This window comes from Homo sapiens, chromosome 14, assembly GCF_000001405.40.
Source record: "Homo sapiens chromosome 14, GRCh38.p14 Primary Assembly".
Lineage (NCBI taxonomy): Eukaryota > Metazoa > Chordata > Mammalia > Primates > Hominidae > Homo > Homo sapiens.
The window spans coordinates 94,140,284-94,428,641 of NC_000014.9; the positions used below are offsets into that span (position 1 = coordinate 94,140,284).

The 288,358-nt window shown below is 41.3% G+C and overlaps 4 protein-coding genes, 1 long non-coding RNA gene and 1 pseudogene across 36 annotated transcripts, besides 9 other annotated features; 1 reads left to right on the forward strand and 5 right to left on the reverse strand.

The window, feature by feature from the left end:
• Positions 1 to 4,349: 4,349 nt before the first annotated feature.
• On the reverse strand, positions 4,350 to 17,010 carry LOC105370634 (uncharacterized). 3 transcript variants are annotated; one of them, XR_944168.3, is made up of 4 exons: positions 16,896 to 17,010; positions 13,757 to 13,848; positions 13,476 to 13,608; positions 4,350 to 4,691 (listed from the first exon to the last, which is right to left on the reverse strand). It is a non-coding gene; the product is annotated as an uncharacterized LOC105370634 (long non-coding RNA). The 3 variants fall into 3 exon arrangements; XR_944166.3 differs by having other exon boundaries at positions 13,757 to 13,900; XR_944167.3 differs by lacking the exon at positions 13,476 to 13,608 and having other exon boundaries at positions 13,757 to 13,900.
• Positions 33,273 to 33,835: an enhancer, noted in NCBI's record as "H3K27ac-H3K4me1 hESC enhancer chr14:94639893-94640455 (GRCh37/hg19 assembly coordinates)". NCBI's record gives its function as "activates a minimal SCP1, AML or CMV promoter by ChIP-STARR-seq in primed H9 embryonic stem cells {active_cell/tissue: H9 hESC(primed)}" and the evidence as "EXISTENCE:reporter gene assay evidence [ECO:0000049][PMID:30033119]".
• Positions 34,039 to 139,451, forward strand: PPP4R4 (protein phosphatase 4 regulatory subunit 4). 12 transcript variants are annotated; one of them, NM_001348143.2, is made up of 27 exons: positions 34,039 to 34,299; positions 35,771 to 35,844; positions 68,181 to 68,283; positions 87,003 to 87,095; positions 87,203 to 87,480; positions 90,304 to 90,451; positions 90,959 to 91,032; positions 93,370 to 93,476; positions 94,279 to 94,386; positions 97,282 to 97,403; positions 100,390 to 100,512; positions 101,505 to 101,674; positions 102,006 to 102,125; positions 104,352 to 104,429; positions 105,304 to 105,387; positions 106,074 to 106,256; positions 109,889 to 109,994; positions 111,466 to 111,613; positions 116,177 to 116,321; positions 118,500 to 118,541; positions 119,012 to 119,086; positions 124,595 to 124,664; positions 125,104 to 125,190; positions 125,511 to 125,604; positions 126,676 to 126,746; positions 135,091 to 135,238; positions 138,336 to 139,451. In NM_001348143.2, exons 6-27 carry the CDS (start codon positions 90,331 to 90,333, stop codon positions 138,358 to 138,360), a joined length of 2,301 nt encoding a protein of 766 aa, NP_001335072.1. In that variant the 5' UTR covers positions 34,039 to 34,299; positions 35,771 to 35,844; positions 68,181 to 68,283; positions 87,003 to 87,095; positions 87,203 to 87,480; positions 90,304 to 90,330; the 3' UTR covers positions 138,361 to 139,451. The 12 variants fall into 12 exon arrangements, 11 of the variants coding, with proteins under 11 accessions (NP_001335072.1, NP_001335073.1, NP_478144.1 ...); NM_001348144.2 differs by lacking the exon at positions 87,203 to 87,480 and having other exon boundaries at positions 86,992 to 87,095; NR_145441.2 differs by lacking the exons at positions 87,003 to 87,095; positions 87,203 to 87,480 and having other exon boundaries at positions 118,474 to 118,541.
• Positions 140,177 to 152,985, reverse strand: SERPINA10 (serpin family A member 10). Of its 4 annotated transcripts, XM_017021353.2 has the most exons (6): positions 152,906 to 152,985; positions 152,326 to 152,527; positions 149,593 to 150,360; positions 148,003 to 148,276; positions 145,825 to 145,975; positions 140,177 to 143,873 (listed from the first exon to the last, which is right to left on the reverse strand). In XM_017021353.2, exons 2-6 carry the CDS (start codon positions 152,393 to 152,395, stop codon positions 143,682 to 143,684), a joined length of 1,455 nt encoding a protein of 484 aa, XP_016876842.1. In that variant the 5' UTR covers positions 152,396 to 152,527; positions 152,906 to 152,985; the 3' UTR covers positions 140,177 to 143,681. The 4 variants fall into 4 exon arrangements, with proteins under 4 accessions (XP_016876842.1, NP_001094077.1, XP_005267790.1 ...); NM_001100607.3 differs by lacking the exon at positions 152,326 to 152,527; XM_005267733.6 differs by lacking the exon at positions 152,326 to 152,527 and having other exon boundaries at positions 152,732 to 152,985.
• Positions 151,369 to 151,868: an enhancer, noted in NCBI's record as "H3K4me1 hESC enhancer chr14:94757989-94758488 (GRCh37/hg19 assembly coordinates)". NCBI's record gives its function as "activates a minimal SCP1, AML or CMV promoter by ChIP-STARR-seq in naive H9 embryonic stem cells {active_cell/tissue: H9 hESC(naive)}" and the evidence as "EXISTENCE:reporter gene assay evidence [ECO:0000049][PMID:30033119]".
• Positions 163,965 to 183,053, reverse strand: SERPINA6 (serpin family A member 6). 2 transcript variants are annotated; one of them, NM_001756.4, is made up of 5 exons: positions 182,984 to 183,053; positions 173,753 to 174,384; positions 169,453 to 169,723; positions 165,788 to 165,935; positions 163,965 to 164,320 (listed from the first exon to the last, which is right to left on the reverse strand). In NM_001756.4, the coding sequence occupies exons 2-5, from the start codon at positions 174,363 to 174,365 to the stop codon at positions 164,135 to 164,137; spliced, it is 1,218 nt and encodes a 405-aa protein (NP_001747.3). In that variant the 5' UTR covers positions 174,366 to 174,384; positions 182,984 to 183,053; the 3' UTR covers positions 163,965 to 164,134. The 2 variants fall into 2 exon arrangements, with proteins under 2 accessions (NP_001747.3, XP_047287783.1); XM_047431827.1 differs by having other exon boundaries at positions 169,453 to 169,745; positions 173,604 to 174,384.
• Positions 205,549 to 206,050: an enhancer, noted in NCBI's record as "H3K4me1 hESC enhancer chr14:94812169-94812670 (GRCh37/hg19 assembly coordinates)". NCBI's record gives its function as "activates a minimal SCP1, AML or CMV promoter by ChIP-STARR-seq in primed H9 embryonic stem cells {active_cell/tissue: H9 hESC(primed)}" and the evidence as "EXISTENCE:reporter gene assay evidence [ECO:0000049][PMID:30033119]".
• Positions 205,549 to 206,880: a biological region, named in NCBI's record as "BRD4-independent group 4 enhancer GRCh37_chr14:94812301-94813500".
• Positions 205,681 to 206,880: an enhancer, noted in NCBI's record as "BRD4-independent group 4 enhancer chr14:94812301-94813500 (GRCh37/hg19 assembly coordinates)". NCBI's record gives its function as "activates an origin of replication core promoter dependent on BRD2, P300/CBP, MED14 and CDK7 cofactors, and independent of BRD4, by STARR-seq in HCT116 cells {active_cell/tissue: HCT116}" and the evidence as "EXISTENCE:reporter gene assay evidence [ECO:0000049][PMID:35650434]".
• Positions 221,395 to 221,895: an enhancer, noted in NCBI's record as "H3K4me1 hESC enhancer chr14:94828015-94828515 (GRCh37/hg19 assembly coordinates)". NCBI's record gives its function as "activates a minimal SCP1, AML or CMV promoter by ChIP-STARR-seq in primed H9 embryonic stem cells {active_cell/tissue: H9 hESC(primed)}" and the evidence as "EXISTENCE:reporter gene assay evidence [ECO:0000049][PMID:30033119]".
• SERPINA2 (serpin family A member 2 (gene/pseudogene)) lies at positions 224,035 to 226,419 on the reverse strand (annotated as a pseudogene). The gene is made up of 2 exons (NR_110563.1): positions 225,761 to 226,419; positions 224,035 to 224,305 (listed from the first exon to the last, which is right to left on the reverse strand). The product of NR_110563.1 is annotated as a serpin family A member 2 (gene/pseudogene), transcript variant 2 (transcript).
• Positions 232,934 to 234,133: an enhancer, noted in NCBI's record as "P300/CBP strongly-dependent group 1 enhancer chr14:94839554-94840753 (GRCh37/hg19 assembly coordinates)". NCBI's record gives its function as "activates an origin of replication core promoter dependent on BRD2, BRD4, P300/CBP, MED14 and CDK7 cofactors, with strong dependence on P300/CBP, by STARR-seq in HCT116 cells {active_cell/tissue: HCT116}" and the evidence as "EXISTENCE:reporter gene assay evidence [ECO:0000049][PMID:35650434]".
• SERPINA1 (serpin family A member 1) lies at positions 236,464 to 250,352 on the reverse strand. Of its 14 annotated transcripts, none has more exons than NM_001127704.2 (7): positions 250,174 to 250,352; positions 248,536 to 248,727; positions 248,277 to 248,377; positions 242,309 to 242,958; positions 240,588 to 240,858; positions 239,181 to 239,328; positions 236,464 to 238,357 (listed from the first exon to the last, which is right to left on the reverse strand). In NM_001127704.2, the coding sequence occupies exons 4-7, from the start codon at positions 242,952 to 242,954 to the stop codon at positions 238,166 to 238,168; spliced, it is 1,257 nt and encodes a 418-aa protein (NP_001121176.1). In that variant the 5' UTR covers positions 242,955 to 242,958; positions 248,277 to 248,377; positions 248,536 to 248,727; positions 250,174 to 250,352; the 3' UTR covers positions 236,464 to 238,165. The 14 variants fall into 14 exon arrangements, with proteins under 14 accessions (NP_001121176.1, NP_001121175.1, NP_001121177.1 ...); NM_001127703.2 differs by having other exon boundaries at positions 248,277 to 248,380; NM_001127705.2 differs by having other exon boundaries at positions 248,518 to 248,727.
• Positions 249,807 to 250,308: an enhancer, noted in NCBI's record as "H3K4me1 hESC enhancer chr14:94856427-94856928 (GRCh37/hg19 assembly coordinates)". NCBI's record gives its function as "activates a minimal SCP1, AML or CMV promoter by ChIP-STARR-seq in naive H9 embryonic stem cells {active_cell/tissue: H9 hESC(naive)}" and the evidence as "EXISTENCE:reporter gene assay evidence [ECO:0000049][PMID:30033119]".
• Positions 250,309 to 250,808: an enhancer, noted in NCBI's record as "H3K4me1 hESC enhancer chr14:94856929-94857428 (GRCh37/hg19 assembly coordinates)". NCBI's record gives its function as "activates a minimal SCP1, AML or CMV promoter by ChIP-STARR-seq in naive H9 embryonic stem cells {active_cell/tissue: H9 hESC(naive)}" and the evidence as "EXISTENCE:reporter gene assay evidence [ECO:0000049][PMID:30033119]".

Below are 288,358 nucleotides of genomic sequence, written 5' to 3' on the forward strand. Positions count from 1 at the left end.
TTGGCCAAAGCCACTCGTTTATTATGGGCAGTGTTGGGGCCAGGGTGTGGGCTCTGAATTGCAGTCTCAAGTTCATCACCTGGCTTCACCTCTGAGCCTTCTCCTGGACCGGCTCTTGTCTGACTTTTCTTAAGCAGGTCAGAGGGGCTCTGGATTTAAAACAGATGGCGGCCAGGCGCAGTGGCTCACGCCTGTAATCCCAGCACTTTGGGAGGCCGAGGCGGGTGGATCACGAGGTCAGGAGATTGAGACCACGGTGAAACCCCGTCTCTACTAAAAATACAAAAAATTAGCCAGGCACAGTGGCGGTCGCCTGTAGTCCCAGCTACTTGGGAGGCTGAGGCAGGAGAATGGCGTGAACACGGGAGGCGGAGCTTGCAGTGAGCTGAGATCGCGCCACTGCACTCCAGCCTGGGTGACAGAGCGAGACTCTGTCTCAAAAAAAAAAAAAAAAAGAAAGAAAAACAGATGGCAGCAGGGCAGCACACTGGAGCGCCTTGGAGAGAAAGGCTCATTCAGGGGGTGCACGTGGAAAAGACATCAGAAAAAGACACATTCCTATAGGTTGTCACCCTGCCCAGGGCTGTTTCCTTGGGCCACTATTCGATTTGACCCAAGGAAAGAGCATTCCAATCTGCATTTCAATCTGCCTTGCACTATTTGTCTCCACCTCTCAATAAATGCTTGTCAATCAAATGAGGAAGATGAGCTATGTTCACAGGTCATATTCTCACTTCGGGTTCTCATTTTCTTTGTCGACAAAACTGATTTGATGCTTCTCTCTACAAGTCAGGTCCTGTGCCAGGCATTGGCTATCTTTAAATTGGAATATTCGTTTTCTTATTGTTGAGCTTTACATATTTTAAATATAAATCTTTTGTCAGATGCATGAGTTTCTTTTTTCTTTTTTTTATTTTTAAGATGGAGTCTCACTCTGTTGCCCAGGCTGGAGCACAATGATGTGATCTCGGCTCACTGCAACCTCTGTCTCCCGGGTTCAAGCGATTCTCCCGTCTCAGCCTCCTGAGTAGCTGCGACTACAACATGCACCACCACGCCCAGCTAATTTTTGCATTTTTAGTAGAGACGGGATTTTACCATGTTGGCCAGGCTGGTCTCGAACTCCTGACCTCAGGTGATCCACCCTCCTCAGCCTCCCAAAGTGCTGGGATTACAGGCGTGAGCCACTGTGCCCGGCCAGATGCATATAATTCAAATATTTCTTCCCAGTCTAAAGCTGCCCCAACATCCTCGCCCAGGCTGCAGTGTCACGATAATAACTCTGTGCAGCCTGAAACTCCTGGGCTCAAGCAATCCTCCTGCTTCAGTCTCCCAAGAAGCTGGGACTACAGGTGCACACCAACATATTTTTATTATTTTTTATTTGTAGAGACAGGGTCTCACTATGTTGCCCAAGTTGGTCTCAAACTCCTGGCCTCGAGCTTTCCTTTTGCGTAGGCCTCACAGAGTGGTGGGATTACGGATGTGAGCCACTGTGCCTGGCCCTTAACATTCTCTTAACAGTGATTTTCATGAGCAAAAGTTCTTAATTTTGGTAAAATCCAATTTTTAATTTTATGGATAGTGCTTTTGGTGCCATGTCTGAGAACTCATTGCTAAATTCAAGGTCATGTAGATGTTCTCTGGCCTTTTCTTCCGTTATATAATTGTACATGATAAATTTAGATGGATTTTGTGTTTTGTGCAAGGAATGAGGTTTAGGTTCCCTCTTCTGCCTATGAATGTTTGATTGTATAGTAAGTCCTCAATACTGTTGCTAGGTCTTGGAAACCATGGCTTTAAGTGAAATGGCAAAACAACGTATAATGAAACCAATTTTACCATAAGCTAATGGATATAAAGAAGAATTAAATTCCTATGGCATATTTCTCATCACAAAAACATCACCGAGCTTCTAAATAAAGACCAAAACACTTCTAACATTAAACATGGAAATAAATGTGAGTTACGTGTACAGTTAAGAAAGATTAATAAAAATAAGCAGAATTATTTTAATGCAGGGCAGTGGTTGGCTGGAGCCTATCCCAGCAGCTCAGGATGCTAAGCAGGGACCCACCTTGGACAGGATGCCATTCTGTCGTGGGGTGCACTCACACACAGACACACACACACACACACACACACTGGCGTGGGGACATTATAGACACACCAGTTCACCCAGTGTGCACATCTTTGGGATGTGGGAGGAAACTGGAGTACCTGGAGAAAACCCAGGCAGACATGAGGAGAATGTGCAAACTCTACAGTGGCCCCAGCTGGAAGTCCATTTGAGGATCTGCTGCATGTACACAATTGGGTGTAAAGACTATGTTTTTTCCATTTAATTGCTTTTGCAACTTTGTAAAAAACTAATAAGCCTTATCTGTGTGGGTCTATTTCTGTATCTCCATTCTTTTCCATAGATCTGTGTGTCTATCTCTTTGCTAATGCCACACTGACTTCATTACTATAGCTTTACAGTAAGTCTTAAAATTACAGTGTTTGATTCCTACAACTCTATTTTTTTAAAATTTTATTAGCTCTTCTCATTCCTTTGCCCTTCCATACACACTTTATAAATAGTTTGTCTATATCTCAGAAAGAATCCTGCTAGGACTTTGATTGGTACTATATTAAATCTATGAATTTATTTAGAGAGTATTGGAGTCTTTACTCTGTTGAGTCTTCTAATCTATGAAAATGGTATGTCCCTGTACTTATTTAAATCTTCGATTTCCTTAATCAGCATTTTGTGGTTTTCAGCTTAGAGATCTGTTACTTTTTTTTTTAGATTTATACCTAAGTATTTCAGTTTTTGAAGCTATTGTGACTACTATTATTTTAAGTTTTTGTTTCCATCTGTATATTGCTAATGTATAGAAATACAATGTATTTTTATGTATTGACCTTGTATGCTATGACCTTGTAAAACTTATTTATTAGTTTGGGGAGTGTTGGTTGGTTTTTTGTTTTTTTGACTTTCTACATAGATAAAAATACTTCATATTTTTCACATGTAATATTTGCCTCATAGCTATCTCTATCAGGGGACCCTAAATAACAGTACCTTAAAAAAACATAGTAGTCTATTCTTACTTGGCTCTTCTCTGTGCCATTTTGGGGGACACATACACCTTCTATCCCCAGCGTATTGCCTCCACCTGCAGGTTTGAGTTGGCTCTGCACTTATGCCTGCATTCCACTGGCGACAGGAAGAAGAGGGTAGGCCCTGGAAATTCTGCTCACATCTAACTACAAAGGATGCGGGGAAATTGGGTCTTTATTCTGGACAGCCATTGTCTCTAGCCTCCTCCTTAAAATAGGAAGGGGCAACAACTACCAGTCTGCACCACAACAATGAAGTTAAATAAATGTCTCATTTCTTTATTTTTAAAATCAAATTAGATATGGCTTAGAGCTGCCATTGTCAAGGTTTGGGACTGGCTGTCAGTCATCATAGGACTTTCTCCAACGCACCCCACTCTGTCCAGGACAACATGGGGACCAACTGGTCTCATGCACTCTGTTGCTCAGTGTCACTAACAAGGGTGGATCCTTCATTCTCTGAGGAGCACTGTGGCTCTGAGGAGGGACTGAAGATGCCCCTCCCTGAAGGCTCAGCCACAGGGGCATATGCTTCTTCTGTGAAGTCTGTTGCCTTCATAGTGTGGCCTCCACGGCATCTTCCCAGCTACCCCTCATCCAGGGCCCAGGGCTTTAGGGCACTACATGGCAATAGGGCTAATTTCTCACCCTTGAAGAACACTCCAAATCTCGGTAAAATTGACACTTAATAATAATCTTAAAAATACATATTTATGGCCGGGTGCAGTGGCTCACGCCTGTAATCCCAGCACTTTGGGAGGCCGAGGTGGGTGGATCACGAGGTCAGAAGTTCGAGACCAGCATGACCAACATGGTGAAACCCTGTCTCTACCAAAAATACAAAAATTAGCCGGGCATGGTGGCAGTCACCTGTAATCCCAGCTACTCAGAAGGTTGAGGCAGGAGAATCGCTTGAACCCGGGAGGCGGAGGTTGTAGTGAGCCCAGACTGTGCCACTGCACTCCAGCCTGGGCGATAGACAGAGACTCTGTCTCAAAAAAAAAAAAAAAAAAAAAAAAAAAAAAAAAATATATATATATATATATATATATATATATATATATATATATATATATATATATTTAAAATAGTCTTATAAAAAATATATCCAGAGGAGCCTCAAGGAACCTGAACAACCTATGACATTTGACAAAAAAAGCCCGAAACATGGTTAGGTTTAATATTCAGAAAGTAGGTGTCTCAATTAGGGTCTTGGCAAGAAACAGATGGCAGAGTCAATCTGGGACATTTCAGGAGAATTTAATGAAGGGAACATTTACACAGGCAAGGACAGGTGTGGGGGAGCCAAAAAAGCAGTGAATACTTTGGGGCTGGCAACCTCGGGGAGCCTGGGGGAGTGAGGGGGTGGGGCTGGTCACATAAGGATTTGGAGAGGGAGAGAGCTGTGAGGAGGGGCTTCAGGCCCTCAGCAGCCCACAGAGAAGGCACTGGAAAAACACAATACCCTGACAGCATGCTCCTGCCTCCTCCTGTCCCCTCTCAGTGTTCCTCCTTCCTTCTTAGCTGAAGCCAACAGGAAGTCAGAGGTCAGGTGGCCTCCTGATGCAATCCCTGGAAGACAACCCCTGTGGACAGAGATGGCACAGAGTGGGGTTGGGAGGGACCTGTGGAGGCATCCAACACAGTGGGCGAGGGAGGACAAGGATAGGGGTTAATAATGGCCAACATGTTCACAGGGCTGGCTCTGTGACAGGAATTATTCTAAGGCCCTTTCATAGGATAACTCATCTAATTCTCTCAGGGCCACAAGCAAAGGACACATAGAGTGAGGCATTCCAGGGAGGCATTCCAGGGAACCTTTTTTTTATGAGCTAGGGTCTCACTGTCACCCAGGCTAAAGTGCGGTGGTACAATCACAGTTCACTACAGCCTCAATCTCCTGGGCTCAAGTGATCCTCTCACCTCAGTCTCCTGAGTCGCTGGGACTACAGGTGCATACCACCATGCCTGGTTATTTTCCCTTTCTCTGTCTCTCTCTCTCTCTCTCTCTATATATATGTATATATAATTTATATATAATCTTAAAAACATAGTGAGACCCTGTCTTTAAATATATATATTTAGATATATATATCTAAATATATATATTTAGATATATATATCTAAATATATATTTAGATATACATATCTAAATATATATTTAGATATATATATCTAAATATATATATTTTAATATATAATACATATATATTTATATATTTTATATGATAATATATATAATATATAATATACATATTTAATATATAATATATATATTTTAATATATAATAAAATATATAAATATATATATTTAAAAACATAGTGAGACCCTGTCTTTAAATATATATGTTTAAAATAAATATGTAAACATACATATTTAAAGACAGGGTCTCATCATGTTGCCCAGGCTGGTCTTGAACTCCTGGGCTCAAGTGATCCTCCCCAAGTGCTGACATTACAGGTGTGATCCGCCACGCCTGGCCCAGAGAACTTCTGACTGAAAAGATGAGGAAGGGCTTCCTGAGGGGAGGTGGTTTTGAGCTGGGCCCCATGGAGGGAGTGGCTTGAAGAGTAAACACTTGAAAGGCCCAGCAAACAATATCCCTGGATTAAAATGACCATTCATCTCATGAACCAACAATGGCGAGTACCATTTTGTGTGTGCTAGAAGGGAGCAACTGTGTGAGGTAGGTAGGAGGGGTTTGCATGTTCAGGCAGGATTGGGGTAAACAGGAAGTCAGTGCCATTCTGCAACTGCTGCAGCCAGCTGTCTGTCTGTAATTATGACCTTACGGAAGTCCGGCCCAGCAGAAGGAGGACTTACTGCTCATTAACATCAAGGGTGGCCATCACTATTAAGCTCCCTGGGTGCCACTGCATTTATGCCCATTACCTCTAATAATCACCGGAATTTTGCAAGGTAGGCATTATTGTCTCTTTTTTATAGATGAGGAAACTGAGGCCCAGAGAGATTAAGTAACTTGTCCAAGGTCACACAGCTAATAGTTGGCAAAGCTGGGACTCAATTCCAAACGCAGTGAGCTTCCTATTATACTATATTCCCCTGGACATTTAAAAAGGAGACATAAAACACAGAAAAGTGTAGAAGACCAGAATAGACCACGTGCAGAAAGATGGGTGATATGGTTTGGCTGTCTCCACCTAAATCTCATCTTGAGTTGTAATCCCCATAATCCCCCTGTGTTGAGGGAAGGACCTGGTGGGAGGTGATTGGATCATGGAGGTGGTTTCCCCCATGCTGTTCTCATGATAGCAAGTGAGTTCTCATGAGAGCTGGTGGTTTTGTTTTTTTTTTTTTTAATTATGCTTTAAGTTCTGGGATACGTGTGCAGAACGTGCAGGTTTGTTACATAGGTATACATGTGCCATGGTGGTTTGCTGCACCCATCAACCTGCCATCTACATTAGGTATTTCTCCTAATGCTATCCCTCCCTTAGCCCCCCACCCTGCAACAGGCTCTGGTGTGTGATGTTCCCCTCCCTGTGTCCATGTGTTCTCATTGTTCAACTCCCACTTATGAGTGAGAACATGTGGTGTTTGGTTTCCTGTTCCTGTATTAGTTTGCTGAGAATGATGGTTTCCAGCTTCATCCATGTCCCTGCAAAGGACGTGAACTTATCATTTTTATGGTTGCATACTATTCCATGTTGTATATGTGCCACATTTTCTTAATCCAGTCTATCATTGATGGGCATTTGGGTTGGTTCCAAGTCTTTGCTATTATGATTAGTGCTGCAATGAACATATGTGTGCATGTGTCTTTATAGTAGAATGATTTATAATCCTTTGGGTATATACCCAGTAATGAGATTGCTGGGTCAAATGGTATTTCTGGTTCTAGATCCTTGAGGAATTGCCACACTATCTTCCACAGTGGTTGAACTAATTTACACTCCCACCAACAGTGTAAAAGCATTCCTATTTCTCCACATCCTCTCCAGCATCTGTTGTTTCCTGACTTTTTAATGATTGCCATTCTAACTGGCATGAGGTGGTATCTCATTGTGGTTTTGATTTGCATTTCTCTAACCACCAGTGATGATGATCTTTTCTTCATAGGTTTTTTGGCCACATAAATGTCTTCTTTCGAGAAGTGTCTGTTCATATCCTTTGCCCACTTTTTGATGGGGTTGTTTTTTTCTTGTAAATTTGTTTAAGTTCCTTGTAGATTCTGGATATTAGCCCTTTGTCAGATGGATAGATTGCAAAAATTTTCTCCTATTCTGTAGGATGCCCTGTTCACTCTGATGATAGTTTCTTTTGCTGTACAGAAGCTCTTTAGTTTAATTAGATCCAATTTGTCTATTTTGGCTTTTGTGGTCATTGCTTTTGGTGTTTTAATATGAAGTCTTTGCCCATGCCTATGTCCTGAATGGTATTGCCTAGGTTTTCTTCTAGGGTTTTTATGGTTTTAGGTCTTACGTTTAAGTCTTTAGTCCATCTTGAGTTAATATTTGTATAAGGTGTAAGGAAGGGATCCAGTTTCAGTTTTCTGCATATGGCTAGTCAGTTTTCCCAACACTATTTATTAAATAGGGAATCCTTTCCCCATTGTTTTTGTCAGGATTGTCAAAAATCAGATGGCTGTAGATGTGTGACGTTATTTCTGAGGCCTCTGTTCTGTTCCATTGGTCTATATATCTGTTTTGGTACCAGTACCATGCTGATTTGGTTACTGTAGCCTTGTAGCATAGTTTGAATTCAGGTAGCATGATGCCTCCAGCTTTGTTCTTTTTGCTTAGGATTGTCTTGGCTATACGGGCTCTTTTTTAGTTCCATATGAAATTTAAAGTAGTTTTTTTCTAATTCTGTGAAGAAAGTCAATGGTAGCTTGATGGGGATAACATTGAATCTATAAATTACTTTGGGCAATATGACCATTTTCACAATATTGATTCTTCCTATCCATGAGCATGGAATGTTTTTCCATTTGTTTGTGTCCTCTCTTATTTCCTTGAGCAGTGGTTTTTAGTTCTCCTTGAAGAGGTCTTTCACATCCCTTGTAAGGTGTGTTCCTAGGTATTTAATTCTGTTTGTAGCAATTGTGAATGGGAGTTCACTCATGATTTGGCGCTCTGTTTGTCTATTATTGGTGTATAGGAGTACTTGTGATTTTTCACAATGATTTTGTCTTCTGAGACTTTGCTGAAGTTGCTTATCAGCTTAAGGAGATTTTGTGCTGAGATGATGGGGTTTTCTAAACATACAATCATGTCATCTGCAAACAGAGACAATTTGACTTCCTCTCTTCCTATTTCAATACCTTTATTTCTTTCTCTTTCCTGATTGCCCTGGCCAGAACTTCCAATACTATGTTGAATAGGTGTGGTGAGAGAGGGCATCCTTGTCTTGTGCTGGTTTTCAAAGGGAATGCTTCCAGCTTTTGCCCATTCAGCATGATACTGGCTGTGGATTTGTCATTAATAGCTCTTATTCTTTTGAGATATGTTCCATCAATACCTAGTTTATTGAGAGTTTTTTTTTTTCTGCATCTATTGAGACAATCATGTGGTTTTGTCATTGGTTCTGTTTATGTGGTGGATTATGTTTATTGCTTTGTGTATGTTGAACCAGCCTTGCATCCCAGGGATGAAGTGGACTTGATCCTGGTAGATAAGCTTTTTGATGTGCTGCTGGATTTGGTTTGCCAGTATTTTATTGAGGATTTTCGCATTGATGTTCATCAGAGATATCGGCCTGAAATTTTCTTTTTTCGTTGTGTCTCTGCCAGGTTTTGGTATCAGGGTGATGCTGGCCTCATAAAATGAGTTAGGGAGGAGTCCCTCTTTTTTATTGTTTGGAATAGTTTCAGAAGGATTGGTATCAGCTCCTCTTTGTACCTCTGGTAGAATTTGGCTGTGAATCTGTCTGGTCCTGGGCTTTTTTTTGGTTGGTAGGCTATTAATTACTGCCTCAATTTCAGAACTTGTTATTGGTCTATTCAGGGATTCAACTACTTCCTGGTTTAGTCTTGGGAGGGTGTATGTGTCCAGGAATTTATCTATTTCTTCTAGATTTTCTAGTTTATTTGTGTAGAGATGTTTATAGTATTCTGTGATGGTAGTTTGTATTTCTGTGGGATCAATGGTTATATCCACTTTATCATTTTTTATTGTGTCTATTTGATTCTCTCTCTTTTCTTCTTTATTATTCTGGCTAGCAGTCTATTTTGTTAATCTTTTCAAAAAACCAGCTTCCAGATTCATTGATTTTTTGAAGGGTTTTTCGTGTCTCTATCTCCTTTAGTTCTGCTCTAATCTCACTTATTTTTTGTCTTCCGCTAGCTTTTGGATTTGTTTGCTCTTGCTTCTCTACTTCTTTTAATTGCGATATTAGGGTTTTGATTTTAGATCTTTTCTGCTTTCTTCTGTGGGCATTTAGTGCTATAAATTTCCTTCTAAACACTGCTTTAGCTGTGTCCCAGAGATTCTGGTACATTGTGTCTTTATTCTCATTGGTTTCAAAGAACTTAATTATTTCTGCCTTAATTTCAATATGTACCCAGTAGTCATTCAAGAGCAGGTTGTTCAGTTTCCATGTAGTTGTGAGGTTTTGAGTGCATTTCCTAATCCTGACTTCTAATGTGATTGCACTGTGGTCTGAGAGACTGTTTGTTACAATTTCCATTCTTTTGCATTTGCTGAGGAGTGTTTTACTTCCAATGATGTGGTCAATTTTAGAATAAGTGTGATGTGGTGCCGAGAAGAATGTATATTCTGTTGATTTGGGGTAGAGAGTTCTGTAGATGCCTATTAGGTCCGCTTGGCCCATAGCTGAGTTCAAGTCCTGAATATCCTTGTTAACTTTCTGTCCGTTGATCTTCTAATATTGACAGTGGGGGTGTTAAAGTCTCCCACTGTTATTGTGTGGGAACTTAAGTCTCTTTGTAGGTCTCAAAGAACTTGCTTTATGAATCTGGGTGCTCCTGTTTTGGGTGCATATATATATTTAGGATAGTTAGCACTTCTTGTTGCATTCATCCCTTTACCATCATGTAATGCCCTTCTTTTCTTTTTTGATCTTTGCTGGTTTAAAGTCTGTTTTATCAGAGACTAGGATTGCAACCCCTGCTTTTTTTTTTTTTGCTTTCCATTTGCTTGGTAAAGATTCCTCCATCCCTTTATTTTGAGCCTATGTGTGTCTTTGCACGTGAGATGGGTCTCCTGAATACAGCACACCAATGGGTCTTGACTCTTTATCCAATTTGCCAGTCTGTGTCTTTTAATTGGGGCATTTAGCCCATTTAAATTTAAGGTTAATATGGTTATGTGTGAATTTGATCCTGCCATTATGATGCTAGCTGGTTAATTTGCCTGTTAGTTGATGCAGTTTCTTCATAGTGTCAATGGTCTTTACAATTTGCTGTGTTTTTGCAGGGGCTGGTACCGGTTTTTCCTTTCCATATTTAGTGCTTCTTTCAGGAGCTCTCGTAAGGCAGGCCTGATGGTGACAAAATCTCAGCATTTGCTTGTCTGTAAAGGATTTTATTTCTTCTTCGCTTATGAAGGTTATTTTGTCTGGATATGAAATTCTGGGTTGAAAATTCTTTTCTTTAAGAATGTTGAATATTGGCCCCCACTCTCTTCTTGCATGTAGGGTTTCTGCCAAGAGATCTGCTGTTAGTCTGATGGGCTTCCCTTTGTCTCTGACTGCCCTTTCTTTGTCTCTGACTGCTTCCCTTTCTCTCTGACTGCCTTTAACAGTTTTTCCTTCATTTCAACCTTGGTGAATCTGATGATTATGTGTCTTGGGGTTGCTCTTCTCAAAGAATATCTTTGTGGTGTTCTCTATATTTCCTGAATTTGAATGTTGGCCTGACTTGCTAGGTTTTGGAAGTTCTCCTGGGTAATATTCTGAAGAGTGTTTTCCAGCTTGGTTCCATTCTCCCCATCACTTTCAGGTACACCAAACAAACATAGGTTTGGTCTTTTCGCATAGTCCCATATTTCTTGGAGGCTTTGTTTGTTCCTTTTCATTCTTTTTTCTCTAACCTACTGTTCACTCTTTATTTCATTAAGTTGATCTTCAATCCCTGATATCCTTTCTTCCGCTTGATTGATTCAGCTCCCTCAGGGTGGGTTCTGCTGAGCTAGACCACTTGGTTCCCTGGCTTCAGCCTCCTTTTCAGGGGAGTGAACGGTTCTGTCTCGCTGGCATTCCAGGCACCACTGTGGTATGAAAAAAAACTCCTGCAGCTAGATCGGTGTCTGCCCAAATGGCTGCCCACTTTTGTGCTTGAAACCCAGGGCCCTGGTGGTGTGGGCACCCGAGGGAATCTCCTGGTCTGTGGGTTGCAAAGACCGTGGGAAAAGCATAGTATCTGGGCTGGAGTGCACCATTCCTCAAGGCACAGTCCCTCAGAGCTTCCCTTGGCTAGGGGAGGGAGTTCCCTGACTCCTTGTGCTTCCCGGGTGAAGCAATGCCCCAACCTGCTTCAGCTCACCCTCCGTGGGCTGCATCCACTGTCTAACCAGTCCCAATAAGATGAGCCAGGTACCTCAGTTGGAAATGCAGAAATCACCTGCCTTTTGCATCGATCTCACTGGGAGCTGCAGACCAGAGCAGTTCCCATTCCTTTTTTTTTTTTTGAGACAGAGTCTCACTGTGTCACCCAGGCTGGTGTGCAGTGGCATGATCTCAGCTCACTGCAACCTGTTCCTCCCAGGTTCAAGTGATTCTCTGGCCTCAGGTTCCTGAGTAGCCAGGATTACAGGTGCCTGCCACCACACCTGGCTAACTTTTGTATTTTTAGTAGAGATGGGGCTTTGTCATGTTGGCCAGGCTGGTCTTGAACTCCTGACCTCAGGTGATCCACCCACCTTGGCTTCCCAATGTGCTGGGATTACAGGGGTGAGCTACTGTACCTGGCCTCTGATGGTTTTATAAGGCAGTTTTCCCTGCTTTTGCTAACTCTCTCCTGCTCTTGCTAACTCTCTCCTACTGCCATGTGAAGAAGGTCTTTGCTTTCCCTTTGCCTTCTGCCATGATTGTAAGTTTCCTGAGGCCTCCTCAGCCATGCAGAACTGTGAGTCAATTAAACCTCTTTTCTTTATAAATTACCCAGTCTCAGCAGTTCTTTATAGCAGTATGAAAACAGACTTATACAATGGGGGACCCAGGATGGCGGAGGAGAGGAGGGGTAGGATTATCCAAGATAGTTCTAGGAGGAAAGCAGGTGCACATTGTACTTTGAAGGACAAGGTTAATTCCTGTTAGTGGCTAGTGAGAAAAGAGCATGGGCAGTGGGGGAATAGTTTCAGCAAATGTATGCAGGCAGGAGTGAACATAGTTTATAGCACAAGGCAGAGGAAACTATCCTGGTTAGAGCAGGTGGGCTACTTTGGGGAGGGACTTTGCAATAAAACCTCTGGGGGCAAGACTTTGGACTGGCTTCAGTAGGACTTAGGCATCAGCTCAAGTTCTTGAGCAGGAAAGTGAGATGATGAATGTGGTGACTAAGGAAGATTAAAATGCAAGGTACACAGTTCAGTGCCACGGACAGGACTTGAACAATGTACATGACACAGCTATATAGATTAGGTCTTCATAACAAGGGGCTCTCCAACACAGTCATTGTCCAAGTCTCTCCTTTGGCACTAGGTATTAAAACAAAAGGCTGTCATTCAAAATGTAGCTAACACAAAAGGTAGATTTTTTTTTTTTCCCTTTTCTGGCTTAGTGAGTTTAACTGACACTGTATTACTTTTCTGGAAAACTACTGCCCACAAATAAAACCTATGAGTGTTTGTGTGTCCACCACAAAGCTTGTGTAAGGTGCTATGCTATTTTGTCAGTGTTGATGGTGGGTCCCTCTAACAGAGCTCTGCCATCTGCTCCTGAATCCCTCAGCAGGTGCTAGAAAGGTCTGAGGAGCCTCAGGGCATGAATGTCTAGAATTGGCCTGGGTGCCGGGTTCCATGTAGACCTGTAGTAGATGAACTCCTCTTCAGAGACAAGCCGAGAGCGTGGAAGCCGGGTTTCACTTGTTTTTTTATAAAATTGGCAAATCAAACTTTGACTGGTGCAGTGGCTCACGCCAGTAATCCCAGCACTTTAAGAGGCCAAGGCGGGTGGATCACTTGAGGTGAGGAGTTGGAGACCAACCTGGCCAACATCACGAAACCCCATCTCTACTAAAAATACAAAAATTAGCTGGGCATGGTTGTGCACACCTATAGTCCCAGCTACTCAGGGGGCTGAGACAGGAGAATTGCTTGAATTCAGGAAGTGGAGGTTGCAGTGAGCTTAGATGGCACTACTGCCCTCCAGCCTGCGTGACAGAGTGAGACTCTGTCTCAAAAAAAAAAAAAGAAAAGAAAAAACCTTAAACACACGTAAGTGAACTTACCCCCAGGGCTCAATGAATAAGGGAGTGGGAGAAAGGTGAATCCAGCTGCTCAGGTGCTAAGTGGTCATCTGGGATGGCAGAATAGGTGACAGTGCAAACCAGTGGTTCCTCCATGTCCACCCTGCGAAAGGCTCTGTACCAGGTACGGGAAGATGCAAAGCTGGCTGGGCCCAAGTCCCTGCTCTCAAGTGGGGAAGCCACAGCTACAGCTCCTCAGATGTCACCTCTTCTAGGACCCTTCTATCCCATTCAGGTGCCTCACTGGGACCCCACAGGCTCACCTGTTGATACTGAGCACGCTGCTTGCTGCACTGGATGGTCATTTGCTGACTTCTGTCTTCCTATGCTCCTTCTATTGCATCACTGCTGGGACCTATGTTTTACACAATTGACTGTCCGGTGAAATAGGGGAAGTGAATTTAAATCTAGGTGAGAGGGCGAATGAAAAATTTTGAGGTGCACTTGAAAAAAGCCAAACTCATACAAATGGAGAGTAGAAGAATGGTTACCAGGGGTCAAGGGGTTGGAGAAATAGGGAAATGTTAGTCAAAGCGTACAAACTTGTAGTTAGTTCCAAGATGAGTAAGTTCTGGAGACTTAATATACAGCACAGTGACTATAGTTCATGTATACCTGAAATTTGCTAAGGGAGTTGATATGGTTTGGCTGTGTTCCCACCCAAATCTCATATTGAATTGTTGTTCCCATAATCCCCACATGTCATGGGAGGGACCCAGTGGGAGGTAATTGAATCATCAGGGTGGTTACCTCCATGCTTTTCTCTTGATAGTGAGTGAGTTCTCATGAGATCTGATGGTTTTATAAGGGGCTTTTCCCCACCTTCACTCTGCAGTTATCCTTGCTGCTGCCATGTGAAGAAAGATGTATTTGCTTCCTCTTTTGCCATGATTGTAAGTTTCCTGAGGCCTCCCCAGCCTGCAGGACTGTGAGTCAATTAAACCTCTCTCTTTTATAAATTACCCAGTCTTGGGCATGTCCTTACAGCAGCATGAGAATAGACTAATACAGTCAATTTGTACCAGGAGTGGGGTCCTACTATAAAGGTACTTGAAAATGTGGGAGCGACTTTGGAACTGCACAACACGCAGAGGTTGGAACAGTCTGGAGGGCTCAGAATAAGATAGGAAAATGTGGGAGAGTTTGGAACTTCCTAGAGACTTGTTGAATGGCTTCGACCAAAATGTTGATAGTGATATGGACAATAATGTCCAGGCTGAGGTGGTCTCAGATGGAGATAGGGAACTTGTTGGAACTGGAATAAAGGTCACTCTTGCTATGCAAAAAGACTGGTGGCATTTTGCCCCTACCCCAGAGATTTGTGGAACTTTGAACTTGACAGAGATGATTTAGACTATCTGGTGCAAGAAATTTCTACATGGCAAAGCATTCAAGAAGAAGCAGAGCATAAAAGTTTGGAAAATTTGCAGCCTGACAATGTGGTAGAAAAGAAAAACCCATTTTCTGGGGAGAAATTCAAGCCTGCTACAGAAATTTGCAAAAGTAATGAGGAATCCAACGTTAATCACCAAGACAATGGGGAAAATGTCTCCAGGGCATGTCAGAGACCTTCATGGAAGCCCATCTCATCACAAGTCTGGAGGCCTAGAAGGGAAAGGTGCTTTCATGGACCAGGCCCAGGGCCCCGCTTCTCTGTGCAGCCTCAGGACATGGTGCCCTGCATCACAGCTGCTTCGGCTCCAGCCATGGCTAAAAGCGGCCAAGGTACAGCTCCAGCCATTGCTTCAGAGGGTGCAAGCCTTAAGCCTAGGCAGCCTTCACATGGTGTTGGTTCTGGGGGGCACAGAAGACAAGAATTGAGGTTTGGGAACCTCTGCCTAGATTTCCGAGGATGTATGGAAATGCCTGAATGTCCAGGCAGAAGTTTGCTGCAGGGACAGAGCCCTCATGGAGAACCTCTGCTAGGGCAGTGTGGAAGGGAAATATGAGATTGGAGGCCCCACAGAAAGTCCCCACTGGGACACTGCCTAGTGGAGCTGTGAGAAGAGGGCCACTGTACTCCAGACCCCAGAATGGTAGATCCACTGACAGCTTGCACCATGTGCCTTGAAAAGCCACAGGCACTCAATGCCAACCTGTGAAAGCAGCTTGGAGTGGGGGGTGCACCCTGCAAAGCCACAGGGGCAGAGCTGCCTAAGGCTGTGGAAGCCCACCTATTGCATCAGTGTAACCTGGAGGTGAGACATGGAGTCAAAAGAAATATTTTCAAACTTTAAGGTTTAATGACTGTCCTATTAAATTACAGACCTGGGTGGAGCCTGTGGTCCTTTTGTTTTGGCCGATTTCTCCCATTTGGAATGGCTGTATTTACCTAATGCCTTTACCCCCATTGTATCTAGGAAGTAACTAACTTGCTTTTGATTTTACAGGCTCATAGGAGGAAGGGACTTTCCTTGTCTCAGATGAAACTTTGGACTTGGACTTTTGAGTTAATGCTGGAATGAGTTAAGACTGGGGGACTGTTGGGAAGGCATGATTGTGTTTAGAAATGTGAGAACATGAGATTTGGGAGGGGCTGGGGTGGAATGACAATGGTTTGGCTGTGTCACCACCCAAATCTCAACCTGTAGTTCTCATAATCCCCATATGTTGTGTGAGGAGCCCGGTGAAAGGTAATTGAATCATGGGGCTGGTTACCTCCATGCTGTTCTCATTATAGTGCATTCTCATGAGATCTTATAAGGGGCTTTTCCCCACTCCCCTTTGCTCTGCACTTCTCCATGCTGCTACCATATAGGAATAGATCTTATAGATACCTTAATTAGCTTGATTGTGTAATCATTTCACAATGTATATATATTTATCAAAAATCACATGGTCCATACAATTTTTATTTGTCAGTTATATCTCAATAAAGCTGGAGGAAAATAATTTGGAGTTACCTTGGGACCATTTGCTTTCCTAAGAGAAGTGATTCACAAAACATTCTCCAGCAGCTCAGAAGGAAGCCACCTAGAGTGTTTCTGGACTCCAGGGTGGTTGTGGGACTCTGGGAAACTACAGCCACCAACAGGTGCATGGATGCCCAGCTGTCTGGACCAGATGGACAGTGGGTCAGAACTACTAGGAGGAAACGCCAATCACTTCTTACCCTCTCACTCCTCAGGGAGGAGAATGCCACCATAATCCCAATGGCCTTGGTCCTCCTTGGGCTGGGAGTGGGGAGTGGCTTAGGATGATGGTGACGGCCACTGTGTAAATATTGCCCCTCACTCTACTGGTCAGTGTACATTATGGCACCAAGTCTTAGGTTCTCATACTTGACCAGGTGACAACACGGTATTTGACAAGGAAAAAGACAAAAGATGATAGACTGCCACCTGGTTTAAGTGTGGTCATTGGTGGGCTTCTGTGTATTGTCACACGAAAAATCATATTTACCTCCTTCCTCCATATGCTCTCAGTTCTTCCTTGCCCTCTCTGTTCTTTCACCTTATTCTAGAAGACACTTTTAGTTGGCTGGACAATAATAGACTAACTGTATGGGTGATGAAAAATGAAATCTCACATTCCATTCTCTAATGTTAAGTTCACTCTATTATGTTGGCATAATGAGTTGACACAAGAAACAGAGTGCTCACACACTCATACCAGGCAGTAGTGGTTACTTAGCAACAAACTGGAAACTGTGTTAAGTAGGTCTTGTTTGTGTCCAGGTTCATGTGCTATAAAGAGCTGGAGTCACTGTTGAATGTGGATGGACATTTTGTGCATGCATTGAGTTCTCCAGGTTCTATTGCAATGTAGTTACCTAACAAAGAGTTTGAAAGGCTGTAGTATTCCTGAAACTGTTTCATGGTTCTAGAGCTAATTTTAAGAGGAACTAATCTTATCTGCTTATACTTGTCATTAATATACTCTTTGAGTTAGAACAATTTTCCTGGAGTAGCATAGAATAGCTATTCTTAAGATCTGTCTTAGTTTCTAAATTCATCAATCCCTCCTATTTTCTGTTGCTTCAGTGATCTTAGTGAACATGCTTTATTTCCATTTTACCTCCTGCAGTAGAGGCTCAGAGAGGAGAAGAACAGGTCCAAGGTCACATAGCTAGTGAGGGGCAGGACTAGGATTAAGCCTGAAATCCGCCCACTCTGTTATGTCTATGGTATTTGTAGGAGGTTTCTGGTTTGAGACTTAAACCATTAGAGTGTGTCTCCTAAAAGATGGCAGCAAGGGTGTTCTTGGGTGTCTGTGATGTATGTTATCACTCTCCCAAACTTCAGCATCAAATGATCACTGTTCTGGCAGCCTTTCTCTCTGGATCAAGATGTAGGAGGGAATAAAGCCAGACTAGTCTCCACTGTATACCCTGCCTGCTGTGTCACTGGTGTCTTATTAGTATGTGCTGAATGAATGAATGAATGAATGGTTCTAATCCCATTCACTGCCAAGGTTTAAGCTTGCTATGAAAACTGAAGCAGAACATATGGTTTCTGTTACCCAATACTCAGGAGATTCTTTTTCTGCAAATGACACTACTTTTGCATGTTACTAGAGAATTATAAGTTCTCATTGTTCAAATTATTGTTCTCAATAATTATTGTGGTGACACAGGGAGAGAAACAGAGCTGCCCCCTCTTATGAAACTGAGCCAGTGTGAGTCAGGAAGGAGCATCAGCAGGTATTGTGGTGAAACAGGTGGCAGCGGACTGCCAATAGTTCTGTTTGCCAAGACAAACGCTATCCTAGGGCATGGCTTTAACGATCTCTGCATAGTCTTGCTGAGAAATTGTGTAGAAGCATTTGTAAATTGGTTCACTCCGTTTCATCCTGAATGTGAGCCGTTCTGACATAGGCTGACTTCTGAGGCATTTTGAGTTTTTGGGGCCATGGCATCTATTTATAAGCTGGGTCTCCAAATATAAAGGAACAGAAGCCCTGCGTCGCCTCTCTCTCCAAGCCACATCCTGGGGCAGCGCCCTCCTCGTGTGCATCCTGTCTCTCCAGTTGTACCCAGATGTGAGGTTAGAGAAATCTGTGCTAGTCGACCATCATTCACTCTCTAATCATCTATTCATTAAATATTTCTTCTTTTCAAAAATCTCTCTCATAATAAATAGTCATCAACTTCTTGCCAAGTGCCAGACACTAATGGGAGAAGTAAAAATGAGAAAGTCATTTTTCACAGTGAAGAAGCCCCACTCATGGGACACAGTGTCTTTGTCTCTGGGGCCAATTGTCTTGAAGATTTACTGGCAAAAGAGGGGCCTTTACCACTCAGCAATGCAAACAACTTAATATTGAATATTAGACATCACCATCCTTAAGTATTTTTTTTTTTTTTTTGAGACAGAGTCTTGCTCTGTCACCCAGGCTAGAGTGCCGTGGCACAATCTCAGCTCACTGCAAACTCTGCCTCCTGGGTTTAAGAGATTCTCCAGCCTCAGCTTCCTGAATCGCTAGGACTACAGGCATGCATCACCATGCCTCGCTAATTTATTTTTATTTTCATTTGTGATATCTAAAAATATTTATTCATTTTTAAAAAAATTTCCCCCATAGGTTATGGGGGTACAGGTGGTGTTTGGTTACATAAGTTCTTTAGTGGTGATTTGTGAGAGTTTGGTGCACCCATCACCTGAGTGGCACTGCACCTTTTTTGTCATCTTTTATCCCTTGCACTCCTCCCCACAAGTTCCCAAAGTCCATTGTATCATTCTTATGCCTTTGAGTCCTCATAGCTTAGCTCCCACATATCAGTGAGAACATACGATGTTTGGTTTTCCATCCCTGAGTCACTTCACTTAGAATAACAGTCTCCAATCTCATCCAGGTTGCTGCGAATGCCATTAATGCACTCCTTTTTATGGCTGAGTAGTATTCCATTGTATTTATATATACTACAGTTTCTTTATCCACTCATCAATTGATGGGGGTTGGTTCCACGATTTTGCAATTGCTGCTATAAACATGAGTGTGCAAGTATCTTTTTCATATAGTGACTTCTCTTCCTCTGGGTAGATACCCAGTAGTGGGATTGCTGGATCAAATGGTAGCTCCACTTTTAGTTCTTTAAGGAATCTCCACACTGTTTTCCATGGTGGCTGTACTAGTTTCATTCTCACCAGCAGTGCAGAAGTGTTCGCTGCTCACTGCATCCATGCCAACATCTACTGTTTTTTGATTTTGTGATTATGGCCATTCTTGCAGGAGTAAGGTGATATCACATTGTGATTTTGATTTGCATTTCCCTGATCATTAGTGATGTTGAGCATTTTTTCATATGTTTCTTGGCCATTTGTAAATCTTCTTTTGGGAATTGTCTATTCATGTCCTTAGCCCACTTTTTAATGGAATTATTTTTTGTATTTTTAGTAGAGATAGGGTTTCAACATGTTGGCCATGCTGGTCTTGAACTCTTGACTTCAAGTGATCTGCCTGCCTCAGCCTTCCAAAGTGCTGGGATTACAGATGTGAGCCACTGCACCCAGCCACCATCCTTAATTCTTTCCACTGTGATGCCTTCCTTGTGTTTTGGGCATCTTCTTTCCCTCACAGGGAAAGACTTTTATCTCTGCCTCCTGATGACTCAGGGAATATCTTGATGGCCAAAGATTCATTCATGCAACCTCCTTGAACAGCAAACAGTTACCTTAGGTGTGATTCCCTGCCCTTCCAGTCTTTTATAAGGGAAAGGAGTTAATGGTATTAAGATTTAATTTATTCATGGATTTAAGTTATATCACACACTTTCTCATCCCTTCCCACTCCTGCCCTGACCCTTAGAAGTAATTTCTGAGTAACTACAACCAGTTTTGGTTTTAAGCCACATATATTTGCATTATATGCAGCTGTACTTAACAGTCTGTATGTGTAGTTTCTTGTCTTAGATCATAAGCTCATCTAGGCAAGGGTTGTACCTCATTTAGATGCCTTTTGTTCTGTCTTAGTTCCAAGCATGGTGCTAAGTGTGTAGAGCAAAGCTTTAGGAATGTTTTTGCTAGATCGAAACAGGGTTTGCATTGGGGTTGAATAAAGGGTTCATTTCCTTTATGCAACAGAGGAGAGCATGCAGGACAGGAACTAAAAACAGCCTTCAACTCTGCTTGTTGAAGAAACTGATGAATAAAGCTGGGATAAAATGCTCAGAGAAATAACAAGTGGGTGGCATGGCCAGGTTCTACCCCAACTAGGAGTAGTAAGGCCAGAGGCAACTGGGCAGCGCTATTCCCCTTCATAGTTTTGAAATTCAAATTCCAAAGCAAACAAAATATTGTACTGGCCTAAGAAACCGAGAACCCCATCCTCAGAAACCAAGGGGTGAGGGAAGTTTTCTCTTCCTTGGAATGAACAATAATATTAGCAAACCCTTTGCTATAGTTCGGCTGTTTGTCCCCTCTAAAACTCATGTTGAAGTTTGGTCCACAATGTTGGAGGTGGGGCCTAATGGGAGGTATTTGTTCAGTGGGGTGGATCACTCACAAATGGCTTGGTGACATGCATGTGGTAATGAGTTCTTACTGTATTAGTTCCTGTCAAAGCTGGTCGTTCAAAAGAGCCTGGCATCTTTCCTCTCTCTCTTGCTTCCTCTCATGTGATCTCTGCACACATGGGCTCCCCTTTGCCTTCTGCCATGAGTGGGAGCAGTCTGAGGCCTTCACCAAAAGCAGATGCATGTGCCATGCTTCTTGTACAGCCTGCAGAACTGTGAGCCAGATAGACCTCTTTCCTTTATAAATCATCCAGCCTCAGGTATTCCTTTATAGCAACACAGATGGACCAAGACATCCTTAGGATAACACTTTCTATGCTGCAAATGCTGTCCTCAACATTGGACTTGTACTGACTCATTTAATCCTCATCAACTCTACGAGAGTCAGTTATTTACTCCTTTTCACTTCTTTTAAAACTGTTTATTTGCTTGCTCTGTAAGGATGGAAACATTTTCCAGAATAATGAAAGAAAGAAGAAGAAATTAGCTTTTTGGAGACAGGCACTATGTTCCCAACTTGTGACCCCAGGGTTGGCTACATAATTTGTGGGGCCCAGTGCAAAATAAAAATGTGAGTTTCCTTGCTCAAAAAGCAAAACAAGAAAAAAAATCATTAGAGATACTAAAATAGAAAGCATTTTCCTTTCTTCCCTGGTCTCTCTCTCTCAGCTTTTCATGTATATTTTATATATTATTTAATGCTGTAAGTAAAGAAAACTTATTAGCATGAATTTCAGCATTCATCTTTATGTTATGCAATGCCATTTTTAAATGCAAACATGAATGCATTAAACTTGTTTATGGAACCACGGAATTTTGTAGTTTGCATGTGCCTATGTACTTTATTTTTACCAGGACAGTGTTTGAAATGCTGCCAAAAACAAGCTAATCTGTTTTCCTTTCACTTCTTGATATGTGCACGTTTCATCAGCACTCTTTGCCTTCCTGTTGAGGGGAGTAGGGAGGACTGAAAGGAACAGGAGCTCTGGGGCCCTTCTCTCCCCTTTCCTTCTAAGTCATCTTCAGTGGGTGTGGTTGGCCAATGCAGGGAAGCAGCACCAGTAAGGAAGGATGTGATGGGGCATCTTGCCATGGTGTGGGTTAGAATACCATTGCCTTCTTTCTGTATTTGAAGCAAGTCTCCTAGTTTGAATAGAAATTTCGGGCTCTGGGCAGAACACAGTTACCTTGGACTCACTTTGAGCCTCTCTGAACTGCCATGCCTGTGGGTCCCCAGAACTCCATGTTCATGGAGCATCGTGAACACTCTCTGTAACTGGCAGCAAGGAAGGGTGAACGCGACTTGTACCTCCTTCCTCTGCTCACAGACATGTTCTAGCATCCCATAGGACTTCACTTGCAAAACACAAGTTCAAAGATAAAATTGTTGAGAATTTCAAGATGGCCACAACAGGAAACCAAGCTCAGGGCCCCTCTGAGCTCCGGACCCTGTACAACTGCCCAGGTCATTTACCTATGCAGCTGGCCTGGCCATAGGAAGTACTCAATAAATACTTGGTTAATGAATAAACAAATGTCACTTCTTAAGCACAGGCCTCGTTAACCAAAGCTCAATCTACTAATGGTAGACAACACAGATATATTAATCCCTCAGTTAATTCTGTTTAAAAAAACTCCGAGCCAAGAGTTTTAATCTTTTCCTTTTATTTATTTATTTGTTTTTGAGACATAGTTTCACTCTGTTGCTCAGGCTGGAGAGCAGTGGCAGGATCTCGGCTCACTGCAACCTCCTCCTGGGTTCAAGTGATTCTAGTGCCTCAGCCTTCCCAGTAGCTGCGATTACAGGTGCACACCACCACATCCGGCTAATTTTTGTATTCTTAGTAGAGACAGGGTTTCACTATGTTGGGCAGGGTGGTCTCGAACTCCTGACCTCAAGTGATCTGCCTGCCTCAGCCTCCCAAAGTGCTGGGATAACAGGTGTGAGCCATCGAGCCTGGCCTAATCTTCTTTTCTTATATGAGATTGGTTAATCAGCTGCAATTCTGAGTAGATTTGAGTTTCATCAATTCCATTTTTTTGCTAGACAGAAGGGGATGGGAACTGATGAGGCATGAAGAATTCATGTTTGGAGGAGCAGATTCCTGCAAGGGAAATATTAATTCTTGTTGCATATGAAATTTGATATATTAATAACCAGTAAGGTTCAGAAGAGCTTGTATGAATGAAAATGCTGAGGAAACAGTACTTCAAAAGTTTGAGGGTCTGGTGGGCTGTATCTGCATGCCCTGGGCTTTCCTAGGGGGATCTAGTACTAATGCCAAGGGGACTGAATGCCATTTACAGGGGCTGATTTCAGCCCCTGTAATGCAGTTTTCTCAAAAAAGGTAAGTGGGGAAGAAATCAAGTAACAGATGCCTGGAGTCCTAATTGCATTTCATCTCTCTACTAAATGAAGTGAATTGTTGATTAAGAAATTCAGATTTACACTGCATTTATTCATTCAACCAGCATTTGTCATCTGCCTACTGTATGCCAGGCACTGCTTTAGGTGCTGGGGCTTTGAAGCAAAATTCAGCCAAGTCCTTGTCCTCCAGAAGCCCTCAGTATACCCTGAGATGAGAACTGAAATGATGATTGGGTTGGGATGAGAGAGGTGTGTATCCCTGCCATCTCCTAGTGCCTTTGGTAAAATGACCACAGACATCCAGAGTATTTGGATGTTGGAGGAAGTCATTTTACCCTACAGAGGTTGAGGAAGCTGCAATTGTCATGGCAACAGATTAAACGGAGCTGAAACTCTCGGGTGTGAGTGCCCCAGCTGTGAGCACTGCCTCCTCCTCTTCTGCCTAAGTTCTAGCCTGACTGATTCTCGCTTACTGCAGAAGCCATTTTCCTGGATGTGGGATTTGCCTGGCAAGGGGCTGCTGGGAAGGCGAGAGGGTAGTAGAGATACTACAGGTTCACATAGAATAATAAGCGGAAAGCCTAACATTTATTGGACTCCCCTGCCCCAAGGTGCCAGGCCCTGTGCTATGCTTGTGGCCTTATCTCATCTGATATTCACAGTAGCTGCATGGGTGGGAGTCCTTTTTCCTCCACTATACAGATGAGGAAACTGAGGCTTAGATGGGCTACAGATAGATTGTCCTGTCAGATCCCAAAGCCAGCACTTTTAATGACAGATTACAGTGGCTCTGAAATGCAGGTCCGGTGTATGTGGAAGGTGCAGGGTGGAATGGCTAAAATGCAGATTCTTAAGCCCAGCTGTGGACCTACTAATTACAATGTCTGGGGGTGAGGCCTAGGAATCAGAACACAAAGAGGTCCTGGAGGGTTCCTTGTCCAAGTGAGGACTAGAGGGCGGGAGCCACTTGTTCCAGGTTCCAGGGCTAACCAGTTAGGATTAGGATCCAGGCCTTCTATGCCAGCTCAGTGGGCTTAGAGCAGGTGCTGTGGGGTTTTCTCAGGGAACCAGAACAGGATAAGGTGGGTCCAGCCACTGAAAGTTATCTTTCATTTATGATCACAAGGCTCTATCGAACTGGTGCTCCAATCAAGAAAAAGAAAAGGGAAAATCCCTAAATGGTGCTTATCATATTTTCCTTCCAGCATTTGTCGGCAAGGCCAACCCACTTCCCAGCCTAGTCACCAGGGCAACCATCACCCCCACCTTGACAGACAAGTGCAAATGCAGCTTCTTGCACCCACATCCAGGGCCACGGGACCCAGCCCTATAATCAGTCTCCCGCTGCCTCTGCAGGCAGCCAGCAGCGACAGTCACACACACTCCCTGCACTCCGAGCCCATCACCCCATCACGGTTCTACAGGCACCCCCTCCCCACGCTCACACAGCGCGTTCTGCTTCCCTCGCCCACTGCCTCCCAGGAGACAAATGTGCAATCTGCTCCTGGCGCGTATCATCACCTCTGGAGGGAGGAATCTGCCCTCGAGTCGAGGCACAGCCCAACACACACAGCCCACACATGAGAAAAAAACACCCCTTCCCGGAGAAGTGGAGTGGTGGCAGCGAACCCCCTCTCCCCTTCCAGAGACAGCTGAGGGGGCGGCGGAGTTTAGGAAGAGTTTGCAAAGTGACGAGCACATGAGCGGCTGGCTGAGGCAGCTGATGGGGAGGCTAGTGGCGGGGCGGGTTGGGAGTGGGGGAAGGTGGGCGGCCACAGCCTGTTGCTAATGAAGCAGCTCGGGCTGCCATGCGAGATCAGAGCCCCTTACCTGGCTGCAGACACCTGGAGTCCCACCCAGCAGAAAGTGAAGCTGGGCTCCCTCTTCAAGGTCCCTGCTAGAGCAGTTTCATGAGACCAGGCTGCCGGGGACATGGACCCTCTGTCAGGACTTCAAACAAACAAAGCCAGCTCCTTGGGTCCAGGGTGCCTACCCAAGTGCCTGCCCGCTATACTGTGCTCACCTGAGCTCCCTCCTCAACTGCTGGAGCCCACCTGTGCTTCTGACCAGCTTTACCATGGCCTCTGTTCCAGATGCCTCAGCTGTTCCCCTCACTGACTCCTTTCCCCCTTCTCACCTGTCTTGCACACATCCTGGGCATCTCAGAGTCTCTGGGTTTCCCCTGTCTCCTAGGCTCAGAGCCATCTGCCCAGACTGCAGGGATCAGGGCTGCTGTCTTCATGACCCTCCTTCCTCAGGTGCCTGCAGCCTGAGGCCGACCCCTTCAGGCTCCTCCATCCACTTCCTGGCTGGAGGCAGCCCTCCTCCTGAGGGGTTGAGCCCCAGAGGCTGCTGAGCCAGGTGAGACCATTCCAGTGCAAGGGAGTTAATCCCTAAGAAGCCAACTCTGACCAATGGGAGGTGGCAGGAAGCCTGACAGGCCTCCTTCCCATGGACAGTTCCCAGGCCTGCCTCGAGATGTCCTGTGTGGCCGGGTATCTGGCAGTGCCTATTGGTAAACTGAGGCCTGGTGGGCAGCACAGTGCCCTGTATTTGCTTCCCTTCTTGCCCCATCTCACTGCCCTCTCCCTCACCCCAGCTGCCCTGCGATTGTACCCCCCCGCCCCCGCACCGCCCCCTCCGACCGCCAGGCAGCATTAACACCTAAGCTTCACTGCAGTCTGCTTTCTAGGTAAGCCAGCTACGTTGGCACTCAGATTTAAATAAAACAGAATTCTTGCTCTGTCTTATCTAGCCTAATTCCCTTATTTGACAGAGGGAGCTGAGGCTCAGAGAAGTTAAGCGGAGGAGCTATGTCTGTTCATTACTGTAACAAATAGTTAACAAGCATCTGTTATGTGCCAGGCATGATTCTAGGCACTGGCAATGCAGTGGTGAATAAAATGGACAAAAATCCCTGCCTTTATGGAACATAGCATTCTATAAGAGGAGAAAAAGACCATAGACAAAGTGAATAAGTAAAATATTCAGAATGGTAGAGTGATCATTGCTGGTGGTGGCGATGCTGGGTGTCATGGGCTGAATTGTGTCCCTCTCAAAATTCATATGTTGAGGCTCTAACCCTTAGTATCTGATTGTGACTATATTTGGAGATAGGGCCTTTAAAGAGGTAATTAAGTTAAAATGGGCCCTAATCCAATAGGACTGTGTCTTCATAAGAAATTTGGACACAAAACCAGGGAGGTCTATACCCAGAGAAAAGACCATGTGAGGCCCTGGCAGGAAGGCAGCCACAGGGGTCAAGCCATCCTGCAGATGCCTTCATCTTGGACTTCCAGCTTTCAGAACTGTGAGAAAATACATTTCTGTTGTTTAAGCCACCTAGTAAGTGGTATTTTGTTTTGGCAGCCCTAGCAAACTAATACAGTGGGATTTTAATTTCATGAAAGGCATCCCAAGTTGGCCTCATCGAGAAGATGACATTTGAGTAAAACCCTAAAGGAGGTGATGGAATGAGTTATTTGAAAATCTAAGGGAAAAACATTCTAGGCAGAGGGACTAGGCTCAATGGCTCTGATCTGGATCATACCTTGAGTGTTGGAAGAATAGCAAGGGAGCCAGTATTCATGAAGGAAGCAGAATGGGTGAGGGAGAAAAGGGAGGACATGAGATCAGAGGGTGAGGGCATGTGGAAGGACATTCTCCACATGAGATGGAGAGAATTGCAGGGTTTGGGGTGGGAAGGAGGAATTTTGTCTCCAGGGGACATTTAGCAATCTCTAGAAACATTTTTTATCATCACAGCGGTGGAAAAGAGGGTGGAGTAGCAGTATGACACTAAGTGGGTAGAGGGTACCTTTCAATGCACAGGACAGTGTTTTCCTCCCCTCCCCAGCAATTACCGGGCCCACAGTGTCTGTGGTGTCAAGGTTAAGAACCCTGGTTTCAAGCTCATGGTGACTAGGTCTGACTTTTGTGTTAATAGGTTCACGTTGGCTATGTTGGGGACAACTTTAGAAGAGGAAAGGCAGAAGCAGAGGCACCCTTGATCCAGGTGAGAAATAATGGTGGCTCGGACCAGGGTGGTAGATGGCCTCCTGATATTCCAGTTTATTGCTCCCCACCTCCTCCCTCTTTCTCTTCTCACTTTCTCAATAAACATGAACAGGACCCTTACTATGTGCTAAACATCGTATCAGGTGCTGGGTAGATTCCAACAAGTATGGCCCACTAGGAGCCTGGTCTAGTTCACTTAAGATCCAAGTGAAGAGAACTGCAGAGAACAGGCACTGACTTGGGAGCAGACTATGTGACGTCCACTTGGAGCTGCAGATGGAGCTCTGGGGCAGTTGTCAGCAAATGCCATCTACTCAGACATTAATGAAAGCACAGAATGAGCACTGGGTGGCTGATATTTCCATCTATCCAGCTCCACAAGCCAAAAACTTGGAAGTCATCTTTACTGCCTCTGCGTCCCTGAACTCCACGCACCGTCCCCCCACCCACCCATCTAATCCATCCCAGTTACCTGTAAAACTTCTCTTGAATCTGTTCACATCTCTCCACCTCTATACTAATGACTCTAGTCCAAGCTACGATCATTTTCCACCTGGTCCCTGTTGTCACTGTGTGGCCTGCAATCTTTATTAGTCAGGATATATAGCCAATGCTGCAGAAACAGAAAGCATGGCCTCTCAGTGGCTTAACACAAAGAAGGTTTATTTCTCACTTACGCAAAAGTAGGTGGGGTGATGCTCCTCCATCAGTCTAACTACCTGTATTTTTTCCATAGCAATTATCATAGTTTGTAATGCTATATTTAATTGTATGCTTATTGGATTAGATTGCTTTTCATTGTTCTCACCAGGATGTATGCTACCTGGTAGTAAGGCCTACACCTAGAACAATGCCTATAATATAGCAATAACCCTTGAAATATTTTTTAGTGAATGAATGAATGGATAAATGAAGTGGCTAAGCTATAACTGGAAAACATTTAATTGCCCTGATCTAAAAAATTATAAAATATTATTTCATGCATAAAAAATTATATATAATACATACGGATATTTTAAGCATAACAATAAAATAAACACTCATGTTACATCAATTCAAAAGGTAACACATTACCTATGCCCTCTGTGTGTCCCTCCCTGATCACGTCTTAATCCTAGAGCTAAACAATAGGTTGCATTTTGTGTGTATCATTCCTCTTCTTTTTTTGGTCATTTTAACCAAGTATAGATATTATATATTATTGTTTCAGAATATTGTGTCAATGGTGTCATATGTAGATAAACTTTGGCAATTTGCATTTGTTGTTCAACATGTTTCTGAGATTTGTCTTCACTGAATTATGTAGTTGTGGTATATTTTCACTGACAGTTTTCCATTGATTGAGTAAAATGCAATTAGTGAAAGTATTTAAATGTCCGTAAATGTTTGAGTTCTTTCCAGGCCTTTGCTATTGCAATATGTACTGCTATGAAATTTCTTGTGCATAGCTCTTCGTGCAAATGTGCAAGAGTTTCTCTAGTGTTTTACAAGTTAATGCCAAATTATTTTCCAAAGTGGTTGCACCAGTTTACACTCCACAAGCAGTATGTAAGTCTGCCTCTTGACATTTGCGAAACATTTGATGTGATCAGATGTTTAAAATTTTGCCTGTTTGATGGGTGTGTAAATTTGCCTTTCCACTTTTATTAGTGAGGGTTGAGCTTAATTATTATTAAGGTTATGTTAATTATTCTTAATTAAGGATTATTGAGATTGAGCTCCTTTTCATATTGATGATTCTTCTGTAAAATCACTGCCTGTTTATATATTTTGCCCATTTTTCTATTTAGTTGTCTTCTGATTTTTTCGAAGTTCTTGATTCTGGACAGTAATTCTTCTATGATTAATTGGTTGTCAATATGTTTTCCCAGTTTATAGTTTGTCTTGTCATGGTCTTTGTGGTATTTTTTGATAAATACAAGTTCTTAATTTTAAAGTAGTTAGAGTTTTTTCTTTTTTCGAGATAGGGTCTGACTCTGTCACCCAGGCTGGAGTTAAAGTAGTTTGATTTATCGATCTTTTATTTTATGGCTTATGCTTTGGTTTTAAGAAAATTTTCCCTATTCAGATGTCATAAAATGACTCTCATATTTTCTTCCAAAAGTTTGAAAGATTTGCCTTTCATATTTCAGCTTTTTATTCACCTAAAATTGTTTTTTGTGTATGATATAATTGTATTAGTTTCCTATGGCTGCTATAACTAATTACCACCAACCTAGCAGCTTAAAACAACATAAATTTATTATCTTACAGTTATGGAAGCTAGAAGTCTGAAATAGTTTTCACTGGGCTAAAATCAAGATGTCAGCAGAGCTGCATTCCTAGAGGAGAATTTTTAAGTTTTTTTTTTTTTTCCAAGTTCTATAGGGTGCTGGCTTATGGCCCCATTTCATATTGAAAGCCAGCAGTCAGCCAGGTGTGGTAGCTCATGCCTGTAATCCCAGCACTTTGGGAGGCTGAGGTTGTCCTTGAGTCTAGGAGTTCCAGATCACCCTGGGCAACATGGTGAGATCTCGTTCCAACAACGACAACAACAAAAATTAGCTGGCACACAGCTGTAGTCCTAGTTACTCAGGAGGCTGAGGCAGGAGGATCACTTGAACCTGGAAGGTCAAGGGTGGAGTGAGATTCTAGCTCAAAAAAAAAAAAAGTGGCTGGTTGCATCCTTGCATGGCATCACTCTGACACTGAACTTCTGCTTCCCTTTTTCACGTAGAAGGTCCCTTGTGATTACACCGAGCCCACGGAGGTAAACGAGGATAATCTCCCTACTTCAATATCCTTAAATTAGTTGCATCAAAATCCTTTAGGCCATGTAAGGTAACATGCCCATATGTTCAGGGAATTAGGATGTGGACGTCTTTGGGGAAACATTATTTTGCTTCCCATTATAATCAATTGATTCAGCACAACTTCTTGACTCTGTTCTGAACCTGGGTTCAGAGGGACACTGGTCTGGTGACAATGATAATAGTAACAACAAACACTTGTGCCAAGAATGTTTCTAAGCATTGTATGCATATTATCTCATTTAATTTTCACAACACTTTGTACTAAGTGCTACTATTATTCCTAGCTTAGCGATGAGTGAAGTGAGGAGCAGAGAGGTGAAATACTTTGCTGAAGATAGGGAGCAGCAGAGTTTGACTCAACCCCAAGTACCTGAGCTTCGAAGTCCATGTGCTTAGTTAGCACCATGCTATTTTTTTTTTTAATTTTATTTTTTGACAGGGTCTCATTCTGTCGCTCAGGCAAGAGTGTAGTGATGCAATCTTGACCTCCTGGGCTCCAGTGATCCTCCTGCCTCAGCCTCCCAAGTAGCTGTGACTACAGGTGTGCACCACCATACCTAGCTAATTTTGTTATTTTTTGTAGAGACGCTATATTGCCAGGGCTGGTCTTGAGCCCCTGGGCTCAAGCAATCCTCCCACCTCAGCCTCCCTAGTAGCTGTGACTACAGGTGTGTGCTACCACGCTCGGCTAATTTTTGTATTTTTTGTAGAGACAGGGTTTCACCATGTTGCCCAGGCTGGTCTCGAACTCCTGAGCTCAAGCAATCCACTTGCCTCAGCCTCCTAAAGTGTTGAGATTACAGGCGTGAGACACTGTGCCCGGCCTACCATGCTATTTTTAAATGAATAAACAAAGTGGATAAATCTAGTTTCAGTTAGCTGTGTGTTCATGACTAAGTCACATAAATTCTCTGAGCCTCAATTTCATTATTTGTAAAATTAGAATAGTGATGCAGCTTTTCTGCATTCCACAGGGATGATTTGAGGGCACGTTGAGACAACATGCATGAAAGCAGTTCAGATAAGGAAAACAGAGATCCAAGAGTCATTCTGCCACATGTCACTGGCAGAGCCAGGACAGGGACTCAGGTTTCCTGGCAGCCAGGCTGGGCAGGCTACTTCCACCACAGAGTGGTAATTAGAGCAGTTACAAATTCCAGTCATCAAATTGAACATTTTCCCTTCATCACCCTCCTGCCCTGGAACGGCCAACATTAAAGCCGTATCTGTATATTCAATCAATTGTTCATTAAGAACGCCCTCCAGTTTTAGAAGATACTGTTACAAAATCCAAATGTGAGATAATACTTCTTAGCTGGAACAGGGTAAAGTTGACAGGTAATATTTTGTATCATTTACAAATCAAAAGGCAGAGAATTTCAGAAATTGACAGAAAGGGGAGGCTGTAAGATATCTGCTTAAGAAAACCACCTCCTCATGTGTTTGCCTCTTTTCCATCCTCATCCTATGTTTCTGTCCTCTTCTACTTCCCTTCACTTTTCCTTAGTAAAGCAGGGATTAGAAAACCTGAATTTTAGCTGTGGGCATCATTATTGACCATTTTGCTTTGAATTTCAAAGGCAAAATTGAAGAACAAAAGAGCCAAGAGTGGGAGATTCACTCTACCAGATCTTAGGATGTATAATTAAGCCACAGCAATAAAATCAGCACAGCACTAGCATAGGAACAGATCTAGATCAATAGAATAGCCACAAGAGCTCAGAGACAGACGTGTGTGTCTCTAGGGACTTGGCATACGATACAGACGCCATCATGCATCTGAGGGGAAAAGATGGATTGTTTGGTGGGTGCTGCTGGGAAAACTGGCTCACTAAATAGAGTTAATAATACTGTATTCCTGCTCAAACTGTATGCAAGGTGAACCCCAGGTGGATTAAGACCTGTGACAGGTAAAAGTATGAAGCCAACTAGGGGAAAATGTAGGAGAATATTTTGCGACTAACAGGTGGGAAAAGATTCTTAAACAAGACCCCAAGACCACACTGCACAAGGCTAAAATTTGATGCATTAGGCTAAATGAAAATTAAGGATTTCTCCTCCATTGCAGCATAGCAAAGACCAAGCAAACAGGATGCATGAAAGATTGAGAGAAATATTTGCAGTGTTTTTCTAAAACTGACAAAAGATTAATATTTAGAACATATAAGAAACTCAACTGCTTCAATTCATTCAGAAAAAATAATAAAATCCAGCAGAAAATAGGTAAAGGATGTAAATAGATAATTCACAGAAGGAAAACAATCTCGATGGTTCTTAAGTATATGGAAAAATGGTTAACACCACCAATCAAAAAAATACAAATCGAAATTACAATGTGATACTACTTTACTGATTTCAGATTGACATAAATTAGGACATCGGATAATACCAAATGTTAGCATATAAAATGGGAAACGGGTACCTTCCTACCTTCATGTGCCATTGGTGGGTGTGAATGGCAAAGCCATCTGGAGGCCAACATGACAGAGTGAAACCAAACACTGTGGACTTCATGACCCAGCGACTCAATTTCTTATGTTCTGTAAGGGACACGTCTAACATCCATTCCAGCATGGTCTGTGGTAGTAAGGAACTGCTGGCGACCTAACTAGCCGTTATTTGAGGAATTGATAAGTAGAATATGATAGACACACAAATCAAATATTATTATTAGTCATTATTAATGAACTCTTGTTGTATAGTGTCACATGGATAGATCTCTAAGACACTGAGAGAAAAACAAGGAACAGAATGAGTTCTCATCACAATGCCGTTCATATATGTTAAAAACAGACACAAACCATGTATCTTTTGAGGCTGTATACGGTGCATGAACTGGGACATACCTTAATAGAGGAGAGGGTGCATATGGCGGGTAGAAGAATGGGTGTGGAGAAGGAACGAGTAAAAAATAAAAACAAAAAAGAAAAGGGCCTTGCTGACTGACGAGCTGAACAGTACGAACTTGTCCCCAAGGTCCAAAAAAATCGCCCCAATCCCCCTTCCATCTCGTCCCATTCTTAACAGAACCAAGTGCAAGGGACTCAGCGTGGCTGTCCAGAGCAGGGCTTTTCTTCATCAAGGACCTAGGTCCTCTTCCTTCCACCCACCTCGCCACGCCCTCGGTGCCCGAGCCCCGAGCTGTACTTCGACGGCACTTTTCAAACACAACCAAACACACCCAGGCTTCAACCCCGGACCGGCTTGCTTTTATTATTTCTCTTGGGAAAGCCTTATCGGTCGCTAAGATTCAGTTTAAGTGACTCTTCTCTGGGAGGCCTTTTCCGAATGCTGCCCTTGACCAAAAGCCAGCCCCTCCAGGGCTGTATTCCCACAGCCCCCTCCCCCGTCAGCCGGGCACCCCGCGTCCTAACTGCTTATTTTGGGCACTCAGCGCTCCCCTCAGGGCTGGAGTTGTGCTGGGGGGGGTCTCTGGGTTCACGGCCCGCCAGCTGGGGTGGGCGGTCCTGGGAATAACTGGACAGTTAAGTCAGCAGGTACAGCCGCAGCCCAGCCAGCTCCCTCTCCTCTGCTTCCGCTCTCATTGGCTCAGCCTCCCCGCCCCCCAGCCCCCGCCCCCCAGCCCCCCTCCCCAGCGCCCGCCCCCAGCGCCCGCCCTCAGCCGGCTGCGGGAGGCAAAAGGCTCTGCGCACGCGCTGTGGGGTGGGGCACACTTGGTTGGGGGCGGACGGGGGTTTAGGAGAACGGCGAGGAGCGGGCGCAGAAGGGTGGCGGGGCCGCCGGGTCGTTGCGCGGCAGTTGCGTCCGGCCTCTTGCGCGCGGCGCCCGGGAAGGGGCGGGGCCGAGGCGGGCAAGGTGGCGGGCCCCCGCCCCTGGCCCCGCCCCCGCAGCCCGCCCGCGAGCCTCGCCCCGCCTCCTCGCCGGGCCCGCCCCGCCCCCTCGCCGGGCCGTGCTCTTGCTCCCGCCGCCTGGCAGCCTCACGCTCGGCTCCAGCGGCCAAGAGCCGGAGAAAGTCCTGCTGGTGGGCGGCCGCGGGGCTGAGGGCGTCCGGCATCCCGGGGCCGCTCCGGCCCGGGCGGCGAGAGTGCCCGGCGGTCCATGCATCCGCCGCCGCCCGCCGCCGCGATGGATTTCAGTCAGAACAGCCTGTTCGGTTACATGGAGGACCTGCAGGAGCTCACCATCATCGAGAGGCCGGTCCGCCGGAGCCTCAAGGTGCGCCCCGGGGAGAGGACCTGCCCTCACGGCGTCCGGCCGCCTGCCCCGCGCGGTCCCGCGCTGATCTCTGCCCCACGCCACCACCCTCCCCTCCTCCGGGCCGCCGGGACCCTCTCAGTCGGGCCGGCCCCTCCTCCTCCACCCCTCTTGCCGTGTCGCCCTAAGCCAGTTCCCTCTCGGACCCTTCCTCAGAGCGGACCGGGTCCTCTCTAGTCTGGACCCCCATCCCCAAGGGACGGGTCCCTGCCCCAGCCCCGGACCGGCGCCAGCCCCGCGGCCCTTGCCCCTCCTGAGGCGTCCGAATCCCCCCGGCCCACCCCCAGGAACGGCCGAGCTCCAGCCCTCGGGGCAGCCCCAGCGTCCTCCGTCGCGGACCCCCTTCCTTCCGCCCCCCCCCCCCAAAGGAGCTGCCCCTCGAGGCCGCAGCCCACTTCTCCCCGGTCCTCTCCTGGGCTCCCCAACCTCTGGTCCGCTGACGCCGCCCGGGTTCTGGCCCCAGGCCCACCCATCGGTCCACACATTCCCAACTCCTCCCCCCACCTCTCCCGGAGACACCACCCCGCGTCCCGTCCCCTCACCCCCAGCCCAAGTCAGATCAAGCTCGGGTCCTTCTGCCCTCGAGGTAGCCCGGCCTCCCCTCGCTTCCCAGCCAGCACTCTTTCTCAGTGTCGTCCTGGTCCCTGTCTACAAGCCCTCGCGACCCTTTGCCGCCATCCTGAGTCACCGCTCATCCTTTCCTCCCATCCCCTCCAGGACTGTAGCTGGGACCCAGCTCCCCAATCCCCTTGAGGGGGTCAAGCTTCAGCTTGCTCCCCCCACCCCTACTGGCTCTCCCACCCCGCAGAGTCATCTTCCTCCCGGCGGCTCCAACCTTTAGCGCCAGCAAACCTAGTTTACGGACCGGACCCCTTTCCCCTGGCCATTGCTTAATTAGCTGCCTTAGCGCCTCTCACTCCCACCTGCCGCAATATCTCAAATCTCTGGTTTTTTTCCAGCCCCGGAGTTTATTTCCTTCCCTCCCCCACTCCAGATCTTGTCCTTTTCATGCCTACTCGGCTGCAGTCTTCATCCATCTCCCTTTTAGCATTTCTTGGGGTGGAAAATGCTGGAGAAATAGCCTTGAAGTATTAGAGATAAAAAGTGTGTGTATTCGTTTTATAACATGCGTATGAAATGGATTTCAGCCAAGGTTCTGAAGCCACGATGTGATTTTCAAGCTGCAGTCCAGGAGCTAGAAGGATAAAAACAGAAAAATACAGCCCCCTCCCCAAACTCCCCAAACCACCCAATTAGAGACCTCCGTGATTGATGTCGCCTGGTATCCTCAGCTCCTTGATTAGTTTTCATTGTTAATGCTTAATTGTGAAACTTTTTCATTCGTTTATCCTCATAGAGGGTCACTGGGAGGTTGGGGGGCAAGACTGAACCAATATTTGTGGTGCATAAATGTGTATTTTACCCTTGACAGACACCGGAAGAAATAGAAAGATTGACAGTCGATGAAGACCTCAGTGATATTGAAAGGGCTGTTTATCTGCTCAGGTATTTCCTAGTCTTTCTGTGAAATTGCTCTTCTTTTTTCCCTGTGCAGCAGAGATGAATGCTTTCTAAAATGTATGTTCGCGTTATGTTCAGATTTACTTAGCCACTTGAACAGAGTACTTTTGTGTGCATAGTACTTAACTATATTATAAATTAGATTTGGCTATGGACTTATGACTTTGAGAATTTAAATAAAATACCTAATTTATAGAATGTTGCTTGGAGGAGCAAGAGCAGATGGTTGGAGTTGAACCTCATCCTTTTTTTCTTTTCTGGCTTTGGTTTTTCTCGCGTAAGATTCAGTAAGTTTACATGAGACTTGAGTATACAGTGATTAGTTTTAAGTTCATTGTAGAGTAGGAACATTATACGGGATCTACTATACGGAAAAAAATCCACAAATATGGTAGTTCATTTTGCTGTTCAGGATATCCTGTTTGTATTACTTTTGCCGTGCAAGCTTTATGATTTTGTCTGAGGGGTTTTAGAAATTTGGTCGAGCCTACTGTCATTTCAATTTCAAACCATCTCACAGGCTCTACAGAATTGCTTAAGGCAAATGGTTATTGCAAATATTTACAAGATTTTTCTGAACTATTTAAAACATTGTCTTGTAGATTGAGCATCTTAAAAACTAATACAGTGAACATGAATGATGTTTTAATTAATTGATTAAAATCCTTTAGAAACAAATTTCCTACAGCATTTTGCGTTTATTTAAAATTGTTCATTAGCTTACACAACATATTTTTCCCTTTTGGCAAATTAGTCACTCTTTTTTTTTCCAGAATCAGGTTTTGAAAACTGATGTAATTTACCTCCTAGGATATTTGTCACCCTTGTTTCCTTAGTTCAGCGCCAGTTTCAGGTACTGGCAAGTTTCTCGTTCTCCTTTCTTGTTTACAGATCATGTTCCAGTCCCATGTTACTCATTGAATGATTCTGTAAAAAAAAAAAATCCCTCTCCAGGTCTTCAATTTTCTTAATTACTTTTTTAGCCTTCTAAAAGTGGCATCATGAGTTTCTGTTGTAACTTTAGTCAGAATATCAGCATATTTACCATGTAGACCATTCCCTCTGATAATTGTATCATTTAGAAATGTTTCTGCATCTTAGACTTTATGTTGATGTTATTTTCCCCCCTCTTTGGGGTATCTGTGGTAGCATGCTCTCATCATTTCTATTTACTTCAAAGAAAACTTCTATTTATGTGTGAATTCAACGGTATGTGTTTTGGGTGTTTACTTAGAGAATAATCCAACTTTTAACCCATTTTCATATTGTGTTATATTTGGAATACTTTATTCCTTAACAATTAACATGTTTATTATGATGAACAATAGATGTCAACATTTGCCTTTTCCCACAGTTCTTTTACTCAAAGTAGGTAGAAAATTGATGAAAGTGTGGACAAATGTGTTTTAATCTACAACAGTTAATGATTTGAAATAAACTCCTGTTTATTCCTACTGAATTCTTTTCTTTAGTATAAACACTGGCTTAGAATTAGGAAATGGAGAGTCTTGCTCTATTTACTTGTGATAGAAGACACCGTATTCTAAATATCAGTGATAAGGCTTCTTTTTAAGGAAAGCTTATTTGTTTTCTATTTTGCTTTTATTGTTTGTTAGCAAACTAGGTTGTCTGAGTTGTCTTTATTTCTCAGACTCAACATCAGTTTCGCTCAGTTCTGGAATTTACAAAGCCCTTAAAGAGACAGATGGGCCCTCTCATTCTTGGACAAGAGAATTTTAAAAGAGATTCAATATCTCCTTTAGTTTCTTGTGGCTCACCTACCTTGAAGGAGGTTTGCAAGGTGACTCACAAGGGGAACACTGGTTTGGTTATGTATGGATTCTCCAACTGAGTTCTTCTTTTGTATCCCTACCATCTTACCACCTCCTGGGGGAATGTGGGATTTCACCTTAGTCCAGCTTTGGGAGGGATGATGCCAAGAATGCCTGAAAGGGTCTTTCTTCCCTGGGATTCAGGGGAGGGGACAGGATTGTTTCATAGAGATGTTCTGAACTTTGCCTCTGTTTAGGCCTTCTCATCTTCTCTCATGTATTGAGCCTGCTATTGTAGATGTAATTTATTCCTTTTTTTCTAGTTTGTACTTTGCTGAGTCCTTTTTTCCGTCTGTCATTGATTTTCAGGTTTATTTTTGAGCACTTTACCTTTTCCTCTGCATTGAATATTATATAAATGTATAATATATAACATGTTATATATATATTTTCTCTCTGCTTTTATGTGTCAGGTTTGTTTCTTTAGTTCTTTTATTTTGTGTATTGAAACTATTTTGGAGTATTATGTTAAATTAGAATTCAAAGTCAGATGTGTAAGCATCAGTAAGCAATGCTTTATATTAGTGGGGTTCTGATAGCATTTAGATTGAATCCAGTATCTGAAAAAAGCATTTTATATATAGAGTACTGTCATCGATAAAAAACAAATTATACTGTTCATTGTCTTACCCTGAAATATGACATGTCAGTTATTAATGACATTTTCACAATTAAGTTTAGAATATTACAGTCTTCAAAGATTTGACACAGATGAATTTGTGGTTTTGCATACGTGCGATACTGATATACCCATCTGTGGCATTTAGCACTGAAGCAAAACAACTTTCCTAATAGTCACAGCTTGTGTCTTAGTCAAAATCATATCTTATCTTTTTCCTGTTTTTTCTCTTCTTTGTGATTTTGCGTATATTTTTGGAATGTACTTAAAACATGTGAGTGATTTTATTATAGAAGAATCCTAAGTATGTATACTGTGCTTTCATTAGGTAAATCTTTACTTGTATATTTCTGATTGTCTACCAGATAAAGTGTAGACCCTGAAGGCTGGCATTCAGAATACTCCATAGGTGACTCTATCTTAGCTGTGCAATGTGATGTCCCACCAGTCCCTCACTTTTAAAAATGGCTTTACTGAGATATAATTCATAGTCCTTGTAGTTCACCCATTTAAACTGTACAGTTAAGTGAGTTTTAGTATATTCACAGAATTGTGCAACCATCACTGCAATCAATTTTAGAACATTTCCATCACCCCCAAAAGAAACCTTGTACTATTAGCAGTTGCTCCTCAGTACCAACCCTCTCAGCCTTTGGGAACCACTATTCTGCTTTCTGTATCTATGGATTTGCCTATTCTGGAGATTCCTAAACACGGAATCATACAGTATATGGCCTTTTGTGACTGACTTCTTTCACTTAGCATAAGGTGTTCAAGGTTCACCCATGTTGTAGCAGCTATCAGTAGTTTATTCCTTTTTATTGCAGTGTAGTATTCTACTGTATGGATATAGCGCTTTTGTTTAGCCATTCATCAGTTGATGGATATTGGGTTGTTTCCACTTAATTCTTCACTTTTTGATTCAGTCATGCTGGCCTTTTCACTGTTACTCAGTTTCATTGTGTTTATCCTTAATTTTTGCTTTTCCTCATCCTGGAGTACTCTTTCAATATATCCTTATCCAACATACACCATCTCTAGGATCCAGCTGTAATCTTACATCTTTCATAAAGTCTTCTCTAACTGCTTAAACCACATGGATCCCAGGCTTCTTTGAGCTCCGTTATCACTTAGTGGCGCTTTCTTCAATTGGCCATTAATCACTGATTTACATTCCTTAACTGTGTGTGCATGTTTTCTTCAGTAGATTGTAAGGTCCTGGAGGACAAGCTTTTAGAGGACAAGGGCAAGCTTTCTTGTTGTTGTTCTTTCTTGTTCTTCGCTGTGATATAAATATATGCCTCTTAATGGAATAAAGAGTATTTAAGATGACCATACTGCCAGATGAATTAAGGAACTTCTGATATTTTTGATTTTAGGTATTATGAGTCATATCTTGTTCCACAATTTATTATCTATGTGACAGTGGTGAAGTTAGTTATGGTTTTCGAGCCCTGCTTTTCATTTGTAAAGTGGAAATAATCATTCCCTTTTCCCAGTGTGGTTGAAGCACCTGGCACATAATAGGCATCCCGTTACTGTTAATTCCCTTCTGTCTCCTTTTCCCTTTCCCTACTTCCTTGCTACTTAGGTGCTCAAGTTACATTTAAAACTTTAAAAGAGGATAATGGTATTAATTTTGCCTTCCAATAATTTAATAAACGGACAAAGTATACCAACTGAAGTTTGTGATAGATATCCATTAACTTCGTTTGCTAATAGTATTTATCAGAAATTAGAATCTTCACAAATCATAATTAAGCATTTTTAACTGAGTAATAGTAAGGTCAGCCTGTTGATTTATATTTTCTTACCAAATGACCCTAAGTAATATTTGCTATTATGCATTAAATGTATTGATTGGTTAATGTACTGAGACTAGCTTTTATGTTGCTTACTTTTAAAGTCACTTGTGACTTTAAAAATATTTTTCACTTTGTGCTGTGACTTTTAAAGCATTTTGAACTTTGCTTTCCCAGGGCAGTCAGATAAAGAGCTTTGCTTTTTTTTTTTTTTTTTTCTTTTTTCTTTTTTAAAGACAGGGTCTCACTGTGTTTCCCAGGCTGGAGTGCAGTGGCTATTCACAGGCACGGTCACAGTGCTCTAACTCCTGGGCTAAAATGATCCTCCCACCTCAGCTTTCTGAATAGCTGGGACTACAGAAGGCACACACCACCTCCACAGCCACTGCCCCCGATCATAAAGTGCATCTTTATTTGGAACTTTTTTTTTTAACTTTCTCTTCCTATTTTTTAAAGAGTAAGTGCTCCCCCTAGTGATATGAAAGAGTGAGATTTCTGCAGTCAAATCAGTGGAAATAAACAAGTGTTGTACCATGTGAGAACTCTGGCGTACTTCTTCTTGGGTTCAAGACTAGGATAGGGTAGCAATGAGACAGTAAGGAAGAACTCCAGTGATTAAAGCTTTGCTACTCACCTAGCTTTTGGTTGTTTTTCTTTTAAAATACCTATCTTATTTGCTATCCCAAAGTGGAAAGTTGTGTGAAAAACTCCTTTGAATGCCCTCCTTTTTATGACGTGTGTCCCCACATTTACTTTCATTATTGTCTTGATTTCTGTTTTTGATGCTTGCTTCCTTTCAGTATTGTTTTAGTGAGGCATGGTTTGTGTGTGTGTGTATGTGTGTGTGTGAGAGAGAGAAAGAGAGAGGAAGAGAGAGAGATCACATTTGTGTTGTGCATGCATGTGTATATGTGTATATAGGTGGTCTTGAGTGACCAGTATTGCTTGCTCAGTTTTCTTTAGTGATACACAGGAGAGGACTTTTGCATTCTTCACAATTAAGATAGATAGTTGGTTAGTTAATACAAACAATTGGCTAGAATCATAAAATCACAAATGTTACATATTTTCAACATCAAATTTTAATGTAAACTATAAATATATTTTCATTTGCCAATCTTTTGATGTGAAGTCATGATCTTTTCTTTGAGTATGGGTCTGCTGATTAAAGTTTGAAATTCTCCTTCTTTCATAAATCACCCCATAATGCATTTACAATATCAAGTTCAGTTTTCTTTAAAGTTGAACAAGAATTTAAATTTGCTTATGAAGCAGTCTGAAAGCATGGTTCTAGGTTTTTATGATTTTCTACTTGTGTTTTAAAAGTTTTGTTCTTCCATACTTTAGTAGCAATTTTCTTTGACAACTTATGTTTATTGAATTTAGTTTTTCTAAAACTTTTAACTTAATTTGATAGAAACAAATATATGTGTTCATATATTTAGGTAATATTTAATTAAATTATGTAATTGCAACAGCAAGTGAAATTTGAAATAAACTAGTTTGAGAACATACTTAGCTGACTCTTAATTACAACTCAATTAGTGAGAGTGGAATTCTGTGGGCTTTCCAGAGAGTAGCCTATTAGCGACGAGCTTTCAGCTTGCAGTTGCAAGGGAGTAGAGAGTATTGCTTAATCAGGTCTTTTAACATCTTGTCACATCTCAAACACCTTTGTTTGAGAGAGATACATACCATCTCCTTTCCAAGTGTGCTCTGTGATGATCTTGCTTCATTCTTGATATTCCTCTCCTGTCTCTCTGTTGTATTTGTTCCCATGGTCTGGTTTGTTCTTTGTTTGCCTTTATAGATTTAAAAAAGTAATGAATTTGGAATATCAGTTAAAGAAGTACTTTCATAAGCTTATATTTTATTTTTTAACGCGAACTTTGAATGTATGCAGAAATGTGCACAAATCATAATACAGCTTGTTGAATTTTCACAAGTGAACACACCCATGTACCCAGTATCCAGATTAAAGCATAGAACATTATCATGTTAGCTTAGTAGCTTCCTTTGTATTCCTGTCCCAGTGCCCTGTACTTCCTGCAAAGGGTAGCTACTCTACTGACTTCTAACACTATACATTGATTTACCTGATTTTGCACTTTATATAGTAGGAAGCACTCTGTGTACCTTTTGTGTATAGCTGCTTTTGCTCAATATTTTAAAAAAGAGATTTATCCATATTGTTGCATGGAGCAACAGATTGTTCATTCTCATTGCTGTATACTATTCCATTATGTGAATATACCACAATTTATTCATTCCACTGCTGATGGACATTTGGCTTAGTTTTCAGTTTGGGGCTTTTATGAATAATGCTGTTATAATCATTCATGTACAAGTCTCTTGGTGAATACATGTGTGCATTTCTTTTAGGTATCATTATAGAAGCCGAATTGTTGGTCATAGCATATGCCTATGTCCAGCTTAAAAGATATTGCTAAACAGTTTTCCAGTGTGCTTTGACCAGTTTGTACTTCTGCCAGCAGTGTCTGAGTGGTCCCAGCCTATATATTTTTAGGAAACAAAAGTGACAAACTTCTAGTACATAATTTCTAGCATATCAATAATGAACTTCCTAGTTAATAGCCTTTAGATGTTTCGTTTCTCTGTGCATGACTTACACCATCTAACTTTTTTTCTTTCCCTACAAGAAGGGGAGTTCTATAAGGTTTTACTTGGCTACACTGTTGGTTAGAAGACTCTCAGTTATTAGATTGTCTCTTAGGAGATGAGGCATGTTGTGTGATTAGTTTTTCTTAGAAAAAGAGAAACAAAGTGGATATTGGAGTCTACCTGCTTATGGGAGTGCTATTCTCAGTCCCTGTGCTTTTAATGATTCTAAGAGGTCCTCATTAAAAAAATTGCCCACGTTGTCATCCTCTGTGAAGATGATGTACAAATGACTTGCCTTTCTACATGGAAATTGCAGGCATCTTCATTTGTATTTTTTAGGACAGAGGGATCACTGTTTAATATATTAAGAGCAGTATATAATGGATTCCAGCTGTATACCTTCCATTATTGCTAAGGCCAAATTACTGAAGTCTTTGGCAAACCTTGAATTCCCTGTTTTGGAAAAGTACGAGGTCTGTGAATATAAAGGGTTTGGAGATTGTTTCCCATCTCTGTTTCCTTGTCTTTTGTTATGAGAACAACCATGGGAGGCATCTGTGTCTTTTTTCCTACTTACCAAACACTCAGAAAGGTTTCTTTGTGACATCTGTAGAAAGCAGAATGCTCTCATGGGATCTATAGGAAAAGCTTGAAAATAAAAAGTGAAATATTTTCATCAATGTAAAAGTGACCCATATAATGTCATTGAAAAGACCTCTGAAAGCGTAATAACATAATGTGATGTGAGAGAATTGAGCAAAGTTTTCATCTTGTAAGCATAGTGTTTTATTACTTTAAAAAAGCCTATACAATTCTGTAGTACAAAATAATTTCATAATATAGAATAATAAAATACATTAAAATTAATCTATAAAATAAGATAATATATAAAGCAATATAAAATAAATGAGTATACATATTTGAATAATGTGTCAAGTTATGTAACTATCAATGTAATCATATTATAACATATGTATATCATAAATGTATATGCATGTGTGTGTATATGTTTATTTTCATGAGCAATTAATTCATCCCAACGCTCCCTCTTGAGAAGTAGCTAAGTGAGACACAGGGACATAGGAAGATTGAGTTCTATCATAAATTATAACTAATTAGTTCCCAGTAAAAAGTGGGAGTTGTACTGCTTGGTTCCCAGTCTTGTAATGTTGAATTGTGCAGTAGTTTCTTAGTATTGACATTAAGAATTAGAGGGCTCACCATACCAAGTGGTAAAATTCATAGCTTTCTTTTTTTTTTGAGACACGGTCTTGCTCTGTTCCCAGGCTGGAGTGCAGTGGTGCGATCACAGCTCACAATAACCTTGAACTTCTGGGCTCAAGTGTTCCTCCTGCCTCAACCTCCTGAGTAGCTGAGACTACAGGCACTAGCCACCATGCCTAGCTAATTAAGTTTTTTTTGTAGAGTTAGGGGTCTTGCTCTATTGCCCAGTCTTGTCTTGAACTCCTGGCCTCAAGTGATCCACCTGCCTCAACCCCGCAAGGTGCTGGGATTATAGGTATGAGTCACCAGGCCTGTCTTCCTTCTTAAAATTAAGATTGCATGAAGGGAATTAAAGCACTGAATAAGGTCCAATGAACTTTTAAATCTGTACGTCTTTCAGTTTGATATTTTGGGTATTATAGTGTCTTTCATTGACTATGTTGGCTATCAAATGTGGAAAGCATAGAGAAAGTGTTTAGGGTTCTTCATAGTCATCACTTTTGGCTTATCCTTATACTGGTATAATATTGGTATATGGTAATCATGTTAGTAATAATTACAAAATCTATTATACCCTTAGAATGTAATTTTCCCTCCAATCAGAAATGTTAATAATGGAAAAGATTTGTAATGCAACTAATAGTTGCTTTACAGTATCTTATTAATTTAAGTTAAAACATATATCTGAGTACTTATGTGCTAGGCATCTCCTGGGGAATGAAGGTCATTATACTAGCAGATACTTGTATTCAAGGAGATAGTTTAAGGAAGCAAATGCATTTTTCTTAAATTTCAGTAGAATAGAGGTTATCCCCAATTAACAGGTACTGGGAGTCAGTGTGTTGTATTGGAAATAGTTTAAGACAGACCCAGATTTATTCTTGGAGGCTGAGGCTTGCTCATTTACTTACTGAGAGACCTTGGGTAAGTTGCTTATCTTCTGTGAGCCCAAGTTCCCTAATGTAAAATGGGAATAAATAGGCTGGGCATAGTGGCTTTCACACTTGTAATCCCAGCAGTTTGAGAGGTCAAGGCAGGAAGATCAGTTGAGCCCAGGAATTCGAGACTAGCCTGGGCAATATAGCGAGACCCTGTCTCTACAAAAAAATTTAAGAAATTATCCAGGAATGGTGGCTTGTGCCTGTTTTTTGGCTACCTGGGAGGCTGAGGTGGGAGGATCGCTTGCGCTCAGGAGTTTGAGCCTGCAGGAAGCCACGAGTGTGCCACTGAACTCCAGCCTGGGCAACAGTGTGAGACCCTGTCTCAAAACAAACAAAAAAAATAAAATGAAAATAATAATATCTTCATTGCAGGATTGTTGAGAAGATGAGAGGAAATGTATGTATAGGGCACAGTGCTTGGTACAGGGTAGTGTTCAGTAAAGGATAGTTGTTGCTGCCCTTTTAAATCATCTGTTTGGGATTAGGAACATATTTTACTTTGGATATATAGGAAACATCCCATTTGGAAACATCCCATTTAGAAACTTCTTGTGTTACAAAGTTTCCTCTCTAGATCAGTTTTCTAGATTGGGCACCAAATTCCCCCATCTCCATTTTTGGAAAATAACTTTATTGAAGTATAATTTAAATAAACTAAGTTTATAGTTTGATGAGTTTTGACAAATGGGTACACCTGTGTAACTAGCACAAAATATAGAACATTTTCATCACCCCCACAAAAGCCACTGGTATCTCTTTGCAGTTAATGCCACACCCTAACCCTAAGCAACCATTAATCTGCTTTTTGTCACTGTGGAATAATTTTGCCTGTTCTGGAATCTAGCCATAGTTTTTTATATCTCTTGGATAAATGCCTAAGAATGTTTGTTGGGTCATATGCTGACTATATATTTTTTTCATTTTTTGAAGCTTTTTGAGGTATAATTCACATCCAATAAATCACATGTATTTAAACCATGTAATTTAATGATTTTTGACATATGTATACACGATTCAGATATTGAACATATCCGTCACTCCCAAACACTACTTGTGTGCTTAGATTATCTCTCTCTCCCTCCCGTGAGCCCCTTCCATTCCAGGCAACCACTGATGTGCTTTCCGTTACTATAAATTAGTTTCCAATTTCTAGAATTTTATAGAAATGGATCATACAGTCTACTCTTTTGTCTGGCTTCTTTCAATCTAATTATTTTGTAGATTATCTTTGATGTTGCCTATATCGTTAATTTACTGCTTTTTATTATTGATAATGATTCCGTTTAATGGGTATAACACATCTTGTTTATCCATTCATCAGTTGATGGACATTTGGGTAATTTTCAGTTTTCAGCTATTACAAACTTAGTGACTATACACATTCATTTATAAATCTTTATGTAGACATGTGCTTTCCTTCCTCTCTGGTAAACATCGAATTGCTGGACCATATAGTAAATATATGTTTATACCTTTAAGAAACTGCTAAACTGTTTCTAAGGTGATGGTACCATTTTACATTTCCACCAGCAGTATATGAGCGTTTGAGTTGCTCCTTATACTCTATAACACTTGATATGATCAGTCTTTTTAATTTTAAGTCATTCTAGTGGTGTGTAGTGTTATTTCATTGTGTTTATGATTTGTTCTATTGATTACAGAGAGTATTGAAGTCTCCAACTGTAATTGCAGGTTTGTCTAGTCCTCCTTTAAAATATATAATTTTTTACTAGTAGTTTAGTATTTTGAAACTGTGTGGTGAAATGCACATAAAATTAGGATTATTATGTTTTCTTGAATTGACCCCTTTATCATTATGTAATGTTTATTCTTTGAAATATACTTTGTTAGGCCGAGCGTGGTGGCTCACACCTGCAATCCCAGCACTTTGGGAGTCCGAGGTGGGCAGATCACAAGGCAGGAGTTTGAGACCAGCCTGGCCAACATGGTGAAACCCTGTCTCTACTAAAAATACAAAAATTACCTGGGTGTGTTGGTGGGCACCTGTAATCCCAGCTACTCGGGAGGCTGAGGCAAGAGAATTGCCCCGGAGGCAGAGGTTGCAGTGAGCCAAGATCGCGCCACTGTACTCCAGCCTGGATGACAGAGCAAGACTCTGTCTCGGAAAAAAAAGAAAAAAAATATGTTGTTCTGAAATCTACTTTAATATTCACATATTCATTCCAACTTTCTTTTGGCTAGCATTTACAAAGTATATCTTTTTCTGTCCTTTTAATTAATTTTTTAAATTTCAGAATAATTTTAAATTTTCACAAACATTGCAAAGTTAGTATAGAAAGTTCCTATATATCTTCCACCAGTGTCCCCTAATGCTAACATGTTATTAATACATAATCATGGTACATCTTTCAAAAATTCAGAAATTAACATTGATACATCACTCCAAACTAAACTTCAGACTTTATTTGGATTTCACTAGTTTTTTCACTTTTTTTTTTTTCTGTTTCAAGATCAACTCCAGGAAACTGCATTGTATTTAGTTGTCATGTCTCCTTAGTCTTCTCTTGGCTGTGACGCTTTCTTCACTTTTCCTTATTTTTCATGATCTTGATAGTTTTGAAGAATACTGGTCAGGTATTTCATAGACTGTCCCTCAAGTTGGGTTTGTGTGATGTTATTTCTCATCATTAGATTGGGGTTATGTGCTTTTAGGAAGAGTACCATGGTGGTGAAATGCCTTTCTTATTTCATCATATCAGGGGGTTCATGCTATCACCGTGGATTTATCATCAGTTATGTTAATTTAGGTCATTCAGTTAAGGAAATACCTGCCAGGTTTCTCCACTGTGGGAGTGGTGAGAGATGACTTGCAGCCTTTCCTCATCTTAGGAGAAAGCATTCTGTCTCTTACCATTAACTATATATAATGTGGTGGTACTTTTTTTTATAGATACCATTAGGTTAAGTTTCCTCTATTCCTAATTTGCTAAGTTTTATCATGAACGGGTATTGAATCTTGTAGAATTTTTTTTCTGTATCTATTGATATGGTATATGGCTTTTCTTATTTTGTCTTTTAGTATAGTGAAGTACGTTGATTAATTTTTGAATGATGAACCAACCTCTCATTCTTGGAATAAATCCTACCTGTTCATTATGTATTAGTCTTTTTATATGTTTCTAGACTCTATTTGCTAATATTTTGTGGAGGATTTTGTCATTTATATTAATGAGAGGATTAATCTTCAGTTTTCTTATAATGTCTTATTTTGATTGTATTTTATGAAGATGACCCTACAATCAAAATGCCTTGTATTCTGTTACACTGCTTAGTTTCTTCATTATTACTACATAAATAGCATATGGACCTAGTCTTTGGACAACATATTGAAATCTTGACAGGGATATGTCTATCTTGCCTAATATATATATATGTGTGTATACACACACACACACTTATATAAACATTTATATCTTGATATAGTACCTAAATTATTTGCTGTTGAATTACATATGTTGTAATTAATAATTATATTTCCTTAGACATTTGTATAGTTGAAATTTGCTAAGAGAGTAGATCTTAAGTATTCTCACCACAAAAAGTCAGTATGTGAGGTGATGGACATGTTGATTAGCTTTACTGTAGTAATCATTTTACAATGTATACATATAGCAAAATATCATAATCACTTTGTAGCCTGTAAATACATAATTTATTTTTTCTCAATTTACAATTAAAAAGGGTTAAAAAATCCCATCACATTGTATATCTTGAATATGCAGCATTTTTGTCAGTTATGCCTCAATAAAACTCAAAAAATTATTTTAGAATAACTAGAGGACTGATAATTCATATATTGTTGAATGATAAGTATGTCTAAAACAATTACCATAAGAGAAATCAGGGAGAAAATTGACTTTTTTTCTCTTAGAGAAGAAAATATACATATGTAAAATTTATTTAAATGAATAGTTATTTAGGAACCCATGAGAGAGATTATAGGATCAATAGTTTTTAAAAATTTGCTCTTGCTTTGTGGAGATGACATTTTGACCCTGATAGTAACTAGCTGGTTGACCTAAGTTCCATAATCTCTGTAGATGTTGGTTTCTTCATTGTCACAATGTGAAGGAGATGTATTTTATTTCCAAGACCCCCTTTTAGTTTGAACATTTCATTGTATTCTATCTTATCCTGTCCTTATTATTAGAGAACAGAAATAATTATTTCACGTAGCTTTTACAGATTGATTTTGGATTGACTGATGAGTTTTTAAATATTATAATTGATTTGTTTGTATTACATTTCTTCTGATTCAGTGCCCCATTTACAGTGATAATCAGTCAAATGAACAGACAGGAGCCACTGTATATTATTTGGGACTCTCTTTCTGGGTCAGATTATACACTCTGGATTTCAGTCATCATTTCCATGGCATGATTTCCAAATGTGGCTGTAGCCTTGGCCTTTCCTTCTCAACTTTGGATCATTTCTGTTTGCTGGGCACCTCCACCAGGGTGTCTCCACCAGAATGTCTTGCTGGCTTTTCAAACTCAATGTGCTCGAAACTGCATTTATCACTTTTTATCTAAATATGCCTCTGCTTGTTATTGAAGCCTGACCATCTTTCTATATCATACTGGAGGGAAACCTGGGAGTAATTTTATACTCTTTTTCTCTCAGTACTCTTGACAGTCTTTATTGTCTGACACATTCTGTGCTAGGCATAAAGCATTATTGGATTGTGTTGGAGAATCCAGAACCAGTGCCTGGCACCCAGCAGTTCCTGAATGATTGAACATGTCACTTTACCTATTTAGGTTAGTTAATTGGGTCTCTTCTCCTTCCTGTAATACTTGTCACCCCTTCTTCCTGTAGGTGCCAGGGATTTGGCTTGCTTTTATCTTTTTTTTTTTTTTTGAGATAGGGTCTTGCTATATTGCCCAGCTGGTCTCAAACTCCTGGCCTCAAGCAATCTTCCTGACTTAGCCTCTCTAGTAGCTGGGATTACAGGCAGTGTGCCACCACACCTGGTTTGTTTGTTTGTTTATTTTTAATAACTGTCGGCTACTATTCTGTTTTCTGAGTTTGTCTTACTGGCTGGGTTGGCAGTATGTTATCTTAGCTAGCCCTTTTCCCCTGCTATGTCTTAACATATCTATATATTTTTAAAAAGTATTTTAGGCTGGGATGGTGGCTCACGCCTGTAATCCTGGCACTCTGGGAGGCAGAGGTGGGTGGATCACTTGAGGTCAGGAGTTTGAGACCAGCCTGGCCAATATAGTGAAACCCTGTCTTTACTAAAAAATTAGCCAGGTGTGGTGGTGTGTGCCTGTAGCCCCAGCTACTCAGGAGGCTGAGGCAGGAGAATTGCTTGACCCCGGGAGGCAGAGGTTGCAGTGAGCCAAGATTGTGTCATTGCACTTAAGCCTGGGCGATGCAGGGAGACTCTGTCTCAAAAACATAAATAAATAAATAAATAAAATAGAAAGTATTTTAAAGGAATTTTTACTGCTATTTGTTAATGAGGAAATAGAAAGGCTGGTTAAAAAAATTAACAGGAGGGAGCTTACAATGTTCCCAGAACTCTTCCAAGTTTATGTAGTTATTCCTGAACTAATGTTTTGCATACCTTTCAATATTCCTGCTATAGCTCATATATTTAGGACAGACTTTGATAATATTCCCTTTTACTCTATGCAAAATACTGTAGAGCAGTGATTTCCAACTTTTTTTTTTTTTTTACTATGACCTTATCATGTAAGGAATACATTTCAAACTGTGACCCTACATATACAGACACGTTTGTGTGCATGTGTATTAATATAGATAACTGAAACTAAAATTTAACAATTATTCTTCCATGTATAATACAATAAAACATATCAAAGTTAATATCAAATGTAATCTTTGTATTGCAGTATAATATGGAACAAATCCAAGATAAACAATACAAAAAACCAAGGATTTATTAATGCCACAGGTGTACTTGCACCTTAATAAGTTCTTTTCACTCCAGAACAATTGGGAGTCATACACATCTTGTTATACTGTTTTGAAATGTGCTGTGGGGTGTGAGGAGAAAGGGAAGGTTGAAATAATTCTAAACTGTATCCTAAGGAATCAGAGGGCTGTTTGTACCCTCGTTGGTATAAAGAGGGAGGGGAAAAATAAGCTCATCTGTTTTTTTCAGGCAAATTTTGAGCCTTTATTTTTTCGTTTAAGTTGACATGTAGTAATTGTATGTATTTATGGGATACAGAGCATATTTCAATACATGTATGCAGTGTGTAATGATCAAATCAGAGTAGTTAGCATTCATCACCTTGAACATTTATCATTCCTTTGTGTTGTGAACATTCAGAATTCTCTCTTCTAGCTATTTGAAAATATACACTAAATTGTTGTTAATCGTATTCACCTTACACTGGTACAGAACAGCAGAACTTATTCCTCCTATCTTGCTGTATAAATTGTTGAAGAGCCACTCAAAAGGCAGTGTTCTCTATATCATTGATGATAAAGGTTTAAGCTAAAGAGGAGTTTATCTCTTCGCAAGGAACATGAAACTTTCGTATACTGTTTTGACATGGCATTGATAATAAAGGATACATAGTGGACTTTATTAGTAAAATACCTTATTGTAACATAAATATTAAATCATGAACATAACTCTTACAAAATTATCAACTTAGAAATCCTTTTAGGCTGTCATTTCAGCCAGTTCTTATGATGGGACTATGACCTGAGATGGTATGATGGCTATAGGCTATGGACTGAGAAATCATAGGTTGGAATACTAGCTCTAATCTTTACTAGTCACATGACTTTGGGTGAATCCCATTTTTTTTCCTGAGCATCAGTAAGGATAGAAATATACCGCTCATATATTGTGATGATTAATGTGATTATGTATGTAAAGTGCCTTGTATAGCACATAGTAGGCCCTTAAATGTTAACTTTTCTGTTACTCTTTCTTTGGTCCTACTAAAAAATATTATTTGTTTCTCTATGGTCTTAAGCATGAAGACTATAATCAGGTTTGAATGGTTTTCTACATAAACCTTTTAAGGCAATGTTTTAAAGATTTAACATTATTAAGAATTTCATTTTACAGGACTAACATATGGAAATATGCTATATTTGAAAAATTACTGATGTTAGGGATTGGTATTCAATATCTTCTGCTTAAGCTTCTTGTGTCCCTCTATCAGTCATCTTTGCCTTACAAGAAGGTTTTGTCTTTCTTGGAAGGTTAATTCTCTAAGGTAATCATTTAATTTATTTTGTTCTATTCATTAAAACAAACTGTTTAATAATTTAATTTGAGTAAGGAAATAATTAACTATCAACTATGTAAAGTTTAGTTTTTATTGTGAACTCAAAGCAAGGCTTTGTGGCATCTGCTTTATTGTTATAAATTCAAGCACAGTATCAGCAGCTTATGAGTTATATTTTGGATTTTAAGTGAGAGCTGCTAGGAGTAGGATCACTGGCTCTCTATAACTACAAACATTTGATATCCTGCACATAGTTGAACAGTAGCAAAGCTGGAGTTCTCAGATATAGTACTGACTGATTATGTCACGTCATCATTTTTGGATAGCATCTGCTCATCTCCTCTCTCTTGTCTAAGTGGTTTAGGATTAAACAAATTATGAGGGTGTCCAGGCTAGGAAAAGAGGACTTTGTGCTATGTAGTCAAAATTTTTAGTGTGTGAATCTATCTTCCTTATTAGATTTTAAGTTCTTAGAGGTAGGAGCAAGGTACAAGAATAGATGAAGATAATATTGTTAGTACCTGGATTTATTCTAACATGTGGCTTATTCTTCGTGGAGGAGGGCAAGGATTTCATAAACTAGCACAGGTAGCCTCATTTTGAGAGATCAAAGATGTTTCTGAAAATGCTTTAGGCAATATCGTAAACTAAGAATTTCTGGTTCCTTTCTTGATTGCAACAAATTGGTTATCATTTTGTGTTTTTGTCTAGCATCATTGATCATTGAGGACAAACTTTTTTTTTTAACCATATGTTTTTTAAAAGCATTAAGCAGCAAAGTTACACAGTTTTCTCTAGCAGTGCTGCATAGCTTAGGAGCAGGAGTGGGATAGGAAAAGCTGATAGATGTGTTTGGTATTGTCTGGATGCACAGTTTGGACAGGAGTCAGTGTAGTATAGTGGTTGGTATGAGTTTTGGAGTAGTACAGGCTGCATAACTTTAGGCAAGTACCTTAATTTCTCTAAGCTCTAATTTCCCCATCTACAACATGGGATAATAATAATATCTACCTACCTTATAAAATTAGTATGATAATTAAATAAGATGAGTGCAAGTAAGGTGCTTATTTATTAGCACAATGCCTGGCTTATAGTATATTAGATGCTATTTTTATTTTGTTGTGATTAGAAGGAGGTTATTAAAGTAAGGTTATTGGCGAGAATCTAATTGAAATAATAGGGAGGTTCAGGCTGGCAAGGAGGAAAGTGAAACTAGGAAGAATGTTAGGTACTGGAGAATAAGAAGGTTAATAGGTTAGAAATGTGATGAGGGTGAAATGTAGGCTTAGCAATAGAAAAGTAGAAAAATAAGAGTTAATGGCCAATAAGTGAGATCACAGCTTGAGATTCTAGAGATGGAATATTTCCAGATAATATCCAGCCTTTGACAAAAGGAATGGGTTGCTGATATGAAGTGAAGATGAATTCATTTTAACAAATATTTATGAAGCCTTTACCGTGTGCTGCTTTGCTAGGCATTGGGGAATGTCACATTTGGGTAAAACATCCTTGGATTACAGGAAATCAGAAACCAGCTGTTGGTCACTCACCTGAATGAAAAAGTTTACCATGACAATGGCAGAAGCTGGGACAACAAGAAAGACTATAAAACTTATTGTATCTAAGAATACTTCAGTGGATTGACTTGTTTTTCATTGGCATAAGATTTTACTATAAATGGCTCTAAAATAGGTGCATCTCCCAGTAGGGATAAAATAATTAGTAACATTAATTTAGAGTTTAAAAGATAGGTGTCCTAAATTCATTTATTTAACTAGTCTTGTTTTTTTCAGCTTTCCTTTTTAGCCACTAGTGTACAGATTAGATGATTAACCCAATTCTTTTTAGTTTTAGAGGAATGGTTTGTTGAGTGGGCTTGTGTTCATTTTGTTTCTGAGTAAGTATCCTAGAAAAGGAGCATGTCCCAAAGAATAGCACAACTGGGGCAAAAAGGAGCAGCTCAAGTTGTAACCATGATGATTGTTTCCTGTGCCGGCTTTTCAATAGGAAGTTGTAGATTTTAAAATCTGGGAAGCTGGGAAGCTTACTTTGAAACAAAAAGAATAATGTTGATCAAATATTTAAAAATTACATGTGTGCTATAAAGCAGCAAGAAAGTGAAATCCTGTATGCCATTTTTTTGGGTTTCTTCTAGTCAGTGATGGTAGCATAGATCCACACATACTTGTTTTTTTTGTTTTCTTTTGTTTGTTTTTTTCTTAAGAGATAGAGTCTGGCTGTGCTGGTCAGGCTGGACTTGAATGCCTGGGCCTGAGCTGGAGTGATCTTCCTCTCTTAGTCTCTTGACTAGCTGGGACTATAGGCGCAGTACCCCACACCGGGCAATACTTGGTTTATTTATACTGATTATGACTAAAGTCAGCAGAACAAAACAACATGTTCACAGCCCCAAGAAATTCCCAGGCATGCAAGTTAAGAACTCCCATTTTAATGCAAGCCAAGTCTAGTCAGTGACCCTTTTGTCTGATACACAACCTTTTCACAAACTCCTTATACTTTTCTCTAATGTACATTTAAGTAGACTTACATGTTATTCCATCTCTGCTATTTTTTTTCCATATTACTTTTAACATCATTATGAGGAGCCCAGTAGCCAGGACTAACAGAAGTTGTGAACATATGCAGTCTACTGTCAGATGGACCTTCCGCTTCATTTGGGCAAACTGCTACTGTGCACTTGGCTCATTTCACTCACATCTAAAAAATGTTAAGATTCTGCAGTCTCCTTTTCCTCTTTTTTGTTTTTGACTGTCCTTCTACCATAGTGACTCTCACTGTGTGATCCCCAGTAGTATCACCTGGAAACTTCTTAGAAACTTCTTAGAAATCAAGTTCCCAGGCCTAAACAAGACCAACTGAACCAGAATCTCTGGGGGTGGGACCCAGTTTTAACAAGCCCTGTACAAGTGGATTCCGACACATGCTGAAGTTTGAGAACCGCTGCTCTAGCATGTTGTAGTTACCAACCTGTATACATTTTCTTGATGTCACTGACTTAATATATTTCTGCTAAGCTCAACATATATGTTGAACTGTGGCCAGTAATTAATGTTGGTGGTTTCATGTGGCTCAACTAATATTTGCTTTGTCTAAACCAGGATTTCTTAGACATATTTTGTTGAGATATTGACATTCTTTGTTGTAGGCAGCTGTCTTGTGCATTGTAGGATGTTTAGTGTCATCTCTGGCTTCTACCTACTAGATTACAGTAGTATTTCCTAAATGATGATTAAAAAAAAATGTCCCTAGACCATGAGTAGAGGGGAGGGGAAGGGGGAGATCACTCCTGGTTGAGAACCACTAGCTAACCCAGTTTCTTTTCCTTCAAACTCATAATACCCAATGTACTACCCATAATGTATCAGTTTTTCTCCCTGGGTAGGAAAAGGGCCAGATATAAATTAATTATAGAAATTAAAGATTATGGTGATTATAATTTTTTATAATTTTACAAAATTTATATTTCTTTTTATGTTTTTTCATGTCCTATTTATAGTGAGCAATATCACCCTATAGACTAGTATTATTTGCTTTCCTTGTATCTTATTGCTGTGAAAGTCTAATGATAATTTGCTTTTCTTTTTGTTCCTAAGTAACTTGCTTATTTTGCTTGGATGCCCAAAGGATTTTTCTTTTTCTTTAAGATTCAACAGTAAATCTCAGTATTGGTTATATTGGATTGATTTTCTCAGGTTTGTGGTATGTGCTTTTGAATCTTTTTTTTTTTTTTTGACTTAAAAAAAATTCCTTCCCTTGCTTTGGTTTTGGTTTTCTTCTTCAGGAACTCCTATTGAAAGTTGTTAGATCTTCTTTGTCTATCTTATATATTACTTTCTCTCAAGCCTGTATTACTTTCTTTCAAAGGTTTTTTTTTTTTTTTTTTTTGGAGACAGAATTTCATTCTGTCGTCCAGGCTGGAGTGCAGTGGCACAATCTTGGCTCACTGCAACCTCCACCCGCCAGGTTCAAGTGATTCCTCCTGCCTCAGCCTCCCAAGTGGCTGGGATTACAGATGTTTGCCACCACACCCAGCTAATTTTTGTATTTTTAGTAGAGACGGGGTTTCACCATGTTGGTCAAGCTGGTCTTGAACTCCTGACCTCAGGTGATCTGCCTGCGTCGGCCTCCCAAAGTGCTGGGATTACAGGCATGAGCCACTGTGCCTGGCCTCAAATCTTTTTTATTTAAAAATTTTTCTTCTTTTCACCTTTTATTTCTCTTGAAGTATTATTGTGTTTATTCATCTTTTTCTTCTTTCTAGTTTAGTCTTTTTTGAAATATTTTCTTCTAATTCTTTCCTGAGTTCTATCACTTCATTTCTGAGTTTTCATAATTACGATTCATGTGTTTTTTCATATCTTACACATTAAAAATTTCTTTGCTTGTGGAGAAATAGTAGGTTATAGTTACCTGTAGTTTGCGTATGTCTTTCATGGTCTTTGGGAATATTAGTCTGCTCCTTATTCTCTCTTTAAAAATTAACTATCCGTGTAATTTAATCATGATCCTTATTTTTCATTTTTATGTGAAATTAGTTTTCATAAACCTTAGGAGGTGTGGTTCAGGATAGCTTTTCTAATTTCAGGGCTCTAGAGCTCCCTTTTTTGTTGTTTTGTATAGTGTTCGAATTAGGATACCTTACTTTGTGAGGTTTCTCGGTTCTGTTTCTCTCCTGTACTTTTATGTGGACCTTCTTGTTGTTCCTCTGCTGCTCAATTTGGATTCTGTTTCCCAGAATTTTTCTTCATCTTGGGTCTTTGTTCTAGAAGTTTTGAAAGTTCATGGGGATAAGACTGCTTGGTCCTCTCAGATGTTACTATGGACTTGAATTCATCAGCTGTTGGAGGATACAAAACCATTTGCAGTTTTAGCTGCCATTCACACGTGGCATGCATTTTTGGTTTGTGTGGGAAATCTTATCACGTAGTTATGGTGTAGATGTTATGCATGGTTTATTTTATTTATTTTGTTTAATTTTATTATTTTTGTCCTAGTTGCTCTGTTTTTAATGAGGGATTCAGGAAATTTTAAAAAATGATGTGTTCACTGCTGCCATCTTCATAGGGGTACTTTCATCAGTCTTTTTGTATTTATATACTTTATTTTGCACCAGTTTATTGAGGTATTGATGTACAGTAAACTACATATATTTAAAATGGGGAATTTGATGACTTTTCACATATGTGTATTCCCATGAAACCCTCACCATGATCAAGATAATAAGCATATCCACCTCCGAAAATTTCCCCATGTCCCTTTTGTAACCCAGCTTTCATTCTCCTTTCCTCATTCCCAGGCAAAAACTGCTTTCTGCCACTATAGTTCAGTTTGTATTTTCTGTGATTTTCTGTAAGTGAAAACATACAGTAGTATTATTTTTTTTGTATGGCTTCTTTCATTCAGTGTAATTGTTTTGAAGTTTATCCATGATTTTGTTCATTTCTTTTTATTGCTATATGGATATATCACTGTATGGAATATAATAATTTGATTATCCACTTGTTAGTGAACATCTGGATTGTTTTATGTATTACAAACAAAGCTGCTATAAATATTTACATTAAAGTGTTTATGTGAACATATGCTGTTATTTCCCTTGGATAAATGTCTAAGTATGGAATATCTGGGTGGTTTGGTAGGTGTATGTGTATCCTTTAAAGAAATTGTCAAACTTTTCCAAAATGATCGTATTATTTTATATTCCATCAGTAGTATGTGAAAGGACCATTACTCCTCATCCTTGCCAACATTTGGCACGTTGAGTCCTTATAATTTTAGTTATTTTAGTGAATGTGTAGTGATATCTCATTGTGGTTGTAATGTAATTTTACCTAACGATTAAAATTTTGTTGAGCATTTTAAGATGTATTTATTTGCCATTTTTATATTTTCTTTGGTGAGGTGTTCAAATCTTTTGTCTGCTTTTTATTGGATGTTCTTACTCTTGTAGTTAAGAATTCTCTATATATTCTAGATACAAGTTGTTTGCTAAATATTTATTTTGCAAATATTTTATGCCAGTCTATGGCTTACATTTTCATTTTTGTAACAGTGCCTTTGAAAAACAAACATTTTTAATTGTGATGAAGTTTATTTGGTTGATTTTTAAATTTTTTATACTTTACCTTTTGTGTTTTCTTCAAGAAATCTTGTCAAACCCAAGGTCACTAAGATTTTCTGCTGTTTTCTTCTAGAAGTTTTACATTATTGGCTCTTAAATTCAGGCCTGTGATCCACTTTGAATTAAATTCTGTTTATTGTTTCAGGTTGAGGAGAGACTCATTGTGTTTGTATACGGCTATTTAATTGTCCCACCACCACTTGTTGAAAAGATTATCATCTCCTCATTGAGTTGTCGTTTCACCTTTTTAAAAACTCAATTGCGCATTTATGTTTGGGTCTATTTCTGGACTTTCTGTTCTTTTCCATTGATCATATGCCAGTATTGCACGACATTGTCTGTTGTAGCTCTACTGTTGTAGCTCTGTGATAGGTTTTAAAATCAAACCTGCTAGTATTAGCCCTACAACTTTGTTTTTGTCAGATTTGTTTTAGCTATTCTATATCCTTTGCATTTCCATATAGATTTTAGAATAAGCTTGTTCATTTCTGCAGAAAGCCTACTGGGTTTTAGAAGGGGATCATATTGAATCTGTCTTCAATTTGTGAGATTGACATCTTAACAGTATTGAGTCTTTGATACTTGAATATATTTAGTTCTTCTTTATTTCTCTCAGCATGTTCTGTAATTTTTGGTCTACAAATCTTAAACATCTTTTGTCAAGTTTTCTAAATATATTTCATATTGAAATAGGAAAAGTTCCCCAGACCGCTCGCAGGGCGTGCAGTGGGGGAGTGGCGTGCTTCTTTGGTGCCCCACTGCTCAAACCTCTAGGGGGAGCATGCAGATGGGCAGGTTGTGGGGCTCTGACCCCATGGCAGTGTCTAGAGGTAGATGTTTAGAGCTCCCGAAGTCCCAGTGGGCATGTGTTACAGGGTGCTCTTTCAGTTTTGCTGTCCGTAGGCGGCTTGTGTTAGTCAGCTCAATTAGACCCTTGCCTTATTGCAAGGTCAGAGGGCTTTCTGTATCTCGGGGTTTCTTGCCTTGGTGTACTGGAAGAATCGGATCACACGTGGACTTGGAGAATAAGTGCAAGGTTGTATTGAGTAGAAGTAGCTCTCAGCAGATGGGGGAGCCAGAAGAGAGACAGAGTGGAAAGGTAGTTTTCCCCTGGAGTCGGGCTGCTTAGCAGCCCGCGCTCTCCTCTGACTGCCCCAGCCAAACTCCACCTCATTCCGGGGGTTGATGGCTTGCGGACCTGCCAGTGCCTGTTATTGTGCTCTTATGCGGATGCGCTCCTCTTGACGGCCTCTTAACATCTAGCTGCGTGTGTTTTCTTCCGCTGGAGTGTTCCTTTCCACGTCCAGCCACTTGCGTCTCTGCCTGCTAGGGTCTTGGGGTTTTTATAGGCACAGGATGAGGGTGTGGTGGGCCAGGGTGGTCTTGGGAAATGGCAGAATTTGGACGTGAAGGCAGGAGTTCCTGTCCTCACCTAGGTCCGTGGGCACAGGCCCAGGGGTGGTACCCTAGTCAGGGAACAGCCTTTCCCTTCCCGGCACTTCCCTGCACCCCCTCCCATATCAATATTGTTATGTTAATGTAAATTAGATTACTTTTAAAATTATAATTTATATTTCTTTTCTATTATATGGAGAATATAATATATAAAAGTAGAGATACTTTTATGTATTGACCTTGTATTCTGCATACTGCTAGACTCACTTATTCTAGCCATTTTGTAGATTATTTAGGATATTCACCATAGACAACTATGTTGTTTGTGAATAAAGATAATTAAACTTCTAATCTGTAAGTCCTTTATTTCCTTTTCTTGCCTTATTGCACTGGCTCAGAGCTCCAACACAGTGTTGGATAGTGGTAATGGCCTAGTTTCAATAGGTTGGTACCAATTCTTCTTTGAATGTCTGATAGAATTCAGCTGTGAATCTGTCTAGTCCTGGATTTCTCTTTGTTGGCAATTTTTAAATTACAATTTCAATCTTGCTGCTTGTTATTGGTCTGTTCAGAGTTTCTATTTCTTCCTGGTTTAATCTAGGAGGGTTGTATACTTCCAAGAATGTATCCATCTTCTCTAGGTTTTCTACTTTGTGTGCATAAAGGTGTTCCCAGTAGCCTTGAATGATCTTTTGTATTTCTGTGGTATTGGTTGTGATATCTCCCGTTTCATTTCTAATTGAGCTTATTTGGATCTTCTCTCTTCTTGGTTAATCTCGCTAGTGGTCTATCAATGTTGTTTATCTTTTCAAAGAACCAGCTTTTTGTTTCACTTATCTTTTGTATTTTTTTTTTGTTTCCCTTTCATTTAGTCCTGTTCTGATCTTTGTTACTTCTTTTCTTCTGCTGGGTTTGGGTTTGGTTTGTTGTTTCTCTAGTTCCTTGAGGTGCGACCTCAGCTAGTCTATTTGTGCTCTTTCAGACTTTTTGATGTAGACATTTAATGCTATGAACTCTCCTCTTAGCACCGCTTTTGCTCTATCCCAGTGATTTTGGTAAGTTGTGTCACTATTATTCAGTTGAAAGAATTTTTTAATTTCCATCTTGATTTCATTGTTGACTCAATGATCATTCAGGAACACATTATTAAATTTCCATGTATTTGCATGGTTTTGAGGGTTCCTTTTGGAGTTGATTTCCAATTTTATTCCACTGTGGTCTCAGAGAGTACTTAATGTAATTTTGATTTTCTTAAATTTATTGAGACTTGTTTTGTGGCCTATCATATGGTCTTTCTTGGAGAATATTCCATGTGCTGATGAATAGAAAGTGTGTTCTTCAGTTGTTGGGTAGCATGTTCTGTAGATCATCTGTTAAGTTCATTTGTTCTAGGGTATAGTTTAAGTCCATTGTTGCCTTGTTGACTTTATGTCTTGATGACCTTTCTAGTACTGTCAGTGAGGTATTGAAGTCCCCCACTATTATTGTGCTGCTGTCTTAGGTCTAGTAGTAATTGTTTTATAAATTTGGGAGCTCCAGTGTTAGGTGTATATATATTTAGGATTGTGATATTTCACTGTTGGACAAGTCCTTTTTATCATTATGTAATGCCCCTCTTTGTCTTTTTAAACTGCTGTTGCTTTAAAGTTTGTTTTGTCTGATGTAAGAATAGCTACTCCTGCTCACTTTTGGTGACCGTTTGCATGGAATATCTTTTTCTACCCCTTTACCTTAAGTTTATGTGAGTCCTTATGTGTGTTTGGTGAGTCTCTTGAAGACAGCAGCTGGTTGGTGAATTCTTATCCATTCTGTGATTCTGTACCTACTAGGTGTCTACCCAGAGGAAAAGAAGTCATTATATGAAAAAGATGCTTGCAAATGCATGTTTGTAGCAGTACAATTTGCAGTTGCTAAAATATGGAACCAGCCCAAATGCCCATCAGTCAATGAGTAGATAAAGAAAATGTGTGTGTGTATATATATAAATATATATATATACATATATATACACACTCACCATAAAAAGGAACAAAATATTGGCATTTGCAGCAACCTTGATGGAGACTATTATTCTAAGTGAAGTAACTCAGGAATGGAAAAGCAAACATCGTATGTTCTCACTTATAAGCAGGAGCTAAGCTATGAGGACGCAAAGGCATAAGAATGATACAGTGGACTTTGGGGACCCTGGGGAAAGGGTGTGAGGGGTGTGAGGGGTAAAAGACTACACACTGGGTACAGTGTACACTGCTTGGGTGATAGGTGCACCAAAATCTCAGAAATCACCGCTGAAGAACTTATTCATATAACCAAACACCACCTGTTCCCCAAAAACCTATAGAAATAAAGTGCTTAGATACGAATCTAAGAAAATGTGTGTAAGATCTGTTTGTTAAAAATTACATAAAACTGAATAAATTATTCAAAGATATAAATAAACAAAGATAAATATTGTGTTTATGGATTAAAATAAAGAAGTGGTAATGGTCAACATCCCTGCCTTGTTCCTGACTTGGGGGAAAGTATTCTTTCTTTCACCATTAAGTATGATGCTAGCTCTAAGTTTGTCGTAGATATTCTTTATCTGGTTGAAGAAGTTCCCTTCTATTTGTAGTTTGCTGATAGTTTTAAATCATGGGTACATACTGGATTTCTCAGATTTCCACATGCAGTGAGGTATCCATGTGTTTTTTGAAAATTCTGTTACATTAACTGATTTCAAAAATTAACCCTTTTGGCCTGGTGTGGTGGCTCACGCCTGTAATCCCAGCACTTTGGGAGGCTGAAGCAGGTGGATCATGAGGTCAAGAGATCGAGACCATCCTGGCCAACATGGTGAAACCCTGTCTCTACTAAAAAATAAAAACAAAATATTGGCCGGGCGTGGTGGCACGTGCCTGTAATCCCAGCTACTCGGGAGGCTGAGGCAGGAGAATAGCTTGAACCAGGGAGTCAGAGGTTGCAGTGAGCCGAGATTGCACCACTGCACTCCAGCCTGGTGACAGAGCCAGACTCCATCTCAAAAAAAAAAAAAATCTTTTTATTTTGAGAAAACTATAGATTCACATACAGTTGTAAGAAATAATACAGAAATACCCATGTTCTCTTTATCCAGTTTTCCCCTATAGTAACATCTTGACAGGATGTTGACATTGATAAAATCAGGATACATAAGATTTCCATCACCATGGGATCTCTCACATTACACTTGTGTAGTCACACCTATTTCCCTCCTGCTCCTGTATCTCTCCTTAGCCCCTGGAATTCACTAACCTGTTCTCTATTTGCATAACTTTGTCATTTCAAGAATGCTATATAAGTGGAATCATACGGTATGTAACCTTTTGGGATTGAATTTTTTTCACTTAGCATAATTTCTGGAGATTCTTCAGGTGGATACACATATAAATAGTTCTTTTTTTTTCCTTTTTATTGCTGAGTAGCATTCCACAGTATGGTGTACTACAGTTCATTTATCCGTTTCTTCACTTAAGGACATATCATTGTTTTCATATCTTTTTTTTGTTGTTGTTTTGTTCAAATAAAGGTGTTATAAACATTCATCCACAAGTTTTTATGTGAACAGAAATTTTTATTTCTTTGGGATAAATGCCCCAGAGTACAATTGCTGGCTTGTATGGTGTTGCATATTTAATATTTTAAGAAACTTCCAAAGTGTTTTCCAGAGTGGCTATACCGGCTTACATTCCTAGCAGCAATGAGTCATCCAGTTTTTTTGCTTTTGGTAGTGTTTTTAAAATTTTAGCCATTCTGATAAGTGTGTAGTGATATCTCATTGTCCTTTTACTTTGTGTTTGCCTGATGGTTAATGAATTAAACATCTTTTAGTGGGCTTATTTGCAATCTGTATATCATCCTCAGTAAAATGTTCCCTCATGTCTTTTACCCATTTTTGAATTGGATTGTGTATTTTATTACTATTGAGTTTTGAGAGTTCTTTATATGGTCTCGACACTAGCCCTTTTTCAAACATTCATTTGCAAATATTTTCTCCCAGTCTGTGGCTTGTCTTTTCATCCTTTTACAGGGTCTTTCACAATGCAAAAGTTTTAAATTTTGATGAAGTCTAACTTTTCTTTCTTGTGGATCATGCTTTTACTGTCAAGTTTAAGAATTCTTTGTCTAGCCCTAGATCTAGAAGCTATTTGCCCATGTTTTTCCTGACAGGTCTATTGTTATATGTTTCACACTTGATCTTAGTGAAAAGGTTGAGAAGTGATTAGTTTTATGTTTTAAGTATAAGTCTGTGATTTACTTTGAGTTAGTGTGAGGCATAGGTCATGTCAGTTTTTTTTTGTTTTTAATTTTAAACACCTGTGGATATCTAGTTGCTTCAGTGCCGTTTGATGAAAAGGCTGTCTTTTGTCTACTGGATTGTCTCTGCACTGTTGCCAAAAATCAGTTGGGCATATGTGTGGGGGTCTATTTCTGGGTTCTCTCTTCTGTTCTGTGGATCTGTGTCTCTCTCCTTCCACCAATACTGTGCAGTGTTGGTTACTATAGCTATATAATAAGTCTTAACAGTGGGTGGACACAATTCCTCCTACTTCATTCCTCTTTTTCAAAATTGTTTCAGCTATGCTCATTCCTTTGGTTTTTCATACAAATTTAGAAAAAATATAATCTATGTCTCCCGAAATCTTGTTGGTATTTTGATAGGAATTGTGTTAAAGCTGTATACCACTTTGGGGAGAATCGCCATATTTACCATGCTGAATTTCCCAGTGTGTGCCTCTCTGATTGCTTAGATATCCTTTGATTTCTTTCAGCATTGTGTATTTTCAGCCTACAACTTCTGTACATATTTTGTTAGTTTTTTGGAGTGATTATAAATTATATTGAATTTGTAATTTCAGTGTTCATGTGTTGACTTTTGTCACATGTTTTTTCTGAATTGGTATGATCATGTGATATTTTTCTTCTTTAGCCTGTTAATGTGATGGAGTACATTGATTTTTAATATTGAACCAGCGTTGCATCCCTGCAATAAACTTCATTTGATCATGGTATATAATTCTTGCTAAAATTTTGTTAAATATTTTTGTATCTATATATATGAGGTATACTGCTTTGCAGTTTTTCTTCATGAAGTGATTTAGGAAGTGCCACCTCCTCTTCTCTTTTCTGGAAGAGATTGTGTAGAATAGTGTTAATTTTTCATTAAATGGTAGTATTCTCCATTGAAACCATCTGGGCCTGGACAATTTTTTAAGACTTTGAAAATATTAATTCAATTTCTCTAATAGTTGTAGGAGCATTCAGATTATCTCTTTCATATTGGATAAGTTGTGACTATGTTTATCAAAGAATTGGACCATTTTGTCTAAGTTTTCAAATTTATATGTATAGAAGTATTCATAGCATTCACTTATTATCCTTTTGATTTCTGCAGTCTGTAGAGATACCTACCGTTTCAATCCTGTTGTTGGTAATTCATGTCTTGTCTTGTTCTTTTGTCATTCTTGCTGAGATTAGTTGATTTTTATCGATCTTTAAAACAACTAGGTCTTTGTTTCCTTCCTTTTATTTTTTCTATTTTTATTATTAATCTCATCTCTTTGTTTCTTCTGCTTGTATTGTGATTATTTTGTTCTAGGTTCTTGAAGTGGAAAGTTAGATTATTGATTTGAGATGTTCCATTTTTTTCTAATGGTTACATTTCCCTCTTTGAATATGTTACCTGTATCCCACAAATGTTGATTTTTTATTTTCATTAGTTCAGTGTATTTTTTGATTTCCCGTGAGACCTTTCTCTTTGATTCATGGGAAAATACAGAAGTTTGTTGTTTAGTTTCCAAGAGTTGGGAGATTTTTCTGTTACCTTTCTTTTACTAACTTCTAGTTTGATTCCATTGTGGTTAGAGAAAATTCTGTATTATTTAAATTTTCAAAAATTTGTTGAGGTTTGTTTTGTGGTCTGTCTTGATATATATTCTTCGGGCACTTGAATGGAATGTGTATTCTGCTGTTGGATAGAGTGTTCTATAAATGTCTACTAAATCTTGGTTGATGGTATTCTTGAGTTCTTCTATATCTTTGCTGATTCCCTGTGTAGTTCTGTCAGTTGTTGAGAGATGGGTTCTGAAATCTCCAGCTGCACCTGTGTATTTTTGTCTGTTTTTCTTTTCAGTCTCATCAGTTTTTGCATCACATATTTTGCAACTCAGTTTGTTGTATACACACTTAGGTTTGCTATTTCTTGGTGGATTCATCTCTTTTATCATTTTATAATGTCCCTGTCTGTCTCTGGTGATTTTCTCTTCTCTGAGATTTACTTTACTTGATACTCATATAGCCACTCCTGCTTTCTTTTGATTCACATTTCTATGATACATTATTTTCCATTCTTTATTTTCAACCACTGATACTGTTATATTTGAAGTGAGTTTCTTGTAGACAGTATATAGTCGAATCATTTTTAAAATCCACTCTGCCAATTCCGGTCTTAAATTGATATATTTAGACCACTTATATTTAATGTAATTGTTGATATTTTAAGGCTAAAGTGTATCATTTTATTTTTTATTTGTTCTTTTTTTGCTTCTGTTTTCTTTTTCTTGCCTTCCTGTGAAAAGTTTTGTTTTCACCTCCATGAGGTATTAGAGATTATACCCTTTTTTATCTTAATTGCAAATTAGTGAATAAAATTCACTGAACATTCAATATTTAATGTTCCTGACATCTGTTCATCTAGTTAGCCATCTATTCATTCATGTTTTCAAGAGATATTTATTGAACCTCTACCCTGGGCCAGGCATTGTCATTTTCTTTTTCTTTCAGATTATTCTCTTTCAGTTCTTTAGCAGTGTAGTAAATTTATTTCCTCTGGTTGTTGTAACAAATTACCGCAAACCAGGTGGCTTAAAAATAATAGAAATTTATTCTGTCACAGTTCTAGAAAACAGAAGTCTGAAGTCAAGATGTCAGCAGGGATCTAGAGGAGAATCCATTCTTGCCTATTCCAACTTTTGGTGGTTGTCACCATTCCCTGACTTGTGGCTGTATTGCTCAAATTTCTGCATCTGTGGTCAAATGGCCATCTATTGTGTTTTATTCTCTGAGTTTTTCTTTTAAGGACACTTGCTATTGGATTTAGGGCCTAGATAGTTTGGATAACCCAGGATAATCTCTTTATCTCAAGAGCCCTTTAAAAATTAAGACAATAATCGCAGGTTCTAGGATTAAGATGTAGACATATCTTTTAGGGGGCCACCATTCAGTTCACTACAAATAGTATTTTTCTGTGCAACTTTGATTTCTCTTTTTTTGATCCTCTCTCCATTTGGCATGGGTTCTCTATTTCACACCCTTTGCTATTCCTTCTGAATTTTGTCTATTAAAGGATTCTCCTAGAGAGTGATGAGAACAGTGGAATGATTATGATGTCCTGTATTTCATAGCTTACCGTATAGCAACAGAAAAAGCCTTTCTTCATGACAGGGCAGCTTCATTTAGAATCAGAATATGTTTCTTTCTAATAGAACTTACTCTAAAGCAAAAATAATATTATTTTAAAAACTATGTAAAACATGTATTAAAGTCTTATGTACGTATAACTACAAATCCATTTGAAGAGATAAGTAAAAATAATTCTAATCAATAAGTAAATATTATGGAATCAGCTATCAATATTTAAATTGGTGTCAGTTAAGAACAGGTGGAATTTCCCTCTGAGGTGATGCCATGTTTATTAGCATCTTTTTGATATATATATCTATATCTATCTATCTATATATATATATGTATATTTCAAGTACTTTCAGAACTTAGGCCACTTTGGTTATATTTGAAAACAGTTTTTTGCTGTTTGTGGAAATGGTTTTTTTGGGAAGAATCTGAACATTTTTTTCAAGGTATTTAGGCCACTAGAGTATTGCTGAGATTATTTTGATAACTCCTTAATGAATGTTAATTTAAAAAGGAGTTATGTAAATATACCCTGCTGATCTTTAAGAGTATTGAGTGTATCTTTAAGAAGTTTCTGACATGGAGTCAAATCTAGTGTAACAAGTGATTTCACTGTACCAAGAGAAAGTTGTATGATTTTGCTGTAGTTGATTTTATTGCTGTCCCTGTTGCTATGACTATTAATGTTTTACCGTAATAAAATGTTACCATTTATATATTTTTATAAAGTATGGCAAACTGGCAGGTCACAGGAAAAAATGAGGTAGAATTAAAAAATATGTATTTAATAATAGTCTCGAAACTTTTAGACTTAAGACATATAAAACAATAGACAATCTTGTTTCAGCACAAGCATAATTAATATCTTCATGTATTTGTTATAAGATTTGCTTAATAAAATTTCAGTTTTGGTTTTAATTTTATATCTAAATGATGTATTTCTGGCTTAAAACTTAGAAGTCTGAGTGCTTAACATTCAAAGCAGTCATTTTTCCAATTAGTCCATACTTTTTATAACTGTGCAGAGGAATTCAGCTTATAATTATAAATTTTAAATTTGTGTTTTCTTTGTAAGTGCTGGTCAAGATGTCCAAGGAACAAGTGTGATTGCAAATCTCCCATTTTTGATGCGACAGAATCCCACTGAGACGCTTCGGAGAGTGTTGCCAAAAGTCAGAGTAAGTTGGTATGAAATAAGATTGGAGTTTCCCATTTTTTCCCAGTAGCATGTTGTCATTGTTGAAAGGATTTTGGAGCTTTGATGGCTGATCTTTTGCACCTAAAAATTGAGTGGAGGAAGTGTTATTATATACATTTTGAATTATAATGAAAATATTTAGGGAAATTAGCTGATGGAAATGGAGAAATCCAGATCTTAAGTTGTAAAATTTCTTTAGTCATTTTCTCAGTAGAGACATTTTACTAAAGGTAGTTTTTAGTAGCTCAAAAACACCTCTTAATTATTCTTAAAAAAAAGTATTTAGTATTCTGTTGACTTAAATCTATATTAATAGTATTTGTATAACATTGATAATATAATTGAGCTGATATTCCTAATAATTGACCCTATGATGACTTCTGAAGAATCATCAGATAAAGATTGAATTATAGCCATCACAATTTTAGATGTGTATGTAATTTATTGCTTTATAAATTTCTTCAGAATTAGTTTTTCTGCTATGAACAAAAATGTTTGATCTATTACATTCTTTCTTCTGACTAATATTTATTGATTATTAATATAAAATTAAATAATTTCAACTATTAAATATTTAGTAATTATTTATTTGTACTTATGTGCAAAGTGCTTTTCTTTATAAGAACTTGAATGAATAAAACAGACACCAGTGTGTGTGTCCTCCAAGAGTTTACCTACTAATGGGGTCAGTGAGGTTACATACTAATGAGGATTATGTTTGCTAATAGAGGTTGGTAGATTTTGCTTTGTTTTTTTATTTGGATATAGCTCTTGTCATAATTTTTAATTTATGTGTTTAAAATACTGAAGTTATTATTGAGTCCTTGAGTTTTATTTTTAGGCATGTGTAGCATGGTTCTAGTTACTGTGATTTAGATCAGGGACATACCATGTTATTTTCATGAGATGCCCACCTATGCAGGCACTGTGAACATTTTGACTGATTACAATGGTGAATTAAGATGATATTTATTTTGGCATTGCATGTGATTCAAAAGTAAATCAAGCTTTTTTATATCTGTTTTTCCCAGAATCATGCCATGTTTCAAAGGAATTAGGCCCACACAGACCAGGTTTATTTTTACGTTCAATTTCAGTGATACTAACTGACCTACACTTGTCAGCATGACACCTGGAAGTGCCAGTTAAACAATAGCAGAAAGGAACAGGTATTTAGGTCCTCTTGGCTACAGAGTTAATGTAAGTAAGCAAATTAGATTTATAGCTAAGAATACTGCATGCTGCACACTTTGCATTGAGCAGGTAAAATCTGGTCCACAGAAAGCATATTAGATATCCAAAGTTTCATATGCAAGAATAAAAGATGAAAGAGAGCAGTGAACTTTAGAGGTCTCTAAATTACTTTGCAAAATTCCTTTTGTTGAGTTCACAATAAAGGAAGTTAAGTAACAGCTCCCCCAAAACCTTAATTTCATGGGAGTATATAAAGAATATTATACACTTTTTTTTATTTTCTTACTTTCTATTTAAAATATTCTAAAGAAAATTTTATACAAATTTTCATTACTTTTAAAGCTTATTAAAACCATATCTTCTATAACTCAGGCATACCTTACAGTTTCAAAAGATACATTTGATTCTTTGTATAAATATGCTATATATATGAGTGTATAATACAAAGAATCAAATGTATCATATTTATACAAAGAATCAAAGTGTATAAAGAATATTATACACTCATGTATAACATATTTATACAAAGAATCAAAGTGTATAAAGAATATTATACACTCATATGTATAGCGTATTTATACAAAGAATCAAATGTATCTTTTGAAACTGTAAGGTATGCCTGAGTTTTAGAAGATATGGTTTTAATAAGCTTTAAAAGTAATGAAAATTAATCCATAATACAGAGTATATTAACTGAATAATGGATACAAAGGTAGTATATACTAATGAACATGTACTAAGGAAACCTTTATTTATATGTGAATGATTTCACTCATTTATTTTACTAATCAACATGCAACCATTTATTTAGGACCATCGTCTTGCTGTACTCCGTTTAAAAGAGATGCCGAAAAGGTAGAAGAGTCCAGATTAGACTGTATATTAGGAAGGTCTAGTGACCATGGAAAACAATGAGAGAACAAGTATAATAGAGTATTGTGTGCTTGTGACTTGATGTAAAAATGCTGAAGAATAAGGCAAATGAGAAGGGCTTTATGGGGGTAACTCCAGTAATAATGACTTTTATCGATAGTCTAATATATAATGTAGACAGCCAAACATTTAATCACTCCCATTTCAAATGATAAAATCTGTGTTTCTGTGCATATTATTTTAAATTCATTGTATTCAGATTTTGTTATGACTTATTGGTACTCCTGGTTAGCACCTTTGTCAATTCCACCTCACTTCTGTGAGTGTCTACTTTCCAGTGATGAAATGCTGACAGCATCTCGGGTAACTGCTTTATTTACTTTTGCTTGGCCATGATTTCTCAATTTTTTAAAAGAAAGTAATCTTGAGCATTTAGTAATAATGGCATTCTCATTCATTCATAAATATTTACTGAGTCCTTTTATAAGGCAGGCACTGTTCGAAGCACTGGGAAAATAGAAGTGAACAAAAGATGGGGGACTTGCCCTCAAGGAGGAGGCTACAGTCCAGATGGAGAAACAGACATTAAACAAGTAAATCCCTCCTCACCCAAGAAAGGTATAATGGTCATTTGTGATAAGCACTCTGAGTGTACAGAACATGAGTTGATGAGATAAAGTAATATAGTAACGAGGGCACCTGCTGTGCATTGGGATGGCAAGGAATGCCTTTCTGAGGAGCAGAAAACTGAAGGGATGGAAAGAAGCAGCCATTTGAGAGTCAGGACCAAGTAGTTCAGGTGGAGAGAACGGTAATTAGCCCTAAGGTGAAAGAGCTGGGTGGGACTGAGAGAGACAGGTGTGTTTTGGACCCAGTGGATGGTGTGGGGTGTGATTGAGAAGAGGTTAGAGAAATGGTTGATGAAAGAGCATGCAAATGTTGGTTTTCATTCTTAGGACAGTGAAAAGTCGTTGAAGTCTTTAAAGCAGGCAGTGACTTAATTGTGTTTCTATTTCACAGTGATCATTTTGGTTATTGTATGGAGAATAGATTGGAGTGGGATAGTTAGGAAGCTTCAGTTCTGGCCCTCATAGCTAGTATGAGGACAACTAATTAAGACAGTAGAGAGCAGTAGACATATCTGAGATACATGGGTTAAGGTAGAATGAGCAGAATTTCGTAACAGATTGGGTTTGTGAAGTGAGAGATGACTTCCAGATTTCTGGCTTGACCATGCATATGGTTCTGCTGGTTTTCAGTTATAGTTGATAGTCTGTTAAATTCATAAGGAAAATAATTTGTGTACTTGATAATACTAGTCTTTTGTGAATGATTTACTTTTAGATAATTTAAAGATATGAACAATACATATTTTATGCAAGAAGTTAATCAATACCAAGATTTTTACCACATTTATAACAGTGGTGTGTGCAGCTTTTAGAGCTCACTTTTTACCTTGTCTTTACCTTTAAGAATATCAGATGAAGTAATGGAGATTTTGCTGGCCTTATGTATTATAAACTTTCACCAGTGATATTTTTGTTTTATTGCATTTGCATTTTGTTCTTATGATAATGGATTAATTGAAAAGTGATTTAAAAAATAGGTTGCTTTCACTGTTTTAGAGATAAAGGAATTTAATGTTTAAAAATAAAATGTCAGAAACAGAGTTAGTGTTACAATTGAGCTAATCCATCAGATTGAGGTTGCTGTCTAGAATAACTAACAAAGAAGAAAAATAGAAAGTAAGAAAAATAGAATTAAGCCAATCCATAGTATTTCCCCAATTTATTTTCTAAATTGTGTGCTAAGTGGGCAATGAATGGTAGTGCAGTTAGGCCACTCATCTGAAGGTTAAATTTAGCTAGAAATTTAGAAAGGAAATATTTTGACCTCCAATTTAAATTTCTTAAATGTGGAGACATTTTAAAATATAGTTTTTACCATATATTCATGTTACATGATTTAATCCTAGGGTATCTATTGAATAATTTTTTTCCTGTGATTTTATTAAGTTTTAATTCTTTTTCCACAGTATATTAAATTGAAATCTTAGATGTTTGTTAGACTTCAATATTTGCTTTGAACTTCTCATTATCTAGAAGTGAAAGAATTTGATTGTCAAGATAAATATCCAAAATATTATACCATGGTCTTTTATAAAATTCAGAATAATAGCGATATAATTACACCACATAACGAAGGTGATTCCATTACAATCCAATGCAAAAAACACTCTCTACTTATCGAGGTATTAAATTTATTTAGTTGTTTTTACACTTACATTTTGGCAACCATAAATTTGTCATAAAATTATATAAAAGAAATCGAGCAATTCCAGGCACAGATAAAAATAATGTAGCCAATATTTATTGAGGTCTTACTATGTGTCAGGCACTGTATTCTGTCAGATATTCTACACATTTTAATCTGAATACTCATAGCAGTTCTATAATGATCACTTGACAGTGGAAGAAACAACTTAGTTAAGTAACTTGCTCAACGTCACAAAGCTTGCAAGTGGTATAATTAGGTTTAAACAGGAAGTCTGAGCCCTGAGTCCTCACTCTTTACTACTCATTAGCTGATCATGACTGTAACAGATATAAAATGTGTAATTTAATGTCTCAAGCCTTAGTCATCTCCTGTCTGTACTACAGCAGCCTCCTCACTGAGTCTGTTGCTTCCATTTTGCCTCCTAGAGCAAACTCACCCAGAGAAATCTTTTAAAAAGCATCAATCATATCTTGTCTCCCACTTGCATGAAAATTACTTAAGTGGTGTGGTAGGTAGAATCATGCTCCTTCCCAAAAGATATTGGGCCCTAATCCCTAGAAATTGTAAATGTTACCTTATTTGGAAAAGGGGTCTTTACAGATACAGTTAAGGATCTTGAGATTGGGAGATTATCCTGGATTATTGGGGTGGTGGTCTAAATGCCATCACATGTGTCCTTATAAGAAGGCAGACGAGAGTTGACGTATACATGTAGAAGAATGCAATGTGAAGATGGAGGTAGAGATTGGAGTGATGTGGCCACAAGCCAAGGAATGATAGCAACCACCAAAAGCTGAAAGAAGCAAAAAGCAGATTCTACCCCAGAGCCTCTAGATGGAATGTGGCCTTGCCAACACTTTGATTTTGACCAGGTGATACTGACTTTGAAATTCTGGCCTCCAGACCTGTGAGAGAAGAAATAGCTGTTGTTTTAAGCCACTCAGTTTGTGGTAATTTGTTACAGCAGCCACAGGAAACTAATGAAAGTAACTTCCCATTTCAGATATAATACAACCCCCTACCGTGTCCTTAAATCACCCCCATCTACCTTTGTGACCTCATCATCTGCCAGTCTTTTCCCTTTCTTTCATAAGGGCAGAATATTTGTCAGTCTAGTTTCTCACTATACCCCCGGAACCTAGAATAGTGCCTGGCAGATAATAGGCACTCAAAAAAATTTTGTAAATGAGTGTTCATTGAACTTAACATTTAGAGACAATATAAATATCTACCTGAAAGACCAAGGGAACATTGGCCTGATCCACTGATGGCATTCTTGGATGAGAAGTAGGAACAGAATTTGTTTGGAAATTTGACACGTACATGTAGAATGGTATATAACGCTGATTTATGTTCGAGAGAGACTTTTTGGGGGTTTGGAGAGGATTTGGGAAATATATAATAAAGAAAGGATAAAAGGGACATAATCAATGTGAAATGTGATTTCCTTTTATTTCGGTGCATGCCCATAGTCTCAGCTGCTCAGGAGGCTGGGGCCCAGGAGTTTGAGGCTGCAGTGAATAGTTACTGACTGCACTCCAGCTAGGGCGGCATAGCAAGACCTTGCCTCTAAAAAACAAAAAAAAAACAGAAAAAAAAAGAAAGAAATAATAGGAAAAAATAATAATTTCTCCTAATATGATTATTTATTATAGAATTTTATGTCTCCTGTATATGGGTAGATTTTTTTAACATCTTATTCTAGAGTTTTTACAGAAAGCATTCACTTTATAAATACATTTGTAAATAGAAAGCTTAACTTTACTTTTTTAAAAGTCCTATTTCAAGTAGCATAGTTAAGTGAACAAACAACACAGATTGAGCATTCCTAATCCTCAAATCCAAAATCAAAATGCTCCAAAATTTGAAGCTTTTTGAGCATAAATATGATGCTACAAGTAGAAAATTCCCCATCTGACCTCATGCGATGAGGTGCAGTTAAAGTCAAAATGCAGTCAAAACTTAGTTTCATGCACAAAATTATTTAAAATATTGTATAAAATTACATTCAGCCTATGTGTATAAAATGTATATGAAACAAATGAATTTCATATTTAGACTTGGGTCCTATCCCCAAGGTATTTCATTATGAATATGCAAATATTCCAAAATCGCAAAACATTCAAAATCTGAAACACTTCTGGTTACAAGCATTTGGGATAAGGGATACTCAAGCTGTAATAATGTGTGGAACACTGTAGGCCAGGCACTATGCTTAATGCTTTAGATATATCCTTAAAAAAATCCTCCTAACAGCTCCGTGTGATGTATTTATACTCATTTTACAGTTCGGAAAATCTAGGCTTAAAAAATTCAGTGTTTATGAATATTTTATTGGGAGATTTCTAGGAAGCATGAAAGTATGTAATTTATTCTTACAGTTCACCAAGAAAAAGAAATAGTTTTGACTAAAGGAATTAAAGAGCATAAACAAATGATACAGATTGCTTTCTTCTTTGGTTTGCAGCTAAGAAAACAGGGATCTGTCTTCCTCACTGAAGATGATGTGTTCTGAGATAAGCATAATAAGCAGATCATGATGTTCCAGACCCTTACAGATCATAAAAAGCCCACAATATAGTATTCTTTAGACAGGCTAAACATTTAGGGACACTGATAGGAAGGAATGTAAATAAGAAAGTGAAATAATTCCTATAATGTAAGGTTGATAGAAGATAATCATCAGGGTCAGAATTAAGAGGTCTTGTGGTTTAGGAAGCATAAAATTATGTAACTTATTGTTTATTTCACTCAGAAAATAAAAGTATTAATGAAAGGAATTAGAGATGAACAGATTGATACAAACTGTTCTATGGTTTACAGCTTAAAAAATAAAGGTACATTTAATGCTATGCATTTTGAGAATAATGTCTTTTATGCTTTTTCTTTTTACATATATATCTATTTGTATTTAAGGACAAAATAGATTGACATTACTAATTACTTCACTATTAATAATTAAAGTTCTGTGAAACATTTACTGAGTATATAGTTTTTCTGGGTATATATAGTTATATTAGCTGGTATGCATTATAGACCTAAAAATATTGCCTTTCAGTAAATTCCTAGTGGACACCAGTGTTTTCACATATGCTTCCTAGTCATTCAGTCATTTGTTATTTTTACCCTATCTGCAATAAAAACGAACAGAAACTTCTGAAATTACTTTAAATGTGTAGTTAAGCTTGTAAGTGAGTAAGGAATGATACTAGGGCTCAAAAACAAAGCAATCCGTTTCACTTCCATTTAGGATATAGAAAGCTGCAAGAGAACATCACTCTTATTCTAATAACAGTAGGTTATCCACAAAATCCACACAGTCATAACTTCTTGAGCACATCAGAGTTGGTCACCAGGCAGCCAAGTGAGCTGAATTCTCAAGAGTAACAAACCCCTCTTAGGATAGATGGGACACAGGAACATTGACTTGGCAGAGCATAGGAGGAAGAGGTGCCCACCACATAAAGTAGTTAGCAGTATCAGCTAAGATTTTAACACATTTTTAAAGGGTGAATGTGCACTCGCACAGTTTATGTGTTTAGGATAACTTGTAGCTTAGACACAGAGGAGCTTTGCATCCATTTGCAAGCTCTTTTCCATACGTTTCCACTGTTTGATCTGTGAGAAAGACTAGGGGACAAGGCAGGAGATTGGAGAGCATCTCCCTTGGTGATAAAGGTGTGGTGGTGATGAGCTGTTGCTGAGGGACAGGAGCCAACTCTGCCCATTTCCTGAAAACCTTCTCCTTTATGAAGCAAGAGTCTAAGCTGCAGAGGGAGAAGCAGTGAACTTTCCTGCTTTTACAGCCCAGGTGAAGTGCCATTGCTTTGATGAGTTTGGTAGGAGCAAAACCCACTTGCTTCTGGAAGAGAGGTAGAAAACCCTCACTCCTCCAGGACCATGCAAAGATCACTTACTTCTGGGAGAAAGGTGGGAGCATAAGCCTTTTGACACTAGGGGCTGGGTGTGGAAGGCAGGAGATGTTAGAACTAGGACCCTGCACTGATAAAAAGCAGAGGTCTGCCACCAGTGGGGATAGGGCAAGAAACTTGACCCTGGCAAAGGTCCCCCTCCCGCACCCCAAGATACAAAGTTATAGGACAGGAACACTGAAAAAGTTACATTCCTGAGGCCCAGGCTCAAAGACCCCCTACCTAAGATGAGGCTGCACCAAGATATCTGAGAATACTCTACATCCACCATTAGCCTAGTGTGTAGTAACAAGCAACAGTTGTCTACTACTAGAGAAGGGACAAGAGTGTGGAGAGAGACCGCCTGCTGAAAACTGAGGGTGGAGCAGGAACACTGAGGCAAACCCTTTGGCATCTGAGGCTGCACGTTAAACAAAAGGTAATAGTGGCCCACTATTGGAGGTCTGAAACCTGTTGTGCTGTGATTGCCATAGCAACAAAAAGCCTGAAACCCAGCTCAACTGCTAACTAGACTGGTTATTCAACCCCCTGGACTTAACAGCCTAGCAGAGGTGGAATGTTCATTTCTGAGCATAAATACTGTTGCCCCTATCATCACTGAATATCCAGCATTCAACATTTCAAAATCAAAAATTTCTGGGCACACAAAATAGGAAAACTTACCAAAACATAAAGCAACAACAGGTCTAGTGTCAGAGATGACCCAGATATTGGAAGTATTAGAGAATTTAAAGTAACTGTGATTTATATGGTAAAAAAAAATCCACTGAAAAAACAACATGCCTGGATGTATAGGGCATTTCAACAGAGAGAGGATCTATAAAATAATCAAATGAAGATGCTAGAAATAGGCCGGGCGTGGTGGCTCACGCCTGTAATCCCAGCACTTTGGGAGGCTGAGGTGGGCGGATCACCTGAGGTCAGGAGTTTGAGACCAGTCTGACCAACATGGAGAAACCCCATCTCTAGTAAAAATACAAAATTAGCCAGGCGTGGTGGCACATCCCCGTAATCCCAGCTACTCAGGAGGCTGAGGCAGGAGAATCGCTTGAACCCGGGAGGCGGAGGTTGCGGTGAGCCGAGATTGCACCATTGCACTCTAGCATAGGCAACAAGAGCAAAACACTGTCTCAAATGAAAAAAAAATGCTAGAAATAAAAAAGATGATATCTGAGATGACGCATTTCTTCAATGGGCTTATCAGGAGTTTGAACATGTCTGGTGAAAGAATCAGTGAACTTGAAAATAGAAACTATCCAAACTGAAACATAGAGATAGAAAAGAGTGAAAAATGAGAACATCCAATGGCTTTGAGACAGCATAAAAAGAGATCTAATATATATGCAATCGGCATCTCAGAAAGAGAAAGGAGAAATGGGAAGGAAGAATTATTTAAAGAAATACTAGCCAGGACAAAGCATAGATCTAAGAAGACCAGAGGACTCAGAGCAGGATAAATGCGTGCGAGCGCACACACACACACATACACACACACCCTCACCCCTAGACACCGCACGCGCGTGCACACACACACACACACCTCCTCACCCCTAGACACCGCACGCGCGCGCACACACACACACCCTCACCCCTAGACACCGCACGCGCGCACACACACACCCTCACCCCTAGACACCGCACGCGCGCACACACACACCCCCCTCACCTCTAGACACTGCGCGCGCGCACACACACACACTCACCCCTAGACACTGCACGCGCACACACACACACCCTCACCCCTAGACACCGCACGCGCGCACACACACACCCCCCTCACCTCTAGACACTGCGCGCGCGCACACACACACACTCACCCCTAGACACTGCACGCGCGCGCGCGCACACACCCTCACCCCTAGACACCGCACGTGCGCGCGCGCACACACACACACACACCCTCACCCCTAGATACCTCATAAACTGCTGAAAATAAAAAGGATAATCTTGGAAGTAGCCAGAGACAAAGGTGACAATTGAACAGGCTTCTGATCAGAAACTATGTAGTCTAGAGGACAAAAGAATATCATATTAAAAGTACTGAAAGTAAAAAGCAAAAATTAAAAAGTCAACTGAAATATATACCCAGTTAAAATACCTTTCCAGGATGAAGACAAAGTAGCTTTTTAGATAAACAGAAATTGAGAGAATTAATTATATCAAATCTATACCACAAGAAATGGTAAAGGAAAATCTTTTTTTTTTTTCTTTTCTTTTCTTTTTTTTTTTTTTTTGAGATGGAGTTTTGCTCTTGTTGCCCAGGCTGGAGTGCAATGGCACGATCTAGGCTCACTGCAACCTCTGCCTCCCGGGTTCAAGCGATTCTCCTGCCTCAGCTTCCCAAATAGTGGGGAACAGGTCTGCTGCCATGCCCAGCTAATTTTTATGTTTTTAGTAGAGACAGGGTTTCACCATGTTGGCCAGGTTGGTCTTGAACTCCTGACCTCGGGTGATCTGCCCCCAAAAGTGCTGGGATTACAGATGTGAGCTACCGTGCCTGGCTGTAAAGGAAATTATTTAGGTAAAAGTAATGTGATACCAGATGGAAATTGATTTACATGAATAAATGAGCACTGGAAATGGTAAAAATTAGGGTAAATGTAAAGGAAATAACAATTCTACACAAATTCTTTCAGAAAATAGAGGAGGAGGTAAGAACTTCCTGATAAACTTTCAGGCCCAGCATTACCCTGATGTATATATACTCATGAGCGTAGATGCAAACACCCAAAAAATGAGAAATCAAATCCAACAATATATCAGAAGGATAATAATACATTATGACTAGTCAGGGTTTATCTCAGGAATTCAAGATTGTTTCAAAATTTAAAAACTAGTCAGTATAAATCTTGTCAGAAACCTAAAAAAGGAACACCACCATCTAATCATCTCAGTAGATTTAGAAAAAGTATATGACAAAATCCAACAACTATTTCTGGAAAAAAAAATCTTAGCCAGGTGTGATGACACACACCTGTAATCCCAGCTATTAGGAGGCTGAGGCTGGAGAATCTCTTGAGCCCAACAGTTTTAGTCTAGTCTAGGCAAGATAGTGAGACCCTGTCTTAAAATAAAATAAGGCCTGGCATGGTGGCTCACGCCTGTAATCCTAGCACTTTCGGAGGCCGAGGCAGGTGGATCATGAAGTCAGGAGTTCGAGGCCAGCCTGGCCAACATGGTGAAACCCCATCCCTACTAAAAATACAAAAATTAGCCAGGTGTGGTGGCAGGCATCTGTAATCCCAGCTACTCAGGAAGCTGAGGCAGGAGAATTGCTTGAACCTGGGAGGCAGAGTTGCAGTGAGCCGAGATTGTGCCACTGTATTCCAGCTTGGGCAGCAGAGCGAGACTCCATCTCATAAATAAATAAATAAATAAATAACCTCACAACTCAGTAAACTAGAAATAGATGGGAGCTTCCTCTGTGAGAAACCTACATGTTCAGTTAAAGGTGAAAGACTTTTTCCTAAGATCAGGAAAAGGCCAAAAGTGTCTGCTCTTAACCACTTTTGTTTAACAGTATACTGGACATTCTAGCCAGTACAGTAAGGCAACAAAAAGAAAAAGCATTCACATTGCAGAGAAAGAAGTAAAGCTGTCTTTTTTTTTTCTCAGATAACATTATCATATGTAGGAACCTGCAAAAGAAAAATGCTGGAACTTCCAAGCGAGTATAGAAAGGTTATGGGATATAAGATCAATATACAAAAATCAGCTGTGTTTCTACAAACCAGCAACCAACAATTGGAAACTGAAGTTTTTCTTAAACTATCAAAATAGCATTAAAATAAGTGATACTTAGAGATAAATCTGGTAAATGTTACATAAGATCTATAAACTGAAAACTATAGAACATTTCTGAGAGGAAATAATGAGAGAACTAAGTGAACTGAAATATAGATCATATTCGTGGATCAGAAGACTCAATATTGTGAAGATGTCAGTTTGCCCCAGATCAATGCGTATATTTAATGCAAAATAATCAAAATTCAAGTAGGTTAGGTTTTTGTAGGAAATGACAAACTAATTCTAAGATTCGTATGAGAATGTAAAGGACCTAGAATAGCCAAAACAACTTTGAAAAATAGGAACAAAATTGGAGGACTTGCATTACCTGATTTCAAGACATAATATATAGCCACAGCAGTTAATACTGTATGATTGGTGTAAAGACAGATAAAGTAATCAATGAGACATAGAGAAAGTTTAAGAAAACTCACACCTACCCCACAAATTGTCAGTTTGTTTTTGACACGGGGCAAAGGCAATTCATTATAGAGAGGATAGACTTTTCAACAAATGATGCTCAAACAGTTTGAAAAATAAATCCATACCTTGCTCCATATGCAAAAGATAAAATAGATCATAGACCTAAATGTTAAAGACTGAAATTATTAAAACTTCTAGAGGAAACCATAAGAGAAAATTTTTGTGACCTTGGGTTAGGTAAAAGTTTCTTACATATGACTCTAGAAGCATGATCCTTAGAAGAAAAATTTGATAAATTAGATCTGTTCTTCAGAAGACACTATTAAGTGAATGAAAAGACAAGTCAGAATGGGAGAAAATATTTGTAAATCACATAGATGACAAAGGACTGTGTTCAGAATTCATAAAGAACTTCTCAAAACACAATAATAAAACAACCCAATTTTTAGAAATATGGAAAAATTTTTAAGATGCTTCACCAAAGAACATTGGCAGATGGCCAGTAAACATAAGAAAAGATGTTCAACATCATTAGTCATTAGGACAATGTGAGTAAATCTCCAATACACTTGTTAAAATATCTGTACTAAAAATAACAAAAAACAAACAAACAAAAAAACAGCAATTGACCATACGAAGTATTGTGGAAGACTGTAGAGCAACTCAAACTCCCTTACACTGTTGGTGGGAATATAAAATGGTACAACAACTTTAGAAAACAGGTTCTCAAAAATTTAAATATACATCTACTATATTACTCAGCTATTTAATTCCTAAGGATTAAGAGAAAATGAAGCATCTTTTCATATAAAGTCTTATACATGAATGTTCATTGCAGCTTTACTTGTTATAGCTAAAACTGGAAACAACCCAAATATCAGTCAACTGTTGATGGATAAGTCAATTGTGGTATAACCATTCAATGATATAATACTCTTTACATATTCTGGTTATGTGTTGAAATTTCTTCTTTGACTCTGTGGCTTCTCCTGATGTTTTAGATTTTATTTTGTAAACAACATGATTGGGTTTTATTTTTTAATCCAATCTCACACTGTATTTTAATTAGAATATTTTTCCCATTTACATTTAATGTAATTGCATAGGTCATCTTACAATTTGCTTTTTCTTTTTGCCAACTGCTCTATGTTTCTATTTCTCTTATTTATTTTATTTGAATTGATTAAGTAGTTTTATTATTTCACTTTCCCCCTCATCTATTAGCTTGGAAGTTACAGACTCTTTTACTTTTCTTGTGTTAGTGAGCTTAGACATTACAAAAAGGACATATTATCAAAGTCGAATTTCATTGGTATTTTTACCCTTTTCCTAGATAATAATATAATTATTATTTAATCCTCTTCTGACTTATATGTTACTGTTGTTAGCTATTTTATTTATATATTTCAGGTCTCCTAGATATTGTTTTATCTAACCAATATCTATTTAGATTTACCCACATAGCTATCATTTTTTATTACCTGTAGTATTTCCATTTGGAATCTTTTTTTTTTTTCTGCCTGAAGAACACCTTTTAGTATTCAGTACAAGTCTGCTGGTAACAAATTATCTTTGTTTTTGTCTGTTTGAAAATGTCTTCCACATGCATTTTAAATAGATGTTTTTATTAGCATAGGATTTTACACTGTATATCTGTAGATTTCTAGAAATATGGAGGCATATTTATGGCTTTTTGACTCTGTGGCTTATTTTCTTTGGCCAGTTTTGGAAAATTCTCAGGTATCTTTTTACATGTGCCTCTGCCTAATCTTCTCTCTCTCCTCCTTCTAAGACTCCAATTTTATGTATATTAGATCTTTTAATAGTATTTCCATGTCCTTTATCTTCTTTTCTTTCTTTTCCATCCTTTTTTCTGTTTGTGATTCATTGGTGTTTTATTCTAATACACCTTCTGTCTCACTAATTCATCTGTATCTAACCTGATTTTTATTTTGATTATTGTATTTATCTAGTCTAGAATTTCCATTTAGCTTTTTAAAATCTGCCATTTTTTATATCTTAGAGAATTCTCTGTTGAAATCCTCAATTGTATCTTTTATCCTCTTGAACCATGTATGTATCATATAGCACTAGTATCTGGAGCTCCTTTTGGCATGTTTATATTTTGTATTGTTTCTGCTTATTATCTTATCTCCTTATATATGTTGATATTATTGATTATGTGCTTGGTCTTGTATTTGACAAATTATTTGTAGAAATAGTTTGAGGCCTAGGATGATATCTTTCTCATGGAAGGAATATATTTTCTTCTGGCAGACACCTAACTGCACTAGCAATAGAGTCTTACTTAACCTGATTTCAGGTACTGGATGATTTGAAGCTGGGCTGTCCTCCCCTGCAAAGGACAGTCTATTCAGGACTGCCCTTATTCCCTACTGCAGAGGGGCTTACCAGGGACTCTGCAAGGCTGTCAGAGAAGTCACTTAGGCTCTCAGTCCCTCAAGACCCTCTTCTAGAATCAGCAAATACCCCCAGGCCCAAAGCAGGCCCCAAATTACATGCTCACTTTTCTGGATATTTGTTGTCTCTTAGATCTTGGAAGGGTAATTTTTTACTACCCTGTTAGTTTCCATAGGCCTGTATGCAGATGATTTTTATGTTTTGTTCAGCTTTAAAAATTATCCTTGCCAAGAGGGTTGATTAGAGTTACCTAGTCTGCCTTTATTGAAAGAGGAAGTTCCCTTTCCTGTTATTATTCCTTCTTGATTTAATCTTAGAATGAGATTAACCCCAACATTTCTATTTATATACCTGCATAGGTTCTCTGTGCACATATATCCCTCTACCATACCCTGTCACCATCTCCACATCCACACAGATCAACTGATTGTTTTCTAACAATACGTTAGAAGTAATCAAGAACCTAAAATTAAATATTTTGCCAAAACCCTTGTGATATATGTCCTTAATTTACACTTCTAGTTCTTAAGCTTCCTTATTTTGTTGGTATGACATTACATGTATGAAGAGAAATAATTAGATGAAGGGCAAGATAAGGGGAGATAGGAAAGCAAACATTCCCAGCATTGAGAAGGAAAGAGAAGCATGCAGATTGAATGTAGATTCAAAGAACTGAGAGAAAATCAGTGTGCCTAGAGCATAAAGCAAAAGGAGTTGCCGAGACAGTGAAAAAGCCCAAATTATGCAGATCCTTAGGTGCATTATGCAAGAGAATATTCAAATTATAGTTTTAAATGCTTTGAAATCTCATGCTGACTGTAAAGTCGAAAATGAATCAGAAGAGAGTGATGTAGGATGGAATGGAAGGGATGTAGTGGGTGAGGATCACTTGGAATCTGTTACCCTTACCTGAGCAAACCTTCAAAGTAGCTTGGACTATGGTGGAAGTAGCCTGGTTGGAGAGGTGGATGGATTAAAGAAATAGACAACAAAGCAAAACCAGGACTATATGAGCAATAAAAAACCAATAGTATCAACGATAACTCCTGAAATCCTGGTTTGTAAACCAGGTGGGTAACAGTGGCACACACTAAGATAGGAGACTAGAGAAAGCCCACATTAGGACAAGAGACTGGAGGAGGCCCAGGTGTTACAGGAAATACTGTGAGCTCAATTTTGGACTTGTTACCTTTGAGATACCTTTGAGACATCCGAAGTAGAGTTTGCAGAGAGTTGTATATACGGATGTGATACTCTGAACAGGTCTGCCAATAAAAAAGTAAAATTTATACAGATTACATTTAAAGTCGTTGGTGTGGAGGAGATTGTCTACAGAGAAAATGAAGACCAAAAGTGGAGAACTGCTATTGGAAACATAATTTTACACCAAGAAAATAAGGAAGCTTAAGAACTAGAAGTGTAAATTAAGGACATATATCACAAGGGTTTTGGCAAAATATTTAATTTTAGGTTCTTGATTACTTCTAACGTATTGTTAGAAAACAATCAGTTGATCTGTGTGGATGTGGAGATGGTGAACAGGGTATGGTAGAGGGGTATGTGTGCACAGAGAACCTATGCAGGTATATAAATAGAAATGTTGGGGTTAATCTCATTCTAAGATTAAATCAAGAAGGAATAATAACAGGAAAGGGAACTTCCTCTTTCAATAAAGGCAGACGAGGTAACTCTAATCAACTCTCTTGGCAAGGATAATTTTTAAAGCTGAACAAAACATAAAAATCATCTGCATACAGGCCTATGGAAACTAACAGGGTAGTAAAAAATTACCCTTCCAAGATCTAAGAGACAACAAATATCCAGAAAAGTGAGCATGTAATTTGGGGCCTGCTTTGGGCCTGGGGGTGTTTGCTGATTCTAGAAGAGGGTCTTGAGGGACTGAGAGCCTAAGTGACTTCTCTGACAGCCTTGCGGAGTCCCTGATAAGCCCCTCTGCAGTAGGAATAAGGGCAGTCCTGAATAGACTGTCCTTTGCAGGGGAGGACAGCCCAGCTTCAAATCATCCAGTACCTGAAATCAGGTTAAGTAAGACTCTACTGCCAGTGCAGTTAGGTGTCTGTACATTGTTAGTCCTGCTCATTGCTGGGTCTCTAGGTCTCTAGCACCTAGCAGCACAGTGCCTTGAACATAATTGAGCATTTGAGTGAGTGTATATAGTCAACAGGAATCACTGAAAGGTAGAGATCCTTATCTTTGACTTCTTTCCAGTTTCCCAGAATACGTAGTATGATGCTGGGACTTGAATGAAATTAAAATGATATTATCTTCAGAATTAGATTTTCTTTGGGCTACTTTTGAGAGAGATTAGGATAGAAGGTGAAAGTATTATGACTGACTTGGGAGAAAAAAAGCCCTGTTTCCTCTTTCTTATAGATATTTGCTAGACTTTCCATGGCTGCTTTTTTTTCTAAGAGAACTGTGTATAATTTTTGGAAAAAAATATTGAATTAATTAAATATTGCTATAGTGAATCATTCAGAAGGAATGGTTCTTTATCATTCACATCCATTAACAAGATTATTTCTTTGAAAAGCACATCCTTTCTTTGCAAAGTTTTGAATTGCTGCTTATTTACATTTTAAGCCTAAATTATGAAATTCCTGTGATTCTAATTTATTACGTTTAAAAATGACTTAGCAGAGTACTGCAGCTGGAAGGCTCAGTTGCAAAACTATGGTCTTTAAATTGATTTGTTTGTTTTGATGTTCTTATGATTTGCATGGCAGCATATTTTATTGTATATTTACAATAGTCATATGATACTTGTATTTCCTTTATGGAAAGAGTTCTTAAGGATATTTTTATGTGTACCTCCTCATGAATCTTGCTAATCACTGAAATACAGACTTAGGAATGGTAAAACATATCTCCCTTTGTTATTTCTGTTTATTGTCTTCACTTCATTTTTCCCTCTCAGATTTTGATTTTCAGTGATCTCATCTAGTCCTTTACACCCTTTATTTTAGTGGTGGAATGTGGCAATCAGGGATAGGGAAAATGATGAGGTATAATCATTAAAGGTATCTTAGAACCTGGCATATTTCAATTATTCATATTTAACCTATTTGAAAGTCTTTTATAAATATCATGATTTTATAATGAAGAGGGCTATTACACTATTATGTTAATTACTAAAACCTCCCACATTTATGATCTTTAATAGCCCAGATATTTTATATGTCCCTGATCTTCAGTGTTTTAATATAGAAGTCCCTATTATTTAATTTCAAAATAATCAATGCTATCTCTAAAAATACACAGATATTTTGTAATTTTAGAGTTCCTTTACCTTTTACTAGCACTATTCATGATAAATATATTTTTCAGTTTTATTCAATAAGATTCTTTTCAGAATTTGTGAAACTTAAACACTTGCTCTTTTGGAGTAAGCCAATGATTTATTTAATGCTTTTCTATATTGTGTATTTTAAGGAGAAATATCTTCCTGATGGATATAATACAGGCTTGTTGGAGACAGCTATTTCCCTCTCTGCAAGGAGTGTATTATGTTGTTTTACAAAATGCTTTCTTGCACCACTCATGTTAACTAAAGAGCGAATTTAAACACAGACGTGTCTACTGCACTTTCCTTCCTTGAATGGGTACAGTTTTTAAAACTTGGAAACGTGCCATTAACTCTTAATGTCTCATTTCATTTTTGAGGAATTCAAGTTGGGATGCCAGCCGTACAATAGTAATGTAAGAGGAATGGTAACTGGCTTAAGGCATGCACTTAAGCAATAGAGGAATTTACTTTTCAGTGTCTTCCAAGGTCCATGAGGATGCACACTTATTTATCCAGAGAGTATGGATCTCACATATGTTTGTCCAGAGGGTGTGACTCTGTGGAGGAGAACACTTACTGGTAAGTATTGAACTCTTATTGTATTATGTTTCAGAAAAATATGTTTAGAAAATCAGTTGATTTTTAGCAGTGATGAAATCTCTTAGTCTGTGCTGGTTTCTTAACAGTGGACAGTCCCAGATGTTGAAGTCAGCACAACAAGAGAAAAACCCAAATCCTGATAAGACTTGAGGATTTTTCGAAAATTAAATGCAAAATAGTTGGGGCAAATGTTGCTGCGGGAGTCAAGACTAAGTAATACAGTAAGAAGATATGAAGTTGGAGAGCTTCTCATGTTCTTCCTTTGTATAAAGTTTGCATACGTACAAAACCCAGGACTTTAATGACTTTAAGAGGGGGCAGAATTGCATCTCTTGGAAGTTAACAGACTCATGTGAACTGGAATGTACGTTGTGGCCCTCACAATTGATTTTAATATTTATTTGCAAAGTCCTTTCTGTTTCTAAATAAAAGCTGTGCCTTCTGAAACCTGTAAGTGATGTATACTGGCCACATCAAATCTTTTAAAAGTGTTTTCCAAACCCCAAATTGTTAGTGTGGAAGAAATGTTTCTTTTGGGAACACTAAAACAAAGGGGTATGGGAGGATTGATTTCAGAGACCACTTGCTGCTTCTGCTTTATACTTTAACATTCTTTCCCTCTTTCTCTCAGCCAAGAACTCTCATGATATGTAACTGACTTTTGGTTGAAAAAACATGTAAAATAATGTTTTTGTGTATGATACAAAAGTTTAGAATAAAACAAAAATCAGCCACTCTAATATGTGGTAGGTTTTCTGGCAATTAACCATAGCACATAGACATTTGCCACAGGAAATGCCACTGCCAGATCTCCCACACCGCCACATGAAGGCTTAGCATTGCTTTAAGTCATGCCTTAATAAATGATGAATGGAAGTGCAGAGTCCGTGAGGAAGAATTCAGTGCATAGGAGTGTTTTGGCATCTGGTAGACAATTGTTTGTTAGAGTTGCCAGTTATTAGCTTGCTGGCCTTTATCAAAGTGCTTTACTATTCTGTTTCTTCTGCTGTAGAAATCCCTGTGTTATCCCCTATTGTGATGACTGACAGTGTCCCACTGTGCTGAATCAAGAAGACTGGGTATATAGGTCCAAATCATGGTTATGGAGATGTTAGGGTAGAAGACAGCAGTATGGACATGATAGAAAGAGGATTGAGAATACATTTCTATGTGATCCATTTTTGCTTTGCCTTCTATCTAATTCTGCCAATTCCTAATCTTTAGGACTCACCTCAAAATCTCTTGAAGCCACTTTTTGGGAGATGTGCAAAATGTGTGTGAAGGGAGAGAGCATCAAGAGCAGAAAGCGTAGGTGAGAGGGTAAGAGACATTTAGTCACCCGGCAGCTGCTTACTGAATGCCTGCTGTGTGCTAGGAGGTGGGGACACATGAAGCTTGTGTCCAGTTTTGAAAGATAGGCCATAAACAAATAAATATGTTGTGTATTGGATGATGGTAATGAATAAACTGGTAAAGGGGGGTAGTGAGAACTGGGATAAGGAGGTGACTTTCAGCTCGAAGTAGGGTCATCAGGGAAGGCCTCATTGACAAGGTGGTATTTGAGTAGAGGCTTGAAAGAGGTAGGGGAGCCAGCCATATGGAAATCCAGGAAAAGTGGAACTGAGAACACATACTGTAAGTCATTAAAAGGACTTTGACATTTCCTTTGAGTGAGATGGAAGCCCATTGGAGAGTTTTGAGCAGAAAAGTGACATTATCTGACTTATTTCTTAAAATAATTCCTCAGGCTACAGTATAGAGAATGGATAGTAGAGGAACAGTGATGGAATCAGGGACTGGTTAAAGGTTTTTTGAGTAATTGAGGCTGGAGAAGATGGTGACTTGGACTAGGGTGGCAACAGGAGAGGTGATTAGTGTTCAGATTCTGGATTTGTTTTGAAGGTAGACCCTTCAGGATTTATTGGTCTTTTGACTGTGGGGAGTGAGGGAATGAGAGGAGTTAAGGATGACCCCACAGTTTTTGGGCTGAGCAGCTGGAATGGCAGAGATGACATTTACTATTTATCAGGATGAGGAAGATTACAGGAGGAGCAGGTTTTAGGGAGAGATCAGTGAAGGTGCGAGCAACTGAGATTCCAACTAGATATCCAAAGGTAACATAGACAGAAGACAGTGGATATACAATAGTAATTATTTAAACGTTCATTTTGCACAAGTTGATAAATCACAAAAGTTCTGTTTAAATGATTTAAATCTTCATGAAGATGTTGCTATAATTCACATTTTATAGATTAGGAAATAATGCAGAAGGATTAATATTCCTAAGATCACTGATATGAAACTATTTTATGACTAAGTTCCAGGTTGTTCTACTGACTTTATTATATTATAAAATAGGCATATAAGGGAAATTTTCATTATTGCCATAATTGAGCAAGTAATACTTCTTGTTGCCTTTACATTACACACACAAACACACACACTTTCTCTCTCTATCTCTCTCTCTCATAGAGAAGTACAGTAATATCTTTGAGGCTTACGTAGAAAGATAGTTTTTTTGACCCTTTGGTGTGTTGAAAACATACTATAATATAGGCTTTAATTTTGGATATGCATTTTAAAATTCTTTAAATGGTGAATGGAGATGACTATGAATATAATTAATTTTTAAAAGCATATTCTTAAGAAATTTTCTTTTGAAAACAGTTTACTTCATGGTAATTTGTGTTCTCTTCAGTTGTTTAAAGGGGAAATATTTTGCATACTCTTAAGTGTATTCTTTTTTATAGTAGAATGTATGATGTTTATTTTTTGAAACACAAATACAAATAATGGAAACACATGTGATTGTCTGAGCTTTGACATTGTTCTAGGTAGGATGACAAACTGTCACAATCCAAACAGGAAAACAGAAATTAAAACCTCTCTAAAGTTTCTACTCTGTTGCTTAAAGGTTTATGTACTGTTTATAATTTTTATTCAATAAAGCGGTGGCAAGTTACTTTATCTTATAAAATCCTAAGACACTTAAATTTTATGTAGTGTAATGAGTTAAATGATCAGGAGCAGATTAATATAGTTCTCTGAAATAAGTACATATCCTTAAAGGTCATATGTCTTAATTTTGTGGAATATGACTATTTAGTTTCTACAACCTTGGATTTTTAAAAATTATAATTTGTGATCTCTCATCTATGTAAATAGCAAACTCTTTCTGATTATACAGGAAGCCCTGCATGTTGCAGGAGTGGAAATGCAGTTAACGGCTGCGATGTCATTTCTGACCATTCTGCAGGACGAATCAGTGTCAATTCATGCATATACCCACTCATTCCTCCAAGTCATTCTCCTGCATCTGGAGCACAGGGACACAGGTCAGGGGCCTGGCATGCTTAATTATATACTTGTTTATTGTTTTTTTGTGTATGGCCATGATATTATATAAATACTGTTAGCCTGATGAGGATAACTGAGTAAGGCCATGCTGCCTAGGAGTTGAGCAGTGGAATGACTTAAAATAGCTATGGCTGTCTTATAAAACCCACAAAATTTAATATCCTTGAAAGCTGAAGATCCATTAATTCATCTTATGATTTATACTTTCTTGTTACTTTTTTTCCTTTTCTAGCAGTCATGTTTATAGTATTGTACAATAAAAGAGCAAACCTTGGTTTAAAGATATCTCACCAATACTATTTTTAAAAATATAAAAATTTTCTAGATGTTGACTGAGACAAAATAATAGAGAAACTTTTTAGAATAGTAATGAAAATAATTATTTCCATTTTATCATTAAGTGCTATTGTAACTATTAATGGCTGAGTTGAAACTGAATTTGAAGTGAGACGTTTAATTTAGTATGTTTTATCTCTGTCAACCAGGTGTCAGCAATGCATGGCTGGAAACTCTTCTGTCTGTTATAGAAGTATTGCCAAAAGAAACCCTACGGCATGAGGTAATACTTTCATGGGGGCAAATACTAATAAGTAAGTCACTCTAAGGTTTTTTTTTAAAAGGTTTCTTGTCAAAAATGGTTTTTAAAAAAGAAAGTTGTTTTTCATTTTGAATGTAACACGTGCACATTGGAGGAAATTTGAGAAATATAAAATATAGAAGGAAGAAAAAAGAATTCATAGCTCTGTACTTGTCCACTTTTAAGGTCCTGATGTATTTCCTTTCAGATTTTTTTCCTATATATGGTTGCTGCTTGGCTTGCTATATCAGTGATCATACTGAATTTATATATGGTTGTTTTTCACTTAGCATTACTTTCCTATATTTTTTAAACTCATTTGATAGTAGCTGCAGAATATTTTACTTGTGAAACATTTAAGCCTGTTTTCAGGCTTATATTTTACTATTGAATAGGACATTAATGAGCATTTCTGTAGAGCTCTTCCTGTTTTTCAGATAATTTAATTGTAGCTTTCAAACAGGAATTAATGGATCAGAGGGCATTAATATTCTTAAGCTTTTGACTAACAATATGTGAAGATGCTCTTTTCCTAGACTTTTATCAGCAATAGTGTTTCTGTTACATTTAATGGGCCAAAAATGGAATTACATTTTATTGGAATTTTTAAATTATTGTGCTGTTGAATATTTTCTCATATTTATATCAGTTTCTCTTTATTCCTTTGCAATTGTTTGATCCTATCCTTTAATCACTATTTATATGTGCTATTTACCTATTATGGTTGCCAATTCTTTGTTATATTTACAAATATTATTCCCAGCATGTTGTTTGCCTATTAATTTTCAACATTGAACAGCATACTCTTCTCTAAAGACTTTAAATAAATTACAATGACAGAAGAAGAAAAATGGAAAGAAAAGTATCCACTAATGAAAAGATTTTGTATTCTTTGAACATTATTCCTATATACATTTCTTTCCAAATATGTCATGATTGAAAAAAAGAGTCATCAGCCAATGAAATGTCCTCTACTGACTTCATTAAGTGTCTTTGTCCTTTCTTTGTCTTCATACAGTTTATGGTCCTGTCACAATGCTTAAATACTGGCTTGAAAATGGGAAGATTTTCTAGTTATAAGGATGTTTGCATACTTGATGCCAAACATCTAGATGATTATGCATATTTAAGTGCTGAATGTAATATAGACATGTGATTTTTATATTTTTTTGAAAAGCAATATGCTGTATAATGCAATTTTTACTCTAGAATACCATATTATTTAACATGTGGTTTCAAAGATTTTAGATATGTAATTTATTCTAAACTTTTCACTTCTAAATTATCAATGCATATTCAGTAATTCCAGCTACTTTGAGAGGAAACAAGCCAGTTGACTATAGAGTCATAGAATTTTAGAAATTAAAGAGATCTTAGTAGGACATATTCTTGTTTCCATTTTAAATAGATGAGAAACTGGAGATTAGAAATAGCGAGATTATGGGCTGGGCGCGGTGGCTCACACCTGTAATCCCAGCCCTGTGGGAGGCTGAGGCGGGCGGATCATGAGGTCAGGAGATTGAGACCGTCCTGGCTAACACGGTGAAACCCCGTCTCTACTAAAAATACAAAAAATTAGCTGGGCGTGGTGGCAGGCGCCTGTAGTCCCAGCTACTCGGGAGGCTGAGGCAAGAGAATGGCGTGAACCCGGGAGGTGGAGCTTGCAGTGAGCCGAGATCGCGCCACTGCACTCCAGCCTGGGCGACAGAGCGAGACTCCGTCTCAAAAAAAAAAAAAGAGAAATAGCGAGATTATTTGGACAAACTAGAGAACTGGGACTAGAATCAGAGTCTGATCTTCATAGTGTTTTATGGTCTGTCAGGCTGTTGTAGTATTTGAGTGTCCAGTATATACATAATGCAATATCAGACTTGGCTTATTGTACTCAAATGACAGAATTATTTAATAGGATTTATTTGAAGCTATAATGTTTTTCATCCCATTAGGATACATATAAAAATTAATCTATATGGAATAAAAATACATTTCAAGGTATTTAGTCATTATTTGCTCTTTTCTTTTTAAAATATGTATTTCAAAATTCTACTTTTATCTGTGCATACAGAGCATTGTAAAATCACCATAAACTTTACTTCAGTTTTTTCCTAATTGTTTTAATTGCATAATTTGTAATTATCTTTACCTTAATAACTCAGAAGACAAATAAGATAATCCAAGTTATTGAGTCATGAACCTCAAATCGTAATTCAGGTTCTTTAAAAACATTTAGAACTTTAAAATACTCTGAAGGAATAGCTGACATGAGTGGCATGAATGTATAAAATTTTGTGAATTTTTTTCTCTAAATTTTCTCTTTAGATTTTGAATCCACTTGTTTCCAAGGCACAACTTTCCCAAACAGTCCAGTCTCGTTTAGTTAGTTGTAAAATTTTAGGAAAATTGACCAACAAATTTGATGCCCACACGTGAGTATTTGTATGTAATTTTCGGTCTACTTTATTACATTCGTTTAAAATGTATAATGACTGTGTAACAATATATTTGTGTTATTTCATACTGCATACAAATTTAGTTATCTTAACTATTTTAACTTTATGGAATTCTCATGACGAATTTACTTATTCAGATGCCTTTCTTTTCAATCTCATAACTTTTCAGAATTGGTAAGGTTAACTTTTTTCCTACTTCCTATCTTAATCTTCCCTATCTCATACCAAATATAGTTTTGAGGATAAAATAGCGTTATCTTATTGACTTTCAAAATTGGCAGCGGCATAAAGATAGAATTGCTGCTTTTTTACACTGTTGTTATGAATTTGTTATTTTGAATAATTTAACTTATTGTGAGGTTTTATGGAGCATGTTTATAATTCATGTGCTACTTCTTGCCTGCTTATTAAATACCAAATGAAAAGAATGGAATGTTTTATAATTATGATACAAGAGTAAAGCTGAAGAGTATTTTGGTTGATGGTTGCTAGACTCAGATATTCTACTGCTACAGCCTTTTATCTTAGCTATAGACATTTCAACTGCCAATCCAAAATTAACCATTATTTTAAAAAGACTGTGTGATATACATAATTTACAAGTAGCTAATAACATCCAAATTTAATAACATGTAAAATACCTTGTAAACTATTATTTTTTTTCTATTAAAGTACATTTGTTATTATTAAGGTGAGTTAAGATTTTAATGATAATTGTTTGGGAATATTATTCTGAAACACTCATTCATTTGCATGTTTCTTTTCTCCCCACCTTCAGCATTAAGCGAGAAATACTTCCTCTGGTAAAATCACTCTGTCAAGATGTAGAATATGAAGTTCGATCTTGTATGTGTCGGCAATTAGAAAATATAGCCCAGGGCATTGGGTAGGTATACTTTGAATTCCTTATGCCATTTCCATGAAAACATGCCATTGAAAGGCTGTATTTGATCTTTAAAAATGATCATAACAAGTACCTCCTCTATGTCTGGATTAAAAGAGATAAAGAGGAATGTGCTTAGCATGGTGGTAGGCGTTTGATTAATGTTAATTTCTTTTTTTCTCACCTTAGTTGCTTAGTTATCATTCCAGACACCTAGATTCAGGAAAGAAAAGATAGCCCAATATAAACCATACTTGGAATATGTTTGACTGGCTATTCTTTGACTATATTATTGGGTCATTTCAGATGGGATTGCAGTTGTCCCTCCATATCCTTGGGAACTTGGTTCCAGGACCTCTTTTGGATACCAAAATCTGAGGATGCTCAAGTCTCTGATATAAAAGAGTGTAGTATTTCCATATGACTTGCTTATATCCTTCCACATGTTTAAAATCATCTCTAGATGCTAATAGTACCTAATACAATATAAATGCTATGTAAATAGTTATGCTGTATTGTTCAGGAAATATTGACAAGAAAAAAGTCTGTACATGTTCAGTAAAGAAGAAATTTTTTTCTGAATATTTTCTATTCATGGTTGGTTAAATCCACAGATGTGGAACCTGCAGATGTTGAGGGCCGACTACACTCTAATGGAAGCCTTTCTATAGCTCCTGTGCAACTTCAGGCTTCCAATGTTTGTTTTGTTGCTCTCCTTGTTCTTTTTTTTTTTTTTTTTTTTTTTTTTTTTGAGAGGGAGTCTCACTCTGTCACCCAGGCTGGAGTGCAGTGGCGCGATCTCGGCTCACTGCAAGCTCCGCCTCCCAGGTTCATGCCATTCTCCTGCCTCAGCCTCCCAAGTAGCTGGGACTACAGGTGCCCACCACCACGCCCGGCTAATTTTTTGTATTTTTAGTAGAGACGGGGTTTCACCGTGTTAGCCAGGATGGTCTCGATCTCCTGACCTCGTGATCCGCCTGCCTCGGCCTCCCAAAGTGCTGGGATTACAGGTGTGAGCCACCGCGCCCAGCTGTTGCTCCCCTTGTTCTATGGGTGCCTGAAGCTCCAGGAGAGGCATAGCAGCCAATCTCTTCACCCATAAGAACTGATCTCATTTCAATCTTAGAAGTGTGATATTAAAGGGAGTCTTACCTAAAAACCATCTTGGGAAATCTTTTCTTTTAAAAACAAGATTCAAAATTGGTACAAAAATCATTGGAACCTCTCATTTTTAGCAGAAGTTGCACTGATTTCATCTGGTTCTTTGTTGCACAAGCTAGGACAATCAGATTGTGGTCATTGGTACCTTTGTTAATTTTTTAAAAATCTGGGCCAATATTTAAGGCTCCGAAAAGGCTTTTGAATGTCACACAGGGTATGGTAGAGTGTCACACAGGGTATGGTGGAATGTCACACAGGGTATGGTAGTGTACTCTGTCCTGTGTCCACTGTTGCTAAATAGTATTTAAGTGTCGTGTTGGAAGTTTAACACAATTAATGAAAGAGTTATCTGTTATGATTATTTTCTTTTTTAATGCCCAGAGATAATTAAGTTGAATTTGCATCACTGTCACATGTTTTTGAAAAAAAGAGAACTCTGTTTAAAGATTGAATGGAAATAACTTTTACTATAGAGATGAAATTATTTTTCTTAAACTATTTTCTTTCATTGTTAATAAATTCAAGGATTTCAGTAGGTATACAAATATATTCTGAGCAAAATTTATATGAAATAAATTTTTATGAACTTTGGATTTGTTCTATCACATTTTACTCTTCTACCTCCTCTGTCTATATCCTGTATTTGCTGAATGTTTGTGAAGTACTGGTAATGTTAACATCTCTATCTGTATGATCTAGATCAATCTCTTAGAAAAACATGTTTTTTTGTGGCTCTTCAATTGCTTAAGTCCTTGTCATTGTGGTATGCTGCCTAATATGGTAGCCCCTAGTCACATGTGGCTATTTTAGTTTAAAATAAGGAAAATTAAAGAAAATTAGAGCTTTAGTTCCTCATTCATAATAAACTTATTTTAAAAAATGCTCAATAGTACCCTACTGAAGAGTACAAATGATAAACATTTCCATCATTGGAGAAAGTTCTACTTGACAGCATTGTCTTAGAGTCTTTGAGATTTGCGCTGAAATTTTTAAAAGTTTTCTACAACTCTTAATAACTTTCTTGGACTCTATCAACATCTTATGTCAATTATAATTGATGCTGTTTTCCATCTTGTACCCAAGAAAGCTAACCACATCACAAGGCTCTCCTTGATCAGAGTGTTTGTCATTACAGTGACACCTTATCATGAGGAATAAGCAGAAACAAAATGTTGAATACAAACTATTTGTGATTGTATTATAAATATTGTATACTCCCTAAAAGTATTTATATTATGTTTCATTCTGCTAGGTAGGACACCTAGAGTGATATATCATCTTCTATATAGAAATTAGTTACCATAATTTCATGTATTAGGTGAATGGAAAATAATTTATACCCTGAAATCTAGATAGAAATATATTATTTAGGTTTCTGCAGTTACTACTGATAAGTTTTTCTAATTAGTCCAGATTTTTGCTGAAGTTGCTTAAAATGGAAAACTATATTATAATTTATAAAGTTTGATATAAACTCTTAGTTATTAAGATTTCTGTAGGTAACAATATTATGCTGGAGGAAGTGGGATTGATTGAAATCATTATGAAATTACTATTAATGTTTCTTATATGTATGGTGTGCTTTCCCAATAAGACTGAAAGCTTCTGGAGAGCAGGAACAGTATCTTTATGATTTTTCATATTTTCTGCAGCAACTAGCCCAGTCACTGGTTTTTAGTAAGTTCCTGCTACACATTTATTGATTTGATTTATTTTCTTCTATTGCTTATTGTGCAGGACAGAACTTACAAAAAGTGTGGTGCTCCCTGAATTAATAGAACTTTCTAGGGATGAAGGCAGCAGTGTACGACTTGCAGCTTTTGAAACTTTGGTTAATCTGCTTGATATATTTGATACAGGTAAATCATGTGGCTACATCTTTGCTTCTGAAAACAGTGTTTTTCTACATGTTTTATGTCACTAATAAGGAATAAAAGTAGATTTAGAATTTCCTATGTTAAGCCTCCCTTCCTCTCCCTCTTTTTATGATTCATTCTGTTTTCGTGTCTTCTTGGCTTTCACTTTTACCCTCATGGTGTCGTAGTCCATTTTGTGTTGCTGTAACAGAATACCTGAGACCAGGTAATTTATAAAGGAATTTATTTTGGCCCACATTTCTAGAGGCTGGGAAGTTCAAGATCAGGCAGCCCCATCTGACCTGTTTCTGATGAGGGCCTCATGCCACCTCGTAATCTGGCAGAGAAGTGGAAGGTGAAGCAGGCCTGCAAAAGGGAGAGGGAACAAAAGAAGCTGACTTTGTAACAACCTGCTCTCCAGAGAACTAACCCAGTCCCACGAGAGCTAACCCAGTCACTTGTGAAGGAGATCTCAATACCACAGGAACTTCACCAGTCAACCCACGAGGGTGGAGCCAGTGGGTGGACCCATGCGGCCCCACCTCTTAAAGATTTCACCTTCCAGTATTGCTGCACTGGGGCCAAGCCTTGACAGGCATTTTGATGGAGACAAACCATATTAAAACCAGTACCCTATGGCATACAGTGTTGCTACATATTCCATCTCTCTTTTCTCCCATCAAAACTTAACTGACTTGTGTGTGTATAGGGCTAAGAATTTGACTTTAACTTTTTCACCTAATTGACATTAAGACAGATCCTGAGACATTGTCTACATGAGTTTCCTCTCCTTAATAATATTTTAATGCTAGAGATCTCATGGCCATTGGGGGAGAAATTTGGGATGGGGTATTTGAGTGGGAGAGGGTAAAGAGATATTCCTTAGTGTTATGTAAATCATGTCACAAAGACAGTTAACTGCTCTACTGAATGTATGGCTAGACTCTTGACTAATGCTGGATATTAGTTATCAGTAAACATTAACTATTTTGATAAAGAGAAATTTGGAGGAGTAAATGTCAAGTACTTAGGTACAGAATTCAATCGTATAATTATAGTATTACATTTACTTGGATTACCAACATTTTATCTGAACTCTAGGAAGCCTCTTAAAGATTATTGCAATATGGACAATAATTGTGTTTGGAAATTCCAGAACAGTCATTTAGACAATATGACAAACCAGAGGAGTAAAACTGCAGTACATGATAAGTGAATGAATAAATCTTTTTTCCTCTAATAATGGGGCATCCCCAGGCTCCAAACTAGAACCTTGCCATCATCTTTGATCTTTTCTCTTTTACTGCCCACACCCATTTATCACAGAGCTGGGCCTAACCTGTGTTTGTGGCTTTATTTCCTACCATTCTTTCCCACTCCTCTTGTGTCTGATGCTCCAGTCCCACTTCCTTAGCATACCAGATTCTTTCACACCTCTAGTCTTCTCTCATACTTTTTCTTTCTCTATTGTTTCCTTCCCTCTATTTTTGTCCTAGCCAACTCCTTCTGCTTCTTTTTTTTTTTTATTATTATAGTTTAAGTTCTAGGGTACATGGGCACGACGTGCAGGTTTGTTACATATGTATACATGTGCCATGTTGGTGTGCTGCACCCATTAACTCGTCATTTACATTAGGTATATCTCCTAATGCTATCCCTCCCCCCTCCCCCCACCCCACGACAGGCCCCGGTGTTCGATGTTCCCCACCCTGTGTCCAAGTGTTCTCATTGTTCAATTCCCACCTATGAGTGAGAACTTGCGGTGTTTGGTTTTTTTGTCCTTGCAATAGTTTGCTGAGAATGATCCTTCTGCTTCTTTAGTTCCCAGTTTAAATACAGTTTCCTCCCTGACATCTTTCTAAATCCTTTACACCAGGGGTTGGCAAACTATGGCCCTTAGACCAAATCTGGCCCACCGCCTGTTTTTGTGAATAAAGTTTATTGGGACAGAGCCACACTTATTTGTTCACATATTGTCTGTGGCTGTTTTTGTGATGCAAGAACAGAGCTGAGTAGTTGAGACAGAGCCTGCAAAGCCTAGAATATTTACAAAAAAAGTTTATAGATCCCTGCCTTATACCAGCTATTAAGACAGTGATCACATTGTCTTATATTTTTTGTGTTTGGCTTTTTTGCTGGTTTACATTTCTCAAAATCAGAGACCATTTATTATTCATATTTCTACTTCTACTTAGTTACAAGGCTTGTTCTGTAAGAAATACAGTGTGTTGAATGAATGTCATTTAACAAAAATAGTAGATATGGCACCGAAATGTAATGATAATAGTAATAATAATACTCATAAGCCTGTTATAGCATTTTATTTAGTATTTCTAGATAATAAAGAAGTGATTCATTTCTGAAATTTAAGAAAACTGTGAGAAATTTGGAGAGCATTTAGAATTGAGACTTAAAAATCACCAGTATGTCAGATACTTATGACCTAAGCAGATGTACTCAAATAATTGATTAATTTTTTAAAGAAGAGCCATCTAAGAAGTAAAAGTGATGAAATTCAATACATAGAACATATTATAAGCTAATGTAATTTTAGTAATAAATGAAATGATAAAATGGGCTTAAGCTGTAGCATGGTATGAGATGTGTGTAAAAGAGAATAAGAAAAGTTTCCTTTGCTTACTATTTATCTATTTATGTTAATGGTGTTAGAATTCTTTTAGTTATTCAGGCTCAAATCCTCAATCATCTTAGCTTTTTAATTCATAATCACTCTTTATATTCTGTTCCCAATGGCCTGCAGTATGAAGTCCAAACCCCTTAACCTGACATTAAAGTTTTTGATCATTTCAAGCCTCCTCTTACCCCTTTTTCACCACCCACCTCCATCGTTGTTGCTTTCAGGTATTTTCTATTACTATGAGGCTAACATAGTAATTTTTCTTTCTGGAATTTGTGTGTGTATTAGTTTCCACATGTGCAATGTGGACGACTGAATTTAAAGTATGTATTATTTTGTTTTGTTTTCCAGATGACAGAAGTCAAACTATACTTCCCTTAGTGAAATCATTTTGTGAAAAATCTTTCAAAGCAGATGAATCAATTCTTATTTCTTTATCTTTCCATTTAGGAAAACTATGTCATGGACTATATGGTATGATATATCCTAAGAATTTTGAGACTGTAGATAATTTTTCCCTTTTTTTTCTACCTCAGTCATTAAACTTTGGCTCTTCAGTTAATTGTAAAGCCTAACTCTTAAGTATATAAAAATCTTATGAGATCTTAGAATTTTGATAGCATCATTTAGAGCACATTTAGGAATGACTTTTTCACCAATAGAACCTATTTGAAAGAACAGTGACAGAATGAAGTAAGCATAGCTCTTTAAATCTCTGAATATTTTATAATTATGTATTATTTGGTATGTGATAATAGAAGCTCAGGCTTATTAACTATTTGTACGTAGTAAGTATACACTTATTAACCATTTATTGAATAATTTATTATATCATTAGAGAAGTTCAGCTTGGGATGTAGAATAATGCCATAACTCTTGGCATTTTGAACACATAGTTCTTAGCTTTCCGTATCGATGTGAGATAGACTGTTTAATAATGAACTCGTAACAATATATTATGAGTTTCTAGCTCCTTGAGATAGTTAATGAAGTGGAACCATTCCATTGATTAAAAATATTTTGAATTTATTTGCTGTCTTTCAGATTCAATTTTTAAGCTCCTTCCCTGCAGAGACACATACACACATGCATGTGTCTTTTCTGTCAGCAATTTTAGAACATTTACTATAATAGCAGATGTATAAATAGCCACAATGTTACTATTAGTGACTTTTTAGTGGCCTACAATATGATACATGCTGCAGCAATTAATGCAGCTACAGTTCCTGCGTTATGTAAGTTATACTTTTGAAATTAAAATATTACTGGTATTAACATGAGGTAAAATAATGTGATCTGTTAGATTCCTAACAGATACTCTTTTCATGTTCCTTTTATTTATAAAGTATCTGTAACCATTTATTTAAGTATTTGGCTCCAATTATATTTTTATTGTACTTTGATTTTCCCTTTTTAAATTTTGTTTTCAATTGAAATGTTGAGCTAGTTTTTTATATTTGTTTTAGGAATTTTCACTCCAGATCAGCACTTGAGATTTTTGGAATTTTATAAGAAACTTTGTACATTGGGTTTGCAACAAGAAAATGGACACAATGAAAACCAGATTCCACCCCAAATCCTAGAGCAGGAGAAGAAATATATTTCAGTACGGAAGAACTGTGCTTATAACTTTCCGGTAATAAATATGTATTTATATTTACTGAGGATTTTTATTATAACTTTAAAATATGTGCATAGATGGCATTCAAAATATTGCCATTTTTGACACTTGCTGCTTGCATTATGTCTAGCATACATAGTATGTGCAGAGTAAATATTTGTGAAATTTATATCTCTACGTATAAATCAGAATAATAGACACATATTTGGATCTTCCAAATATGATTTTTAGTTAAATTACAATTCAGAGAACATGATTTCAATTTAAGTGAAACGATTATAATATTAGGTATTGATGCATGTTTTTCTTTCCTTCCCACTCATCTCCTCCCTTCCACCTCCACCAGGCCATGATTGTTTTTGTTGATCCTAAAAACTTCCACATGGAACTCTATTCTACATTCTTCTGCCTTTGCCATGACCCTGAAGTACCAGTCAGATACACTATTGCTATTTGCTTTTATGAAGTAAGTCTGAAGACTTGATATCACTTTACGTTTGTTGTTAATTCTACCTATGTATACTAGATGATTTTGTGCTTATAGATTATAAGATATAGACTGGATATCTCTTTCATGTTCTAGTCTTAAATCTTGTTTAAAAATTTCCTTAATTTTCTTCTTTTTTAGTATGTTTACTGAATCATTTCCATAAATACATTATATTTGTGTATTCTTTTATTAACCCATTCATTCAGCATATCTATACCAAGTGTTTAAACCAGACATTGTGGTAGATATGGGTGATGCGGATTTTAAAGTAAAATCAGTTTTTATATGCTTTATAATATTTACAGTTAACTTTGCACCTAAACTTAAGCACTTGAGAACCAATAGAAAATTGAGACACATTAATTATTTTTACTACAAATGGATGGTGTTTCGTGAGCATGGCTTTTAGATTCTGCTATTATGACTATAAAGTAAGAGCAAAAATAAATTGAAACTTTTATGATGAATTTAACTTTTTAACCCTTGAAGTTGAAATTTGGGGCATGTTTCTTGAATGACAGCAAGAAGTGCACGTATGCCGTGGTTGCAATAAATACGGATAAGCTATAACTTTCAACTTCAAAACTGACACATAAAAGCCTCTGGATAAGTGGTACAAGTTCTTATTCTCAGTGAGAATATTTCACCCCCTTCCTTGCACTGTGTTCCTATGTCAGAGCACTTTGATGATCTGCAAGTGTGCAGGATATCCATCCATAGCATCATTATTAATGTTGCTTAGATTTTTTTTTGGCTATTGGGTGATAGTTTTGCTTTTTTAAAAGAACGCTTTTTCTGGTATGAAAATATATATGCATTATACAAAATCCTGGACATCTTCTCTTTAAATTAATTTCAGTGCTGCACAATTATATCATCTTTGTAAAACACACCTGTAGAACTCTGCTTTCGGAGGAGCGGGGATAGGGCAGAAAGCACTGGCCAGCTGAGCAGAATATTCACCTCCAAGATGCATTAAATGGTCACTTAGGCTTGGTTACCATGTCCACATGTACTTGTTAGATCAGTGGTCTCCAGAGAGGGTTGTACAAGTTTGGAGTCTGAGAATGCAGTATTTATGCAATTTTAGACTTTCTATTTTTTTCTCATCAGTTTAATATTTAATTTTATTTATGTTTTATAGTAGACATAACATAGCACCATATAATTAAACATATGGAAATGTACATGTGTATACAAATATGTTTCACTGGTGGAAGTGAGTTTGATAATCATTGATCTATATTTGCTGGGTGGCTAGTTTCCATATTCTACCACAATCATACCATGTAGGTAGGGTAAGAATGATGTGCCTCTCCATAAAATGAGGGGCTAGTGTAAATTTTTTTTTTTTTTAAAGTAATGAAAATCCACTGGTGGATTTAAATTTTTCTAACAGTGTCAATGCTAGAGTCTGATAATTGCTTTTGTATTCTTTGTTCTCATTTTTCAGAATAATAACACTTTGGAAATATTTTTGACAAGTCAAAAACAACCCTGTTAGAGCAAAGAATTTTAAAACACTTTCTTTATCCAGGGACCATTTTTTTTTTCAAATAAAACTTTATTCAAGCCCAGTGTGTTTTAGAAAGAATAAGGTGAAATAGAAACTGGTAAATTCACCATTGTGGGCTCCGAGTTTATAAGGAGGAGACAAAAAAACTACTGTCTACAAGGGGAACTGTATTATTCTGGACTCTCCCAACTCCTCTCATGCTGGTTAAAGTCTTTGATGGGGAAAAGTAAAGTTGGTTTGCTTTCTTAGGAGTTATAACTACCCCGACATCACTGTAGGCCTTCAGTAGAAGTTACCCTTTGGGAAGTTCTGAACTGGTATGAACACTTGTATGCCTAGGATATCCTTTAAGACCCTGTTGGCTCCTCTAAGACTTTAAAATGTGAACTAGAGGCCCCTGTGGGCTTGTTATTGCTGTTGATGTGAAAGTAATGACTCTGGTAAATCCCATTCTTTTGTATTTCCTCACCCCATGTGTGTCTGCACATTCCAGCATGTCACGAGGCAGACTAGAAAGCTGGTTATTTGTGCCACTAATTTTTATAGAATCTAATTTTATATTTGTGTTATAACATGGCTTTATTTTAGAAGAAATATATAACAAGGATGTATTTTTAAAAATTATTATTGTAACCTGTATCTGTCTAGTACTCTCAAATCTGAGAGACTTTATTGCTATATTTTAGGTATCTAAGCTTCTGAATTCTGGAGTATATTTAATACATAAAGAACTAATAACATTATTACAAGATGAATCACTGGAGGTAATATTTTCTTACTCTTTGATTTTTAATTCTTTTATGTTTGGTCCAAATATACCAATGCCTTTTCTCCCCTTCTTCTTGGAATCGTGTCAACTCTTTCAGCTGACTAGCCCCAGAAGCTTCAAATTGTTGTACCACTATATCATAAATAGGATATTGGGAAGATAGTTTAAAAAATAAGGTTTTAAAATATATTCAGTTTTAAAACTTAGTATATGTATATTTGTTTATTAAGAAAAATTTAGGAAGTGCCAAAAAACAGACAAAAGAATGCCTTTAATTTCAATTACTGTTACTATTTGTTTTCTTTTTCTTTTTTATATGAATATTCTTTTCTATATAAAGGTTTTTATTTTACTCAATTGTAATCATATATCACATTTTATAACTTGTTTCTCTTGCCATTGTGTAGTATTTTACCACTTAATATGTACTTATGAAGACTTTGAAATACTTTATTTTGATGCTATATTTAGATATTCCTTTCACCTAAATGACTGTTAGTTTGCCAAAGCGCAGCTCATGAATATTTTGATATCACTGAGAATATTATCCAATTTAAACAACGTTTCGAAAGTTTGGAGGCAGTTTTTGAACATGTTAGTTTTGTAGAAGTAGCTGTCTCAGATTTAGACTATTTGGACAATGTCAAGAGGCAGGTACACTAATCTCTTTTTGAAGGTTGGCCAAGGCAGTTGATCATGTTTCTAAGACTTTTCAGCAAGAAGATGGCAGAGTAAGAAAATACAAATCCTCAAAATGTTATTTGGGGGAAAAAAAAAAACCACTACTACTATATAGAAATTGACATGTAGAATTAATCTAGCAAAAACATAGTAATCACTATAACAGTAATCAATATCTCTGTTAAAAGGTACTAGATGCTCTTATAGATCATCTTCCAGAAATCTTGGAACTTATGTCTACTGGTGGAGAAAGCAGTGTTCAAGAAAATAAGGTAAACTTCATCTTTCAGAAACATTCTGAGTTGTGTAAATATTATCCTACTCTACAGGGTGTTTTGAGGCATCAATGAAAGAATGTTTGGAAAACTTGTAAAATAGTGCATGCCACATAGCAGGTGGTCAGTAAAAGCCTATTAGAGTTTGAACAGCTTGAATTTCCTCTATCTTTCTTACATTAATAATTTTAAATTACCATGATTGTTGTCTATTGTCTTTGGAGTTTATGTTCATATTTTCATTTTTCATTAGCATTAATGATTATTCCAAGAATAGCAAATAGGACAAAAGGGTAGAAATTTATTCTTTATTATTATTTTTTAAGCCTCTGTGTAACCTAAGAAAAGGGTAGGATTTAGGAGGTCAAAGCTTATTGACAGTAATAATATGTAATACATTTTACTGTAGTTGGAAGAGTTGCTATGATAATCTGACAGGAAGAAGAATGAGTTGTAGTTTTTATTTCAAAATTTGGTTCCCAGGAATCATACTTTTTACTTAATGATTTCTTTTAAAAGTGTTTGATTTAACCAGATAATTATCTCCTTGTGACAACTAAGATGTCTCCTAAACTCTGAAATGAGAAGGAGTATTCTCTTCCCCAATGTGTTATAAGACTGAGTAATTTTACTGAGTGCTGCAATTTATTTATAATTGATTTTTTGATGCGTTTCATTTTCAGTTATCTTCTCTGCCTGACTTGATTCCAGCACTCACAGCTGCTGAACAGCGAGCTGCAGCCTCTTTAAAATGGAGAACTCATGAGAAGCTACTTCAGAAATATGCCTGCCTGCCACATGTCATATCAAGCGATCAGATTTATTACCGTTTCTTACAAAGAATGTTCACAATCATGATGACAAATGTGAGCTCAGTACCTTTCATCTTATTCTTTTGAACTCATGGTTGGTTCTGGAATTACCAAAACTCTTCATATTTTCAAAATAGTAGAACAAACTCAGTTCATTCCATTCTACCTAGGAGGATGTCAGCTTCGTAGGTCCAGAAGAGGGGACTCAGGTTTCCCTTTGCCTCCCCACTAGGTCTCCCTCTGAGAATCTTCTCTCTAGCTGGAGAGAGGAACGACTAGGTGGCACTTTCACCTACCCTTTGTTTATATACTGCCAAGAACAGAGTAGACTCACTTCAAACTTGAAATAGTTCTTCTTAAGAGGAAGGTTGACAGGACTCAGTGACCTTGACTGCAAAGGACCTTCTTCTGTTCTGATGTGCACCTCTGATGCATCCACAACCTTAGTGTTTGACCCCAGCTATGCTGTTTTGCCAAGGCACCCCTTAAGCTTCCTACTATAAGTTTGGTTACTTTTAGAGTGTGGCAATGGAACAGAGAAAGCTTATACAAATACATGGATGCCCTGCTATTGATAACCTTATAATTAGTGTTAAAAGAAAAAGACTCCTCCCTCAAAACAAGGTGGCACTCAAGCCTCCCCACAAAGTTAATTGTCTACTTTTTTCACAGAAATTTCCAAGGGGATTATTTAACTCATAATTCACTGTACATTTAACATGACATCCTATTGCAATTTTTTGAAATATAGAAACATTCCATGGCTCTGTGATCTCGGCACAGAAGGCTTGGGACAAGCCCAACTGGTCAGGCCTGCCTCTGGGGCAGATGCTGAGTTGGGGTAGTGCAAGCTGGGTGGGCCCCACACTCATCTGCTGGGCTGAAAACCCTGGGCTGCATGTGCCTACCTGGTTGTATACCAGTTGTACCACTGCCCTGCCCAGGGATCTCCCATCTTTGACCCACTGCACTGCCAGACTACCAGCAGACATACCTTGCAAGCTCCTCTGAGCTGGAATCAATCCTACTGAAACTATTCAAAAAATTGAGGAGGAAGTGTTCCTGTTTAACTCATTCTACAAAGCCACCATCACCCTGATACCAAAATCTGGAAAAGACACAAGAAAAGAAAACTGCAAGTCAGTATTCCTGACGAACATCAACATAAAAATCCTCAAGAAAATACTAGCAAACCAAATCCAGTAGCACATCAAAAAGTTAATTCACCACAATCAAGTGGGCTTCATTCCTGCAATGTGAGGTTAGTTCAACATAAGCAAATCAATAAATGTTATTTGCCACATAAACAGGATTAAAAGCAAAAATTACATGATCATCTCAATGGATGCAGAAAAGGCTTTTGATAAAGTCCAGTGTCTCTTTGTGTTAAAAACCCTCAGCAAACTAGGCATTGAAGGAACATACCTCAAAATAATAATAGCTGTCTATGACAAACCCACTGCCAACATCAAACTGATTGGGCAAAAGCTGGAAGCCATCCCCTTGAGAATTGGAACAAGACAAGGATGCCCACTCATACCACTCCTATTAAACATAGTACTAGAAGTCCTAGGCAGAGCAATCAGGCAAAAGAAAGAAATTGAAGGCATCCAAATAGGAAAAGAGGAAGTCAAATGATCTCTCTTTGCTGATGATATGATTCTATACCTAGAAAACCCTAAGGATCTTGTCAGAAGGCTCCTAGACCTGATAAACCACTGCAGTAAAGTTTCAGGTTGCAAAACCAGTGTACAAAAATCAGTAGCATTTCTATACACCAATAATGTTCAAGCTGAGAGCCAAATCAAGAATGCAATCCCAATTTTAATAGCCACAAAAAAAATATCCAGTAACACATCTAACCAAGGAGGCGAAAGAGCTCTGCAAGGGGAGCTATAAAACACTGCTGAAAGAAATCATAGATGACATAAACAAATGGAAAAACATTCCTTACTCATGGATTAGAAGAATTAATATTGTTAAAATGACCATATTGCCCAAAGCAATCTACAGATTCAACACATTCCTATCAAACTACCAATGTCATTTTTCACAGAATTAAAAAAATTATTTTAAAATTACTCTTGAATAGCCAGCGCAATCTTCAGCTGCTATTTCAGCCCTCTGTTTACCCAGTGTCCTATCAGCCTTTTACCTGTTAGTTGTAGAATCCATTGATGATCCTTGCTTGAATTGGTGATTTCATTATAACTTGAAAAATAATTTTAAAATTCCATCATTTATGCATTTTTAATGGTGGCATTCTGTGAAGAAGTGCATTCCTTTGTCCACATTGGTTATTTGATTACCTTGAGCTACGTTTACTAATGTAAAGACAGGATGAATTCTTAATTTTTTCCCTTGAATTATCAATTTTCAGAGCTAGGAGGTGGCGTAGTAGCTATTTTTAATGGTGACAAATGCACTTTGTTTTTAATGTTGACTCTCTTTTAGATAAATGTTATTGCAGTTATTATTTTTTGTGCACAAATTGTTACAACTTCTTTAAGCTGGCTCTTATGTGCTTTTGACTTGATTACATTTATCTTTGACTTCTGGCCCAAAAGAATACCTTATGCCATAAACTATAATATATATTTTATATGAGGTACAAAATATACATGTTTTCATATGACTGTTATATATGTATTTGAAATTCTATCAGTATATATAAAATGAAAGAAAAGAATAATATGCTTTTGTTTAGTTCACCATTTATCAAAAATTCATTTTCCTTAAGTCTAATCATGTTTCTGCTTATGTATATTTTTTAAATTTTCTTTTCTAAATCATAGGAAATACCCTCTTTTTACATTCAACAGATTAAAAACCCCACTCAAATTGTACCCGATAGAATGTGAATAGCTCATATAAAATATGAGAGGAGGTAGCAGGCAACACTGTCTCAGCAATGTAAAGTTTCAATTTGAATTTCAAGGATCCCCACTATAATATTTGGGATCTTTAGTAATTCAACATTATATTTGTATGTAAATCAAGATAATGAACATGAATTTATACTGGACACAATACGTCTGGTTGAGAGATTTTTCTCTAATATATGGTTTGAACCCAAACCCAGGAAAGATAAATGGCCATATTTATTTAGAATTAAGGTTCTGCCTAGTGGTGTGACAGAAATTGAAAGGACAAAGGGACTTGAAATACTGGTAAGAATGATTGACATGGTGTCCTTTGGATTCTAAATGTCATCTGTATCATGAAGAGCTAGAATTAAGCCAGAAGGATTGAAGAGTATACCTGATCACAGGATCTCTAAATTAATATTTCAGTAGTGGCATATTTTTGGTGATGTACCTGACACATGGCATGTTATAGCAAATGTTTGTCAGATGAATGAATGACAAAGTCCAGGGAACAGCTAAAAGAATAGGTGGCAGGGGTGTATTTGATCATGTAAGATGAGATGGCAAGGAAATGAGAGTCAAATCTGGAGGATTTGGACATGACTATGCCAAATTAACTTTGTAATATAATTATTGGTTGATTTGCCTGAGTGATTAACATTAAATTATGAAGATACTTCCAGAAGGATGTAAGTTCAGTGAGTTGAGAGGCAGTGAACACTTTAGTTTTGTCAATAACTTAAAATTGATTTGGTGGGGTCAAATTATCTAGACTAGAATTAGCCTAGTGTAACTGTCTGTCTTACTTACTTCTTCAAGAATGTTTTACCTGTCCAAAAGGCGGCTTCACGAACTCTATGCATTTTTCTGCGTTATAATCGTAAACAAGAACAGAGACATGAGGTCATTCAAAAATTAATTGAACGTAAGTAATCATTGTCTACTATTTTGAAAAAGGAAAGTAAACAAACTAGTTGGCTTTAGTTATGTCTAACTTATGTATCATTTTGCTGTGAATAATTAGGTTACTATTGGGTTTTATAAGATGATTTTTATTTTCTAGAAATCCTTATGGCAAGATTAGATCTGTGATGAATGAAAGTAATAATTACTCTGTTTTCTTTTGTAAATGTCTACACTTTAGAAATTAAAATATATTTACTTATATTGAAAGCCCAGTATCTCCCCTGATGAAATAGCATTTGGAACTAAAATATAAATAGAATATCCATGCATCTAATCATTTATTTTATGGTCCTATTTCAATATTCACATAATTAACAGAATCTGGGATTTTTCTTTGAATAGAGTTGATAGTATATTTGAATATTAATTTGATGAGCCTAGTTGGTTTATAATGTCTTAAGAAACTAAGTCAGTTTACAAATGCAAATTTATTTTAATTTGTTAAGAGCTAAAATCAAGGCAAAAACATTTGGTTTATAGTATTGATTCTAGAAATAGTTGCACACACCTATATATACTTAGTGAGTTTGTTAATTATTGTATATTTGCTTTGCCCATAATGTCTTAATATTTTTACCAAACTATATTATCCAGCATAGGCAGGTAATGGGATTTTCTAGTTATTGGAGTTTACCAGTTTAAGTGTGTATCACTACTTTTCAAAAAATTAGAGTACTTTTATAAAATTCCATTTAAGAAAAAATATGCTCAGTATACTTTAATCTTTCTTTTTATAGTCTTATTTTAATTCGGTTTTCATTTTTCAGTGGCAAGAGCTCATGTTTAGAATGTTTTATTTTGAAAGAAGATTCAGTTTGGTTTTATTTTTGAACATTTATGTAAAAAGTAGAAAATTAACCTTTTAAATATTGACCTGAATTATTGTCAGTAATGCTGTTTATATATGACTGTATCTACTTTAGGCATTTTTAAGGAAACAAAGGGAAGAAAACAGTTAATTTGATTATTAAAACACTTAGAAGTTATACAGAGCTGTGTTTGAATTCTAGCTCTGCACCTGCCAGCTGTGTGACTTTAAACTCACTAAATCTTAGTATCCTTATCTTTTAAGAGGAAGAAGTATGTGCATCCCTTGGGCTGCTTTTCAGGGCTAAATGAGATAATATGTGTAAAGTACTTAGCACATAGTGGGTGATAAAAAGTAGTAAATACAGTCATTCCATAGTTAATAAATGCTTATGAAATTGAATGAAATGTTTGACAAAACTGTTTTATGGTTTTTGAGGTGTCATTTTGGGGATTTACAAACCTGAGGTATATAATAATGATATTTTTCCTCTTATGTCTTGTATTTGCTAGCCAAATTGTGGGTATGAAGAAACTTCTTATGCATTTTGTGTGTCTAACTTTGTCACTTTAATTTCATATAGGAAAAATTAACTTAAGATAATTTTTGTTGTTGTTTCTAGAATTGGGCCAAGGAAAAAGTTACTGGAATAGACTTCGATTTTTGGATACCTGTGAATTTATTATAGAGATATTTTCAAAATCATTTTTCTGTAAATATTTCTTTCTACCTGCTATTGAACTGACACATGATCCAGTAGCAAATGTGAGGTATGTTATCAATGAAGGAAAATATTGGAAATTGTATTTATTTTTATCTACTATAGTGAACATATGCAAAATCTTTTCCTTAGCCAATTAAAAACTTAAGTCAAGAATTTACACGTGCTTTGAAATTCTTAGTATTCATAATTGATGGGCATCAGTAAGACTTGGAAGCATACTCTTTCAACACTGTCTCAGATCTTTTGTCTTTACTGGGTTGAGAGCAGTTAGTCAAAGCCAGATTGGTAAGCTTCTTCGGCCATTTGGATATACACATTGAAATGATTAGAAGGTTGAGTAGATGTTATTAATTTATCTACCATTAAAACTAAAGAAAAGACGGTCAGTAGCCTTATCACTTCAAAGTTGTTTGGTGAGCATCCGTTAGTTTCTAGAGGCCCATTTATTCAAAGAAGTAGAACTGCTTCAAAGTCTTCATCTTGTCTTCTATGTTTTGCCTTATATTATTGAAATCCAGTAAAATGTTAATTGCATTTGATTAACTGTTAAGTTGGAAGGAACAGACCTGAAAATGGCTTGCCTGGAAATGGAAAAAAATAATAAATATATTTTGTCCTTTTTCTCTCCAAAAGAGCACATCACTTCCTTTTTTTTTACTGTGGTAAAATATGTATAATATAAAATTTACTATTTTAACCATTTATAAGTGTATAGTTGAGTGGCATTAAAGTACATGCACATTATTAAGAGCTATTTTTGTACATTTGATAATAGAATGAAAAGAATGTTAAACCCTCAGCCATTAGATTTCTGTGTTCTAAGTCCTGTGTCTCTATTTTGAACTTGAACTCAGATCTGCAGGAAAGAGAGACATCAGAGTCAGTTGGCCAAAGGCATTCCTGAACAAACTCTAGAACTCCCTGCTGAATTTTCATACATTGGGGCACTTAGTCTTATGCATCTGAAAGATGCATATGTACCACTTTTATAAACAACTGATGTGAATTTTAGGCAATATGTAAAACATCAAAACTTTTTAATAGGAAGAGTTGGTGAGATAATAAGCTAACTGAGATTAATAGTCTTGGTGTTGAGATATATATGAAGATGAATTGTCAAAAGATACCGAAAAGTTCAACTTAAGACTTTTATGAGCATTTTTTAATGGGAACAAATCTAGAAGTTTTTCTTTTGTATTTTAAATGTGAGAAAATACAGAAAGCACAACTGCATTGACTTTAGTTTTTGTTGCATATTTCTTGTGCTTTATAAATGAGAGGTGGGGTATTGCTGACATTTAAAGTGAATTGAAAAGAACCTTTTGGGCTGGGCGTCATGGCTCATGCCTGTAAATCCCAGCACTTTGGGAGGCCGAGGCAGACAGGATCACTTGAGGCCAGGAGTTTGAGACCAGCCTGGCCAACATGGTGAAACCCCATCTCTACTAAAAATACAAAAATGAGCCGGTCGTGGTGGCACATGCCTGCAGTCCCAGCTACTTGGGAGGCTGAGGCAGGAGAATCGTATGAACCTGGGAGGTGGAGGTTGCAGTGAACCGAGATCACACCACTGCACTCCAGCCTAGGTGACAGAGCAAGACTTCGTCTCAAAAAAAGGAACCTTTGGTAATTCTTTAGATTTTAGCTCTTCCTAAACAACTAATGGGTCCATCTTTATGAACATTTTGTGAATTAAAATTGTGATTCTATAAAAGCAACTTTCAATGTGATGTATTGTCACTTATCAGGCAGTTGACAAAAATAATTTGAAAGGAAACGAAATCATCTCTACTTTGATCAGTGTAACTAAGAGCATAACATTGACTCTTTGAGAAAGAAATCTGCCAATTCAAAAAACCAAATGAAGAGTAATTAAATATTACTCTATTAATTTCAGAGATCTGCAGGGCAGCAGATTATTGTATAACTGTGTGTCTTGGTTCCTACTCTCTTGCCTGGCCAGCTGCCAGCCAAGATATGTGTCCAGCAACACTGTATGCTAACTGGCTTTGGGTATAAAAGCCCTTGCTCAGTGCTTTAGGGATGTGCAGATAGAATGAAAGCCATCACAGGCAAGGGTGGTAGGATCATGTTGGTTAGGAGGACAGTTTCCGGAGCCACACTCCCTGAGCTGAAATTCCAGCTCTATATTAAATGTGTATCTTTAGCCAAGTTACAAAACTTCTGTGTGCATTGATTTCCTTAGTACCTAATTTATAAAGTATTCTGAGGTACAAATAACTGAGATAATATACATAAATTATCTGAAAGGTGTGGTCCCTAATCTCAAGAATTTGATCATCTCATGGGCCCAGGAGTCTCATAGAGATGAATCATTACGATGGCTTGGGTAGCTTCTGCTGAATATCTGTTTTCTAGACATGCCTTGGGTTATAAAGAATGGAGTGTGCATAGATTGTTAAGTGTTTTTGTTTTTCCTTAAGTTAATGTTTAAAATTTAAATTCACCAAGTTTAGACAATGTCAAGCTGGAAAAAGACTCTTGGTATTCAGAGAAGCCTTTTCCACAGCTGCCAGAAATGAAATAATTTATTTGGGGGGATTGATACTCCTTAATTAGAGAAAGCATTACTAGGTTTAGCTGTATCCGTGGTGAGCTGTGAATGAGATTGAGACCATTGTTGCTATTTACAATGCTGGAAATTCTACAGGAGGAGCTTCTTTACCCTTTTTGGTTAAATCAAAAGCAAATTTTGTTGTATATGAAGAATCCTCAAGTAAAAATTCAGCTGAGAAAGTGTTCTGGAAACTCTAAAAATGGGATTCAGGTGTCTCAAGGTTGCAATAAAAATAAAAAATAATAATTTGTAGAGCATTCAGATGAATAAATGAATATAGCAGCTATAAAATAGATACCCACCTAGCATCCCTCTCTAAAACAGCCATGGAAAAAGAGTAGACTTTTAGCTTAGCAAAGGAGAGTATTTCCTCTGAAATGCCTCCTCCTGGAAAGGCTTTTTTTTAGGCTCTGGGATTTACTCTTAACTTCCTGGCATTCTTCAACCTCCTTGTTTCTTCCTTTCCAACCCAGTCTAGACTGTGGTAGTGCCTTAGACCACCTTAGACTAGGTCCTTTTATCCTTTTCTTCTCTAACTGTACACATTACTTTGGTGATCTCTCCCATTTCATGGTTTAAATATCATCTCCTTGCTGAAGATTCCTCACTCTATCTCCAGCATTGACATCTACCCTGGACAGCCAACTTATTGAGCCTGTTGCCCACTTGCATTTCCATTGCATATCTGATAGAAATCTCAGACTTAATCTGTCCAGAATTAAATCTTCATCTTTCTTATCTGCTTTTGCTCCTTCTGTAGTCTTCTCCATCTCAGGAAATAACCATCACATCTGCTTAGATGAAAACCTTAAATAAATTCTTCTCTCTGTCATTCTACCTCCAATCCCTCAGCACATCCTGCTGCTGGTAAAAGATATTCAGAATCCGGACTGGGCGCGGTGGCTCCTGCCTGTAATCCCAGCACTTTGGGAGGCCAAGGCAGGCGGATCACAAGTTCAGGAGATCGAGACCATCCTGTATAACATGGTGAAACCCTGTCTCTACTAAAAATACAAAAAGAAATTAGCCAGGCATGGTGGCGGGCACCTGTAGTCCCAGCTACTCGGGAGGCTGAGGCAGGAGAATGGCATGAACCTGGGAGGCGGAGCCTGCAGTGAGCCGAGATCACACCACTGCATTCCAGCCTGGGCGACAGAGCAAGACTCTGTCTCAAAAAAAAAAAAAAATGGTATTCAGAATCCAACTACTTCTCACCACCTTTTACTGCTACCACTCTGGTTCAATGTACCATCATCTCTTGCCTGAATTATTGTAAGAGCTTTTCCTATTGTTTCTCTTTTTCTGTTCTTGACTAGCTGCAGTCTAATTTCAACACAGTAGACAGATGATGCTTGTAAAACATTGTCAGATCATTTCACCCCTCTGCTGAAAACCTACCAATGGCTTCTTGTCATACTCAAAATAAAAGACAATTTCCTTACAGTAGCCCTCAAAGCCTCTTATTTACCACTCTGAGCTCTCCTGCTAGTCTCACCTTCACTCTGTTTAGGCATAGTGGCCAATTTGCTCATTTGGACCAACAGTAGAGACAAGCTCTCTATATTTGCTGTGATGCTCTTTTCCAGATATTCACATAGCTCATTCCCTAATTTTCTTTAGGTCTTTGCTTAAATATCATCTTTTCAGTGGAACCTTCAATGACAACCCTCTTTGGCCACCTGCTTTAAAACTGATTAATCCCCTGCCCCTGGTACTCCCTTGTCTTTATTCTTCACTTTATTTTTCTCCATAGCATTTAACACTATCTGACAGATTTTACTTGTTTCTTTTCTCTTCTCTGCTCCCATACTAGAATGTAAGTTCCAGGAGAGCAGAGAATTTTGTTGGTTTTATTTACTGTTGTATCTCAGCATCCAGAATGATGAATGTTTGACACATAATAGACACTCCATGAATATATCTTGCATGAATAAATGAACTCTCAGGCTATCTAAAACTTGATTTTTGTTTTATGTTTCTGTTATTCTTAGTTATTAACTTCACTCAAGAGTAAATACTATTTTATTGTAGAATGAAACTTTGCTACCTGTTGCCCAAAGTGAAATCTACTCTGAAGATTCCTGCTGATAAGCATCTACTTCAGCAGTTAGAAATGTGTGTGAGGAAACTCCTGTGTCAAGAAAAAGATAAAGATGTTCTGGCTATTGTAAAAAGAGTAAGTATCACTCTTGCCACAATGTTGCATTTTTTGCATTAAGGCAGTAAGAATCTTAGCTTCACTATTTCAGCTTGACAGGATAGCAATATATTACAATATTTTTATCCTTGCTAAAATTGTAAGAATTAGTAAATGATTTGGTTGATATGTGCTACAACTGGATATGAAACTTTCGAAGGGCACCTAGACATTAAACCTGTATTACTAGTAATATAAGCCCATGTTGAGAGAGTTTGACACATGTTAGGTGCTCAATAAACACTGTTCAATTAATAATGAATGTTTTATTCATCAGACTTTCTTTATAAGTGATTATAATCCAGTGAAACTTTGTTGGTAAAATTGGCAAAGTCACATTTTATAGAAACTTATCCCTGGAAGGGCCCTTTGAGTTAATTCAGGGGTCTGTTTGACTTTATAGAAGTTATATGCCTAGAAATATTGTGTCTACTTGAGATCATATTAGTAAGTAGCAGAATCAGGAGGACTAGAATAGAGACCTCTTACCTGCTCCTGAGTGCATTTCTTTGTAAATAATGTAACATTGTATCCTATGAGTTTTTTGTTTGTTTTAGCATGAGATCTTAGTATATGGATTCTTTGGAGATGTTGGAAAAACTAAACAGTAAAAATTTGGGTTAGTGAGCCACATCTTAGAATAATTTTTACTCTTCAAAAATTGTTTATGCTGAATATATAACTAATATTTTTATAAGTTGAAGTGAAATTATTTACTTTTATGAATCTGAATATAAACTTCAGGACACATTGTTTTTGAGCATTTATTTATAGTGAGGGAAATTTCCTTATTAGTGTCATAAATAAATTAGCATACATGGTGAGAAAAGAGAGAATTCTTATTTTTTCTCTTTTTTTCTAGAAATCATTGCCAGATGTCACATGAAGAATCTTTTAATTAAGTGATTTGATGACTTAGTATGAATTAGTATAGTTTTAGTTTTAATGAAATGTGAATTCTTCTTTCATTAACTGGTATAACCAGAAATACGTAGAGTTGCACATGCATTTAAATCTACACACACACACACACACACACACACACACACACTTGTTTCTACCAGACAGTTCCTTCCTTACTATTTAATATTTAAGTATAGAAGTTTAGGCAATGGAGTTAACTTGTCAAAATAATAAACATGAGATGGTTAATTACTTTTCCAGAATAATTTATTAATTCAAGAGACAATATAAGCTAATGCTATACAGGTGTAACAGTGATGTAATAAAATTAATGGATTATTAGTCTATAGTGGATTATTCTGGAGTACAGCTCTTATTTTCAGTATGCTGCATATAGTGAAGCCAGTCTGTCACATGGAAATTCTGTAGTATAATGAGACATTAGTATGGAAAACTCCCAGGAAGCTACACAAAACTTTTGGATAAAAATTGAATAGTTTCATCAGTTTTATAATATGAGAAGTAACTTTATTTAAAAAGAGAGTCTTTCATGGCATGCATTATGAATTTTTCATAAATTTCAGCAGAAAAAGCTTCCACTAAATTTTATGTTTGTCATGGATAGCTTTGGGCATATGCATATCCAAATGTACTTTATTTTGGCCATTAGGGTTACTCTTGTAGAATAAGTTTTAGAAGTACTGCCCTCTATCAGAGACAGAACCCTGGGTTAGATTGACCATTGTTTTGATTGGGATAATTTGTTTCAAACTAGTGTATTCCAAAAGACAAATAGTAAATTGAGAGAATATTTTCAGAGCAGATATAAAATTTCTACAGAAGGGAACTAAGGATTATTAGGCCCCATGATGGCTTGTCTCATTCATATATAGCTAAAAGACTTTTTAAAACTTCAAAAGCTACATTATGTTTCTGAAAATTCAGAAAAGATTGGCACTGGGAGTTACTAGAAATTAGTTAGATTATATGCATTTGGTATTTGAAATATGCCTGTAGACTTGGTCTTCTTAAGGTTAAAAACTTTCAAAAGTTAAAATTGACCCTGGCATGATTGTATAAAGATTGATTGTAAGTACAATGTAGAATTGGGCAGAACTTTAGTTTTCTGACTTAGTCTTCCCCCTAGTGCAGAAGTCTTCTATTTGAACCTCCATTTGCAAAATAAGTTGCTGAGAAATGATTGGTTGTTTTAATTTAATTACTTTAGAATAATTTTAAAAACTTTCCTTATAGACTGTATTAGAGTTGGACAGAATGGAAATGTCTATGGATGCTGTAAGTATACTCTCTTTACCTTATTGTGTTGGTCCATTTTCATGCTGCTGAAAAAGACATACCCAAGACTGGGCAATTTACAAAAGAAAGAGGTTTAATTGAACTCACAGTTCCACGTGGCTGGGGAGGCCTCACAATCGTGACAGAAGGCAAGGAGGAGCAAGTCACATCTTACATGGATGGCGGCAGGCAAAGAGAGAGCTTGTGCAGGGAAACTCCCCCTTACAATACCATCAGATCTCGAGAGACTCATTCACTATCATGAGAAGAGCATAGGAAAGACCCACCCCCATAATTCAGTCATCTCCCACCCGGTCCCTCCCACAACATGTGGGAATTAGGGGAGCTACAAGATGAAATTTGGATGGGGACACAGAGTCAAACCATATCATTTATATTGAAAGGAATATTTTAAACTTGGCAGAAACTCATCACTAATGTTTCACAATTTCATTTTAAACTTTAAACAGTTTCAGAAAAAGTTTTATGAGAAAGATTTGTTGGATCAAGAGAAAGAAAGAGAAGAACTACTTCTTTTGGAAATGGTATGTTGTTTTCACATGCACACACATATACTCTTTTCTGATTAATAACTGTGTTTTTTTATTAAACTTAATCATTTCTTTCCATTTCACCATTTCACATTACTCTTTTTTCTTCTTAAATGATAGTCCAGTTTTTTGAAATCTGTTCTTTTATGAACTAGATAGAAAACTATATTTGAGAGCCTTTTAAAAAAACTACTTTGCTGAAGTATAATTGACAACTACATATATTTAAAGTGTACTATTTAATGAATTTTGACATATCGATGAAACCATCACCACAATGAAAATATGAAACATTTCTATTCCTTTAAAGATTTCTGCCCCTTTGTAATCCATGTCTTCTACTCTAGTCCCCAACAACCAATGATATAGTTTCTGTCACTGTAGATTAGCTTGCATTTCCATAATTTATATAAATGGAATCATATATTAGGTATTAATACTATTTTTGGTCCTGCATCTTTCTACCAACATAATTACTTTGAGATTCATCCATATTATCGTATGCATCAAGAAGCCATTCCTTTTTATTTCTGAGTAGTAGTCTATATTTCGGATATATCACAATTTGCTTATCCATTCACCTCTTTATGGACATTTGGCTTACTTCTAATTTGGGGATATTACAAATATAGTTGCTTTGAACATTAGTGAAGAAGTCCTTGAGTAGACCTGTTTTCATTTCTCTTGGGTAAATACCTAGGAATAGAATGGCTGATTTGTATGGCATGCTTAACTTAAAAATAAAATAAAACTAAATTTAAAAAAATGGCCGGGTGTGGTAGCTCATGCCTGTAATCCTAGCACTTTTGGGAGGCCGAGGCAGACGGATCACGAGGTCAGGAGATCAAGACCATCCCGGCTAACATGGTGAAACCCCATCTCTACTAAAAAATACAAAAAATTAGCTGGGCATGGTGGCGGGTTCCTGTAGTCCCAGCTACTCAGGAGGCCGAGGCAAGAGAATGGCGTGAACCCGGGAGGCAGAGCTTGCAGTGAACCGTGGTTGTGCCACTGCACACCAGCCTGGGTGACAGAGTGAGACTCTGTCCCCCCAAAAAACAAAACAAAACAAAAAAACCTGCTTTCAAGTGGTTGTACCATTTTACATCTACATTGTCTATGCTGGAAAGCTTTAGTTACCAGCCATACTATTGGGTATGTAATGGTATCTCATTTTTTTTTTAATCTCTTTTTCTATTCCTGATGCCTAAAGATGTCAAGCATCTTGTCTTTGCTTACTGGCCATCTTTATCTCTTATTTGATAAAGTTTGTTTTCAGAATTTTAAGTGGGTTGTTTATTATTGTTGAGAGGTAAGAGCTTTTAATTCATTCTGAATACAATTTCTTTCACAGATATACATATTATGAATTTTTTCTTGGAGTCTGAGGCTTATCTGTTCATTTATTAATGGTGTCTTTTGAACAACAGAAATATTTGATTTTGATGAAGCCCAGTTTATCAATTCTTTCTTTGATAATTCTTTTTTGTTCCAAGAATCCTTTGTCTGTCCCAAGATCATAGATTTTTTCCTCTATTTTCTTTTAAAAATTTTCATTTTAGGTTTTATATTTAGGTTTATGATCCATTTCAAGTACATTTTTATATAATATATGTTTATTTTTTTCCATAGGGAATATTCATTTATTCCAGCACCATTTGTTAAAAAGCCTTCTTTTCCCCATTGAATTGTCTTAGCGTCCTTAAGAAATAGTTGTACACATATGTGTCTATTTCTTGACTTCCTATTATTCTGTTCCACTTATTTATAAGTTTATCTTTTAAGCAATACCAAACTGTCTTGATCACTGTAACTTTATAGCGTTCTTGAAATTTGGTAGGATACGTTTTCCATCTTTGTTCCCTCTTAAAATTGCTTTGGCCAGTCTAGGGCCTTTGCATTTTGATATGAAGTCTGGAATTTATTTCTACGTATTTTATGTTTTTGGCATTATTATAAATGGAAGTATACATTTTTTTATTTCACTTTCCAGTTTTTTGTTGCTGGAGTATAAGAATACTGTTGATTTTTATATATTAACCTTGTATCTTATAAACTTTCTAAATTTGTTTATTCTAAAAATTGTTTTTTAGATTTTCTAAAACTAAAATTTTATACGTAAGTGATCATATCTTCTTTAAATACAGCAATATTACTTCTTTCTATTCAATATTTATGCCTTTTGTTTCTTTCTTTTGTCTTATTGCAAGATCCAGGACCTCCAGTAAAATTAAGGTGGTACAAGTAGGCATCCTTGTCTTTTTACTGATCTTAGGGGGAAACAGTTCAGTCTTTCATCATCAGGTATGATGGTAGAAATAGGTTTTATGTAGATTCCCTTTATCAGATTGAGGAAGTTACCTCTTACTCCTAGTTTGCTAGGAGTTTTTATGAATGGTTGTTGCATTTTGTTGTATCTAGAAATGATATTTGATTTTTCTCCTTCATTCTGCTAATATACTGAATTACACTGATTTTTCAAATGGTAAACCAATGTTGTCTTTTGGAGATAAACCCTATTTGGCAATGGTTTATTGTCCTTTTTCTCCATTGGATCCTTGGCTAATGTTTTTGTTAAGGGATTTTGCATCTGTATTCATAGATTCATAGTGAAATTGGCCTATAATTCCCCTTTTTGTCATTTTTGGGATTAGATTTGGTATTAATGTTATTCTGGCCTCATAAAACAAGATGGATGGTATTCCCACCTTCTCTATTTTCTGACCAAGTTTGTATAACTTGGTTTTATTTTTGCCTTAAGAGTTTTATAGAATTCACTAGTGAAGTTATCTAAGCCTGGAATTTTCATTTTGGAAAGTATTTTGATAATTGATTCTATTTCCTTAGTAGACATTAGATAATGTAGATCTTCTGTTTCTTCTGTTGTCAATTTTGGTAAGTTGCTTCCCTTCCACCCCAGTTTACATGTTATTTAAACTGACAAATCTGTTGGCATGAAGTTATTTATAATATTCTATTATCCTTTTAATTATGGCATTAATCTATGATGATAACCATTTTATTCTTGTGTTAGGGATTTCCTCTCTCCTTTTTTTGGAAATTTTTTTTGCTTGTTTCTCTAGGGATTTTAATATCCATACCTAACCTTTTACAGTCTACATATTGTTATTATTATATCATGTCACTTAACAATAATACAAATCTCTTTACCTCCTCCACACCCATTCTTCATGTTACAGTTGTCATATGAATTATATCTGCATTGAAGACCCCACCAGTGTTGTAATTTTGCTTTAAGTTGTCATATGTATCTTGAAGAATACACTCTTAGTGTAAACTTTTACATTTACTCAGATCTTTACCATTTCCAGTGCTCTTCATTCATTGCTTAAGATCTAAATTTCCCTCTGGTATTTTTTTCCTTAAGATAAAAGAATTTTCTTTAGCAAATCTTGAAGCACAGGTCTTCTGGTGACAACTTCTCTTATTTTTTCTTTATCTAAAATGTCTTATTTTTACCTTCATTCCTGAAGGATATTTTCACTGGGTATAGAAGTCTGGGTTGACAGCCTTTTCCTTACTGCATTCTAATAATGTGTTTCTGTCTGTCTTCTGGCCACCATAACATCTGATAAAATAGCTACTCTCATTGAATTGTTGATGCTTCTTTATGAAGCATTGTTTTTCTCTGGACACTTTAAATATTTTTTTCCTTTAGCTTTTGTTTTTAGCAGCTTACTTTTGATGCATCTAGGCATTATTTACTTGAAATTTATCCAGTTTGGATTTGGTAATCTTACTGAACCTGTAAATGTATATCATTCCCCAAATTTGGGAAGATTTGGTCATTGTTTATTTAAATATATATTCTCTTCCAATTTTTCTCTCTCTTATTTCTGGGTCACCAGTTGCACATATATTAGATCGTTTATTATTGTCCGTAGGCCAAGAGGCTTTGTTCTTTCTCAATTTTTAAAAAAACTCTGTGCTACTCAGTGTGAATAATTTCTCTTGATGTATCTTCAGTGTTACCAACCCTTCCCTGTCATCTCCATTCAGCTGCTGAGCCTATCCAATTAATTTTTTTATTTCCAATATTATATTTTTCAGTTCTAAAATTTCCATTTGGTTCTTTTAGTGTTTTCTATTTCTATGCCAAGAATTTGTGTGACTAAAGTGGAAATTTTATTATTTCAGCAGCCTTTCAAAGCAAGATTAGAATTCAGGATTGCCAGTGGGAGAAACTGTAGGGAAGACTCTAAAAAATTTTAGGACCAAATGACCTAGCCCAAGACAAAAACAGACAATAGAAAGAGAACCGCAGATAATCCTGATACTGGAATTAGTAGACAAGGACTTCAAGATAACTGTGATTAATATGATCAAGATAATAGAGGCAAACATGTAGAAAATAGATAACTCCGTTAATCCAACCCAATGAAAATTTTCAGTTTTATGCTTTATTTCTGTTTTAGAATTTCCATTTGATTTTTTTATGTAGTCCACTTCTATGTGGAAATTCTTTATCTTATTTTCTCCATATTTTTCCTTAGTTTACATGTGCATTTGAAAAGAATATTTATTCTCCACTTGTTGACTCTAGTATTCTAGCATGTCAGTTATACCAAGTTTGTTCAGAACTTGCTGTGTTTGTTGATTTTCATGCCTATTCTGTTAGCATAAGGGCCTCCTGTGTTTTGGTAACGTTTTGTTTCATGATATTGGAGCTGGTTATACAAGTGCGTCTATTTTGGGAAAATTCATTGAGCTATGAATTTGTATACCTATAATTTGTGTACTTTCTTTATACATATTTATGTATGTATATTTGAGATGGAGTCTCACTCTGTCACCCAGGCTGGAGTGCAGTGGCATGGTCCAGGCTCACTGCAACCTCCACCTCCCGGGTTGAAGTGATTCTCCTGCCTTAGCCTCCTGAGTAGCTGGGATTACAGGCGTGCATCACCATGCCTGGCTAATTTTTTTTATGTTTTTAGTAGAGATGGGGTTTCATCATGTTGGCCTGGCTGGTCTCAAACTCCTGATCTCAGATGACTCACCCATCTTGGCCTCCCAAAGTGCTGGGATTACTGGTGTGAGCCACTGTGCCCAGCCTCTCTATGTATATTATACTTAAATAAAGCATTTAAAAATATCCAAGACCATTTTCTTTTCTCTCAATCTTTTTAAAGAAAGATATTATTTAGCCATTTACCAATCTGAAATTGAAACGACCAAAGTAATGGATATTTTGCTAATGTGATTTAGGAAATACCGTCTAGAAAATGAAGGGTAATTATTACAATGATACCAAACTCATTGTTTTAGCTTGACAAACCCTCAAGGGCATAATTCTGTAGATATGAAAAGAGCACAAATCTGAAAGAACCCTGAATTCTTTAGACACTAACATTGGAAAAAAATACTTCTTTTAGGCATTTTTATGAACTTTACTTGAATCTCTAATGCTTAATTTCTCAGAACAATTTTCTAGACCTACTTCAGTTGTACCTTTAATGCAAGATACTGTCTTAATAACAGGAACAATTAGAGAAAGAAAAGCAACAGAATGATGGAAGGCCCATGAGTGATAAAATGTTTGAAAAGAAACGTAAGTAGTTTTTCTATGTCTTCAACACTTAATTACATAATTAATGTTGCATCCTGGTATTCTGAAAGACCATGCTGAATTTTTTATTTGATATGGAAAATTGCTTTACTTTCTTTCATTTTTGAAAAGTCGTTTTTGAAAATTGGCCACTTAATGTGGTACAGATGTTAAGAGTACATGAATGAAAGGCAGGAACCAGGGTGGACGTTCAGATGCTTCAAAAGAAAAGCTTCAAGTCTGATAACAGCTGTAAGATTGTGAAATTGATCACTGAATAACAAAGATTGAAATATGTAAATATTACCAAGTAAGAATATTTGGAAAAGAAAGCTGCTTAGCTAGGGATAGTGATTCATATTGTCTGAGTTGTCTTGTGTATTTATGGAGATTAATAAGGACTTAGAGGAAATTATACAACTTAAAGCAGAATTTATTTTAGGTAGAGACACTAAGACACCAACGCAAAGTCTGCCCAAGAACATCCCCATTTCTGTTCCTGGACCCTCTTCTGTCACCCCATCGACAAGTAAGAAATAACTTCTTTTTATATCTTTTTGTAATTTTTCTTCCTTGTATACAAATTGCTGGGAAAGTCACTCTATTAGATGAGATACAGTAGGATAATATATCTCATTCTAAAGCACTTTTCACCTTCTATCATTAGGTGTTTTGGTAGTTTTTAATTGGTAGTAAGGGTAAGAGATACTTCAGTGAGCTCAAATTAAGGAAAAAAGGCTAAAGCCATCTGTGTTTTACTGAAAATGATGGTAGTTGGGGAGGGAATGGGGGTTGGAGCAGCCGAGGATGAACTGAATACATTTTTCTTTTTTCTGCTTATTGCTCTAGGTAAAGAAATCAAGAAATCCAAACTGATTCGAAGCCAGTCTTTTAATAATCAAGCTTTTCATGCAAAATATGGCAACTTAGAGAAATGTGCTAGGTACGATCTGTAAGCCCTTCAATTTTTAACATAATTTTTATCTTTATTCACATCTTCATATATATGAGTTTACATTTTATAAAAATCAGAATTAATTTTGAGGTTTTTTTATAGGCCAGTATTTTGTGAGTGTTCTTCTGTAGGGATTGTTATATTTAAAAATAAGAGACCTCCAACAATTTTCACAAAAATAGGTATTCTGGCATTCTAGGAAGAATACTGACATGATACTATTTAATAATATCATAGAATCCATATATTATTTCATGAGGGAGATAGTAGTATATCACATGTGCCACTTAACTTTTAATACGTATGAGTATGTTCCATTATCTAAATGTATATAGACATCCCTTTGCTACTAATATTGTTTCTGTCTATAAAGAATCCATTGGCATGTTCATATGATAAAGTGATCACAGCAGAGTTAGCGTGACAATAGATGAATGTCTGGTTTCCCCTTTAGCCCAGGAGACAAAATTACAAGCAGTTAAGATTAGGATAGAATCAATATAAGTTAAATTACCATGATTTTTTATATGTGCTATACAAACTGCTGTATGTCAATTGACAAGCAAAATAATTTTAAGAAAACAAATATCTTTAAAACTATTCCTTTGTCTATCAAGATAAATTACATGTTTCAGGAAAAAGTATTTTTCTTTTATTAAAGATAGCTTCTTACAGAATTTCAGCTGTGTTTTTGGGCATTATCAGTAGATCCATCAAGAGTACCTGGCCAGTAGAGTGATCTCAAGATAGAAAAAAGAGATTATAACTAAAGATAAGTTTTGTTTCCAAGAAAATTTTACCCATTTTAGCTGCCTTGCTTGAACCTCAAAAGAAAAACTGTAATTCTGATGAAGCAAAAGTTTAAGGAAATGCTTTCAAGTTATAGACGAAGTAAGTGTTGTGAGGCATGAATATAAAAAAAATGAGAAATAAAAGCAACAAACGTTTCATAAGTAGAGGAAAGCATTAAAAAGAAGATTAAAACAGCACAAGTGTTAGATGACTGAGATTGTAAGAAGTGTGTTTTTGTATTTTAAACTAAATCATGTTGTTTTCTAGTAAAAGTTCTACAACAGGATATACAACTTCTGTCTCAGGGTTAGGAAAGACTTCTGTGCTTTCACTAGCTGGTAAGTAGCAATCTAAGTTCTTCAAAAAGTTGCTAAATTTAACAAAATATTATTTTCCTTAAATGACCTATTTCTTTAGTACTAGATGTAGTGTTTTCTTAAATCTAAATCTTTATCAGGTCCCTAAGAAATTAAACTTTTGTCTAGCAATTGAGAAAATATTTGACTAAACTATTTTGTCTTCACTGTGTCAAGACTCAAGAGTTTAGTACTTTTAAAATAGAAAAAGAACAAAAGTGATAGGGTATGTTTTGCCATACTGGGAAGGTTTACTGAGGCACAGACAAAAAGGTTTTGCAATAATTTTTAGGGAAGTTAAAAACAACAGGACTTCACTGTAAATCTAGATGAACAGCTAGACATTTACAATATTATGTATTTGGAAGTTTGTGGCAGGGGTCAGCACATTTCCCTGAAGGGCCAGAAGGTAAACATACAGGCTTTGTTGGCCAAATTGAACTCTGCTGTTACTGAGTAAAAGCAGCTATAGACAGTACATAATGAATAGATATGGCGGTGTTCCAATAAAACTTTATCTACAAAAACAGGCAGTGGATTGACCCACAGACTGTAATTTGCTGGCCTCTGGTTTATATAATAGAGCATAGAATTATACTATAAATAATGTAGACTATATTGTTAAAATTACTAGTGGCTAAATGTGTGTTTTTAACTTTATGCTTTGGAGATACTGGTTGAAAATTTTACTATTGATCTATGGTAATTTTTTTAGGTGTAAATAGTAGTGAATCTGCTCAAAGATCTGAAATTTTTAAGAGATTAGTTACATTTTCTTTTTAGGTTACATTTTGAGTATTCTGTCTTCTTTTTCTTTTTCTTTTTAATTCTTAGGAGGAATGTATATACTCATTGGCTCTTCTGTAAACTGGTTCATTTGCTGGAAGAGAAAATCTTTCTAGCATTAAAGCATCGACATTCACGTACAGTATATAGAGTGGTTTTCTGCAAGGTAGATGGTGATTATCGCAAGAAATAATTTGATAACAGAAAGTTGATTAACTAAAATTTTCCCCATATCTTGGACTATAAATAATAAAACCATTGATTACTTTCAGCTCAGTAAAGCTGTGAATTCTTTAGGAGGTACTAAGGAACATTCAGAGTTTAAGAACTTTATTTAAAATATAGAGTGCCTTTAAAAATTTTAGTGTACAAAACCAGTTTGAATTAGCTTCGAGCTAATGGTGCAGATGATTATAGATGTTCATAAGGGGTTCTTCAGACTTGGATGGATCTCACCTGTCCTCTTGGTACTTCTTCACTTAGCTGTAATGAGCATGTTTATTCATGATTTTGTAACATTTTTTGTCAAGAAATTTCTTTGTCTAAATCATTAAGAATATTGATTCAGAAGTGGTTTTTAAAAGTTTTAATTAAGTGCATTAATTTATTTAGTTTTAACTTTGCTAGTTTTTAAGTGACCTTAAGAACCAAGAGAGTAGATATGGTCCACAGATTCTAAAACTTACATCCAAAGTCTTAAGTTATGTATTTTATGAGGTGTATTTGTCTGTTCTCATGCTGTTAATAAAGACATACCCAAGACTGGGTAATTTATAAAGGAAGAGGTTTAATTGACTCACAGTTCCACACGGCTGGGGAGGCCTCACAATCATGGCAGAAGGCAAAGGGAAAGCAAGACGTGTCTTACATGGCAGCAAGCAAGAGGGTGTATGTAGGGGAACTGCCCTTTTATAAAACCACCAGATCTCGTGAGACTTATTCACTATCACGAGAACAGCATGGGAAAAATTCGCCCCCATGATTCAGTTACCTCCCACCGGGTCCCTCCCACAACACATGGGGGTTATTACAGTTCAAGGTGAGATTTGGGTAGCGACACAGAGCCAAACTATATCATGAGAGTAAATATTTTATTAAAATATTTGAAAAATATTCTATTTTAATGTCTCAATATTATTTTTAGTTGAGGGAGAACTGTAGGTTGAATGAAATATCTCCTAGAGTTCTTGGTTAGAAAAAGGTGCTTATTATTGTTATTCATTACTTAAAATAGAAACTGAAAATATTTACTATGTAATACATCTATAAAGAGAAAATGGAAGCAGAACATCTTTTAACAAATTTGTCAGATGTTTGCATAGAGAAGAGATCTTATTTGTCGGACTCAAAACAGGCTTCAAGATGATTATGTCATTTGAGATGAACCTTAAGGTATGCTAGGATTTTGACAGGCAGAGATGTGTATAGAATAACATTCCATTCACAGTACCGGTCATAAACAAAAGATGATTGTTGGTGTTTTCAGGGAGCAGCAGCTGACTAGTTTGGCTGGAGTGTGGAGTGAGTATAATGGAGTAGTGTTACATAAAACTGTAAGGAGGCCGGGCGCTGTGGCTCACGCCTGCAATCCCAGCACCTTGGGAGGCTGAGGTGGGCAGATCATGAGGTCAGGAGATCCGGATAATCCTGGCTAACACAGTGAAACACTGTCTCTACTAAAAATAAAAAAAAAAAAATTTAGTCGGGCGTGGCGTCAGGCGCCTGTAGTTCCAGCTACTCAGGAGGCTGAGGCAGGAGAATGGTGTGAACCCGGGAGGCAGAGCTTGCAGTGAGCCGGGAGAGAGAGCGAGACTCCATCTCCAGAAAAAAAAAAAACAAAAACAAAAACAAACAAACAAACAAACAAAACTGTAAGGAAAGGTCAGAGTCAGAGCTTGGAATGCCAGATTGGATACTTTTTACTTAACACGAATCCACTGTTCATTGTGTGGGGACTTATGCCTGTCTTCAGTTATACTACTCAAAACTGTTCAGGAAAGTCTGAGAAACTGTCACAGCCAAGGAGAGCCTAAGGAGAACTAACAAGTAAATGTGATATAGTATCCTGGATGGGATCCTGAGACAGAAGAAGTTGCTATTAGATAAAATAATAACTACTATGGATTTTAGTTAATAATGTATCAGTATTGGTTCATTAAATATAATAAATATAGCATACTTATGTAAGCTGTTAGTAGAGGAAATTGGATGAGGGGAATATATGAGAATTATTCTGTCATCTCAATTTTTCTGTAAATCAAAACTGTTCTGAAAAAGACAGTTTATTTAAAAAAATAACATTTACAGTATCTTCAAAAACACTAAGTGCTCAGGGACAAATTTAACAAAATATGCTAGAGATACATAAAAAACTTTGAAATATTGCTGAAAGAAGCTAAAGACCTAAATAAATGGAGAAATATAACATGTTTATGGATTGAAAAACTTAATATTGTTCCAATGTCAGTTTTTTTCTAAATTGATCCAGAGATTCAGTGAAATCCTAATTAAAATTCTAGTAGTCTTTTTGCAGAAATTTATAAGCTGATTCTAAAAATCTGTATTGAAATGCAAAAGGACCCCAGTGTAGCCAAAATAGTTTTGAAAAAGAAAAAGCTGGAGAACTTAAATATAAGTTTGATTTCAACAATTACTATAAAATGCTGGTAATCAAGACATTGTGTTCTATGTTGTCATATATAGTCAGTAGATTTTAACAAAGGCTTCAAAGATAAATCAATGGTGATAGAATAATATTTTAAAAAATGGTGCTGGATGGACCAATTCCTGGAAAGACACAATTCATCCAGGTGCAGTGGCTCATGCCTGTAATCCCAGCAATTTGGGAGGCAGAGACGGGTGGATCACCTGAGGTCAGGAGTTCAAGACCTGCCTGACCAACATGGCAAAACCCTATCAACTAAAAATACAAAAATCAGCTGGGTGTGGTGGTGTGCACCTATGGTCCCAGATACTCGGGAGGCTGAGACAGGAGAATCGCTTGAACCTGGGAGGACGAGGTTGCAGTGAGCCAAGATCATGCCAGTGCACTTCAGCCTGGGAGACAGAGTGAGACTCCATCTCAAAAAAAAAAACAACAACAACAACAACAAAAAAAGACTCAATTCAAAACTCACAGAAGAAGAAATAGACAATCTGAATAGGCTCATATCTATTAAAGAAATTGAATTGGTAATTAATAATCTTCCAAAACAGAAAGCATCTAGCCCAGATGGGTTCACTGATAAATTCTACCAAATATTTGAGGAATAAATTTTACCAATTATCTACAATCTCTTTCACAAGATAGAAGCAACGGGAATACACCCTAACTCATTCTGTGAGGTCAGCATTACCCAACTACCAAAGTCATTCCAAGAAAAGAATAATACATACCAACATCTCTCAAGATCACAAATGTGAAAATTATCAAAAAAATTAGCAAATCACATCCAACAATATATAAAAAGAATTATACACCAAAACTGAGTAGGATTTATAACAGTTATAGAAGACTAATTCACCATTTGAAGAACCCTTAATGTAATACATCACACTAACAGGCCAAGGAAGAAAAATCACATGATCATGGTAATACATGAAGAAAAGACATTTGACAAAACCCAACACCTATTCATGATAAAAACCATCAGTAAGCTAGGAATAGAGAACTTCCTCAACTTGATAGGGAACATCTACAAAAAACCTACAGATAACATCACAGTAGTGAGGAACCAGAAGCATTCCCTCTAAGATCAGGAACAAGACAATGATGTATTCCTCTCACCATTCCTTTTTACCATCATACTGGAAGTTCTAGAAAAGGAAAGAAAAGATATACTGATTTTGGAAGGAAGAACTCAAATTGTCTTTGATCACAGATAACATGATCATCTATGTAGAAAATCCACAAGAATTGGCAAAAACACTCCTGGAACTAAGAAGTGATTATGGCAAGGTTGCAGAATATAAGGGTAATATATGAAGGTCAATGTAAGGTTAATGTGCAAAGTTGAGTATGTCCTATATTCCAGCAGTGAACAGGTAGGAATTTAAAATTAAAAGCAAAATACCATTTACTATCAGCACTCAGAAAAATGAAATACTCAGGCATAATTCTAACAAAATATGTACAAGATCTATATAAGGAAAACTACAAAATTCTGATAGGAGAAATCAAAGAACTAATAAAGAAGGAGATGTCTCATGTTCATTGCTAGAAATACTCAATATTGTCAAGACGTCAGTTCTTCCCAACTTGATCTATAAACTAAATGCAGTCTCAGTCAAAATCCCAACAAGTTATTTGGTGGATATCAACAAACTGTTGCGAAGTTTACCTAGAGAAGAAAAGTCCCGGAATAGCCAACATGATAATGAAGAAGAACAAAGCTAGAAGATTGACACCACCTGACTTCAGGACTTAGTATAAAGCTACAGCGATCAAGACAGTGTGGTATTGGCAAAAGAATAGTCAAACAGATTGAAGGAACAGAATAGGAAGCCCAGAAATAGACCCACGTAAGTGTAGTCACATGATCATTAACAAAGGAGCAAAGCCAATACAATGGAGAAAAGATAGTCTTTTCAAACAAATGCAGCTGGAACAATAGGACACCCACATGAAAAAACAAAATTAGATCTTTTACACCCTTCACAAAAATGTATTCAAAAATGAATCGCTGTTCTAAATGTAAAATGCAAAACTATAAAATTCCTAGAAGTTAACATAGGAGAAAATCTAGATGACCCTGCTTATGGTAATGACATTTTAGATACCATGTCAAAGGCGCAATCTATGAAATAAAGAATAAGCTGAAATTCATTAAAATTAAAACTACTATTTGAAAAATACTGTCAAGAGAATGAGAAGGCAAGCCACTGACTGGGAGAAAATGTTTGCAAAACACATAATCTGATAAAGGACTTTTATCCAAAATATACAAAAAACTTGTAAAACTTAACAGTAGGAAAACTAACAACCTGATTAAAAAATGGGCAAAGACTTGAATAAATACCTCACTGAAGAAGATATATAGATGGAAAACAAGCATATGCAAAGATGTTCCTCATATGTCATCAGGTTTATGCAAATTAAAACAATGAAGCCCCATGACACACCTATTAGAATGGTCTAAATCCAAAACGCTGACAGCAAATGCTGGTGAGGATGTGAAGCAATGGGAACTCTCATTCATTGCTGGTGGGAATACAAAATGGTACAGCCACTATGGAACATCAGTTTGGTAGTTTCTTACAAAACCAGACATTCTTACCATATGATCTAGCAGTTGTGCTCCTTGGTATTTATCCACAGGAGTTGAAAACTTACATCCACACGAAAATCTGAGCATGAATGTTTATTCATAATTGCCAAAATTTGGAAACAAACAAATTATTCTTCAGTAGGTAGATGAATAAACAAACTGTGATACATCCAGACAGTGGAATATTATGCAGTGCTAAAATGAAATGAGCTATCAGGCCATGAAAAGACATGAAGAAACCTTAAATACATACTACTAAGTGAAAGAAGCAAATCGAAACATTCCAACTATATGACATTCTGGAGAAGATGAAACTATGGAGACAGTAAAATGATAAGTAGTTGTCAGGGGTTCGGGGGAAGGAGAAATGAATAGATGGAGCACAGATAATTTTTAGGGCAGTGAAAACACTCTGTATGATACCAAAACGATGGAAACATGTCAATTATATATTGTCCAAATCCGTAGCATGTACGCCATTAAGAGTGAATCCTAATGTGAACTGTGGACTTTGGGTGATAATGACATGTCAATGTGGGTTCATCAATGCAACAAATGTACCACTGGTGGGAGACATTGAAGTTGGGAGGCTGTATATGAATGGGAAGATATGGGAGATCTCTGTACCTTCCACTCAATTGTGCTGTAAACTTAAAACTGTTCTAAAAAATAGAGTCTACTTAAAAAGTAGTGCTGGAACCATTGGATATCCATATTAAAGAAACAAAAACAAAAACAAACCCTGAACCTTAATTATTTGTTAAATTTATATAAATTTAAGGCATACAAGTTCAGTTTTATTACATGGATATATTACACAGTGGTTAAGTCTGGGCATTTAGTGTAACCTAATAGTGTACATTTTACCATTAAGTAATTTCTCATCCATCATCCCCTCTGACACTCCCACCCTTTCTAGTCTCCAGTGACAAGTATTCTACATTCTATGACCACATGTACACATTATTTAGCTCCCACTTATAAGTGAAAACAGGCAGTATCTGACTTTCCGTTCCTGTGAATCTCAAGTCTTATCACTATACACAAAATTATACTATACTCAAAATGTATTATAAACCTAAGCATAAAAGTGTCTATATTTTCTAAAGAAAATACAGAAGAAAGTCTTTGTGATTTTGGAATACACAAAGATTTATCTTGACCATAAAACAAAAATATCAACACACTGGACTTAATCAAAATTAAAGCGTCTGGGCTTTGAAATAGAGCATTAAAAAAATAAAAGGCAAGGCATAGATTTGGAGGAAATACTCATAGCATATGTACCAGACAAAGAATTTGTATCCAGAATATATACAAAGATGTCTTTGTAAAAATTAGGCAACCAATTTTAAAATGGGAAAAAGGTTTGAACATGAACTTCACAAAAGATACACAAGTAAGTGCATGAAAAGATGCTTAACGTCCTAATCATTAGGGAAATGGAAATTTAAAAGCAATAAAAAAAGCACCCAAGGAGATATCACTTCACACTTGCTAGAATGTCTAAAACTAGAAAGACTCACAATATCAAGTGTGTGTGAGGATGTGGAGTAACTCTCCAGAATACTCACATGTTCCTGGCAGAAATGTCAGGAAAGAAAAGAAATTCTGCACATCAATTTGGCAGTTTCTTTTGAAGTTAAATATATATTTAGTCTATGACCCAGCACTTCCACTCCTTGGCATTTACTGAGAAGAAACTAAAACATATGTCCACACACAGACTTGTACGTGAGTGTTCATAGCAGCTTTATTTGTAATATATAAAAACTGGAAAAAAATAGAAATGTCTATCAACAGATATTATGGGTAAACAAATTTTGACAGATTCACACAATACCAGTCAGAAATAGAAAGGAAGGAAGTATTGATACATAAAACATGAATGATTTTCAAAATTATGCTGAATGAAAGAAGCCAGACAAAAAAGAGTATATGCTGTATGTTTTCATTTATATAAAATTCTAGACAATACAAACTAATTTATAGTTGACAGGAGTGGTTTGGAGAGGGAGGAGGAGGATTGTGATGGGGTATGAGGGACTGTTTCATAGTGATAGACATGTTCACATCTTGATTGTGGTGATGACTTCATGGGGGTGTACATATGTCAAAACCTTAACTTTTTGCAGTTTGTTGTATGTAAATTATACCCTCATAAAATTGATTTAAAAGGTGAAAAAGTTAGCTATCATTAACCTTTTCTTCTCTTTGGTTACCCTCTTTGTTAGTATATTTGGTATGTCTGACTTTATATGTATTGCTTTCAGATGATTCATTCCGGACTCGTAATGCCAGTAGCGTTCCATCTTCCTTTTCTCCTAATACTCCCTTACCGAGTACTTCCCGTGGGACAGGTAACTCAGTTGACCCCAAGAGCAGTGGAAGTAAAGATACACAACCACGGAAGGCTACCTTGTAAGTAATCAAGTGATGTCAGACTGAGTGTATTATCCTCCTCTTTTGCTTAACACACTTTCCTTCCCACTTAAGTACTTTCCAAAGAATAGAAAATGTCTGTGATGAGAAAATGTTATAAATTAAAGGGTATTATTGTCACATGTGACTCTGTTATGTTAGTTTATATAGAATAACTTATATATGGCAAAGGCATTATAACCTTAGGGAATCAACAGGAAACATTTAAATGGCTCCCACTAATGTCTGAAATCTATTTTTTTTCTATGAAATGTTTACATTTAGGGAATTTATCTCTAAGAAGGCATCCCTTTAAACACCTAGCTTAAGGATATGGTATTTAATCACCCAGTGTGCAGAAAGATTGGTAAAGCTGATGTCACTTAAGAAATAAGTGGCAGCATGGAACCCAGAATTGTGAGTCCAATAAACTGAAGAGATTTACAGACTGTACTTGTGTCTTGAAGCTGAGGTTATAAAGGGCCTCCTTTCTCCTTTTCCCCCATGATTCCTTTTAATGTGCTGTTTGTATCTTGATTTGCTGAAGTCTTTCTTTTACCTTAAATATTTAAGAGAGGGGTACCATAAAAATCACCATGATAAGAGACTATATCAGGGTATAAATGATTCAGCCAGGATACCCAAACCATAGTTACAAGTTAGCCATTTCATATAGGACACCTGAACCTTCTGGTTGGAACAGACTTTTAACAAGATTTAGATTTTCTTTTAAATGTATTTTAGTGAATGCATGGGCATTTTTGAATAAAGTTTCTTAAATACATTCTTTTGCAAAAACTGTGCTGGAGTCCCTTTTAGGATCTGATTTAGGCTGTTTTGCATTGCTATAAAGAAATACCTGGGCCTGGGTAATTTATGAAGCAAAGAGGTTTAATTGGCTCATAGTTCTGCAGACTTTACAGGAAGCATAGCGGCATCTGCTTCTGGGGAAGCTTCAGGAGGCTTATTATCCTGGTAGATGGTGAAGCAGGAGCAGGCACATCACATGGTAAAAACAGGAGCAGGAGAGAGAAAGTGGGGTTGGGGGAGGTGCCACACACTTTTAAATGATCAGATCTTGCGAGAACTCACTGTCACAAAGAAAACACCAAGCCGTGAGGGATCAGCCCCATGATCCAAACACCTCCCACCAGGCCTCATCTCCAGCATTGCAGATTACAATTCAACATGAGATTTGGGCAGGGACAAACATCCAAACTATGTGTATTCCAAATTGTAATTGGTCGTTGGGTATATGCCCAACTTCATTCAAAATTTAGAAATAAGTTTAGAAATAAATTTATTGACTAGAGCTCAAGGAAAGAGGACCAATGTACTATTACAAAAATGTAATAGTAATAGAAAAAAATGAACATTGATATTACAGGTTAATGTCAATGCAGAGTATATTTTTATTTACAGAGAATGCTCTTTAGCTATACAATTATTGCTCCCATGATTATACGATGGAAGTTCCACTTAAAAGTCATGAAAGTGCCAGGTGCAGTGGCTCACGCCTGTAATCCCAGCAATATGGGAGGCCGAGGCAGGTGGATCATCTGAGGTCAGGAGTTTGAGACCAGCCTGGCCAACATGGTGAAACCCTGTCTCTACTAAAAAATTACAAAAATTAGCTAGCTGTGGTGGCATGTGCCTGTAATCCCAGCTACTCAAGAGGCTGAGGCAGGAGAATCGCTTCAACCCGGGAGGCGGAGGTTTCAGTGAGCTGAGATTGCGCCACTGCACTCCAGCCTGGGCAACAAGAGTGAAACTCCGTCTCAAAAAAAAAGTCATGAAAACAGAGGCAGGACATGGTAATGGTGTATAGAGAGCTTTGTGTGCCTCGTTCCCAGCAGCAGCTAAGTGGTTGTGCAAAGTTCAACTCAGCGCACTGGCCCTCGCTGTGCATGTCTGTCACATGACAGGGCTGTCTCATGGTTCCTCCTCCTCTAAGGTGCCTTCTAGCTCTGGCATCCTGAAATCCTCTTTATTACCCTAAACCCTCTTCCTCTGAAAAGATTGCCCTGAAATTCTTCTGTTGAAGAGCATATTTAGTAACATCAAAAGTAATCTCTTGTCCACTTGCTATATTTTTCTAAATGCCATAGGCATTTTTTACAGTAAAGACCATTGAAACCCAGTATATTTATGCTGGTTCTCCTTTCTTTCAGATTACTCTCTTTATCTGTTGTTTCACTGTTGAGCATGCTTTTCCTTTTCATAGACTGAATTTTTTCTTGTTCAACATACGTAGTATGTAGTTATTTATATAATTTATATATATGTATAATTGATTAAAAAGTGAATCTAGAAACAAACATTTTGATAACACATCAGGTTTATTTAGTCTTTTCTGATTCTAAAGGAGGGACGTTGATATCCACAGTTGCTTTTTTAACTTGTGACTGGGTATACAAGTTTGTAACTATATTTCCATCTGATGTGGCACTTATATGGATCTCTCTTGAGTGCACACTGCCACATGGCTGGATGGGTGATGATATCCACATTGGTCTTTCTTCTGTGAAATAGTATCCACAATTCAAAACAGGCCATATCCAAGTGAAAATATGTTCTTTTCATTTAAAATAAGCCTATGAGGTGATTTTGGAAAGTATAATTTATCTTAATTTTTGCTTCTCAAATTCTATGCAATACATTCCCCAGCTTTTCAGTGTCATTGAGATGACACATTTGGTATTTAGGAATATTAGTGTCTTAAAGGAAGCATAGGTATGTTATTATATCTTGTCTTTTAAGGCAGTTCATATATTTATGCCTATGTAACTTCCATTATGGTTATACAAAATTAAAAATGTAGGAAAAATATGAATTAAATTGAATGCTATGTTATATATATACACAGAATTTTTGGTAATTAAAGATCATTCCAAGTAATCTTTAATGTGTAATTCATTTTTTCCCTTAATCAGACTTCTCATATATTAGAATTATTCAAAGTAGAGTATCTATATATTTTTAATTTACTTTGTACACATTATATGAATAACATTTTTCATATTTTTTTCTTTTTCTCCCTTTCTCACTCCCTCCTTCCCCACCCTCCCTCTCTTCCTTCATTTCTTTCTTCCCAAAGAAAATCCAGAAAATCCAATCCTTAAATCAACTGCTTGATGAAGGAGGCAAAACAAAGGCAGCAGGAGATAATGTGATTGGTACACAAAAGCTAAAGCAGTGGCTGGGGCTTTGTTTTTAAATTTTGGGTTTTTTTTTTTGTTGTTGTTAATGAGCAGAAAGAGAGACATAATGACAGCTGATGTTAAACTTTTCATATTTCAAATTAGATTCCCTAGGAGGTATAATATATATTTCTTGAGTAATAATGTGGTTACGGAATTCCAATGTTATAGTGAAGTGTAATGAAAAACATCTCTAGGAATGTGCTTTAACCACTGCTGCAAAAGAGACAAGTCTGCATTTATTTGTGCAGGAAACCAGCCATTTAATTGTTCTAGAGTTTTAGCATTTAAAAATCGTATGAAAGTCTACATCAGCTGAATTGTCCTAGCTTGATAAGCACTTGGAGGGGGACTTGGAAGGTGAGAAAGATACTGCATTTTCTCATGAGTCTCCAAGCCCACTTGAAAAGTCACACTGAAAGGATGCAAATAGCCGTCTGCGATTTTGGCGGCCCTCCGGATTGTGGTGACAATATGTTGTACCCGGACATTCCCAAATTTAAATTTGGCAGTGAAAATTCCACAAAGATTTCTGGTAACTTTGAGCTATAAATACCTTAAAAATAATAGATTGATGATTTTCTTTATTTCCTAGAGAATTTATTTTATAAATACTTTGTTTACATTTTAGATTGTACTTGTCTTTATTTAAAATGATGAATCTAGTCTGAATCAGCTGTTATTCCAAGCTATCATGCTTAAGCTATGTCAACAGCATTTATTTGTACTAATGCTAATATTTCCATCAAAATTTGCCTGTGGAATATATACAGTTCTTAATTTTAAACTGTCAGTTCTTGAGATATACCGTGTGAAGCTATTGTCAGCTTCTCTATTTCAAAATGCAATCAGCATATAACTATATTGATATTAGAAGATATTTGTTTTTTAAAATATATTGATGTATGATAAAGATGATCTAATTTGTGAATGCATATGTATGTGTGGTTACTTTTTATAATGTGAAATAATGAATAATGAATTTACTCAAAATAAAACATAGGTTAATGAGATACCTGTGTTTGTGAAAAAAAGTCTTAAATACTTTCCTGCAGTTTTTATTCTATAATTAAAGAGTAAGATAGTTCATTTTTAGGTAGTGAATAAAAGAAATATACCAGCGTCAACTATAAGAGCATAGTTACTCAGTGAGAGACCTTTTCATGCCATTTGTTTTCCTTCTTCCTTCCATATGGCTTCTTTATGGCTATTTTTAGTGATTCTTAATAATATCCTTTGCCAAAGGACAATCAGGTAAATGGAATTGTTACTGCTCATTTTGTCAGTAGTTAAAATTCAATAGGTATGAGAAATTTGACAGTACTGGTTAATCAGTATACTCGCTGTGGATTTCATTTAACTGTTTTCATTATGTCTCCTACTAGCACCAATAATGTGGAACTGAATATATTAAGATCTGGAGAATGTGGTACAGAACGAGACATCAAAATTGCATCAGTTTTTTTGGTGCTTTGATTCATAACATTCTATTAATTTAATAAAATGGAGAATTTCAATGTATTTGTTATAATAAATTTAGCAGAATTATAAGGTTTCACTTTCCCATGATGCAAATGGGAAAAGGGGACACTGATTTGACAGAGAGAAACAACTACTGCTTATAAAGTTCAGGAATGTAGAGCAGTCAATTGCAGTCTTAGTCCTAGTTAGTACTAAGTTATCAAAACTGTTCATCAAAATTACTTTTGGAAGTTTTTTAACAGAACATGACATTTCCTAAAATCTTTGAAATATTTATTAAAATTATACTCTCAAGGACAGATATATAGAAACAGGATAAACAGCAAATTACTGACAGTTATGAATAACTACATGTATCTCCATTTATATCAAAAACAAGATGGATACTTTTGTGAAAGTTCTCAGTTTAACAACTTATCAAATTAATCCTTTAAGCTAGTTGTATGGCAAAGAAAAATCTCCCTCCATCTGTAGTTGTAGGGAAAAGGGACATCTTCATCATCATTTTGTTAATTACTAAAACTTGCATTTTTAAGAACAAGTCCAGGAATTTCACTAGTTAGCCTTACAAGCTAACTGTAGAGCTCACTTTTACTGCAGAAATGGAGATAGGTCTATAAAGGATTTTACTTAATAGAGGTTAAATAAGGAGCACATAAAGTTTTTCTTTATAACCTCTTACACATTTAAAAAATCATTTCTATTATTTGACTTCCTGAGCTTGAATATCTTAGTCTGGAGATGAGTCAGTTTTGCCATACAATTAGTGGATATATGAGAAATCTTTGAATTGAAATGAAACAGGCTCTTCAGCTGGAGTGGAAGTTTTACAATGAAGATAGAATGAATTAGATTAAGTCAGTAACCTGTTCTCAGTTGTTACAGCATATATATGTGAGAACGTGTGGTTGAGTGTGTCTGTGTAGGAACAATTTTTAAGACTCGACACTTGGCCGGGCGTGGTGGCTCATGCCTGTAATCCCAGCACTTTGGGAGGCCGAGGCGGGCAGATCACAAGGTCAGGAGATCAAGACCATCCTGACTAACACAGTGAAACCCCATCTCTACTTAAAATACAAAAAATTAGCCGGTCGTGGTGGCAGGTGCCTGTAGTCCCAGCTACTCGGGAGGCTGAGGCAGGAGAATGGCACGAACCCGGGAGGTGGAGGTTGCAGTGAGCTGAGATCGCACCACTGCACTCCAGCCTGGGTGACAGAGCAAGACTCTGTCTCAAAACAAAAACAAAAACAAAAACAAAAACTCGACACATATATAGTGAAGACTTCTACAATGTTAAGATTTCCCCCGCTCGGTTGGAAACCCTGAATTTGTGTGTATGTATTTGTGTAAGGTAAGTTACATTTTTTATTGGTCTGCGTTTTTCTGTCATGCCTGTGTACTTGGGAAATCTGAAACTGAGTGTCTTAGGAACTTCTTAAAGCAAATGTGAGGGAACATTAAAAAGTATATTTAAAATATAGAATAGGTCCATTTTCTACCTTAAAGAGTAGTATATTAAATACAATTATTATGCTGTTGTTGCTTTGCAGTGTATGTGGTGGGAAGAAGGCAGGAGTTTTTTATCTGCATGCTATATGAATCCTTCAATAATAATGTACCTTTTTATTACTGGGTTTGGCCATATTGATTTCAGTGAGTATTGTGCTCTCACAGACTTATTTTTCCAGATTTCATCTCTTAAAAGTGGGAAATTGGACTGGATGCTACTTTATTCCTCTTTCTACTATTTTTCCACAAACAAATCTGACTAATTGAACACAAACAAGGTGACTTAAGAATGTCAGATAGAGTTAGTCCTCTGTCTTTGGCCCTCTAGGGCCTAGAATTGCCTGTCCCTTCATAAGTGTCAATTAGTACTCTTGGAATGAATACAGGAATGAATTTTATTTTATTAATATGCAGTCTAAATACTGACTTTTCATCAGTCCAGGTTATGGAATGATGAAAAGTCAGTATTTAGACTGCATATTAATATTATTACCTATTCACATTACTCTGAATTATATTAAACAACTAATCAATAAATGAATTTTAGGTTTTTTTAAACATTAGATAGCAGACAGACAGAAATCCAATTAGGCATTTAGTTAACATAGTTCACACTGTAAATCAGCTCTATTCAGGATTCTCTGAATATAGTCTTTTCTGTTTCTGTGACAGAAAATAACTGCCTAAGGAAGATCAGGGATATTTACGATTTTCCTTTTCACCCTGGGACAAAGTTCATGCTTATATTCTGTTTAACCCCCATGGGTAGCTGTAGTGCATGCTGTTTACCTGGTCCCCATCAGATGTTTTAGATGGAAGGAAGAGTAAAAAGGGCTTGGAGACTAGACTCAGGAAAGGTAGGCTTCTGACTCTGCCATTGCCACACTGGAAGACCTTGGACAAGTATTTTGTTCCCACTGGTATATAAGGTATGACTTATCCACTAGATGCAGAAGACACAGTGCCCAAGGCTGACAGTACTGTAAGGGCCCATGAAGGTGTTTTGCTTATTGCCATATGCTAGACATATAACTTTGAAGCTAGATATGCAACTTTGAAAGACGAATATATTCATCTTTCTACCAATGCAGCCATAGAACATATATATCTTCATGAAGGAAGGAGGAGTCTACAAGGTTAAACGTGCCTAGGGCCCATGAAAGTAAGAATATGGACCTGTTTCTGGGTCCCTCTTTCTTTCCTTTGTAAAATGAAGGTATTGAACTAGATGATCTGTGATTCAGCCAATGCCTCTGCCAAGCGATTTGATGCACCATGGAAGCAGATGCTGTGATCAGGACTGGTTAGAGCTATTTTCTTCTGATGTCAGTCAGCAAGAAATGACTCCGTAATAGATTAAAATAAAACACTTATTTTGCACCAGAGAGAAGGAAAGAGAGAGAAGCACATGACTCAAGGAGAATGTTTACATGTGTTCCTCCCAAAGGCTTTATCTTGACATAGTGTTCTCATCTGCAACTTTTTAAAAATGAAAATATGTGAGCAACAGAGAAAAGATATTCTACCCAGCTAGTCTTTAGCCAAGTAACTAAGGTTCTTAGAAACAAGCTTAAAATACCAGACAGATTGCACAAACATCTTAAAAAATATGTATCAATTTAATGCTTTTGTAGTAGTCCTCCCTTATCCATGGTTTTGCTTTCTGCAGTCTCAGTTAACCATGGTCAACCATGGTCCAAAAACATTAAATGAAAAATTCCAGAAATAAACAATCTAAAAGTCTTAAGCAGCATGCCATTCTGAGTAGTGGGATGGAATCTTGCATTGTCCTGCTCTGTCCCACCCAGGATGTGAATTCTCCCCTTGCCCAATGTCTCCACACTGTCTATGCTCCTCGCCCATGAGTCACTTAGTAGCCTTCTCTATAATCAGTTTGACTGTTATGGTATTGCAGTGCTTGCATTCAAGTAACTCATTTTACTTAATGTTGTTATTATTGTTAATCTCTTACTGTGCCTAATTTATAAATTAAACTTTATCATAGGTATGTATGTGTAGGAAAAAATATATATAAGGTTCAGCACTGTCCACCGTTTCAGGCATCTGCTGGGGGTCTTTGAATGTATCCCCCTCAGATAAGTGGGGACTACTGTATTTATTTGAGAACACCCTAAACTAGTTAAGAACAAAAGGAACACTCTCCCCTGCCATCCATTGCTGGTATCCTGTGTGTGTTTGATACCTCAGATTCAGCATCTACTACAGCACGAAGTGCTTATGCGTGTCCTGAATTATAGGAGAGTCGGATTCACCACCCTGCCCAGAAACAGAAGCATTCCAGAGGTTTCTTCATAGATCATGAAATGAAATGGCCGGTCCACTTTGATGACAGGAGGCATGGAATAAGCAGTAATTTCTGACAAGATTCCTGCCACTGCCTCAGTGCCCCTTTCATCAACTTCAATCACTGTTCTTTGTAAAACCTGGAAAAAGGAAATAATGTGAAAAACCATTTGTGTGGCAGTGCAAAGGAGGAATTAAATGAGCCCCTTGAAATTCTTCACAGTGGTCCTACCCATGGGGTCATGCTCCTGGGATTTAGTGGAGCAGGCCCATCTACGTTAAGAGGAGTGGTCTGGGGTTGCACCAGGGACTGCCACAGGAGTCTTAAACAATACCAGGAGACCTCAGGAACCCAATGTGAAGTATTGTGGAATATGTGAAACACATTCCGGGCATGGACTCAGGATGCACTCATGCATCAAATCTTTATTGAGCATGTAATTTATGCTACTAATTCTTGAGCTGAGCTGGTGCTCCTAAAAGGTTTTCAAGCTGCCTGGATCCCTTGATCCCTGGATCCCTTGAGTCCTCTGACTTTCCTTTTGGCAGGCAAGGTGGAGGCAGGGAATGGCTAGTCTTCTGTAGCAGCTTCCCAGCACCTGGTACTACTCTGAGGCATTTTTCTGGGCCAAGCCCAGGGGTCCCTGGAGCCTTCCTGAATTCTGGCTGCCTATACTGTGGCTGCTTGCTATGTTTGGGAGGCCCTTTTTTACAGAAACAAGATGTGATATGAGTGATGTACCTATATAATTACTGTGTTATAAGAGATAATGAAAACATAACATGTAATTACACTGATTTTCACTCCAGGAAATTCCCTGATTTCCTAGAGGAAAATTAATTCCCCAGAGCAAACAGAGGGAGAATATTTAATCATTTACAGTTTAAATTTCATGATGACCCTTCATAAAGCAGCAGCGCATTTCAGTTTTTCATGTGTTCATAGCAGAAACACTTTCAGGTGCTGGTCTGACGGATTGTTTTATTTAATTGTCTTACCTCTCTTGAGGTTGTAAGACCTGATTCCAGGCCACAGTTACCCTACTGTGTCCTACTTAAGTGGATGCCATTTTTAGTCTCTCTTGGAATTGAAAATTGCAATTGTATAAGAAAATATTAAACCACACAGCTAAGGAAGAATGTAGAGAGATGTAGCTGCCATTTGGAAATGTGTGGGAGCATTTTTATAGTGATGACTGGAGTTTCCTACTGGCATTAGTGAACATGGGCCAGCAATGCTAACCAGTTCCCTGCAACATGCACAACTGCTCTGGACAACAAGCAGTTCCCCTCAAAACCAAGAACCCTTCCACTGAGAAACACTGAGTAACTGAAGGGATTCTATGTGGATGGTGACTAAACTTGTTCTTAGAAGTTTTAGAGATAGAACTAGGACCAAAAAGTATGAATCAGAAGTTACAGGACTCTCTCTCTCTCTCTCTCCATATATATATGTATGTCTCTCTCCATATATATATATATGTGTGTGTATATATATATACACACACACATATACACACATATACATTTATACACACATACATATATACATATATATACACACATATATATATATACATATAACAATTTTAGCTATTTGTGGATTGGGCAGCTCTTCAAAGAAATGGTGAGTTTGATGTCACTGGAAGCATGAAGAGGAAGAGAAGTTGGAGGGCTATTTCGTAGGGCTATGGAGGGGATTTCCACAAGGAGGGAGAAGTTGGGCTAGATGATGTCTAGGGGTTTGTTTCATTGTAAAGGTGGTGTAATTTCATGAACTATTCAAGTTGTATTCAACATAAATGATGATGCCTCTGTAAACCAGTTCTATTTCAGGGTCAAATTTCTCCCTGAGCACTTTAAGCAGAGGGGGAGAGGTCTGCTTAAAATAAATTAGTTGAAAAGTTATTTTAATGAAGTTGCTTGAAATTCTTAAAACATCCAACCTGGGTGCTATTTCAAGTATTTGGGACTTAAATCTAATTTTCCACTACAATTAGGTATTTTATCAAAGTTAAATGGTTTGTAAAAGCATTTGTTTTGGTGACATTTCATGCTGAGGTTGGGCTCTGATGAAAGATCCTGACTTACCCTGGATACTTGGAGATTTCTTCCAGTAGCTGAGAGTTCACTAAGGTCAGCAAAGGGTGAGAAGATTCTTCTGATTCCCATCTGCCTAAGCAGCTCATGCATCTCATACTTCTGATCTAGCTTGAACTTCGGAAAGAAAACTTCCATGTTTCTGTGGTACAAGAACAGATGATGGTGAAATGTAGACAAAGCCCTAGTCTGTGGACACCAAAAAGGTCACAATTTTTGTTCTTTAAGATTATTTCCATTAATGAGTCTTTCAGTTGACTATGTAGTTCATGCCATTCTTTTACAGTGGTCTACTCAGGGAAAATATTTCTAGCTTATCAAATAGTACTTCAGCTTCAGTGAATGAGTTTTATTCCTCAGCCAGTGACTCACGTTTTCTTTAGCAAAGTACTTATGTGTTCATTTCCCTATATTTTAAAAAAAACCTGAGTTAACAGCTGCTTTCAGCAGTCCTGCAGCCTCCTGGATGATGGCTGTTTTCAGCTCCTGGATTCTGCAGACCCGAGGAGTCTGGGGATGGATGGGGAGGGGAGCAAAGAAAACTTTCAACCCCTACCCGTCTTTAGCCAGAGAAGCTCTGATACCATCTATTTTGTATACTGGAGTCCTCCTTTGAAAATATGTTGCTTGAAAAGATGAGTTCTGTGGCTCAAAATAAAATTTTTTTATTTATTTAAAAATAATTGAGGACATGACGTGTCTTGAAGATTAATTTAAAAAGTTATTCATTCAGCAAACATTACTTGAGGGCTTATGATGTTTGGGGTTCATTGTTAGGTGCTAAAGATATGAAGAAAAATGAAAGAAGAATAATGAAGATAAAACTAACCCTGGGGACCTTTAGCTGCACTTGTCTGCCAAAATCTGAGTCACAGGATTCAGAAGCCATAGCCATGGAATTCGTATTGCAGCCATTTTCCTTGTACTCCAATAGGTGGATTAATTTATTGGGCAGACATTTCAGTGCCCACTCTGTGCTTTCTTTTCCTCTCCTCTATATTTACAGACCCCAACCCTGTCATGTGTCTAGATTCTAGTTCTGTGTTGATGACCGAATTTATATCTCCGGCCTGGACCTCACCCTAGACTCCAGATCCACCTGTCGTCTTGACATCTCAACTTGGATGTCTAATAGATATTTCTGATCCAAGTGTTTAAGACTGAACTTCTGCACTTACCCCAGACCTGTTCCTCCCCCTTTCAGTAAATGGCAAATCCGTCTTTCCAGTTGCTAAGGCCAAAAACTTTGTGATCACCTTTGACACCTCTCTCACCCACATCCAATCGATTAGCAGATCCTGCACTTCCTAATAGATCCAGAATCCAGCCACTTCTCACCACTTCCACTACCACCACCGCAGTCCAGGTAGCAGCATCTCTACCTGGATTGCTAGTAACTTTCTAACCACTCTCCCTTGCTTCCATCCTTACCCCCTAGTGTCTTTTCTCAACACAGGAGCTTATGTGATCCTTTAAAAACAGAAGTCAAAATCAGGTTGCTCCTCTACTCAGAACCATCCAGTGGCTTCCTGCCTCTCTCAGGAAAGCCCAAGTCTTTTCTGGGGACTGGGCCCCTGTTTCCTCTCTGATTTTATCTCCAACTGCTGAAGCCACACTTGTCTCCTTGATGTTCTTCAAACCCACCAGGTACACTCCCATCCCAGAACTTGTACACTTCTGCCTGTAACATAACACTTCTCTCCCCGAATATATCCACATGGTTTATCCTTCATCTTCAGATGTTTGCTTACTGTTACCTTCTTGGAGAGGCCTTGTCTAACCTCCATCTGCATCCTGATGATGCTTCTTGTCCCCTTCCCTGCATTATTACCTATTTTTAATTTACTCTTTGTCTTCCTTCAATAGAATGTAAGCTGCATGAGGGCAGACTAATTTTGCCTGTTTTGTTTGCTGATGGATCCCTGGCATCATATATTTATCACAGTCGCAGAACGTAAAATACTGATGGACTCAATGAATGAATCAGCCAGGCACCCTGTGACAGATGCTGGGGATAGAGTGGAAAAAAAGACAAATGCTGCCCTGCCTTCAGGAAACTTATAGCTCACTGGAGGAGACATTAAATCACGGTGCATTCAATGAAATTGTGCTGAGCGTTTGCCAGTACAGAAAGGTAGAGTTTGTATAGGGTGTGGGCAAGAGTTGTACCTGGTTTTCATGTTTCTGAGCCATGTCTCCACCAAGTCTGTGGTCAGGTAGTCTTCAAGGGCGAGGTGGTCACCCATTTTCTCCATGAGGACCACCAGCATGGTGGCATTTCCTTGGTAGGGCAGTTTGAGGACATGACAACGAAAATTCTTGTCAAAGGTGGAGGCAAACTTGCCTGCACCGTACATCATGGGCACCTTAATGGTCTTGTACTTGTCCAGGTGGAAAGTGTCGACTTCGGTGAAGACAGGGTCAAATGGGGTCAACCATTTCCCTGAACAAGTAAGAGAAGAACTCATTGCAGAAATTCCCTCTTTGAAAAGCATTGTTCTTGCTCAAATAATAGAGAGGGAGCCTTCTATCTCACTTCTCTCACTTCTCGTCTTCTCGTTCCAACTAGGAAAGGCGTTCCCTAATTGGGTTGGCTTTTCCACAGCTCAGGCAGGCAAAATAAATTTCCCCAAAATTTTCCCCGTCCTCTAGCCCAGCTAGCAAAATGCAGCTCCACTCGCAGGCCCTATTGGGAATCGCACACGAAAGCAGGGAAATGTTTCCTAACAATCCCTGGCTCCTCTCATTGTCCTGGACCTGAACGGAATTCACAGTCGTTCCCTCATAGTTGGCTCCAGCTTAGAGAAAAGCCTTTGCCTGGCACCTCTGACTGCCACTTTGTCTCATTCACACCAGGCACAAGCACATGCAGAGTCCAAGGTGGCAGGAGTGACACTTCTCACCCACCCACTGTTTAGTGTGGTTCTGAGAGAAGGCCCCACAATGCAGAGGCTACTAGCAGGCAGGTACATTACTCTCTACATAAACGTCTGCCCTGGGGGTGTGGCCTGGCTGGTTGTAAAGTGGCTTCCCCTGCCGGGGCTTTGTAAGTCTGGTGCCAGCTCTGCGAAAGTGGCATCCAACCCACGTCCAGTGCCCCATTAGGGAGGCAGGGCTGGACAGAACCTAGGATCAGGGGGTCAGGAGGCCCTTGTTTGGGTTTTGCCTCTGCCACTTACTGTGTGACCTTGATCAAGCTAACGTCTCTGAGCTGGTTTCATCTTTAGAAAGGAGACAACTCCTGCTCTACCTGCTGATTGGCAGTTTGGAAGAACAAGTAAACAATAGATACTCAGTGTCTGCTATGTGCCAAGCCCATCTGGGCACTTTACATTCATTGTCTCATTTAGCCTCTAACACTGTAGTAGGTGGAGTGTCCCTATTTTCTATAATAGGAATCTAAGGGCAGAGAGTTGGTCAAAAAGTAAAAATGAAGGAGCAATGATGCAATCCTAAATCCCCCAGATAATCCCCCAGCCCCCTGTTTTTTGGAAAGACCCTATGCTTCTAAGTGTCAGAGGGGAGCTATGTAGAGTGCTCTGAAAATAATAAGGACTACAAGCACATAGGATACCAGGGAAGGGCCTCAAATGACAGCGTCTGGCACTGTTCAATATGTGTATCAATCTGTTTTTGAAACGTGAAAACACATTCATAGAAAATCACGTAGCGTTAATCATATGCTGGCCTAACGAAAGGAAAGGGAGAGACAATCGTAGGGCCCTGTGGCCTTGGGAGAGCAGAACATTATCAAAGTACCTTTGAACAAGATGTAATCCACAAGAATTAATTTGGTTTCAGGATTAATCTCATCAAACAGTTTGGGAATTTTCCCCCGAGTCTCTTTGTTAATGTAATGATTCATGAGCCTTTTGGCCTGTGAGGCATTGCGAAAATTCATAGGCACGCACTCTGTATCAAAATACCTCTTGGATAAATTGAAGAAAGTCTCTTTGACATCAAAATCCTTGTGGATGAAGGCAAAACTCCCCTGTGTGAGGCCCAGTTCCAGGTTGCGGGAGAGGGTCTCTCTGAGTCCCTTAAAGAGGGAAGGCAGGAGCCCGGGCTTGGTGGGCTTCAGGGCCTGCAAGTGGAGCCCTCTCTTGATCTGGGTTTCAGTCGGCCCTGTGGCCCCCAGCATCAAGCCTGTCATGGCCAAGGACATGCCAAATGGAGAGAAGACCATGTTGCCATCGTGCCTCATGGAGATCTTTCGCAGCAGGCTGAATCCGAAGTTTGAAGTCTCCTTGGCAAGCTGCTGCCTGCTGGCCATCAGCCAGGCTTTCTCTTCCTCACTGGCCTTCTCCTCGCTGGCCTCCTGCTCATCTTCCTCTTCCTCCTTGGGAGCCTGCACTACCCTGCTGGTCTGGTTCTGAGGGGCTGGGGTCTCTGGCGACTGAGGACTGGGGGCCAAGCCGGGTACCAGCCACACCTGTGCCAGGAGGACGGAGAGCAGGAGACTTGGCACCACCTTCATGTGATCGGCTGCGGAGGCCAAGGAGTGCCTCCCTTCAGCTGCAAGACTTCCTGTGGAGAGGAGAGGATAGAGATGGTTTTAATGCCTCCTAAAATGTCTTTGTGGATAGTAAAAGCTTCTTCAGGGACCCTGCCTCCTTCCTGTGGCTCAAGTAGGTTAGCCCTGCCCCAGGGAGACCTAGAGCAAGTGTGGGTGACATTTGCTCACCCAAAGAGGGGACATTATTTCACAGAGCAAAACCTCCTCCAGTTCCCATTCCCTGCCAGGCCGGCAGGCAGCTCTCAGTCCTGACCCCGTTTTCATTCATCCCGTCTCCTCCCTGAGGGCCAGGGCAAGAGAGTCCACTCTGGGAGCAGGAGGCAGCACAGAAGGTGGGGGTCCAAGCAGGTGGAATCAGGGGTCCTCACACACCTTTCCTTGATCTGCTTCATTCACTGCCCTGACCATCTGGTCGTCAGGCTGCCCATCCAGATGGGTGGCCGGCCTTGCCCAGTGCCCTGTTTGGCTGGGGATTGGAGTGCCTGCATGCCCGTTAGGCAAGGAAGGGGGAAAGTATTGGAGCTTTCCTGGATTTTTTATCAAAATTCTCTTTGCACTGCACCTCTGCTACACAGTTCCTTGGAGGTCTTCCTTCCTTCCTTCCTTCCTATAGCTGCAGCTCCCGGGTAGCAGGAGGCCCCGCAATTCATACAACCCACTTCTGGGCTCCCTCCACTGTGGCTTCATAGAGCCCTCAGCCACCTGGGCTGCATGCCGGTTCTCACTGTCCTAGGCTGCAGTGTGGGAGCTACACTTCTTCACCGTTAGCTGTCCCCTTCTCTGTCGCCTTTTAGGCTCCCTCCACATCCTTGGACACAGAGCCTGGCTCCTGAATACTTCCATGTTTTCCATCCAAATACATGGCTTGGGACTGGCCTGGGCCACCTGGCTGTGTCCAAACTCAGTTCTGGTGTTCAGCCACACTGCAGGCCTGATCCCAGAGGCTGGCTGGGCAGAACCCCTGGGACACCTGCCCTCCCTCATCCTCTCTCTGGGCCCACTGCCCTGGGAGGGTCTGGGTGGGGTAGGCCACCCAGCCCAGTGAGCGCAGGGTGGATGCTGCCGGCCTCACAGTAGTTCCCATCAGCAGAGACCCTTATTCTTGACCAAGGTCACCTGCGGCAAAATGTATTGACAGGCGGTGCTGCCAGGCCTCTTCCTGATGCAGGGGCTGAGTCCTTATCTATGCCTGGGACAAAACCGCCTCCAGCGCCAGGGCCCAGCATGTTGCCCCTTGCTCGGGCTGAATGGCACCCCGGAATTCAGGGCCTCACTCTGCAGTCTGAACGGCACTACCCTCTCCCCTGTAGAAGCAGTGAAATACTTCCACTGTGTTTCCCAAAGGACACTGTTGAGGAAGCTCTTTTTGACTCTAAATGGCAAGCCTGCATTCAACAGGTCACCCAAGTATTGTAAACGTTGGGTAAATAGCTCTTTCAGTGTAAACGCAGCCCAGTTTCACGCTTTTATTGTTATGGACTGAATGTGTCCCCTGAGAATTAATAAGTTGAAGCCCGAACCACCATTGTGATGGCAATAGAGTTGGGGCGCTTGGGAGGTGATTAGGTTTAGATGAGGTCGTGAGGGCAAGGCCCCTGTGATAGCACTAGTGCTGTCATAAGAAGAGAGCAGAGTCCCCCTCCGCACCTCCTCTCCATGGGAGGACACGGTGCGAAGGTGGCCATCTGCAAGCCAAGAAGACAGCCCTACCAGAATCCGGCCACGCTGGCACCCTGACTCGGACTTTCAGCCTCCAAAACTGTGAAAAATCAATGGCTGTTGGAGCCACCCAGCCTGTGGTGTTTTGTTAGAGGAGCCTGAGCTAAAACGATTACGTGGCATCATTTAGTGCTACTTTCTACATTAAGACCACACAGAATACTCCTGAATTCAAGGTTACTTCTCCCTGTACAATGGTCAGGAAATTAGCCCAGCACGCCAACTAGATGTCACCACCTCCAAATGCTGAGTCTTACCTTCCTGTTCTTGGAGCTTGTCCTGCAGTCTGCAGTGGTAGCCCAGTAATTCCTGGGTGCTCCTGGACATATATCGCCTAAGGTCTTTGTAAAGTCTTTGCTCATCTACCCAACCCTTTGGAGTCTAGGCCAGGAGCTCAGGGGGTGCTCCTGGACTAGGACACCATCCAGCATGGTGAGGACGCACCTTCCTAGACAGAACCTGGGCAGTAAGGAATCACCAGCTCACCTGCCACTTCTCAGCCCTGGGACAGCACACATCCCTGCCTCCCCTCAGCCCTGGGAAGGGGAGACCTGCTTACTCCGGCAGTGAGTGGTGGTGGGTGAAATATCAAGCCTTTCAAGCCTCTTTCCCTTGGCCTCCTTCCTGCAGAGGAGCCCCTTGTGTCTATAATTCGCCTCTTACCCCACTCCAGCTCCCAATCTGTATGTACAGTCCCTGTGGAGTGTAGGATGGAGGTCTTTGCACTGCTCAGCCACACAGCCCTCACGTTGGAGCCCGCCCAGGGATGATACCATCCTTCCCGGTCCCTCCCTGATTAGACTCATTGAAGGTCTCCTGTAACCCACTGCCTCTTACCAGTGTGTGGCCTTGGGTCCTGGAAAAGTCCTTCATTTAGAGCAGAAACCAAAGCTTCAGCTTTGCAGCCCAGAACCTTCAGCAAATATTTGCTATTCCAAAGTATGATCCCCTGTGGGACGGTTACTGATTAACATCCTGCTTGTGATGGTGGAGTTTCTGGAAAACCAAAGACCAAGTGGGAGGCTTCCCATACTCCCCAGCTCCTCCTATAACCCGGAATATGACCCAAATCCCATCACGAGAGCTTCTGCCTTGCAACTCAAGGCTTCGCCCCAGTAAGATTCAGCTCTGTCTGGGTGGGGTGTGGGGAATTTGTCTTGAGCTGTTCTAGGTGCTGAACACCTCGAGAAAGAAGGCACTGGGGGATCCCATGGATGCTTCCTGAGTCCCCAGCCTGGTACTGGACACTATGAGGATGTGGGTTGGGGGGCACAGCAGAAATGTTCAGGACCTGTTCTCTCAGCCCCCAAGGAACTGGTCAATCCAGTGGGGGAGGCAGACAGGTAAATCACTACTTAGAGTACATAGCTCCTTTCAAGGTAAATTTCCTGCTTCACAATGTTGCTGGACTTGAGACTGAATCCTCGGGCACTCAGAGTTGAGGCTGGTGGAGACCGTTTATGGCAAAACTTTTCAGACTTCTCAGACTCTCTTTTTTAATATATATAAGTAAATATTTTGTTATGTGCCCCTTACTACTACCATTGAAGTGAAACGTATAGCTAATATAATCTACCCACAAAATTAAAAAAAAGATAATGCTGTAATGATAATATGGAGGCATAATAAAAGAGAATAATGTGTCCCTGAATATGGCAGTGCTGTGGCCTAAGGGCCTGGGCAGGTGCAGTGAGGCTGTCCAATGTGGAGCCCACGGGAGGTCGCTTGTGTGCTGCTCACTGCTGGCCGGTGAACAAGAAAACCAATGGTACTACCAGGGATAGAGCTTTTGAAATGGTAAATAATGCTTGGTAAAGTTTCAAACAAAATAAAATATAGATCTTTCCCTGATTTACACGGTCATTGTCTTCACAGAAAATGCAGTGTGTAGTAAAACCTTGGATAAATATTATATTTTTATATGAAATAAAGCAGCCCCAGGACTGACAGTCTAGGCTCAGATAATCCCACGTGAACTTGAGGTGGACATGTGAGTCCTGGGGAACCCGGCGGCCTCTTCATCATGGGAGACTGCCCTGCGTGTTCTGGTATGTCTGGCATTGCTAACCCTCAATCCTTAAATGCTAGTAGTACTCCCCCCAAACGTTTGTGAAAGGCAGAAGTGTCCCAACAAGTTTCCAGAGTGTTCCTTTTGGGCAGTACCTGCTCTGTTAATAGGCAGTTCTTTAAGAGGTGAAAGTGAGGGTGTAGAGGGGCCAGGCTGGACTCACACCACGCACAGGAGTCAGCCTTTGCCTGCCCATCCAGGTCGAGCTCTGCAGCTGCGGGCTTGTGGATTCCCAAAAAGCAGGGGCTGTTTCCTCCAGGCCTGGGAAGGTGTCTGCTTTGCTAAATGTCTGAGCGGAGCCAGCGAGTGTGCAGGTCTTAGGGCACAGGGTTTCTTTCTTTTTTTTTTTTTTTTTGAGACGGAGTCTCTGTCTGTCACCCAGGCACTGTCTGTCTCAGCTCACTGAGACCTCCACCTCCCAGGTTCAAACAGTTCTCCTGCCTCAGCCTCCCGAGTAGCTGGGATTACAGGCGCCTGCCACCACGCTAATTTTTCTATTTTTAGTAGAGACGGGGTTTCACCATATTGGCCAGGCTGGTCTCAAACTCCTGACCTCGTGGTCCTCCTGCCTTGGCCTCCCAAAGTACTGGAATTACAGGTGTGAGCCACCGTGCCTGGCCAGGGCACAGGGTTTCAGAAATGGATCCTTATAAAGGAAGGCAGCGGAGTATATTGGGAAGATTGTGAAGGCTTCAGCCAGGCCATTGCCTCCTGCCCTGGTGTGAATCTGAGGTCCTCTGCTCCCGGTTCCTAGCTGCTGGGATGTAAGTTAACCTCACCGAGCCAGCCTTTCTTCCTCTGTTAAGTGGCCAGAACTCAGACTCTGTCCTATGAATATCTCTGCAGCACCGAGGAACCAGGAAGGGGGTGGACGATTTTGCTCCTAAGGCTGTGAGCCCTGGACCCCAGGGTGTGGCTCAGAAGTCCCCCTCCTTCAGGGAGGACATTATTCCTGTACAGCTCCCAACAAGGGAGCTGCCCACTCTTTGACCTTTAGCCCTCCAGTTAGATGGGAAAGTGAGAAAACTCAATGCATAGCACTGTAGCCTGAGCTCTTTTACCAGCAGCATGACCCTGAACAAGCTACCTAACCTCTCTTAGCCTCAGTTTACTAATCTGTAAAATGGGGTGCCCCAGGCTGAGCTGTTAGGACTTCTGAGAGGATGAACTGAGGTGGTGCCTGTGGAGTTGAGTATCTCGCCCGGTAGGAAGGAAGTGCTAAAGGAATGGCATTTGTTGCATAATTTTAGAGCCAGATTGAACCTCAGAAGTAAGTAACCCTGTCCCCAGGCTTTGATTTTATAAAGGAAGATATTCAGGCCCCACCATGAAGGCCTTTCCTGCTAGAGTTAAAGCAGAATAGACCAGGCTGTCTGACTTCCAGTTGTTATGAACTTTAGCTTCTCACACTCCTTGGCCAAAAACGATTGGGAAAGCTCTGACGGGAAGGCCTCTGGTGATCCAGATAAACTCATAGGCGATGCAGAACCCTTCCTGGAACTCCCCTCAGGCAGGAGGCACAACTTCTGAAAGCCACTCTTCAGGGCGACATCGAGGGGCTTCTAAAGCAAATTTGTCCAGAGACCTACAGGGTTAAACGTCTGAAAAACAAGCGTTAGGGCAGTCCTATGAGACCAAAAGCAGACTCCAGGAAACAGTGAGAGAACTGCAAGAGTTTACTTTGTGTGGATCAGATGAAGGGGGTGTTTGGGTAGGTGGGTAGTAAAGGAAACCAGACTATGTTACCCCTTGATATGGTCTGTCTGTGTCCCCACCCAAATCTTATCTTGAATTGTAGCTCCCATAATTCCCACGTGTTGTTGGGGGGTACCCAGTGGGAGATCATTGAATCATAGAGGTGGTTTCCCCCATACTGTTCTTGTGGTAGTGAGTAAGTCTCACGAGATCTGATGGTTTTATAAGGGGATTTTTAAGGGGAAATTCCTTTCGCTTGGCTCTCATTCTCCCTCTTGCCTGCTGCCATGTAAGACCTGCCTTGATTGTGAGGCCTCTCCAACCATGTGGAACGGTGAGTCCATTAAACCTCTTTTTCTTTATAAATTACCCAGTCTTGGGTATGTCTTTATTAGCAGTGTGAAAATAAACTAACATACCTCTAAATATGCCTTTCTGATATAAAAATTATTTTTGAACTGAAGGTAATTAAGAAACAGCAAATGGAGAAATAGTTTTCTCTATCTTTCCCCCTTTCTTCCTAAAGACAGATAAAAATTCATCTTTACTGGAAATGACTCTAGACTCTTATCAACCCAGAGATGGCATCAGAGGAATATGCAAACAAGCCTTATTCCTTTAGTTTCCTCCCATATATTTACCTTCCATGATTTCCTGCCCTTGGAAGCATAAAACCACTTCCCTTGTCCCGATCCATGATTTTCCTGCTAATTTATTGCTCTTTACTAAAGGTAAGTGGAGTTCTAAGGCACCATTTTGAGTTACTTTTCATGCAGGTTTCTCCTGTGTGAAGTGCATGGCCCATGTTGTAAGCTGATTTTTCTCTTGTCTGTCTTTTGTTACAGGAGTCTATCCCAAAAAAGAACTAAGATGGGAAGAAGTCAAGTTTAGCCTCCCCCCACAGTAGTACAGAGGTAGGAAAAAAAGGGCTTTCCAAGTCCTTGCAACATACACACACACATATGCACATGCACACACAGGTGCAAATTTCTCGCTGATTTCCAGACATCCCTCCTGCCTTGAACTTTAAAGACATCTTTCTATTGTGTTATGGCTTATGTGATTTCTTCTTTTTAAACTTCTAATTTAGAAATAACTTTAAACTTAAAAAAATTTGCAAAAATCATGGTCTCCACATCTACCCTTCACCCAGCTTCCAAAAATATGAAAATATCATATGACTATAATACATAACCACAGTGTATTAGTCCATTTTCACGCCGCTGATAAAGACATACCCGAGACTGGGAAGAGAAAGAGGTTTAAATGCACTTACAGCTCCACGTGGCTGGGGAGGCCTCAGAATCATGGTGGGAGGCAAAAGGCACTGCTTACCTGGTGGCGGCAAGAGAAAATGAGGAAGACGCAAAAGCAGAAACCCCCAATAAAGGCATCAGATCTTGTGAGACTTATTCACTATCACAAGAACAGTATGGCGGAACCACCCCCATGATTCAAATTATCTCCCACTGGGTCCCTTCCCACAACATGTGGGAATTATGGGAGTACAATTCAAGATGAGATTTGGGTGGGGATACAGAGCCAAACCATATCATTCCGCCTCTGGCCCTGCCAAATCTCATGTCCTCACATTTCAAAACCAATCATGCCTTCTCAACAGTCCCCCAAAGTCTTAACTCATTTCATCATTAACCCAAAAGTCCACAATCCAAAGTCTCACCTGAGATAAGGCAAGTCCCTTCTGCCTATGAGCCTGTAAAATCAAAAGCAAGCTAGTTACTGCCTAGATACAATGGGGTTACAGGTATTGGGTAAATACGGCTGTTCCAAATGGGAGAAATTGGCCTAAACGAAGTGGTTACAGGGCCCATGCAAGTCTGAAATCCAGCAGGTCAGTCAAATTTTAAAGCTCCAAAATGATCTCCTTTGAGTCCAGGTCACGTTGATGCAAAAGGTAGCTTCCCTTGGTCTTGGGCAGCTCTGCCCCTGTGGCTTTGCAGGGTACAGCCTCCCTCCTGGCTGCTTTCACGGGCTGGCGTTGAGTGTCTGTGGCTTTTCCGGATAAATGGCGCAAGCTGTCGGTGGATCTACCATTCAGGGGTCTGGAGGACGGTGGCCGTCTTCTCACAGCTCCACTAGGCAGTGCCCCCATAGAGATTCTGTATGGGGGCTCCAACCCACATTTTCCTTCTGCATTGCCCTAGCAGAGGTTCTCCATGAGCACCCCGCCCCTGTAGCAAACTTCTGCCTGGGCATCCAATCATTTCTGTACATGTTCTGAAATTGAGGCGGAGGTTCCCAAACCCTAATTCTTGACTTCTGTGCACTCGCAGGCTCTACCACGTGGCAACTGCCAAGGCTTGGGGCTTGCACGCTCTGAAGCCACGGCCTGACTCGACGTTGGCTTCTTTCAGCCATGGCTGGAATGGCTAGGACACGGGGCACCACGTCCCTAGGCTGCACACAGTACGGGGACCATGAGCCCAGCCTACAAAACCATTTTCTCCTAGACCTCTGGGCCTATGATGGGAGGGGCTGCCATGCAGACCTCTGACATGCCCTGGAGACATTTTCCCCATTGTCTTGGGGATTAACATTCTGCTCCTCATTACTTACGCAAATTTCTGCAGCCAGCTTAAATTTCTCCTCGGAAAATGGGTTTTTCTTTTCTACCACATTGTCAGGCTGCAAATTTTCCAAACTTTTTTGCTCTGCTTCCCTTATAAAACTGAATGCTTTGACAGCACCCAAGTCATATCTTGAGTGCTTTGCTGCTTAGAAATTTCTTCTGCCAGGTACCCTAAATCATCTCTCTCAAGTTCAAAGTTCCAGAAATCTCTAGGGCAGGGGAAAAGTGCCACCAATCTCTTTGCTAAAACATAACAAGAGTCACCTTTGCTCCAGTTCCCAACAAGTTCCTCATCTCGATATGAGACCACCTCAGCCTGGACCTTATTGTCCATATCGCTATCAAGCTTTTGGTCAAAGCCATTCAACAAGTCTCTAGGAAGTTCCAAACTTTCCCACATTTTCCTATCTTCTCCTGAACCCTCCAAACTGTTGAAACTTTGCCTGTTACCCAGTTCCAAAGTCGCTTCCACATTTTTGGGTATCTTTTAGGCAGTGCACCACTCTACTGGTACCAATTTACTGCATTAGTCTGTTTTCACGCTGCTGATAAAGACAAACCTGAGACTGGGAAGAAAAAGTGGTTTAATTGGACTTACAGTTCCACATGACTGGGGAGGCCTCAGAATCATGGTGGGAGGTGAAAGACACTTCTTACATAGTGGTGGCAAGAGAAAATGAGGAAAATGCAAAAGCGGAAACCCCTGATAAATCCGTCAGATCTTGTGAGACTTATTCACTATCATGGGAACAGTATGGAGGAAACTGCCCCTGTGATTCAAATTATCTCTCACCAGGTTCCTCCCACAACATGTGGGAATTATGGGAGTACAATTTAAGATGAGATTTGGGTGGGGACACAGAACCAAACCATATCACATAGTATAATGGTCAAAACCAGGAAATTGCAGTGATTCTGTATATTGTCATTATTCAAGCTTTTTTTCAGTTGTCCTACCAATATCCTTTTTTCTTGTACAGGGTCCAATCCAGGAACCCAATGTTGCATTGGGTTGTCACATTTCTTCATTCTCCTTGAGTATGGCACAGCTTCTCAGGTTTTGTCTTTCTTGACCTATGACCTTTTGAAGAATACTGGCTAGATATTTTGTAGAACGTCTTTCAATTTGGAATTTTCTGATATTTTACATGTCAACTTTAGGTTGTACGCGTTGGGCACAAATATGGCAGAGGTAATATGCCTTTCTTTGTGTATCATTTCAGCTGGCTGGCATAATTTCTGATGAGAAATCAATCCTTATTTTGATCTTTGTGCCCTGTATGTAATATATCCTTTTTTCTAGCTGCTTTTAAGATTTTCTCTTTATCTTTAGTTTTAAGGAATTTGATTATTAAAATTGATTTTTAATTATTGATTATTAAAAGAGCACCTTGGCTGGTGTTCTTTCTCCTGCTTTGGGCTTGTTGAATTTCTTGGAACTGTGAATTTATAGTTTTCATCATGTTTAGAAAATAATTTAACCATTATTTCTTAAAATATTTTCCTGTCCCCTAAACTGCCCCCTTCTGGGGCTCCAATTTCATGTGGTGATGTAATGGTGAGGGCTTAGGTCATGTGTAGTTTTATGTGCACTACTGCTGATTTTATAGCTTGTTGGGGTGATGTGTAAGAAATATTCATGCAGCTACCATTATCCTACAGTCAACCAGAATTTTATGACTTATAGAATAAATTAGCTATTTAAGGATATGAATGGCAAGATTTTTGGCACTTTGTTATTTGCCTTTTAAATTTGATTATACTTTTAAAAATGTTTGTGTGGTTGAATGTATCTATCTTTTCTTTAGTCATTTCTGGATTTATAGCATTCTTAGATAAGTCTTTCTCATTATGAGATTATTTTTAAAACATTCATTATATACTTTTTATTTTAGGATTTCAATTTTTTATATAAATCTTTGATCTATCAGGAATTGATCCTGGTGTAAGGATGACAGTGATTCTAATTTACACTGTCTTTCAGCTGGCTACCCGATTGTCCCCAAACATTTTAAATAAATGTTTTAACACAGTTTGTTTGCCCCATTTATTTGAGATGCGTTTTTTTTTTTTTTAAGAGAAGTCTCATTCTGGTGCCCAGGCTGGAGTGCAGTGGCGTGATCTCAGCTCATTTCAAGCTCTGCTCCTGGGCTCAAGCAATTTTCATGCGTCAGCCTGCTGAGTAGCTGGGGCTACAGGCGTGTGCCATCATGCGTGGCTAATTTTTTGTATTTTTAGTAGAGACGGGGTTTCACCATGTTGGCTAGGTTGGTCTCAAACTCCGGACGTCAACTGATCCACCTGCCTTGGCCTCCCAAAGTGCTGGGATTACAGGTGTGAACCACTGTGCCTGGCCTGAAATGCCACTTTTCGTTTAAAAATGAAAATTTTAAAACTGTATTGGTTAGCTTATAAAAGTCAATGATGTAAAAAGCATACTAAAAAAACAAAAACAGAAACAAAAACAAAAAAATGAGTAAGACGCATCTACAACCATCTGATCTTTGACAAACCTGACAAAAACAAGAAATGGGGAAAGGATTCCCTATTTAATAAATGGTGCTGGGAAAACTGGCTAGCCATATATAGAAAGCTGAAACTGGATCCCTTCCTTACACCTTATACAAAAATTAATTCAAGATGGATTAAAGACTTAAATGTTAGAACTAAAACCATACAAACCCTAGAAGAAAACCGAGGCAATACCATTCAGGACATAGGCATGGGCAAGGACTTCATGTCTAAAACACCAAAAGCAATGGCAACAAAAGCCAAAATTGACAAATGGGATCTAATTAAACTAAAGAGCTTCTGCACAGCAAAAGAAACTACCATCAGAGTGAACAGGCAACCTACAGAATGGGGGAAAATTTTTGCAATCTACTCATCTGACAAAGGGCTAATATCCAGAATCTACAAAGAACTCAAACAAATTTACAAGAAAAAAACAAACAACCCCATCAAAAAGTGGGCGAAAGATATGAACAGACACTTCTCAAAAGAAGACATTTATGCAGCCAACAGACACATGAAAAAATGCTCATCATCACTGGCCATCAGAGAAATGCAAATCAAAACCACAATGAGATACCATCTCACACCAGTTAGAATGGCAATCATTAAAAAGTCAGGAAACAACAGGTGCTGGAGAAGATGTGGAGAAATAGGAACACTTGTACACTGTTGGTGGGACTGTAAACTAGTTCAACCATTGTGGAAGACAGTGTGGCGATTCCTCAAGGATCTAGAACTAGCAATACCATTTGACCCAGCCATCCCATTACTGGGTATATACCCAAAGGACTGTAAATCATGCTGCTATAAAGGCACATGCACACTATGTTTATTGCGGCACTATTCACAATAGCAAAGACTTGGAACCAACCCAAATGTCCATCAATGATAGACTGGATTAAGAAAATGTGGCACATATATACCATGGAATACTATGCAGCCATAAAAAAGGATGAGTTCGTGTCCTTTGTAGGGACATGGATGAAGCTGGAAACCATCATTCTCAGCAAACTATCACAAGAACAAAAAAACAAACACCGCATGTTCTCACTCATAGGTGGGAATTGAACAATGAGAACACTTGGACACAGGAAGAGGAACATCACACACTGGGGCCTGTTGTGGGGTGGGGGGAGGGAAAGCATTAGGAGATATACCTAATGTAAATGACGAGTTAATGGGTGCAGCACACCAACATGGCACATGTATACATATGTAACAAACCTGCATGTTGTGCACATGTACCCTAGAACTTGAAGTATAATTAAAAAAAAGAAAAGAAAAAGCTAAAAAAAAAAGAAAAAATGAATAAGACGAATTCAATCATTCACCAAACAGAAACAGTGTTCCTGGCGCTGTAGGGGGTAGTATCATATTAGCGCAGTGTTAGGGCAACTGCCATAAGATGGCCCAACCCCAGCCTCTACCTGGGGTTTTGCTTCAGTGCATGTTGCTTTTGCAATAAGAAAGGAAAACCAATGAATGTTGGAACTGATTCTGTGTTACTCTCTTTTCACACTGCCATGAAGATACTACCTAAGACCAAGTAATTTATAAACAAAGGAGGTTTAATTGACTAATGGTTCCACATGGCTGGGGAGGCCTCAGGAAACTTACAATCATGGCGGAAGGGGAAGCAGACACATTTTACTGGCAGCAGATGAGAGGGACAGTGTGTACAGGAGGAAATGTCAAACAATTATAAAACCATCAGATCTCATGAGAACTCACTATCATGAGAACAGCATGGGGGAAACTACCCCCATGATCCAATCACCTCCCTCCCTGGACACATGGGGATTACAGGCTTCTCCCTCCACATATGAGGATTATAATTTGAGATGAAATTTGGGTGGGGACACAGAGCCAAACCATATCACACACATCTGCTGAGTCTCCTCCTATCTTTCTAGAGTAAGACTCCACTGTTCACCCACAACAGGCTTCCAGCGTCAGCTGCTCTGGTGGGGGCCCAGAAATGTCCAACCCCTGCCCCGCCCCCCCCGCCCCAGGAAACTTTAAAGACTAGAAACCTTAAAAGACCTTCAGTATCTTAGCTCTCATGGACCTGGCTGGGATTCTGTCCCTTTCCCACATACCTCCCTGCACCGCCCTGACCCCTAAGACCCATGACAAATTAAAGATGCCACATTCGTCTGCAGTTGTCAGGGCTGTTAAATCAAGTTTAGCCTAATGCGGCCTCCTTACATATTTTAAATTTGGCCTAAAGATTTCTCAGTACATCATGAACTATAACAAGTAGAGGGACGAACAGACCATAGCCTACACTTGTGCCAGTCACCGAGTTTTGGCTGATCAAAAGTAGCCAAATAAGACAAACATCAACCTATAACCAATCCGGCTGTTTCTGTTCCTCTCTTCTGTTTTCTGTACATCACTTTCCTTTTTCTGTCTGTAAATCTTCTTCCACCACGTGGCTGCACTGGAGTCTCACAGCTGAGGAGGCTGTCCGATTTGCGAATCATTCATTCCTCATTTATACTTTAGATTTAGTTCAGCTGAAGTTTGTCTTTTATTAGGGAAGAGGGGAGGGTTTGTTGGCCAGAGGAGTTGCTCCTCCTGTGGCAGTACCAGGTGTTATGACCTGAATGTTTGTGTCTCCCCAGATTGATACATTAAAACCAAATCCCAAAGTTGATGGTGTTAGAGTTAGAGCTTCTGGGAGGTGATTAGGTCATGGGTAAAACTCTCATGAATGCGATTAGGACCCTTATAAAAGAGGCCCCAGAGAGCTTTCTCTGCTCTTTCTGCCTTGTGAGGACACAGCCAGAAGATGCCACCCCTGAACCAGGAAGCGACCTTCCCCAAAACCCAACAAGGCTGGCTTCTGATCTCAGACTTCCAGCCTCCAGAACTGTGAAAAATGCATTTCTGTTGTTCATGAGCCTGTGGTGCTTTGTTATGGCAGCCCACATGGATGAAGATGCCAGGCCTGGGGATTTGCAAACACCACTTTAACACAGTAACCTCCAGAACGCCCCTGCCCTTCTCTTTAACCACACCGGTCATCAGAGTCGCAATGACATTTATTAAAAGATGCCTAAAGTTAGACACAACTCTGGTTGGAGGGAGAAGAACTTGGAGGAGATTGGGGGAAACCTCCCGCTCTCCAAAACATTTCTGTGGGATCCCTGGTTCCCAAAGTCAGACAGTGCTGAGGCTCTGGGTGGGTGGTCTCTTACACTGGGTTCATAACCCTCGCCAGGAAAAGGCTGCTCCAGGTGAAGTGGTCGAAGATCATGATGATGAAGGGCTGGTTGAAACGCAAGATGATAGGCTTGGACGTCAGGTTTAGGGTGACCCCAGTGGAGCCAGCTGTGTCCACACCCTCCTCATTGAGTTGCAGCACAGCTTTATGGACCACCTGTTAGGTACAGAATGAAGATGGGTAGTGAGACCTGCTGTGCGTTCTCGCTTTCCTGACTCATTGCTGGGACCCTTCACATCCTTGGTTTTAGGAAGGTAAATCCAGGGTCAGAGAAGGTCACTTGCTGGATTCTTATCCAAGTGGCAGCCCCAGGATTACACAGCCCAAGTCTGTCCACCTCCAGAACCTGGGCCGCACCTACACTTCCTATTCAAAGGGCAGATTGGGCCCATCACATGGAGATTAGAAGTCTCATGGCTTGAACTGGGCTTCACTGTCCATGTTGGGCGCTTCTTACCATCCTGGGGTAGCGGAGGGAGATCTTGCTCCCTTTCCACTCTGCTGGGTAAATGCTAGGGTTCAAGTTATGCAAAGTGCCTATGTCTGTTCTGTTTGGGAAAGCTGAGGCAGAATCTAAAAATGTAAATCTTTGACTGTTGATATGTCCTTGTTGTGATCAAAATTAGGAGGAGTTCTGAAGTCAGCAAAACGTCTGCCTAGCTTGTATCAAAAGACTCTGGTAACTCATAACCTGGCTAAATAAGTAACAGGTGATATTGGTGAGCTCACAACACCCTAAGGGGTGGGAACTTCCAGCGACTCTTTCCAGCAAGCACACTCAGGCTCTGGTGGCTCTGTGAGTGGCACCCATGGCTAGGAAGAAGCTGAGCTGGGATTGGAACCCCTGCAGTGTGTCTTGAGCAGATGAGGTTTTGAGTCAACAGGCCTGAGATCAAACATCAAACTGTTATTTACTAGCTCTGTGACTGTGGGGAAGCTGCATACCCTCCCTGAGCAGGAGATTCCTCATCTGAGAAATTGGGATAATACCTGCCTTCTGAGAAGGCAGCTGTGTTGACTCAATCCACTCACACAGCACGCATTTTACTGAGCACATATTACGTGCCAGGTACCACGGAGGCCACAAAGTCCTGTGTCTTGAGGTCAGGGGCCACACATCTGAGTAACGGGGGCATACACAGGGCCTACACAGTTTGGGATATATAGTAGGTGTTCAGTAAACATTTTCTGAATGCATGAATAACAGAACATAAAGCTGAAGGATTTATGTAATTGAATGGATGTAATTGGGTAGAAGGCTCAATATGATCCCAATTAGACATTTACCACTTTTCCTGTTTCTTTTTGCCAGGGGCCACTCACAGCTCTGCCATGACAACTTGGTTTTCACAGTTCCCCTCTGTGTGGTCTGGTGGGATGGGTAGGTGCCTGGCCTGTGGCCCTCCTGTGTCGACAGCTTCCTGTGTGATCTTGGGGATGTCATGTTTTCTTGCTGAGCCTCCATTTACCTCATGGTGAGACAAGGGGCTTTGACTCAACCTGGGGTTCTCAGCCAGGGACCTAGAGGCTCATTCATGAACGAACTCAGTGCCACTTCCTAGTATTATATTTATATTGTGAATTTTGGAGGGGGAAGAAAAGGTGGGTTCCCATGACATTTACCTTTGATGACTTCAGCTGGGCGTCCTGGGTGATGCGTGAGAAATTTGCCTGGTTGGTGAACAAGTCTGCAATGCCCATTTCCTCCAGCACATCTCCGAGGTCATAGACTCCAGAGATGGTGACCTTTGGAATGTACAGGTCCACCTGGCTGCTCGGGGTAAGCAGACAGAGTTAGACATTCCAGGGCTGGGCCTGGCAGAGGGGAGAGCAGCACCTCTTCTCCTGGCCAGACTCTTATTTCCTCATGCGCTCCCTCCAGCTCCTGCCCTCCAGCCTGACTTGCTCTTTGTGGGTAGGAGAAGGGACAGAGCAGGAGGCAGGATCTGTCTCTGCCTCCATGACACAGGCAGCTTTCCCACGGGGCCTCTGAATTGCACATTCTTTTCTTCTCTGCAATTCCTTCGAGCTGATTCCACCTGGGATGCAGCTGGACCATGGAGCATTTAAGACAATAGTCCATAATGAAGCCTTTTTAGTCCCAGGAGAACCCCTGCTAGAAGCAGAGGACTGGAGGGAGTGCCCAGCTGGGAGCAGTGGTCCCTGGCTCCAGCTGTGCCACTAATGCTGTGTGGCCTTTGCCAAGTCCAGCCCCTCTCTGTGCTAATGTCCTCACCTGCACACAAAGGTGGTTGAACACAGGCTCTCCCAGGGCAGGTGGGTGCGAAATCTCTGTGATTCTGCAAGAATCTGATTCAGCTGGCAGTTTCTACCAGATGAAGCAGGTGGGGTTTCTAGAAAGGTAAGTGGGGTCACACTAGGGGCAGCACGGGCATCTACGCTTTTTAACATGTCAAGGCCTTAGTGTTATTTTTAAATTCTTCTTGTGCCTTCTCCCCAGAGGGAGAGCAGATGTCTAAAACACTGAAACTGAGGGGTGTCAGTGAACTCGCACCGGCTCTCTTGGCAGATGGGAGGGAAGGCACGAGACCCTCTCCTCACTGAGCAAAAGCAGCCCTGAGTGAGGCCCGGAGGCTGGCAACCATCCTGCGTGAAGTGGAAGCCGCCCTTTTCTAAAGGAGAGGGAGAAGAACCAGAGGCGAGTCGGTGTGTACCTTCTCCAGGTGCGGAAATAGTAACAGAAAGAAAGGAAGGGAGACCAATTTATCCCAAACACCTGGTCTATGTTCTTTACTTTTTTTTTCTCCTCTCTCTGTCTCTCTCACACATGCATGTGCACACACACACATACGCACCTATGAAGTCGGAATCAACATCTTTAATTTCCAGGTTGAGAGACCAACACTTAAGAGAGGTTGAGGAATTCCCCCAAAGTCACACAACTGGGAGGCAACAGAACTGAAAAGGCCAGGACTAGTTTTGCCATCTGCCGCCTGCTGCGTTGTTGACAGCTCTCTGAGAGCAAGGTGATGGGGCTTTAAGTTATGTATTATTGATTAATGTTGCTCACATTGAAGTATTTTCATGAAAAGATTATTTTTGGTGTAAAGAAAGATAGATAGTCCTTCCCGTCATTTTCAGTGGAGTATGAGCTGGAATGCATTGTTTGCATCATGGTGCGTTATCACCCCCTTGTGGTATTACACCTAAATTACAGGTTTTCTTTGGTGGGTAGAAAGGAGGAAGAGATGGCAAATGGATCCCTAGCATCGCCCAGACACAGGTTCACACCCACGCATATATATGTGTACACACTCAAGCGTAGTTATGGATGGTTTAAGAACTGTGTCCTCCACATAGCTATAGGGGATTGCTCAGAAACACAGGGCTGACTACATGACTTCCCTACAGGAGAGAAGTCAAATTCCCAGACACTTCCATGTGCATTCACAGAACTGGATGAACTTCTCTAGAAGCACCCAGCATCAAATAGATCTCTGAAGGTATCATTCAAAATGAAAACAATCTGAAACCATAAACCACAAAACCTACATGTTAATAAAGTAGAGGAGCTTCCTCCTAGATTATCTACTGCAAAATTTTTAGACCACAACATTTGTCCAAGCCAAATTTGTCTTCATTACTGCTGGCCCTGCATTGTTGGCACTCTGGGCATGGTCCCCTGACTTCATGTCGGGTCTGGAGGCCACTTCCCCCTGGCTGAACTTCCATTCACACTCAAAGCAGTTTCAAGGGAAAACAACCTGCTCTGCAGCCCTTCCCCATTCCCGGGCAGAGTCAGGCATTCCCACCTCCCAACCAGTGGCATGTTACATATCTCTGTCTGTCTCTCTCAGAACTCACATTGTCGTACCACTATTAATTCCACCAGAATCTGTTTTCTGCTCTAGAGTGCATGTCTTTAAGGGCTCTGTTTTGTCCTATTCACCACTCCATCCCCTGTGCTTAGCTAGGGCATGGTACATAGCAAGTGCTTCCGTTTATGTGCATTGAATGAATGAGCGAATGAAATGCACATTGAATGAATGAATGAGTGAGTGAGTGAATGAAATGCTGCCTGATCCACCAGCCTTCCTGAGCTACTCCAGATCTACATTCCCACTCTCTCCTCAGCATCCCCCCTGCTTCTGAGTCTGCATCAGCCCCCCTGCCACCAGGTTTCATGCTGGTTGGCATTTTCTGACCCTTCTGCACAGATGGAACTTGAATCTCCCTGAGAGTGAGGACCATGTTCTAAGAACACCTCCTTCCTCCTTTAAGGTGAGGAGCAGGGCTGCGCACTTGCATGACAATAATTTCAATTACTGTCTAGCTCAGGGGTGCTTAGGGGGAAAATCTCATTTGTTTGTGCATCTGTCCATCCATCCAACCATCCACCCATCCATCCGCTCACTCATGCATCCATTTACTTATTCATTCATCCATTCATTTACTCATTCTCCATTCACTCACTCACCCATCCATTCACTCACTCACCATTCTATGCACTCACTCACCATTCTATGCACTCACTCACTTATTCATCCATTAATTCACTCACTCATTCATTCTTCCATCCATTCACTCACCCATCCATTCATTCAGGCATTCATTCATTCATTGCTGACTCACATCCTCAGCTGACCTTGCCTGAGTGTCAACCCTGCACCAGCCCCTTGCTTGGGCCTGAGGTCAGAGATAGAGGGAATCCATTGGCCGCTTCTCCTCCTGGCTACTGCCTCTTCAGGATATGCAGCCCTTGCTTTCTTTCTACTTACTCGCTTATTACCTACTTTAGCCTTGCTTTCTTAGTTGTTTACTGATGATTGATTGATTGAAGAGTTAGATGCCCTGAGTAACTTAAGAACCATTCATAGATTTTGCATTGGCTCCATGATGTATACATTTCATTATCATTTTCATTATATTTCTATGGGGTCTTCCAAGAATCTTTAGCAGGGCGTGGTTTCAGGTAAGCAAGATAACAAAACAGATAAGTGTGTAGCTGGGTGGTTGGTGAACTTACTTTAAGAAAATGCTACAAAAATATGACAATGCAGAGGGTATGTATGAACCTCACAGGGAAAGGGAACCTCACTCTGTGAAATGCCCCAAAGTATTTCAGTGTTGATGGACAGATCAATAAATAAGCGTGAGCTCTAGATTAGGGAAACTTACAGCCTTTGGGGGCCCAGCAGACAGGAAAACTGAGCCCTGGAGGGTGAGTCCAGGGAAGGAAGGATGCCCCAGCATACTCCCTTTCCACGTGCCCCACTTTCTGGGGACACGTGCATTGCAGAAATCAACATGATGGCTGGAGGACTTACCTGCTGGTCAGGCCTGCGGACCACCTGTTAATCGTGTCCCGGCTCAGTGCAGCGATGACTGTGTTCATCTTCCCCTTGTCCGGAAGGATGAAGAAGACAGTCCCATTGCCCACGTAGTTCATCTGCACCAGCTGGCAGGGGAGCTCCGAGTCATGAAGGTAACTGATGGTGCTCGACTGCAACATCATGGGCACCTTCACCACAGTTGTCTCGTCCACATAGAAGTTCTCCTCCCTGGTGCTTGCCAGGTCAAAGGGCTGTGTCCATGTGCCTAGGAAGAGGAGGAGACAGGTCTGTAGGGCAGAGAGGAAAACACAGTTCCAGGTGATCTCACGGGCCTACTATCCAAGTGACACAGTGGCCTTCTGCATGCTTGGAATGTCCCCATTCAAGCCTCAAGGGTTTTTAGGTAAGATATAAAAATTCCCAGAAATTTAAATCCTGTTTCATCCTCTACTTCTTGGAATGGGTTGAGGATGAGCTCTGTTTCTGAGACTGGCTTCTAAACAAGGAAGTAGGGAGAGACCAAGAGGGTACTGGTCCTTGGATTTGGGGGTAGGTCAGACTGTGCCTTGGCTCCCCATGCCTAGAGTGGGTCCCAGTTCTGAGGGCTCTGGAAGTGGTGCTAGACCTCAAGTCTCAAACTCAGAGTCCCTGGTGGGAAGCGAGGGGGCCATCTCCACCCCTGCCAGCCTGGCCGGCCCAGCTGAGGCTCCTGACCCTGCTGAATGGTCCTTCCTTCTAGGCCACGTTGTCCTAATGAAGAGTCAGGGTGAGAAGACTCCTTCAGGGTCACAGACTCCCACCCCCAGCAGGCCCTCAAGTCCCATCTACCATGTTCCAGGGTGCCACCATCCAGCTTGTTTTTTTGCCTTGAGATGGAGAGCTCACTACCTTCACAGATGGGACTTGGCGGTACTCGTCAGCTCTGATGGGAAGAAAATTGCTCCTCAGACTGAGCCAAAGCCTGCCTGATTGTCCGCCACCAGCAGGACCTCTTCTGTTCTTCTGAACTTATTCCAGACAACTGAGTCCACCTGCAGGAAACTTACCTGGGCTGAGTGTCACAGGGTCTCTCTGCTCTAGGTGACGTCTCCCCAGTCTTAAAGTGATGACTGAGGCCCTTGAGTCCAGCAGATCCCAGGTGTCCTGGCTGCCATTGACCACAAGCCCTGAAGCCCTTGCCAGGCCACCATTTCCCAGCCCAGGCTCCCTAAAGGTGGCCAGAACATCACTCCAGGTAGCCCTTTCTCCATCCTACTGTCTGTGGGATCTATGGATTGCTCAGCCAAAATTCTTGGTTCTAAGCCAGCCACAAACCTTTTGTAATAGCTACTTATGGAGACAACAGGGAGAGGCTGATGGATGTAGAGAAATCAGCCATGGCTGCGGAGTCTAGAGACACCAGAGCTATGCTGGTCCCTTCTTAATGACCTCACTAACCTTGATGTCTGCAGACACTGGCCAATGGTAGTAAACTCACCGTCCGTCTGTCTCACGGCAAATGAGATTATTTGAGGGTTCTCAAATCATCCTCCAAAGGAGGTCTAAAATCCTCAGAACCAGAGGGCAGTTGTATTTTGTGGCTAACTTACAGCAAAAAAACAAAGTGGGTAAAATATTTTTCATTGTTAGGTTTTTTTCGTCCTTAACATTTTGCTGCTTGCTTTTTATGGAGTATTTCTTTTCTAGGAGTAAGCATAATGTATATAGTTTGACACAAAACAAAATACAAAATGGGGTTCAGCCTCTACTTTAAGGGATCTATTCTCAAAAAGTTCTAGGAGAATTGGTGGTAGAGAAAGAATTTATTGGGGACGATCTGAGAGAGCAAGGATGGCTCCTCTGGAAAATCTTTTAACAATATTTTTAATGTTATTAAAAAAAAACTGTCAAGAAAGTCCGATAAATAACACATCAGGTGCTGGGTGCGGTGGCTCACACCTGTAATCCCAGCACTTTGGGAGGCCGAGGCGGGTGGATCATGAGGTCAGGAGATCGAGACCGTCCTGGCTAACGTGGTGAAACCCTGTCTGTACTAAAAATACAAAAAAATAAAAAAATTAGCCGGGTGTCATGGCAGGTGCCTGTAGTCCCAGCTACTCAGGAGGCTGAGGCAGGAGAATGGCATGAACCCGGGAGGCGGAGCTTGCAGTGAGCCAAGATTCTGCCACTGCACTCCAGCCTGGGCAACTGAGCAAGACTCCGTCTCAAAAAAAATAAAAATAAATAAATAAATAAATAACACATCAGGGCCATTTTACATATTCTACATTTAGTGATAATACCTACACTAATCTTGATTTCTGTTTATTATCCTGGCTTGCTAGAAATATTTCAGAGTATTTTGCCAAAAGTTTTAACCAAACACTCACGGATTCGTTTTGTTGTATTATAGAAAATCTGTGTACAATGAGGCATTTCATCTCCATCAATGTCTGGTCCTGCATTCAGGTGTTCCAAGTTTCTCTGATTTTGTAACCTAAAGCTGTGATCTCCTATCCACTTAGCCCCACTGTGGTCCTGAGGACACTGTGAAACCTCGTACAGAATGACACCAGGCCAGCACCCGTTCCACCAACACCCATTCCACCACATGTGCTCAGGCATCTCTCAGGCTCAGGAGGGCCCTCCCTGCACCTGGGTTTACTGTGCCTTTTCCCCAGGTTGTGTTGCCTGAACCTCTGTGCAACCACTGCTGAGCTTGTTCCATGCACCAAGCATTAAACAAGGGCACTGGAATCTCCCAAAGAGACAAAGATACCCTGCACAAGAGTGCACAGTCTCGTGGGGGAGATGGTCTATGGAATTTGTGGGAGCACACAGAAGAGTTTCTGGGCAAATGTTCCCAGCCTCCCTGGCCCTCCCATAGTCAGGTGTTAGGAAGGCTGCCTTTGCCTGGTCAGCCTCTCAGCCTCACCATCCTGCGAAGAGGGCGGCCTCTCCTGGGAGTTCCCAGCCTTGTGCTGGAGAGCAGGAAAGACCCAGAGGCAGGTAGAGAAGAAGGACTCGTAGAGATGCTAAGGCAGTCCAGGCAGTAAGGAGGTGCGGGATGGGAGGGGAGGTGGGCACAGTCTGATGGGAGGTCCTGAGAGAGAGCTGGGGAGGAGGGGAAGGGGGCATGAGGGGTCCTGGCTGGGGATCACATCTCCTCTGATCTGATGATCTTGTCGAGAGACACATGTTCAGTAGAGATACTGGCTTAGTTTGCTTATTTTGGCTGTTTTACCTGCATTCCTTTGAATATGATTGCTTAACTGAAACTCAACCACCTGGGTGCTAAACAACATGTTATGGCAAGATGATTGCCCAAACAAGGCATGGGCAAACTGTTGAGCATGCATATGAGGGCAAAGTCTTTCCTGGGTGACTCTGGGGAGGCTTCACAGAGGAGGTGACTTTTGAGCTAAGATTTGAAGTGAGGGAAGATGTTTTAGGCAGTCAGATAAGTTGCAAGAGGGCTCATGAGACAGAAGAGGCCTGGGCTTTGTGGCAGGCAGAATAACAGCCCTCCAAAATGTCCACATTCTAATCCCCAGAACTTGAGAATATGTTAGCTTTCATGTCCAGGGGGAATTAAAGTTGTAGAGGGAATCATAATTGCTAATCGGCTGGCCTTGAGATGGGCAGCCTATTCTGGATCACCCAGGTGGGCCATTATCCAGTGTAATCCTGAGGGTTCTTGTAAGTCAAAGAGGAAGGCAGGAAAGTCAGAATCAGAGAGATGTGATGAGGGAAGCAGAGGTGGGAATTTGCAATTACTGGCTTTGAAAATAAGAGAGGCCCACAGGCCATGTGGCTTCTAGAAGCTGGAAAAAGCCTGGAAGTGCATTCCCCCCTAGAGCTTCCAGGTTTTTATGAACAGGAAGATTGAAAAACTGAAGCAGGACCTGGTCAGAGCAGTGTGTGCAGGATGGCTTTGGGGGCATCTGGGAGTTCCCAAGGGGCTGGGTGGGGTTCTGTCTAGTTCTAGGCCATTTTTCCAGTCCCTGGCCCAGTGCTTGACAGTCAGCATTTGTGGAGCATGAAGCAGCCAGACTGTTCATGGTTACAGGTGTGGGCCTCAAACCAACCTGCCAGAATGTAGGCACATTGTTCAACCCTTCTGGGTGTCATTTTGATCTTTTGTAAAATAATATAATTCCACCTACCCAGCAGGATTGTGGTGAAGATGGAGATTCCCAGATGTGTATGTGCTTTACAGAATCAAAGACTTTGCCCAAGAGTGTGCCCTGGATTTTAGCGGCTGTTATTCCTGGCCATAGTGGATGGGCCTTCAGATGGGGATGGGTGGGAATACCTTTGAAGAAGATATAGTTGACCAGGACGAGGATGGCTGGGCTATCCAGCCCTGAAAACAAGTCGACAATTTTCCCCTGTGTCTTATTCTTGACATAGCTGTTGATCTGTCTGCTGGCTGTTGCCCAGTCCTGGAAATTCATAGCCAAGACCTCTGACTCATAGTAGTGCTTGATGTCTGCTGAGAATGACTCCAGCAACTCCAGGCTGCCATCAAGAAACAAGGCATTGCCCATGGTCATTTCTAAGCTGGTGTCTGACTTTGCAAAGAGTTGGTGCAGGTGCTGGAAACCCTGGTGGATCTCAGTCTCAGACCTCTCAGTGAGGTTGAAACCCAGGCCCTGGAGAAGCTGGGCCCGTGTGTGGCCACAGGTGCCCAGGGACAGCATAGCTAAGGCCATGGAGATGCTCACAGGGGAGATGAAAATGTTCTTTTTGGGACTCAAGGCCACTAGGTGCTTATACAGGCTGAAGGCAAAGTCAACGTTGGCTGAAGCCAGGCCCCGGTGATGGTTACTCATGTTCACATAAGCAGCGTTAGGATCCATGGCCTGGACGGTCCAGAGGCCGCTGGTGGGCAGCCAGAGAAGACAGGTGTACAGGAGGAGTGGCATTGTCCAGTATAGCCAGGCCCTGCCAAATCAGAAAAGCTTGTTAGATGCTGTGGCAGTCTCTGAGTCAATGGGGCGTAGTGCAAGAGGAGGCAGGCAAAAGACCCCATTCAAGCCCCAGTTCCTTCCTCCACACTGGCTGTGTGACCTGGAGCACATCACAGAGGGCGCTGGACTTCAGTTTCCTCATCTGGAGATATGAATAACAGCCGTTATGATTTATCCAGTGCCTGACAGGTACCCAACACTGATCTAGGTAGTCTGGCTATATTCAGTCATCTAACCATTACCAAAACACTCCTAAAGCAAGTATTATTAACATGATTTTAGGCAGGCAGAAATAGGTGCTCAGAAAGGTTAAAACCCACCCAAAGGATATGTTCAAAATGCTGGAAGAAAAGCAAAACACAATTAAAGCATTCCCAGAAAAACAAAAGCTGAGTAAGCTTTTTTCCACAATACCTACCCTGCAAGAAATGAGAGGCATTTTATTTCGGATTGAAATGAAAGGACACTGGACAGTAACTTTAAGCTGAATGAAGAAATAAAAGACCTCTGGTAAAGGTAGATGCGTGGGCAATTATAAGTTATGTTTTTGGGCACATGATGTGTAGATATAATTTGTTACATCAGTAACTGGAAACAGGAACAGAGCTATAAGGAAGCAGAGCTTTTGTATGCTATTGAAGTAAAGCTGGTTATATCAAATATACTATGGACTAAATGTATTATGAGCATACATATTACATTTTGGTTTAATTTATTTTCTCTATTGTTTTTCTATTCTTGATTTTATTTATCTCTGCTCTAATCTTTATTATTTCCTTCCTTCTGCTATTTTTCAGTTTAGTTTGCTCTTTTTCTAGTCTCTAAATTATAAACAAAGACTAAAAATTATTTTTACACATTAGCCTTCTAAAATATGATCCAAATATATGCTGTCTACAAGAGACTCATTTTAGATCCAAAAATGTAAATAGACTGACTGAAAGTGAAAGGATGGAAAAGTTACCCCATGCAAATAGTAATCAAAAGAGAGCAGGGGTGACTACACTAATATTAGACAAAATAGATTTTGAATTAAAAAAGTTCCAAAAGACAGGGCAATGACATATTAATAAAGTTTTCAGTACAGCAAGAAGATATAACATTTTTGGTTCTTCATTTCCTATATTACTGTCCTTTTTTGTATTTAGTTTTTGTACTGAAATGCTTTTTTGTATTGAAACACTTTAATAATTCTATTCTCATCCCTTTGTGGTTATTATGGGGATTACATTAGCATCCTAAAGTTAACACCTGAATTTGAATATATGCCATTGTTTATTTGAGATCTTCTTGTTTTTAATGTGTTTACAGCTTTACATTTCTATCATCACACTGCTTTCACTCATTCCATAAGTTTTGGTATGTTGTGTTTCCATTTTCGTTTGTCTTTAAGTATTTTCTAATTCCCCTGGTGGTATCTTTTTTGATCCTCTGGTTGATAAAGAGTGTGTTGTTTTTTCCACAATTTGTAAAATTTCCAGTTTTCCTTCTGTTATTGATTTCTAACTGCATCTCATTGTGATTGAAGAAGATACTTAGTATGATATCTGTCTTTTAAAATCTATTGACTCTTGATCTGTGGCCTAACATAGGGTCTATCTTGGAGAATGTCCTATTTGCACTTGAGAAGAATGTGTATTCTGTTGTTGTAGGGTGTTCTGTATAGGTCTGATACATCTAGCTTTTAGTGTGATATTCAAGTTCTCTATTTTCTTACTTATTTTATGTCTGGTTGTTCTATCCATTATTGAGAATGAGATATTGAAGTGTCTAAATTGCTGTAGAACGATTTCACCCTTCAATTATGTCCATTTTTGCTCAATTTATTTTGTCCCAGACACACTCAAAAATAATGTTTTACCAGCTGCTAAGGTTTGAATGTTTGTGTCCCCACAAATTCATATGTGGAAACCTATTCATGGGGGCTCTACCCTCATAAAAGGAATTAGTGCCTACATAAAAGAGGCCTGTGGCAGTATTTCTGGAAGAAATTGGCATATGAATCAGTGGATTGAGTTAAAGACAGCCACCTTTACCAATATGGGTGGGCATTTTTAATCTATTAAAGGCTGAATGGAACAAAGAGGTAGGAGAAGGGCAAATTCTCTCTTCTGTCCCTGAGCTGGACATCTGTGTTTACCAGCCCTGAACACTGGGCCTCCTGCTTCTTGGACCTTTAAACTCTGGGACTTAAACCAGCAGCCTTATTAGGCCCTTTTCCTATTGTGGAGCTGCACCATTGGCTCCTCCGGTTGTCAGGCCTTCAGACTCAGACTGAATTACATGGCTGGCTTTCCTGGGTCTCCAGCTTGCAGATGGCAGATTGTGGGACTTCTCAGCTTCTGTAATTACATAAGGCAATTCCCATAATGCCTCCTCTTATATATATTTCTATATATCCTATAGATTCTGTTTCTCTGGAGAACCCTGACTAATATAATGGATTAAATTAATTTTGAGAGCCTACTAATAGGATTATATGCCATACCCAATTTGGATTTATTTCTGTAATGCAAGGATGTTTCAACATACAAAAATTGATCAGTGTAATACATCATATTAACAAAATAAAAGAAAAAATCACATGATCATCTTAATTGGTGCAGAAAAAAGTATTTGACATAATTCAACACACCCTCGCATGATAAAAACACACAGCAGATTGAGACAGTCAAGTGTAAAGAGGTGCCTGGAGAACATTCAGTTGGCCTGCACACTGGGAGAATGGGGTGGAGCTGTGGGAAGTTTGTGCCCTTTGCAGCGGGGAGGAGCTTGGCCTCTCTCTCCTGATCCGATGTGGTAATCTGGGGATTCAGTCAGTCAGATGAGGGCCTGTTAACAGGACTCTCTCTTGCTTTGCTGAGTTGTTTTCCTTTTCACCCAATAAATTCCATTTTATTCACACCTCAAAGTGTCTGTGAGCCTAATCTTTCATGGCCATGTGACAAGGACCCCGTGTTTAGCTGGACTAAGTAGAAAGTCCTACAACAAAATTAGTAATAGAAGAAAACTACCTCAACATAATCAAGACTACGTATTTATAAAACCTTTTATACTCAATAGTGAAAGACTGAAAGCTTTTCCCCGAAGATCAGGAACAAAACAAGGATGCTTGTTCTCACTACTTTTACCTAATATAGCACTGGAATTTCTAGCCAGAGCAATTGGGCAAGGAAAGAAAAGGTATCCATATTTGAAAAGAAGAAGTAAAATTGTCTGTGTTCACAGATGACATGATCTTATATGTTCAAAACCCTAAAAATTCTATAGAACTCATAAACACATTTAGCAAAGTTGCAAGATATAAAATCAAAACACTAACATCAATTGCATTTCCCACCACTAACAAAGAAAACAATTTGAAAAGGAAATTGAGAAAACAATTCCATTTACAATAGTATGATAAAGAATAAAATAGGGATTAATCAGGGAGGTAAGAGACATACACTGAAAAGTACAAAACAGTGCTGAAGGCAATTAAAGAGGACATAAATAAATGGAAAGACATCCTGCATTCATGGATTGGAAGAAATTGCTAAGATGATAATACTATCCAATGCAGTCTATAGATTCAATGCAATTCCTATCAAAATTCCAGTTCTGTATTTCACAGAAATAGAAAAATTTATCCTAAAATTTATATAAAAATCTCAAGGGACCTGGATAGCCAAAACAATACTGAAGAAGAACAAAGTTGAAAGTCTTGCACTTTCTGATTTCAAAATTTACTACAAAACTATAATAATCAAAACAGTGTGGTACTGGCATAAAGACATACATAGAGACCAATGGAATAGAATACAGAACCCAGAAATAAGCCTTTCATATGTAGTAAAATGATTTTGACAAGGATGCCAGACCATTCAATGGGGAAAAGACAGCCTTTTCAACAAGTGGTGCTGAAAATTTGGATATTTACATGCAAAATAATGAAATTGGACCTTTAACACCATATACAAAAATTAATTCAAAATAGATCAATGACCTAAAGATGAGTTAAAATTATAAAAATCTTAGAAAAAAACATGGGGGAAAAACTTCATGATGTTGGCTTTGGCAATGATTTCTTGAATATCACACCAAAGCCATGGGCAACAAAATAAAAAATAAACAAATTGGACTTCATCAAAATTGAAAACTTTGTTCATCAAAGGATACTATCAATAAAGTAAAAATGCAACTCACAGAATGGGAAAACATTTGCAAATTTCATATCTGATAAGGAATTGATATCCAGGATATATAAAGAACTCCTAAAACCCAAGAACAACAACAAAACAAATAAACCCAGTTAGAAATGGGCAAAGGACTTGAGTGGACATCTTTTCAGAGACAACATACAAATGGCCAGTAAGCACATGAAAAGATGCTCAGCATCACTAATCATTAGGAATATCAAAACCGCAATGAGATACCACTTTGTATCCACAGGGATGGCTACTAACAGACAAACAAAACAGAAAACAATAAGTTGGCACACCAGGCATGATGGCCCGTGCCTGTAATCCCAGCTACTCTGAAAGCTGAGGCAGGAGGAATGCTTGAGGCCAGGAGTTTGAGACCAGCCTAGGTAACATAGCAAGATTTCCTTTAAAAAAATTTTTTTTTTAATTTAAATGTTAGCATTGCATGTGGGGAAATTGGAACCCTTATGCATTGCTGGTAGGAATATAAAGTGCTACAATGTGTGGAAAACAATATGACAGTTCTTTAAAAATTAAACAAATTGTCATTTGACCCAACAATTTTGCTTCGAGTATATACACCAAAGAACTGCAAGCAGCTAGTCAAGGAACTTGAAAAGATAATTGTAGACCAAAGTCACAGCAGCATTATTCACCATAGCCAAAAGATGAAAACAACCCAAATGTCTATCAATGGATGAATGAATAAACAAAGTCTGGTATAAACATACAATGGAATACTATTCAACTTTAAAAAGGAATGAAATTCTGACATTTCCTACAACATGGATGAACCTGGAAGACATTATGTTATGTGAAATAAGCCAGACACAAAAGGACAAATAGAGTCTAATTCTACACCTAGAGTAGCCGAATACCTAGGGACAGAAGTAAAATTGTGGTTACCAGGGGCCGGGGCAACGGGAGATTGGGGAGTTATTGTTGAGTGGGTATAGAGTTTCAGTCTGGGATGATGAAAAAGTTCCGGACATGGAAGGTGGTGATGGTGGCACAACAATGTGAATGTACTTTTATGAACTGTATGCTTGTAGTTAAAACGTTAGGTATTATATTTTCCCACAATACAAATTTAAGGAAAAAATTAAATATAAATGATTTAAAAAGAGTTCCATAAGAGCAATTAAAAAAAATCCACCCAAGGTTGGAATCAGTCGGTGGACACTGCCTGCCTGCAAGGTTAGTGGTTTCAGGCCCTGTGCTGTGTGGAGCTACCTGTATCACAATAAATACAGGATGCTTACAGGAGAAGCAGGTCTTACTGCACCACCCACTGTTGAACCAGCCATTCTGGGTGAGGGGCTGGGAACCCTCATTTAAACCAGTGCTCCAGGAGGTTGTGTTGTGTTAAATTAAATTAAAGATGGGCTAAAGCTGCCTCCTCATGTAGCAAACTGTAACCTAGCTTAATATGTAAACAAACTGCACCTAACTTGAGAGTATATGTTTGTAACAAGTAACCAAGTCTCAGCCAATCATAGCAGCTGAACTTTCAGTCAATCACAGCCTGCCAACTGCTCAGACATGTTCAAACAAGGCAAACACAGAGCTGTAACCTATCAGCCTATGTGTGTATGTCACTTCCTTCTTCTGCCTGTAAATACTGCCTACGTTGCTGGGTGGCACTCTCTGAACCTTTACTGGTTTAGGGTGCTGTGTGATTCATGAATTGTTTCTTTGCTCAAATAAACTCTGCTACGTTTAATTTGTCTAAAGTTTTCTTTTAACAGGTGCGCTCCGAGCGTGGGAACCACTGTTCTGCTCTGGAATTCCCTAGAGGCCCCTTCCCTGGTGTGTTCCAAAAGCAGAATCTCAAGAATGACAGGTGGGAACTCCCCCGCAAAACCCTTAGTTCTCCTGAGTCTCCCAAAACCCTCCTTGCGTGTCTCCCTTATCTCACCAGGGTGGAAAACAACCCCTGTTGGCTGCTCTAGCCCCTAGTTCTCTGCTTTAGATAATAGAGGCAGGTGTGACCTGCTCCCCACTCCCCGCACCCAAATGATGGGCTTTATTGAATTCTCCATCGGGTTTCTGACTTGGATTTCTGGGTCCTCGCGACAATTCTTTTGTCGCGAAACCCAGAAAAGATCCTGGGTTTCGTGGCAGATCAAGCTGGATTGGGGCCCTAGCACTGCCATGTATGAATTAGGTGATGTGGGACAGGCTACTTAAACTCTGCCTCAGTTTCCACAGTATAAAATAGAGCTGATAATAACACCTCTAGCCTTACCCATTTTTCTGGTGTTTGTCTATTCTCCAGTGCCTCTGCACAGCCTCCTCATCTCTCTCAGGACTCAGCAGTAGCCCCTACCTCGTCTCCCTGCCTCCTGTTCAACTCCCTCCAGCCCTTTTACCCATCTGCAGCTGCATCTTTTTAAATTCTCAAAAATTCAAGCTGATCGGTTCTGCTTTGAAGTTTTCAGGGACTCCCCATTGCCCACCACAGGGCTGATTCTCACTAATGTAGCCCAGGGGGTCTTTGTGACCCAGTCCCTGGTGACAGTTCTGCCTCCAGCCTCAAATCTGGCCCTTTGGGGTCTCAGCCACAGCAACACTGGGTGCCAGGGGTTCTTCCAGCACACATCAGCCTTTTCTCCCACTGTGGGGCAGGGCAGGGCATGTCACATCACTATAGGGCAGGTTACAGCAAGACAGGTCACTGCAGTTCCCCAGGGCAGGTCATTTTGATTTTTCCATGTTTGCTGAGCCCAGCTCTGGACTGGGAGCAGGGAACAAAGATGGATCTGCCTCAGTCCTGCCTATGTGGCTCCAGTCTGTAGGTCCCTCATCTCCCTGCCTCATCTGGCTCACTCCATCTTGTCCTTTGAGACTCAGGTCCCAGGTCACCGCCTCCAGGAAGCCTTGTATCTGTGCTTCTCTATGGCCTTGCCCCATGACAGGCAGTGAAATCTTTGCTTAGCTTTGGTCACTGCCATACCTATCTGGGATCTCCTCTCAGGCACAGGCCCTGTGCGGTATGATGCCAATGGTAGGATGGGCTCCCCTGCCAGCTCTGGGGAGATTGCATGTCTCACCTTCTCCTGCGTTAATTCTCTAAGATGAGGGTGAAAACTCCATCCACCCCACAATATTGTTGTGAATACCAGACGTGGCTGTTATCAGTGCTTGGCTTATGTGACCTCACTTAATGGGTCATCCTGGGGCCCATTTTACAGATGAGAAAACTGAGATCCAGGGAGACAGAGTAACTCCCCCTGAGCTGGAATTCTAAGCCTAGATGTCTGACATCGGAGCTTGTGCCATGCCATTCTGCCTATCTCTACAGAGAGCAAAATGATGAGTAAAGCAGCTCTTAAGAGTACCCAGCCATGGTCAGGTGTGGTGGCTCATGCCTGTAATCCCAGCACTTTTGGAAGCTGAGGTGGGCAGATCATCTGAGGTCAGGAGTTCGAGACTAGCCTTGCTAACATGGCGAAACCCATTTCTACTAAAAATACAAAAACATTAGCTGGGTGTGATGGTGTGTGCCTGTAATTCCAGCTACTCGGGAGGCTGAGGCTGGAGAATAGCTTGAACCCAGGAGGCAGAGGTTGCAGTGAGCCGAGATCGCACCATTGCACTCCAGCTTGGGCAACAAGAGTGAAATTCCATCTTAAAAAACAAACAAACAAACAAACAAAAAAGTACCCAGCCATATAAAAATGCAGAGTATCAATATTATTCATGCATTTCATGTCAAGTATGCCCTCTTTGTTCCTCATCTCTGAAGAGACTCACTTAGTAAATATTCACTGTGTTCTCTGTTTTCACAAATGCCCTATGAGCCAGGCACAGTTCTTGACCTTCTGTAGTGAAACCTCATGACATGTGGTACAGTGCAGACAGTTCTGTTCTCTGTGCATTATCTCTGCCCCAGGTCACTGAGTGAGGAGCCATGGTGGAGACAGGTCTGCGTGACTCAGAAGAATACCCCTGCACTGGGCCAGCTGAGCCCTCCCAGGCCCTGACCCGCGGCCAGCATCCTTCATCGGTGGTGCCGACTGGAGCAGATGCATTGTAGCTTGCAGGCTGCGACTCTGTGGCTGTTGTGGCTGTTGTGGCTATCTGGCTGGGCTTAGGAGCATCAATCATGGCAGTGGACGAGAATGGTTCTTAGCTACAGCCCTCTGTGTCAGCCCCCTGCATGGCAGGAACCCAGGGGACATCGGAACCCCTGTGGATGACTCACAGACTCCGGGGTCTGGAAAATCCTAACCAGATTGCCTCATAACACTGCTGGCTGCCCTAATGTTCAATGTGCCCTTTAAAAAAACAAAGCATCTCAACAAACCAAACAAGCGAGCTGCAGCCATGGCTTTGCTCTGGAGGCTGGGCAGGGGGAGGGACAGAGGGTTCTCAGGTGTTACTCACAGTCTGCGGTGGGCTCAGGCTGTTTCTGCTGGCTTGGTCCTGCTGTCCTGGACCCTAGCATGTGTACAGTAAGCCTGCGGTGGATGCTGCCTGTTAAATTTTGTTTGCCAGCTTCCTGGGTGGTTAATGGTTAGAGGGGCCAGTGGCCTTCACCGCTTGGTAGTCCTCTCCCCCGAGTCATTAACCAATGGGAGGCTTTGTCAGGATAGCTGAGTAAACACAGAAATGCTGCAAATTAACTTTGCTCTGCGTTCAATTCTATGAAGTCTTTTTTTAATACCAAAATGTGGCTGGAGTTGCATCAATGTGGTTGCCCTGTGTCAGTTGGCAGAGATGTCTTAGGTGCCCTTAATTAGCACCAAGGTGCAGATACTTGTAAAAAGAAAAATAGGTGTTTAGCTCCAATTGGGGATGACTTGGGCAAGGTCCTGCCTTCCAGTGGTCTTAGTCTGGTGGGAGAGACAGACATGGAATAATATCTGCCAAGCGCTTCCTCTGGATTATCTCACGAAATCTTCACAATGACTCTGTGAAGTGGGTACCATTGTCACTCCTCTTTAGATAGGAAACTGAGCTGCATGGAAGTTAAGTTAAACGCCCTTGAGATTCAAATCCAAGGCCATTCAATTCTAAAGTCTAGCACCTTCCCCTTTCCCCACATTTTATTTTTCATCAGTTTTCTTTGGATTACAGGTGACAGACATCAAATTTGAACTGCTTTAAAGCAAAAAGGAATGAATGAGAGGTCCAAGGGTGGAAAGGACTTCAGGCATGGATCTACGGAGTTCTAAATCAGGCATCAGATCTCTCCTTCTCTCTCTCTCTCTGTCTTTTTTTTTTTTTTATTCCTTCCTAGCTCTGCTTTCTTCTACTTTATTCTGTCTGCATTGGGGACAAATGTGGCCACAGTAGCTCTGGGTTATTTAGTTCTAACTGGTTAGTTGATATCAGAAGGAGAGAAATTCTCATTTTTCTCAATGTTCATAACAGTTCCCCCCAAAAGTCTATGGCGTGGTTGCCCCCCTTAGGACTGATTGATCACAGTGTGGAGAAGGATGAGGCATTGTGAATGCCTCGCTAGGGTTCTTTGCTCTCTGTTGGGTTGACAGCATCATTGCTTCCATCCAGAGATGAGGGAATCTCTTCCCAGGGGAAAAGAGGAGAGTAGAGCCTACAAATGGGTCTGCAGTTTTGGAGACACCTTAGTTTTGTAGATGTTTATTGGTCTTTTCAAGTTTCCTATCCTATAAGGCAAGTTTGAACTTTATATCTAGGAATTTATCTATTTCATCTAGATTTTCAAATTAAATACTACAGTTATTCATTAGGCCTCTCCATTATTATTTTTACATTATTATTTTATATCAGTAATTCTTTTTTCTTTTTTTGTTCTGTATTTTGTTTATGTCTTTTCTCCCTTTGATAAGTCCTGTTACAGAGATCTATATAGCTAATTAATCTTTCCAAAGATCCACCTTTTAGTTTTGTTACTGGTTTTTTAAAAAATTGATATTTCATTGATTTCTGTTTATATCTTTATTTTTTAATCACCCCTTTAAATTCTCTGGGTTTTGGTCTGTTGTGCTTTTTTCTATTTTCTTGAGATAAATGCTTAGCTTTCTTACATTTTAATATTTCCAGTCTCCACATAAATGTATTTAAGGTTACAAGTTTTCATCTAAATACTGAGTGAGCTATGTCCCACGCATTTTTGATAATTACTATTTTCATTGTAATTTTTTTCTAAGTATTTTAAAATTTCTTTTCTGGTTTCCTTTAAAACCAGAGTGTAGTTTAGTAATATGTCACTGAGTTTATTTAGAATTTTAGGCTATTCTCTTGTTATTCACTTCCAATTTTATTTCACTATGGTCAAAGAATATTGTCCATTATGATATTGAACATTTGGAATGTTTTGAGGTTTGTAATAGCCATATATGGTCTTTTTTTTTTTTTTTTTTTCGAGACGGAGTCTTCCTTTGTCATCCAGTCTGGAGTACGGTGGCGTGATCTCGGCTCACTGCAACCTCCGTCTCCTGGGTTCAAGGGATTCTCCTGCCTCAGCCTCCCGAGTAGTTGGGACTGCAGGCGTGAGCCACCATGCCCAGCTAATATTTTTTATTTTTAGTAGAGACAGGGCTTCACCGTGTTAGCCAGGATGGTCTCAATCTCCTGACCTCATGATCCGCCCGCCTCGGCCTCCCAAAGTGCTGGGATTACAGGCGTGAGCCACCGTGCCCAGCTCATATATGGCCTATTTTAATAAACATTTCATGTTTTCTTTAAAAAATAATGGATATCTGTTTGATATGTATATATACACATTCATATATGTATATATGTAATAACTTGAGCTTATTTTATTTAAATCTTCATATTTATGTTGATTATTTATTTAAGCTTTCAGTTTCTCATTGGGGAATGTTAAAATCACCAATAGCAATTGTTCACTTACTTCTCTTGGTCAGTTGTTGCTTGACTTACTTCAAGACTGTATATTAAAGCACATATACTTTCGATAATTATGTCCTCTTGTATTTGTTTTTCTTGTATCTTTTTTTTTGTATAGCATACTTTTGTCCTAAATTTAATTTTATACAGTGTTATGATTGCTTTCCTTTCTTTTGGTTCACTCTTACCTGATATTTTTCATCCTTTTATTTCCAAAGTCTCTGTGCCTTCTTTTTTTTTTTTTTTTTTTTTTGAGATAGAGTCTCATTCTGTCGCCCAGGCTGGAGTGCAGTGGCACGTGCTCAGCTCACTGCAGGCTCCACCTCCTGGGTTCACGCCATTCTCCTGCCTCAGCCCCCCGAGTAGCTGGGACTACAGGTGCCCACCACCATGCCTGGCTAATTTTTTGTATTTTTAGTAGAGATGGGGTTTCACCTTGTCAGCCAGCATGGTCTCAATCTCCTGACCTAATGATCCACCTGCCTCGGCCTCCTGAAGTGCTGGGATTACAGGCGTGAGCTACCGCGCCCGGCCTGTGCCTTCTTTTTTTAAGAGCGTCTCATGTACAAAACATCTTTTTAGATTTAGCTTTTTATCCCCAAAGGAGGGTCTTTGTCTGTTAATTGGCAAAATTAACCTTTTTACATTTATTTTAATTGTCTTAGGATTGACATATTATCTTATTTTATATTTCCCATTTGCTATATCTTATTTTTGTTTTTTTTTTTGTGAATTTTACTGACTTACATTGAAAAGATTGAGTTTTATTCCATTGAGTTAAAATATATTCATTATATTTTTGATCTTATGATGGTTTCTCTTTACTAAAAACACTAAAACCAAGTTTAGTTTAGTTTGATAAACTAATACTTTGCTAAAAACACTAAACCCAAGTTCCTAGCCATCATCAAATAGAGACAAGCCATCCCCACTGTATCTTTTCTGAATTCCTGTCCCAAGAACCCAAAAGCATAAAAAATGATTGTCTCAAGCTGGTAAATTTTTGGATAATTTATGAGGCAGCCATAGTACCTAGAACACATTTTGGCACCTGGAAGTGGAAAGCTGCATATGAAAGCCAAACATGTGGCAATGACTTTGGGATCAAATCAGAGTCGGAAAGTCCTTATAAAGATTGTGAGTGGAAACGTGATGACCCACAAGGAGGCCGTTGATTAGGGCTTAAAGGAAAGTGAGAAACAGGCTATAGCTAGAGGAAAGAGAATCCTTGACATGTAGTGGTAGAAAGTTTAGCAACATTGTCACCTGTGATAACATGAAAATTGAATATATAGCAAATGAAGTGGTGGTATAGCTGGTGATATTTCTCTGAAGCTAAGAAGGTCTCTGAAGTTATTGTCTGACTTCTCGATACTTATAGTAAAATGTGAGAGGATATAGATAAGCTTAACATTTTTGTTAAATATAAAAGAGCCAGCGCTTATTGGGTTAAAAATAATATAATTTCTCCTTCTTAGTCTTTCCAGGATTACCCAATTAAGAAAGAATTTCAAAACAAACATATATCTAGGGTGTAACTGTAAAAGCCTTTATAAATACCTCAGAAAGTTCTAAGGTGTTGCCTTAGCAGACCATTGGATCAGATATAAGGCCCTCTAACGCTATTTTACGGTCAATGTTCCATACGAGGTTTGTAGATAGCCAAAGATATAGAAAAGCTTATCTTGAAAAGATTGGTGGTTGTGGCCTTTATTATAGTGGAGTGGATTATAAATTAATTCATATAAAATTCACAATTAAGAAATTAGCTTTGTCTGAAAGGGGCAAGACAGTGCAAAATGATGAAAGGCCTTTGAACTTTCAACCTTCTACAGGCAGGAAACAGGATACAGAGGCTGAGCCTCAAACATGAGGTATTTTTATGGAAAAGGAAGCGTGACCCAGGCAGAATCAAGATCTCAAAAGACACAGCAAGGGGCCATGGTGAATTATCCCCAGGAGCAGATTGAGAGTGCCAATTGTTTTAAATTATGTGTGTCTCACAATTTTATGTTGTGTGTGGAGAAGTGGGAGGAGAGAACTTGTCTCTTCCCTTCGCATCTTCTTCTCTCAATCTTCTCTCTTCTCTCTTCAATCTTCAATCTTCTCTCAATCTTCTTCAGATTGAGAGAAACTACACACTTCAGGAAGGACGTTTAAGGACGCTCCTCTGTACCGTGACTGATTTAAGTGAGGGTATCTGGATTTCAAGGAGGTGTTGCAGTTGGATGAGACTTTGGGAGTCATAGGGGAGGTGGGTGTATTTTTCATGTGTGAGGGAAAATGAATTGTTGAGGCCATAGGGTAGACTGCAGTGTTTTTTCTCCGACATGGCTGCCGTCCTTCCTTCTTTCCCTCTGTGAGTATGCTGCACCATCATCAAGAGATAGAGTCTATTTCTCCCTTCTTGTGAATCTTGGCTTGTTTTACTGGCTTTCTTGACTAATAGAACGTAGAAGTGATGTGCTGGAATTTTCAAGGCTAGTTCATAAGTAATCTCCCAGCTTCTGTCTTGGGCTCTTGGAGCCCTGAGTCACCTTGTACGATGTACAAGCACTCTGCTAGAGAGACTATGTGGAAAAACCCTGAGACAGTATGTGGAGAGATAAAGAACCAGCTAAGTCCTGCCTCCTAGCTATCCCCACCATTGTGCCACACATGAGTGCAGCTGTCTTGGATCAGTCCAGCCCAGCCCAGCCACCTAGTGAATACTTCTGAGTGATCCCAGTTGATGCTGTGTGGAGCAGAAAAAATCACTCAGGCATGCCCTGCCTGAATTCCTAACCTGAAAACTGTGAGTAATAATGGAATTGTTGTTCTTTTCTTTGCTTTTCTTTGTGGAGATGGCGTCTCACTATGTTGCCCAGGCAGGTCTTGAACTACTGGCCTCAAGTGATCCTCACGTGTTGGCCTCCCAAAGTGCTGAGATTTATAGGTGTGCGCCACCTTGCCCAGCCAAGATTGTTCTTTTAATCCATTAAATTTTGGAAGAGTTATTACATAGCAGCAGATAATTAAAAAGAAATTGCTGGGTCATATATTTAGCTTTAGTAGAGACTGTCAGACAATTTTCCAAAGTAATTGAACCAATTTGTATTTCCAAACAATGGTGTATGAGAGGCACAATTGCTCCACATCCTTGCAAATCGTTGGTGTTGTCCATCTTTTTCATTTTATCCATTCTGGTGGGTGTGTAATGGTTTCACATAATAGTTTTATACCTCATTTCTCTGATGACTAATGAAACTGATTACCTTTTAAGTTTTTTACCATTTGGATATCATCTGTTGAGAAGTAACTGTTTAAGTTAGATTGAAGAGAAGTGCCTGTTTCTGTCATATTGTCTTTTTCTTGTCAATTGGTAAGTTCAACAATCATTTGCCAGATCAATAAATTGCAATATAAGTTTGTGACTTATCTTTTCACTCTCTTAATGGAATCTTTTGATAAACATGGTTCATTATTTTAATGAGGTCCAAATCATCTGTTTATTCTTTTACAGTTAATGCTGCTTATGTTCTGTTTGATAAATCTTTGCTGACCCAAATGTGATGAAACTTTCTCTTATGTTTTCTTTGAAAAGCTTTATTGCTTTATTTTTCACTTTTAGGTTCGTTATACATCTGGATTTGATTTTTGTGTATGGTGTGAGGTAGAGGTCAAATTTATCTTATTTCATATATATGACACCATTTAGTGATGGTGAGGATTGTGTTGCTTAAAAATGACATGTAATAAAAGACAAAATGTGTTACCTCTCAGAGGATACTAAAGAGACATGAGATCAGTAATGGTGTGATTTCAGAAAAGGAGGTGGTCACTCTTGGACAGCATTGGCAAGAAGCTCCTCCCAGGAAATGGGTGATCTTCTGAAAGTTCTCGATGACTTACTAAATGCAGAGCTTGGATCCTTAATCAGAGAAAACATGTGCTATGTATTAAGGACCTTATTGGGACAATTGAAGTTGGAATATAGATGGTATGTTAGATAAAGGTATCAGTGCTAAATTTCCTCAGGTTGATAGGTTTACTGAAAAGTAATATCTCAAAATCTTAGAAAATATACACTGAAGTATTTAGGGGTACAGAGGTATTATGTATACAATTTATTCTCAAAATATTCTGAAAAAAATTGTACATGCACATACATGCATGCATACATATGCGTGTGTGTATGTCTCGGGGAGAGAAATTATGTGTGTGTTTTTTGTATTATTTTTATTCTTGCAGCTTTTCTGTAGGTTAGGAATTACTTCCAAATACAAAGTTGGAAAAAGAGAAAAAGCTAGGCTCTGGCTCATGCTCCACCACTGTCAGCAGGTGGCCTTGTGACCTTCCTCTCTGGGGCATGCTCTCACCTCTGGTGGAGCTACAGATATTCCGTGCTTCATGGGGTTGTTGTGAGGATTGGGTGATGCTTGAGCCTAGCACAGTTGCAAGCACATGTTAAGGCATGAGAATCACTGCTAAGATTGTTATTTTATCTCTTCAGTGACTGGTGCCCACCAAGTACTGGATTCTGCTTGGGAAACGCCAGCCAAGACCTTTTCTTTCATCATCAACCTCTTAGCCCTTTAATAAAGAAGAATCATTTTTTAAAATAAAAGAACACTTTTTATAAGCAACTTTGAGCTGTTTCTCACATGTTCCCTGAACCACTGGTCTGTGCCCACCAGGCCCTGGCTAGTGACTTCAGGTGAGTGAGACCTGCTTCCTGCTGACCAGGAGGCTGGGTTGTTCTCTTAAAGGCAGGGCTGCACCTGCCCCAGACATCCTTGCCTGGTTCCCAGGTCAAATGCTGCTGCATCTGGGTCTCATTTGAGAATGACTTGCTGGTCTCTCAGGGGTCACCCCCAGTACTGGAGGGAGCATCTTGCTGAAGCCCTCCATGAAGGGCCACCCCTCTGCAATCGCACCATCTGTAAATGGTCACCCCTCTGAAATCACACCATCCATGAACGGCCATGCCTCTGAACTCAAACCATCCAGGAATGGCTGCTCCTCTGAAATCACACCATCTGTGAATGGCCACCCCTCTGAAATCACACAACCCGTGAATGGCCACCCCTCTGAAATCACACTGACCATGAATGGCTACCTCTCCAAAATTACAGCTGTGCTGCTCTGGGTTCAACTTGCCCAATTCTGCTGAGCACAGAAGCTGAGCCAGGAGGGTTGCTCAGGGCATCTTGCCCAATTCTGCTGAGCACAGAAGCTGAGCCAGGAGGGTTGCTCAGGACATCTGAACTTCCCAAGCCCTCTCTAGGATCGTGTCTGTAGGAGGGAAGGGCCCAGGCCTTGCTTGGCAAGGGACAGGCCATGTGAAGCCAGAGACTACGGTGACCACAACCTCTAGAATGAGTCTTGGCTGGACTTTCCAAGCCCCACCTGGCTGTTTATCTGAGGAATCATGAGCTGTATTGGCAAACAGGGATGCCACCCAGTACTAGTGGCCAGTGTGGGGGTGGCAGGGTAGGCTGTGGGTGCTCCAAGGGCCTCTGAGTCCTCTCCCAAATCATGGACTTCTGAGCTGGACCTGGCTGTCGCTGGACCTGGAGCCTGGCTTTTGGTTGTGGTGGCCCAAGGGAACTGCCTGGATCCCTCTCCTGCCAATCTGCACTTCAGGGGCCACCTGTACTATCCACAGCCTTTGAGCCATTCGTGGACCAAGCAGGACCCCAAACCCCTCTTGGCCTCATCCTCTCAGACAGGCAGGAACATAGCCTAGATGTGCCATTCATTTGGCCTTAGTTCCTTTGGGCTACATGTTCACTGATGAGTTGCCTACATTGTCTGGATCCCCATTCTGCTCCTCTTCTCCTCCCCACCTGCCAGCCCCTGCCCTACTCTGGTCTCCCCGCAGCATGTAAGCACTGAGCCCAGTGCCCGGAGTCTGGTGCAGGGAGTAGCTGGCATTTTATTGAACCCTCACTGGGTGCCAGCTCTTGGAGTGTGGTGTAGACTGATCTACTCGATCCTCAAAGGAACCCTGTGGGTTACGATTGGGATCACCCAGGGTAGTTTAGCTAGCGAGAACATGGGCTCTGGGTTAAAATCCAGACATCTAAGCATAGGCTCTGGTTCAAATCCAGGTGTCTCAGTTAACTGTGACATGGCTCAGCTGCATCATCTGAGGGGTGCAAATTCTGGCGCCCAGGTCTCTTCAGGCTGTTGTGCAGATTTGGTGGGGTCATATGTGGCAAGAGCTCAGAGCTGCGCCTGCCATATAGTAGGTGCTATATGCATGCTAGAGATTATTGCTGTTTCCACGTGGCAGGTGGGGAAACTGTGGCAGAAAGGGGTAGAAGACTGGCCTAAGTCACACTGCCAAGTACAGGAGTCAGAATCTGAACCCAGGCATCCTAGCTAAAGTCCGTGCTCTTACCATGGAGCTCTTCTGCCTCTGTCTTTGTTCAGCCCTTCCCTGCCTAGTCCCACATCTGGCCAGTGGTTACGGCATTCCAGGGTTGATCCTGAGGAATTCTTTAGGGCAGACGCTGGGGCCCAGGGGCTAGATCAGGGTGTTGAGTTGGGGTGTGGAGTGGTGATGTGAATGCTCCTCATTGGTCCAGGTGTGGCCCACGAGTTTAGTAGCCTTAAAAAGCCCCAGAAACGTGGGGTAGGGCGGGCAAGCTCTGCAGACACCATCTCCCTCAGGAGAAGCTGGGCCAAGTCCCCACTCTGCCTGCCTGCCGCTCTCTCACCAACTTGCTCTGTGACCTTGGACAAGTTGCTTGACTTCTCTGAGGCTCAGCTTCTTTTTTTAAAAAAATTATTTTTAATTGACAAATTATAATTGTGTATTTTGGTGGGGTGCTATGTGATGTTATGGTGCATGTACACAGTGTGGAATGAATAAATCAAGTGAATTAACATATCCTTCACTTCACATGCTTATTTTTTGTGGAGAGAACATTTGAAATTTGCTCTTTTAGCAATTTTGAAATATACAGTACATTATTAACTATAGTCACCTTGTTGTGCAGTAGATCTGAAAAACTTATTCCTCCTGTCTAACTGATACTTTGTACCCTTTGACAAACACCTCCCCATCTCCTCCACTTGCCTGCCTCTTGTAGCTATCATTCTACTCTCTTTTTCCATGAGTTCAATTGTTATAGAGTCCACATGTAAGTGAGATCCTGAAGTATTTGTCTTTCTGACTGAGTCTGGCTTATTTCACTTAGCATAATGTTCATCCATGTTGTCCCAAATAATAGAATTTTCTTTCTTTTAAAGGCTGAATATTATTCCATTGTGTTTGTTTGTGTATGTGTATAGAAATGCTACTGATTTTTGTATGTTGATTTAATATTCTGCAATTTTACCAAATTTGTTTATTACTTCTTATAGTTTTTTGGTGGAGTCTAGGCTTTTTTACATATAAGATCATGCCATCAGCAAACAGAGAGAACACACACACACACACACACACCAGATTTTCTTTATTCATTTGTTAATGGATGATTAGATTGATTCTGTATCTTGGCTATTGTGAACAATGCTGCAATGAACATGAAAGGGAAGGTATCTCTTTGACATATTGATTTCATTTCCTTTGGATAGATACCCAGAAGTGGGATTGCTGGATCATATGGTTGTTCTGTTTTTATTTTTTTGAGGAAACTCCACACTGTTTTCTATAGTGGCTGTACTAATTTACAATCCTACCAACAGTGTACAAAGATTTCCTTTTCCCACATCCTCACCAATGCTTATCTTTTGGCTTTTTGATGATAGCCATTTTGACAGGTGGGAGGTGATATCTTATTGTGATTTTAATTAGCATTTCACTAATCATTAGTAATGTTGAACATTTATTCACATATCTGTTGGCCATTTTTATGTCTTGTGAGAAATGCCTATTCAGATCCTTTGTCCATTTTTAAAAATCAAAGTTTTTTTTTTGCTATTAAGTTACTTATATAATGTGGATATTAACCCCTTATCAGATGCATGGCTTCTAAATATTTTCTTCCAATCTGTAGTCTGTCTCTTCGCTCTGTTAATTGTTTCCTTTGCTGTACAGAAGATTTTTAATTTGATGCAATCTCATTAGTCTATTTTTGCTTTTGTAGCTTGCGCTTTCAGGGTCAAATCCAAAAATTTGTTGCCCAGACCAATGTCATGTAGTTTTCACTTAATTTTTTTCTAGTAGTTTTGCAGTCTCAGGTCTTATATTTAAGTCTTGAATCTATTTTGAATTTTTTTTTGTATGGTGTGAAATAAAGGTCCAATTTCATTCTTCTGCACGTGGATATTCAGTTTCCCCAGCACTATTTGTTGAAGAAACTGTTCTTTGCCTGGTGTGTGCTCTTGATACTTTTGTTGAAATCAATTGACCATAATCACATGGGTTAGTTACTGGCCTCTATGCTTTTCCATTGGTTTATGAGTCTGTTTCTATTAGCCAATACTGCTGTTTTGATTACTATAGCTTTGTAATATATTTTCAATCAAGAGGATAATACCTCCAGCTTTGTTCTTTTTGCTCAATTGCCTTGGCTATTCAAGATCTTTTGTGGTTCCATATGAATTTTAGGGTTGTTTTTTCTATTTCTGTGAAAAATGCTGGAACTTTGATAGGGATCGCATTGACTCTGTAGATTGCTTTGAGTAGTGTGGCCATTTTAACAATATTATTTCTTTCAATCCATGAACACAGGTTACCTTTCCGTTTATTTGTCCCCTCTTCAATTTCTTTCATTAATGTTTTATAGTTTTCAACGTACAGGTCTTTCACCTCCTTGGTTAAATGTATTCCTGAGCATTTTATTTTTTTGTAACTATTGTCAATGCCATTGTTTTCTTGATTTCTTTTTTTGATAATTTGTTGTTAGTGTATAAAAATGCTACTGATTTTTGTATGTTGATTTTATATTCTGCAATTTTCTCAAATTTGTTCATTAGTTCTAACAGCTTTTTGGTGGAGTCCAGGCTTTTCTATATGTAAGAGCATGCTGTCAGCAAACAGAGACGATTTAGCTTCTTCCTTTTTCTATATGAGACTCAGCTTCTTGTCTTCCTAGCTTCCCTGAGGAGGAAGGTTAGATTGAAAAACTAAAGAGAAAACCTATGCAGACCTTTGTAGTCGGTCACATCTGCTTTCTATACTACTATAATGAATTACTAATTATGTGACTTTGTCCAATTTCATATGCTCCCCCAACCCCAATTTTCTGATACATTAAATGAAGCAAAGAATATTACCCATCTAAGAGTGTCACGGTGATGAGTGTAAACAGTTGATGTAGTGTTTTCAGTACACACAGTGGTCAGTAATTTTCCTTTTTCCCTGTGCTCTTGCCAGCTCCGGTTGTCAATGTCATGCTGACCTCATTAAACAAGTTGAGGCGTGTTATTCTAAGGCCTGGAAAAATGTGTAAGCTTAACGTCAGTTTTTCCTTAGATGTGTGGTAGAATTTGCCAGAGAAACCATCTGGGCTTAGAATTTTCTTTGAGAGATATTTTTATTTATGGATTTAATTTCTTTCATAGTTAGAGAACTATTCAGATTTTCTATTTCTTTAATTTTTTTTTGAAATTTGCCCATTTAATCTAATTTCTAAAGCTTACTTATACAAAGTTTTCATACTATCTTCTAATTACCTCTTTAGCATGTTTCAGATCTACAGTAAATGGTCCATTTTTCATTCCTGGCCTAGCTTATTTGTGCTTCATTTTTTTTTTAAATCAATCGTTAAAATTATGGCATATTCAAAGAACCGACTTTTGGAGTTCTTGATTTGTCTAATTTTATGTTTGCTTTCTATTTCATTAATTTTTGTTCTGCTTATTTCCTTTTTTCTACGTTGTTTTGTATCATTTGTGCTTCTTTTTCTAATTTCTTGAGATGATTACCTCGTGGATATTTTTTCCTTTATAGGAAAATATATGTCTTAGAAGCAGTAAAATTTCCTCCTAAACATAGTGCTAGATGTGTCTCCAAAGATTTTTAACAGCTTTATTGTGATATAATTTATATACCATAAAACTCACTCATTGTCAGTGTCTAATCCAATGATTTTTACTTAAGTCATAGACTTGTGCCATTTTCACCAGAATCCAGGTTTAGAACCTATCTGTCACCACAAAGATCTGCAGGAACCCTTTTGCTGTCAATTGACCCTCTCAAATGTGTAGAGCCAGAAAGTGGACCAGCTATAACCCTAGGCCACCACTGATCCACTTTCTGGCTCTACACATTTGCCTCTTCTGGATAATTTACATAAGTGGACTCATAGGTAGCATTATGGGTCTAGCTTTTTTCACTTAGCACGACATTTTCAAGATGCAACCACATTCTACACGTGGCCCTTGAACAACATGGGGGTTAGGGGAACCAATCCTCCATGCAGTTGAAGATTCACAAATAACTTTTGACTCCCCAAAACTTAAGTACTAATAGCCTACTGTTGACCGGAAGCCTTACTTATAACGTAAATAGTCAATTAATATGCATTTTGTTGTTATAGCATTATATAGCATATGCTTACAATAAGGTAAGCTAGAGAAAAGAACATGTTATTTAAAAAATCATAAGGAAGAGAAAATATATTTTCTGTTTATTAAGTGGAAATAGATAATCATAAATGTTTTCACCCTCCTTGTGTTCATGTTGAGTAGGCTGAGGAGGAGGAGAAAGAGGAGGGGTTGGTCTTGCCATCTCAGGATTGACAGAGGAGGGAGAAAGTCAAACGTGCTTTATTCAAGGGTTAACTATAGTAAGATCATTAGCTCATTCCTTTTTATTGCTGAATAGTATTCCATTGTGTAAAATTTTATTAATCAATTCACCAGTTGATAAATATTTAGATTGTTTCCAGTTTGAGGCTATTATTCATATGTGAATTGATATTATTCATATAGTATTGTATTCATATATTTATTTATCCATTTAGGAATTCATTTTGTTCATATAGACTTGTGTTCATGTGCAAGTCTCTTTTTGTATAGACTTATGTTTTCATTTCTCTTTGTAGAATTGTTGAGTCATATGTTCACATTTGACATTTTATGAAAGTGCCAAATTATTTTACAAAGTGACAGCACCATTTTATAATCTCACCAGCAATGTGTGAGAGTTCTAAGTTCACCATCTTAATAAACACTTGATATTTTCTGTTTTTTTGTTTTAGACATACTAGTGGTTGTGTGGTTGTAGCTCATTATAGTTTTAATTTGCATTTTCCTACTGACCAAATAGAGTGCCTTTTCATGTGTTTATTAGCCATCCATATGTCTTCTTTGGTGAATGTCTATTCAAGTCATTTGTCATTTTTAAATTGGGTTAAGTCATTTGTTTTATTATTGAGTTATAAGAGTTCTTTATATATTTTGGATACAAGTTCTTTATCAGTGATATGATTTGCTAACATTTTTTTTCCTATCTGTAGCTTGCCTTAAATTTTTTTTATTTTAGAAGTTTTAGATTGACAGAAAAATTGCAAAGATATTATAGAGAGGTCCTATATACCCCATACCCAGTTTTCCATATTATTGACAACTTATATTTACATATGTTCATTGTAATTAATAAACCAATATTGATACATTATCATTATCTAAAGTCTATACTTTATTAATATTTCAATGTGAATCTTTCTTACCAAATGTCCTTTTTTATTCTGGGATCACATCCAGGATACCACGGAACACGTAGTCATCATGTTTCCTTAGGCTTCTCTTGGCTGTGACAGTTTCTTTCCGTGGTTTTGATGACCTCGCCAGTTTTGAGGCCTACTGGTCAAATATTTTGTAAACTGCCCTCTAGTGAAACTTGTCTGATGTTTTTCATGACTATATTGGGGTTATGGGTTTTTCAGAGGAAGACCACAGATATAAAGTGCCATTTTGATCACATCACATCAAGAGTACATACTATCAACATGACTTATCACTGTCGATGTTGACCTTGATCACCTGTTTGTCGTGTTTATCCAATTTCTTCACCATAAAGTTACTCTTTTATACACTGCCCTTCTTGGAAGGAGTCACTATGTGTAGCCCACACTTAAGGTGAAAGGAATTAAGCTCTACCTCCTTGAGGCTATTTACATAGTGTATTTGAAATTATTCTGCATTGCAGATTTATCTCTTCTTTCCAATTTATTAATTTATTCAATAATTTATTTATAATAGTATGGACTCATAAATATTTATTTTATACTCTTGAGTTGTAGCCTATTATATATGCACACTGTTATAATCTATAATACTACTTCACTTATTTTTTGTTAAAATTGACCCAACTTGGATCATTGGGAGCTCTTTCAGTTGACTCCTGTGTTCCACTGACATACTCCCAGCACTGTGATGGTTTTTAAAACACTTCCTTATTTCCTGGCAATACAAGATGCTCCAGCATCATTTTGTGTATTTCTTGCCCCAGTCCTAGACTCAGTCATTTCTTCAAGGAGGCCTGGTTACTTCTACTGAAGAATGGTGTTAGAAACCAAGATCCTGTTGCTCTGTGTGCTCACTGCTGCTGAAGTATCATTGCTTCTAGACCCTCTCAGCTGACAGAGTGTATTATTCCATTCTCACATGGCTATGAATAAATACCCGAGTCTGGGTAATTTATAAAGAAAAGAGATTTAATTGACTCACAGTTCCGCATGGCTGGGGAGGCCTCAGGAAACTTACAATCATGTTGGAAAGCACCTCTTCACAGGGAGGCAGGAGAGAGAATGAGTGCCAGCAGGGGAAATGCCAAAGACTAATAAAACCATCAGATCTCGTGAGACTCACTCACTATCATGAGAACAGCATGGGGGAAATTGCCCTGATGATCCAATTACCTCCACCTTGACATGTGGGGATTACAATTTAAGATGAGATTTTAGGTGGGGACACAGCCAAACCATATCACAGAGTAAGGGAATATATGTATATACACAAACCAGTGCCTATACACATATCTTAGCATTTATACGTATAACCATCTATCTCTAGATTAAATAGCAAATCACGAGTTTATACTAATATCTCCAACTCTAAGTCATAGACCATCTCAGTTTCCTCTTACTTATCTGTCACCACCCGCCCCAACCTGGCTCCCACCACCCACCTTCCATTTACTTCATTTGGCTAATTGTTTAATTCCTGTATACATGCATATTGGTATCAGAATTGTTAACTTGTACCCCTGTGGGAAACAACTTTTCTAACTAGAGCACCATGCTTACATGCAATTTATTTTTCCTTTACTCTTTCTCCAGTCATTTCTAAAGTTACTCACGTCAGCAACACCTATCCTGTCAGTGAAGTTGTTTCATGTATTTCTAATACAATTAGATTGTTTGGTCATATTCTACTTTTTATCCTGAGATCCTCCAACTCTTTGATGAGTATTCCCTAATTTGCAGGTTCATATTTTGTGTTGTAAAGTTCTATGGGCTTTGACAAATGTGTAGTGTCATGTGTGTGCCATTATAGCACTGTACAAAATAGTTTCATCACCCTAAAAAATAGCCTGTGTTTCAACTATTTTACCCTTCACTCCTTCCCCTGAACTCCTGGCAACTACTGGTCTTTTTACTGTTGCTACAGTTTTGCCTTTTCCAGAATATCTTATAATTGAAGTCATATAATATGTAGCCTGACTTCTTTCAGTATGCAGATTGACTTATTTCACTTAGAAATATGCACTTAAGGTCTCTCCATGTCTCTTTAAGATTTGACAGCTCATTTATTTTTGACAGCTCCTTTATTTTTATTACTTTATCTCTTTATCTTTATCATGAAATTTTATTGTTTGCATATACCAAACTTTATTAATCTATTGAAGGACATCTTGGTTGCTCACAGTTTTTTATTTATTTATTTTGAGACAGAGCCTCACTCTGTTCCCAGGCTGGAGTGCAGTAGTGCAATCTTGGCTCACTCCAATCTCCACCTCCCAGGTTCTAGCAATTCTCCTGCCTCAGCCTCCCTAGTAGCTGGGATTACAGGCATGTGCCACCATGCCTGGCTAATTATTATTTTTTGTATTTTTAGTAGAGAAGGGGTGTCACCATGTTGACCAGGCTCGTCTCGAACTCCTGACCTCAAGTGATCCGCCCACCTCAGCCTCCCAAAGTGCTGTGATTACAGATGTGAGCCAACTGTGCCTGGCTTGCTCACAGTTTTTAACGATTATGAACTATAAACCCTTGGGTACAGGTTCTTGTGTGGAGAAAGCTTTCTAATTGGTTGAGTAAATATCTGAGATAATGATTGCTGCATCTTGTGATAAGACTGTGTTTCAGTTTGTAAGAAACTTGTGGCTGGACTTTTAATTTTCCTAGTAGCATCTTTTGAAGTATAAACATTTGCTTTAGTAAAGGCCAATTTACCATCTTTTTTCTTTTATTGATCATGCTTTTGGTGTCATATATAGGAATGCCTTACCTAACCTGAGGTCATAAAATGTTTCTCCTATGGTTTATTGTAGAACTTTTATTGTTTTAGCTTTTACATCTAAGTCTGGTTCATTTTAAGTTAATTTTTGTGTACAGTATAAGAAAGTGGGGCATATGTTCTTTCTTTTTGTTGCATATAGATATCCAATTGTCCTAGGCCAATACGTTGAAAAGACCATGCTGTTGCATTTTCTTGGGATCTTTTTTGAAAAATTATTGAGCATTATTAATATATGAGTTTCTTCCTTATAATTATATACGCTACATTTAATCATCCTCTAGTTCTTTAGATAGCATTATTGGGTCAGTATATTCCCATATTTTCTGTCTCTCCTTTCACCTCTACATTTAGGGAGTTAGTTTAGGCCACTGTCGCAATAGTTGAGGAGAAACTTAATAGTAGCTTGGACAAGAGGGTAGCAGTGGACATGGTGAGAAGTAGTTGGATTTTAGATATATTTTAGAGGTAGGGCTGATGGTATTTGCTGACAGTGTTTGCTGACAGATGCAATGTGTGGTGTAAGAAAAAAATGACAGGTCAAGGATGACTCCAAAGGTATGAACCCAAGCAATTGGAAGGATGACATTACTGTTACCTATTAACTAAAATGAGAAGACTGAAAGTGGAGCCAGTTTGGCTGTAGGGATCAGGAGCTCAGTTGTAAATATGTTATGTTTGAGATGGCTATCAGATGGCCAGTATGCAGTTGGATGTATGAGTCTGGAGTTCAGAGGTGACATTTGTGCTAGAGATACAAATTTAGGAGCATCAGGTTTTAGATGGCTTTTAAGATCCATGAGACCAGATGAGATCACCTAGGGACTGAGTGTAGATGGAAAAGAAAAATGGCTCAAGGACTGAGTCCTGGGACATTCAAAAGTTAAAGAGTTGGGGAGGTGAGGCAGAGCCAGGATAGGACGCTGAGAAGCAGCAGCCAGCTGGGCACAGGAGAGCACAAGATGACCAGGAGAGTGTGTGTGTCCTGGAAGCCAAGCGATGAGAATATTTCTAGAGCCACAGTGATAAATTCTGTCCACTGATGCTAAACAATCAGGAAAAATGCAGACTAACAACTGTTGGAGGAATTAGCAATTGATCATGGGTGACTAGCCAAGAGTAGTTGGGTGCAATGGTGGTGGGATTGGTGGGGATGGAGAAGGAGCTTGAGTGGAGCATCTTTGAGAGAAGGAAAGGAGATGATTTTGTGGGATGACCACCTCGTCCTGGTTTGTCTGGGAACTTTCCTGGTTTTAGCATGAAAGTTTGCATCCTATGACTTCTGGTTTGAAAACTGAAAGATCCCATGTCCTGGAACCCTTTCATTTCCAGGCAAACTGGAGTGGCTAGTCACCTCAATTTGAAGACAGGGGAATAAATATGTTTTTCAAGAAATGGTGTGTTAACTGGAGGAGCAAATGATATCTATCTATCATCTACCTACCTACCTACTATCTATCTATCTATTTGAATATGGAGGCAAAAACGCGTGTTTGCATCCTGATAGAAAAAGCCCAGTAGATAGGGAAGATTTATGAGTTAGGAGTAAGAGGGAAGGGTAGCTGGTGCAATGTCTTCATTATTGTATTTTATTTGAGTGAGATAAAATACAATGGCAGCATCAGTGGATGGGTGGCCCTAGCGAGGAGCATGGCCAGTCATCCATTGTGGCAGGAGGGATGGCAGAGGCATGGCTAGAGCGGCAGGTGAGTGGGCAGATGATTGCCTAAATTTTGCCAGTGAAAAAGGAAGTGATGTCATCAGCTCAGAGTAATTTGGGGATGAGGGTGTGGGAGGTGAGGGTATGAGAATGAAGGCATAAAGTATTTATTTAGGGCAGTGGGAATATGGAATGGTTCAGGGAGTAGAGAATGCTTGCTCTCCAGGATCCAAGCTCTCTTGAGGTTAGTGATCATGGATTTAAAACGGGGCTAGCCTGCATAGTGTGGTTTTCTCTGGCTACATTCAACAGCTCGAGTGTTGGCACGGAACAGGAAGAGAGTTGGAGGACTTGTCAAGCAGCCCTGATAAAGCAAGAGGAGGACAAAGGAGCAGAGGCTGTGACTGATTATGACATTGAAGCTGGGCAAGAAGGAAGTGAGGACCCAAGAGAAGAGAGAGAAATGAAAACCAGTAGAATCAATGGATTTGCATCCCAGTGGGACTAGAGGATTGTTGGAGTTGGGTGCCAAAAGGAATGAGCTAGAAAGAAAGGAGGTGGTGGTTGGTCTGAGAGTAGAATACTTGAGATGGTGGGGGTTAACTGTTGTAACAACAGTGTCTATGGAATGACTGTAAGAGCAGTCAAAGTCCTGTCAACTTGCAGCTGTTTTCTGGCACCAGCTCAAAGTGAGGCTACACCCTTCTCCCTCTTGCACATGAGTCAGACTCTGTCACTACTGGGCTGCTTGCCCACTCAGCTTAAAACCGTCTGGCACACCTCCCAGCAAGAACATGGATTCTATTTGAAGAACAGGAAAATATGTCACACTGATGAACATTTGCCCACACACCCAGGGTGGCTGCATGATGGCAGCATGTTGTATACACCTGTGTGATGAGTTCTTGTAGGGTGGACACATCACCTCCATCTCTATGTCCTTTCAGCCCTAGAACTGTGCCTGGCACACAGTTGCTACTCAATGGATGCTTACTCAAATGACTTATATAGGATTGACTGCTAAATGGAGACTGTTATGAAGATGTCAGTCTCTGCTCTGCAGTCTCCTCTGATGCAGGCGATTCCCTCATGGAGAGAATTTTACAGGTGGAGTTCAGGGAGCCTTTGTTCTTGCTTCCCTGAATCCTTTGCAGGAACACAGCTGAGGCATGTAAATGGCCTTCAAATGCAGCATAATACCAAGTGGCTCTCTTTTCAAAGAGACTCAGAGACAATCCCTGCATGCTTTCCTTCTCAGACACTTGTGGAGGAGACCTAAAACCCCATTCGACCCATCGGATACCAGCGGGCAGCAATGACAGGATGGTCCTGCCCCCTCCATGTCACAAACATGTTCCCAGGACACTCTCCACAGAGTCCCCAAGTCCTGCCAGGGGGACAGCCAGTCCATCATCACCAGAACACCCACCCCTGCCACACACACACAGTTCATTTGCTGCTTTATGAAGCCGATCTTTCAAAGGAGAACAGTTCTGCTACAATCCAGGTGGCAAGGGTCTGAGAAAACTGGAAGCCAGGGAAAAGTCCAGAAGCCAGCAGAGGATAGGAAGCTGGTGAAAGTCCATGAGAGTGACTTAGGTCTAAGATCCTCATTGCATGAAGGCAGTGAATGAGTTTGGCTGGTGATCTGTGTAACCGTGGACCTTGGTTTGCGGATCTGTGAAATGGGAAAATCACTCACAGGTGCTTTGTGCAGACCAGAGGATGGAGCCATAAGTTGCGAGCTGTGTTGATGAGCTCCAGCCATGGTTTTCCTTTTTCTTCAGGAGGCCCGAGCATTGCCCAGCACTGGGAGGGTTAGGGGTGGGGGCAAGGAGGCATGAGCTTTTGTCACCTAATGGTGACTTTGCTTTGGGATTCATTACTTTCCCCAAGAAGGGGAGGTTGCAGCTGCCTTCCTCAAAAATTAATAGTAGGAAGGGCCTGTTGAAATGGAGGTTGGGGAGAAAGTGGTGGGGGGAAGGACTGGAGGTCGGTGACATCTTCCTCTTCTACTCCTTCCTCTTCCTTGGTCAGTTCCACCCTGTGCTCTGCCTTTGAGGGACCACGGTTCACAGTGTTGATCCCAGCAGAAGTTGTCCCTTCCTCCAGGAGGTGCCACACTGAACCTCAGTCTGAGCTTAGCCCAGGAGGTCCAGATTCGAGTCCTGGTTCTGTCCTGACTAGAGGCATGACCTAGTGCATCCTGTTCCCTGGTGGAGTCTCAGTTTCTTCATCTGCTCCTTCCCTCCCCACCAGGAGTGGGGGTGCTTGCCTTAGCACCCAGCTTGGGAAACCCTTCCCCCATGTCACAGGCCCAGCTCGCTCCTCAGATCAGCTGTCCTCAGGACACCAGTGGGTGTTGTAATTTGACATTTCCACCTTTGGCTTCCCCCAGCAGTGGAGCGGCTTCACAGTAACTCCACTGGTGCACGGTGAATGTGTGAGAAAATGTATGCACTTTTAGAAATGACCGGACACTGGTGGGTTTTAACTTTTACCTTGAAGGCCTTCATGGGTGTGGTTTGCAGAGAAATTCTCAAGGCCTGCATGGTAACTGAATATAGCTGAGATGCCCATTTTGGGCAAGAGCTGGTCCAATTGAATATTGCCAGGTAGGGAGAATTTTGGAAAATATGGCCTCCTCCTTCTGTTCAGGGGAGTGAGAGGAGAAAACAGAGCTGAAATAATGTCATCTACTAAACTGCCCCAGTTAGCAATCTCACTGCAGAATAACAGAATAAAATTAACGTCAGCTGTGTTTCCCGAATGTGCCTGCAATACACGGGTCTGTGCCAGGTTCTTTACAAGGAAATTTTGATTCATCCTCACTGTAATCCCAGGGACTGAGTGCCCCAAATACCCACTTTACAAATGAGAAAATGGAGGGTTGAAGAAGTTGAGAGATTTGCCCAGCAGTTAGGAACATGGTTTGTAAAAAGCTCAGAGTGAACCCAATGCTGAAGCCTCTTCTCCAGCTGCATTGCTGCTTCTCCAACTGGATGTGGCCTGCTCCTGAGTGCAGTGGAATAGGAGCATCTCTCTGTCTGTCTGCTTACCTTTGTTCCAACACATAGCCTCGCCCTGTTTTCTTCCCTCTCTAAGCCCAGCCTCGAGGGCCTCAAAGGTCCCAGGGGAGGATTGAGAGCTCCCTTTTCTTGTGTTTACCTTTTTAAGTCTTACATCAATGGCACATGATGGGTGCATGCTCTCTTAGAAGTGGAATCTAAAAAGTCCAACTGTTAGAAGCAGGAGCAGGAAGGGGTGGCCAGGGGCTGGGGAGAGGGAAGATGGCAGAAGTTGATCAAGGGGAAAAAGTTCAGATGAACACATTCCGGATTTCTACTGTGCACCACGTGCCTAGAAGTATGTATACAGCGCTGTGTGCTTGAAATGTATTAAGAGGCTAGATCTTAAGTATTCTCACCATACAAACAAAAATGGTACTCGTGTGAGGTGATGGATCTGTGAATTAGTTTGATTGTGGGAATCATGTTCAATGTATACACGCATTGAAACAGCACGTTGGACACCTTAAACATACACAGCTTTTATTTGTGAATTCTACTTCGAGAAAGCTGGAAACAGATAAAAATGAAAAGCACAAATTAGAAAACAAAGACAAACCATCTGTGGGCACAATTTCTGTATGGCAGCCTGATTGTGACTTGTGTCCACAGCCTGGGGGATGACTCACCATTGAGAATTTATCTTCCCAGCTTTAGTTTCCCAACTGCCTTGGCCATAAGAAAGCGTGCCTTCTTCCCTCTTCCCACCATGACTCACCTAGTAGCTTCCTGGTGGCAGGATGCTGGAGCCTCCTAGCAGCTCCAGCGTGGATAAACCAAGCAAAGTGGGGTGTGGAGGGGAAAGCTGGAGACTGTCAGCCCTCTCCATGGGAAGGGTGCTTGAGGAGTGTGAGAAAGTCCCATCAGGATGAGCTCAACCCTCAGATCAAGGCAGCCCATTGCATGTCCGTCAGGCCTTCAGTGGGGAATGAAAACTCAGGACTGAGCAAAGTGCACAGTCCCCACCTTCTAGAATCCCACAGTCCACACACAGTCTAGAATAGGAGTGACTCTGCCCCCCAGGGAACATCTGGCGATGACTGGGGACATTTTTGGTCATCACTACTGTGGGGGTGTGTGTGCTGCTGGCATCCAATAGGGAGAACATCCAGGGGTGCCGCTAAACATCCTACAATGCACGGGAAAGCCCCTGCACCACGCAGGACCGTCCAGCCCGTGATGTGCCTGCAGTGCACGGGAAAGCCCCTGCACCACGCAGGACCGTCCAGCCCGTGATGTGCCTGCAGTGCACGGGAAAGCCCCTGCACCACGCAGGACCGTCCAGCCCGTGATGTGCCTGCAGTGCACGGGAAAGCCCCTGCACCACACAGGACTTTCCAGCCCGTGATGTGCCTGCAGTGCACCGGAAAGCCCCTGAACCACACAGGACTTTCCAGCCCGTGATGTGCCTGCAGTGCACGGGAAAGCCCCTGCACCACACAGGACTGTCCAGCCCGTGATGTGCCTGCAGTGCACGGGAAAGCCCCTGCACCACACAGGACTGTCCAGCCCGTGATGTGCCTGCAGTGCACGGGAAAGCCCCTGCACCACACAGGACTGTCCAGCCCGTGATGTGCCTGCAGTGCACGGGAAAGGCCCTGCACCACACAGGAATTTCCAGCCCGTGATGTGCCTGCAGTGCACGGGAAAGCCCCTGAACCACACAGGACTTTCCAGCCCGTGATGTGCCTACAGTGCACGGGAAAGCCCCTGAACCACACAGGACTTTCCAGCCCGTGATGTGATGAGGCTGAGAAACCCTGAGCTGGAAGAAAGGGCTGGGCCTAGGGACAGAAGGATGGGTGGAGAGAAGGCACTCAGGGCACAGCACGTGGGTCACCACTTGGTGATTCGTAATGACAGGGCATCTGGAGGATCTATCAGGAAGCAATGTGATTTAGGTCAGAGCTCCCCAGTCCTTAATATGCTCATGAATCTCCTGGGATCTTATGAAAATGAAGATTCTGGTTCAGTAGGTGTGCGGTGGGGTCTGAGAGCCTCTGATTCTTACAACTCCCGATGAAGCCAGTGATGTTGGTCACAGACTGCACATTGAGTAGCAAAGACCTCAAATACTTGAGAAAAGCAAGGAACTTGATCACAGAGTGTGGCCAAGAGGAGAGATGTGCAGATGGCTGGAAAGTGGCTTTTGTGTAAAGCCTCCTTGACAAGTGACCAATAAAGAAGCCCGGTCCCGGCTCCCTCTGAGTTAATCACCAATCATGTTGACTGCATCAGTATATGAGCTGGAAAGACAGCTCCTTGGCCACTACCGAACTACAGTCCATGGAACCGTAGCTTGTTGAAAGGTCTTTTGTTAAAATGCCTGCCATGTTCACATGCTGTTTGGGAAATGCTGAGTAAAGCTAAGTCAGACATTGTTCCATTCTGTACAACTTCTCAGTGCTTTGAAGTGCTAAGGTGAATTGCAAATCTCTCAGAGGAAGATGCAATGTGACAACATGGTGGTCGTGGTGATGATGATGAGAATGATTTTATTGTGCCAGCACAATTGTTTCCATCTCTTGGAGGAGTCAATGGCTGAATCCTGTTTGATAATTAGTGCGTGACCTAGTCCCACCCCCTCATGTCATGGTCCAGAAGACCAGAGGGATTTCATCCTCCAGCTGCAGAGACTGCAGAGGTGGATGTCGAAAGGGTTCCACAGCATGCAGGGGGCAGGGGTAGCTGAGGTTTTACCTTACTGGGAAGGGCTGAGTCCATGTATCAAAATTCTCCTTCATCAGTGCCCCTTCTATCTTTCTGACTTTCCCCATGTCAGAAGGAATGAGTACTGCAGTGCCATTGCAGCTGGAGGGCAGCTGGAGGGCGTAACCGTGCAGGTGATAGAAACACAGGGGCAGGAACCTACCCAGCCGCTGCATTGTGGGCACCAGGATCATGAGACTCTTGCTCATCGAGAAGGGCCTGGTCTCAGTGAGCTTTGGGTCAAGCAGGGGAGCAGTGCTATTTACCTTTATTTATTTATTTATTTGAGATGAAGTCTTGCTCTGTCGTCCAGGCTGGAGTGCAGTGGCATGACCTCGGCTTGCTGCAACCTCTGCCTCCTGGGTTGAGGCGATTCTCCTGCCTCAGCCTCCTGAGTAGCTGGGATTATAGGCACACGCCACCACGCCCGGCTAATTTTTTTTTTTTTTTGTATTTTTAGTAGAGGCGGGGTTTCACCATGCTGGCCAGGCTGGTTTTGAACTCCTGACCTCAAGTGATCTGCCTGCCTCGGCCTCTCAAAGTGCTAGGATTACAGGTGTGAGCCACCGCATCCGGCCGCTATTTGCCATTATTTGGGTGGGAGAAACTTATCTAGAGAGAGGGGGCTGGAGAAGGGTTAGGCAGATGCTCCATGAGAGATGGAGAGAGGACCCCTGGGTTCTTCAAGGTATTCCTGGTCTAACCCTGAGGCTTAAGGCTCCCTGCTATCCGTTAGGGCTGGCAGGCCATCCTTCCACTGTCCTCTGCTGTGGTCATCATTCTTCCCATCTCTGAAACCCCTGTGCACAGTGCACCAGGATTTGGCAAAAACCTTCATTCAAAGCAAGTCATCAAGGAAAACCTGAAGGTGGGAATGGGGGTGGGGGTGTCACAAATCCCCTATTTCTTAAAAATGTCCAAAATCTGGATTCACCTTCTGGCTTAGTGGGGAATTTCATTCAGCCAATAATACAAGTTATAGTGTAGTGAGTGCCTCTGTGCTCAGGGCTTAGCTCTTTAAGGAGTTGAGAAAGAGAAATAGTGTGTGTGCTCGTGGTACACAGTAGGTGCTCAGCAAAAGCTGGCTATTACTGATACTAGCGGCGACGCCTTTTCTGCAGGCTGTTCTCTGTTTGCCAGTTCCTGCCCACCCCTGCGCCCCACCAGATCCTTTCTCTGCCCTGTTTTGTGCCCTGAGAGGCTGACCCCTTTGGACTGAGCTGCTGGGCTTTCCTGCCAGCTGGCTTCCTCTTGGGTTTGGTAGTGGGAGCCCTGGGCAGGAGAAGAGAGAGGCTAGGGTGTTCCTTCCCATTCCCTCCCTGCTTCTGCTCCACATCTTTGGGAGTAGCTGAATCCCCTGGTCACTGCAGATCACCCCCTCCAAGCACCCCTCTTCTCCATGGCTCCAGCTCCCACCCTTTCCTCCCCTGGCTCCTTCAGCTTTGAGCAGGTAACAGCTCCCTGCTTTTGCTAACCTCTGGGAGCCTCACCTTTGCATTTTTTTCCCTTAACTCTTTCCACACCACTCCACATAGTCTCTTCATTAAAGCCTCCTCCTTTGAACCCTTGAAGGGACTCTGAGTATCACTTTATTTAATACTTATGGCCAACCCCTGCAAAATACTGAGTCCCAGGGAGGTAAAGTGGCTTACTTGAGGTCAACAGCTTGCCAATGGCTAAGCCAGGATTCCAGGCCAGTTCTGCTGACTCTAAAGGTGGGTTCGTTATTTGATCCTTCACTGGCTGCCTATTTCAGAATAAGGTGACCCGCAACAAGTTCCCTCTGCATGTGAGCCCTGCCTGAGGGCTGAGCCTCTGAGCTCTTCTCTCCTCTTATTGCTGACAGCCATGCAAAGAGCTGTTTCCTCAGGTGCAAACTGGGAGCCATGGGGACGCCCCGTGAAGCAAGGGGACAGGTAATTTTTACTTACAGGTTATGTACTAGGAGTCTGGTGCATCCACAGCGCCCTCAAGTCTCACCCTGGGCTGAGGAGTTGAGGGTAGCACACGTCATTTGCCGATTCTGGTGGTGGACATAGAGTTACATGAAAAGGTCAGCTTGTACCTTTCTTGGGCAAATGTTCCAGCCCTCAGCTCACTGCACTTATGTCTTTTGGATGCTACAGTGTGCGGTGCTCATGGTGCCTGGGGAACCTGGAGGAACAGAACCTGCCGGGCTGGCCTAGCTTGGAAGGTGGTCACATCTCATTGACAGAGAAGCTGAGAAGGGAAGGATGAAGGTCACCTTCTGCAGGGGAAGCGATTTCCTTATTCCCCCCCTCCCTCCCTTCCTCCCTTTTTCCTTCCTTCCTTTCCCCTTTGCATCCATCCATGCACCCATCCACTTCAGAAGCACTTGCTGTATGTCTAACCATGGGTAGGCATTAAGAGGGATTTAGGGAAGAGTAAACCTTATCACTGCCCTCAAGAGGCATGTCTCACTTGATGCCCTGTGTATTAGTCAGGGTTCTTCAGAAGGATAGAACTAGTAGGATAGACATATATATGAAAGGGGGTTTATTAAGGAGAATTGGCTCACATGATCACAATCCCACAGTAAGCTGTCTGCAAGCTGAGGAGCAGGGAAGCCAATCCAAGTCCCAAAACTTCAAAAGTAGGGAAGCTGACAGTGCAGCCTTCAGTCTGTGGCCAGGAGCCCCTGGCAAACCACTGGCTTAAGTCCAAGAGTTTAAAAGCTGAAGAACTTGGTGTCTGATGTTCAAGGGCAGGAAGCATCCAGCATGGGAGAAAGCTGAAGGCCAGAAGACTTAGCAAGTAAAGTCCTTCTATGCTCTTCTTCCTGCTTTATTCTAGCCGTGCTGTCAGCTGATTAGATGGTGTCCATCAGATTGAGGATGGATTGAGGATGGGTCTGCCTCTCCCAGTCCACTGACTCAGACGTTAATCTCCTTTGTCAACATCCTCACAGACACATCCAGGAACAAAACTTTCATCCTTCAATCCAATCAAGTTACACTCAGTATTAACCATCACACCCTGGATGCATATTGTCTCCACGTTCAAATCCCACTGTCTCTGGGATGGGAGGTGTAGGTGTAGAAAAAACTCTGAACTTGGGAAACACTGAATTGACTGAAAGAACTCTGAGCTGACAAAGTTTATGCTGAACTAACAGAACTCAACTAGAACTGAACAAGATCAAGTCTCCTCCACCAGGCAGGGTTGAAGTCTGAGGACTCAGTGGTGGTTCCTGTAAGCATGTGGCCTTGAGCTGGGTCCTGAAGGATGGGCAGGATTTCAGCAGCCAGAAAATAGGGGAGAGAAAACACTGGCTAAACAACCTCTGAGCAGTGCCCCAAATGGACTCAGAGCCTCTTGTGGTCATGCTGTGTTCCTCCAGTTTGTTCATCTGCCTTTGCTCCTTTTTGTACTTCTCCGGGCATGAACAGTATCTTATTTCTGTATGCAAAAACCCAAGAATGTGGCTCAAAGACTGAAAGATGAATATAGAAATAGTACTAATAATGATAATAATGCCTGCAAGGATAGCAGCCATTCTTTTTATTTGTTAAATGTCTTTTAAGTGGGAGAATATCTGCTATGTGCTAAAATGACCCTATGAGGAGGCATTAGTCCTATTTTTCAGATGATCCCAAGAAAGGCTGAGGCGGTTGTTCAAAAGCAAACAGCTTATAGAGGCTGAGGCAGGCTTGGCATGTTGAGCTACATGACACCCAGTTCTGCATTCTTTCTATCCTAAGATGACTTCTTGGGAATAAGCATATTCTTAGGTTGCTGCTAAGGTAAGAAGAGAACCAGAGGGTGGCTTGAAGGCTTGGTTAGGCTCTTGAGTATTGAAAAGAAAGAAATTCATATAGCACTGGTTTGAAGCTGTTATCTATAACACACACACACACATACACACACACCCCACACCCATGAACAAACACCTGTTTTTTTCTTGGTTTAATAATTTGATCTAGAGATTTTTTTGACACACTTTCTTGGGATGAAATGGCCATTGTTTTTATCTGATACATCAATTTCAAGCATTTGGTAGGGCGTGCATCGGAGACTGGGTTAAGAAGTGTTTGAGACGCCATCTCTTTGTGAGATTATGCCTTAATCTGTTAACTATGTAATCATGACTATCTCGGGTATGGAGAGAGGAAGTGGTAAAATAGATATTTTAGTATGAATTAATCATGCTCTGGAATACCTAGGAGTTTCGAAAAGTGAAGGTGGGGGAAGTGGGGTAGGGGAGGAGAGAGAGAGGTGTAGGTTACTAGGAGCCAGGTTACCTAAATTAATGAAGTTGATAAAATCTAGGACTCTGGTCCTGGGGAGGATGTTGGATATCTGGTCTCATCTGGTCTGGGAGAAGAAGGTATGGAACAGTAGAACAATTCATGATGTAGGACCCCAGACAATGAAAGGTCCTAAATACTACATAAAAGTCTTGGAAGACGCAAAATAAAGGCATTTCTGGTCAAGAAAGGGATCAGACTCAGAAAACCTAGGAGCCAGAAGACATTTTAAATATCACCTAGGACAGGGCAGTAGTAAATTTTTTCCATCTAAGCTGCCATCTTGGGTTTCTTGTTGTGGTTCCTGGAGTATTATCTTGAGAAGGATTCTGAAGCTGTGTCTGAACAAAGATGGAAATAAGGGCCATGGTTGTTAGCGATGTTGTCATGGGTGTGAGAGCAGAAAGGGTAGTGTATTAGTTTTTTTTTTCATGCTGCAAATAAAGGCATACCCGAGACTGGGTAATTTATAAAGAAAGAGGTTTAATGGACTCGTAGTTCCACATGGCTGGGGAGGCCTCACAATCATGGAGAAAGGTGAAGGAGGAGCAAAGGCATGTCTTACATGGTGGCAGGCAAGAGAGCATGTGCAGGGGAACTGCCCTTTATAAAACCATCAGATCTCATGAGACTTATTCACAATCATGAGAATGGCATAGGAAATACTTGCCCTCATGATTCAATTACCTCCCACTGGGTCCCTCCCATGACATGTAGGGATTATGGGAGCTACAATTCAAAATGGGATTTGAGTGAGGACACAGCCAAACCATATCAGGGCGGCACACAGGCCATGTACTTGGCATTGTGAGTCTAGTCAAGGGCCCTTAATTTATAGATGAGGAAGCAGAGGCTGAAAGAAATGATAGGGATGTGCCAAGAGTTACAGAGCTGGGGGCTAAGTGAGCATTAGAATCCGCCTCTTGCCTTCTGAGCAAGTGTGTTTCTACTCCACCATGCATGCTCTTGGGACTGGCAAAAAAATCAGCCAATTCTCAGAGGGTCTAATGGGGATAAACACCTGATATCAAGTGAGTATTGATTGTGACCGCCACAGTCCTGATGATCTTCACCTGCAGGCACTTCTTTATTGAACAAATAAGATTTTTAGCCTGTTTTCTAGTTCCCTTGATCCTGTCTCTGGATTTTTGCCCCCATTTCTTGAGCACCTACTATGTGCTTGGAACTTTACATGAAACACCTTATTTAATCCTCACAACAACCCTACAAAGAAGCTGTGATTATCCACGTCTTTGTGAATGAGAAAGTGACATTCAACGGACTTACTGGAGATGATGGAATTTGTGAGTAGTCAGTGCCAGGAATGGAACCCAAGCTCCTACTATACTTTTGTCATGTCAAATTGCTTGGGCTCTTGTAGGTTTCCAAACAACCTTGTCTGGTGTCTTTATTTGTGGAACAGCATTGGGTGTCAAAATTCAACTGTGGTAAAAGTTCTATGCTTAGAGCCCCATCATTTGACATTAGCTGGCTTTTAGATTTCAGTGGGCGATGACTTCTCTTCAGTGTCAATCACTTCTTCCTAATGCAAACAGTAGCACATAATCAGTTCCCAGCTCATCACACCCTACAAGAACTTCCTCTACTAAAATGCTGCCTAAAGTCCTCCTGACATTTGTACTCATCCTGAGAGTTCAAGAAGGTGATCAGGCCACTGCTACACCTCAGGACACCTCCCTTTGTACAGATTAGAAAAAAAAAAATCTATATTAGTTTGCTAGGACTTCCATAACTGAGTACCACAAACTGGATGGCTGAAACAACTGAAATATATTGTCTCACAGTTCTAGAAGCTAGAAGTCCAAAATCAAACTGTTGGCAAGCTTGGTTCCTTCTGAGAGCTGTGAGGGAATGATCTGTTCCAGGCCTCTTTCCTGGGCTTACAGATGGCCATCTTCATGTTCATACAATGTTCTGTCTGTATCTTCACATTGTGTTCCCTCTATGTGCATGTCTTTACATTCAGGTTCCTCCTTATAAGGACACTAGATGGGTTAGGGCCCTAATAATCTCGTTTAACTTGATTACCTCTGTAAAGTCCCAATCTCCAAAATATGCTCACAATCTGAGATATTGGGGATTAGAACTTCAACATAAGAATTTTTGGGGAAATATGATTCAACCCATTACAGCATCTCTCTGCCCATGCATAACTTGACAAGTAATAGTATGCCATTCAACGTTTTATTATGAAAATTTTCAAATATAGCAAAGTTGAAAGATTTTTACAGTGGACACCTTAAACCTATTACTAGATTCTACCACTGACATTTTACTATGCATGTTTTATCACATATTCTCTGGGGTAATGACATCTTTGTGCAAAGAAAAAAAAAAACCTCTTCAACCAGATGGATGCCACCATACAGCAGATACATCACTTGGCAAGTAGCACCTGGGTTGGGATTCAGGCCTCATGCTCCCTCTGCTAGGCACCCATGTGCAGTGCACAATCTGTACTACTGGCCACATTGACCCAAAAGACAATCCTCTGAAGAAGCAGAGCAACAGAGTATCTACAAAGCCCTTGCTTCTTTTTACAAAGAAGTTTATGATTCAACGCTGTTCACTGAGGCTGGGTGCGGTGACTCACGCCTGTAATCCCAGCACTTTGGGACGCCGAGGTGGGTGGATCGCCTGAGGTCAGGAGTTCAAGACCAGCCTGGCCAACATGGCGAAACCCTGTCTCTACTAAAAATACAAAAAATTACCTGGGTGTGGGGGCGGGCACCTGTAATCCCAGCTACTTGGGAGGCTAAGGCAGGGAGAATCACTTGAACCTGGGAGGCAGAGGTTGCGGTGAGCTGAGATCGCACCATTACACTCCAGCCTGGGCAACAGAGTGAGACTCTGTCTCAAAAAAACAAAAAAACAAAGAAACAACTTCATCTCAAAACAAAAACAAAAAGTGTTCACTGAACTTACATGGAAGTCACACATAGCATGATGTGTAGCCAGCCCAGGACTGGCATGTGGTGGCACAGAGTATAGGATAAATAAGTGAATGAATGATTCATGCAGCATGAGATGGTTGAATGAATGAATAATTGATGGACTGAATCTACTTCTTCATAAGCCTAGTTTATGTGAACAATGACTAGCAATCAAAAAAGTGTCCAGACACCAAGCACAGGGAATGCCCACTAGGAAGATATATACTCTTCTTAGAAGCAGCTTTGATGGCACAATTACTGAAATGATTCAGATGACAGTTATTCTGAAACCCTTGCGCTGACAATTCATGTTGCTCTTGTTAGATTTCTGCTCCCATTCAGTCCCCCACCAGATTCTGGGAGGAACTTTCCCAGCATGTAATGATAGAGGTTAAAGGTGTATATGTATGTGACTCTCAGTGGGATCACCATCCAAGGCCAAGGGAGAAGCCTTGAAGATCCAGCCAACAAAATGAGCAAAATCATGTTTATCAGGTCAGTGACTCTTGGAGTTGCTGGTGCTTCCCCAGGCTGGAGATTGAGTTAATATTAACAGGCCCAAGGCGATGTGGGCTTGTGCAATCATAGGCCCGGCCACCTCCCCCGCAGTGGACAGTCCTGTACATTCACCCCACCTCCTGCACCCCAGTTATAATGCTCAGGAAGGAGAGAGGTGGGCTGGGACTCTGAACAGCAGCATATGTTTTCTCTCTGAACCAAGAATGTCGAACTCCAGGGGGCCGCATCAGCATCCTTTTAGTGGATGCCACCGAGTCCTGGGGGCGTCTGAAGGCACCACGTCACTGTCTCTGGGCGCAAGGGCATGTTGTTGCAGAGAGGGCAACAGATGTGCATGACAGGAAAGTAAGCTCCGGGATCTCCTTACAACTGATCTTGTCTCCCAACAGATTCCCTTCGCCGCCGCCAGAGTGAGCCACCGAAATGCAAATCTGCCCTTGCCACTACCCCATTTAAGAGCCTCTTCACCCCAGCAGCATTTTGCAGCGTGTCCCATGGAACAGTAGAGATGATTTGTGAATAAATAGGCTCCATGGTCTAATAAGTTTGGGAAACCGCATCCTCTTTCTCCCACGTGCAGAAATATTTTCATATCCTAAATTGTAATATTTTAAAGGATCTGGGAAGTCCTGCAGTAAAGATTTATCCAGTTCTTCAAACCCATTTGACCAAGAAAACTTTACTCCCCTAACGCAAACTAACCCCAGAGAGAAATGTCTCGGGGGACCGTCTTCCTTTAGGACAGCTCCCTGCCTTCTCTGTCCAGGACGGAACCTCCCTGAGCTCCCACTCGCCCACCCACCCTCCCCTGTCTCCCAGTACCCACTTCTATTAAGTTGGTGCAAAAGTAATTGTGATTTTTGCCATGACTAATATTTGATTCTTAAATTAATATTTGGTACTTTTAAAAAACAGAAAACTGTAAAGAAGAAAATAAAATGGTCCATGATTCCACTACCCAGAAAGACTCCACTTATTATTAAAAATAAATAATATGTGTCTTTATGAGATTCTGTCCAAAAAAATAATTTTGTGCCTCTACTGGATATCCTCTTTAGGGTCTAGGTACTCCTAAGATTACTTAGAGAAAAAGTCAAAGTCTTTATAGGTGCACAACTGAAGAGCCCCCGTCCACAGCAGGCACTGCTGTCATTTCCCCGGCCTCTTCTTTAGCTTCTCTCTCTCTCTCATACTTTCCACTGCTCAAATCACATGGTCTCCCTGCTTCCCTTGATCATACCAGACACATTCCTACCCCAGGGCCTTTGCACTTCCTGTTTCCTTAGCCTGGCTGATCTTTTCCCTAGATACTCATATGGCTTGCTTTCTCACCCGCCTTGGGTCTCCAATGCCACCTTCTCATTGAGGTCTTCCTTGGCCATTCTATCTGAGTGTGCCCCACACCCCAGCACCCCCATTCCTCTCCCTGCATTATTTTTTCACTGTAAGACTCATCAACTTCCTCTATTCTATGCACAATATTTACTTACCTGGTTTATTTTCTGCATCCCTCGCTGAGCTCCTATGGGCAGGTATTTTGTCTGTTTGTTCACACCTGCACAGCCAGTGCTTGGCACATACTACACGCTCAGTAAATAATTCTTGAATGAATGTGTGTGTTCATGGAAGAAATCAGGCTGTGTACACTGTTCTGTGTTTTGCTTCTTACCATAGTTTTTGCTTTTAGAGATCTCTCCCTGTGAGCCTCTACAGAGCTAGCCTCATGATTTTTAAAGACTGCACCTCTAGTATAGAGGCACATCTGAATTTATATCATCAATTTCCTATTGATAGATTTTTTTTTTTGCTCAGCAAACAATCCTGCAATTAAAAAGAAGAATTTTTTTACATTTGTTTTGTTTATTAATATTGTCATGGGGTAATTCCCATTAATAGACTTTCTGAGTCAAGTAGTAGGGTTTTGTGTTCTTTTAACTTTAATATATGCTACCAGCTTGTCTTCAGAAATAGCACAAATTTACATGCCCTCATATGACAAATGACAATGTCTGTTTCTTTACATGCTCATAGCTCTGCATATTACCAACCTCGTACATTTTTGCTAATCAGATAGCTGGAAAATGCCACTCTGTTAAGTTGATTTGCATTTAAAAAATTGAGAATGGGGTTTAGAATTCTTGCATATTTCCATTGTTAATTTGTATTTTTTTGTAGACTACCTACTTAAATCCTTTGTCCATTTTTCTTCTGGATTGCTTACTGTTTCCCTATGGATTTAAAAGAGTTCTTTAAAACTAAAATGTTTATCTTAGTCATATCTGTTATACAATTTTTTAGTTTATCCTTTAGCTTTTTTATGGTATTTTAAAAATATGCAGTTGAGTATCTATTTTTCTAAAAATTGATGTAAAAATACCATTAAAACCATAAGGATTCTGAGTAATAGTAATATGTTAGAGATTTGACTGGTTTATTATGAAAATATTGGCTGCACAATTATTATTATGTTTGTTATTTAAAGATAATTTGTATTTAATTTTTTTAAATTGTAGTAAAGTACACTTAGTATAAAATCTATCATTTTGACTATTTTTAAGTATATAGTTTAATTGTGTTAAGTACATTCTTTGTTGTGCAATCAATCCCCAGAACTATTTTCATCTTGCAAAACTCAAAATCCATACCCATTGAACAATTACTCATTCTCCCCTGCACCCAGTACTTGGCAATCACCATTCTACTTTCTATCTTTATGAATTTGACTATTCTAGGTACCTCATATAAGTTGAATCATATAGTATTTGCCTTTTTTTGACTGACTTATTTCACATAGCATAATGTCCTTAAGGTTCATCTGTCTTGTAGCATATGTCAGAATTTCCTTCCTTTTCGATGCTGAATGCTATTCCATTGTATGTATATACTATATTTTGTTTATTCATTCACCTGTTGATGAATTTGGGTTGTTCTACTTTTTACCCATTGTGAATAGTGTTTCTGTGAACCTGGGTGTACAAATACTTCATCAAGATCCTGCTTTCACAGTTTGGAGATTTCTCAAAGAACTTAAAACATAACTACCATTCAACCTAGTAATACCATTACTGAGTATATACCCAAAGGAAAATAAATTGTTCTACCAAAAAGACACATGCACATGTATGTTCATTGCAACACTATTCACAATAGCACAGACGGACTCAATCTATGTGCCCGTCAATGGTGGATTGGATAAAGAAAATATGTTACATATATACCTTGGAAGATTCTCCTTCTGCCATAATTTTAAGTTTCCTGAGGCCTCCCCAGAAGCTGAGTAGATGCCAGCATCATGCTTCTTGTACAGCCTGTGGAACCATGAGCTGATTAAACTTATTTTCTTTCTTGTGTGGAAACACGGCTGATTTTTGTGTGTTGATTTTGTATCCTGCAACTTTGCTGAATTTGTTTGCAGTTTAACAGTTTGTGTGGTGAATCTTTAGCATTTTCTACATATAAGATTATGTTGTCAGTGAACAGAGATAAATTTATTTCTTCCTTTCCGATGCGGATTCCATTTTATTCTTTTTCTTGTCCAAGGGCCCTGGTTCGAAACTCCAGTTCTAAATAGAAATGGTTAAAGCAATCATCCTTAGTGACATTATTATATTAGGATTGTACTTCTGCAGAAATTTGACAACTAACAGGTATAAAGTGCAAAAAGGAAAATACAAAATAAAATAAATAGTAACATGGCAACCCCAGTTTGCATAATGGTCTTGAGCTATGAACATAGGCTTAAAGGCAACTAATTGAATAAATGAAATGACCATGGGAAATTAGGTGAGACTTGTTGTCACCATGTGAACTGTTTTTCTTCATTTTCTGTATATGGGTCTTAACTTCCCAGAAGAGTTTACTCAGGTACAGCATATAGTATTAGCAATAGCACAGACATTTCCTCATTTAGCCAGTAGATACTAAAGGATCTACATCATCCAATTTTGTCTACATCATCCAATTTTCAGTGAACAGTTGTTCCTAGTATTCTCTTATAATCTTTTTTTTTTTTTTTTGAGAGAGAGTCTCTCTCTGTCGCCCAGGCTGGGGTGCAGTGGCATGATCTCGGCTCACTGCAACCTCTGCCTCCCGGGTTCAAGCAATTCCCTACCTCAGCCTCCCAAGTAGCTAGGATTACAGGTATGCTAATTTTTGTATTTTTAGTAGAGATGGGGTTTCACTATCTTGGCCAGGCTTGTCTTGAACTCCTGACCTCGTGATCCACCCACCTCAGCCTCCCAAAGTGCTGGGATTACAGGTGTGAGCCACCATGCCCAGGCTATAATTCTTTTTATTCCTGCAAAAAAGTCTCGTAACATCCACTTTTTCATTTCTGAGTTTAGTTATTTTGGTCTTCATTTTTCTCTTAGTCAATCTAACGAAAGAATTGTCAATGTTGTTGCCCTTTTCAAAGAACCAACTCTTCATTTTGTTGATTTTCTCTGTTATTTTTCTATTGTTGATGTTCTCCCTTATTTTTGTATTATCTGTTTTGTAGGTTTTGCTCTAATCTTTAGTTTCCTTCTTTCTGCTAGCTTTAGGTTTAGTCTGTTCTCTTTTCTCTCTAGTTCCTAAAGGTGTAGTTAGGTGCTGGTTTGAGATCATTATTTTTTAACATAAATATTTTCAGCTACAAATTTCTCTCTTAGCACTGCATTTTTGCACACGAAATTTTGGTATGTTGTGTTTTCATTTTCATTTGTCTCAAGATAGTTTCTAATTTTCCTTGTGATATCGTTAACAATTGATTAAGAGTATGTTGTTTAATTTCCTTGTATTTGTGGATTTTCCAGTTTTACTTCTGTTATTAATTCCTAGTTTCATTTCATTTTAATCAGAAAAAGATACTTTGTATGATTTAAATCTTCTAAAACATGCAAAGACTTGTTTTGTGGCCTAATATATGGTGTATCCTGCAGAATGTTCCATGTGCACTTCAGAAAAATGTGTCTTCTGCTGTTTTGGGGTAGAGTGTTCTGTATGTTTATTAGGTCCAGTTGGTCTGTAGTGTTGTTCAAGTTTTATGTTTTCTTATGATCTTCTGTCTGGTTGTTCTATTGGTAATTGAAAGCAGGAAATTCTCCTACTATTATTGTGTTGCTGTCTATTTCTTCCTTCTACTGGGTCAATGTTTCTTCATATACTTCAGAGTGCTGATGTTGGGTGAATGTATATTTATAATTGTTATATTTTCTGAGTGAATTGAATGGCATTTTTGGCATACAGTTTGCATTTTTAAAGGTAAATATATCAGTCCTTGCTTTGTGACTTTTGGGTTTTCTACCTTCTTTAGAAAGGACATATCCACTTAAAAAATTAAGAAAATAAATTACTTCTTACTTTCTTCCAGAACATTGATGTTTCTGATGTTTTAATATTTGATATACCCAGAGGTCTCAACACTATTATTTACCTTGGACTTTATCCTTTAACCCCCGAGCTCATTGTGGTCCACAAGAATACAGATCCCATAGCTTTCTCCCTACTGTGTGGCCTCCCCAATTTACCCTTTTGTTACCCATGTCCTCTTTATTTATCTCTCCTAAAAAACTCTTAACACTCAATTAAGTGTTCTGATCCACCTCCAGAGACATCTCTCTTTTGTTATTGCTGGCTCTCTCTATCCCTTAAATTTCCTCCTAGGAAATAACTACCTTTTATATCAGATGAGCTGCAGAATTAGAGATACAGGCTGGAGAAACAGTGAGGGCCCCAGTAGGTAAAGGATGGGGCCATGAACCCAGATAAGAAAGAGGAAGAAGGTGATGGAAAAGATCGCCAGGTCACCTGAGGAGTTAATGAATACATATCTCCTTTTCAGGCCAGGATTCTAAACAAGAGATCAAAGGTAGAGTCCACTTGGGACGGAAGGGTGGTATCCAGAGAGCAGTGGGGATAAGACACAGTGTCCTCTGGAATCTGGGTAACAAGCTCTGAGGGGCCAGAGCTAAAAGGACACTCTTTCCTCCTCTTTGACCCTTAGGGTGGGGGGCATCCCTAAGGCTGAGTCTTTCCTGCCTCTACAGGTGGAGACACAAGTGAACACCAGGAGACCACAAGGGAGTCCCACCCTGGGGAGGGCAGGAGAAGGGGAAAATCACACCTGACCGAGCCCCGCCCCCCAGCTTTTACCGTCTGTAGGGGCCCACCCTGTGCTGGGCACTTTGTGAGAGATGCAATTCCATCCCCCAACTCACTCTGCCCCGCAGGATCACCAAGGTTCAGACGCCTGGGTTCAGATCCTGGCTCTGGCCAAGAGGAGCTAAAACTCTGCGTGCCTCAGTTTCCTCCTGTGTGAAGCGCAGATAAGAATTCAGGCAGGGAGGCTCACGGCGCTCTCCCCCAGCGTCAGCTCCAGAGGAGGCTGAGGGAGAACTCCTCACCCAGCAGAGCCTGTGGGTTGTGCAGAGAGGCTCGCTGTGCTGCCTTGCACACAGGCCACCCCCACGCACTCTCAGGGCTTCTCGTGCTCATGGGCCAGTCTAGGGGGCTGTGGGGATGCTCAGTGCCTGTGTCCAGGAACCCCCTATCCTGGAAATCAGCCTGGGGCACCTCCAGCTCCTGCCATGCTGTTTGTCTCCAGTGAGCCCGATCTCACCTGAGGGTCTCGCTGTTCTTCCCTGGATGGGCTCAGTCCAGCAGAACCAGCCTGTGCTGTGCAGTCATGTGGGGATGTGGGTGGAAGGGAGCCCCATGGCCATCCAAGATCCAGGTTCCTCTCTCCTTGACACACCCTCAGAGAGGTGACGAGAGGAGCCAAGGAATTCATACACGCTAGGGGCCTGGAACCGTGGCTGACCCTTGGTAGATGCCCAGTAATTGCCAGCTGCCTGAAGTCACCAGGCTTGTGTCTACCAAAACCCTGGCCCAAGAATCTCTCATCAGGAGCTGAAATTCATGTAGCTTGGGCTTCCTAGCCCATTTGTGTGGGTACTTAGGGTGGTGACACCACCTGACAAGTGCCATCCAAGGGCTCCAGGGTGTGACTGGGAAGGACTCATTCTCTCCACTCCAGTGAGGGGTCCTTGTTTCAGAATAAAGAGAATTAAGACCCCTTCATTCTCACTACATCTGCTTCTGTTTCATGTAACACATGCAGTCACAGACAAACACCAACTCAGAGACACACAATCACAGAAACACACACACACAGACACATAGCCACAGACACATCCTCAGTCTAGATAGAAACACCTAGACACACAGACACATATAGACTCAGACAAACAGAGAAACATCACACACACAGCCTCACCCACAACCACATGCAAACACACAGAAACACCTAGGTACCCTAACACACATAGACTCAGACACACAGACTCTCAGACTCACATTGACTCAGGGACACACAAACACAGAAGCACACACATACACAGACACACACAGACATATCCACAGCCATATGCAGACACAAAGACAGAACTACTTAGACACACAGACATATCCACAGCCATATGCAGACACAAAGACAGAACTACCTAGACACACAGACACACATGCACAGACACACACACAGACACACACGCACACACACACACAGACACACATGGTCACACACAAACACACAGAGACACATGCACGCGGACACACACAGACATACCCACACAGAGACACACACACACAGACATACCCACGCAGCCACACACACACACGCAGACACACAGATGTACACACAGAGACACACACATATACAGACACACACAAACACACACAGAGACACACACACACATAGTCACAAACAGACATACCCACACAGAGACACACACACGCAGAGACACACCCACGCAGCCACACACACACACAGACACACACAAACACACGTGGTGGAGTCCCTCTCACTCTGGGCCACACAGACGCCACCAAAGGCTGCACATCTGACTTCCCCAACCTCCGGGTTGGGGCCTGGCAGGGAGGCAAGGTGTGGCAGTGTCCCCGCCGTCGCCTCTGACGGGCTGCTTTGCACTCACAGGTGGGGGCATTCTCTCCTCATGCTGCCACTGAGAACGGGAGGCTCAGCAAAGTGGCTTTTCTGGGTCACACAGTGCCACAGCGTTCTAGCACTCAGGCCCTGGCCTGGCTCTCTCTGGGTGACCCGCACTTGGCGGCCGCTCCTGGTAGCCCCTTGCTCTTCCATAAGCTCCCAGGTCCAGGCCCTTAAACTGAGGATTCAGCCCCCTCCATCCTGGCCTAGCACATGCCTGCCCAGTCAGGTGCTCCATGAACACAGTTCAGGAGGCCCGGAGACAGCACTGTGACCTGGAGTCCACACACAGCCTCAGTGCACAAAGGGAGACTCAGAAACAACAGGGGAGGGGTTTGCAGTCACACGCAGGCAGAGGGCAATTCAGCCTTTCTTTAATGTTATCCAGGGAGGGGGCCAGGGGTGGAGGGGAGGGGCTGAGGAGTGACAGCCAGTTATTTTTGGGTGGGATTCACCACTTTTCCAATGAAGAGCGGAAAGTTGGTGCCATACACTAATGTATGGCTTATGCTCAAGTATCATTTACTACAGGACACCCAATCTAACAGCATCGATAAAGCGACAGAGAAACGCAAGCCTTCTGCTAACATGGCCTGGCTGTTCCAATTCCGAACTTTGTTTTTCTGGGCCTTGCCACACAGGCTCTTCCCCCGTCCCCTGAAGGACATGCTACCCTTGAACTCCACACTCCACTGTTGCCTTTGCCAGGAAGCCCATCTGTTCCTTCTTGGTTCTGCCAGAATGTGTGGTGGTGCTGCTGTCCCTGCCCTGGGCACTGGATATTGGGAAGGGACAGTGTCCACACTGGAGTGGGAAGTCCCCAGGGACGAGATCTTTACCTCCTCACCCCTGGGTACTGTCCTCCTCATGGAGCATGGATGGTCCTGCCTGAACTCAGTGGTGGCCTCTGCAGTAGCTGTGACCCAGGGATGTGAGGTCCACCCTCCCCAGCCCTCTGGCCAGTCCTGTTGGGCCTCAGTCCTGACATGGCTCAAAGGTCTGGGCAGCTTCTGACTCAGCCCCTGAACTGGAAATCACCTTATGTCAAAGGCTCTCTGGATATTTTCAAGGTGGCTGTAGGTCAATTTTTCTTCCAACTGCCACATCTTCTTTGGATCGGGCAGGATGAAGAAGGCAGTGGCGTTCCCCACATAGTGCTGTGCCAGCACCCAGCTGGATAACTCCCTGTCCCGGTGGATGTCAAATCTACCCAGGTGGTTTATCATAGGCACTCTGATGATGGTCTTATCATCCACATGGAAGCCCTCTACCATAATGCGCTCAGCCTTGAATTTATCTTTCCACTTGCCTGGAAGAAAAGGAAGGTGGGCATCAGCCAGGTGTGGGATAAAAGGGTGGAAGTGTGTGAATGAAAGGAGCCCTGAGCCCCTTTGGCAGGACACTTCCCTCTGCTTCAGCTTTATCATCTGTAAAATGGGATTCAAATGGAACTATCTGGCTGCTGGAGAGCTTTTGTGAGAATCACCTGAAGATAAAGAAGAATCCAGAGTTTCTATATACTTGAACTAATTGGCAAAATCCTGGTGCCACAGAAGAAGCATTTATATTTGGCTCTGTTTATTCGATAGCGGCTTGGGGATGGTTAATGAAAGTTAATGAGTAAAATCGGAACTCCTTATGCCTTGCCACCTTTGGCTGGAGGCTTCTGATCTCATGCAGAGGGCTGGTTCTGTTGAGATACGAGGACAGCATTGTGCTTACTTCTCCTGAGGCCTTTCCCTGGATGAGCAGGGGAGATGCAGATGCCTAGGCAGACTCCCCTCTGCCGTACCAAGAAAGCTTCACCATCGAGGCATGCCAAGTGGGCAGGTGCCTCAGGGACCCTTGAGCTCAGCTTTCTCATTGGACAGAAGGAGGAGACGGGGGCTGGAGAGGGGCCTGGGCCTGCCCTAAGGCCACAGCAGAGCCCGGACCTCAGCTGTGCTGACTGCAGCCTGGCTGCTCTCCACTGCCCTCCTTTGCCTCAAGAGCAAGGGAGCCTCAGAGTGGAGGAAGCAGCCCCTGGCCTTGCCTCCACCTCCCCTCCCCTATGCTGTTTTCCTGGGACAATAGGAGCTGGCTTAGAATGCCCTGGGGCCCCCAGCACCCTGGCATTTTAACCCCTCAGGGGCAGGAAGGCAGCCTGAGATACAGAAGAGTCCATCACCTGCTGTATGCCACACACCATCCCCATGGTATCTGTCACTTGTTTAATCCTTAAAACAACCTGACAGCAAGGATGCTATTTTGTCCATGCTAAGACGGGAAATTAGCACCTCAGAGAGGTAGAATGCATTGTCCTTTATCAAAAGCTAGTAAGTGGTAGAGGCAGGATTTGAACCCCAATATTTTAGACGGCAAAGCTGACACTGCTTCTGGGACACTAGGGTCGTCTAAAGTATGTTCCATGAAACTATTCCTTTATGCATGTGCCACAAAATATTTTTCTGGCTTTAGCATGTGGGAAGCATTTCATATTCTGCCCCCTCCCTATTAGGGATTTCCAATGAGTATTAGGACAATAAAGGCTCTGACAAGGTCTGTAGAGAAGATGATGGTTTGGCTGTCTTAAACTCATCATTCTTCAATCTTGTTTGATCATGGAAAGTATTTTATTGTTTGTGTTTGGAAAATTGCAGAATCCATGTTAAATGCCCTGCCATATCTCATAGTACATTGTCTAGGAAAGCTTAAGAACTAGTAATTTGAGAATATGTTTGGATTATTTCAGTGGAACGGGCTTGGACAGGTAGTGCTACCTTACCGTGAAAGGAAATGTAATCCACCAGGGCAAGACTTGTGTCTTTTTTCAGGTGTTTGACCAAATCCACTACTTTTCTTCCAGTTCTTTTCTCCACATAATTGTTGATCTGCTCTTTGGCCTCCTCGGTGTCCCTGAAGTTGATGGAAGAGGCTTCTGAGTGGTACAGCTTCTTGGTATCCTCCAAAAACGTGTCCACTAGCTTCATACTCTTGTTAACAAACAGGCTACTGCCGGTGGTCAGCTGGAGCCGGGTGTCTGGCCTGCTGAGGGCTTGGAGAACTTGCTGGAAGCATTCGTGGATCTTGGCCTCAGGCGTCTCTGTGAGGTTGACATTCAGGCCTTCCAGGATCTCTGTGCGAGTGTCAGCCTTGGTCCCCAGGGAGAGCATTGCAAAGGCCATAGCCACGCTTGTTGGGGTGACTAAGACATTGCTGGTTTGTGATAGATCAGCCAGCTCTTTGTACAAATCAAAGGCGAGGTCGGTGACGTTATAGGAGATCTTCTGGCAAGCAAGGTCCTCCCAGTCCCCTTGATCATGGTGGGATGTATCCGTCTTTTGGGCAGCATCTTCCTGGGGATCCTCAACCAGGGAGCTGGGGACCAGGCAGCACAGGCCTGCCAGCAGGAGGACGCCCCATGAGACAGAGAATGGTATTGTCCTGCAAGACAGAGGCAGAGGGCCAGGCCCCAAGTCAGGGCACATGATGACTCCCAGTGACCAGGGACTGACATTGTGTGATTGCAACCATGAATTATTAAACATCCACCATGTGCCCAGCCCATTGCAAACACTTTCCTACACCATCATCATTGAAAGAATAAGAAAGATAGCAAGCACGTGTAAGGTACTTAGCTTATGCCAAGAACTGTTCTAAGCACACGTGTGTTAACTCATTGCTTTCTTGTAACAATCCTGTGAGGTGGTAATGCTACTATCTTCCTTTTACACATGAGGAAACCAAAGCCCAGAGAGGTGAGACTCAAGCCCAAGGTCAGCAAACAGGAAAAGCAAGCATCCCTCAGCCTGGCCGGCTGGGTCTTGAGTCCTTGCTCTCTGCAGCTCCACTTACCTCTGTAATGACCTTGAGGTGCAAATGCCACAGCCCCATTTTGTTTTATTTTATATTTTTGGAGACAGAGTCTGGCTCTACCGCCCAGGGTGGAATGCAGTGGTGTGATCTCGGCTCACTGCAACCTCCGCCTCCCGGGTTCAAGCGTTTCTCCTGCCTCAGTCTCCCAAGTAGCGGGGATTATAGGCGTGCACACCACGCCAGGCTAATTTTTTGTATTTTAGTGAAGACAGGGTTTTGTCATGTTGCCCTGGCTGGTCTTGAACTCCTGACCTCAAGGGATCCTCCCTACTTGGCCTCCCAAAATGCTGTGATTAGAGGCATGAGCCACAGCATCTGGCCCCCATTTTAGAAAATAGGAAACTGGGGCACGGGAAGCATAAGGGACTTGCCCAGGGTTACTAAGGAAGTGGGTTAAGTCAGGATCAGCAATGACTTCCACACACCACAACAGTCCTTGGAGATCTCCACTGACCTCCCTTATTTAATGGACAGAGAAGCTCTGTCCCCAGAGGGACGGGATACTGTACCGTGACACACAGCCAGGGCTCAGAGGCGCTGTGTAAACCCAGCCTACCTGAATTCTGCCTAGGCTCTCCCCAGATTCCACACACTTCATGCATCTCCCTCTCCTCCCAACTGTGATAGCCTTCACTTTATAGGACCCTGGAGCCTGGTTTGATTATTGTCTGAGCCCTGTGACATTCCTGGCCTGGGGAATGCTGCTGATTAAAGCACATGACAGCCCTGTTTCTAGGGGCAATCGCAGACATTGCCTTTCGTCTAAAGATATGTCTTGTAATTTCCATTTTCATAGGATGGGAAAGGTGAACTCAGAGTGGTTCAGTAACTTGTTCAAGGCCACATAGCTGGTCAGGCAGAACCGGGAGCCGACAAGCCACCAGCTGCTGGCCAAGTGCTTTGCGTAGAGCTGTAGTACTGCCTCCTCAGAGGCTGGGGCCTTGGATGCTGCTCTTGGCCAGGCCCGGAGGACGTCAGGGCTCCTGATCCTGGCCGTTTGGACATATTGGGCTGGGCAGTGCTATGCTGTGGGGGACTCTGTGGTGCATCCTAGGATGTTTGACAACATTCTCAAGAAAACCACAGTCATGTAGTGACCCTCAACTCACAGGGATGGTGATAAACCATCCCCTGGCCTTGCTGATTGCCCCTGTGGAGCACCCCTGGGGTGGGGGCTCAGATCACCCTGGCTGTCTTGAAGGTCTCCTCTTGCCTAATTGGACAGAAGCTTCTCTCCTTCAGACTGGACTTAAGTCAAGTGAGGCCCATGTGAATCTGCCTGGGCCCAGGCCGTGTGGGATGTCCATTCCTCTGGGATGGGGGCCCTGTTTAGGGTCCCCAGGATTGCACTGCGTCTGCTGTCCCAGGTCTCAGGAACCTATAGCCGATCTCCTCACTGACATGATGGAGCTCTCACATCCATAAGGTTCCTCCCTGACCCAGGGCTTAATGCCAGCCCCCAGGGAGACTCAGGGGCTGTGCCCACAGAGGAGCCTGTGCCCCAGCCCCTGGAGCCTGTCCTGGAGTTGCCCCGCTATGAGTCGGAGGTCCCTGCCACACACGTGGGCTGAGGCTCCTGCTGTCAGCTCAGGGGAGACTCAGGTATTGCTGGTTCCAGCCCTGGGCCTAACAGCAATAAGGGACCCGGGGAGGTTGAGCTCTCCAGAAAAACATGAGTGTGTGGGAGAGGAAGTGATGACAACAGGCCTGGCTTCTCTTCCAGGCTCTGTCGCTCACCAACGATGTGATCTCAGAAAAGTATTTCCACCTCTCCATCTTCCTTTTGAAGTGGGAATATGGGGAGAATGAGGTGAAATCAATGTAAATGTGAAGCTGGACAACGGGAAGGGGCCTCAGAAGCAGCGCTTTGCGGGGAGGAGAGGGCTGGGTTTCGAACCCACAAAGCCTTCAGGACCTGTGAGGGCCCCAGCAGGTAGAGGAGCGGACCATGAACCAGGTAGGAGAGAGGGAAGAGGGGACTGAAAAGGTCGTCAGGCCATCAGAGAAGTTAATGAATTCACCTCACCCTTTCAAGCCAGGAGTTCTAACCAAGAGATCAAGGGCAGAGGCCCCTGGGGGCAGGAAGGTGGGGACCGGAGAGCAGTGAGGAGATGACACAGTGTCCTCTGGAATCTGGGTAACAAGCTCTGAAGGGCCAGAGCTAAAAGGGCATCCCTCCTCCTCTGAGACTCTTAGGGAGTGGCCATGGGGTCCAACAGGGTCTTGGACTCTGGCTCAGGCTGGAGGTTTGAATGAGCAGGGTAAGAAAAAGAGAGCCTGGCTGCGCGCATTGGCTCACGCCTGTGATCCCAGCACTCTGGGAGGCTGGGGTGGGTGGATCAGCTGAGGTCAGGAGTTCAAGACCAGCCTGACCAACATGGTGAAACCCGGTCTCTATTAAATACAAAAAAAAATTAGCCGGGCATGGTAGCGCATGCCTGTAATGCCAGCTACCTGGGAGGCTGAGGCAGGAGAATCGCTTGAGCCCAGGAGGTAGAGGTTACAGTGAGCCAAGATTGCACCATTGCACTCCAGCCTGGGCAACAGAGGGAAACTCCATCTGAAAGAAAAAAAAAAAAAAGAAAAAAGAAAAAAAGAGCCTGAGGCGGAGGGGCCTGTTGGAGAGCAAGGGGGCATCCCTAAGGCTGAATCCTTCCTGCCTCTACAGGTGGAGACACAGGTGAATACCAGGACACCAGAGGGGAGTCCCACCCTGGGGAAGGCAGGAGAAGGGGAAAATCACACCCGACCGAGCCCCGCCCCCCAGCTCTTACCCTCTGTAGGGGCCCACCCTGTGCTGGGCACTTTGTGAGAAATGGAATTCCAACCCCCAACTCACTCTGCCCCGCAGGATCACCAAGGTTCGGACGCCTGGGTTCAAATCCTGGCTCTGGCCAAGAGGAGCTAAAACTCTGCGTGCCTCAGTTTCCTCCTGTGTGAAGCGCAGATAAGAATTCAGGCAGGGAGGCTCACGGCGCTCTCCCCCAGCGTCAGCTCCAGAGGAGGCTGAGGGAGAACTCCTCACCCAGCAGAGCCTGTGGGTTGTGCAGAGAGGCTCGCTGCGCTGCCTTGCACACAGGCCATCCCCACGCACTCTCAGGGCTTCTCGTGCTCATGGGCCAGTCTAGGGGGCTGTGGGGATGCTCAGTCCCTGTGTTCAGGAAACTCCTGTCCCGGAAATCAGCCTGGGGCGCCTCCAGCTCCTGCCATGCTTTTTGTCTCCAGTGAGCCCGATCTCACCCGAGGGTCTCGCTGTTCTTCCCCGGATGGGCTCAGTCCAACAGAACCAGCCTGTGCTGTGCAGCCATGTGGGGATGTGGGTGGAAGGGAGCCCCGTGGCCATCCAAGATCCAGGTTCCTCTCTCCTTGACACACCCTCAGAGAGGTGACGAGAGGAGCCAAGGAATTCATACACGCTAGGGGCCTGGAACCGTGGCTGACCCTTGGTAGATGCCCAGTAATTGCCAGCTGCCTGAAGTCACCAGGCTTGTGTCTACCAAGACCCTGGCCTGGGAATCTCTCACCAGGAGCTGGAATCCTTGTTGCTCTGCCTCCATAGCCCATTTGTGTGGGTACTTAGGGTGGTGACACCAGCTGCCAAGTGCCACCCGAGGGCTCCTGGGTGTGACTGGGAAGGACTCGTTCTCTCCACTCTAGTGAGGGGTCCTTGTGTGAGGATAAAGGGAGTTAGACCCTCTCATTCTCACTACATCTGCTTCTGTTTCATGTAACACACACAGTTACAGACACACACCGACTCAGAGACACACAATCACAGAAACACACAGACACACCCTCAGTTTAGATACAAACACCTAGAGACAGAGACACATGTGCACTCAGGCACACACACTCACAGACACACACACAAACAAGGAAAGACATTACAGTTACATGCCAACACACAGAGACACACACACACACACACACACAAAGACACATTGACATATAGCATCACACAGAGACACGGATACTCAGATGCACACACACAATCACACACACACACACACACACACACACACACACACACACACACACACGGTGCAGCCCCTCTCTTCCTGGACCACACAGACACCACAAAAGGCCATACACCTGACTCCCTGCAACTCGGGTCCCAGGCCTGGCAGGGGGGAAGCTGTTGCCGTGACCCCGGCAGTCACCTGCAGACAACCTGTCCTTCAGGCCGAGGGTGGTGATTCTCTGTTAGTGAGAATGGGAGGCTCAGGATGGTGACTTGTCCATGTCACTCAGTGTCACAGCGTTCTGCCTGCACTCAGGCCGGGGTGGGCCCTCCTGCGGTGACTGATGCCAGGCTACATCTAGCAGCTGTATGAGCTCCCCAAATCACTGATTTCTCTGACCCTCTGTTGACCACCTGTAAGCGAACCTGATAATACCTGCCCTACCTCCCCTCATGGGGATATAGCTTCTAGGACAGTACTTTGTGAGTTATAAGAAACTGCAAAAATTCTTAGCCACCTTGATGGAGAAGATAATGAGAACTAGACCCCGCCCCTTGGGAGGGCTCCCAATAAGCCCAGATCAGCCATGTTCACTTCAATATAAGGCAGTTTGTTTTATTCCTTTCCTTGGGCTAAGAGAGAAATTGTAGCTGCCCCCTGAGGGAAGGAATAGAATGAAATGTTGGTGGTGGGAGTGGTCGGGAGAAGGTGCCTGCTGTACAGAGAGAGAGACTCCAGGCTCAGTGAGGGACCTGCCCTCCTGCTGTCCCTCCTCAGGAGGCCAAGGCCTGCCTCTGTCTGGAACAGGGGACATGGGACCTAGACACCATTGCAGGGTAGGTTTACAAGGGCCACCTCTATCCCGTTCCTGAGGCTACACACAGTTCACCTCTGAAGTCATTTTTGCTGCAGAATCTGCCTGATAGTCGGGGTTTTGCGCTCATCTCCATTTCGCTCTCACCTGGAGGGGCTCCCTGTTGGAGGGGCTGTGAGTCTGCACCCCCCAGGGGGGCACAGCCACCTCCAGATCTGGCCCTGGCTCTGCTGTGCCACTGCCTGAGAGAACGACCCCACCATTTCTCTCCATCCCCTGGCGGGGGAGTTTCACCCTGGCTCCGAGCCTTGGTGCTGCTGGCCCTCCACCTCCAACCCTCTTCCTTCTCCTTCTGTACCTTGGCCCTTCCCGACATCCCAGGTGCGGTCTTTGGGTTGGGCTTCCACAGCTCTCCTTGGTGGCGCTTCCTTCACACTCCTTTCATTCCTTCCCTCTTCCAGCCCCATCATCCCCTCACTGGTAAAGTAGGGCATTCTACAGGCTCAACAGCGCCCCCCAGAGATATGTTACCAACTATGGAAGAAATGTCCTTGCAGATGTCGTTAAGGGTCTTGGTAGGAGAAGACAATCCAGGTGGTCCCTAAATGCTATCGCAAGTATCCTCCTGAGGGGGAGGGGGAGGGAGACCTGACACAGATGGAGAAAGAGGGGGCAGTGTGACAACAGAGGCCGTGACTGGAGGGGCAACAAGTCAAGGAATGCCGGCAGCCACCAGAAATTGGAAGAGGAAGAAGTGGCACATCCCCTAGAGCCTCCAAGGACACTCGGCTTTCCTGACACCCTGACCTTGTCCCAGTGATACTGTTCTGGACTTCTGGCCTCCAGAACTGTAAAAGAATGCATTCTATTGGAAACCACGGAGCTCATGGTAATCAGCTAAATCAGCTACGGCAGCCACAGGGGACTCACACGGGGTCCTCACCTCTGCTGCTTCTGCCGCAGTCTCCATGCGTCGGTCTCAATGTGAGATGCGATTTTTAAGAGCAGCCTGGGCCCTTTCCCTGTGCCTCCTCTGCCCCAGATCAGCAGTGGGCACAGGGCACACAGGTGAAAGACTGACGTGGGGCCGGCCTGAAGCCCTCAGAGCTCTATGGAATGTCAGGACTCCAGGGACCTCAATGCTCACATTCTCTGGTGAGGAAACTGGGGCTCAGGGAGAGGAGAGGATGTCCGCAGTGTTAGGTGGCACATTAGTGGTAGACCTGGGAAAAGATCCCAGGCTGATTCCTAGCTCAGGGTCATTGGTAACAAACTTGTGAATATCTGTAATTTATTCCTCTGTTAGTTCCCTGACAGAGCACGGGGCACTGGGGGAAGGTAGCCACACCACTCACATTAACTAATATTTTTGGAATCCACAGTATTCATTAATGTTTGGTGGTCATTTAAGTAGCAGCACTTTTTTAGGGTGATGCTTTGCATATTATTCATGAAAGTAACCTAGGAGTTTTATTTTACCTGTCTTGCAGGTGAGGGCGCCGAGGCACAGAGAGCTGTAACAGCCCACTCAGGATTGTATGCTAAGGAGAAGGTGGAGTTGGGATTCCTGTGTTCTTTCCACTTTGCTAAGAAGCCCTTAGCAATTTCATCCTAATATTTTAATGCTGAAAGACACTTACTTGATCAATCTCAGAACATATTTTGAGGGTATTAACTGCCAATTAAAAGGAAAAAAAGTTTTTTACTTAAGACACACTGCTGACTTTGTTTGCTCCCCGTGCCCTCTGTCAAGGAAGCCCAGCAGAGTTTAAACACAATTCTATTAGCTCTGATTGTTCATTCCTTTTTGTTGGTGTTGTTCCTAAATCATCCCAAACAGTGAGCACTTCAATTGTGGAAAATCAGCTTTGACTTCTGAGAGCAAATGCCCCTGGAAGCTGTTGGCCAACAGTGCGTGGGGTGGAGGCCGTCCCCTTGCTGGCTTGAGCCCCTATGAGTCTCTCCTGCGTGACTCAGTGCTCACATTCCTACCGTTCCTTGCTCACCACCGGATCTGGGCGTATTTCTGCATGGCCTGTGCTGAGCATCTTGTAACTAGAACTTTCTAATGGGGTTTCCTTGTGGGAGTTCCTTTAGCCTTCCCGGTGTTTTTCAGATCTTAGTCACCCTTCCAGGCTTGCGTAGTAGGTGAAGACTTCTTTGATGCATTTCATGAATTCTGGTTGTTTCAGTCAGGATGGGCAAGGATTGTGCTGCAGCAACCGAGAAGCTCACAGCTCAATGCTTCAACCCTTTAGAAAGGGTTGATTCCTCTCCCGCTCTACTTGTCCCATGTGGGATGAACAGAGGGGATCTACCCACCCTGGGGACACAGCAACCAGACTGAAGGAGGTTTCAGCTCCTCACTTCCCCGCTCCAGACCATCTGACTCTAGTTCCTTTCATCATTCCTGATGTCACGATTTCAACAGTAAGCGTGATACCAATGACAGTGATCAGAAAACTCCTACTGCCATTGAAGCGTCTGCTGTCAGCATCTTCCAAGCTTGGATAACCAGCCCTTCTGCCCTGCCCAAGTGCCACCCATTTGAGGAAAAGGACAAATGAATAAGACATGTTTTTGTTTGTTTGTTTCTGATAGAGCTGATATTGGAGGGTGAGGCTTATGCCTGTTGGGATTTGGGCTTCTAGAAACTGACCTCTCATGCTGGTCAGCTTCACCATCTCCAGCAATGTGCGACTTAGGCCAGGCTCCACAACTAGGCCAGAGGAAGATTTCTGGGCTACATGGGACAAGGACAAGGAACTTTAGAGAAATAAGTCATTGCATTGAAACCTCAAATTTGATTTACATTTTGCAGATGAGGAAACTACGGCACAGAGAAGTTGAGGAACTTCCCTGAGAGCACACAGCCTGCCCTCTCCCATATGATACAATAGTGACACTCCTGCTTTTCCGAGTTGCTGCCTGGGTCCCTGCTGGGGAGGGAGTTTGCCTCAGTGAGAGTGCCTTTCTCTGACTTCTCTACTCAGGGTCATTCCATTTGTCCTTTTAGAACTGACCCAGGTTCCTGCGGAAGCTGTCCCTGGTTCTGAGTCCTGTGGTGTGCCTTGTTTACTTCATTGCCTGTGAATAATCCAACCAAGAGCAACACAAAAGCCTCAGCCTTTCAAGGAGCACTTGGGGTGTTTGAGGTCATCTGTGGGTGTAGGCTGACTGTTTCTCATGCCTCTGGAAAGGTCCTGGGTTACACCCTGACCCTCTCCACCCAGATCCATGGATGTACGCCTCATTTATTCACTGCTCCCCACTGCCATAGACCAGCATTCTCCCCGGGATGGACCTGGGTTTCATTCTCTCTATCCCCCATACACAGCTCATGTTTGCTTGTTTGTTGTTTGGATAAATGCTTCCCGCTCGGATTTATGGAGAGGATCAAGTTGCTCCTGGGAAGGAGATCAGTGTGAAATCTGTATTTCCTGTTTCTGGTGTGAGAGCCTGGAAGCTCTCTGACTATTGTCCTCTTAACAAATGGGGCTCACAGGGTGCCCCCTGTCCGGCAGAGCTTGCACTTCAAACTAAGGCTTCCTTTATTTAGGCTTAAAATCCGAAATTCGTGTGTTCTCTCCCCTGCAAACTCCTAGGCGAGGTAAAAGGTCAGGACTCTAAGGTTCCTGGCTGAGCTGGAAGCTGTTTTCTGCGTTTCCCTCTCATCTGTTTCAGAGCAGGATGAGGTTCCTGCCTGCAGAGGGAAAGTGACTTGGAACACCCAGGGTGCCCCGCAGCTTGGCCTTCAGCTGATGTTAGGGCACAGCAGGTTGATGCAGTGTGGTCCTGGAGGATGGAGTTGTTTATCGTGATCCCATATGGACTGAGGAAGTATGTGCTGTTGGGGACAGCCAGGCCTAACAGTGGAGAAGACCTGCCTTCCAGGCCCACACTGGACAGAGCATTTGACCTGCTGGGCCTGAGTTTCCCCATGTGTACTTTGGGGATAATGAGTCCTAGGCTGCGTCCTGCAGAACCTGTCTGGAGGATCACGTTGGACAGTGAATACATTTTTTTAAAACTCTGGAAGATACAGTGAAGCTGAGGTCTTATGGTTGTCCCATCACGGACTTGTGACATATATTTGTCTTCCTCATAATGAGGTTGTCATGACACTCTGCCCATCCTTGACTGATCCCTGTTGATTCCCAGGGGAGCCCAGGAATTCCCTCTGGGAGGTTATGCTAGTTTGAATGGGGTCTCTCCCATCCTGACTGTCAACTCGTGTGTGACAGACAATTCTTCAAAGTAAAACGATGGTGTCTAAGGTGACCGCCCTCAGCGCTGCCACCTCCTTCCCTGCCCTGGGCTCTCCAGAAAGCCAACTTGTCTTTGACTCTGCCCCTGTTCTCCTACCAAATGCCAGTTAAATAAGAGGAGTCCTGTGGGTCGCCCAAGGCTGCGGGCTGTGTCAACATCTGGTGGATGAGCTTCTGCTCACCACCTTCAGCTCAATGCCTGCTCCACACTGGGCACAGGGTGTTTTTCTCATGAAGTGTGCTAGGCGTGAGCTGTGGGCCACCAGCAACCCTTCTGGTTTAAGGAGGAATTACCTCTGCAGAAGTTTAGCGTGACCCTCGAAGGGGAGAGTGTGGTGAGGTGGTATGGTTCAGAGGAACAAGTAGCCCATCAAGCCAGCTTTGCCACTTATGAGCTGTGTGACATTGTGGGAGACCAGTAGCCTCTCTGAGCCTCAGTTTCCTCAGATTTGGAGTTTAAGAGCACAGCAGATATACTCACACATCGCAGTGCTGCTACAGTGAGTAAATGAGAAACAGCCAGGGGAGGTACTTCATAGGGATGTCTGATTCACAGAAAGCTCATAAGTGCAAGAAATGTAGTTCTATTTATTCTCTGTTCTAATGGGTATAAACATTTTGTTATCTAACTTGAACATCATACCAACTCAAAGGCAGGTCTTACTAGCAATGACTGGGGCTCAGAGAGGTTTGGCGACTTCACGAAGGTCACACAGCTGTCAGGGGGAAAAGTCAGAACTTGGATCCAGGTCTTCAGACTCTCAGGTCTGGTGTCATCCTAGGGGGCTTGGTGATGGCCATATCTTTAATGTATTTGTGGAGAGTGAAAGGCTGTCAGTGAGTAAGCTTAAGAGAACAGGAGACTTGTGTGGGAAACAGTCGGTATCCATTGATTAGACTGAATCATGTAGAATTGCTAATTTCACCATTTTGAACTATCGAAATCACTATTTGGTATGACTCAACCTCATCCTTTAAGTACACATTCATGACAGTGAGTGGTTAGACAGTGATTCCTAGATTAGTTTGGGATGGGGCAGTGCCTTCCATAGGACAAGGCCATTCCTGGTAGAGACGGAGGGAGCAGGCTGTCCTTCAGCTAGGGGCCCAGGGGACTTCCTGGCTGCTGTGTCCTTTAGCAGGGCCTTGGAGGATGGAAGGACTCTCCTGGCCCTTACCACAGGGGCTATTCAGGAACAGCCTCCTGCCGTGGCACTGGAGCTGCGGTGGCCCTCTGAAGACTGCAGGGACAGCAACAGGCACAAAGAAGTCAGGCTGCATGTGGCCCCAGTCGGGACTCAGAGGAGGAAAGGGAGGGGTTGCGGGGGTCAATGGGTGATGTGCTTCCTCTCCCATAGCTGAGGAGTCCTTGCAATGGCCTTCCTGAGCCATCAGCAGGCCTATGGCCATGTGACTAGGGAGGAGAAGGGATATAGGGTAATGGTCTTCTGGGGCCTGCTGGGCCTGGTCAAGTCTGAGGAGGAGATAGAGAAAACAAAGCAGAGACCCTCCTCTTCATCTGGGGAGAAGGGACCTGATTCTAAACGGAGATATGTGAGGCTTTCTGGGGCAGCGATGGAAGGACAAGGACAGAATAGGTGTCCTTGTTGCCCCATGGAGAATGGGCTTCAGGAAGAATCTGCCTCAGTCATTTTCCAGAAGTGCCTGAGAGGTGCAGGGCCCGAGTCTGGTTAGGTGACAGCGGGTCAAGAGGAGGACATTGTCCTCTCTCTTGTGTTGCTGCAGATGCCACAAAACTGGGCCACGGCACGATCAGGCAGTTCTGGGGCCCCCAGGAGGGCAGCCTTGGGGTGGGCACAGCCAGCCCTGGCAGGATGAGCAACTCTGGGTGGGGGGGAGTGGGGGATGAGCAGGGGGACATGAAGATGCTTGGTGGAGCCTGGGGTCATGGCTGGTATCTGGTTCCTCCCCTGTGATTCCTTCTTGGGGACTCCAAGACAGGACAAGGAAGACTGGAGCCCTCCAGAAACAGATGGGCCCAGGTCCGTAAGCTGAGGATTCAGTCCCCCCTGGATTCAAGCCCAGCATGTGCCTACCCAGCCAGATGCTCCATGAACACAGTTCAGGGGGCCCGAAGACAGCACTGTTACCTGGAGCCCACATACAGCCTCAGCAGGCAAAGGGAGACTCAGAGAAAACATGGGAGGGATTTACAGTCACATGCAGGCAGGGACCAGCTCAACCCTTCTTTAATGTCATCCAGGGAGGGGGCCAGGGATGGAGGGGAGGGGTTGAGGAGCGAGAGGCAGTTATTTTTGGGTGGGATTCACCACTTTTCCCATGAAGAGGGGAGACTTGGTATTTTGTTCAATCATTAAGAAGACAAAGGGTTTGTTGAACTTGACCTCGGGGGGGATAGACATGGGTATGGCCTCTAAAAACATGGCCCCAGCAGCTTCAGTCCCTTTCTCGTCGATGGTCAGCACAGCCTTATGCACGGCCTGGAGGGGAGAGAAGCAGAGACACGTTGTAAGGCTGATCCCAGGCCTCGAGCAAGGCTCACGTGGACACCTCCCAGGAAGCGCTCACTCCCCCTGGACGGCCCTGGCCCTGCACATCCTCTCCCTCCCTGTCACATAGGCCTTGCTCCTCCTCAAGGCTTTGGCTGATGGGGCTGGCTCCCCTCTGTCCATCTTCCTGACAAGCGCCTCTCCCCCTGCTCAGGTGCACCCACAACTCAGAACAGGGAAGAGCATCGTCACTCCACGTCTGCCTCCAGGGCTCTCTCCTTTCTAGTACACGGCTTGAAGCTCCTTGAGGACACGGACCCTGGCAGTGACCTTCACAGTGCCCAGACCCCAAGATAATGCAGCCATTCATGGAACTGCAGTTGTTCATTGGTCGCCTTTAGTTTTCCAAAATAAGTGTCATCTTTAGCTGAAATCATTCATTAATTCAGACACCAAATCTCACAGATCGAAGGAGTCAGAAATTCCTTTGAAACAACTTAGCCCAAACCTTTCTGTGTCAGTATGGATAAATCAAGGCCCAATGTCTAGAAGGTCTTGGGCAAAGTTGAAATTCAGGGTCAGTGACACAACCTCAAGGGAGGCCCCGAAAGTGCCAGCTGCACAGCAGTCCCCTGCCTGGCTTTGCTGTTTGACCACGTCCCGTGTCAGTGAATCACGGGCATCTTCAGGAGCTCAGCCTGGGTCTTCATTTGTTTCCCTCGGCCCCTTCCTCAGCCTCAGGACAGAGCTGCAGCCCCCACACATTCTTCCCTACAGATACCAGGGTGCAACAAGGTCGTCAGGGTGATCTCACCTTGGAGAGCTTCAGGGGTGCCTCCTCTGTGACCCCGGAGAGGTCAGCCCCATTGCTGAAGACCTTAGTGATGCCCAGTTGACCCAGGACGCTCTTCAGATCATAGGTTCCAGTAATGGACAGTTTGGGTAAATGTAAGCTGGCAGACCTGTCGTGCAGAAAAGAAATTCAAGGCATGGCACAGCATTCCTCTTGTTCTTCTGGGACCCACCACAGTGCAAGTGTTTTCTTTTCTGATTATTTCTGCCACTTACTCCTGTGTCCTCCACCCACACTAAGATGGGAACTCGGCTTTGGTTTGTTCTACTTTTAGCTCTTCTACATTGAGTCAAAGAATGTTAACATCGAATGAATCACAAAAGCTTGAAATGCCACCTCCTCTGATATTCTAGGTGTCCTGGAAGCCTGTCTCATCTTGCCCTGTAGTGTTGGGTCACCTGGCCCCCAGCCTGTAACATCCCCAGGGCCCTACACCCAGAGAAACACGGGGCTGGTGGCAGTGCCCAGTGACAACCGTTTAGTGGATAAGAGAAGAGTGACCACACCAGGCTGAGTGCTCCTCTCTGGTTTTCCATGGGGAGACAATGCCACCCTGAGCAGGGTCTGGTGTGAGCGGGCAGCTTGGCTCTGGGCTCTCTGATCCGTTACCCTCTCAGCCTCTTTGTTCTTTCTCAACCCCTGGAGCAGAGACCTCAGGAGGTGCTGGCATGGAACAGAGAAATTCCAGCCTCGATTCCTATTATGAACCCGACACCTTTTGTATTTTCATCTTGGTTTTACAGTGTACAAAACGAACTAGATCAGCAGGGCATGGGCATAATCACGAATGCACACACATACACTAATGTGTGGCTCATGTTTAAGTATCACTTACTACAGGACACCCAATCTAACAGCACCGATAAAGTGACAGAGAAACGCAAGCCTTCTGCGAACATGGCCTGGCTGTTCCAATTCCGAACCTTGCTTTTCTGGGCCTTGCCACACAGGCTCTTCCCCCGTCCCCCCAGGGACATTCTACCCTTGAACTCCACACTCCACTGCTGCCTTTGCCAGGAAGCCCATCTGTTCCTTTTTGGTTCTGCCAGAACGTGTGGTGGTGCTGCTGTCCCTGCCCTGGGCACTGGATATTGGGAAGGGACAGTGTCCACACTGGAGTGGGAAGTCCCCAGGGACGAGACCTTTACCTCCTCACCCCTGGGTACTGTCCTCCTCATGGAGCATGGATGGCGCTGCCTGAACTCAGTGGTGGCCTCATTCTGGAAGCCAAGTTTATACAGAGTAGCAGTGACCCAGGGATGTGGGGTTCACCCTCCTCAGCCCTCTGGCCAGTCCTGATGGGCCTCAGTCCCAACATGGCTAAGAGGTGTGGGCAGCTTCTTGGTCACCCTCAGGTTGGGGAATCACCTTCTGTCTTCATTTTCCAGGAACTTGGTGATGATATCGTGGGTGAGTTCATTTTCCAGGTGCTGTAGTTTCCCCTCATCAGGCAGGAAGAAGATGGCGGTGGCATTGCCCAGGTATTTCATCAGCAGCACCCAGCTGGACAGCTTCTTACAGTGCTGGATGTTAAACATGCCTAAACGCTTCATCATAGGCACCTTCACGGTGGTCACCTGGTCCACGTGGAAGTCCTCTTCCTCGGTGTCCTTGACTTCAAAGGGTCTCTCCCATTTGCCTGGAGAGAGGGGAAGGTGGGCATCACCAGGGGTGAGTGAAGGTTTGGAAGAGTGTAGCAGAATAAAGAAACCATGAGTCCCCTCCCTGAGAAGCCCTGAGCCCCCTTGACGACACACATCCCTCGAGGCTCAGCTTCATCATCTGTAAAAGGTGCTGAAACTGACCATCCAAGCTGCCGAAAAAGATTGTGTGGGGATAATTCAAAACTAGAGGAAGATGCAGAATTTCTACATCGTGGCGATGTCAGGCTAAGAGATGCCATCGTGGCTGTGCATTTTTATTGGAATCATATGTTTATTTGAGGGTGTCTTGGATATTACAAATAAAATGTTGGAGCATCAGGCATATTTGGTACCTTCTGTCTAAGGCTCCCTGCCCCTTGTTAATTGGCAGCTCAGTTATTCATCCAGGGCAAACATTCTGCTTACTATTCCTGAGAGCTTTCCTCATCCTCTAGATTGGCAGGGGAAATGCAGATGCCTGAGCAGCCTCCCCTCTGCCATACCAACAGAGCTTCACCATCGAGGCATGCAGAGTGGACAGGGGCCTCAGGGACCCCTGATCCCAGCTTTCTCATTGGACAGAAGGAGGAGACTGGGGCTGGAGAGGGACCTGGGCCCCCACTAAGGCCACAGCAGAGCCAGGACTTTAGCTGTGCTGACTGCAGCCTGGCTGCTCTCCACTGCCCTCCTTTGCCTCAAGAGCAAGGGAGCCTCAGAGTGGAGGAAGCAGCCCCTGGCCTTGCCTCCCACCTCCCCTCCCCTATGCTGTTTTCCTGGGACAGTGGGAGCTGGCTTAGAATGCCCTGGGGCCCCCAGGACCCTGGCATTTTAACCCCTCAGGGGCAGGAAGGCAGCCTGAGATACAGAAGAGTCCATCACCTGCTGTATGCCACACACCATCCCCACAGTCTTTGTCATTTGTTTAATCCTAAAAAAACCTGACAGCAAGAATGGTATTTTGTCCATGCTAAGATGAGAAATTAGCACCTCAAAGAGGTAGAATGCATTGTTTTTGTCAAAAGCTAATTGTGTTAGAGGCAGGATTTGAACCCAGGTCTTTCAGATTGCAAAACTGATACTGATTCTGGGACACTAGAGTCGTGTAAAGTATGTTCCATGAAACTATCCCTTTATGCAGTGTATTACAATTTGTTCTATAGTTCTAAGCATTATATATTCTACATATACAGTATACACAAGGACATTAAAGGCTCTGAAAAGTTCTGCAGAGCTGTCAGTAGTTTTGACAGTTTAATCTATTATTTCCTCAAATTACTCAATGATGGAAAACATTTTAGTGTTTGTGTGTAGAAAACTGAAGAATCCACGCTGAAAAGCATTGCTATGGCCCATAATGCATTGCCAAGGAGAGTTCAAGAACTGATGGTTTGAGAATATTTTTGCTTGTTTCTATGGGAACAGCTCAGGCTGGTTGAGCAACCTTACCTTTAAAGAAGATGTAATTCACCAGAGCAAAAACTGTGTCTCTGTCAAGCTCCTTGACCAAATCCACAATTTTCCCTTGAGTACCCTTCTCCACGTAATCGTTGATCTGTTTCTTGGCCTCTTCGGTGTCCCCGAAGTTGACAGTGAAGGCTTCTGAGTGGTACAACTTTTTAACATCCTCCAAAAACTTATCCACTAGCTTCAGGCCCTCGCTGAGGAACAGGCCATTGCCGGTGGTCAGCTGGAGCTGGCTGTCTGGCTGGTTGAGGGTACGGAGGAGTTCCTGGAAGCCTTCATGGATCTGAGCCTCCGGAATCTCCGTGAGGTTGAAATTCAGGCCCTCCAGGATTTCATCGTGAGTGTCAGCCTTGGTCCCCAGGGAGAGCATTGCAAAGGCTGTAGCGATGCTCACTGGGGAGAAGAAGATATTGGTGCTGTTGGACTGGTGTGCCAGCTGGCGGTATAGGCTGAAGGCGAACTCAGCCAGGTTGGGGGTGATCTTGTTGAAGGTTGGGTGATCCTGATCATGGTGGGATGTATCTGTCTTCTGGGCAGCATCTCCCTGGGGATCCTCAGCCAGGGAGACAGGGACCAGGCAGCACAGGCCTGCCAGCAGGAGGATGCCCCACGAGACAGAAGACGGCATTGTCCTGCAAGACAGAGATGGGGGGGCCAGGCCCCGAGTCAAGGCACATGATGACTCCCAGTGATCAGGGATTGACACCACGTGGAAGTGCCTAGGGATTATTAAACCAGCCTGTGCCAAGTACTTGCCGACATCAGTAACACTGAAAGAATCAGAAGAATAGCAAAATGTACGTAGTGCTTACCATATGCCAAGCACTGTTCTCCGTGCTCACATGTGTTAATTCATTGCTTTCTTGTAACAATCCCGTGAGGTGCTAATGCTAATATCCTTCTTTTACAGATGAAGAAACCAAAGCCAGAGAGATTAGGTCAGCTATTCAATGTCACTGAGGAAGTAGCAGAACCAGAATCCTACATCTAGGTCCTGCACCCAGGCTCTGGACAGCAACACTTACATCTGCAATGACCCTAAGATGCAAATGGTACAGCCATTGTTTTACAAAAGAAGAAAATGAGGCACAAGAAGAGGAATGGGCCTGCCCACGATTATCCAGGAATCGGGCCAGATCAGAATCAAGAATCATGTCAAGCTGGAAGCCCTTGGAGGGCTTCTATCTAATCCCACTATTTAGTGGCCAGGGAAACTGCTGCACAGAAGGGAAATGCATCTTGCACAATGGCAACAGCTAGAGAGCATGGAGGGGCTGTGATTAAACCTCCTGGGAGCTGTTCCCACCCAACACTCACAAGGATCCTCAGCCCTTAGGGTTTTTTTCCCAAGAGACGGGGCTGTCCCCACAATGCTCTGTGGTCCCAGACACAAGAATAGGCTGATGCTCCTGCAGTCAGCTTACCTGCCGTCTGGGTCACTAATGGTGTCCCAGTTCTGGGCTCTTGCTGTCAGGGGCTTTAGAGACGCTCATCTCTCCTTGAAAGCAGGGGTTTGTGCTGCTTTAAAGTAGATGGAGGAGGTGGGAAGTGAAAAGACACCTCTTTTAACTTCAGATAGACCTGGGATCTAATCTGACTCTGTCACTTTCCAGGTGTATGAGCCAGGACAAGTCATTCATCTCCCTGGTCCTCATTTTGCCTCATACATAAAGTGATGTTTATGTATGAGAATTTAGTGAAATAAGTCTCAACACCAAACCTTACATCAAAAGGATCTGAGAGGGCAACTCTTTTGAGGGAGGGGTTGGCAGGTGTTGCAAATTCAAAGGCTTCAGGTGATAGGCCAGTGAGGAATACATGTTTCATACCCGGGGCTGAGACAATAGGGAGTGGTGGGGCCTGTGGCTGAACCAGCGAGAGCAGGCTCTGCCGAGCAATGGTCAAAGTCAACGTCATCCACAGCAACACAGAACCTGCCCTGCCCCACAGTGATCCTTCTACTCCAGATATGCCCAGGCTTCGGACCACCAGCCTGCAGCCCCCTAGGTAGAACCTGCCGTCTTCACAGATGGGAAAACTGAGGTCCTAGCTGAGGAGAATATGCCCGGCAGCCACATTGTTAACTACTAGTCACAAAACCAAAACCATCATCTTAACAAAATACAAAGAAAAAGGTGTCCTTGAATTTGGGAAATGAAAAACTGGAGAAAAAAAGCTGGAAATAACAAATATTGAGATTCTTCAACCCCCTTGGACTTTTAAAAGTTTCCTTCCAATAAAGCAACAAATGAAGTGCAAAGCTGGTTTCTCTCCACCACCTTTCTCCTGGCCCTCGTGCCTCTAAGTAATCCAAATGGAACAGACCACACATTACATAATACATGTTTGTATTTTTCTTCAGCTAGCTAGTGTTGTTAGAACTAAAGACGGTGCTAAAATTAGTGCTGTATATTTCCATCTCCCTTTAATTTCTCTTTCACTTCCCAACTGAACTTTGTGCAGTCCTTCATGGCTTATGGAAATTCCCCCATCATTACAGGGCTCAGTGGTCAGGAGGGAGTTGGGCCTCTGCAGGGTGGGGACACTAAATATGCTGAGTGGCCTCAGGGCCAGAGGTTGTGGCTTCTAGCCCTGGCAGGGCCATCACTATCCACTTGGCCTTTAGCAAGAATCCTCTGGTCCTGGGGCCTCACTCTCCCCAGTTGTGCAAAGTGGGGCTGGGAGAAGACTTCACTGGGGCCCTCTGTACACTAACATAGGTTTTTGGGTTTTTTTTGAGACAGAGTCTCGCTTTATCTGCCAGGGTGGAGTGCAGTGGCGTGATCTCGGCTCACTGAAACCTCCACCTCCCGGGTTCAAGAAATTCTTCTGTCTCAGCTTCCCAAATAGCTGGGATTACAGGCGTGTGCCACCACGCCTGGCTAATTTTTGTATTTTTAGTAGAGCTGAGGTTTCACCGTGTTGGCCAGGCAGGTCTTGAACTCCTGACCTCTTGATCCGCCTGCCTTGGCCTCCCAAAGTGCTGGGGTTACAGGCGAGAGCCCCTGCACCCAGCCAGGATTCTTGGTTAGAATGGCATCTGGGTTCAATGTAGCAAAACAGATGGAGAATTCCCATGGCTAGGCATGAGACAGGTGCCCTCCTAGACAGGGGAATTCTGGGCTCAAAGGAGGTGGAGAGGCTGGTGCAGGGAGGGTGGCGAGGGGGTGACAGCTGGGAGGAGCACATTCCCCCACACCCATCCATCTTTCCTGGTGTCACATCACCTACTCTGGTTTCCTCCTTTCACAGTGAAGAGTTTGAAGCCCAGAGAGGGTCAGGGCCTTGTTGAGGCTATACAGCAAGTCAGTGACAAAGCTGGAACAAGTCTTGGCTTTCCCAGCACTCAGATCATGAACTGAGACAGCTGTGTCCTCAGATCTCAGATGATGAATGTCAGAATTGGGCTGTGACATTGGTCTCAAGCATCATGTTGGGTTCATTATGCCTCCCAAGCTGTTCCTTATAACATCAGGACTCCAAAACCTGCTCTCTCCTGGCCCTTCTATCAGAGGCAGCACCCTGCACTCCTAAAAGCTAGTGCCTGGGAGGGCGACTGGAGAGGAGAAAGTCGCCATCTGGCCAAGTACCCCATGGTGTACGGACACTGAGGCCAAGCTTTAAACCAAAAGAATGAAGGCTTCATGGTGACATTTCTGGGATCGGGGCAGGTGGGAGCACTCTTTGCGGGGCCAGGGACAGGGAAGCGAGCCACTCCCTGCCTAATCTCACACCATTTCTACCCGGGAGCATAAAATAAGGGACCAAGAGCAACCCGGCAGGGTGCAGGGAAGAGAATCTCGCCTATGGTCAAACAACCTGTTGAACTGGGCAATAAATAAACCCAAGTGTGACCAGGCCCTGTCACTTACTGGCAGGGGGCCTGGGGTAAATGACTTCACTTCTTTGAGCACTAGCTTCATAGCTGTACAATGGAGAAAAGAATCCTTTGGACAGGGATGAGGAATAACTGACGTAATGCATGAGTGGGCACCAGGTGAGGAAGCCCTCCCTGTACCTGCACACAGGTTGAGCTCCTGCCCGAGAGATGGTAGATTTCTTCCCGGAGAGCCTGCTGCACTCCCCAGGACCATTTCAGCAGGAAGGGGCTCCTGCTCAGCAGTGAACAGCATCTGAGTTTGGCAAATTTTCCATTAAATTATCCAACTGTTTACTGCCTGCCAGCTGCCTAACCCTATGCTAAGCAAACATCAGCCTCAGCGTCACCATCATTGCCACACTTACTAACACCTGGTGTTTTACAGGCACCGTATCATCTAATCTGTCCTCAAAGCTTACCCTATAAGGTGCAAATTATTAGCCCTATTTTATAGATAGAAAAATTGAGCCCCAAAGAGCATTAAATAACTCACTAAAAATCACAGAGCTACTTGCTTACAAAACTGAGATGTAATCCTAAATGTTTTGTCTGGGATTAAACAGATTTCACTCCAAAACCTGACATTGAATCATCTCTGTGTACAAAGCTGAAGCCAGAAGTCTTGAATCAGAAAACTTCAGAGGCAGCCTGGCTAAATGAAGAGGGGAGCATCAGTCTGTGGCTAAAATTAAAGGCTCTGAGGCCAGATTGCTCCACGTCAACTTGCTATTAGCTGTGTGACCTTGGACAAGTTACTTAACCTCTCTGAACCTCAGTTTCCTGGAGATGAGAAAGGTGGACTTTGTCATAGAGCTATTGTGAAATTAAATACACATAAAATGCCAAGAAGTGCCTGCTGCGCAGCAAGTTCTCGAGAATACCAGTTCTTGCTGCTATTGCTGCAGGTCTTTTAGAGGCGTTCTATAGGAAACTGGCCACCTTGGCCTTGGTCATCTTTTTGACCTGTCTCCAAAACTCAGTGCAGGAAAAATTAAATCCTTCCAACACTTCAGAGATCAAGGTCGGGTGGGGTGAGGGGAGGGGACAGAAGTCAAAGGTTATCATGTTTTGCCCAAGAGAACAGAGAGGTTGAGCAACTGTCTGAAGTCACCGAGCATCAGAGAGGCCTCAAGTCCAGCCCAGGTTTCCTGTTCCCCATCCAGCGCCTGAGACCCAAGAGAAACAGTGACACTAGGGCCAGGTTCAAGAGTTTGGGGACTGGAGCCAGGTGCCTGAGCCCGAATTATGGATGGTGTGTGATTTGGGGCCAGTTATTCACCTCTCTGTCCCCATCTTCCTCATCTGTAAAATGGGAATCACACTAGTAACTGCCTTGGAGGGTTATGAGGCTTAATCACGCACTGAGCTTAGCCGTGGCCTGGTGCAGAGCGATTATTCAGGAATGCCAGCTTGAGCCCTGGGTGACAGTGCCCCTCACAGCTTCCTGTCCTCCACTGGGACAGGAGGGCCCAGAGGTCCACGGTGCATGGGGAGGCCCATTTTGATGTAAGGCTGAGGCCTGGCACAGGTCTGTTCCTGGTCATATCTGGAGGGGATGGAGAATGTGAGCCGGCGTTCCTCCCCACCCCTCTCTGGACCTTAACCTCCTCATCTATAGAAGGGGAGAAAGATGCATGCCCAAGCAGTAGGAGAGGTGGTGAGGCTTATAGGAGACAACAGACAGGAGCCCCCGACAGACAGAGGAGCTGTGCAAACAGAAAGAAATGGCTGCGCTTTGTTGCTGTTGCTGTATCTTGGCTGGTGTCCCCCATCCTGGGGTGCCAGGACTGCAGACCTAGACACCCTCATCCACTTCTGCTTACAGGAACCAGTGTATCCACCAGGAGGTACCGAGGGGGGACCGGGCAGGACTGGGAAACAGGACACAACCCTCATGGCTGCTGTTATTATGAAAATAGGAGCTCAGCTGCAGCCTCTCCATCTGCCCTGCACCTCAGCAGGCGGATACCCACTCCACAACCCCCCTCCTGCCCCAGACCTGCTGCCTGCCTGGGCCATGGGGAGCTCAGAAGCCTCTCCAGAACCTCTCGCAGTGAAAGGCATACTTACGATTCACTGTCCCAGGTCAGTGGTGGTGCCTGAAGCTGAGGAGACAGGGCCCTGTCCTCGTCCGTATTTAAGCAGTGGATCCAGAGGGGCAACGGGGGAGGCTGCTGGTGAATATTAACCAAGGTCACCCCAGTTATCGGAGGAGCAAACAGGGGCTAAGTCCACTGGCTGGGATCTGAGTCGCCCGCCTACGCTGCCCGGACGCTTTGCCTGGGCAGTGTACAGCTTCCACTGCACTTACCGAAAGGAGTCATTGTACCTGGCTCAGAAACCACAGCGTCCTGTGTCCAAGGTGGAGGGGGTGGCGTGAGTCAGACAGTCTCTGGGAGAGTACCACTTAGCTGGCCCTCTGCTCTCACTGCAGAATCCTTAGTGGCTGTTCCACTGGTAGCAAGATCTACCATTTACTGAGTCACCCCAAAATGCCTGATGCTGAAGACTTACTGCCGCCCTGGGAGATCAGAGTGGGTTAGAGCCCATTTGACAGATGAGGAAACAGGCTCAGAGCGGAGAGACCGCTCATCCAAAGTTACCCAGTCAGCCTTAGACACAAACACCCTCTTGATGGTCCCGATGGAAAAATGGAGCATGACTGAGGCAGACACAACCGTCAGGCTGGCATGGGGGGCCGTGAGACAGGGTAGAGGTGGGGAAGCACATCTGTAAAGAAGAGCTGTGCTGCCTCAGGCAGGCCGCTTCACCTCTCTGAACCAGGAACTGTTTCACCTGCATCCCAAAGAGTTGGAAGTTTCATTCCCAAGCATGCTTGTGAAGTGCCTCGGGTGAAGTGCCTGGCACACAGTAGGCTCTTTATGTGGGTCTGCACAGCCCTCTGCTTAGTCTGCCCCCCAGGCTGCTCAGAGCAGGAGGAGGTTCAATTTTGACCAGCCTCAGGCCTGTTTCTGTTTTTGCTCCTGGAAAACCAGTGTGATCCGTATACAGCTTGGAGTTTCTTTGGATACATGGCCCCCACTCTGGGGTTGTTGGAGGCCTTTGGAGACTGCTGGGGGTGGAGGGGAGGGGAGGTACAGGGTTGAGGCTAGTGGGGCCCCACTTGATTGCAATCCCTTTAAAAGCCTAAATCAGATTGCATCGCCCGCTGTGCAACCCGCAAACCTGCTTGGGAGCTGGCGTACGTGCCGTAGATACTTGCAGAGTGAATGGATGAGTGCATTTTTGCCCCTTCTGTCATTCACCAGTCCCATTTATGCCTCCACCTTGGGGCTCTACCAGGCGAGTGACCCACAGGATCCTCCAGCACACACATTCAGACCAGGGAACCCACTTACTGGCTGTGAGGCCTCAGGTGAGTTGTTTAACCGCTCCGAGCCTCAATTTCCCTATCTGTAAAATGGGGATGGTGACGGTATGTACCTTGTTGAGCTGCTGTGAGGATTAAAATGCAACAGTTCAAGGAAAGCTCAGAGACGGGTACTGGGTGTGCCCAGAAAGCCCCTCCTGATGCTGCCCTCCCTCCCCCGTGTCAGGGGCTGGTGTCACTGGGGTGGGGTGGGCCACACTTGAAGAGCTTTCCTCCAGGCAGTCTCTCATTCAGTTACCCTGTGAAGGGAGTAGGTACCACCCTCCTTTCAGGCAGCGGGAAACTGAGCTCAGACTCCCCTCCCCTTCTCTCTGAGCTCCCTTCCCTGCAGCTCCATCCCCTGGCTTCAGGGCCCCTGTCCTTCCCCTGAGCTGGCTGAATGGATATTCCGCTGCTCTACATCCACTCACAGCTCCAGCACTGGGCTGTGGTTGAGGTCGCCTGCCCTCGGTAGCTCCTGGGCATTTCTTCCCCTCTCTGGGCCTTTGTTTTCCCATCTGCACAATGACCCCCACTCTAAGCCCTGCTGTCCCTCCCACCTGTGGAACTGAGTGAGCAGCAGCAGCAATGTCCCACCTTTCCTGCTCTCCTCAAGCTCTCCTCAAGCTCTGTCTCTTCTGGCAGGCACAGGAGAGTGGCCTGAAGGCTGGCAGGAGGTTGCCGCCCCTCCAACCTGGAATTCCTGGCAGCAGCAGCGGCTAGGCCTTCCTCGGAGGCCCGACCCCCTCCTCCTTCTTGGTTCAGCTCAGGACTCTGAGGGTTGCTGCGTGGAGGCAGTGCATGCCCTGGGCACAGTGCCCAGTTCCTGCCCACCCAGGAAGTAGACTTCGGGTGGAGGCAGTAGGCTGGGGAGGGGCGGGGAGCTTGGACAGGAAGGAGCCTTGCTCATTGCCCGGCAGACACAAGACTGGGCCCTCATAAACTCAGACAGCCCGGCATGTCACCTGTTGTACCTGCCCTTTCAGCTCTGTGACCCGGGACAAGTCACCCTCTCCCTTTGAGTTGCCGCAAGAGGTACAGTCACACTGCCCAGAGGATTACTAGAAATGACAGGCCTCGCCCTCCTGGCACAGACCTGGCACCAATAACTGGCAGGTTTCTGGGGCCAGCTGCAGAGGGAAGAGGACTGAGCCACCTATGAAATGCCCAGTGGGCAGCCCCACAGTTGGGCAGGTCTGTGTGCACTGGGGAGGTGTGTGTCATAGGACCTGGCTGGGTGCAGAAGGGATTGCAGTGGGGAGCTGGGGCTTTTGGAGGAGGAATGAAGAAAGCATGGGTGGGAGCAGGTGAGGCAAGTAAGGGGCTCAGAATTTGGGGTCCTGCTCTTTTGGCAGGGCTCTAGGCTCAGCCCCCGCCCTGCTCTGGACATCCATCCTGGGAGGAAGGGCTAGGATAATCTGGAAAAACGCACCAGGACAAAATCCCGGGGGTTGTGGTGGGAGGGGTGGGAGTACTCAGTGGCCATTCACAAGGATACTGTGCCCCCAGGAACCCCAGGACATGAGGGGGAAAGTCTTGTCCACCTGGTTACTTCCACAATTGTCTATTGCAGCATCTGGGCTGATCCCCCCAGAGGAAATGCATCATGGGAAGATCCTGTGAGCTGGTCATGAGTAAGGGGCATCTGGGGGAGGCCCTGCCCCACCACAGGGCCCTGCCTGGAGATGGGAGCCTCGTGGTATGGGCTGGATAGGGATGTGAGAGTCGAGATTTGGGGTCTGCAGCAAGGAATCGGGTAAGGGGGTGAGGTGTGCCAGTGGCCCTGGGCCAAGTAAATCAAGACTGAGTGGCTGGTCAGGAGAACAACAGTGGACTTCATGGGAGCTGAACTCATTGGCAAAGTGCCCCCGGAGAGTGCTGGCCACCCCACAAACACACACACCCCATGCACACCCTCACTATGCACCCTCCTTCCCAGGCACCAGCTTCCTTCTTTGAGAGTCAGTGCAGGTCACTGGTTAAGGCGTGGGTTCGGGATCTAATATCTGGGGCCAAGCCTTAGCTCCATCGCTCTTTTTGTGAGCTCTTAGACAAGCCACTTAACCTCTCTGTGCCTCGGTTTCCTCATCTGTGAGATAGGAAGACTCTAAGAAGAGTCACTTCCATCAGGACTGTGAAGATCGAATGAGATAATAACATTTAAGCACTTCGGGCAGCCTCTGGCATGTGATGGGCCCCAAGTCAATGCTAACCACCAAAGGCCATGACCTTTGGGGATGTGTCCTGGCTCTGAAAAACCATATAGATGGGTCTCAGGGGTCTAAGTGGGGGAACAACTGCTGCGTTTGGCCCCAGATTTGGGGAGCAGCACCTGTTGTTGAGGGACACCTCCTCAGATTCAAACTTCCATTTTTTCCAGAAAAGGCTGTCAATCCCCTCTTTAGGGGCCGTGCTCATTTTGGCTTTCCGAAGGTGAAGGGCCAGGTGCCTTCAGCATCTTTCTGAGCACCTGTGACATGCAGAGGATGTGGGGTGACTGCAGCTAGGTGGACTTGGATCCGGGGGAGGCCCTCAGTTCTCTGAGCCTTGGTTTCCTCATCTATAAAATAGGGATAAAAGTTTCTTTCCCACATAGCTCTTCTGAGGCTTAGATGAGGCGATGCTGGTGGGGTGTTTAACACAGAGCTCTGTTAGCATAATGGACACTTGTGTCTGTCTTCTTATAACTCATTTAATGAATGAATGAAGTTTGCACCATTTTTTCACCTCCTCCAGTCACCTTTCAAATTAGCCAACTTGCAAAACCCCAGCAGACACACTTTCCTTCTGTGTGTAATCTCCTGAGCCACTTCCTGTGTGTTGGGGAGGGGAGGGGGGATTTCTGCATTTTCTGGAACTATGTGGCCTACTCACAGCTTCTTCTTTTTTTTTTTTTTTTTGAGACAGAGTCTCACTCAGTCACCCAGGCTGGAGTACAGTGGCGCAATCTTGGCTTACTGCAAACTCCACCTCTCGAATTCTGGAATTACGAGCGATTCTCGTGCCTCAGCCTCCAGAGTAGCTGGCATTACAGGCATGTGCTACCAATTCCAGTTAATTTTTGTATTTTTAGTAGTGACAGGGTTTCACCATGTTGGCCAGGCTGGTCTCAAACTCCTGGCCTCAAGTTATCTGCCCGCCTCGGCCTCCCAAAGTGCTGGAATTACAGGTGTGAGCCACTGTGCCTGGCCTTTACTCTTTATCCTTACTCAGACAGAGAAAAATAAGGCAAAGCTATACATTATAAGGGGCAACATAGTTAAAAGAAGGAATAAAAATGCATCTATAGCTTCATCCCCTTCTTGTTAAAATTACTAAAACTCATGTTTTATTGCAGCTAACCTTTTCTGAACTTTATTTTAACTTTACTCTTTTGAGGTTATGGGCCTTGATGGTCATTACGGATTGGAAGCTTTTAAGAGACTCAATGTGTCCTATTGAACTATAATTATGATTTGATTTTAGATGGTCAACTTGTCGCATTTTGGTCAATAGGAACCCTTTTAAGTTATCTCTTTATCCCTTTGACAATCTCTGCTGATGTTTCAGCAACACACACTTGCTTTCTGGCAAGGCCACCATGTTCATGTTCCAGGTCTGTCTTCATTTTCTCTTGCCCCAAGACATGGCACTGGGGTATCTTCCCTGGGAGAGAAAGCAAGCACGCAGTGACAGAGGCCTTCTGGGAACCACAGGCAGGGCTGAGCGTGCAAGACTCACCCTTGCGTGGGGACTATGGGAGACCCAGCAGGACTTGAGGGCTTATTATTCAGAAATACATGCCCTGCGTGGGTGGCTTAGATAACAGAGAGCAATAGGGCTCTTAATTTGCCCAACTCCGACCTTGGCTTCAAATTGTTCGATTTACCCTGTTGACTCCTTCATGTTGATTTTGAGCATTTCTATTTGCTTGGTTTTAACAGGCCTCTTGCTTCCGAAATTTTATAATATAAATCTCCAAATACTCCAGCGGTGGTGTGCCACCCCCTGAATCGCGGCTGAGACTCCTTGCACATGTGGCCTCTGCCAGGCCCTGTCTTAAACACTTCACATGCATCACCTCACTCTATCCTGTGCAGTGAGTACCACTGTTACTGCCTTAGAACAGATGAGGAAACTGAGGCAGAGTGTTACCCTGATGCTGAAACAGGTACCTCCCTCTCTCCCTTCCTCTCTTTCTCCCTGCTTGCTGCTTCCCCAACACTTCCTACACATCCCTTTGTAACATTAGCATAATAGGTAACAGTGAGCACGTGGCTCATGCCAGAGCCATTCCAAGCATTGGTTACAGATTAACTCCTCGTCCTCACATCAAGCCTATGAAGTCGATATTTCTGTTATCCCATTTTACAGATGAGGAAACTGAGGTTCATAGACGTCGAGCACCTAGCCCTGGGTCACAGAGCTGGCAAGTGGTGGAGGGCAGATTCTAACCAGGCTGTGAGGCGCATGACCCCAAAGCTCGGTGGCATCACCAGGCTGCAAGTAACCGGAGGGCAGGGACTGTGTTTTTTCCATCTCTGTGGCTTTGTACTGAGCACAGAATAGGTGATCAAAGGTTGCTTCATGAACTGAGTTAATCAAGGGTCATGGAAATGGAGCATTTCTTTAATCAGATGGCTGAGGTGTCTTGCCAGGGTGAAAGTGTGAAAACCTCGCATATGCTAAAAATTTGTGTGAGGCGTGCAACTTCTTAGGTAAAACAAAACAAAACAAACCCAGTTGCTTTACTATTCAAGCTGGAGTCTAACACTGAGGAGGGAGAGGTTAGCAGGCTGCCAAAGCCTCCCAGCCAGGACCTAGAACCCAGTGCCAAGCCTGGGCTTCCACCACCACCCAAGCTGCTTTTCCACCCGCCTCCTCTGTCTGCCCCATGAGAAAAGGGAAACAGTCCGTGGGAGGACAACAGAGCAAGGACTGAGCTGTCATGATGAAATCCACCGATGAGGAAGGAGGTTGCATCATGCCCCTGCCGTCCCTCTTTCCATTCTCCTTGTGGCCCCTCCTGAGCTCATCAGCAGAATCCCAGCCAAAGCAACCCATTTGCTGATTGGTTACCAGATGCCAAGGCCTCTGTCAGAAATTTGTGCTCACAAACGTTCATTTCCCCAGCAGCTCTGCAAGGAAGGTTTTATTATACCTACTTTGCACGTTAGGATTGAAGAGAATATATAAGATGACACTATAAAGCCTCTCTTGAATCCTCCAGCCTCTCCGCATCTCCCCTGTGCCACCATCCCTTCCCTGTCTTTATCGATTTACTTTTTATGGACGTGTTATTTGCATGTAGTAAAACTGTAACTCCTAAATACACAGCTCAATACATTTTTACATGTGTGTGCATCTGTGTAACCGCCATTCTGAGCAAGACAGAGCAAATTCTCCCATCCACAAAGTCCTCTTTCTATCAATGCCTCCCGAAGGTAACTTCTGTTCTGACTTCTGTCTCCATAGACTGGTTTTTCCCCTTCTAGAAGAGCATGTAAATGGGATAATACACTACCTATGTTTTTGTGTCTGTCTTCTTTAGTTCAACATCATGTTTCTGAGATTGATCTATGTTGTCACCAATATCAGCAGTGCGCTTATGCTTCTTGCTGAGTCCTATTCCATCATCATTGTGTGGGCGGACCACAATTAGCCCATTTATTGACGGATGTCTGGGTGGCTTCCACTTTGGTCTGTTATGGGTGAAGCTTCTAAGAGCATTCATGTAGAAGTCTTTGTATTTTCATTTCTTTTGGGTGGAATGGCTATTTGTAGAGTATGATAAACTGTATTAAAAAAAAACCCTTTTCTCTCCACTCCTTGCTTTTTTTTTCTCTTCCCTCCTTCCCCTTTCCTTGCTGTCTTGGAAGGATTCCAGGAATTAAGTGGAAAAGAAGTTGGACATAGTTCAAATCCCAGATCTGCCATTAACCACCAAGAACCCAGAGCCAGCGACTTCATCTCTTTTATCTGTGGAATGGAGATGATAGTCCTGACATGGTGGGGCTGCAGTGAGGATTACAGAAAGTGCCTGGTTGAATAAATAGTATTTCCTTACTCTTTCACCCTTGGGACTGTGTGCCTGTTGTTCTGATGGCAGACAAATAGAAATTTAATTCAGTGAAATGACTGGGAACAAAAAACAACGTTGTTTCAGGAATTTAGTGAAAAATCAATGATTTCCATTCTACTTAAACTGGTTCTCAGGACCTGGTGTTTGGCTCTCCCCCTCAGAGAGCATTGGGCAAGAAGGGCAAACACAAGCTGGGTCAACATCAGCCCTCCTAGCAAACAATGAGGACGTGTGTGTTCTGGACTTCTCTGCCCTCTTCCCTCTACCTCTGTTCTCCAGCGGGGCTACGTGGGAAGCAGATAGGGAAGACTCTGTGAAGCGACTTAGGCTCAGGTACTGGAAGCTGTGTGGATGGGATTCAGGGAGCTGAGGACACACTTGGAGAAGTGCCCTGCTCTCTTGGGATGGAGCCCTCAGGTTTACCAGGGAGGGCAGGACAAGGCACTTAGGGTGCTGAAGACAAACAGTTTGCACACATGTGCATACACACACTAACATCCCCACATAAGACTTTTGGGGGTCTCCTTCCTTATTTTAAGGGCTCTGGAAAAAATGATGGCCCTGACACCACCTGAAATAGTGTAGACTATGGCAAGATTATGAGATTTGGGAGAGTTAGAGCTAGGCTCAGTTTACTGTGGACAAGTTACTTAACTCCTTATGGCTTTACTGTCCATATGTGTAAGTGGAGTTTATAGTTCCGAGGTCTTAGAGTTGGTTGCTAAGATGAAATAAATGAGTACACAGAGAGGACCAGCATAGAGAAGACACTTCATAATGTCAAAGGTATTTGAATAAGAGTGACTCCATCTTGAATAGGGACTGGTTAGAATGAGGCTGAGACTTACTGGGATACATTCCCAGATTGTTAAGAGATTCTAAGTCACAGGATGAGTTAGGAGGTCAGCACAAGGTCATAAAGAGCTTGCCAATAAAACAGGTTGAAGTAAAGAAGCTGGCCAAAACCTACCAAAATCAAGATGGCCACAAGAATGACCTCTGGTTGTCTTCACTGCCACACTTTCACCAGCACATAACAGTTCACAAATGCCATGGCAATGTCAGGAATTTACTGTATATGGTCTAAAAAGGGAAGGCATGAATAACCCACCCCTTGTTTAGCATATCAAGAAACACCATAAAAATGGGCAACCAGCAGCCCTCAGGGCTGCTCTGTCTATGGAGTAGCCATGCTTTTATTCCTCTACTTTCTTAATAAGCTTGTTTTCACTTTATTCTGTGACTTACCCTGAATTCTTTCTTGTGCAAGATCCAAGAACCCTCTCTTGGGGTCTGGATCAGAACCCCTTTCTGGTAACAATAATGTTGATTCCCTTTCTTTTCCTTTTTGGAAAAAAAAATTGGGCAGTCCCCATACCAGAATAGGTTCAGAGAGACTCCTCCTCTTTCTATTTTCCTCTTCTCTTTTGGTCTTTTGTTTTGGTTGGAAGTAAGAGAACAAAGCCACGTACAATACATTGTATAGGGTAAGAGTCTATGCATATATAGAGAAACTAAAGGAGATGCATGGAAGGCTCTGAGACACAACCCAGTGACTCTCCTGGAATGCAGATTTGCCAGCTGGGACAATGACTTCTACTTTGTTCTTTATGTTTCTGTGTGTTTATATTTTCACAAGAATGGGTTGCCTTTATAAGAAAGCATGCCTTTAATTCCTTTTAACTTAAACAAATGGAAAGACTCTATTCAAATACATGACAGTTTCTTTCAGGGTCTCTAAAAAGGTGACTTCCCCGGGGGTTCTCCTTCACCTTTTTGGCTTTCCTCCAAATGCCCTAACCCTCGGAAGGCGGTCTGATGGAGTGGAAAAGCTTCTGTGATGAAGTCGGACAACATGGGGCTCAAATCCTAATCTGTTGCTTATTAGCTGTGGGAATTTAGGAAGTTATTTAATCTCTCATTGAGCCCAGGAATAAAACTGGGAACGTACCTACTTTGGTGTGTTTTGGAGATGGCTGATGTAGTAACAATATACGGTCCAAGCATATAGAAGCTCCTTGAGGAGCAGCAGTTTTGTAACTGCCCAATGGGTTCACCTTGCCCTCTGCCTAGACAGAGCCGATTTATCAAGATGGGGCAATTGCAATGAAGAAAGAGTAATTCACACAGAGCCTGCTGTGCGGGAGACTGGAGTTTTATTGTTTCTCAAATCAGTCTCCCCAGGCATTCAGGGATTGGAGTTTTTAAAGATAATTTGGCAGGTAGGGGCTTGGGAAGTGGGGAGTGCTGATTGGTCAGGTTGGAAGTAGAATCATAGGGGGGTCGAAGTGAGTTTTTCTTGTTGTCGTCTGTTCCTGGGTGGTTTGGCAGAACTGGTTGAGCCAGATTACTGGTCTGGGTGGTGTCAGCTGATCCATCGAGTGTAGGGTCTGTAAAATATCTCAAGCACCGATCTTAGGTTTTACAATAAGTGATGTTATTCTCAGGAGCAATTTGGAGAGGTTCAGACTCTAGGAGCCAGAGGCTGCATGACCAGTGAACTGTAATATCTCATCTGTAGCTAATTTGTTAGTCCTGCAAAGACAAACTGGTTCCCAGGGAAGAAGGAGATCTTTTCAGGAAAGGGCTATTATCAATTTTGTTTCAGAGTCAAAACCATGAACTGAATTCCCTCCCAAAGTTAGTTCGGCCTATGCCCAGGAATGAACAAGGACAGCTAAAGGTTAGAAGCAAGATGGAGTCGGTTAGGTCTGATTTCTTTCACTGACACAATTGCCTGAGTTATAATTTTGCAAAGGCAGTTTCAGTCTCCTTCCCTGTGTGTTAGTTCAGTCTCCAAGGATATGACCTCCACAATGCCGTGCCATAGTCACTGCATGCTGTCATCTCACTCTGCAGATGAGCAACTGAAACTCAGAGAATTTAAGTGACTTGTTGAGTTGTGCCCGGGAAAACCAGCATTGTTCCTTGTTCTCTGTGTTTACATTATTATAGGTATTCTCTACGCATTATGGCCATGCCATATTTTGGCTTTGACCCTGGTGCCTGAAGAGGTCATTAGATCTGTGTTTGTCCTTCACTTGTCCTTGCATTTTGCACCAGGCGTGTTTTCTCCAAGTGGAATCTGGAGGCTTCCCTGGGGATGGGATCCCATGACCTGGATTTCAAACCTTATGACATTAGCCTCATTAGCATGGAAAGACCCTGGGGAATACAGTATTTTTGTCCCTGAAGAACATCTTTCAGATGCAAAAGCAGCACTTCCAGCATCCCTGTGTGGATCCTTTGACTTAATAGTTCATCATGTTGGTCATTTGGTCACCTAAGGTAGAACTCTTCTGCAACTGGGACTTGTTTTCTACCAGAGAGTTTGGTGATCCTTGAGGATTTGCAATTCTCCTGAGCTCAGGGCAGTTCTGAAATAGGTCTCCAAGTACAGTTTTTTAAATCCTGATTCCACACTAAGTATGAAAACATGAATTAGTCAACAAAAATCATGTTGGTATTTTCGCCCTGCATCTTCAAGCTCAGCATATTAAAACATCACATCAGGTGCACACCTGTAATCTCAGCTATGCAGGAGGCTGAGGCAGGAGAATTGCTTGAGCCCAGGAGGCAGGGGGGTGCAGTGAGCCAAGATTGTGCCACAGCACTCCATCCTGGTGACAGAGCGAGACTCCGTCTCAAAAAAACCCAAAAAACCAAAAACCAAAAAAATCAAAACCCATCACATCAGGAAGGGACTACATGCCTGTGAGCCACTGGGTTTCTTAGTCGGATGGATCTCTCAGAGCTCTGGGATTACAAAGCTTTAATCCGAGGAAGTTACTGAGTAAATATCTTCATTTCACAATTTATATTTTTTCATACTTTGTTTCAACTTCTTTCCTCTTTCACTTAAATTTGGCATTAGTAAGGTCCCTAGCAGAAGGCCAGTTTGTAATTTTGATCACTTGTCTGCCACACTGTGCAGTAAGTCTAATTAGTAAATCTCTTGCATATCAATATTTCCTGATACATTTTCCCAAGGAGGCTAGAGTACTACCTTTGATTTTATGATTTATGTCAGCCGTTCCCAATCTTTTTGGTACCAGGAATCGGTTTCAAAAAAGACAATTTCCACGGATGGAGGTTGGGGTGATGGCTTTCGGATGAAACTGTTCCACCTCAGATCATCCTTAGATTCTCATAAGTGTGCAACCTAGATCATTTGCATGTGCAGTTCACAATAGTGTTTGCACTCCTATGGGAATCTAATGCCACAGCTGATCTAACAGGAGGGCACTGATCTCACTCACTGCTCCCCTCCTGCTCTGCAGCCCGGTTCCTAACAGGCCAAGGACCGGTACTGGTCTGCAGACTGGGGATTGGAGACCCCTGATTTATATGAACCTTTGAAATCTCCATTTCCCCTTAGGTTCATGGATTAGTCTCATCCAAAAATGGTCTGTAAAACATTACAGCAAATTTCGTATGCTTAGCATGTGTGTGTGTACACATACACATGCAGGAGTTTAGCACTTCACATTTAAATGCCTTGGATATCACATCTATCCTGCCTTCGTAGCTAGGGAAAATGAGCCTGCTTCTCAGTAGGGGCTGTAGCGAACTGTGCAATGGAAGAAAAATAGCAGTGACATATTGTTCTTTCAAATTCCTTATGTCTGGTTTGAATGCCAATAAGCTTAACAAGCGACAACAGCCAACTCCAGAATTCCCCTGTTTCCTAGGCCCAGCCAACAGTTGACTTTGCACCTTCCTTGACTGCTAACAATTGGAGGAATGCAAATATCAAACATTTGCACTGAGCAGTGTCTGCAAGACTGGGCCATTTTAAGTGACAGTCTCCCTGACAGAGACTATAAACTGACCCTAAAGAAGAAATGACTGGTACCCACTATCAGAGCATGAGCATCTTTTTGGAAATGTTCCAGAAGCCATATACCAGGCCACAGATGGCTGCATAGAAACTTCCAGAAGGAAGGCTAAGTTGAGTGTGAGAGACATCACTAATGCTTGCCAATATCTGATTCTCTTTTTCCTCTGGGCATATAGAAGGCAACAATTTCCAGCCAAGTTGCAGGTGGATGGGTCTGTGTTCTGGCCAAAAATAATGCTAGAATAAATGCTACCTATCACATCTGGACTGAAGAAGGGAAAGGCCTCTGAGTGATTCTCCAGTCTGTCTTTGCTCACTATGGTCAAGATGAGGGCTCATGCTGAGATGGGAAGCTATGAGAATGGACACCTTGATCACTGCATCCATTCAGACATGATGCCTTGAAAAACAGTTGGTCTGAGAGTTGTTGATACCCATACCCAATCTGCATGAGAGAGAGATTTTATCCTGAAGCCACTAAGATTGTTGGAGTTGTATGCTACTGAAGCATAACCTAATCCTTCCTGACTAATACAATAAGACGTTTGTATTTTGCTGATGCCACCTCATGTTACAGCTTGCTCACAACCATAACCATAGAATTCCTGTTATAAAAAGTGTCTTTTCTAGCCTTGGCAACATAGCAAAACCCTGTATCTACAAAAAATAAAAAAAATTAGATGGGCATGGTGGTATGCACCTGTAGCCTCAGCTACTTGGGAGGCTAAGGTGGGAGAATAGCTTGAGCCTGGGAGTCTGAGGTTGCAGTGAGCTGTGATTGCACCACTGCACTACAGCCTGAGCAACAGAATGAGCCCCTACCTCAAAAAAATCATTTTAGTTAAAATAATAAATCTCTTATTTGCCTTGAAGTGATTGAGGTTATTACTTTGGTTTTTAGCAAGCCAAAAATAGGAATAACGATTCCATGTGGTTGATATAAGATTAGATCCTAGCTTAGTCCATTTATGGATGTAAGAATTCAAATTTTTCATTTTTAGATTAAACTTCTAAAATTATTGTAACTGCATATGAGATGGTTCTACTTTCCTGTGTACTGGCTTATTAAGTAATTTACTTTTAAAAAATCTCAGGCACATCATAGTTGAGATTAAGTGGACTCTGTGAAAGTCACATAGAATGTATTTTAACAATTCCCCAGGTGAGTCTGATTGCCGTGCATCTGGACCATGAACAAATGTTTGGAAACAAATAATCTAAGCAGTGTGAGTGGCTGGCTCAAATTTCTTTCTTTCTTTCTTTCTTTCTTTTTTTTTTTTTTTTTTTTTAACAGAGTCTCTCTCTTTCACCCCAGCTGGTGTGCAGTGGTGTAATCTCAGCTCACTCCAACCTCCACCTCCCAGGTTCAAGTAATTTTCCTGCCTCAGCCTCCTGAATAGTTGGGACTACAGGTGTATGCCACCATGCTCAGCTAACTTTTGTATTTTTAATAGAGACGGGGTTTCACCATGTTGGCCGGGTTGGTCTTGAACTCCTGACCTCAAGTGATCCACCTGCCTTAGCCTCCCAAAGTGCTGGGATTACACGCTTGAGCCACCATACCTGGCCTTCAAATTTCAAATGAATAATTCCTGATTTATCCTCCAGTTCTGTTGATCTTATATCTCTGTTCTGTCAACTATTTCTTCCTTCTTTCTTTCTTATTTTCATGAAAAATGTCACTGATGTTTAACAGCTAACCCCTTATATACTTCCTATGTACATGTTGCATTATGCTAGTCACGGGCCCAAGTTGATTCTTAAATAACCCTGTTAGATAGGTAGTTTATAGTTCTTTATCAGTTTTCTCAATTGTTTTACAAGTACTGAGTAAGGGGCTACAAACCAACATCCACAACTAGACATCTTCTTGTGAGCTGGCCTCATTTCAGTAGGGATAACCCTTGACTGAATCTGCCTGCAGGTTGCAGTCTGGGCTGAAGTGATCAAGCAACTCAGATGTGCACAGAAAACACAGCGTGGCTGGAACTGTGTTACACTGAGTGATAAATAACTAAAATGACTCAATGTCAATCAGCAAAATATATGTCTCAAACTCAAGTGAGGCTTGAAGAGTATTGCAATGTCTGGAATCCGTTGGCCAAGGATCCTAATCAAAGACTGGGTAGCAGTTGTGATGGAGGAAAAAGTAAACAGTGGTTGACTCCAATCCCTGCCCTGAGACTTGGCCGGAACTTCAAGGATCCCAACTCCTCATCTGACCTTCCTTCCTTTCTTTCCCCTGACAGTGTTCCAGTTGATGGGTACATTGTCCCCAGAAGTCATTAATCCCCTAGAATAGCATTTGTGCTTCTCTTTCCTCTGCTTCAGTCTGTAGCAACACCTCTTTAGCATCCTCTTCTGCTCAGACTCCATGCTAACTCCTCTATAATTCCTCATCTAGAACTAATCATGCTGGTTTCTGAAATCCCAGAGTAATTTCATTCTATGTTATTTTACATGTAAACTGAGTTCAGGGACAAGATGTGGTACCACTCCCCTGGCATATTACCAACTTTAGCCCCACCTCTTCCTGGTCACTATTACTTGAGTTTGCACTCAGGGATCACTGTGTGCCCACGCTCTGGATGCCCAGTGGTGAGACTGGTCCCCTAAATAGCTAAGCAGGCTCACTTTCCCTGTGGGGGAACTTCAGCTGAGCCATGTTGAAGACCTTGAGGAGGGAACAATGGTCAGGAGAGGTCAGAGATTGAATTGCTCAAGACTTTCCTGCTGCCTCTTGCTTGTTTCAACTTGTGACTGCACTGAGCTCTCAAACCCCACCTCCCATCATCCCATGAAAAGAACAGTGGGCTCACTTGTCTCATATCAGAAATTACATTATCAGTACATACGGGGAAAAGGTAAATTTTGGAACTTGTTTATCAACTTTTGTGCATCTTAGGGCACCTCCCACATGGTCTGGCAGAAATAAACTGTGTTTGTTAGCAGAGGAAGATGCTTAAGTAGAGATGAAGTAATTGATGGTTCGTGAGTAGGAGGGATTGCTGTTAAGCCTTGTCTTAGGAGGTGGAGGAGGTAGATCTAGTGCTTAAGTGGATTGGCCTTGGCCGACTGCATAGACACTTCACCCAAATACAGAAGAGAAAGAAGAACATGAGAGCATATTTTCAGGAATGTAGAAAATGTTGAGCTGGAAGCATGTTCTCTTTTGATTGCTTTAATTTTCTCAGTGCAGCAAGGATGTCATTGGCTTAGAATAAGAATGGAGAAGGAGGTTTTGGAAATCTGAGGAAAGAGAGGAAATCATGAAATAGTCACCTAGGAGAGTGGGAAAGAATGAATTAGAGAATTTATTAGAATGGATTATTGCAGAGAATGGATTCAAGAAATACAGTATGATTGCTAGGTAGCATTAGGAGTCCTTGGTGATTGTGGTGATTGTACAGTGATAGCGTGACCAGTCACAGTGGATGTGCTGCCCTCCCATGTCTTTCAGCTGTACAGAAGCACACATGGAGTATATGCACAGGAGGATTTAATCAGGCTTTGGTTTTGCTAGTATGATAAGGGAAAGAAGAGCATGGTAGTTGACTGATTATAATGCTGGGTCACACAGCATTGGCAATTACAAGATCAAGGCTGTGATCATGGGAGTGAGTGTCTTAGTTTGAGTGAAGGGAAACATTATGAGAGGACAGGGGGAGATACAGGAATGAGAAAGTCCTGTTTTTGTGAATATTGACATTGCCGAGAGTTAAGAAAGGAGAAAGGTTGGAGAGCATGACAATGAGCCAGTGGCAAAAAATCTTCAAGGAAGAGAAACCAATAAATAATATAAATGTTAAGTTGCATTATAGAGGAAATTAGTAAGAGGCAGAGATAGAAGATAAGGATGTATACGGGAGCCTGCTTTAGGTAGGGTGGTTAGGGAAATTATCTGTGAAGAGATGAACTAAAGTTGATACCTACAGAATGAAAACGGAGGATGTAAACATGCCAGGCAGAGGAAACAACTGCATATGCAAAGGCCCTGAGGCAAGAAGGAGCTTATTCCAGGACTTACAGAAAGATTCTTGTGGCTGGAACATAATGACATGTGGGAAAATAGTGGGAGATATTTGTTAGATAGAGGTGTCTGCCTAACTAAGAGACAGAGCAAGAATCTCTAGAGGACAGTGGATTTATTCAGGAATGGGCCCTGCATTGGGAACAAGCAGGCTGCAGTAAACTATGTGCGTGTTCCAGGAGGTAAAGGAAGACAAAGGGGTTTGCAGGAAAAATGAAGAGAATTACATAACTGTTTTGACATAATTATCCTTGGTTACAAGGATCAGAAACAAGGGTGGTGCCACTCTGAGGGTGGATAGGCATTTGCTGGGTAGATGTCGCCACAAGAGTATCCTTTTGTGTAAGGTTGTGATGGCCTTTGTGCAAGGTTGTGGTTTTTGCCATCTTTTGTGATAGTCCTTGTTATCGGGCATATGTTTACAAGAACGCTTTCTTCATGGCCTTCTCTGGCTCCATTTGTCAGGGATTTAACACAAGTGACTCCATTTTGATTCTGACAACTTCTATACTTCCCCTTTTGTTCAAGATCTTTCTTCCAAAGCACTGCTGATCAGTCATTCTATAGTTAGGTTTTGGTTTTCTGCTTGTTTGTTTTTGAGACAGGGTCTCACTCTGTTGCCCAGGCTGGAGTGCAACATTGGCTCACTGCAACCTCCTCCTCCCAGGTTCAAGTGATTCTCCTGCCTCAGCCTCCTGAGTAGCTGGGATTACAGGCACCCACCACCATGCCTGGCTAATTTTCATATTTTTAGTAGAGATGGGGTTTCACTACATTGGCCAGGCTGATCTTGAACTCCTGAGCTCAAGTGATCATCCTACTTTGGTCTCCCAAAGTGCTATGATTACAGGCATGAGCCACCGCGCCTGGCCAAAATGTACCATCTCAAGGAGAAAAAGAGGAAGAGCAGAAGGCCATAGTGCATGACCTGCAAATCACATGCAGCAAGCTCTAACAACAGTTGAACCTCTGGAATATGAATCTGAGAAGTTTCAACAGGAAAACTCTACCTTGCAAAATGAAATTACCAGTGTAGCTGAAGAAGATAGTATTTCTAACTTGAAACCAGGGAAATTAAATGAAGACTAAAACAGAAAAAGCTGCAATTTAGAAGCTGTCTGAAAATTTAAAGAAACAGGTTTCAGAAATAAAATTAAAAACTCTTGCAAGTTTTGTAAAGAGCAAATCAATACTTCAAGAAAACTGTTGTTCTAATATAGGGGAATCAAATTTTATTCAGCACATAGAAAATACTTTTCATGAATTCATTTTTCATAAACCTTTTACAACTTACTCAGACCTTTCATTATATACTTAGACCTTTGTTTCTTCCTTTCTTAAACAGTCATGTTACTTTAGGACAAAAATGTACTTTCCTTTTTATTATTATTTGAAAAATAATTTTTTTAAACTTCCTTACCAAAAATACATATGTATGACTTATAACTTCCTTCACATCTTTCTTTCCTACTTACTGTTTTTTTCTATCTTGTCTTTCTTTTCCAAATTTATTTTTTTAAAAAACCTTAAATAGCCTCTGAACTTAGACACAATTATTCTTTTTCTCAATAAAGAGTTTATTTTAATGTCTTTCTTATATTTTCATCATAAATACATCTTTTAGTACACTCGTTATACAGAATTATATGTATTAATTAGAATTGTTAACTCTCAGTAGCCTAAATTTCTAGTGAAAATATGAGAAGCAAGAAATTTTTAACTGTGATGTATCAGTATTTTACAGATAAGAACCATTTTATAATTTTAGAAACATGTTTCCCCATAACATAATTTTTATGTGTACTAAAAGACCCAAATATATTTTAGTCTTTATATAAAATTTAAGAAGCCAAGAACAAACTTACATTGATGTTCACTAATTTATGTTTCAGTATTTTATTTTATTTGGAAATGACCTGAACATCTGATAAGTATCTATTGCTTAATTAAATATAATATAACTTCAAGATTTTAAATTACATAAAAAGTTCATTTATAATCATTTATTCCATTTACATTCACCTTTTTCATTTATTTATTTATTTAACAATTATACCTAGATTACTTTTAAAAACTAAACTATTAGACAAAGTTAGTCAGCATTTCAAGTTATTTCCTTAATAACAATTTTTATAACTTGTGAATATCAGATATTCACCTACTTAAGAACCCTAAATACTTGGGTATTTGCCAATAACTCAGAAGATACAGCTGTTTTTATTAAACAAACAATATTAAATTAGTCTACTTATCAAAGAGTTTCACAAAGATCATTTTGATTTTAGGCTGAGTTTATAGTTTTATGACTTTAAAGCATCTAGCAAAGACAAATATAATCTTGTCTGACCAGTAAACTCAGGCAAGAAACTATGCTGAAAACTATGAATACATGTTTATTTTATCAACAAATTTAAACACAGCTTATTTATTAAATATTTACTTAAGTCACATGAACTGAAAGACATTTGAGTTAATTACCATATTTTAACAATTTATATAAGCACTCACTTATCTAAGCCAATATGCATAGAATTCCTTAAGGGATTTCAAGCTGACTATGCCAGATTCCTATATGTAGATACAACACACAACATAATACACGAATATACATGTAAAAACACTTAACCTCCCCCCACACAAAGAGCTTGTAGCTTTCATTTTAGAATTTTAGTCATGAGACAGCAAAACTGATTGATACAAACTCATTGGTTTATGAAACACAGTTGGATCCAAATTATATTTCTGACAAAACGGGACCTATTCACATGGCTGTTTGCCCAGATTGGTAATCTAATGAAGGCGTACCAAAATTGTGAATAAAGTCATTTGGTAAAAACAAATCTCTTTAACTCTTTTTTAAACAGTAGTTTTACATGAGTCTTGGAGTTAAATGTTTACATTTTAGCTATGGCTGCTGAATTGTGTAGAAAATCCCAAAATCTCCAAGCAACCTTGAATTTTAGTAACAAATTTATCTTTTATTTGTTGGCCTGGTTTGCTTGACTAGTCAATGTGGGAGGGGAAGCATTTCAGAAAAAGCTATTTGCAGGGTGTTTTTTTCCTGGCTTTTTCTGGTGCATGCATGGCAGACAAAGCAATTTTTATGCCTTATATTATTGAGATACCTTATATTATTGCTCTGAGCTCAAGATCTTTACCAATTTGATTGGAGAGCTTGACATTTATAAATATTTATCTAGTTTTTTCCTTTGAGAATATCAGTCCATCAATTAACTGTTCCATCACCCAAAGATTGTTAGCCAGGCAAATCTAAATTTACATTTCTAAAAGGGATGACTCAGGAGTCTAGGCTGTTGGTTACCATGGAACCACTGTAATTTGTAAAGTCATTAATTTAAAAGCCCTTTAAGAGTTTTTAGAAAATGTTGGCTGGGATGCCATAAGCAGTGAGTTTAGCACTAGCAAAAAAAAAGTCAGAAAATTAAAAATAGGCAGAAAAAAGAGATAGAGATAGACAACTTAGAAGACTCTAAATGTTAACTCTATAGTTGGCTGCTGTTTCTATTTAGTTTTAAGAAAAGCAGGCTTGGGGAGTTGAAATGATTCCCTTTAATGGCCATATATTATTTTTGGTGTAATTTTTCCAATAATTAAAAAATGTACATGAGAATGGACCATAAATTTTGAATATGTAGCCAGCTGGAGTCTCAGAAATTTTGGCATACTTTAGAATTTTGAGAATCCCATTTTATCTGTTATTCATCTCTTGAGAGCAAAGAAAATCATACGAATCCTATTAGGGAATGTCATGAATTTGAACCAGTGTTTTAAATAGTGGCAATTGCTCTAATGGCTTTTAATTAGCTATCCTGCTCACATCATTTAGAATGTTTATTATTTTGCTCTCAGAAGGTCTTCAGAAATAAGAGGAGAAAAAGTAACAGAGCCAAATCATTTACAGATGTGTGTAACCAAAACAAAATGAAGCAAAAATAAGGGTGCCCACAAAAATTTTAAGCCAGGCATCCAGAACAAACAAAATATTAAATTAGGCTCATAGAAAAAAACCAAAAGTGAATTCGCCAGAAAAAGACATGCCTCAGAGCTAGAATGCAGATTCTGTAGAAGCCAGAGTACTCTCCAAAAGGACACTTACGAGCAAGGGCTTGTCAAAACAGACTTGTATAGTCCCAAGACAAATGCGAGGTCCTTCATTGAAGGCAGCCTTATAACCAGATCAGATCCTGCATAAAACAGAAAAGAACTCACCAAGAGGAGGGAGTCTGAGAATCCAAGATGAGATTCACTGGGCCGAAAAATGTGACTTATGGAAGAAGAGAGAGCAAGGGGCTCAGTCAGTATCACAGCTGGGCTGCTGATCTGCCCAAGATGAACTGACTTTGATCATGTTTCTGAAACCATTTTGATAAACTCAATAACAGACAGAGAGAGGCTGTTTAAAAGAAAATGGTATTTATTTAAAAACAGGCACCAAGATGGGAATATGCATGCCACAGTAAGCTTTGTGTATATTCTGGAAAGTAAAGGAAGACAGAGGTTTTTTTTTTTTTTTTTTCTATACGGAGTCTCACTCTGTAGCCAAGCTGGAGTGCAGTGGTGTGAGCCAGGCTCCCTGCAACCTCCGCCTCCCAGGTTCAAGTGATTCTCCCACCTCAGCCTCCCAAGTAGATGGGACTACAGGCGTGTTCCACCATGCCCGGCTAATCTTTGTATTTTTAGTAGAGAGGGAGTTTCACCATGTTGGTCAGGCTGGTCTTGAACTGCTGACTTTGTGATCCGCCCACCACGGCCTCCCAGAGTGCTGGGATTACAGGTGTGAGCCACTGTGCCTGGCCAACAGAGGCTTTTAAAGGAAAAATGAGGAGGATTACACAACAGTTTTGAGATAATTATCCTTGGCTACAAAGATCAATAACAAGGGTGGCACCAGTCTGAGGTTGGACAGGCAGGCAGATGACCTTGCAGAAGTATCTTTTTGTGGCAAGTTATGGTGGCTCAAATCTGTAATCCCAGCACTTTGGAAGGCCGAGGTGGGTGGATCACCTGAGATCAGGAGTTTGAGACCAGCTTGGCCAACATGGTGAAGCCCTGTCTGTACTAAAAACATGAAAATTAGCTGGGCATGGTGGTGCATGCCTGTAACCCCAGCTATTCAGGAGACTGAGGCAGGAGAATCGCTGGAACCTGGGAGGCAGAGGTTGCAGTAAGCTGAGATCATGCCACTGCACTCCAGCTTGGGCGACCGAGTGAGTGACTATGTCTCAAAGAATTAAAAAAAAAGTACGTATCTTTTTGTGTAAGGTTGTGATGGCCTCTGTGCGAAGTTGCAGTTTTTGCAGAGTCTTCTGTAATAGCTCTCGTTATCAGGTATTCATTGCATGAGAACCCTCCTTTTATTGTCTTCCCTGGCTCAACTGGTCAGAATTTTTAACACAAGTGACTTCATTTTAATTCTGTGAGCCACAAATACAAATATGGATTTCTTAAACTTGCCAAAAAAGTCTAGCAAGCATTGGGCCTGCAGAATGCAGAAAATTCACCTTGGAGGTGATAACTTGACGTGGCTCGGACCATTAAGTCTCCAGAAACCTCCTTAGTGAAGTGGCGGGGCCCCTGATATGCCAAGTATGACCACCACTGATGCTTCTTCTCCTTCTCCTCCTCCTCCTCCTTCTCTTATTATCATACTCAAAAATTATTATGGAAAAATGTCAAATAGTTTCATTTTGTCAACTAGATGACCCTGTTCTAAGTTTAAGAATTCCATTTTTTAAACCAATTAATGTCCTAACTTTCACATGGAAAACTTGTGGAGACTCTGAATTCAATTTTCATTGCTGTCCAGCAACCCAATAAATTAAATTTTGTATTTGATTTTCAGCAATATCAGTCCTGCAACTATTGATACGGTTAATTGGAGTTTTTTCTAGGGCTGTTACGGAAATGCTCTATTTCTCGGATTGGGACTTGAACTGAGAGCTAGTGGATCTCAGCTTGTCATTCTCATTTTGTAAGAGCTCAAGTGCATTCCAAAGAATTCATTCATATCAGGGCTTTTGCACTTGCTTATAGTCCTTACGGCCATAGTGGTTGAGTGAAGCAGAGGCATCATTGTAATTCACCACAGGTGAAACTTTGATTAACTATGATGTCACTGTGCACCACAGTACTAACATCCCATTTCTCACTGTCAAGGAGCTCAGCACTCTCTCAAGCCCAAGGGCACAAACAAGTCAATCCTAAAGTCCCAGATCTGTCTTCTGGGTCCACTGACCCAGACTGATACCAATTTGTATTAGTCTGGGTCCAATCAGGAGAAAAACATACACAGTAATTTTAACAGGGAATAGCTAACATAAAAAAATCACTAACTAAAACAGACAATTGGAGTAATGAGACACTGGCTTCTAAAAAGTAAAGGGAATCCTAAATTTTAAAGGGAGATCGAGACCATCCTGGCTAACATGGTGAAACCCTGTCTCTACTAAAAAATACAAAAAATTAGCCAGGCATGGTGGCAGGCACCTGTAGTCCCAACTACTCGGGAGGCTGAGGCAGGACAATGGTGTGAACTTGGGAGGCGGAGCTCGCAGTGAGCGGAGATTGCGCCACTGCACTCCAGCCTGGGTGACAGAGCAAGATTCCATCTCAATAATAATAATAAAAAAAAGAATAAAGGGAGAGCAGATTTAAGGAATAGCCAATACCCCAGGACTGAGTCAGAGCACCCAGGGAAGAGCCTCAAAACCCCACTACCTCAGAGAGTGCAGAGAGTGCAGTAATGACTCTCTGAATGACAGAGAAGTCAGTGTGCTTCTGTGTTGGTAGAAATTTCTGAAAATTTACTCTCCAGAATTTGCCAACAAAGGTTACTGGGGAAAGCCTTGATGGGGAGGTATCTCACTGGAGGTGGTCTGTTATGAAACCATGCAAGGTGGGTGCCAGAGGAAACAGTGGCCCCTGTGCACTGCAGGATGGGGGTACCAGGATGGGGATATCAGGAAACAACCTGGACTTCTGGAGCTGGGGCTGAGCAAGCTGCTGGAGTCTGCCTGGGAGCACACTGGAATGAGGAAGCAAAATCCTTTTCTCCTGCAATGTCTCTCTGGTTCGTTTACTTGTAAAGCTGTATGTTCTGCCAGCTGGCAAATGAAAAGCTTTTTAAAGGACACAGATCTGTTTTCTCAGAGCAAGCAATGAAGGGTAATTTGGAGCTGAGAGACAATAAATTGATAGCCTGCATAAATGGCAACTCCATTCTTCTAGTGGCTCATGATGAAAATCCTGGGTCATCCTTTATTTCTCTCTTTCTTTTTCATCCCACACCTGATTGGTCAAAGTCCTATAGACTCTACCTTCAAAATATACCCAGAACCGGCCCCCTTTTCAACATCACCAACAGTACCACCCTGGTCCCAGTTACCTTCATTCTTTGCTTGGACTATGACAACAGTGGCTTACTTGTTCATCTTCTTACTTCTGTTTGTGACTCCCTGAAGTCTCTACTCAACACAGTAGTCAGATCATGTCACTGTCTACTCAAAAATCCTTTAGTAACCCAGAGTAAAGCCAAAATCTTTACAAAGCCTACCTCATTGTTGTAGGTTGCTGTTGAGTTCATGTTTCAGTCAACCAAACAAATAAGCTGAGAGATCCACATCCAGCTGCTCCCATGCTCCCTGTACCCCATTCTTCTCTGTCCTCATCCCCTTGTATGCCCCCTGCAACCCATCCCATTCCACTCCAGCTATACTGGTTTCCATGGTATTCCTGAAAGAAGCCTCAGGGACTTTGCTTCTTGCTTTCTCTGCTTAGAGGGTTATTCCCCTACATATGCATTTGACTGAATTCCTCATTTTCTTCAGAACTTCCCAAAAGTCTTCTCAATGGGACCTTCCCTGGCCATCGCTCTTGAAATGTAATTTCCGACCCATGATATTCCATAGCCCCCTTCCCTGCTGTATTTTTCTCTCCTTAGTACACACCCCATCTAACCTGCTGTGGATCTTACTTCCCAAGCACTCTTGAATGCCTGTGTCCTCAACTAAGCTCCATTAGGGCAGGCTTGAGCATGTCTCGTCTACCTTTGGAACATAAGATCCCTCAGAAAGTGCCTTTTCAGTGAGTGAGAGAATGTACAAATAAATATGATCATGAGGAGGCTTGACGATGCCTACATGCAAGAATGTAATGTGGAAACATTCTTCAAGAGGTTTTACAAGTGAAAAAGGTACACGGCCTGGAGTCAGGAAACCAGTGTCTCAGTTCAGTGTCACCATTAGTTCCCTGGGTCACTTTCAGCAGGACATATTCTACCTACAGGGCCCCAGGTTAGAATTGGATCCCTCTGCAGTGGCTACCTCCAACTTTGCCTACATGAAAGAGCGTCACCTGCTGGGGTGATAAGGGAGGCAGAAAGTAAAATATTGCAGGAACCTGGCTGGCCAAGGACCAAGGTATCTGGATTTCAGTAAGAAAAAGGGAATGCTTGGAAGATGCCATGCACCCACCCCAGTCACCTTTTTCTGCATTCTGTTCTTCACTGGGAAAGAGAATTCCCTCTTCCATTCCTATCCCTTTGCTGTGACCCACACACCTGAAGACCACGGGATTCTCTGCCCTCTCACATCATAAGGTCTGTTCTCTGGACAGGATCTGACCACATGACACACAGTAAAAGGGGCTGCTAAGCCGAAGACTCCTCCCCTGTCCTGCTTCCCTGGTGGTGGAATGTCAGGCATTAGTGATAAGTCAGATGGAAGGTTTCAGCAGTAGCTTTTACCCCACATCTTCTTAACTCCCATAAAAGAGTGCAAGTGGTAATTTTACACTCATTCCTCTTAACCATTCATATGTGTGTTGGGGAGGTGGTCAAAGACCCCTAAGAAAAATTCAGTGAACAATATAGTTCCTCTGCCCAAAGAAAGATGTGTGTGCAAGTGTGCATGAGTGATCCAGATGACAGCTGGTGTTGGGAGCTGGGAACAGTCATCAAAATGAAGGTCGTAATTTTGTAAGGTGAGCACATGCCCTCCAAGTAAAAGCAGCTTTATGCTTGTGTAGTCCTCCGGGTTCTTGATTTTTCCTACTTCTCTCCTTTTAATTAATTTTACTTTTAAGAATTTTTTTAAATCCATGTTTTCTAGTTGTTATCAGTAGCTTGGTTGATTCACACAAACAAGCTGGCCATTGGCTAGAAACAGTTTTTTGTTTTATTAGGTTCCTTTTCATGAGTGAAAGCCTGTGTTTCCCCTTCGTTGTCAGCTATGGGAAGGCAGTAGCCTTATTCTTATATTTCTCACTACCATCAATGCATCTAGCAAGGGGCCCTTATACTAAAGCTCCCTTTGGGGGTCCTACCTCATAAATGTATGTGTGCATATTGCTCCCTTCAGTTATTTAAATAATTTTTTATTTTTGAATAATTTCAGACTTGTGGAAAAGTTACAAAGATTGGGTACAGGCCCCCCAAAATCTGGCCACAAACTGGCCCCAACACTGGCCATAAATGAAATCTCTGCAGCACTGTGACATGTTCATGATGGCCATAACACCCACACTGGAAGGTTGTGGGTTTACTGGAATGAGGGCAAGGAACATCTGGCCCACCCAGGGCGGAAAGCCACTTAAAGGCATTCTTAAACCACAAACAACAGCATGAACGATCTGTGCCTTAAGGACATGTTCCTGCTGCAGTTAACTAGCCCAACCCATCCCTTTATTTCGGCCCATCCCTTCGTTTCCCATAAGGGATACTTTTAGTTAATCTAATATCTATAGAAACAATGCTAATAACTGGCTTGCTGTTAATAAATACGTGGGTAAGTCTCTGTTTGAGGCTCTCAGCTCTGAAGGCTGTGAGACCCCTGATTTCCCACTTCACACCTCTATATTTCTGTGTGTGTGTCTTTAATTCCTCTAGCACCACTGGGTTAGGGTCTCCCCTACTGAGCTGCTCTCAGCACAGGTTAAAAAAAATTAGTTGCCAATATCTAAAAATCAAGAGACTTTTCATTTTTGCCTAGAAAATTAGAAGATCTGGCATTGTTAGTAGATTTCTACCTGGTGACAACTGGCTGAGGCCAAGTAAAAAAATAATAATAGCTATGAATATGCTGAACATTTACTCAGCACTTACCATGTGCAAAACACTGTTTCAAGTGATTTGCAAGTATTAGCACATTTCATCCTCATTACAGGTCTTTAGGTGATTGCTGGTATCATCCCTATTCTACAGAAGAGGAAACTGAGGCACTGAGCCATTAGGTAGCATGTCCAGGGCCACCCAGCTAGGACGTGGATAAGAAGGGGCATTCTGTGGCTTCCAATTGCCACAGGGTACTGCCTCCTGAGCCTTTTCAGATTGTCATCCTCCATCTGACTGCTAGTCATTGACCTTTCTCTCTTGGTCTCTGTTGACATTTATTCCAAAACCTCTGCTTTTTGACAATTGTCACAGGAAGCCCCTCCCAGTTTACACACAATTTATAAAGCACGCTCACATTAATGACTTCATCTGATCCCCAGCAGCCAGGCTATTTTATCCCCAAAGGGTCACTCTCATGGCTGGAATGCTAAAGGGTGGAGATATTAAAATATTTGCTGCTACAATTTGTGGGGCATCTCAAACATCATACTTCTTTCACATAGAAGTTGGAGGCTCCTGTCATCTCCCTGCTGCAGATGCCCAAGGCACTCCTGGCACACTGCCTTGAGCACCCCTACAAGAGGAAGGCTGGGCCTGCAGCATTGCCTTCAGCTCCAAAGGACCTCTATTCTGCACAAAATAACCCCAGATTACTGGATAGAGATGAGTCTGACACCTGGCTTCTCTATGGTTTGAACCACACAGATTTCCTGGGTGATGCTAAAACCGGCCCAAGTCCCATTATTGAACTTCGTCCCCCTCTTCTGCATGCTGGACATAACTTCATACCTGCTGGGCTCAGTACTGGGCCAGGAAAAAAAGAAAATGTTCAAAAGGATCTATTTGTATTCTTATCAATCTACCCTCAGGCTGGGTGCAATGCAGAGGAAAGATGTAGATCAGAGAGCAAAGACGGCACTTAGGGTTGAATTTAAATTGGGTCATGTACTCTATATGAATGACAGGGTTTCTACTCTTTCTGTGTCCTCTTATTATAAAGAAGATGATGAATTGACTATTTCTGGTACTGTTTATGCCTAGTTTCCCTGTGAAGCAGCTAGAAGTGGTAAGTAAATAATCTAGTTTTCCCAGCAAGGACATTGAAGTCCTCTCTGTATGGCAACTCAGTCAGTGGTTTGGGCAAAATGGAAGCTTGGTATTGAGATGGCCAGACACCTCCTCCAGGTGCAGCTGATTGCTTTGCTCTGTGTCTTTGAGGCCCACTTTTAATCTTCCTTATAGCAGCTCTGTAGGATTATGAGCTCTTCTTTGTGTAGACACCTAGATGATCTGTTCTGCCTATTCCATTAAGAATGTGCTTGCTTACATGTTATCTTCCTATCTAGATTGTATGAAAGAACAGGTATTAGAATTGAGAGTAGAAGATCGAAAGGTTCTGGAGAAAAGAATAGAAACCATACCAAGAACAGGGAGGGATGTGCAGGATGACCAGCCACACATAATTACTGGATGTGAAGGGAGCCCAAGAATGTGTTGCAAGGCAATTTGTCAGCCACGGTCCGGAGTAGAAGCTCAACAGTGTAGACTCAGCCCTTTGTCACATGGAAGATGGCATCACTGGATGGCCCCAGTGGCTTGTGAGGGAGAGAGCAAAGAAAACTACAAATAATGAGGATAACTATGAGCAAAGCCATTGTAAAAGAAAAAGGACCCATGTATCATGAGAAAGGTGGAGAGAAGAAGAGGATAGTGTTTCTTGTTGTCTATAAGCCAGTCATCTCCACCATGTTGCTAAGCTTGCCTCTGGTGATAACTTCCCTAGGGTAGCAAGGGTTCCCAGGTTTTATGTTCAGCCAACGTGATAACTACTACACTATGGAAACCTATGATTCCCAGGTTTTAAAGAAATACTTAAGAGGCCTGGCCAGGTGCAGAGGTTCACGCCTATAATCCCAGCACTTTGGAAAGCCAAGGCAGGTGGATTACCTGAGGTCAGGAGTTCGAGACCAGCCTGGCCAACATGGTGAAACCTTGTCTCTACTAAAAATACAAAAATATTAGCTGGGCGCGATGGCAGGTGCCTCTAATCCCAGCTACTCGGGAGGCTGAGGCAGGAGAATCACTTGAACCCAAGAGGTGGAGGTTGCAGTGAGCTGAGATCGTGCCATTGCACTCCAGCCTGGGCAACAAGAGCAAAACTCAGTCTAAAGAAAAAAAAAAGTCTTTAGTCTCTCACTGGGTATGTGATGTGGGATGGCCAGAAATCATGCCCACCAACCTGGTCAGAGTTGGCACCTATAACTTAATGCCTTGTGGTGGTGAGGTTTTTGGCAAGAGGGCATCAATGAGGGTGCACCAAGTATTCACAACACAGGGATGCTGCAGATCGTTCTAGTCCTTTTTTTTTTTTTTTTTTTTTTGAGATGGAGTCTTTCTCTGTTGCCCAGGCTGGAGTGCAGTGGCATGATCTTGGCTCACTGCAAGCTCCACCTCCCGGGTTCATGCCATTCTCCTGCCTCAGCCTCCCGAGTAGCTGGGACTGTAGGTGCCTGCCACCATGCCCGGCTAATTTTTTGTATTTTTAGTAGAGACAGGGTTTCACCATGTTAGCCAGGACGGTCTCAATCTCCTGACCTCGTGATCCACCTGCCTTGGCCTCCCAAAGTGCTAGGATTACAAGCATGAGCCACCACACCTGGCCAAAATTGTTCTAGTTCTAACCAAGAGAAACAGCATCGAACAATAGAGGGTTAAGCATGGACCCTGTGCCAAACACAGGACTGTAAGGGAAATTCTTTCTTTCATGTCTGCTTGGCCAGACATTGCTCAGAGCTACTGGGGTCAGCTTTGTCATCAAATTTCCCCAAACTTCAGAGGAGAATTATATATTTCTCTGGGGTCCAGAGGAGGGTGAGGCTCCAGAGCATGGGTTCCTTTGAAAATCTGGCCCATTTTGCCTTTTGCTCCATAATAAATCAGTGTTTGTTTGACATGAAAAAAAATGTTTTAAATTAGTTACTATTGAATAACTAAAGCACTCATTATCTCAAAGTTGGTTTATGATATGTTTTGGCTGTGTCCCCACCCAAGTCTCACTTTGACTTATAATAATCCCCATGTGTCAAGGGCTGGGCCAGGTGGAGATAATTGAATCATGGTGGTGGTTTCCCCCATACTGTTCTCATGATGGTGAATAAATCTCACAAGATCTGATGGTTTTATAAATGGGAATTCCCCTGCACAAGCTCTCTTGCCTGCTGCCATGTAAGATGTGACTTTGCTCCTCATTCACCTTCCACCATGATTGTGAGGCCTCCCCAGCCATGTGAAACTGTGATTCAATTAAACTGCTTTCCTTTATAAATACCCAGCCTCAGGTATGTCTTTATTAGCAGCGTGAGAACAGGCTAATATAGTAAACTGGTACCTGTAGAGATACCCAAAAATGTGGAAGCAACTTTGGAATGGGGTAACAGGTAGAGATTGGAACAGTTTGGAGGACTCAGAAGAAGACAGGAAAGTGTGGGAAATTTTTGAACTTCCTAGGGACTTGTTGAATGCTTTTGACCAAAATGCTGATAGTGATATGGACAATAAAGTCCAGGCTGAGGTACTCTCAGATGGAGATGAGAAACCTGTTGGAACCAGAATGAAGGTGACTCTTACTACGTTTTAGCAAGGAGACTAGGGCATTTTGCCCCTGAGCTAGAGATCTGTGGAACTTTGAACTTCAGATAATTTAGGGTATCTGATGGAAGAAATTTCTAAGCAGCAAGGCACTGAAGATGTCATTTGAGTGCTGTTAAAAGCATTCAGTTTTATGTATTCACAAAAATATGGTTTGGAATTGGAACTTACATTTAAAGGGGAAGCAGAGCATGAAAATTTGGAAAATTTGCAGCCTGACAATATGATAGAAAAGAAAAACCCATGTTCTGAGGAGAAATTCAAACCAGCTGCAGAAATTTGAATAAGTAACGAGGAACCAAATGTCAATCACCAAGACAATGGAGAAAATGTCTTCAGGGCATGTCAGAGGTTTTCATAGCAGTCCCTCCCATCACAAGCCTGGAGGCCTAGAAGGAAAAAATGGTTTTGGGGGCTGGACCCAGAGCCTTGCTGCTTTGTGCAGGCTCAGGACTTGGTGCTTTGCATCCCAACTGTGGCCAAAAAGGGCCAACATACAGCTCAGGCCATTGCTTCAGAGGGTGCAAACCCCAAGTCTTGGTGATTTACACATGGTGTTGGGCCCGCAGGAGCACAGAAGTCAAGCATTGAGGTTTGGGAACCTCCGCCTAGATTCAAAGCATGTATGGAAACACCTGGATGTCCAGGCAGAGGTGTGCTGCAGGGGTGGGGCCTTCATGGAGAACCTCTGGTAGAACAGTGCAGAAGGGAAATGTGGGGTGGGAGTCCCCACACAAAGTCCCCACTGGGGCACTGCCTAATGGAGCTGTGAGAAGAGGGTAACCATCCTCCAGACCCCAGAATGGTAGATCCACTGACAGCTTGCACTGTGCACCTGAAAAAGATGCAGACACTTAATACCAGCCTGTGAAAGCAGCCAGAAAGAGGGATGTTCCTTGCAAAGCCACAGGGGCAGAGCTGCCAAAGACCATGGGAACCTACCTCTTGCATTAGCATGACCTGGATGTGAGACATGGAGTCAAAGGAGATCATTTTGGAGCTTTAAGAAATTGGCCAAAACAAAGGGGCTAGAGGCCCCCCTGGATTTTGGACTTGCATGGGGCCTGTAGCCCTTTCATTTTGGCCAATTTTTCCCATTTGGAATGGGTGTATTTACCTAATGCCTATACCCCCATTGTATATAGGAAGTAACTAACTTGCTTTTGATTTTACAGGCTCATAGGTGGAAGGGACTTGCCTTGTCTCAGATGAAACATTGGACTTGGACTTTTGGATTAATGCTGGAATGAGTTAAGACTTTGGGGGACTGTTGGAAGAGCATGATCGTGTTTTGAAATGTGACGACGTGAAATTTGGAAGGGGCCAGGGGCAGAAATATATGGTTTGGCCCTGTGTCTCCACCCAAATCTCACTTTGAATTGTAATAATCCCCACATGTCCAGGGCAGGGTCAGGCAGAGTTAATGGAATCATGAGGGTGGTTTCCCCCATGCTGTTCTTGTGGTAGTGAATAAGTCTCATGAGAGCTGATGGTTTTATAAATTGGAGTCCCCTTGCACAAGCTCTCTTGCTTGCCACCATGTAAGATGTGACTTTGCTCCTCATTCTCCATCCACCATGATTGGGAGGCCTCCCCAGCCTTGTGGAACTGTGAGTCCATTAAACCTCTTTCCTGTATAAATTACCCAATCTCAGGTATGTCTTTATTAGCAGTGTGAGAACAGACTAATAGTTTAGGTCCTGGCACACACTGTGGGCCACAAGCCAAGCATGTTGATTTTCTGCTGGGATGTAATCTCCATCTGTCTCTCTGTCTGTCTCTCTGTCTGCCTGTCTCTCTTTCCAGAGAACCCTTATTTAGTTCCACAGATAATTAATAAAAGAAGAGATGAATTAGCTAGGTTGTGCCATGATCTGAATGCTGTGTCCCCCCCCAAATTTATATGTTGATACCTAACCCCCAGTGAAATGATGTTAAGAGGTGGTGCCTTTGGGAGGTGATTAGGTCATGAAGCTGGAGCCCACATGAATGGGACTGTGCCCTTTTTAAAGAGGCCTGAGGGAGTTTGTTAGACTCCTCTGGCGTTTGAGGACAAATAGAAGGCTCCATCTATGAGGAGCAAGCCCTCACCAGACACCAAATCTGCTGGCACTTTTATCTTGGACTTCTCAGACTCCAGAATTGTAAGCAATAAATTTCTGATATTTATAAATTACCCAGTCTCAGGTATTTTGTCATAGCAGCCAAAACATACTGAGACAGGCTGCTTTAACAAATTACCATAGACTAAGTGGCTTAAACAAAAACATCTATTTTTCACAGCTCTAAAGACCGGAAAGTTCAAGACCAAGTTCCCTGCAGACCTGGTATCTGGTGAGGGCTACTTCCCGTTGTTCAGATGGTCATCTTTTCCTGGTATCCTCACGTGGCAAGAGCAGAGACAGAACAAACTCTGTTGTTTCTTCTTATAAGGGCTCTCATCCCATTCAACAGATTCCATCCTTATGACCTGATTACTTTCCAAAGGTCCCACCTTCTAATATTATCATATTGGGGATTGGGATTTCAACATTTAAATTTTGTGGGGACACAAATATTCAGTTCCTAACAGGGGATTAGGGGTAGGCTTCCTGAATTGCTGAATTTGAAGAGTTTTTTCCCAAAGAGATGCTTAACTGTGCAACCTTACCCTCCATTAAAATCCCGGTACAACTACTGCATACCTGGTGCCAATACAAATGTCCCATCTCCAACCTTTCAGCTGACTTTGCTCTCCTGTGCTCCAAGGCAGCTTCTTAAAACTTTGTGTTCTTCTGGAGCCCAATCTCATCCTGCCTGCTTGGTCTTAGCAGCCAATGGCACCTGCTACTCTCCTGAAACATTCGAGTTGGTCAGGCAGGGGCAATCTCATTTTCACATCTTACTCTTCCTAACTTCTCTGTTTTCATCCTCCCAGCTTCTCTCCAGTTTGGGACATGTATTGTCCCTTTAAGGTGACTTCATCCTCTAGAACTGTTAATGCAACCTCCCCCAGACCTTGTTCCTCCAGATTTCCTGTCTCCCTGTTTGTTTCAGTTTTTCATTTGTACTTGATCCCATTATTACAGCAACACCTGCCTGGAGCTGCAGAATGAACAGCGAGAGCCCTGATGCAAAGCCTAATAAGGGACTCTGTCACACAACACAAAGGCATTACCTCTGTCATCCACCGTTGTGAAAACTTTACCAATAACTTTAATTTATCTCTTTCATTTTTCAACAACTCTTGAGTGCCTACTATATCCTAGGTGATGGAGCTACAGAAATCAACCATACAGATGTCCTTATTATCGGATTGGAGCTTAGAGGGTTACAGGAGAGACAAATTAGAAAAAAATCACAAAATATACACATAATTGAAAATTGCTATGATGAGTACTATGAAAGAACAGATAAGTCTTTTGAGAGTTTAATAGGATGCAATTTAGACTGTTTTGGCTCACCAAAGGGATTCTTTTTAATAAAATGAATTTATGTAGGCAAATTGGAAACCTAAAATTTAATATGAAACATTATATAATATACAAGGGGGAAGTCACTCATTAAAAATGAATTTTAAGACAGTAAGCCATTTTCATATAATTTCCTTTTATCTCTCAAGCTGTGTGAACATGTATGCTGAAGACCTGCTAATCCTATTAAACATCGTGGACCTAGCTCCATCTTTCAGTAGTTTATATATTTAAAATTGGAAATATATAGATACGAAGATTGGAAAGGTTACAAATAGATAGATTGATTAATAAAAATAATATGGAGTTAACCAGCCAGCTGCATCTCACTTCTTTATTATATAGAAATTGTATTTAGAGTGTGTGATGGGATATAAGGAGTTTCTAAGCCTCCTATACATGTATTCCTCAATTCCCAGGCTCAGAATATTCAGGAAATATTCGCTATCTTCTAAACCTCACCCTTTTCCTGTGTTTGAAATCTTCATGAACACCTCTGCATCCAGCCTTTTGTACAAGTCAGACAGAAATCTGAGAGTCATCCTGGACTCCTGGCTCTCCCCACTGTCATCAAGTCTTCTTGACACATTGGAAGTTGTTCTACAGCATAATCATTGTCTCTGTTTTAAGTATTAAAAATTTTTAAAATATTTGAAGGAATAATTTGAGGTCTATGACAGTGATATGTTCCTCCAGATAGTATTTTGTTGTTGTTGTTCATTTCTATTAGGTGTTTGGGAGTATTATTTAGGATGCAATAGGTCTTGAAATTATACTTGGCTCACCCGAAATCTCACGGTAAAGTCCTTTGTGATCCCACATCAGGCCCCCTGGCTTACCAGGCCCCCTGCCATTGCAGAGTCTGGACTGCAACTTATGTCCATTGAGCTTGTCCATCCAGGTTATCAAAAATGCTGCTCAGACGCACTCAGCAGCATCTTCTAAAATAGCAATCTTTCCTACATCAGCAAACATTCACTTAGTAATGGTGGCCCAAGTTGTCTTTCTGGATTTCTATTCTTTCCTGAAACTTAGCTCGATAAACCTCAATATCCTGTTAGCTTTTCAATGCTTTAAAGATCTTTGAAAAGTATTTAATCTAGATCTTTTCATTGTTTTAGTTGGAGGGTTGGTTCAAATGATGTGTTCTATCATTATCACAAATTAAAGAAGGTTTATTTTGCTTGTTCATTTATTTTTAACTGCACTGTTAACTCTGGTTGTTCCAAGAAGGTGAACTTACAGAGTGAGAGTTTTGCTTCTTGTTTTATTTACCACTTGTGTATTACTTTTATAATTATAAAAAATCGTAATTCCAAAATTTAAAGACAAAATATATGCAAAGGATTAGCATGATGTTGGCCATATAACCACTGCTCGAAATATTATCTTTCCATTTGCCGGTTTCCTTTTCTTTTCATTCACCCTCTCCCAGATCACCACCAGGACTTCTGTCTTTTGAGGTCTTGCTCCCTTGGGGCCGTGAACCCTTCTCTGTCACAGCAGCCTCACTCCCGCTCTCTTTCCTCACTTTACAGCCCCGGTCTTCAAGAGCGGCTCGGACCTTACCCTCACAATGGGCCACAGGAATTTATATGTCCCTTGAAAGACCTGAAATGACACGGCAGTGTCTGAACACACGGGGGCGCGCTAATCACCTCGTTTTAGAAGAAGTCCCAAAGCTCTGCTGGGACTCAACACTTGGGCAGCCTAGCAGTCATGGAGCTAACTAAACCCGAAATTCATCACCCCAAAGGCTGATTGTATTGAGTCTTTGCCACGCTCTTCTGGGGTGTGTTTACCAAACACCACTTTAGTTTGTGATCTCTGCGTAACAGTGACAGTGGCAAGACTTGAAACATTGGAAAGCATTTACTCCAGAAAGACTCTCAGAAATAAACTTCTAAGCACAAGTCCTCTGACAGTCCCTGGAAAGTATACTGAAGATTATACCAGCCTTCCCTGTGGTTTCTAATGCAACTTCCTTCCAGTGCACCCTATAGGACCTGCCTGTGTTCTCCTTTGGTGAATCTTGCAACATTTACGTTTTTCGACTCGCTTTTCCATTTAATATCAAGTTTCATTCTATTTGGTATTTGTTTCAGAAGTTTGGAAGCCAGGAGGAAAGATATAAATCACAGATAAAGGAATACTTCTGTGATGCCCTTTACCAAGGTAGGGCACATTTCTGGGCAGGAAAGATATAAATCACAGATAAAGGAATACTTCTGTGATGCCCTTTGCCAAGGTAGGGGCACATTTCTGGGCATATTTGGTGGATGTTCACTTCTCTGAGGATGCAGGAACCTCCAGGAAATGTCCTCTCTCAAGCACATCAGGGATTTACTTTCATTTAACTAACACTTGCATAGGACCTACTGTGCACCAGGCACTGCTCTAGATGTTTAATACTTTAACTCCATTATTTCCTCACTAGGGAGGCAGCACATGGTAGATGTATTTCAAAGAAATGTCCAGAGCACAATTGTCTCCTCTGACTGAAAGCAAAATGGAGCAGGTGGCAGATGCTTTGCAGATCAAGATGCTGACTCAGGGATCAAGGCTGGGAGAGCAGGCCATGTGACTGGTGGCTCCAGTGACTGCATGCCACTAACTTAGGAACTATCATGATGTGGATGGGACACGGTTACAAAAGCCAGATCAAGTCAGTGTGTCAGAATTCCGAGCAAGGTCTTAGGAACGGGCTTTTGGTACCAAGAAGGGCATGGATATCTAGCTCAGAGATCTGAGTTAGAGCCAGCCAAGGGGCCAGGCTGACAGGAAATCAAAGAGGGCTGGGTGGGAGGTGAACTCCCTCCAGGATAAACCAGTTTCAAACTTAGGTCTGCAGGAGCAAAGCAATTTGGGGGTATAAGTGCAGGGAATATTATTTCAGAACATCTTTTTCAGAATTCTGTGAGCTAAAATAGCATTCTGGCATATCATTTTTTATACTTTTTCTGAAACTGACTTAATGTAAGACCTAGAACCTGGGAATAAAATAGAATATTCAAATACAAGAAAACATCTTAATTTATACACAGTGCTAGACTCTTTCTAAATTGCAAGTCACTAATTTTATCTGAGAGTTTTAACTCAGTGTATAACTTTCTTCTTTTCTCTGGAGTCTGATATGAGGTCAACCAATTTTACGGTGGGGATAAAGAAGGGTGAAATATTAAGAGAAAAAGCAGCAGGGGCCATATCACCTAGAAGTATGTGGTTCCAAGAAACAAACTGGTGATTCTACTGGCCATTCCCATCAATGTTCCAAAGAGGGACTTGGTTCTATTGACCTTTTCTGACTCTCTTGCACCCAGGAAACTTACTTTCTGTCCCTGTTTTTGAATCTGGGCACAGGAAAGAGAAGTCCGACAGGTTTTTAGGCTCTTTCAAATGCCATCTTAGATTATATTCAGAAGGCAAACAGATACTGCTAGTAGGTTATCAGTAGATGGAGGGTGAAGGGTCAGCCATGGAAAGGGACATGGTTTTAGCTGGTTTGCAGGTTTTTGTCTCTGAATTAGTTTTTTATTAAAATAATTGGGTCTCTTTATAATTCTGACTTGTTGAAGAACTAATCTGCGATAATGTTTCTGTGTGTCAGTTATCATTTTACTCCCTCTCACCTCCAAATTCACCCTTTGATATGTGCTCAATGATAATGGAAGGGCCTCCTTCAAGCATTTCTTCTTCACAGTGAGCAAGATGTTAAGCACTGGTGCCCCGTGTCCCTCTGCTAGCTTTCTCCTACAGCATTTGGTCTTCCATGGCCCGTCTGATGCTGTGGCCCTCCTAACACAGACACCACATATCCTCCTGTCTGCACCAGAGCCCCTACTCCCTCCATATGCCTGAATAAACAGCCACTGACTGTGGCCTATGTGTGCCTTAGAGGGTTGCTTCCTGCTTGCCCAGGGACTGTGGACCAGTTCCGGCCTACTAAAACCAGCAAATGTCTCTGACACCCAGTGTGTTGCAATAGCCCTTTCTCCAATGAGGTTTGATCCCCTTGGAAAGTGGAACCTCCTTACCAAGTTTGTCCTTTGGATATTCTCCATCAGCCCTAGAATATTCTGTAGAGTTCTCTTACGTATTATAGTTACTCTTTTACCATAACTTAATAATTCTTTATATAGAACTCCCCTTGTTTAAATCGCAATATGGTTTCTGTCTCCTGATTATTCCTAAATTAATACAGAAATTCACATTTAATTAGCCCTTACTATGTTTCAGGAAGTTCATGTACTCTATTTCACTGAAGGCAACAACGTGGTGCAGGAGAGTGGATCAAAGCACAAGCTTTGGAACCAGGCAGATCAGTACTTCCATTCTGGCTCCAACTCTTCCCATCTCTGTGATGTTTGGGTACAGGATGCTGTGGTTCTACACTCAGATGCCCCTTTAGGACTAAATTTCTCATTAATTTATCTGCCAACAGTATTAGCTGCTGACAGCTCATGGTTTTGTTTCTCTCTGAAAATGGTTTTCTACTGTAGGAAGCTGCCATGCCCAAAGTGACAACCCCTCTGGGGATAAATCTGCACCAGTGATGGGTTGATGTGGGGGTACAAAGGCTCGCTCCTCTTCAATTTCATTTGGCATATCTCCATTACAGAGCATCCTGTGCAATCTGACATTGCTGTTGCAATTGCGTTGAAGTTTTCCTTTGGTGCAAACCTGTTTTTCTTGCTCCTTCACAGAGGTTGTTCCTGAGAGTGTTCCCTGATAAACTTCTTGCATGCAAATCTGCGTTTTCCAGGAACCTGAACTACAAGCTACTGAAAGGCTCCGAGCTTCTGTTCTTTTACCTGTAAAAGGAAGATGATCATTGCAACCAAGTCAAAAATTATTGTAGGAGTAAAGGAGATAACACATACAAAGTGTTTGGCTAAGTACCTGACACACATATTTAACACTCAAAGGGGTTCATTATTAAGATCATTAATAAAATGGAAGCATCTTTATTCCCATTTTACAGACAAGGCAACTGAGGCTCAGAGAGTTTAAGTAACTTGCCAACATCACGTATTAAGTCGTGGGGCTGGGATTTAAGCCTGTATGTAGATATATATTTTTTCCCGCTGCCACTTTATACGGCCTCTTGTTCTTTTAAGCTACTTGGTAGAAGTTTTGATTAGAATCGAAAGTTTCCAGAGGAAGCTGGGAAGGGCATGTAGAAGCTTGTCTTTGAGGTTTGTGAAAAATGTGTGGGAATCAGCTTCAAAGCAAGTAGAAAGAAGACCCACATGTACAATAGATCTGTGATAAAGCCTTCTATGGGAATCCAACTAAAGAGTGATAAAGCACTGCAGTTAAACAAGCCCCCCCGCCACCAAAAGCCAGTGTTTGAGTCTGCCCGACGGTGCAGAAAATTAAAGTTGAACCAATGTACTTCCCAGAAATTTTAATGGTTTTCAGGGTTATTTTTAACTACTTGCCAAATCGTTAGAACTAGACAAAAAAGCCATTAGAATTTTTGTTCTTTACACAATTTGCACAACCCCACTGGCAGTTTATCTTTTTCTTTTTCCACTGCAGGATAATGGAAGTAATCATTCCATTTGTAAATAACTCTCCTGAGCACCTTTGGTTGAGAGTAGGAGGAACATAAGATGAAAAGTAAAATGAATAAGAAACCCTTTCTGTAGAATTGAAAACCCGCAGGAAACAACAAAGTTTTTAAAAAATTTAAAATATCAGTTAGCCAGAAAGGGTGGTTCCAGCCCTCAGTAGCCACACTGCTGGGCGTTATTATTACCAAGACACTGTGGGCTGAAATCTCACCGTTGGTCTCTGGGCAGGATAAGAATCAAGAGGAAATAAATGAAATCTTCTTGGTCTCTTCTCTCCACTTGTTCTGTTAGAGACTCTGCAGGTCACTTCAAGAAAGTAGCCTTGCATTTCACATTGACCAAGTACATTGGCACAAACATAATTAGCTGCTCTGAATCCCATACTGGGGATAGGAGAGGCTGGGCAGCACCGTGGAGTGCAGACGGGCATCTTCCACCTGGAAGAGAAGGTTGTTCTCCCAGGCTGAGTCAGGGGGCACTCAGACGCCACCAGCATTGATATGGCAGAGGATAAAAAGGAACTTCTAACCAGGAGTTGTTTTGTACACAAAGTCACCCCTCTCTATGGATGCACATGAATTGTGCCTCTACCGATTGGAGTCTTTGGACCAGGAGAGTAAAAATCCAATCTTCGAACTTTTCATCCAAGGCTAACTTTTGCTGAGAACACTTCCTTTTACTGCTATGCCCTCACCCTGCTTGCAAATCCAAACTTCAAGAAGCTCCCTTCCCTCCATTTCTGGCCCTGAGAGAAATAAATTATTTTGTGGAAAGAAAGTAATTGTATATAAATGGCTTGCATTATAGAGCTGGAAAATCCAAGCAAAAAAAAAAAAACAAAAAAAGTTATTAGACACAATTAACATGCTCAAAATTTTAAAGTGGTCAGTTATGAAGTTAGTCAATAGTTTTCCTACATATAGTTTAAAAGGCAGCCAGAAAATGGAAGAAAAGACCTTATGCACAAAAGGAACAAAATATAGAAAACATCTAAGAATGATATTAGCAAGAAATATGCAGGAGCTTTAGAAGAATAAAAAAGAAAA

What these genes read in the sequence shown, in the direction of transcription:
- PPP4R4 (NM_058237.2), top strand. Translation starts at nt 34,183, where the DNA reads ATGCATCCGCCGCCGCCCGCCGCCGCGATGGATTTCAGTCAGAACAGC. An exon ending in GAGTGTTGCCAAAAGTCAGA is followed by an intron (nt 68,284 to 90,303) that starts GTAAGTTGGTAT and finishes CTGATTATACAG; the next exon opens with GAAGCCCTGCATGTTGCAGG. An exon ending in TACAAGATGAATCACTGGAG is followed by an intron (nt 104,430 to 105,303) that starts GTAATATTTTCT and finishes CTCTGTTAAAAG; the next exon opens with GTACTAGATGCTCTTATAGA.
- SERPINA10 (XM_017021353.2), bottom strand. Translation starts at nt 152,395, where the DNA reads ATGTCCAGGAGCACCCAGGAATTACTGGGCTACCACTGCAGACTGCAG. An exon ending in CAAGCTCCAAGAACAGGAAG is followed by an intron (nt 150,361 to 152,325) that starts GTAAGACTCAGC and finishes TCCTCTCCACAG; the next exon opens with GAAGTCTTGCAGCTGAAGGG. An exon ending in GGATTACATCTTGTTCAAAG is followed by an intron (nt 148,277 to 149,592) that starts GTACTTTGATAA and finishes TTACTTGTTCAG; the next exon opens with GGAAATGGTTGACCCCATTT.
- SERPINA6 (XM_047431827.1), bottom strand. Translation starts at nt 174,365, where the DNA reads ATGCCACTCCTCCTGTACACCTGTCTTCTCTGGCTGCCCACCAGCGGC. An exon ending in TCCGCAGGCCTGACCAGCAG is followed by an intron (nt 165,936 to 169,452) that starts GTAAGTCCTCCA and finishes TACCCCGAGCAG; the next exon opens with CCAGGTGGACCTGTACATTC. An exon ending in CCCAGCTGAAGTCATCAAAG is followed by an intron (nt 164,321 to 165,787) that starts GTAAATGTCATG and finishes TGTACCTAACAG; the next exon opens with GTGGTCCATAAAGCTGTGCT.
- SERPINA1 (NM_001002235.3), bottom strand. Translation starts at nt 242,954, where the DNA reads ATGCCGTCTTCTGTCTCGTGGGGCATCCTCCTGCTGGCAGGCCTGTGC. An exon ending in CTGGAAAATGAAGACAGAAG is followed by an intron (nt 239,329 to 240,587) that starts GTGATTCCCCAA and finishes TCTGCACGACAG; the next exon opens with GTCTGCCAGCTTACATTTAC. An exon ending in CACCCCTGAAGCTCTCCAAG is followed by an intron (nt 238,358 to 239,180) that starts GTGAGATCACCC and finishes TCTCCCCTCCAG; the next exon opens with GCCGTGCATAAGGCTGTGCT.